We start from the raw sequence: 284,833 nt of genomic DNA, 5'->3' as shown, positions 1-284,833 counted from the left end.
CTTCCTCATCTGTAAAATGGGGATAATAATAGCATCCACCATGTATGGCTGTTGTGAGGATTCATTTAAGCTTAATACACGTAAAGTGCCTGGCATGTTTGATATATGTTAGCCGTTATTATTTGGGCTTAACATAGCACCTATACTCTATATTCTATTTACGGTTGGTGAGTATGTGCTCACAGCACCAGGTTCGTCAACCTCAGAAGATCACTGGAAGCTTGAAACAGTAGCTGTCACGTAAATGTTAGTGTTATTACAGGGTGGCTCCAGGAACCTGCAACCCCATGCCAGAATGCGTTGAGGAGAAAGATGAAAGCTGATGGTAGGATGTCAGGTGGTAGCTCAGCTCCCAGTTCAGTAAATGTGTACTAAACCCCTCGGTGCCGAGCACAACAGAGGATGTGGAAATCAGTCCCAATGCCCTATACTTTAAGGGCCCCAGAACTTAGTTTGCATATCACTGGCTTTGGAAATGATCTGACTTCTTTTTTTTTTTTTTTTAAAGATTTTATTTATTTGACAAAGAGAGCAAATGAGGGAACACAGCAGAGGGAGCGGGAGAGGGAAAGGGAGAAGCAAGCTTCCCGCTGAGCAGGGAGCCCGACCCTGGGATCATGATCTGAGCCAAAGGCAGACGCTTAAGGCATAGGGAACCACCCGGGCGCCCTATGATCTGGCTTCTTTAAATGAATTCCTATCTTGTGTTTACCGCTACTGCAGAGTAAAGCTGCTGGTCCACTTGTCTTCTTTTGTGTCTCTAGGCTTCTGTTGGGTGCCAGGGTCCCTGAGAAAGAACCTTCTCTTGCGCTGGTTGATAATACAATGCTCTCTGTATGGTGCTTACTGGTTTACAAAAGTGTTTAAGTGTGCCTTCACTCATTTGGTATTATTAGTAGCCCTACAAGGAAGGTAAGGTGAAGATGTAAGATCCTCATTTTGCACTCAAAGGACGTAAGATGAGAGAAACCATGCTGCTAGTAAGTGGCCTGTTTCACCTGGGAATTGGGTCTTCCAGCTCCAAGTTCAGTGCTCTTGCCCTATGCTGACTCAGTTTTACTCACGTCGCATTTGCTGAGCTCCTCATATGTGTCCGGCCCCTGTTGCAGCCTGGAGATATGATGGTTCAGAGGCAGATGAGGTCTTTGCTTCCATGCAGTTTACTGTGGTAGCGATGGAGAAATAAACCAATAAATGAACAAGGTAATTTGGGTAGAAATAAGGACTGTGAAAACACTAAAACAGTGATATCAGAAACAGTAGCTTCTTATGGGGATTGGGACGCTGCTACTTTATTTATTTTTAAAAGATTTTATTTATTTACTTGACAGAGACAGATAGCAAGAGAAGGAACACAAGCAGGGCGAGTGGGAGAGGGAGAAGCAGGCTTGTGGCTGACCAGGGAGCCCAATGCGGGGCTTGATCCCAGGACCCTGGGATCATGACCAGAGCTGAAGGCAGACGCTTAATGACTGAGCCACCCATGGGGCCCCTTGACACTGCTACTTTAATTAGATGGTCAGAGAAGGCCTCTTTGTACAGTAGTGACTTTTTTTTTAATCAATATTTTTAGTCCATTTATTTAATTTAGTAAGAGAGAGCGCACCTGCGTGGTCACGTATAGTGGGGAGTGGCAGAGGGAGAGAGAATTCCCAAGCCGATTCCCGCTGAGCAGGGAGCCTGATGTGAGGCTTGATCCCAGAATCCGAGATCATGACCTGAGCCCAAATCAAGAGTCCGATGCTTAAGTGACTGAACCACCCAGGTGCCCCTAAGGTGGTGACACTTTTGCTGAGATTTGCTGCCAGAAGGGGCCAGCCATTTGGAAATATGGTAGAAGGAACAGCTAGGGAAAAGGCTCTGAGAGAACAAGTTTGGTAAGTTCTGGGAACTGAAGAAAGGCTCAGAGCGGCTGCAGCAGGTGAGCTGGAGGTGACAGGAGGAAAGTGGAGAGTGGGCCGATGGAGAGGTCTCAGGTCTTACAGGGCTTATAGGCTAGAGTAAGTGATTGTGATTTGATTTTAAAAGCGTGGGAAGCCATTGAAGGCTTCAAGAAGGGGAGTGACAATAGTCTATTTTTTTTTAAGGTTTTTATTTATTTGAAAGAGAACACAAGCAGGAGGGGGGGCAAAGGGAGAAGCAGACTCCCTGTTAAGCAGGGAGCCCTACGTGACTCTATCCTAGGACCCTGGGATCATGACCTTAGCCTATGGCAGACACTTATTTGACTAGGCCACCCAGTTATCCCTGTTTTTTGTTTTTTTTTTTAAATCACTTTGGCCTCTTTGTGGCCAATGAATTTTAAGGGGGATAAGCGTGGCAGCCAGAAGGGTAGTTAGGAGGCCAGTAGAGAAGTGATGGTGGCCTGCTTCAGGAGTAGCACTGGAGATGGGTATAGGAGGGTGAATTGGGGAGGTGTTTTGGGGGCAGGAGCAGCAGGATGGTAGTTGGGAGAAGAGCCGAAGGAATCCAGGATGACTGCTGGGTTTTTGGCCTGAGCAGTTAGGTAGATGTTGGTGGTGCCATCTGCCTCTAAAATGATGAAAGAACTTTTGGTAAGGTGCCCTGTGAGGAAGAATGAGCGATGGCTTGCGCTGAACCTGCTGGAGGGGCAGAAGGCATAAACATCATACCTTATAGTCCTGGGGGAGGAGAGCCCAGCTCATGCTGCAGGAGGATGCGTCTCACAGAAGCCCCCACCTTGGACACCCCCAAGCCCTGCTCTTCTTGCACTCTGGCTCTCGGCCAGTTTGTGGAGTGGCAGGCGTGGGCTTTGCCAGGGCAGTGCCCATCTGTCTCATGCTGTTGCCATTGCTGTCCTGACTCAAGATCTTGGCTGATGAAGGCTGGAAGGAGGCCGGCCAGCTCGGGGAGAGAGAATGGAATCGCTGGAGAAGCTCACCGTCGGTGCCTCACATGGCCACAGTTTCCCTGCCAAAGTGGTTCTTTCCTTGGCCATCAAATGACATTTCTAAAGTTTCAGAGCTTTTGATTTGGGGATCCCTTGAAAAGCTGTTGTGTCCTGCCAGAATTCCTAGAGGATCCTTGAATGGAGGATCTCTTCTGAGCAAGAGAATTCAAGCCTTTTTTTCATACATGTTAATAATTGCTCTTACAAATTTAGGCTTTACAATGTTGTTAGTTCCACGCTGGGAATAGTAAAACTGATAATCCCACCACCTCCACTTGTAGAGCAGTTCAGAATGCTCTTTCCTGTGCATTCTTATTTACTAATGCCCGTCAGTGGAGATCATGTGGAATATGATCTACCCTCAGTTTACAGACGAGGCACTGAGATGCTAAAAGGTCATTTGTTTTTGTTAGTGTTAGGCATCTGTTAGGTGCTGGGTTAGGTAGATCCTTGCTTCTCAGAGTGTGTTTTGCATGACGGAAGTACCCATGGCCCCTGGAAGCTTGTTAGAAATCTGGACCTAGATAATTCACCAGCCTGTATTTTACCAACACCCTCAGTGTGTCCTGCATGAATTAAGAGTTTCAGGTGCACTCCTTTGGTAATAAGTGGCAAAACTAGGTCTTCCCCATGATAATGATAATAAAAGTAATAGGACTAGCCAACATTTATCCAGCCAAGCACTGTCATAAGTGCTTGACACAGGTTGTCTCATTTAGTCCTCAAGGCAGCCCCGAACATGGGTACTGATATGAATCACACTTTCCAGAAGAGGAAAGTAGAGGCATACAAAAGTGAAATAACTTCCCCAGATCTTCTGAGTCCAAGTCCGTTCCTCCTTCTATCACTGAGTTCATTCATCTTTCAGGGGGACAGTATATCCTTGCTGTCTTGTCTGGAGCCCTTCTCTTCTCTTCGTGGGTAACCAATGTCAAATGCTGATGAAAAAGTGACTTGAGGGGCGCCTGGGTGGCTCAGTTGTTAGGCGTCTTCCTTTGGCTCGGCTCATGATCCCAGGGCCCTGGGATTGAGCCCCGCATGGGGCTCCCTGCTCAGCGGGAAGCCTGCTTCTCCCTCTCCCTCTGCCCCTGCTTCTGTTCCCTCTTTCACTGTGTCTCTGTCAAACAAATAAATAAAATCTTTAAAAAACAAAAAACAAAAAACATACCCTATTCATTTAAAAAAAAAAAAGTGACTTCAAAGAGTGTTCGAGGAAATCAGGGGAAAAAACCTTGAGCTATATTAACTGAACCTGGATGTCAATCACTTGACCATAGTCAGTAAACAGATTTCCAATTTATAAGATAAGCCACCTCTGACACTTCTTAGCAGTCCAACACTCAAGGCCAAAACAGCTGACGCGGGTGGGAACTGAGCTTGTACTGTTTGTACTGAGTCATTTGGCCCTACACTGTTTCTTGATGGTGGTGATAACATCTGTATGGGTGAGAAGAGGGCAGCCCAAGTCCTGTACCACCCGCTGACTGACTGCGAAGACTTCAGTTTTGTGGAGCCTCGGTTTTCCCTCTCTGCCCCTTGGGCTCATTATTTTCCTTTCAATATCTCCTGATCTCCCCAGAGTCTTAGATTTCTTGGTCAAGGTATGCCATCATGGGAAATTCTGGTGTGAAAAGGAGGTAGGATCTGAGGAGTTGGGGCAAGAATTTTAGTAGCGATTCTGCCATTTGCTGTGTGACCTGGGGCAAGTAACTCAATCTCTCTGGCCTTCAGGTTCTATATACACAAAATAAGGGCCTGGGACAGCCTTCTTTTTTTTTTTTTTTTTTTTTTATTTTTATTTTTTTAAAGATTTTATTTTATTTATTTGACAGAGAGAGAAAGATCACAAGTAGGCAGAGAGGCCGGCAGAGAGAAAGGGGGAAGCAGGCTCCCTGCTGAGCAGAGAGCCCCATGTGGGGCTCGATCCCAGGACCCTGAGACCATGACCCGAGCCGAAGGCAGAGGATTAACCCACTGAGCCACCCAGGCGCCCCCTGGGACAGCCTTCTAAGGCTCTTCCAGCCCTGCCTGGAAGACTGAGCAAGGAGCTGAGTGGTATTTTCTTCTCCCTTGGTGACTTCATGCTGGGCTTTCACCCAGACCTTCCAGGGCGGGGCTTTTAGACCAGATTTCTTGGCAGCCAGAGATCATTGATTGCAATCAGCTCATCTTATTAGTGTCACACATCTGCATTGCAGCTCGGGATGCTCATGTTTAAGGCTCAGTTAGTCATGGTGACACATTGTGTCTCCACACTTTGTCACACTGCAGGCACTGAGCTCTTCACACACAGGCAGATCTATCTTTAGTATGCTGATTTATTTAAATCAGAGTTTGCATTAGAGAGCACCCAGTGATAATTGTGGTGGGTGTGGTTTTATTTTTAAAGTTTTTGGCAGGGTATTTGCAGCATTTGCATTTTGTCATCTCTGAACAGTGTATAAATGGAAGCCGGTCCAAGGGAACTAGAAACTGTAGTGATTATTGGGAGTAGAGACACGACCTGCTCTTACCTACTCTGGGGTCCTTCAGATCACCTTCAGCAGTGGTTCCAGGAACTGCTTTCTTTGGGGCTTCCGTGTGGGAATAAAGTAAATAGAAACTAAAAGCTTCTAGCACAGTCTCCAGCAGTAGAGTGGATTGCAGTAGTCATTACTTTGTAACACATTTCAATAACCTAAGCAAAAAAACCTAGCTAGTAAATCACAAAAGATTCCATTCAGGTGAGACGAAGTATCAGTTCGGGTTACTTATAATAACTGCAAGAAGATAGTGCTTAATTACTGGTTTTGCAAGATCTGCAGTAACGAATCAGATTCTAGCCTAAGAAATACATCATGTTTTTCCTTCCTTATTTCTTAGGTTGCCAGCATTTTAAATGATTTATTTATTTATTTATTTATTTTCCAGCATTTTTAAAATATAATTTTCCTTCCTCATTATAAAAATAGTGAATTTGTGCTGAGGAAAAATGAGGAAAGTCCTGAAAAGATTAAATAAGATTCACTTTGGGGGCTCCTGGCTGGCTCAGGCGGTGGAGCATGCGACTCTTAATCTCGGGGCTGTGAGTTTGAGCCCAATGTTGGGTATGGAGGTCATGTAAAAATAAAATCTTTAAAAAAAAAAAAGGCTTTCAAAGATTCACTTTAAATCCTACCACCCAGAACTAATCACTGTAACATCTTACTATCCAAAGGCAGATATATCCTAAATATATTTTTTTCTCTGGGATGTACAGTTGTTACTTGTTTCCCCTATTATTGTCTTTAGGCTAGTTTCAATATTGAATATTATAAATTATGCTACAGAGAACATCTTGATTATCTTGTGCATACACCTTTGTCTGCACTTCTGACAATTTCCTTAAACTAGATGATTTAATTGTTTAAAATTGTTAATTATAAAGGTAGCCTCCTTCAATAATGTTTTGAACAAGGCAGTGTCTAAATAAAGTTGCAAAAGCAGATATTATTACAATTTGGTGGGGAGGGATTACCAGTGAAAATGGTATCCTATGTCAATTTCAGCACACTTGTCTACTTACAAATACACTTTCAGATAAATGTACTCAGAGCGGACCTTTCATTTTCCACTTGGAAATGTTCATTTAACATTTCGTAACCACGTTTCCATGTTTATAGTAAACTCTCCCTAGCATTGGGCGTTTGTTTCCAACTTTTTATAATCACATATAGTGCTTTAATGGATATCTCTGCTTCTCTCTCAGCTGCATAAGAGAACAATTCTAAATAAATACTTTGGGGAAAGTTAGAACTTGAAAAAGTTCTAAAGGAGAAGTGTTCATTTTCCTTCTTAAAATTTTATTAGGCGCTTCTAAAATAAGTTTTAAAAACCCCAGCTTTATTGAAATATAATTCAATTATATTGAAATATAAAAGATCCCTAAGGATCTTTTAGTAATTTTTCTTAGCCTTCTTTGCTGTTTGTCCTTAATTACTTTTCTTTTTGATAAAAAATTTCCAGTGTGTAAGACCCAGCAGGTGGTCCTATTTCAACCCTCCATTCCCTGAACAGACAGTTGGTTGGTTGGTGGCATTAACCAGAAATGCTGTACATACATTGTCAGATGTGGGCACTGTGTGAGCTGGGAGAGCACACATATTGTTGTGGACGTGGGCAGTGAGCCATGACAGTACTGGTGGACTTTTGGAGAGGGTTTTTAAAAAAAGTATTTCCATCGTCACATTACTGAAACAAATCCTGTAATTTATAGGATATTCTGCTTCATGAACTTTGGGAACTGTTTACTCTAGAGGTAGCACATGTAGGCAGAGTTTCTCCAACATTAGTGTACACACAGATCACCAGAAATTTTGATAAAATGGGATTCTGATTTTGGGAATCTAGAGGGGGTTAGATTCTGTAGAGTTAAACCAGAGTGGGACAAGAGAAGATTTTTGGTGGCACTCAAATACAACATCCTAAATTACCTTGAATGGCATGATGAGTATTATTCCCTTTTTTTTTTTTTTAAAGATTTATTTATTTGAGGGATGCCTGGGTGGCTCAGTTGGTTAAGTGTCTGCCTTCAGTTGGGTCATGGTCCCGGGGTCCTGGGATTGAGTCCCACATTGGGCTTTCTGCTCAGGGGGGAGCCTGCTTCTCCCTCTCCCTATGTGCCTCCTCCAGCTTGTACTCTCTTTCTGTCACTCACTTTCTGTCTCTCAAATAAATAAATAACGTCTTTTAAAAAAGAGAGATTTGGGACGCCTGTGTGGCTCAGTGGGTTAAAGCCTCTGCCTTCGACTCAGGTCATGATCCCAGGGTCTTGGGATCGAGCCCTGCATCAGGCTCTCTGCTCAGCAGGGAGCCTGCTTCCTCCTCTCTCTCTTGGCTGCCTCTCTGCCTACTTATGATCTCTGTCAAATAAATAAATAAAAATCTTTAAAAAAAAATTTTAAAAAGAGAGAGATTTATTTATTTGAGGAGAGGGAGGGCCAGAGGAAGAGAGAGAGAGACTCTAAGCAGACTCCACACTCAGCATAAAGCATGGAGCCCAAGCAGGGTGCAGTGTCAGGACCCTGAGATCATGACCTGAGGCAGAACCAAGAGTCGGAGCCTAACCAGTGGCACCCACCCAGGTGTACCGAGCATTATTCCATTTTAAGCTCATTAGATTATTCTGCTGTCTAGAAGAGTATTTGTTTGGTTCCTGTCTGTTTCTTAACACTTGCTAAGCTGGCTTTCCAACCGGGAGAGATCAGACCTCAGTCCTTAGGGAAGCTGCCCTGCTGGCTAGAACTGAGTAACATTGTTATGTGTCCTTGTATTTATTTTCATAGTTACCTTCTACTTACAGCATGTGATACTGATTTTCTAGCATGTTAGTGATATAAAGTTTCTTTTAAGAATAAATTTGGGTTAAAAGAAAGTAGATTAAAAAAAAAGAAAGTAGATTTAAAGAAAAACCTTAAGTAAATAATAATACAGGTGGAGCCTGGAAATGGTAAAAAAAAAAAAAAATGTGAAGAGAAAACCTGATGACTGATATCTCGGGCTGGTGTGGAAAAAAGGCCATGAACTTTGGAGCCAGGTAGACCTGGTTTCTGGGTATTTTGCCACTTATTAACTTGGTGTGCCAGGTTACTTCCCACTCCCCATCTCAGGACTTTTCTCCTCTAAATTGGTTCGGGGCGGAAGCCCCTCCTGCAGGTCAGGCCCTGTAATGCTTGTCTCCTCGGATCCTCACACAGCCCCCGTGGCAGCAGGCCTGGTGTTGGTGGTCTTCCCATTTTACAGGCAGCAGATAGGCTGGGAGGGCTGAGGGAACTCATGCAGAGCCCCAGAGCTGGGACAGTGGGCCTGGGTTTCAATCTCTGATGTGCCGGGATCTCTCCCTCCGTATTCCGGGCCACTTCCCTCTTCTAAATGTAGATTTTGCTGTGGCTCTCTGCCCAGCTGGAAGGCAGTCTGATTAAAATGAGACGTCATTGGGGCGCCTGGGTGGCTCAGTGATTTAAAGCCTCTGCCTTCAGCTCTGGTCATGATCCCAGGGTCCTGGGATCGGGCCCCGGCGTCAGGCTCTCTGCAGGGAGCCTGCTTCTCCCTCTCTCTCTGCCTGCCTCTCTGCCTACTCGTGATCTCTGTCTGTGAAATGAATAAATAAAATCTTAAAAAAAAAATGAGATGTCATTGAGGGGCTTCTGGGTGGTTCCATCAGTTAAGCATCCGACTCTTGATTTCAGCTCAGGTCATGATCTCAGGGTCCTGGTCTGCTTGAGATTTGCTCTCTCCCTCTCCTTCCACCCCTCCCCTTGCTTGTGCACTGCACTCTCTCTCTCTCTCTCAAATAAAAACTTTCTTTTTTTCAAATAAAAACATTTTTTAAAAAATGAAAAGTCATTGAGCACAGCCATGTTCACTATAGCATTATTCAGAATACCCAGGAGGTGGAACTAGTCCAAATGTCCATGGACAGATTAGTGGATTAAAAAAATGTGGCATATATGTACAATAGGGTATCATTTAGCCTTCCAAAAACAAGGCGATCTTGTCACATGATACAACATGGAGGTGCAGTGGTGGTTTCCAGGGGCTGGGGAGAGGGGAAAACGGGGAGTTTTTGTTTAATAGGTATAGAGTTTCAGTTTGGCAAGATGAAAAAGTTCTAGAGATCTGTTACAAAACAATGTAGATGTAATTGACACCTACTGAACTGTACACTTAAAAATGGTTAAGAGGGTACATTTTATGTAAGTGTGGGTTTTTTTTTACTATAATTAAAAATTTCTTTTTTTTTAAGATTTTATTTATTTATTTATAAAGATTTTATTTATTTGACACAGATCACAAGTAGGCAGAGAGGCAGGCAGAGGGAGAGAGGAAAGCAGGCTCCCCGCTGAGCAGAGAGCCCCATGTAGGGCTCATTCCCAGGACCCTGAGACTATGACCTGAGCCAAGGGCAGAGGCTTAACCCACTGAGCCACACAGGCTCCCCTAAAGATTTTATTTGTTTATTTGACAGAGAGCACACAAGCAGGAGGAGCAGCAGGTAGAGGGAGAGGAAGAAGCAGGCCTCCCACTGAGTGGGGACTCTGATCCAGGGTCCATCCCAGGACCCTGGGATCATGACCTGACCTGAAGGTAGATGCTTAACTGACTGAGCCAGGCAGGTACCCCCACAATTATAAATTTCTTAAAAGTAGAAAAAAGAAAAAAAAGAAAAGAAAAGCATTGGTCAGAAGGCTTTTTTTTTTTTCATTTTGGAAAATTCCAAGCATACATAAAAATAAAATAGTATAATGAGGCATGAACCCGTTACCCACCTCCAGCAGTTATCAACACATGGCATTTCTGTTCTACCCATAACCTCCCATCCACCCCGCCCTACCCTGGTTTATTGTGATCCCAGACAACACATAACTTTATCTGAAAACACTTTTGTGTGTATGCCTAAAAGGAAGAAATTTCTTTAAAGAACACATTTTCACACCTAAAAAAAGGTAATAATTTTTTTAAAGATTTTATTTATTTGAGAGATGGAGATCACAAGTAGGCAGAGAAGCAGGCAGAGAGAGAGGAGGAAGCAGGCTCCCCACTGAGCAGAGAGCCTGACGTGGGGCTCAATCCCAGGACCCTGGGATCATGACCTGAGCTGAAGGTAGAGGCTTTAACCCACTGAGCCACCCAGGTGCCCCATAATAATTCTTTAACATCATCTAATATCCAGTTCAGATGTCCCTGATTGTCTCATACATTTTGTAACAGTTGACTTGTATGAATCAAGATCCAAAAAGGGCCCCAGTCAAGAGCCAGATGTTATATTTGGTTGATTTAAGTGTCTTACATCAACAGAGTGTACATTTTTAGTAGGGAAACAACTTTATTTCTTTCCTGGATTAGTACATCCAATAAGAAGTTCCTGGCAGAAAGGCTTGTCTGGCTTTATAGTCTCGTGGTGGTTGAGAGTGTAAGTTCTGTATGTTGGGCTGGTGTGGGCAACAGGGTGCACTGGTGGTGGGGGAATTAGTGAGACAGCAGGGGGACTGTTACTGGGGTAAGATGGCACCCTCTGACAAGAGAGGAATGTGTGTAGCTTTTCCACCTCTGGGAAAGGATCCTGCTCCTTACTCCTACCTGTAGTTAAAGGTGTATGCTCAGGATATTCCCACAGCATTGTGTGCGGTAGCAAAAGACCGGAAACCATGAGAAGATCCCTCAGGAGTTGAATAATCAAATATATTATAAATTTATTTTATTTTATTTTTTGGAGTAAACTACACCCACTGTGGGGCTGGAACTCATGACCCTGAGATCAAGAGTTGCTCTACTGGCTCAGCCAGTCAGGTGCCCCATCAAAAACGTTATAAAGCAACCACACTATGACATCTGGGCAGCTGTTTAAAGGGGGAGGTGGTGCAGAAATTACCTCATTGATCTGTAAAGTAAAATGGAGAATATTCATAGTATACGTATGATTGAGTTAAAAAGAAAGAAAGAAAGAAAGGTGGGAGAGCAATATAGATATATTAATATTAATGCTTTGCAAATGCATTGAGTATCTCTCCAAGGGGTAGGGGGAAGATTACTTGTTTACTGTATACTTACCTATATGACTTGAATTATTGTAATCTATGCATATATTGATACACACATGTACATATATATATGTGTTTGTGTTCAGAGTAAGTTCATATGTAGGTCTTTAATAAGATAAGCCTAGTTTTGAATTTTGACTGTTCCACTTAATTGCCTTGAGCAGATTAATTTCTCTGAATCTCCCATCCTTTTTTTAAAATAAGGCTAATACCTCTATGCCTCCTAGGGTGATTTTGAGGATTAGAAGAGGAATATACATTAAACTATTTTTTAAATTTTTTTTTTAAGATTTTATTTATTTATTTGTCAAAGAGAGAGAGCACTCAAGAAGGGGGAGCAGCAGATAGAGGGAGAAGCACTCCCTTCTGAGCAAGGAGCCAGATGCGGGACTTGATCCCAGGACCCTAGGATCATGACCTGAGCCGAAGGTAAATGTTTAACCAACTGAACCACCCAAGTGTCCCTACATTAAACTCTTGACAAACTATGAGTTGTGACTATTGAATATAACAAAACCCCAGACCCGCACTGATTCTAATGAGGAGTATCCTCTAGATTTGAATATATTTTTAATGTATTTTGTGAATGTTTCACAACTGGATTAAAAAAAGGGGGGGGGATTTCTTTCCCTCTTTTTCCCCCTAGATAAATGCTTTCTTTGTTTGCCTGTTTGGGTTATCAAATGATAGGGCATGCCTGGCGCCAATTTGAATTTAGGACAAGAATTTATTTGTTCATGTTTCTTTTATGTGGCCTTTGTAGGTTTTTTTTTTTTCAGATAAGTAGCCTGTCTTCCCAAGACACTTAACCAGAAATCAAGGTGCTAAACTTTTTTCCCCCAAAGAAAAAATAGCTTTATTGCAGTCCTCCCACTTGATTATAAGAAACAAAATGTATGTACCTATCAAAAAGGCCAAAGAAAGCAAAAAAAAAAAAAAAAAAATCGCTTGCAAGCTCACCCCTGAGATCAGTGTTGCTTGCATTCCCTGAGCGTTCATTACACATCTTGCACTAGGCTAAGCATTGAGCATTTATTAGTTTATGTAATCCATAGAACATTTCTTTAAGGTAGGTGTTATTAACTGCATTTTATGTAAGAAGCTATGACTTCTGTAACTCTCAAGATTTTGTAGCTATGTGGCAGTGCAGAAATTCAAACTCTGTCTTGTTGAACACTAAAGCTCATGCTTTTAACCATGACTTTATACCATTTCCCTGAGATCTTTCTCTGAACATGTGCATGTACACATGTAAACATAAATCACATCATAATACCTCTTCTGTTTGGTAGCCTTTATCAGCAAAATGTCATGAACATCTTCCTATAACTAAATACTTAGAGGTGTATTGCCAATTTGATGACTGCGTAACTTCCCATTGTAGAGGTGTGTCATAACCAGTCCTTTACTAATGAATATTTAGGTGGTCAGAGAGGGTACTGTAATAATTATAAACATGTATATACATCTTGCACATATATTCCACTACTAATGTCCTTAAAATACTTCCAAGAAATGGAGTTGCTGTTTCAAGGGATTATAACATTCTGAGTATTACGTTTCAATCGATTGATCGATTGAATTGACTGATCGATTGACTGAAGGTATTGATTACTCCAACTCTTCTCAAATAGTCTTTGCCAGTTTGAGAAGCTGTGGCTCTCATATGTACTATAAGGGACAGTTTAAAAAGTTTTTAGACAGTTTGCACAACTATCTGGCTATAAACATTGCCTGTAATAACAACAGACTATATTTTATTAGTCTGGTATTTTGCCATCTTTGCTCTAAATGCCTTTAGGACTGAGGCTACATGACAGACTGTAATGACATTAGAATATCAAAGTTGCCATTGCCGTAGACCCCATGGAAGGGCTTTATGACCCTTCTCCAGAAAGTTGAGATAAGTACTTTTACTCCTAGGGCCCTTTGTTCATCAACTGAAACTTAAAAAAATATATATATATTTATTTATTTTTATTATTTTTTTAAAAAATATTTATTTATTTTTATAAGAAATCTCTACACCCAGCATGGGACTCAGACTCATGACTCAGATGAAGAGTCGCACGCTCCACCAACTGAGCCAGCCAGGCATCCCAAAACATTTTATTACCTTATGTCCATGGTGGCCAGTGAAAAGAAGAAAAGAAAGAAAAGAAGAAAAGACATGGATATTAGTTTACTAATTAACTTCCCCAACTTTATCCATCTTCTTTTTCCCGTAATTTTACTTTTCTGACCACACAGTATACTCCTACGATTTAAAACTCAAGAGATCGGGGGCACCTGGGTGGCTCAGTGGGTTAAGCCTCTGCCTTCGGCTCAGGTCATGATCTCAGGGTCTTGGATTCAAGGCCTGCATCAGGCTCTCTGTTCAGCGGGGAGCCTGTTTCCTCCTCTCTCTCTGCCTGCCTCTCTGCCTACTTGTGATCTCTCTCTGTCAAATAAATAAATAAAATCTTAAAAAAGAAACCAAACTCAAGAGATGGAAAGGGTAGACATACGAAGTTTCTCTCCTACACTTGGCCCTCACAATACAGCTTTTTCCCTACGGGCAACCAGTGTTGTTTTCTGGCTCATGAATATCCCTTCAAATGTATTTTATGCATATGTAAGCAGATATAGAAGTGTTCCCTCAACACAAATCCAGTGTGCTTGTAAAAGTTCTGCAGGGCAGTGAAGTTCTTTTTAAACAGGTGCTGAATAATCCTGCTTTGAAAATTGCGTAACTCCTGTAGTGATCACTGGCCATTATGGGAGCCAGGGGCCCAGAATTGGACTTGCCCTCTTGGGGTGGTTCAGGGATTGCAAACAAGGAGCCCTGGTACTTCAAAACACTTAGCAGAGGCTGTGAGAGAATGGTGTTGATGGTGATGAGGTGGATACAGAGTAGAAGCAGCCACTTCCCCTGGGAGAAACTTGCACAGGGAGTTGTTTTGGGCTGCTTAATAGGGAGTTGCTTTATTTTCTTGCTTGAGAGTTGCAGTGGTTTTTTGGATGGCCCACATGACTTCAGCTGCCTCCCAGACACTCTGAGTCCTTGAACTCCTGGCCAGGCAGTTCGCAGGTGGTTGCCTGGTCTGTTCTTAAAGGACACTGTGTTGGAGTGCATTGATTAAAGATGCATTAGTGTGCACTTGCAGGCCTGTTTCCGGTAAATTGCTGGGCCTTTTTTTTCCCATTTGAAGATACCGCGTACTCATTAAAGAACATTTGGAAAACACAGGAATGTTGAAGAAGCAGGGAAAATCACCTCTAGTCCCATCACCTAAAGTGGACCACTGTTGATGTTGTGATGTGTCTTATTTTTATAGAATTGTGATTGCATGCATTCAGTTTTGTAAACTGCTTTTTCATTTATGATAAACATTTTCCATGTCATTACAGGACCTTGGTAAGTGTCATTTAAAAAGATGGGCTAGGGGTGCCTGGGTGGCTCAGAGGGTTGGGCCTCTGCCTTCAGCTCGGGTTGTGGTCTCCGGGTCCCGGGGTCGAGCCCCACATGGGGCTCTCTGCTCAGCAGGAGGCCTGCTTTCCCCTTTCTCTCTGCCTGCCTCTCTGCCTGCTTGTGATCTCTCTCTCTCTCTGTCAAATAAATAAATAAAATCTTTTAAAATAATTTAAAAATAAAAAAATAAAAAATAAAAAGATGGGCTAGCATGGCAGGCCTTTCTAGTCAGATCATGTGAACATGAATTTGGTTATAGACAGAGATGCCTATAGGAGCCAGGCAGGAAGTACAAATGAGCAAAGCATGCTGGGAATGAGACATAGGGAACAGGATTGGGGAGGATTGGAGAGGTCAGGTCCTCCAAAGAGGCAGCTGTTTCTCAGCTCCCATTGCTGCAGTTAGTGCATGGGCCAGGGGCTGTCAGATATTCCCATTCTTCAAGAGAAGCAGAAGACCTGTTTTTTTTTCTCTCTTTTTTTTTTTTTTAAGAAAGAGGAAGCATTTTTTTTTAAGATTTTATTTATTTATTTGACAGATAGATCATAAGTAGGCAAAGAGAGAGAGAGAGAGGAGGAAGCAGGCTCCCCGCCAAGCAAAGAGCCCGATGCGGGGCTCGATCCCAGGACCCTGAGATCATGACCTGAGCTGAAGGCAGATGCCTTAACCCACTGAGCCACCCAGGTGCCCCAGACCTGTTTTTTTTTTTTTAAATGTGAAATTGGTAGGGTTTGGAGGGGTTTGTTTTTGTTTTTGTTTTTGTTTTTTTGAGAAAACATTTTTGAGAAAATTTTAAACATTCAGAGAATAATATGAGAAATAATCAGGATTTACAGCTGTTAACATTTTCTCTTATTTTCTTCAAGCCTCATTTCCCATTTGTTTTGTTTTAAGTATACTTAACTTCCAACACAGGGCTTTAATTCATAACCCCTGAGATCAAGAGTCACTCACTCCACCAACTGAGCCAGTCCAGGGCCCCTCCCTGTATTTTTTTTTTTTTTAAGAGAAATGATAAACTATTATAGATAAAATTGAAATATCCTTCCCATTTTTTTTTTTTATCCTTCCCATTTTTAATCCCATTCTCCACTTCTCACCCTGCCCAATTTGGGCAGCTGCTATCATAAATTATTGTATATCTTTTTTTTTTAACTAACATATAATGTATTATTTGCTTCAGGGGTACAACATTTTTTTACTACTTACATATACATAAATGCAATTCCATGAACACCATATTGTTCTGTAAATTTTTAATCATAATTATCGCTCTGCACTTGTTTTTTCACTCAGCCTGTTTATTTTTCCATGTAAATTTATATAAGTCTAATTTGGGGTTGGCAGACTTTTTCTGGAAAAGATCAGGCAGTAAATATTTTAGGTTTTGTGAGCCAGCCTGTCTCTGTTACAGCTACTCAGCCCTGCCATTTTATAGCTAATGCAACCATAGATAATATGTAAACAAAGGGTTATGGCATGTTCCAATAAAATTTTATTTACAAAAAACAGGTTGTTGGCTTGGTTTGGCCCATGGGCTATAGTTTGCTGACCCCTGCTCTAATGCATTCCTTTTACCTACTGAATAGTATAGTGTCTATGATATGATTACACCATATGTTATTTTTCACTTCCCCTGAAAATAGATATCGAGGTTGTTTCCCATTTTTCTATTTTAACATGCTGCAGGAAGCATTCTTGTCCATGTTTCCTTGTGTACATGTGCAAAAGGTTTTTCACTAGGATATACACATACATAGTAATGGAATTGCTGAGGCTTTTTTTTTCTTTTTTAACAAATAAAATGGTCCGAGTGAAATGCTTCAGGTAGAATGTGACCAGTTTGTGACCTCTGTCCTAGAATCTCTGTAGGAAGCCAATAGTGCGATTCTAACCCACACCTAGTTCTAGAATTTGAGGTAAGACTCTGTGACAACTAGCAAAGGTGAGGGTGCATTAATCCAACTGTAAGGGCTGGAGAGCCATCTGGAAGAGGTCACTGCCATGAGCAATGTGAAACTGACTTCCTCAGTGGACAAAAGGGGTGAAGTTGGGGAGAGATGCGGTTTTTCATGGGTTTTGTTCAGACTGTGGTTGTTCATGTTGGAATAACAAGTTCTAACAGAAAATGTCTTCAGGATGAAGGTGACAAGCTGCTGACCTATGGTTGCTTCTTTCCTGGCAATGCCGTGAGTTCCTTTAAAGATTTATCACTGTAATTAGACCGGCTAGAAGGAGAATAAGGAAGGTAATAAAGTAAAGAAAGAGTGTCAGGGCATCCTTCCAAGAAAACCCTCTTCTTTGAGGAGGACCCACAGCAAGTTTTTAAGCCCTGGTGGCAGGAAATTAAATTAGCCCATCTTCCCAAAGTTCTACGTCAATAATACATGACTAGTTCAGTCGAGCTCAGTGGGTTCTGAAAAGAAATGGTGTTCTGTGTTCTGAGTTGAGATTTAATTAAGGGGATGCAGGCTTTGGGAATTCTTCTTTTTAAAACATTTTAAACATGATTGTAGGTCATTATCATACCTTTGTTTTTATCATTTCGGAGAGCTCAAAAAATAGACCGTGCTCTAACACAAGCAGCTGAACATCAAGGTCACCCTGCTGCAGGCTTTTTTTTTTTTTTTTTTTTTTAAACAGACTTGGGGCCACATTGTTCTGGTAGGTAAGAACTGGGCAGTTCTGCCTCTTTAGGAGTATGCAAGGCAGAAAAATTAATCTCTCCACTGATGCATTTGCCACTTACCAACCCCCCCAACCTTTTTTTTTTTAAGTTTTATTTATTTAAGTAATCACCCAATGTGGGGCTCGAACTCACAACCCAGAGATCAAGAGAATTGCAGGCTCCACCAACTGAGCCAGCCCGTCACCTCCTTACCCCCACCCCTACCATTTCTTACTCTGAGTCTAGGACCTTGTGTAAACCATCCTATGCGCTGCAGCAGAGGCCTCCCCAGAGAAGGCTCAGGGGGCTGGGGTTTGAACTTGGCACCTGGACAGCTTTTGCAGGTCTCTGCTGACATGGAGGTAGAGACAGGCTCGGGTCACAGCTGCAGTGGTAGCTTGGGGGCCATTGCCCTGGAAGAGAAAGGGAGATGTAGTAAGCAGACTGGCCATTCTAACATCCATTTCTTTCTTCTCAAAATGGTAATAGCACATAACAGGTGAGGAATGAGGGACTTTTACATGGCTTTCCTTAAATGGCTTGAGCTTCACTTTTTTTTTTTTTTTTTTAAGATTTTATTTATGTATTTGAGAGAGAGCAAGAATGAGCAAGCACAAGTAGGGGGAGCAGTAGAGGCAGAAGCAGGCTGAGCAGGGAGCCTGATGTGAGGCTCCATCCCAGGACACTGGGATCATGACCTGAGTCGAAGGTGGATGCTTCACTGACTAAGCCACCCAGTTACCCCATGAGCTTCACTACTAATGGAACATTGATTAGGTATTTGGATCTCAGTTTAATCTGATTTTTTTTTTTTTTTAGGGTAATGACTACAAACTGAACAAGAGAATAAAAGTTAGGGCTCACCAGTAATCTCTGGAATGACCCTTTGATGAGGGTTTTGGATGAATCTGTATTGGTTTATTTTAATCCAGCTTTATGTTAGTTCATAAAGTACTTCCACCTTTGTAAGTACCCCTTAGCCTTAAAATCATCCATAAAGAAGGAGAATTATCCCTGTCTTACCAATTTTATAGAAAATGGGTTCCAAGAAGATTAGAGGTCTTCTAGCTCTTAGTCTAGACATCTAGACATTCTAGACATTATTTGATTACATGTAATGACTAGAAAGTACAAAAAATAACTTTCCATGTTTCCATGTGCTTAGCAGCAGCCGAATTTTTGATAAAAGCTTAATGGGAGAACATATTGACTCAATATTTATTAACATACAGCACATAAGCCACAGACTGGCCCATCACTGCCTCACATTCTCACACTCCTTTGTTGGCAGGGAATAGGTCACCCTCACAACTAAAAAAATTGTTCGCGCTGTCCTAAGTGTCTGTTGAAATCACAAATGCATGTATCCTGTGAGCCAGCAGTTACGCTGTTAGAAATTTATCTTACAGATACACTTTCCCACATGTGAAAGGATGTGGGCCTAGTTTTTTTCACAGTAAAATATCAGAAACAGCTTAAGTGCTAGGATTGTGGTTAAGTAAATTGATGCTTCCAGGCAGTGGGATATTTTGCTGCTGTTATAAAGAATAAGTTAGCTGTATATTTTTTGAGGGAACATTGTTTAGTGAGGAAAAGCAAGGTGCAGGACACTGTTAATACTGTGTATAACATTCTACACTTGTGTTAAGAAGGAGGGGGTAAGTATGTACTAATATGTATTTGCTTGCTATGCATAGACTAGCTCAGGAAGATTAAAAATCTAATAATACTTGCCTTGTGGGCAGGGACCTGGGCGGGTAGAGAACATGTAAGGGAAAAGGACCTGTCGTTAAAGAGGTCACTGAATCAAGAAGCAGGAGAATCACCTACTTAAAACAAAAACCAAAAAACACCCCACACTGAGGTTTTTAGGAATTTGGGATCCTCGTATGTATCTCTTCACTCTGATCTGCTTGCTTGCTACCCCTTCCCAAAGGACCCATTTAGTCATCCTTCCTTCCGTTCCCTGAGTTTTCCGGCACTAAATGAAGTTCTCTTTTTTGGTTTTACTTAAAAATTTTTTATTTAAAGATTTTATTTATTTATGTGACACAGAGCGCGCGCACAAGTGGGGGAGTAGCAGAGGGAGAGGGAGAAGCTGGTTCCCCACTGAGCAAGGAGCCCGATGTGGGACTTGATTCCAGGACCCTGAGATCATGACCTGAGCCGAAAGCAGAGGCTTAACCATCTGAGCCACCCAGGCGCACCTACTTAAAATTTTTTTTAAAGATTTATTTGTTGGGGCGCCTGGGTGGCTCAGTGGATTAAAGCCTCTGTCTTTGGCTCTGGTCATGATCCCAGGGTCCTGGGATCAAGTCCCGCATCGGGCTCTCTGCTCAGCAGGGAGCCTGCTTCCTCCTCTCTCTCTCTCTGCCTGCCTCTCTGCCTGCTTGTGATCTCTGTCAAATAAATAAAAAAACTTAAAAAAAAAAAAAAGAATTATTTGTTTATTTTAGAGGCAGGGAGGGGCAGAGGGAGAAGAGAGTCTCAAGCAGACTCTGTGCTGAGCACAGAGCCCCACATGAGGCTTGATCTTATGACCCTGAGGTCACAACCTGAGCAGAAACCAAGAGTCGGGTGCTTAACGTACCCGCCACTCAGGCACTCCTACTTAAAAAAAAAAAAAAAAAAAAAAAGATTTAACACCTATTTTTTAATTTGCATTCAATTTGTCTTCAATTTTTTGGTTGAATACATGCTTTCTATATAATGTATTACACCACATTCTCATTTATTTGCATACATTTTGCATAAGCCATTGTTTATGATTTTAGAATGGAAGAGTATTATTGGCACAAGGTAGGAAATTCAAACAGTACAAATAGAGCATAAAGTGAAGTTTTTTCTCTCTCTCTTGACCTGAGAGTCCTCTAGGCCCACAGTTCCCCTGCTGAGGCTGCTGCTGTTCCCACTTTGATATGCATGCTTCTAAGAATATTGTTTTGCATATCACACATAAACGTGCATGCATGTATCCGCCTGCTTACACCCCGTGTTAATTGTACTATGCACACGGCTCCTCATCTACTTTTTCCACTTAGCAGTGCGTCTTGGTATAGGGTTACATTTAGATTAGCACATTCTTTTCAGTTACTGCACAAGATTCCACTGTATATATGTTACTATGTATATATATTTTCAGGCAGCCCCCTCTTGATGGGAGCTGGGGTGGCCCACAGTCTGTTGCTACCACAACGAATATCCTTGTATCTGTGGGATAAATTCTTAGAAATACAACTGCTACATCAAAAGGTATCGATAGATAGTTCCAAATTGCTCTCCGCAGAGGTTTTAGTAGTTCAACGGGACAGAAGATTATCCAGGCTTTTAAAAGGTTTCTAGCTGCTGCAACCTGGAGTATAAGATAAAGTATCAGTCAAGGGGAAGACGGGCCCATTCACACAGCTGGTGGACTAAAGTGTGTACTTTTCCTACTGAAGCTCATTAAGATCCCATGAGGAAATGCAGCGTGCATTGTAGTCCTTTCCGTAGCTAGAGGAAGGGTAGCCAGAGGAAGGTGACGTGGGTGGGCTGGGTGCTGTTGACCAGCCCTCAGTGACGACTGTACTGTCCTCACTTACTTCTGCTTTTTTTCTAGGACCTTAGCATCCTGAGACGTTTTGGATTCATAGCCCTCAAGGTTGACCCGGTCAGAGTCCATCATGTCCAAGTTAAAAAGCTCGGAGTCCGTCAGGGTGGTGGTTCGCTGTCGGCCCATGAACGGCAAGGAAAAGGCTGCCTCATATGATAAGGTGGTGGACGTGGACGTGAAGCTGGGGCAGGTGTCAGTGAAAAACCCCAAAGGTGTGGCCCATGAAATGCCCAAGACCTTCACCTTTGATGCAGTCTATGACTGGAATGCCAAGCAGTTTGAACTCTACGATGAGACATTCCGACCGCTCGTGGACTCCGTCTTGCAGGGTTTCAACGGGACGATTTTTGCCTATGGACAAACTGGGACTGGGAAAACCTACACGATGGAAGGAGTCCGTGGTGACCCTGAGAAAAGAGGAGTCATCCCTAACTCATTTGACCACATCTTCACCCATATCTCTCGATCCCAGAATCAACAGTACCTGGTCAGGGCTTCTTACTTGGAGATCTATCAGGAGGAGATCCGAGATCTGCTCTCAAAGGATCAGACCAAAAGGCTCGAGCTCAAAGAGAGGCCTGACACTGGCGTGTACGTGAAAGACCTGTCTTCCTTTGTCACCAAGAGTGTGAAGGAAATCGAACACGTGATGAATGTGGGGAACCAGAACCGCTCGGTCGGCGCTACCAACATGAACGAACACAGCTCACGCTCTCATGCAATTTTTGTAATCACCATTGAGTGCAGTGAGGTGGGCCTTGATGGAGAAAACCATATCCGCGTAGGAAAACTGAACCTTGTGGATCTTGCTGGCAGCGAACGGCAAGCCAAGACCGGCGCACAAGGAGAAAGACTGAAGGAGGCCACAAAGATCAACCTGTCCCTTTCAGCCTTAGGTAACGTCATCTCTGCCCTAGTGGATGGCAAAAGCACTCACATTCCATATCGGGACTCAAAGCTGACCAGGCTCCTCCAAGATTCTCTCGGTGGCAATGCTAAAACTGTGATGGTAGCCAACGTGGGACCTGCCTCGTACAATGTAGAAGAGACTCTGACCACTCTCAGATACGCCAACCGTGCCAAAAACATTAAGAACAAGCCAAGGGTCAACGAGGACCCCAAAGATGCCCTCCTTCGAGAATTTCAGGAAGAAATTGCTCGGCTCAAGGCCCAGCTGGAAAAACGGTCCATTGGCAGGAGGAAGAGGCGGGAGAAGCGGAGGGAAGGTGGTGGCAGTGGCGGGGGCGGGGAGGAGGAGGAGGAGGAGGGAGAAGAGGGTGAGGAGGAAGGGGATGATAAGGATGATTACTGGCGGGAACAGCAAGAAAAACTGGAGATTGAGAAGCGGGCCATTGTAGAGGACCACAGCTTGGTTGCAGAGGAGAAGATGAGGTTGCTGAAGGAGAAGGAGAAGAAGATGGAGGACCTACGGCGGGAGAAGGATGCGGCCGAGATGCTGGGCGCCAAGATCAAGGTACCACAGCCTTCCTCGGCCCCTCTGTTCTCTCAGGGCTTTCCGTTTTAATCCAAAAAATGGTATGACAGATGACGTCCCTTTCAGTTTTACATTCCCAACAGCTCGGTGGGATCCAGTGTCCAGTAAACATTTGTTGAAGTGAAGTAAAAACCATTTCTTCAAGTTTATGTCGAACTCATAGGAGGAATAATTATTACATATGTGCAGGGTGTAAAAAGCAGCAATAAAATTGACACCCAGGAGCCCCACAGCCTGTGTGACAGATAAAACAGAATCCCTATCTTCACAAGCTTTGTGTCCCCCTCCCCCAGAGCTAGCCCTTGTTTCGAATTTGGTGTTTCCTAACTTTTCTTTATGGTTTTCTCATATAGGTATATGTCTCTAAAAAAAAAGAAAGTTCCACATAATTTTGTACCTTTATATAAATGAAATCCCACTCCTGCAGTTTGCTTTTACTTGCCCAACCTTACGTAATGAGATTTGTCCAGATTGACACTTGTAGCTCTGATTCATTCATTATTACTGCTCTGAGAAGCGTGTGGTATTCCATTCTCCTGATAGTGGGTTGTTTCCATTTTTTGCTATGAATGTTTTTGTACTTGGCTCCAGGAGAACACGTATGAGCAAGAATTTCTTACCTGGCGCCATTAGGTCCTCGGGTTTGTACAGCTGTAATTTTGCTAGATAATCACAAGTTGTCTCAGCGGTGGCCACGTGAAGCGAAGCTTCTACCAACACAGTATGAACTCTGGTTGCTCCTCGTCCTTACCAGTGTTTATAACTATCTGCTTTTTTTTCTTATTGACATATAATGTATTATTTGCCCCGGGGTACAGGTCTGTGAATCGTCAGGCTTACACACTTCACAGCACTCACTGTAGCACATACCCTCCCTAGTGTCCATCACCCAACCACCCTGTCCCTCCTCTCCCACCCCCCAGCAACCCTCAGTTTGTTTCGTCAGATTAAGAGTCTCTTATGGTTTGTCTCTCTCCTGATCCCATCTTGTTCCATTTTTTCCCTCCCTACCCCACACCCGCCCTGCTCTGCCTCTCAAATTCCTCATATCAGAGAGATCGTATGATAATTGTCTTTCTCTCTCTGACTGATTTATTTTGCTTAGCATAATACCCTCTAGTTCCATCCATGTATGACTATCTGCTTTAATTCTCTATAAAATGGTATCTCATTGTGGGGTTTTTTGTTTGTTGGTTTAGCCCAACTTGGGGCTTGAACTCACAGTCCTGAGATCAAGACCTGAGCTGAGATCAAGACCTTAGCTTACCTGACTGCGCCACCTGGGTGCCCCTCTTTGTGGTTTTAATATGCAGTGCCCCCAACCATAGAAGATACAGAACAGTTCCCTCGCCCCCAAATTCTCCCTTGTAGTCAGCCCCCTCCCTCAACTGACTCCAAGCCCTGTGAGTCAGTGGCTGACTAGCATTCTAGAGCATGGAGACTCCTGTGTCTTTTCTTTCTGGTGTCAGTGTACCATTCCATCAGGCGCCCAGACTCTGGGCTCCCACTGGCCTTTACTGGCAGAGGAGAGGACAGAGCCAGCCCTGGAAATCTGAGGATGACCGCTGCCTGCCCATAAGCCAGAACGGCTCTGAGGTGTCAGGTTCTTTCTTAATGAATTTATGAAAACTCTGACTTCGCATCTCAGATGTATCCTTGTTTATTAATTTAAAAATGACCAGTGATCTCTTTTTTCTCACCTCCCCTGCCCCCACTGTATGAAGCTGTGGCTTTATCTGTGGCTTCATCTGTGGCCCTTTCACAGAGCTGCGTTCTCTTTTACTTCAGAGGCAGGGGTCCTTTCCAGAGCTTCCAAGACTCGATGTGAAAATGAAGTCCAATACAACACAGCTAGGGGGTCACTTTGTTCCAGGGAGGTGCTTAGTCTGGGATTCAACGTCAGATGCCACTTCATCCCTCCTCATTCCTGCACTTGACATGTAACAGGGAGTGTCCATGTTTGATGTGCATGCTGGTTTTTAGGATCACATCTGTTATTCAAGCCCAGGAACACCTAGACTCTCTAAACAACCTGGGTTATTTGGGCAACTCTCAGAGGCCAGGTGTGGCAAGACTCAATATTACCTCAAGGTCACTGAATCTCTTAGACTTTTTTTTTATTGGAGAATGATATTACTTCTGTCTCTCAAAATCTCTGGGTGCTATAAAATCATAGGACAAAAGTATTGTAGAGCTAGAAGGAATGTGTGTGTGTTGGGGGGGGTGGATTAGTAATCCAGCGCAACCACTTCATTTTGAGAGAAGAGGAAATGGGCCTAGGGGTTCTGAAAGATGTCCGTAAGTTTCTTAAAAGCAAGGTCATCGGGGCGCCTGGGTGGCTCAGTGGGTTAAGACCTCTGCCTTGGGCTCAGGTCATGATCCCAGGGTCCTGGGATTGAGTCCCGCATCCGGCTCTCTGTTCAGCAGGGAACCTGCTTCCTCCTCTCTCTCTCTGCCTGCCTCTCTGCCTACTTGTGATCTCCATCTGTCAAATAAATGAATGAATGAATGAATAAATAAATAAATAAATAAATAAGCAAGAAAGGTCATGGAGGTTTTGGATTCTCTGCTTTTTGGGTACAAACTGTTCCCATGGCTTTACCCACCATCTAAATATTTGCTCAAGGTGCCCCATCTATATAGCAAGCCCAGAGCTGTCTCCTAACATTCGAGCCTGATAGTCTCTCCTACTGGACATTTCCAGAGATGGCCATGGCCACCCAGAACCTGTTTCTGCCTGCCTTTCCTCAGTCAAGCCAGACCCTAGGAGTTATCCCTGCGAGCTATCCTTCCCTCTCCCTTATGGCCCAGTCAGTCCCCAGGCCTCTGAATCCTGCATCATCGGATTGACTCTCTTGGACCCATCCACTTTGCTCTCTCCCGCCCTTACTGCCCTAGCCCAGGCCTGGATCCTCAAAACAGCCTCCTGACTGGTCTCCCTCCACCCAGCCTGTCCTTTCCCAGTCATCCTTCCTGTGGTGGGGGAAGAATGTTTCTAAAAACCAAAACTGACTGTGTAAAACAGAAATCTGTGTACCCTTATGCTCAAAGAACAGTCAGTGTGATTCCTGTGGGTCTCAAATCCACTTTAGTTTCCCTTAACAGGGCTTTGATGTTGTTGAACTGAGCCCTGATTGCTTTGCCAACTTTGTGTATCACCACTTCCTACCCTACCCTCTCACACGCCATGCTTTGTTTTTCTTTCCTGAAGATCTTATTTATTTATTTATTTATTTATGGGGAGGGGGCTTGTGTGAGCAGAAGGAGGAGCAGAGGGGAAGGAGAGAGAGAATCTCAAGGAGATTCCACGCTCAGCACTGAGCCTGATGTGGGGCTCAGTCTCACGACCCTGAGATCGTGACCTGAGCCGACATCATGAGTTGAATGCTTAACCGATTGAGCCAGCCAAGCACCGCTACATCAATTTTTTTTTCCTTAGCTAATTCCTATTTTTACTTCAGCACTCTCGAGACAGGAAGCTTTCTTTGATTCCCTCCAAAAGCCTGAGTTCTCTCCCTCCTGTATGCCTCTCCTATTATTACTCTGTCTTTTCTTTGCTTTTTTGAAGATTTTACTTATTTATTTGACAGAGAGAGACGCAGCGAGAGGGAACACAAGCAGGGAGAGTGAGAGAGGGAGAAGCAGACTCCCCACTGAGCAGGGAGCCCAACGTGAGGCTCGATCCCAGGACCCTGGGGTCATGACCTGAGCTGAAGGCAGATGCTTAACGACTGAGCCACCCAGGGGCCCCTGCTCTGTCTTTTCCTCATGCTCGTGTCTGCCTGCAGAGCACGAGAGCCTGCTTGCTTATCCGTGGCCCTCAGTGGAGTCTTCAGCCTTGTGATTCATATTCTGTTGCCTTCCTAGTACCTAGCACATAGGAGGGTCTCAATATGTTTTAAGTAGGGTCAACACTTTGTACATACAAACCTCCCCAAATTTTCTTTAAGAAAGCTGAAATTCCTATAGTCCTGGGGGAGTTGTATCTTTAGTGTTTCTGAGATAAAGCCCCAGTGGAGCCACCTCAGCCCCACCTCGGTGATGGTAAGGACACTGCTGTGCACAGTCTGTCTTCCCCCAGAGTTCACCCCTTTGGCTCAGTCCTGAGCACATGATGTTTTACAGGCTTCCCTCTGAGGAGATATGTTCTGAGAGAGATCATTCACGAGATGGATTCTACTCTTTTCTCACTCAGGCCATGGAGAGTAAGCTGCTTGTTGGAGGAAAAAATATAGTAGATCATACAAATGAACAACAGAAAATCCTGGAGCAGAAACGGCAGGAAATTGCAGAGCAGGTAACTTTTCATTCCCTTTTGAGGAGAAGGGCGCGGGACAAGGCGCACCAATGCCACAGAGCAAATATCTCTTTTATTAGATGCTTCAGAGGGAATGAAAACAGGGTGTTCAGCCCCTTCCCAGTGGGAGACTCCGATCTGGAGCACCCAGCCCTGTATTCTTGTTTAGACAGTCTGTAGGCAAGCTGATGAATTTTGTGATGTTGCCCAGAAACGTCGAGAAAGAGAAATCCAGCAACAGATGGAAAGCAGAGATGAGGAGACCTTGGAACTGAAAGAGACGTACAGCTCATTGCAACAAGAGGTGGACATCAAGACCAAAAAACTCAAGAAGGTATAAAGGAACGAGGCCTGGCAGAGGTGTCTTGAGACTTGGAGGAAGGGAAGAGCTCTGTTGTCTGGAGGGCTCCCCTCCTCACCTGCCTTTCCCCTCGGTTCCAGCTCTTCTCCAAGCTTCAGGCGGTGAAGGCAGAGATCCATGACCTCCAAGAAGAGCACATCAAGGAGCGTCAGGAGCTGGAACAGACTCAGAACGAGCTCACAAGGGAGCTGAAACTCAAGTAAGTTCTGGACCTTACATGGCACACTCAGCCACTTGCCAGGTAGTTTGTTTGCTGAGTAAGAAACGTGAATCTAAAGACAGGGCCCCTGCCTACTTCTCCCCACTTTGTCTGTTTTTTGTTTATTCTGAGAAAGTCACGTTCTCTCTCTGGGTCCCATCTGTTAGGCGAATGACTTCACCAGATCTCTGAATTTCCTTCCACCCTACCTGCTGGATGTTTTTAAAGGCTCCAGCCTCTATTGATCAGAGGGAATCTTTCTTAACTAGAATTTTCTGACTGGTATAATGAATATCCAAATGCCCCCCACCCAGATTCATTGTAAACTACCTTTTGTCATTTATCTTTCATAGAAATATTCTAAAATCTTTTTTTAAGATTTTTTATTTATTTATTTGATAGACAGAGATCACAAGTAGGCAGAGGCAGACAGAGAGAGAAGAGGGGGAAGCAGGCTCCCTGCTGAGCAGAGAGCCCTATGTGGGGCTCGATCCCAGGACCCTGAGATCATGACCTGAGCTGAAGGCAGAGGCTTAACCCTCTGAGCCACCCAGGTGCCCCGAAATATTCTAAAATCTCATGTAATGTTAACCTCGTGTTATCTTATTCCTGCAGACTTACATACAGGATTATACTATTTTAAAAAATGCTTTACTGGGGCACCTGGGTGGCTCAGTCGTTAAGCATCTTCAGTTCAGATCATGATCCCAGGGACTTGGGATCAAGCCCCGAATCGGGCTCCCTGCTCTGTGGGAAGCCTGCTTTTCCCTTTCCCACTCCCCCTGCTTGTGTTCCCTTTCTCGCACGCTTTCTTTCTCTCTCTGTCAAATAAATAAACAAAAAATCTTTAAGAAAAAGTAAATAAAAAATGCTTTACTGAGATATAATTTACAAACCATATAATTCACCTGTTTAAATTAGTATACAAGTCAGTGGGCACCTGGGTGGCTCAGTTGGTTAAGCATCCAGCTCTTGCTTTCAGCTCAGGTCATGATCTTAGGGTTGTGAACTTGTGTCCCATGTCAGGCTCCCCACTGGGCACAGAGCCTGCTTAAGATTCTTTCTTCCTCTACCCTCCCCACCCCATAAATTAAATAAATAAGTAAACAAATAAATATACAAGTCAGTTTTAAAAACATATTTAGGGGCGTGCCTGAGTGGCTCAGTGGGTTAAAGCCTCTGCCTTCGGCTCAGGTCATGATCCCAGGGTCCTGGGATCGAGCCCCACATCGGGCTCTCTGCTCAGCAGGGAGCCTGCTTCCTCCTCTCTCTTTGCCTGCTTCTCTGCCTATTTGTGATCTCTGTCTGTCAAATAAATAAATAAAATCTTTTAAAAAAATAAAAATAAAAAAAAAATATTTAGGGGCACCTGGGTGGCTCAGTGGGTTAAGCCTCTGCCTTCAGCTCAGGTCATAATCTCAGGGTCCTGGGATCAAGCCCCGCACCCGGCTCTCTGCTCAGCGGAGAGCCTGCTTCCCCCTCTCTCTGCCTGCCTCTCTGCCTACTTGTGATCTCTCTCTCTCTCAAATAAATAAATGAAAATCTTTAAAAGACAAACAAACAAAGAAAACATATTTATAAGGTTGTAAAACCATCACCACGATCTGGCTTTTTTTTTTTTAAAGATTTTATTTATTTATTTGACAGAGAGAGAACACAAGAGCACAAGTGTGGGGGGAGTGGCAGGCAGAGGGAGGAAGAAGCAGGCTCCCTTCTTAACAAGGAGCTCAATGTAGGACTTGATCTCAGGACCCTGGAATCATGACCTGAGCTGAAGGTAGACACTTAACCAACAAGCCACCCAGGCACCACTACCACAATCTGATTTTAAACATTTTTGTGTTTCCCCGCCCCCCTCAAAGAAACCCTGTACCAGTTAGCAGTCATTCCATATTACCCCCCCCCCTTCAGCCCTAAGTACCTGCTAGTCTTACTTTCTGTCTTTACAAATTTGTCTATTCTGGACATTTCATATAAATGGAATCATATAACATGTGGCCTTCTGTGACTGGTTTCTTTCACTTAACATGATGCTTCCAAGGATCCTCCATGTTGTAACATGTAAGGACTTCATTCTTTTTTATGGCTGAATGATACTGGATTTTATGGATAAACCACATATTTAATTCATTTATCATTTGATGGACATTTAGGTTGTTTCCAGTCTTTGGCTATTATCAATAATGTCGCTGTGAACCTTCATGTACAGGTTTTTAAATGGATGTGTTTTCATTTCTCTGGGATAAATACCTAGGAGTGGAATTGCTTAGGTCATATGGTAACTCGGTGTTTAAGTTTTGGAGGAATTGCCAAAATGTTTTCCAGAATGGCTGGATCATTTTACATTTCCACCACCAATTTTTCCACATCCTGTTGACACTTGTAACTGTCTGTCCTTTTTATTATAACCTTCCTAAATACCCATTAGGTGAAGTAGTATCTCATTGTGGTTTTGCTTTGCATTTCTCTAATGACTAATGATGGAATGTCTTTTCATGTGCTCTTTGACCATTTGTATATCTCCTTTGGAGAAATGTCTGTTCAAATCCTCTGCCCATTTAAAAATTGGGTAATTTATTGGGTCTTTTTATTATTGAGTTGTAGTCGTTCTTTGTATGTTCTGGAGACAAGTCTTTTATCAGATACATGATTTGCAGATATTTTCTCAAATTCTGTGGGTTGTCTTTTCACCTTCTTCATGATATTTTGTTTGCAGCACAAAAGCTTTTAATTCTGAAATAGTCCAATTTATCTATATTTTCTTTTGTTGCTTAAACTTTTGGTATTGTATCTAAATTTTCCTGTTCCGGATATTACCTATCAATTTATGATGGAATAATGTGGCCATTGGTGGCTGGCTTTTTTCACTTAGTGTAATATAGTGTTTTCAAGGGTCATACTTGTTATAGCACATATCAATATTTCATTCTTTTTTTTTTTTTTACAGATTTTTTTAAATTTATTTGACAGAGAGAGATAGATCACAAGTAGGCAGGTGGGGGCTGGGGAGCAGGCTCCCTGCTGAGCAGAGAGCCAGATGCAGGGCCTGATCCCAGGACCCTGGGATCATGACCTGAGCTGAAGGCAGAGGCTTAACCCACTGAGCCACCCAGGTGCCTCAATATTTCATTCTTTTTTTGTGGTTGAATAATATTGTATTATATGAATATACCACATATTATGTATCCATTCATCAGTTGATGGACCTTTGGGTTATTTCTGTTAGCTATTATGAATAATACTGCTATGAACATTTGTGTACAAGTTTTATTTTATTTTATTTTTTAAGATTTTATTTGTTTGTTTGACAGAGAGACACGGCGAGAGAGGAAACATAAGCAAGGAGAGTGGGAAAGGGAGAAGTAGGCTTCCTGCTGAGTAGGTAGCCCAATGCAGGGCTTGATTCCAGGACCCTGGGATCATGACCTGAGCTGAAGGGAGATGCTTAACAACTGAGCCACTCAGGCACCCCCGTGTACAAGTTTTATTGTGGACTTCCGTTTTCAGTTCTCTTAGGTTATCTTAGAGTCTTAAACTTTGAGGTCTTACATTTAGGTCTGTGATCCATTTTGAGTTAACTTTTGTATATAGTTTGAAGTACAGTTCCAAGTGCATTCTTTTGCATGTGGATATCCAGTTGTCCCAGCACCATTTGTTGAAAGGGACTTCTCTCATTGTCTGTGCACCCTTGTTGATTATAAATGGAAGGGTTTATTTCTGAACTCTCAATATTGTTCCATTGATCTGTTTGTTGTTATGCCAATACCACACTGTCTTGACTACTCTAGCTGTGTAATAAGTTTTGAAATGAGGAAGTATGAGTGCTCCAATTTTGTTGTTCCTTTTCAAGATTGTTTTTGGCTATTTGGGGTTTCTTACATTTCCATATACATTTTAAGGTCAGCTTGTCAATCTCTGTGAAAAAGCCAGCTGGGATTTTGATAGGGACTGTGTTGCATCTATAGATCCAATTGGAGAGTACTGTCATCTCAACAGTTAAGTGTTTTTTTTTTTTTTTTTAAGATTTTATTTATTTATTTGACAGACAGATCACAAGTAGGCAGAGAGGCAGGCAGAGAGAGAAGGGAGGAAGCAGGCTCCCTGCTGAGCAGAGAGCCCGATGTGGGGCTCGATCCCAGGACGCTGGGATCATGACCTGAGCCGAAGGCAGCGGCTTTAACCCACTGAGCCACCCAGGCGCCCCCAGTTAAGTGTTTTGATCCATGAGCATGGGATGGGATGTCTCTTTATTTTTTTAGATCTTCTCTAATTTCTGTCAAGAATGTTTTGTAGTTTTCAATAGACAAGTCTTTGCACTTCTTTTGTTAAATATATACCTAAGTGTTTCTTTGCAATTGTATATGGGATTGTTTTTCTTAGTTTTATTTTCAGAATATTTATTGCTAGTGTATAGAATCGCAATTGATTTTTGTATACACAATGATATGTTTCCACCTAACAAAATTAGTGTTGTTTCTTACTATTATCTCATACCTTGCCCATATTCGGATTTTATGGGTTTGTTCATATTAATATCTATATGAAGACCACATAATTGCATTTAGTTATTATTTCTCTTCAGCTTATTTTAATCTGGAGCAGTCCCTTTTCCTTTTAAAAACTTCTTTTGCAGTTGACTTATTGAAAAGCGAGGTCAGCCTCTTGAAGTGTCTCACAGTGTGGATTTAACTGAAAGGTTTAATTGAAAGCTAGTTCCAAAGCACTGGTTCTCAACCTTGGCTGCACACTGAAATCATAGGAGGAGTTTTAAAAAGGCCCCACCCCAAAGATTTTGACTTAATTAGTCCTCCAACTTTAGCAGGCACCAGATCATCTGAAGGGTTTGTTAAGTGCAGATTACTGGGTCCCAAACCCAGAGAGTCTGATTCAGTTCATCGGGCATGGAGCCTGAGAATTTGCCTTTCTAGAAGATTCCAGTTGTTGCTCCTGTTGGTTCTGTGAACACACTTTGAGAACCATTGGTCTCTCATGAGGTCTGGGCAAGATATTTTTCAGAACTCTGTAAGTGGTATTAACGTGCAGCCTGGCTTAAGAACCACTGAGTTAACAGTTTCAACCAACAATAATTTGTCTGAAATTATTATTTCATTAGGGGTTACATAATACTGTTTTTCTCTATCAGTCCTTCCACAATATTTGCTGAAATTTTGCTTTTTTTTTTTTTTTTTTTAAGATTTTATTTATTTGACAGAGACAGACACAGTGAGAGAAGAAACGCAAGCAGGGGGAGTAGGAGAGGGAGAAGCAAGCTTCCTGCTGAGCAGGGAGCCCAATGCTTGCTCGATCCCAGGACCCTGGATTCATGACCTGAGCCGAAGGCAGATGTTTTAACAACTGAGCCACCTAGGCGCCCCTTCTTTTCTTTTTTTTAAAGTAATTTCTATACCCAGTGTGAGGTTTGAACTCACAAACCTGAGATCAAGAGTCACATGCTCTGCAGACTGAGCCAGCCAGGTACCTCTAGCTAGAATTTTTCTTCAAAGAACTCTTCAGAGGGATTCTTTTAATGATCAAGTTTTAAATTTGGAAGGAGCCTTTATAATTAAATGTATCCTCTTTCTAGGTATGTACACCTAGGAAAAAAACCAGAACAAAATATGCCAAAATATTAATAATAGCTATCTCTGGATAGTGAAACTGTATGTAGTTGTATTTTTCACATTTCTTGCTGTATAAATAGGACTTTTAAAATCAGAAAAAAGCAAATATATGTCATAAAAATAATTTCTTAAATGTTTCAAATAAAATAAGTAGAAAATTTCATCTCTCTGAAATATTTTTCCCCTAGGGAAACCATTTTCATGGCTTTAGGTCTTATTTATATTTTTTGAATAAACAGTGAGTCAGCCTCTTTCTCATAGTCAGTACCCTACACGTCACTGGTGTTTGTTGTGTGTCTTTCCCACTTTAACACCCCTTTGGCATTGTTCTGTCCTGAGGTTTTGAAAGCGTGAATGCAGAGATGTGGGACAGCTGTCACCATGGAGAGACACAACCCAGTGGGTTCCAGTTTCATTGTTCGCTGTGTTCCCCAGCACTTCTCAGGCTGAGACTCTTCTCGGGAATGGTCCTTTATTCTCAGTGGTCTAAGGGGACTGAAATCCACTCAGTCTTGTCTTTTGTCCTGGCGACTAGCGTAGGAAGTTTTCTAGCTTGGCCAACAATCCATGGGAATGGAAGAAGACCGTTTCACTTCTAATCTCTTTTCAGCATTTTGGAAGTTAACGCACTGGGTTGGGGGGTACCAGTGGCCCCCTAAGAGACACTTCAGTTAGTGCATGTGCACTCTGGTATACGCCAGGCATGGCCACTTTTCTTCAGTTCATTCTCCTCCTCAAGCTGCTCCTCCTTGGGCAGAAGTGACCTCCCTAGAGTCTTGGGGCAGCCCACTGTCAGCACCTGTCATATCCAAGAGGGCCACACCATTACCTCTCTGTCTCAGGCAGGGACTAAGCATCATTCCTGTCCGTACCCCAGCTCTCTGCCCAATGGCCGGCCTGCAGGGCCTGCCCAGGAAGTATTTGTGGAGTGGCTTGACTCTTATCTAATGACTCCCACATGTGGGATAGCCAGTACTCCTGCTGTCTTCTTTGTCCACCTGTGTTCATTCATGATTGTGTGCTCTTACAGGCATCTTATTATAGAAAACTTCATCCCTCTGGAAGAAAAAAGTAAAATTATGAATAGATCCTTCTTCGACGAAGAGGAAGATCATTGGAAATTACATCCTATAACCAGACTGGAGTAAGTCACTATTCATTTTAAGGTGGGGAAGAGGGAGAAAATATGGATAAGCTGGACTTGGCCCAAGGGGTATGGTAGGATGGTGCTGTTAGGAATTGGGGGACTATCACAGTGAATTCATGTCCTTTCCCAAGTTCCTGCATTTGGGCTTCCTCAGCTGTCATGGGAAGCATGGTAGGCCAAAGGGGGCAGTACCTGGGTAGGCGTCATATTGTATGGCTGTCTGATGCAGTGTTGATTTCCAGTCTACGTCTGGTTCTTGCCAGAATAGTGGAAAACGGTCTGCCAAGGATGTGGGGGTGGGGAACACTGACAGCTATGTCTTGTGCCTGCCATCTAAGAACTGGGTGATTACAGCAATCCCTTCCAGCTTAAGAGATGCATGATGTCCATATTTGAATCAGAACGTGACTCAAAATATAAGCAGTTCCTGGCCCATTCACATGGTAGCCCTTAGTCCCGGGAGTTACTAGGTTCAGGTCTATTTAGATAGGCTCAGTGTCTTCTGAGAGCTGGTTCCACAGGACTGTCCTGGGACTGTGGAACACACTCCAGCCAGGGCTTTAACCACTGCAGTCCATTTCCAGGAATCAGCAGATGATGAAGCGGCCAGTCTCAGCTGTGGGATATAAGAGACCGTTGAGCCAACACGCAAGAATGTCCATGATGATTCGTCCAGAGGCCCGATATCGGGTGAGAAGATTGTCCTTGTGTTTCTCTCCTATCTCTTTTCAAGGAGTTTAGGTATATGTAAAGCCTCAGGCACTATTCTGCAAAGTCAGAGTGTGTGTCCTGATTCTTTCCAGAGGTTCCTGAGGACATTTATATTAACATAATAATTATAATTGATAATAAACATACTAAGTAAAAAACAAATAAAAAGAACAAATAATTATGAATAAGAAGGCAAAGTAGAATGAAATTTAGAAAATTAGCCTACAGAAGGAGGAGAGTACAAACATACTGTCAGTAATGGCCAAGAAACATCATCACCGCAAAGCCTGAAAATGGCTCCGTGCAAAGGCTGGAGGGAATGCAGATGTGCAATGATGGGAGATGGAGATGAGTTATAGAACCTTCAGTACTTCCGTTTAACGGGATATGGGTCAGTCAGGTAGTTATTTCAAGTGACATAATTGAGGACTGTTTAAATGACCCAAACATATTTTGCAATAATCCCACTGTATGAACTGCTATGCATAAGCACTCGCTGTATGCCGGGCATGTACTCAGCGCTTGATGGCTTTCTCTAATTGAACGCTCCCACCTCCTCTCTGCCGCAGGTCCCATGGCTTAGTAGGTAGCTGGTAAGTGGATGGACCAGGAGACACAACGTATTGTTAAGTTATAAAACAACTGGTACTGAAAGTTTACGTATGAATTAAATACATGAACTGGTTATCTCTGGTTCATGGAAGTGCACTCAATTTAATATGCCTTCTTTTTGCTTATCTGTATTTTATATCAGCAGGGAGCCTGTATCATTGATATCAAGATACAAGCCTGTATCTTGAAAATTTCAAATTGTTTTTGAGTCTCCCTGGGCCGCCAGAGCAAAACAGATTGGGATTAATTAGTTGCTCAGGTGCTGTTCTTCCTGTTGCTGAGTTATTTAAAATAAAGGAAACAAAAGCAAAAAAGCTACATTAGGTGGGGTTTTCTGTAGTGGAAGGTGAATAATGTATCTGTGTCCTCAGAAGCATTTTCCTAGCAGTTTCAGAGGGTGCATCTCTTGCCCATTATTTCAGGTCTCAAAACTAGAACATGATTTCAAAGCCTTCAAATCAGAACGTGTGGGTTTCCAGGGGGCTAACCTGATACAAAGGTAGAATTTAAAGCAGCGGCTTTCAGATGTTTTTAGCAACGGACACATTTCATTAAAAGAAAATTTAAGCAATGTCTCGGTATATAAAATTGATTGATGGAGCCACTCCATCTCCCCACCTTCTCCCCGCAGTGGCCCTCCTGCCCCCTCTGGAGTTCTGGGGCTTGAACTCTACTGTGTAGGAGGAGCTGAAGGACGAGATGTGTACCGTGGGTGTTCTTCCCTCTACACACTCATTTCAGCATGTAGGACCCAGGGAAAGGCCCGCTACAGGCTATCAGGTGAAGGAATCCAGCCACAAGGCCAGTTATGAGGCAGGGCAGGGTATGATAAAAGATAAAATGTGGTTACAAGACACACACTGCCACACACCTTCCACATATGTACTCCCTGCCTGCCTCCTTCCCTCAGCAACCAAAAGGTTCATCAGAGCCGCTGTGGGTGGTGAGGTTATCAGTGATTACCTTCTTCTTCTTTATACCTTTTTGTATTTTCACATTGTCTGCAGCAAATGGGTCCTACTTATTGTTTTTCCCTGCTTATTCCCCTTAGGGTATAATATATGTTCATTGTTTAAAAAAACATTTTTTTTAAGGAAATAGAGGAAAGCCCAGAGAAGAAGATAAAAATATCTGTGTCCTCACCAGGAAAAAAGTTATAAATCTGTGTCATTACAGGCTCTTGGTAGGCTCCCAGTAGCAAGACATGTGCAGTTCTGTCTTTCGGAGGGGGGCAAGATTGCTTGTAGGCTCTGTGTCTGATTGGAGGCTGGCCTCACTGGTTATGGCTGTGCTTCTGCAGGCAGAGAACATCGTGCTGTTAGAGCTGGACATGCCCAGCCGAACCACCAGAGACTACGAGGGCCCCGCCATCGCTCCCAAAGTCCAGGCTGCACTGGATGCAGCCCTGCAGGACGAAGATGAGATACAGGTGGATGCATCGTCCTTTGAAAGCACGACAAATAAGAAGTCCAAGGCCAGGTGAGTGGCTTTTGATGACCTGTGGTTAAACAGAACATGCTCGAACAAGGACAAACAAAGGTAGAGGTTTATCATGGAATGCTTTACAGAACACACCAGAAAATGCTGCCATATTACTCCTGGGTTTGTTCATTTATTCCACAAATATTTATGGCCCAGTCAAGTGTTGTGAACACCATAATGGCTAAGGAACTTGTGTTCCCATGAACTAGGGGACAGTTCTTTGGTCCCTGCCAGGTACTAGGCAGTTGTCAGTCCTTTGACAGAATGACCTTACTGTTTTCTGCAAAAACTTACAAGATAAATGTTATCATTAATTCCACTTATAAAATCTATAAAATAAGAAGACTGAGTCTTAGAGAATTTGAGAAAGTAGCCAAGTTCAAGGAAGTAAGTACAGAGCCAGGGTTCAAACCTAGGTGTGTCTGAATCCACAGCCCAGGCTCTGAGCCTCACTGCTGAATTTACCTCATTTAAACGACCCGTGAAATAACCAAGTACTTAATTTGGTGCTCAATTAGAAGTTCTGTCTTATTAAATTTTGGATTAGAGGCTTAAGGACAACAAATGGGTGAAAACCAAAAATGGAAGAAATTCTGCCTGCAAACTGTATTTTTTACCGGAAAAGACAATCAAGATCTGGTGTAAATGGAAAAACAGTTGCCAAGAAGCAGGTCCCTTCCCTGAGGTGTCACACCTCGGTTGGCCGGTCACATTGGCCATGCACAGAGGGTCAGGCTGTGCCAGTCTGGTGGTTTTACGGTGGAAAGTGTACTGGCGTTCAGGCCATTGAGGAAAGGCTAAGGCTACTTGGTGAGAAAGGAGTCTGATCTGTGTCAGGGACAGAGACGGGACGTGACATGTAAACATGTGCTTGACTTTTGCAGGCCTAAAAGCGGAAGGAAGTCGGGATCCTCCTCCTCTTCCTCAGGAACCCCTGCATCTCAGCTTTATCCACAGTCTCGAGGACTGGTTCCCAAGTAAAGCCAGTTCCTCCTCTCCCAGGGTGTAAATAGCATTTGCCTTCTGAGAGAAGAGACGAGCAAAAACCTGCAGAGAGGACTTCAAGCCCAAACTCAGAACTGTGCCCCTGGGGAGAAGCGATGGCCTCTTTGCAGATTAACCATCGTAATCTGGTTGAAACGTGCCGGCACTCACCTGGCACGCAGCGACTCTGGGAAATGTCCTTTAATTAGCATCTCAGAAATGCATGGGTAAGGTAAAGTGTGATAGTCGAAGTGGAAAGCAAGGGAATGACCACTGACCTTGCTTCCCTTCTCCCTTGCCTTCTCCTCTCCCTTCCCCCGTCCTCCCCCCCCACTCCCCTCTCCTTTTCTAGCCTGTTCTTTGTGCTGGGCTCCTTTCTTGTTGAACAACAGGGCTGAATCAGGAGTCACCTGAGCAGGACCAAGTCTTTGGAGCCTCAGGATAAAATGACAGTGAGGTTGAAAAGTAAAAGCCCTAGAACTTGAATAGGTGCTTGTTCCTGTAGGTAGAATGAGAATTCTCATTTGGATCCAAGCCCCCGATAGGCTTGATGGGCCTTTGGGATCTGCTGAATAAGGAAATGTTTCCCAAGCATGTTGGAAGCAATAGAAACAACATTCCCTTTGCCTCCTTGGAGAGTTTTAGGGAAACAGCTTCTTTAAAACCTTAAAACCATGACCATCCTTGTCTAAGACGTAAATCTGTAAGCTGATGCCATGTCCATACACTGTGTCACTTTACTCTTCATTTGTCACCATCTTTCCCCTTGCACACATCCTCTGAGCATCCCTGCCTCAGCCCATCCTCTGCCCGCACAGCTGCTCAGCCATGGGCCTGTTTTATGGGAAGAGGAAGGTTGGGAGAATGAGACATACAGTGGCACTTTTGAATTCCCCATTTTGTTCCCTGTCTGCAAAAGGGTGACGAGGCAGCGCAGACACAGAGATGTGGGACTCGGGGCCGTGGGAGAGGACGATAGAATGGATGGGAATGAAGGCGTCCTGCCTGCCTTCCGCAGGACCCTCACCTGAGGCCAGAACTGCGGCTTGCTGCCGGCAGAGGCGAAGGTGGTGGCCCGGAGTGGCCGTGCAACTGAGTAGGCTCAGAGGAGAGAGTTAGAAATTCCCGTTGACATAGACTAGTTTTGTTTGTAAGTTTTAGTTCTTCGTATTATTGAAATTCAAAGCTTCATTTTATGTTGGTCCTTAGGTGAATGTTACTCATTTTCCCCCCAAGAGAAGCTCAGAAGTATGCGTGCGTGTGCAAGCACAGTGGTGCCTGTGTTCTTCGAGTGTGTCCATGTGTGTCTGTAAGAGAGAGACCAAGGACTTGCCCAGTTTTAGAAATACACTAATGTGCAGTTATTGCCTTTGTCTATATTGAAGGCCCACTGAATGACTAATCCAGGCGGGAAGTGTTCCTATGTGAGTGTCTGAGTCCACGAGCCAAGCCTGAGGGGACAATAGGAGTCCCCAGGTCTGCCACCCTGGTGCACCTTGCTGGCACGGTGCCCCAGGAAGATGGCGACTCAGGTGGGCCTTGAGTTATATTTTAACTCAGCTGCTGAGTTCCCAAAGCACATTTCTGGATCGGAACCCGTGGGAAAGAGGAGGTACCAAGTGCAATGTCTTAGCATTCTACAAATGGAGATCTGGCATCTGGCCCCTTATCTCCTTTTTAGTTACTGTTCTTTCTGAAACCTGGGGCCCTTTGCAGCAATTCCCAGAGCATAATGGAGCCTTTCCTCATCTTCCTTGGGATCAGACCCTGCTTCTTATTTATTAAGAATTTACCTGTTTGAGTGGGAACCAAATGATGAGGTGAGTAGTCTGAGATGCTTATCTGCCAGCTACACCTGTTTCTTGCACCACATTCCCTCAAAGCTAGTCCAAATCCCATAGGCTGGAAATATTCACCTAGCACATCTGAGAACTGAACACTGTAGATAACGCTGTACCTTAATACCAATGTCTCGAGGTGGCTGTTCTGAGCAAGGGTGGTTGAGTGACCGTGGAACTTTTCTAAGAGGGCGAAAGAAGAAAGCCAAGTGGGCAGGCAGGATTATTAAAACAAACTTGCCTTACGCACAGCTGTGTTCGTCTGGCAGTCTGTGAGCCCAGGTAGAACAGCTGTGAGGAGGTGGAGCTGTCCCTCCCCCAAGCAGTCTCTGGTGCTTTTCTTCTCTCAAAATGGATCCGATAAATATTTGAGTAGAGCAGACAGGAGCATGTCTCACTGCTACCAGAAAGCTACTGCTTTGGGCTCTGAATTGAGCCAAACACATAGAGGACCGACCTGGTTTTCATGTCTATAGTCATGCTAGAATGTTCCAAGCCGTCTGAGGGTCTTCATGCAGGAGCAGCTAGTGAAGTCTGGAAGCCAGTCTGAACAGGATCTAAGAAGATCATCTGGGAGAAGGAGTTTGAGACTGTGTGCGACCCTCATCAAGCCCCTTTTCGCTCTGATCAGTAAGAATGTATCTGGCTTCCTGTTTGAAAGTCACATGTCTCCCAGATCCCTGGATTCAGAACCCAAGGACACAAATCATAGGCATGAAGCACTTTCTTAAGACTCTGACCTAACATTGGATTGTTCCCCGTCGAATGCCTGCATGCTGCTTGAATTGTACCACCCGCACCTCCATGACCAAGGGCGTCAGAGTTCTGCAGTTCAGGCCCGGGCCACTCTCTGCTTTTCCTGTCTGACTCTTGTAAGTCCTCCCTCACTGAATGTAGAATTGTTGCCAAGTTCTTGAGAAGCGTCGACTCCCCGCTAACATGGGATATCAGTTCTGCCTCACATTTCTGTATAGTCCAGGCTCATCGCGAACAACACCTTGGGCCATCTCAGCACCATCAGTGGATGAAAATGGGGCTATTAATAAGCCCTGAAAGCCATAATCAAAATGCTCAGAGGGAACTGGATAAGGACAGTGGGCCTGGCTGTTGTCTACTGAACATGGTTTTGTCCAGTACTATTTGGCAATCTGCCCCCTCTCTCCCCGCCCTTGTTTTCTTGAATGAAATGCTTTTGAGGTTGTTTATGAAGGGAGTGATCCTGGGGCAGGCAAGGGGCAGCGGGCTTTATGGCTCTTTGGAGTTACTGTTGATCTTGACCTTCTCTTTGGCTACCTTTAGACAAAGAATATGCCAATACTTGGGGCTCTAAGTTTTACAGTTGATATTTATTTGTATCATCTCTTTGTCTAGGAATGTAAAAGTGATTCTAAACTAAGATGTGTAATAAAAATCAATCAGATTTATTGTACCTACAAAAAGGTGTCCTCATAAATGACTAATGCTTTTGAAAATGACATGCTCATGGCCGACACACTGCCACTCTCTTTAAACATTTAAACTTCCAGGGAAAGGAGGGGGGGAATAGAAAATGAAGACTGAGTTGGAAGGCTGGCATTAAAAAAGAAAAAAAAAAAAAAGATAGCAACAAGGTAAAGGGACATAAAATGAAGAAAAAGTGACAAATAAGTGCTTCTCATGTTTTTCCACAGAGGTTTTCCACAGATAGGCCTGGGCATCAGGCATGACATTTCTTTGAACTTCTGTTGTTTTGGGCTCGAAATTTCTTTTAAGTTCATTTCATATTATACTTTAAAATGTGTCCTTTTTTTAACACAAAAATATATGATATTACTTACCATCAGGTGAAAAAGGAAATAACCAGAAATGGGCCGCATGCTGCTCTCATGGTCTCCCATACGCCCAGGGCTTTTGGACTGTCCCTTCGGGGGCTTGAGAAGAAGGGGCACAGACCCTGGACTCTGAGCTGGGTTTGAGTTCTGATTCTGTTTGCTTTCTTTTTTTTTTTTTTTTTTAATTTATTTATTTGTTAGAGAGAGAGAGCGAGCAAGCACAGGCAGACAGAGTGGTAGGCAGAGGCAGAAGGAGAAGCAGGCTCCCTGCCCAGCAAGGAGCCCGATGTGGGACTCGATCCCAGGACGCCGGGATCATGACCTGAGCCGAAGGCAGCTGCCCAACCAACTGAGCCACCCAGGCGCCCCTCTGTTTGCTTTCTATTATGTGACTGTGAGGAATTCAGTTTACCTCTCTGAACCTTGGTGTCCTTGTCTATAAAATGGGACAGTAATCCCCACCTCACAGTGCCATTGTGAAGATTAATAATGTAGTTAAATCAACAGCACACACGTGTGTGGACCATAGCAGCCATTTAAAAATGTGGTTATTGCTGTGACCTGGCTCTGTGTTCAGAAGACACCAGGAATAGTTTGTATCCCAAGAAACTAGAAGCTATGACTGGTCACACCATGTTTAGAAAATTCTAGGCCTTTCCAGAAAAGCTGCTAACCGCTTAACAAGTGTATGTGAGGTACCTACTATGTGCCACATTGTTCCAGGCACAGGGTATACAGATGTGAGCCACTCTGTCTTGGTCTCTGCCCACACAGCTTGTCCTTAAATGAGGAAGGAGGCAGGATAAATGTTAACAGAGTGCACACAAGTGTATGATTACAAATTATGACAGATCCCATGAAATGTTATTACAGCATATTATAGGAGACTAAGGGGATCCTAATTGGGATTGGGCGGGTAAGTAAAGGAAGGGCTTTCTGAAGAAATGGCATTTACAGTGAGACCTAAAGAATGAGAGATTTGGGGGCGCTGGCTGTCTCAGTCGGTAGAGCGTGTGACTCTTGATCTCAGGGTTGTGAGTTCAAGCAGCATTCTGGATGTAGAGCACACTTAAAAAAGACAAAAAACAAGAAAAAGGGGGGGCACCTGGGTGGTTTGTTGGTTAAGCGTCTGCCTTTGGCTCAGATTGTGATCCTGGGGTCCTGAGATGGCTCCCTGCTCAGTGGGGGTCTGCTTCTCCCTCTGCCCCTCTCCTTGCTCAGACTCTCCCTCTCTCTTGCAAATAAAATATATTTTTTAAAGATTTTATTCATTTATTTATTTAACACAAAGAGACAGGGAGATCCTGTCCCAGTTGAGCCCCCTATTGGGCTCCCTGCTCGGTGGGGAGTCTGCACCTCCCCCTGCCCCTCCCCCCGCTCTTGTGCTTGCACTCTCTCTCAAATAAATAAGTAAAATCTTAAAAAAATAAATAAATAAACAAGTATGAGAGGTTAGCTGGGTAGAGAAGGGGAGGGAGTCTGTGAAGATCTTGAAGCAGAATTTCATAGGAAGGCTTCTCCAGTCCTTTTTACCCTCATTACAGGGAGGCATGGGGAAATATTAGGGAAAAAATTACTGCATAGGACTTAAAACAAACCAAAACAACAAATTTAAAGAGCATAGAAAGGATAGCATCCTATGTGACTTCGGCAAAGGAGTTTTAATTGTGTTTCTTCCTAGGATGCCCTCAAACTATGTGTAATATTCCCATAACCCCCTTTCCTTCCAAAAAAAAGTTAAAAAGCATAGCTTGGCTTAGCCTAAGTAATTATTAATTTAGGATAATTCAAAATCCATTAGCCAGAAAGCAAGAGTTCAAAATGTGATTTGAAGAATTATGAGTGTGTTCTTGAAAGTGACAGAATTCTGGATGGGACAGGGGCTAATTCATAAGGGAGGTATAGGACAGAGCAGCTGGGCAACTTGGAAATTCCTGTGACTCACCAAGTTGTCTTCTCATCTGCTGGGTTGTTCTTCTAAAAAATAAATAAATAAATAAAAATTTAAAAATCACACAAGCCTTGTGTGATTCAGTAAGAAATATATATTTGGTCTTTGTCCCTGAAGAGCTTCTACAGCCCTTGGAATTTCTTGAGTGACAGAGGAGATAGGAGGATGTTTTGGTATTCCTAACAAACCCTTTTCAACCCTGCCTGAATCTATGATAATAAAGTGACTCTAGGTGGGTCCCTAGATAGCTTCCGAGTAGGAGCTGGTTGCTGGAGGAACCAGTCTTGTGACTAGAGGGTTGAAACTTTCAGTCCCACCTGCTGACATCCTGGGAGCGGGGAGGAGCTGGATTGGGCTAATCACCAATAGGCAATAATTTAATCCATTGTGCCTGGGTAGCAAAGCCTCCATAAAAGCCCCTAAATGACGGGGTTCCAAGAGCTTCCAGGTTAGTGAACACAGCGAGATGCTGGGGGGGGGGTGTCACATAGGAAGGCAGCATGGAGCTCCACACCCCTCCCCCCATCCTTGCACTGTGCATCTCTTCCATTTGACTGTTCCTGAGTTGCATCCTTTATAATAAATTCGTAATAGTAACTAACACTCTCCTGAGTTCTGTGAGCTGTTCTAGCAATGATCAAACTTGGCGCATGGGTCATAGGAACCCCTGAGGTACAGCTAGTTTATAGTTGGCTGGAAATACAAGTGTCAGCCTTGAACTTTGAGCTGGCATCGGAAGTGGGGAGATCTTGTGGGGCTGAGCCCTTAACTTGTGGAATCTGTGCTGACTCCAGGTAGGGTCAGAATTTTTGGTGTCTGGAGAATCAAAGATTTGGTTGCATGGAAGGAAAAAAAATATTTGGTTGTCAGCGTGTTGTGAATAACAACAGTTGACCTTGGAAACTGTGTTTTGAACTTCACGCTAATGGCTTAAGTCTTGGGGCATGTGATTTTGGCAAGCCCTATTGCACTAGACTTGCCGTCTGATTGAAGTTTACCCTGAGAATCTGGTCTCCAAGGATCATGTGGTAGTTACATCTGTCACCTGGGTCATCAGTAGCATTCGTCAAGGACGTAACTGTAGCTCTTGCAGCTGCTCCTCTTTTGACCTCTGTTTCCATCACCAGAATTGTGGTTAACCATCGCCGGGTGCTTCAATTGGGTGAGCCAACTGGGGACTTGCTTTTTTGGAGTGGGGGAATGGGCAAAGAGAGAGGCATCTCTGAGGGCAATATAGCCCTCAGGAACTTGTTGAATCCTATTTTGCACCAGGTGTCTTGCTCTGCAGTGGAGATGGGGAGGAGTAGAATGTTCTCGGGCCCTTCGAGGACACAGTCCAGAGTGATTAGGACCTGCGAGAATGCCTGCATCCTCCCCTCATATGCTCTCCCAGCCCTTCGAGGCTGGAGCCACACAGCTCTCCTTTTGGTTCCTTCGTTGTGCCAACTGCTTTCATGCCTTGGCATCTTCACATGTCCTGTGTCCTCTTTCTGGAAACTTCTCCACACTCTTGGGTGGGCTACCTCCTACTCATCCATCAGGTACCAGTTTAATGTCACCTCTTCAAAGAAGCCTTCCCCAAGCATCCATCCTGGTTTCTCCCCATCTCCACCTGACTGTATGGTACCTACCTCTCATCTTGTTTCCCTCTTAGCCCCTTTCCCAACTTATGATGATGGGTTATGTTTTTTTGTTTTTGTTTGTTTTTTGTTAATTTGTTTTTTGCTTTCCTCTCCCCTACCAGACAGTAAATTCCCTGAGGGCATGTCCTATAGTTTTCTCCAAGTTTGACACTTATATGAGTTGGATGCGTGCAGACATCTACAGCTGAGAACAGTGTTTTCTGGCAGAGGAAGGGAAGATGTGCCACTCCAGGAAGGAGAGGTGAAGCAAGGCTCTGCCAAGAAGACAGCATTTGAGCTGTGCTCTGTGAAAATGGGTAGGGTTTTACCCACCTGGGAAGGAGGGAGGAGCGTGCCGGACAAAGGGCAACATGAAGGAGCTCCTGGGGGGTTCTGGTGGTTGGGGAACTGGAGAGTGATGGGAGTGAGAATGACTGGGCTTGGGAAGGGTCTTGACTTTGTGGCACAGCCTGAAGATAGAGAGTCCTTGAAGGCGTGTGTGTGTGTGTGTGTGTGTGTGTGTGTGTGTGTGTGTAAAACATGGCCCTATTTACACTTGAGCATTTTCTCCTTAAGCCAGCCTCATATGCTATTATTTCCTCTGAGATAACAGAAAGCAATTTCACTAAGTGCTGCTTTAAGTTTGCCTGCTGTTTCATGCAGGTTTTTCTGGGCTCGGCTGGCAAATTCCATTCTGCAGGGAGCTTTCCCCGGCACTGCTCGCTACCCAAGGAATTCCAAGAAGCACTTGAACTTGACTTCAAGGTCTTAGTTTCCTGAGAATGGGGCTGAGGCATTTTTCAGTGCAGTGGTCTGGAAGGTGGTCCCTTTGCTGCCTTTGGGAAGAGAAAAATTAAATTGCTGCTGGTTTTGAAATTTCCCTTCTTTATCCAGCCAACAGAGGATTTAAGTATGCTGTTCAAGTCTGCACTAGGTGTCATGGGCTACAGCTTGGGAACTTGCCCTTCCAGAACTCCCAGTCTGGTAGGGAATGACTTGGCCATTCACAAATAAGTCCAAGTCCAGGCTGTCTGCGGTACCTCTGATGGGATGCAGAGGGGGTCACAGATTTGCGTAAGGAGCATGTTAACCGCAGCGATCAGTCTCTTTGCTGGATTATCTGAGGGGCAGCGAGAGAAGCCAGAGCTTTGGGATTCGATTAATGTATTCATTTTTTTATTATCTGCTATGTTCTACCCATTGTTCTAGTCCTAGGGTTCCAGGATGAACTCCTGTGCCCAGGAATGTCACATTCTAGGGGTGGGGACAGATGGTTAATGAAGTGTGTGTTGGGGCACCTGGCTGGCTTAGTCAGTAGAGGATGTCTTCGTCTCAGGATGGTGAGTTTGAGCCCCATATTGGGGGTAGAGTTTACTTCAAACAAACAAAAAAGAAGTATGTGTTATGTTGTGTGGTCAGGAATGCTCTAAAAGAAAACAAGGCAGGTCTAACAAGACTGCCAGGCTGGGGGAGGTGGGAGCTGGGTTAGATCAGGAAGTTAGGGAAGGCTTTGATATGCGGCATTTGAGCAGAGCCCTGAGTGATATTAGGGAGCAAGCATGTGGGGATCTGGTACCCAGAAGAAAAGTATTCCAGGGAAAAGACCACGGTGCAGAGGCCCAGAGGTGGGAGTGTGTTTGGGGAAAGCAAGGAGGCTCGAGTGACTGGTGGGCAGTGAGTTTGGAAAGGTGGCCCGGGGCCAGCTCTGAATTGTAAGTCAATTTTATCTTTAGACCATTGGAGGCTTTTAAGCAAAAGAGGGAAATCTGACAGGAATGCTTTAAGCAGATCTCTCTGGCAGCTTTGTGGAGAAGAGAGGTAGCGAGCAAGGGGACAGGATGAGGGGTGCTTGAAGGGGTGTAATAGTTGGGGTGAGGGGCCATGACCTGCCCCAGGCGCTGGGAGAGGAGAGGAGAAGTAGGCACCTCTGGGTGTGTGTTGATTTCTGGTAAGTGGATGCACGAAGCGAGAGACGTAGGAAAGGCCGCGGTGGTACCAGTGGTTCCCGGGTGTTTGATCTGAAGCCAGTGGAAATTCCACCACTGCTACTTCCTCCTCTGTGTCCTCCCCACTTTCAAAATAAAAGGCTTGATTAAGATATAACTCACTTCCCACACCGTTCACCCACTGAAAGTGTATCACTCATGGGTCTGGAGTGTATTCACAGGGAGCTGTACAACCATCACCACCATTAATTTTGAAAACATCTCTATCCCCCTGGTGTACCAAATGCAGTCACAGCACCTTTGCTCCCAACTGCAGAGGGTAAGGCTGCCACTGATCGATTCTCTGTCCAGGTCTGGCTTTTGTTGGGTCTCAGAAGCCCGGTTTGCTCATTTACAGCTTCACAGGGCAACGGCGAGGTTTAAAAGAGAAGATGAAGAGATATACATGAGGGCATGCCTGATAGGCCAAGCAGCCCAGCCTTGACCTTGGTGAGTGCTTTGGGGATGCCGGCTCTCCCCGCTGCTGGCTCTTGGTCCATCACCTTACTGAGGCAGCACGGGCAGTGGAGAACAGCATAAGAACTGGACCCACACTGCTGAATCGTGAATTCAGAACTGACCATTTACTAGCTTTGTGATTATGGCGATGTTTTTTAACCTCCCTAAGGGCCTCAGATTCCTCCACTGTCACAAAGGGGTCAGAGCAACTAGTTTCCAAATGCAGAGAGAGGCCGCGGATCTATTTTTAGTGTAGGCCTGTTGTTGGATCTGTACCTTTGCAAAAGTCCCTTGTTGCATCTAAGTCTCATGTTGCTCATCTGTAAAGTGAAGGTAAAAGGCATTTTTTAAAAGATTTATTTATTTGAAAGAGAGAGAGAACACACATGCGCACAAGCAGGGAGAGGGGCAGAGGGAGAAGGAGAAGCAGACTTCCTGCCGCGCATGGGCTCAATCCCATGACCCTGAGATTGTGACCTGAGCCGAACACCAAGAAACCAAGAGTCGGGCCGCCCAGCCGACCGAGCCACCCAGGCTCCTTACTTCACAGGGCTCTGGGGAGGACTCCGTGACCTCCTGGGCCACCAATATGCCAGGCACTGTTGTGAACACAACAGAGAGAAAACCTTGCCCTCCTAGAGCTTTATGGAACTAGTTGGAGAGAGACCGAAGGCAAAGAATAATCCTAAGGATAATAATCATCAAAATAAATGAAATCTACACAGAGAAGTTAGAGTCTCTGTAAACTACCTGGCGCCTGGACCCTGGCAAGCACTCCGTAAATGGTGGCTATGACAGTCATGATGTGACAGCACTTCGTAAAGCCAGGCAGCGCAGCACAGAGGTATGTATGGGTCCAGGTGGCAGACTGTGAACATGTTGCCTTCACTGAAGCTTTACTTCCTCTCTGCTCAGTCACATTTCATTCAGTCCCCAAGGCCCCCCTCCAACTGCCTGCTTGAAATCCGTGTCTCTTACAGTGTGGAGCTTTCTCCTTTCTTCTTTTCAGCCAGCATTTAGTGACCGCCACTTTGGGCTGTCAGGTAGTCGGGGAGTGGTCAGGAGGGCAGATGGAGGGAGCCCAGAGGCCAAGCAGAGGAGAGCCAGACTGGGGAGGAGCATGGCAGCCTTGGTTTTACTTGACCAGTGGAAACGTCACAGCATTCTTGCTTGCATACTACGCGGTAAAAGTAAACATTTGCATTATGGTCAAAGGAGTAATAATCTGTATTTAAGGACAATCAAATCGAAGAGCTACAAGATGGAGAGGGAAAGACATTCAGAGGAGCAGAGACCTCAGTGCAAATAATGTCTCAAGGTGAAAACTGTATGCACTCCATCAGTGAGAAATGTGGCAAAACGGAGCAGGGAGGTTTTGGAGCTGGATAACCCTGGGTTCGCGCTTACTACCTGCGGCAAGCAACTGCGCCTTGGTGAGAACGTTAACTACCAGGGCTGTTGCTTTGGGAGTCCATCGAAATAATAAGAGGCCCATATTATTTAACAGCAATGAGTTGTCAGTAACCGGGCAGGCGTTCCTGAGAGAGCTCTGTCTGTCAACCAGAACTGAATTCACATCCTGATAATGTCCGGCACAGTTTGCTTAACCTTTCTGAGCCCTGAGTTGTCTTCTTTCCTGTAAAATTATTGAATAATACCTTCCTTGTCGGGTTGAGGTAAGGAATAAATGTGTCAATGAAATGTTTCTAGGCTCTATGCTCGTTGTTCACTTAAGTGCTATTTTTAAATCAAAATGCAGTGAGCTTTATTGAATAGTCTGATTATAAGAATCACATATTCTTTTTTTAAAAAAAGATTTTATTTATTTGACAGGCAGAGATCACGAGTAGGCAGAGAGTCAAAGGGGTGGGGGGAAGCAGGCTTCCTACTGAGCAGAGAGTCTGACGCAGGGCTCGATCCCAGGACCCTGAGATCGTGACCCGAGCCAAAGACAGAGGCTTAATCCACTGAGCCACCCAGGCACTGCAAGAATCATATATGCTGACGACAAAAAATTTAAATAATACAGAAAAATTTTTAAAAATATTTTATTTATTTATTTGGCAGAGAGGCAGGCAGAGAGAGAGGGGGAAGCAGGTTCCCCGCTGAGCAGAGAGCCCGATGCGGGGCTCGATTCCAGGACCCTGAGATCATGACCTGAGCCAAATGCAGAAGCCCAACCCACTGAGCCACCCAGGCGCCCCGATACAGAAACATTTAAAGGAGTAATGACACATCACTGGAAATTCCATTAACTGTAGCTAGCTAATGGCTAATCTTTTAGATAACTCCTTAAACAAACTTCTAGTTTGATTTTCATAATATACATGGGTTCATAGTTCACACCTCTCCGGTTTTTACTCTGTAACATGTTCTGGATGTATGTCCAGTTCATAAATATAGACATATCATTTTTAATGGCTGCCTGATAATCTATTTTATGGAATACCAGAATTTATTTAACGTTATTGATAGTCACTGAAGGCACTTCCAGATTTTTACTATTTTATGCAATGCTGTATTAAGCAAACTTGTATGCAGATCATTGTGCTTGCGGATAGATTCACTTGTTGAATTTCCTCTCTAGGATAAATCTCCGTAAGTGAGATTACTAGATCAAAGGCTTTTCCCATTATAATCTGTTCACACACTGCTAAACTGCCTTACAAAATGTGTGAATTTGCACTCCCACCAACAGTGCAGAAATCGTTCTTGTCTTCCCATACCCTTCCTTGCTGACACTAGATTCTGCCAGGCTTTTTAACCTTTGTCATTCTGGTCTATTGAAAAATGGTATCCAGGGGCCCCTGGGTGGCTCAGTCAGTTGAGCATCTGACTCTTGGTTTCCGCTCGGGTCATGACCTCAGGGTCATGGGATTGAGCCCTGAGGCAGGCTCCACGCTCAGTGGGGTGTCTGCTTGAGATTCTCTCTCTCCCTTGCCCTCTGCCCCTACCCCTACTCTCTTTCTCTCTCTTAAGGTAAATAAATATATCTTTAAAAAAAAGAAAAGAAAAATGGTATCACAGTCCTGTAGTTCCAAGATTACTAATGAGATTGACAATCTTTTCAAGTATTTACTTCATTTGTCTTTCTTCTTTTGTTAATTGCCTGGTTAGGCCATTGTTATTTGACTATTTTCCTATTGAGGTGCTTCTATTGACTTTTAAGAATTCTGCTTATTAGGAATCTTAACTCTTTGCTGTATATGTGAAAAATATTTCCCCTGCTTCATTGTTTCCCTTTAACCTTTAACCTTTTGTGTTTGCCTTTATCCTTGCTACGGATGCACTTTTAATTGTATGTAGTCAAAGCTATCGATTTCACTTGATGGATTTTTTTTTTTTAAAGATTTTATTTATTTATTTGTCAGAGAGAGAGGAGTGAGAGTGAGCACAAGCAGACAGAGTGGCAGGCAGAGGCAGAGGGAGAAGCAGGCTCCCTGCCAAGCAAGGAGCCGGATGTGGGACTCGATCCCAGGACGCTGGGATCATGACCTGAGCTGAAGGCAGCCGCTTAACCAACTGAGCCACCCAGGCATCCCTTGATGGATCTTCTTTTAATTTGTATAGCATGTTTAGAAATACCTCCAGTTCCCGGATTATAAAAATATTCACTTTTTTTTTCCTTCCAACGCTTTGTTTCTTTCACGACATATAAATCTTTGATTGAGGTGGATTTTTTTCTCCAAATGGCTACCCAGTGGTCCTATGCTGCTTATTGCCATCCAGCTTCTTTCCACCAATTTGAAATGTTACCTTTATCATACACTACAGTTCCTTATACACTCGATTCTATTTCCGTACCCTGTTTCGTTTACTTGGTCTGCCTTTTTTCTTTTGTCAAAATTGCACTGTTTCAGTTGGCATAGCTACCTAATACATTTTAATATCTGGTAGAACAAGTCCCAACTCACTAATCTTCAAACTTTTGGGGGGCAGTAGGGTGGAGTGGTTAAATTCACGGAACTTGGGTTCATTCAGTCAGTCCTGAGCTTTAATTCCAGGTCAGCCGCTCACTAGCTGTATGATCTTGGGCAAGTTATTTCCTTCCCTCTGAACCTCTTCTTCCTCATCTGTATAATATTGATAGTAATGGTACCTACCTTATGGTATTTTTGTGAAGATGAGCTGAAATGAGGCATAGCAAGTCCATGGGATAGGGTCTGGGACGTGATAAATGGTCAGTAAATGTTAGGTCCTTTTGTTATGAAAATAATGCATCTGTCTTTCCCGTTGAATTTTAGGACCACTAGGATCTTGACTGGGGTGACATTTACTTGATAGGCTAATTTGGGGATAATTGATATCCACATGTTACAGGGTTTTTCAGTCCAAGGCCAGCTGTGATCTTTCCAAGTTCAGACTTCATGCTCCTTTGTAAAGTTTGTAGCTTTCTCCATATGAGATGTGCACAATTTCTGTTAACTTTATTTCCAAATGGTTGAAGTATTTTTGTTATTGTTACTGTTCTTGTGAATGGGATCTTTTATCCACCATTCTGTTCAAATGGAATTATTATTGGTCCATAAGAAAGTTATTCGTTTTTCAAAATTGAGATAGAATTGACACATAACATTGTATTAGTTTCAGGAATGCAACACAATGACTTGGTATTTGTACACATTGAGAGACAATAGTCGGCTTCCATTACCACACAGGTACAGATCTTTTTTGTTCTTGGGATGAGAATTTTTAAACTTTCTAACTTAGCAACTTTCAAATATACAGCAGAGTATTGTTAACTGTAGTCGCCGTGCTGTACACTGCGTCCCCATGTCTCTATAACCGGAAGTTTGTCACCTTTACCCATTAGGTCTACCTCTCAACCCCCGCCTCTGGCAGCCACCAATTGTTCTCGGTATCTAGTTATTCATTTCTCAATGTTTATTTTGCACCCAAAGTAACTGTAAATGTTGAGTTAGGAAACAGTTTCTCCCCTACACAGTGTCGGCTTTGGGGGCATCCTCTTCCTTCAGCTCCAAGAGGCCCCCCATCCCGCCCCACCCCGGCTCCTATCGCCAGGGCCCCTACTGCATTGTTTTGCCATCGCTTGTAATCCAAGCTATGTAATGCAGAACGGTGCCCGACTGGACTGTTAGTCCCCAGGGCTCAGCACAGAGTTTACATCCCTGTAGAAGCTTATCAGCGCCAATGAAAGAAGGTGCTCCATGCCGTATTTACTGTTTTCTGGGTTAGAGGAGCCTCTCTTCTGGGACACAGCACAGGGCAATAAACAGGCCTATGGTACCTAACCTCATCTGGCTGGCAGTCTAATTCAGAAGCAGACACTGAAGACGTCATCATCAACGTTAAGAGTGAATTCTCTTTTCCCTCATGATAGTTTGAAGGCAGCATTGGGTACTGTGGGAGCATGAAAAGACTCAAGGAGTATAGGGCAGCATGGAAAGTCTTGCTGAAGAAGTAGTCAGGGAGGCATCCAGGATGACTCTGCACCGCTCTCTTGCTCCTCTTCCACTGTGGACCGGCCTTAGCACCCAGTCCCGCTTGACTAAATTCATTCGGCGATCTAAGAGCCCCCTACTCTGTGTCAGGCCCTGTGTTGTTGGGTCTGGGTAAAATTTATCTGGAAAGGGGGTCCTATGCTTTTTAGTAGATTTCACAAAATGTAAGAGCCGCTCAGAAGGAAGGTACTATGTCTGTGGTGGTTACCTACTGCTGTGTAACAGATTACCTCAAAATGTCATGCCTCGGGGCACCTGGGTGGCTCAGTGGGTTAAAGCCTCTGCCTTCGGCTCAGGTCAGGTCAGGATCCCGGGGTCCTGGGATCGAGCCCCGTGTCGGGCTCTCTGCTCGGCGGGGAGCCTGCTCCCTCCTCTCTCTGCCTGCCTCTCTGCCTACTTGTGATCTCTGTCTGTCAAATAAATAAATAAAATCTTAAAAAAAAAAAGTTGTGCCTTAAGATAGTAAATATTTATTACTTCATATAGTTTCTGTGGGTCAGGAATCCAGAAGTACTGTATTTGGGTGATTTGGGCTCTGGATCTCTCATGAGATTGCTGTAAGGATGTTGGCTAGGGCTGAAGTCATTTGAAAGCTTGTCTGGGGCTACTGCCTTATCCCTGGGGCTGCTTACGTGTCCTCATGACACGGTGGCTGGCTTCCTCCAGAGAACAAAGCCGAAGCTGCCATGTCTTTTATGACCTAGCACCAGAAGCCCCCCACAGTTATTTCCAAAATATTCTTTTGGGTCCACAGTTCAGCCCTCTTCCAAGGGGAACTAAAAATAGTGTGAATAATCTGGATTGGGAATCACCGGGGGCCATTTTGGAGACTGGCTACGTTGCCTTAGGAGGTTGGAATGAGGAATTTGAGTCTAAGTCTTGACGGCAGCACAACTAACTTTGGGATCTTGGGAAAGCTCCTTTTTTTCTACTGGCCCTGCCATGTTACTTACTCTTCCTCACATGGCAGTTGTGATACTGCTAAGTCTGTGAAAGCCATTTATCTGAGCCTTTAACTTCACACACAGACACTGGTGATGCTTAAAGAAGGGGAGAAAGAAAAGCCAATTGGTGGCAGGGTATAAGCTGTTTTCATTATAAAACACTGAAAAGGAAGAAATAATATCAATCTATCAGTCATCACATTAGCACTACCACTTTTAGAATTTTGATGTTAAAATGCCCTTTAAGGTTTCTTTTCCTTCTTTGCAGAGCAAGGTGAAATGACTTAAATTGAGACCAGAAAGATTTATAGTAGGAAGGAGTACATCTCTCTGGCATTAAGAGAGATTAAAAATGGGGATGGGCTCCTCAGTGAGGTCTTGAAATCTCCATCTGCAGGGGGATGATATTTTCCACAATTTTGGTAAAAACTAGGTCAGGTCATCCTTTGAGGCCATTTTTAGGGGGTTCCACAAATCTTCTTAAGTAAAATGAAAGGAAGAATTATTATTAAAGATGGTCTCACACTATTGAGTATTAAAATTTTAATTTTTCAGCATACTCATGAATAGCACATACTCATTCTAGAAGATCTCTGGAAAATACAGACAGGTATGAAGAAGTGAAAAACATTACATCTGCCACCATAATCTAAATGCTCTGTTTTGTGGTTAAATGAAAAATATTTTTTTTCAATTAAAAAAATGTAATACTTTGTAGGAAAAATAGAAAAAACAAAAACAAAAACTGACCTCAGTCTTACAACCCAGACGCAATCATTATTAACATTTTGGTGGGGTAAATGAAATTTAAACACCTTTTTTAGTCTCATGGGAGACTGAAAAAAAAGGAGTGGACTTAAGTGATGGTGAATGGCAGGTAAACTGAGTTAGGGCTCCCCACCATGTGGGCCAGTTCTGTGCCCAAAGACAACAGGGAGGTCAGGAAGTCTTTATTCCTGAGCATCTTTACAATTTGCATAGATACGTTTGGGTGAAATCTTGCCTCAGTCTTTCCCAATTCTGCTTGGGCATGTTCCAAATAACTATTTCAGGCTCTTCAGTGGGAAATAAATCCTCAGGGATTTTGTCCAATAAAGTAATTATTGAGTAAGTTCATTCATTCAACAGTGAGTGCCTGCCTTGTGCCAAGACTGTGCCAGATGTTGGGAGTGTGTGTGATGATGAACCCAAGATGCTAACATGAGCACAGACATTACACCAAAAATCATACAAAGAAATGAAATGTGGGAGGGACAGAAGAGATACACATCTTTCGATCATCTGCTGTTCTGGAAGTTTAGTAAATGTGATCTCATGTAATCATCTGGAACCTGGAGGAGGAAATTTGCCTCTGAACCTCAACTTCACTTGAAAATGGAGACAGAATTATTGGAAGAGAACCTTCATTAGAGTGGCAAACTCTATTCCGGAGCTTAGTTCACTGAAGTATAAAAATGGGGCATTTTTTCTGCTTCAGACTGAACCTTCTCGGAGGCAAAGAGAGCTGGCATTTAGTGAGTCTACTGTGTGCTAGGCACTTTACAAAGATCCTACTTAATCCCAGTTCTACACTTTGAGTTTATGTATCATGTTGTCCAAATGATGGCATTGAGTGAGAGAGGTTTCAGAACTTGACCAAGGCCAGTTAGCCGGAGAATGAACAGCAAGAAGATTCAGACCCAGGACTGCTGAGATCAAAAGCCCCTGGCAATCCATTAGCTCACAGTGAGGTTCAAGAGGTGTTTTTGCCCTTTTGGGAATTCCTGGGTCGGCTAGCGGTGTGTTATTCAAATTCCTAAATGTGTGCGCTGCTCATAACTGTTCAGTTTGAAAACAGTGACTCATCCCCAAACAGAGCAGGGTTGAATACAGACCTGTTTATCTTAGACTGTCCTGTGGCACCTGTGTTGATTTCAAAGATAATTTGTAATCAAAGCACTGTGATTAAAAACAACACACACCAAAAAAAAAAAAAAAAAAAAAAAAGTATAGGTTTATGTTTTGGTGTTTCTGACAACAGAATAAACTTGAGTCTCATTCACTTAAAAAAAAAAATCACGCAATGAAAATAGTTCATTTTGGGGCTTCCGGTGATCTTTGTTCTCTCAGGAACATTCCTATGTAATAAAATGTTATTTGTATAAAAAAATAAAATAAAATCACAGCTCTTTAAGGTTTAATGACTAAAATCAATTTTTCAACGTATTTTGTACGGTCCTCCGAACATACTCTTTTCACGCTTTACCTATGATGTCAGTAGTTTCTGTTTGATTCTATAAGGGCAGGGACGTTGAAATAGTCACATCTGGATTCCCCCACGGTTTGACCCAACTGTGAGACAGCCAGTCACTATTGTCTGAAAGAATTAAAGACATTTCCAGTGTATTAGCTTTTTTAAATTTTATTTTATCTTTTTTGCCACTGTAAGAAGTTACCACAGATTTAGTGGCTTAAAACAAAATCCATTTATATCTTACACTTTCTGTGGGCCAGAAGTCCATATATAGTATGGTTCAGTTGGTTTTCTGATAAGACTAAAATCAAGGTGTTGGCAGGATTGCATTCTTCTGCAGACTTGGCAGGAGTCGGGGGGACTATTCTGCTTGCAAGCTCATTCAGGTTGAGAGAGTCCTGTTTCATGAAGTTCTGGAACTGAGGTCATGTTACTGGCTGGCAGGGCTTTTGAGTTACGGGCTTCAAGAGGCTGCCTACATTCCCTGGCTACTGGCCCCCTGCAGAGCCAGCAACACTGGGTTGAGGTCCTCTCAAGCTTCAAATCCGATTCTTCTGCATCTGTCCAAAGCATCTAGTCTGTGTTCTTCTTCTGCTTTTAAGGGCCCAGGTGATTATACAGGACTCACCTACATCATCCAGGATAATCATGCTGTTTTATAGCCTTTGATTCTAGCTTCAAAGTCAATTTCCCAATGGAATATAATATAGTCACAGGTTTCAGGGACCAGGGCATAGATGGTTTGGGTGGTGTGTGTTGGAGAGGACATTATTCTGCCCTCAGGGTCTGTACTAAACATGTAAATTAAACAAAATATTTTATTTATTTGACAGAGATCACAAGTAGACAGAGAGAGGCAGGAAGAGAGAGGGGGGAAGCAGGCTCCCCACCAAGCAGAGAGCCCGATGCGGGGCTCGATCACAGGACCCTGAGATCGTGACCTGAGCCAAAAGCAGAGGCTCAACCCACTGAGCCACCCATGTTTAGCCACTCTAAACATGTAAGTTTTAGAGTGAATCTTTTCTAGTTACTCCTTGGAGGTCAGAGAAGGGTGAAACTACTCAAGAAGAAAACAGTTGAAACAAGTCAAATGACTTGTCAAAGGTAACTGTGTCAGCTGTAGATTAAAAAAACAACTTTTGCAAAACAAAAAAAGTCAGGTGAAACAATTTTGTGGTGGTGGTGGTAGGGAGTTATTATTCCTTTCCTCCTTCTTGGGGTGAAGAAAGGGAGAAAGATTTTATTTTTTTTAACTTTCTACAGTCTATTCACTTTGCAATATTTTATTTACTGGGTGTGGACATCCGTGTGATGAGTATCAAAGCAGGAGCACTGGCTTCCATGGTGTTAGGACTAGGCAGCACAGTAGGGGTCTTCTCTAACCCTGGCTCTTCCACGTGCTAACATCAGGGAGAAGGTTCTTTCCTCACCCAGGGAAACCTTTCAAACGTGGCCTTTGATTCTGTCTTCCTAATTTGGAAGAGCTGCTTATTAATCCAGCTTAAAACTGATTTTAAGAATGTTTCTGGACAAATAAGTACAGAAAACCTATGTGTTCAGTACTCTGAACCTTATTTCATTTCATACTCTGCAACCAAGACTCAGAGAGGCTCAAGGTTTCATACTCTGCAACCATTGTCTCTCAGCTTATACTAATTATTAAACACTTGTTCTATACCAGGAGCCACATTATATGGACCTAATGTCAAGGTCCCGCTTCACACCCTCTTCCAATCTGCCAAGTGTTTTATGTGAATTTTAATCCTTATAGTGCTGTGAAGTATTAGACTAATGTAGATTTAAAAAATTGAGGCTTGGGGGCACCTGGGTGGCTCAGTGGGTTAACGCCTCTGCCTTCAGCTCGGGTCATGATCCCAGGGTCCTGGGATCCAGCCCTGCATGGGGATCTCTGCTCAGCAGGGACCCTGCTTCCCTTCCTCTCTCTCTGCCTATTTGTGATCTCTGTCAAATAAATAAAAATCTTATTAAAAAAAATGGAGGCTCAGAGAAGTTGAGCCCCTAGTTTTAGGTACCCAGGGGGTGACTTAGCCAGGATTCCAGCATAGGTCTACTTGACTCCAGGGCCTGTGTTTTCTTCAGGGTACCACCTCTAAAAAGGCCTCAATTGCATTCTGGTCAGTATGGTCCGAAAGTCCAAGTTCTTTACGCCTCATTATCACGAAGTTTGCCAAATGGTTAAGAATGCTCTAGGCTGCGGGAGCAACTTCAGCAAACATATAGTGGTATTAACAGCATGAAAGCACAGGAGGAAATGGGGAACTGTTTAGGTCCATCAAACGTGGAATAACCGTTTTACTGGTATGAGTGTCTCATTGTCTCATTATTATTCGGCAGTGAGTCATTTAGGGTAGGACCAAAAGGGAAAGTCCTCTCCCTTGTCATCTCTATGAAGTGTCGGTGAGAACCGTTTAGGCGGGGAAAGGCACAAAGTGAGCACTGGGAGTCGAACTACCACCAGTTCTCTTATCTCCACCCTTAACCGCCCAGCTGCCGGGATGCGAGAAGCTCCGAAAGGGTTAAGCATGGCTGGGGAGCCCAGCCACCGCCCCTTCCCAGCATCGCCTCCCAGAATGCCTCAGGCTCCCAGCCAGTTCCCGCACATCGCGAGACTCCGCCCAGTCTCTTCCCCGAACGACTGCCCGTCCCCCTTCTTTACCGAGCTCTGTGTGAGGGGGAGGAAGGTAGGGGAGGACGGAAAAGAGTCGCGAGGTACGCCGGGAAGTGTGGTCCAAGCGTTTCATGCAGCCATATTCTTCCGGAGCGGGGGAGGCCAGAGAAGCAGCCGGGACTACGATTCCCAGCCGCCCTTTCGGTTTGTTTTTGTTCAAAAAAAAAAAAAAAACCCACACTCCCCCTCCTCACTCTTCACACACACACACACACACACACACCCACGGCGGACACGCACACACCCGGGCGCCGAAGGGAAAGCCGCGTCTCGCTTTCCTGCCCCACCGCCAGTCCTGTCTCGGCCCCTCAGCAGAGCGGGAAAGCGGAGGCTGGAGCCGTGACCTCTGACCCCGTGGTTATGCGGAGCCGCCGCATTCCTTAGCGATCGCGGGGCTGCCGCCGCTGCCGCTGCCGCCGCCGCCACCGCCGCCGCCGCCGCCGTGGGCGACTGACGCAGCGCGGGCGCGTGGAGCCGCCGCCACCCCTCCCCCACCGCCGCCCTCGCGCCGGGTCTCGCGCCAGCCGGTCCCCGGGCGCCCGCCCCCTCTCCGCGGCCGCACCCGAGTCCTCGCGCGTCGCCGCTGCCGCCGCCACGCGCCCCCCGCCGCCGCCGCCGCCACCGCTGCCCCAGCCCCAGCCCCGCGCCGCCGCCACCCGCCCCGCCCGGAGGTCCCGCGTGGAGCCGCCGCCGCCGCCGGGGAGGAGGAGGATGAAGGACAAACAGAAGAGGAAGAAGGAGCGCACGTGGGCCGAGGCCGCGCGCCTGGTGAGGCGGGCCGCCGAGGGGGCTCAGTGGGGGACGCGGGGGGTGAGCTAGCAGAGCCCCCTCCGCGGGTAGGGGGAGGGGCGAGGCCCTGCCCACTGCAGGAGGGGGCGGGGCCACCATTTCTCTAGGAACGGGGCAGCTTCCCCCACCCCCCAGGCGTTGGGTGGGGGAGAGATCCCCCGCGGGTCGGATGTGGCGCCTTTTTCTGCAGCTCCCCCACCCCCTAAATTCCTGCGGAGGGGCGAGCTGGCAGGCCGGCTCCTCCCCCTCTGGGCGGCTGGGCCCCAGCCTCCCCTCCCCCACTATTTGGCAGCGTCTGGGGGTCTGGGGAAGCTTCGTTTATGCACTCGGGGGAGTTAGGTTTCCGGGAAGGGTCGGAAGCCCCTCCCTCGCTTCCTGGTGGGCCGTGGGGTGTGTGTTTGATTCCAGGGGTCGGAAAACACCCCAGATTTTAAGGACGCGAGTGACATTTTGAGCTTTGCCAATCTAAACCAGGTGTGTGAAGGGAAGCAAGTGCTTACTCCCAGGTGGAACCCTGAGCAGTGGTTCTCAAACTTTAGTGTATTGTTGGGGACACCTGGGAGGTTCTTAAGACTGCTAGTCCTAAAGCCCTAGTTAAGATCTTCTGAGTCTGAAATTCAGACTTGAGTAGGGAGCCTCAGTGTCTTCATTTTAACCAGCTTGCCATGTTCACTGTAATGCAGGTGGCCCGGGACCACACTTTGAGAAACGCTGACTAGAGCGTTTTACTTCATAAGCTATACTGGAGATAGGCACTCTGCAGAGAGCTGACTCTACTTTGCAAAGGACGTATGTGTGTCCCCTCCTCTCCTTAGTGACCTGGTGCGTGTTATACATGAAGTGTTGGACAAAGATCAAGTATCTGTGAAGATTCTGCTCACTGAGGACTTAGCAAAGGAGGGAGTAATTTGAGTGTTGAAGCTGCCGTATGAGGAGGGTTGTGTGTTTTGCTTTCATAGCGTCAGAGGACTTGTAAGCGAAATACCTTCCTTTTGGATTTGCACCCACAAAGCTAAGACACTGGGAGACATGTTCTTATAAAATCTTGGCAGATGACAATAGTAACTTCTCCCAGAGATGTCACTTTCTCAAGAGCTATCTACAGAGTAGGGTTATAGTGCGGATAGCGTACTTGTCTCTTGACACCTTGTACTTTATTTTATGTAATTGCTGTAATTCACTTTTAATGATGAATGAAGCTTTACTTTCTGATCTTTTACTTTATTGGGAAGTGAGGTTCCTTCCTCATAAGTGTTGCACAAAGAGATGACTGTTGCGTTGGGGGTCGTTACAGCTCCATGGTACACCTTTTCTTTCTTGGAGCATGTAGAATTCAGTTATTGACTTACAAGAACTGTTTGGTTTACAAGAGTGTTCACTGGTGTTCCTGATTGTCTTCCCCAGGCACTTGTTGCCCAATGAACAGAAATATCAAGTGTTTGTGTGCTCAAGTTTCATGCTTCAGTTCACTTGTTTTAGTTTGGCATATGAAATTTGGAGATTTTGAAGTTCTAAATATTTTTTGACTCAATCAAAATTGGAAGCTTTGGCTAACTTTGAGATCTCTTGGAAATTTTAGGATTTCTCCAGTGTTACCACACCTGGAAACAAATTTAGGCCTGAAGGAGAGGAGGGGAGAGCCAAAGAATGTGCTTGCTTTCCTTCTCCTCAAGCTGAGTCTTGGGTGTTCATTGAAATTCTCTAAACTCCTGGTATGCAGGTGTTTATGACTTAGGGCACCAAAAGGAAATTTGCCTGCTAGAGTTTTGCTTGTTAGAGGTAGGTGAAAGTGCCTTTAAATCCCGTGTTATTTATGTTCTAACAGAATTCTAAAGTTTATTTATCTCAAAGCTCTGTTGGCTCTTACAAGTTGAAAGACTTTAGGAATTCAGTGCCCACTGTTCTGTTCAGCCTCTCTAGGTTCTTGAACTAACTGTGATCTGAACTCCAGTATCCAGGTTGTTAGTTTTGTTTTGTCACTGGCTGAACTTCATGCCAGATTATCTGAGTAAGTTATTTCTCTCTTTGTTTTGTGGCTCTTCATTAAAAAATAATAGGAACAGGAATGACTTTGTAGTCCCCTTAAACATGCGAAATACAACTTGTGGAAACGTGGTGTGTAATTGTGCATATCTTTTATTGTTTTTTATTAGAATGTTCTGTCCCTTTGAACAAGACCATTTGGTGGGTGAGAGGCAACTTTTAGAGTCCTCTCCCCGTTTAAAGAAAACTGCTGCAACACCCCAGTGCTGGGGAGTTTGAGAGAGCTTATGCTGGACAGAGCAGCTTGACTAGAGAAAGCCGTAAGGGGAGGGCTGGCAATTAAACTACTCTTCAGACAGGTGAATTTGGAGTGCTTGCCCTGGCAATCAGATGCACTTGCTTTGGGGTGGTTTCATATTGCTCCTGACCTTGCTTAGATTGGTGGCTAGAGTGATACTGGACTGGGAATTCTAAAAAACTATTTTGGTAGGAAAGAAGAGACTTCTGGAGAATTTCAGTCATGTAGTATATCCCAGGAGATTGGCTTTTGCAGATGTTAATTATGTTGTGGAGAAGTAGATACTCTTCTTTCAAACATTTTGTAGTATTGTCTTTCCTAGATACAAGAGGTAGACTTTAGAGGGTTGGATGGTATAAATCCTACTCCTTGTTAGGAACGATTTGTTTGGAAGAAATAGCCAAGGGGATTTCCCTTTAAATTGAATGTCCTTAAATGGATTCTCCCTGGTTTTGAGAAATTCTTCATTGTCCGCTTTATCTTTCGCTTTGATTGAGGACTGACCATTCTTACATCAAACATTTTTTTTCCTCTTTGAAGTAGGGGAAGAGATACTTTTTTTTTTTTTTTTAAGTGTGCTAGAAAGACAAGGACTAGAAATAGAACACTGCTGAATTGTTCTTATACTAAAAGCTGGAGGCATATACAATTATAATAAAAGTGAGTACTTTGTATCTTTTGATGTAACTTCCTTTTAGAGAAGTTAGATTCTCAGGCTGTAGATTTTCTTAGATTCTCAGGCTCTTCCCGACTGCTGTTTAAATAATTGGTAACTAATTTTTCAGAGTCATGCTGCTGCTTAAAAAAACTTACCGTACAAAAATTCGCTAGCTCAGCTCTCATTTAGAGAGAAGTGCTGTCTGTGGCAGTGAATATTAGTAGCTTCTAACAGTTTGTTGTGGGTTTGTTCAAGTCAACACTGTTTAACTTGGCACTCAGGTTCTTAGAATACAAAGATGGATAAGGTTTGCTCTTGAGGAACTTATGGTCTTCTGGGAATGGAAGGTCTAGACCCATGAATAGAATTTTACTACATTCATGATAAGTGCCATCATAGATGTATGTATGATAAACAGACATCCTGGTTCAGGCTTATTGTCCAGGCATCATTATGACTGGTTGATTCCTCCTTGCACTCACAAGTGTCCTACTTCAGATGGTAAATTGCATGTGTTGTGGACTACAAGGACACTGAAAAGAGACATGTAACTCTGCCTGGCAGAGGACAGAGAAGACTTCCTGGAGGAAGGTGCTTTTCAGACTGAATCTTGAAGGGTGAGTAGAAGTTAGGCCCTTCACGGAGGATGTTAGGAGCTGGCGAGAAGGAGCTGGTGGTGTCTGTGTGTTTGTGTGTGCATGCTGTGCACAGGCAGGGTGGAGAGTGTGGAAATTGGGTAGAACTACCCATAGTTATTGGAATGTGAAGTTGTGGAGTATCAGTTTGGCATTCAGGTAGAGAGACAGGCAGAGACCAGATTCCAAAGGCCTTGTGTGCCAGCCCCGTGAGCACATATTTATGCTGGGCACCAGAGGCACGCAGTTTATGGTTGGTAATTCGTAAAACATCTCTTACGGGAAGACAGCGATATCTTTCCATCATAAGTCAGGCTCAGGTTGGGTAGATAACTCGGCCAAGTTCAGAGGGCTAGCATTTAGATCCAGGTCCGTCTGCTTCTAAAGCCTGTGCTTTTCCTGTGAGCTGGTGAGTTCTTCTTAGGAAGCTTTGGCCTTTGCTGTATGTGATTAGATTGCTGTTGAAGAATTTTAAAACGGGGAAAGTGACAAGGGCGGATTTATTTTGTTGGGTTGACCTTAGGCTATAGCAGGTAAGTTCTGCAAGAGCAGGGATTTGGTCTTGTTTACCGTTGAATTCTAGAATTGTTCCTGGCACGGGGGAGTATTTCATGTATTTGTGGAGTGAAGGATGGTGGTGGAGAAAGGATTGATTTGAAAAAAGCAGATCTGGTTGCAGGGATATTAGCTAAGGGGCTGTGTGTTGGGTGAGGGAAGGAACTGGGGGACAGGTGAGAGAGTGAGGGGTGCTGCCTAGGTTTCTGCATTAGGTGCTGGAGGAAGAGGGGCAAAGAATTGGAGTTGCCGGTTAGATGAATTACAACAGATGATGGGAGGGGATGTAGGTCCAGAAGTGAATATTTGAGTCAGAAGCTGGGGAGGCCAGAGGTGGATATTTGGGAGTTAGCAGACTATAGGTAGTAGTTGAAGCTGTAGTTGAAGTTGAGAGGTGATAATGCTACTTGAAGAGAATGTAGAATTGAGAGAGACTAACAATGGGACCATGGTAAATAGGGGCTTGATTTCAGCACCTGCTTCTCCAAAGCTTGACTTCCTTTAGTGCTGAGGGCTCGTGTTCTTCCGCCAGAAGACCCTTTGGCAGCAGTCCTTGTCAGACTTGCTTCACATTTTCTTTGTGACAAAGCAGCGCTTCACTTAGTTGTTACAGTTGTTAAGGGACTGCAAGATGTTGCGTGGAGTAGCCTCAGCAGCTGATGGTAGAGAAGGTGCAGAGATACTGACAGCTTTCCTCCTCCCTGAGAAGGATAGCATTTCTAAAACATCTCCACTCCGTCCTGTGAGAGAGCTGCAGTTGCTCGCTGGGAAACTGCTGCCATGACTTTGTAAGAGACGATGCTAACACAAATGGGACGTTCTGTTTCTCGTTGCTTTGCCTGCACCAGTCATACAGAATCAGAGTCTCATGTTGCCAAATGGAAAAATGTACTGTGGCAGTTAACACCAAAATTTCACAACACAGTGACAAAACCATCACTTAAAAATATGGGTACTAACCAGACTTCCTCCGGGGAAAAAAGTCTGAGTGCATTTCTGTCTTGTCATTATTTTGTAGCTCTGTGTATTCTGTGCTTTAGTCATGTGAACAATATGAAGTTAAGCAGTAACCAGTGTTGCTAAGGCCCAACCCCCATATCATAGCACGTGTGCTAAGAGGATGGGTGATTTTAGAATTAAGAGAATATTTATGCTAATTTCAGTCACTTTTAGCAGCATCTTAGATAGATACGTAATTTGGTTCTGAAGCAATGTTAACTCTGGAAAAACTAAATTGACAGCCGTGGTGCCTCACAGCAGAAGTGTAGCTCAGGATATGGACTGATGGATGTAAATGGAAATTGTGCACTAAAATTGGAACATTTATATTTCTTCAGGTACTAGAAAACTACTCGGATGCTCCAATGACACCAAAACAGATTCTGCAGGTCATAGAGGCAGAAGGACTAAAGGAAATGAGGTTTGTATTGTTCTCATTGTTCAAAAGGGTTTCATAGGGCATAGGCCTTTCTGTAGATACTTAGTGACGTGATTAAGTGTGTAATATGCCTTCTCTCTCTACGTGTCTGTCTGTCTGTCTCTCCCCCGTCCCCCCCCTCCCCCGTCCCCGGTTTGATGTGGTGTAGAACTCTTCTCCCAGGTTGCGTGTCCTCTGAGTGGCAGGTGGGAGTGGGTGAACATCCATTTTTTTTCATTAGAGATACAGCGGCTTTCCCTATTCTTGCTCTCCCTTAAATCTTGACATGGAGTATGTTCTTTGTGTACAGAATCCACGCGTTTTCTTTTGTACTCTCTTGCACATTTTAGTAGAGAAGGGGCAGACTCTGATAGACTCTGTCTTGTTTAAAACTTCCCTTCTTTCTATATCCCTGAAGTTCTTTGTTTTACGATCAAGAGAAGGGTGGTTTCATCACCATACCACCACTGGCTTTTTTTCCTCCCTACTGATACTAAAGTTTAGTGTGACCTTGATTTTATTCTCCTATGATGTAGTTTTCCTGGAGAAGCAACAAGTTAGAGACAAAAGGAATTGCAGGCATGAAAATCAGTGGTTGTGTTTGATTATTCTCTCTTCACTCTCACCCCAGCTTCCCTCTTTAATGTAAATGAAAGAGGAGAGCACAACGCACTTCTTCACTCTCACCCCAGCTTCCCTCTTTAATGTAAATGAAAGAGGAGAGCACAACGCAGTCTCCTTTCTTGGGACTCAGAACAAATAGCATATGTTTTTGCTGGTTAAGCTTTAGCTGCTTGAAATTGACCTTTTAGGGTCAAAAGATCCTCACTTTCCAGTTATCAGTTCAAACAGTCTTAAGCTGATGGTTCGTGGGGAGGGAAGATCAGGATTGTGTAGATCACATTCATTTAAATAGTACCTATGCACTGTGTAGTGTTATAATTGTGCTTTATTTTTGTTTTTATGGGCTATTTCCCATCATGCTGCTGTCTGCACTGCTGTTGGACCACTATACCTATAGAAGGTAAATTAGTCCCTTTGGGACAGATGAAATTGAGAACTTTAACTTGTTTCTGCTTCTTGCTCTTATAGGAATTAATGAAGCAGTCATGATGGCTCATGATGAGTGAGCGAGCAGTTCTGTAATTTGTAGACAGAGGTATAGTGTGTAGGAGTCACACTGTTCTGCTGAAGGACTCTGCCAGCATGCTGTCCCCCCTTGTAGCAGAGATGTTAGCACACCCACTTGATACTCCAGATTCTGCACAAAGATTCTTGTAGAGATTGGTTCTTGGTGAAAATTTTTTTTAGTATCCAGTGTGTTCCAAAGCAGAATAAGTAATAGGGTTGTTTTTTTTTTTTAATGGCTTTTTTAGACTCAGAATTTATTTTTAACACTGCATAAATTAAGGCTTCTGGTTCTGAAAGATCTTAAGAGGCTTTACTTAAGATATTTATATATTTTTAACATACTGGGGAGAGGGACGAGAAGGTGCACAGGTGAATCCTAGCACTAACATGCTAGTGCCAAACTCAGTTAATATTAATGATGGATGTTTCTGTGTTTTTGACAGCTGTTCTATTTTAAGTTTTAGTAGATGGCCTTTAATTCACTGAGGTACTGTTTTGCAACCAACTGCTGCAGCAGGGAGTGTGAACTATCTTAATGAGCCATCTTTTTTTCATTATTGGGTACCAGATCCATTTGACAGAATTTTTTTTTTTTTAAGTTGAAATTTAAGTGATTGCTCCTGGCTAGATGTAGAATAAAACCCATTCTCTTCCTTTCCCAACAGAAAAAAAGCAAATGAAATATTCTTTTTTGTGTGCTTATTAGCAAATATTTAACTGGGGATGAAAAGGTGTGCTTATTTTCTTGGGACGGCACCATTGATTCTGTGGTCTTTGTGTTGATAATGTTTTGTGGCAGTTTCTGAGCATTATATATCTAGGTCAAAATACAGAGGCTAGGAAACACAGTTTTGTTTTTAATTAATATTAAAATTTAATTTTTAAAATTTAATAAAAATGTTGCATAATAAGTATTTTTAAAACTCCCTGAATTTGAACATTGTGTACTTTTTCTAAATCTCTTTGAGAACTTGTTTGATATTGTCACAAGGCACTAAGGAAGTGCCAGGTGTGGAACAAGGGAATCACATACCATGTCCTACCTGGGTGTGATTGATGGGGATTTCGTTCATTGCCCTGTATTACTTTCAAAGTGGACTTGTCAGTATGGGCTCTTTTCTGCTGTATTTCTTGCTCTGCTGCTTCTTGATTTAAGAATGAGTTGGAGGGTATTGGATCTTTGAGTAAGCAGGCATATAGATTTCTGTAACACTCATCTATCCTTGTATGTTTTTACAGCGGGACATCCCCTCTTGCGTGTCTCAATGCCATGCTACATTCCAATTCAAGAGGAGGAGAGGGGCTGTTTTATAAACTGCCTGGCCGAATCAGCCTGTTCACACTCAAGGTAAGTAATATCAGCTCTGTTCTTAAACTTTTAGTGTAAGAGTTACCTGGTATAGGTCTGGGATGAGACCCCTGAATTTGCATTTCTAATAAGCAGGCCGGTGATGATGATGTTGTTGGTCCTAAACAGTACTTTGAGATATTCTAGGGTGAACAGGGTATTAGGAGTTCTTTAGTCATATCAGCTATTTTGTGTTTTCAGAAAGTCATATAAGCTATTCATCTTTTCTTTGTTTATATCTTTGCAGATTGTAGGCAGTAGTGGGATAAGGATGTGCGGGGGTAACTGCAAATGTGCTTTAATTAGGATTTTGTTTGTAATAGTACCGTGAAAGATAAATTACTGGGCAGCTAAAATAAGACCTACTCTATGGAATATAACTGACATGTGAATGTCCTTGTGGAAATTCAAAAACTCATTAGTTTTTTCTAAGTGGCACTAATTACAAAGGAAAAGAACTTAAATCAGAGGTCACAGTAAAGCTTAAATAGAGCTGAAATGAATAGACTAATTATTTTTTTACTATTTGTGATATAAATGGTTATCATTTAAACCAAGGGTTGGCAAACTTCTGTAAAGGGCCAGTAATAAATATTTTAGGTTTTGTGGACCCTGCTGTTTCTATTATAATTATTTATCTCTGCCATTGTAGCAGGAAGGTAGGCAAAGACAAATCATAAATGAGTGGGCAAGGTTGTGTTCCAATAAAACTTTATTTCCAAAGACAGTGAGAGGGCCAGATTTGGTTTGAGACTGTGGTTTGCTGACCTGATTTAGACATAAGATGACCTGTTGATGAGGAAACTGAGTATTTGATGCTGACCCTTCTACTCATCCATAATGTGGTTATAAATTTCAGTAGTCTGTACATAACTTTTCCCTTTTATTTTCTTGATAGACTTATTTTCTTTAATTCAAAATTACGCACTTGAGCAAATACCACAATGTCCATAACCTACAGTCATAAAACTTAATATTATGTATACTTCAAATGTGTCTTATATTCAGATGTCTTTGCTATTTTCTATATTGTATCTATTTCTAGTATTTTGGACTTCTTTTGTTAAGAGGCTGCATAATGTAATGTCAGGAACCAAACCTTGGAGAGAAATAGAGCCCTGAGTTCCAAACCTACCTTTATAACGTGGGACAGGTTTAAGATTTCTTTGTGGTGGTATATGCATCTCTAACACAGAGTCAGTACTTAATAAATGGTAGCCTGTTTGGTATTCCTTTAGGTTCTTTATTGTTAATTGCTTGCTAATGACATTTTCCCATTGCATTTACACATTGTTGTATGTAACATAATGGTACATAGTTACATGTGATTATAATTGTTTGTATTATGTATATTACAAATACGCATGTTGACGACCTATTTCTATTTTAAGGGGGAGGAGAAATACCTTTTTCTGTGAACACATTAAGAGTAGGAACTGAGTTTCATTTGTCTTTATGACTTTGCCGCAATTTGCTTTATACCTTTCTCCATACTTTAGAATGAATGTTTTAAGAACAAGTACATTATTCTCCATAACCATTATCTTATTTTCATATTCAAGAAAATTAACATTGATACAGTAGTATATAATATATAGTCCACAGTCAAATTGTCTCTGGTTCCACAAATACTCTTTCTAGCTTATTTTTTCAGTCCAGCATCCAGTCAAGAATCATGTATTTCAAAAATAAAATAAGATAAAAACAGAGAAGGGGGCAAAACCAAAGAGAGTCTCAACGCTAGGAAACAAACGGAGGGTTCCTGGAGGGGAGGTGGTTTGGGGAATGGAGTAACTGGGTGATGGATAATAAGGAGGGCACTTGATGTAATGAGCACTGGGTGTTATATGCAACTGATGAATCACTAAACCCTACCTCTGAAACTAATACACTATATGTTAATTAATTGAATTTAAATAAAAAATAAAAAGAAAGAATGCTGCATTTCATTTGGTTGTCATGTCTCTTTAATCTTTGTTAATGTACAATAGTTCCCATGCCTTGTTTTGTCTTTTATGGCATTGATATTTTTGAATAGTTCAGGGCAGTTGTTTTATGGGATTAAATACATTTTTAAAGGACTAATAAAAGTGTAGAAATCTTGGTTATTTCCAGACTTCTTTCTATTTGCACTGCTAGATCATGTCCACTCCTCCAGGTTGTAGCACAGAGCCACTCAGCAATGAAGGATGGAAGTGATGCGATGTATGGTATAGTGGTAGTTTGGTCTGGGTCTTGCCTGTAATAAGGGCCAGGAAGGCACAAGTTATTTAATTAATTTCTCTGGAAAATGCACCTCTGAAATCCTGTGGCATTTTCTTCGCCTACCTTATCTCTCATGTGTTAAGAAAAAGCATGTGCAGAATGCCTTGTAGTTTTTCTGCCCCCTGCTTGGAAATCTCTTCTAGTGGACCTTCAAGGTCAGAATTCTGTTTATCCATGTGATTTTGCTACTTAGTTGACAACAGGATTTTTTTTTTTCAGTTCTGGATACATTTGTGTGGCTTTATCTATGATTACTAAAGGTTTACAGATAAGCTGGCATCTTTTGGGGCATGCCACAGGGTTCCTTCTCTGATAAAAAGTTGTTTTGGGGAATGCGACGGTACATTTGACACTTTATATATAGATGCTTGCATCAGTCCCCAGAGCTAGTTCGGGATGGACGGGATAGATTAAATCTAACCATGCTTTGAATTCTTGATTTGAATTGCTTTCCTTAAGCCTTTCTTGAAGTCATCTGTCAGTGTCCATCATTGTCTGGTTAGAGGTAGGATTCATATCGTTTTTTGCACTTGGGATTTCCCATTCTTATAAAGCCACTGAGTTTCTTTGTAGTGTTCTACATTTTTAGGACTTTGATGCTGAACTACTATGCTTTTTCGACTTAGTGGTTGTGTCACTGGTGAGTTTAGCCTGTATTGGTCTTTGCAGCGCTCACTGTCAGGCATAACTGCAGTCATGTGAATGTTGTTCATTTTTATTGTGGAATGATTCTCACATGGATATGTCACTTAGGTTACTTATGGCTCTTTCCACTTTATTGTATCTCATGTATGATACAGGGCTCAGCCTTCAAGGTCTTTTAACCCAATTTAACAAGCCACATTGGATTTTTTTTTAATATATAGAATATTTTTATAAAAGTGTGAAAAACCTCTTTTTGATAAAAGAAATAGACGACTGTGCTTGAAGTATCCGTACATTAAAATCCAGTCGGCAGATAAAAGAAAGGAAAAAGCAAATGGAGGAAGAGAGGGAGGTAATTATTGCAGTCCCACAATGTTATTTTTATAACTATAATTAAAATATTCACGTACAACTCCACACTTACAGTAATTTCAAAGCTATTTATGTTACTGTTAAATACTGAGAAGAACAAAGGAAATAAGCCTAGACTTAGATACAGTAAAATCATGGAGTCTATCATTTGAAAGGCAGTATCAGAGAAGATATATGATTTTTTTGGAAAGACTTTATTTATTTATTTGAGAGAGAGCACACAGGGAGAGGGGGAAGCCAACTCCCCCCTGAGCAGGAAGCCTGATGTGGGGCTAGATCCTAGGACCCCAGGATCACGACCTGAGCTGAAGGCAGGTGCTTTACTGACTGAGCCACCTTGGTGCCCCAACATTTTGACTTTTGATATGTGCACAGCAAGTAGGGTGGTCTTTTTTTTTTTTTTTTTTTTAAGATTTTATTTATTTGTCAGAGCAAGTGCACACAGGCCTGGGGAGCAGCAGGCAGAGGGAAAAGCAAGCTCCCTAATGAGCAAGGAGCCCAACATGGTACTCGATCCCAGGATCCTGGCATCATGACCTGAGCTGAAGGCAGATGCTCAACCGACAGCCACCTAGGCGTCCCAGGGTGGTCTTTAATTTATTTATCTATTTTTAAAAAGATTTTATTTATTTATTTGAGAGAGAGAGAGATCACAGGTAGGCAGAGGCACGCAGAGAGAGAGGGAGAAACAGGCTTCCTGCTGAGCAGAGAGCCAGATGCGGGGCTCGATCCCGGGACCCTGAGATCATGACCTGAGCCGAAGGCAGAGGCTTTAACCCACTAAGCTACCCAGACGCCCCTAGGGTGGTATTTAAAAAATGCAAATCACATCATGTCACTACCATGTGTGGCCCTTGCCTACTTCTGTAATCTGTTCTAGCACTTTCCCCTTGGTCATTCTACTAAAGCCACATTCTACTAAAGCCACCCTGGTCTTCACTTTGTTTCTCAGACACCTCCGCTTTGTGCCCACCACAGGGCCCTTGCACTTGCTAGTCCCTCTGCCTAGAAAGCTCTGTGGTCACTTCTTGTCATTTGGTTCTTAATCCAAAGGTATCTTTTCAGTGAACATTATCTCTACCCATCTAATTCTACAAAATTAGGAGGGTTTTTGTTTGTTTCATGGCCCTATCCGTATCAGAAATTACTTTGTAGTTGTTAGCCTCTTTGCACTAGTGTAGGAGTGCAGGGACTTTGTTTTAACTGTATCCCCTGTGTCTGGCACACAGTAGGTACTTGGAAGTGTTGGCTGGATGAGAAGTAGTTGATTAGGTTTCATCAAAATCTTAGCTAGTCGGTTCTCCTTGTAATTCACCTTTCTTTTATATCAGTTTTATTATAGAATATGCATATTTTGGGTTATTTTTTTCTTCTGCTCAGCAAGTCGACTTCTAAGAATCTTTTTTTTTTTTCCCTTGCCCTCTTTAGAGCAGTTCTACATAAATCTGTGCAAGAATCTGCTGACACTAGAAGTAAATCTGTCTGTGACTGTGGCCATAATCTGGTTCCTCTTAATTGCTACAGGCAGAAACTGAGCCATTAGATACAGTTTAAACATTTTAGGTATGTTTTAGATAAAATGTTATTATTCCTTTTAGAGTTTTGAACTTTGATCATCTTGTTAGAAAATAGAATCTGTACTTTAAACGGTAGTGACATTTTAAGACACTGTCTTTGATAGTCTGTTAGCCTTAAATATATGATCTTTTAAAATGCTTAGAATTTTAGAATTTTAGTGTGGGAGGGGCTCTCAACTCATCCAGTTCATTTTCCTTTTGCAGTTAGATAACTGAGCTTCTAACAGATTAAATGATGTATCTGCGATTATACATCTGTGTGACAGATGCATATAGCCAAGTTGGGACTAGAATTAGAATCCAGGGACCCCACCTTTGGAGTTTAATTTCTTCTCATTATGCTAATTTTGAATAAAGAGTTTTCCTATAGGTTTTATGACCTTTGGTCATTTCATCTTTTTGAAGCATCTTGTGAGTTTTTTGATAAAGTCTTGAAATGTCAGTTTTACTCTCTTTAGTGAAAAATCCTTATGATTGTTAAGCCAAGTAGTTTTTCGTGTCCTTAGGTGTGACTCTTTAGTTATGACTGGTTAAATTTCTGCATTCTGCATTAATTATGTTGGCATTTCGGGTCGTAGGTGTTCTTTTCTGTGTTAGAATAAGTGGTGTGTTGTGGTAGTAAGAGCATTGGACTAGGTAGGAGTCAAGGTCTGGGTTCCAGTATAGCACCTCATGTCTTACTGAATATCTCCATTTATACTTCTTTGTCTCTAACTCTCAGAAGTTGAAATAGATTGGTCATTTAAATACTTGAAGTGAAAATCCTTTTATGTCATGAAATGGAGCTCCAAAATACGAATGGAGGCTGTGAAACTGCTTTGCTTGAAGCAAGCATGAGGGACCACCTGCTCCATCTCTTGTGAAATTTTGCTGTCCCCACCCCTGCCTCAAGCAGTCGAGGATCTTTCCCAGACCCTGGAACTCTGTTGAAAACCGTCTAGAGTAAAAATGCAGTAAAAATCCTTCCTGTGCTCCCATTCTAGCATCTAGACTATGTTGTATGAAAAGTCAGCACGGGATATTTTTCTTTTTTGTTCTTTTGTGATGCATTTGGTATTTCCTGGAAGCAGACATTTTTATTGTGAGCCCTGTTCCACTCTGAACTGTAGGAGGTCTGCACAGAAGGGCCAGTTAGTAGAGCAGTACCATTTGCTCTGGTTAATAGTAGCAGCAGTTTGGTTTTGATGGAGGCTTTGACCTCTCTGTTGGTAAAAGCTTCCTTATTTGTTTGAATAATTCTCAAGGGATGTCTGGATCCGCCTGTGGAAAAGGGGGGTATTCTGTTGTTTGACAGGATTTCCAGCCAGCTCAGGGAGAAGAGAGAACTTGATTGTTCTTAGAGCCCTAGTCAGACTCTGGTTTCATGTCTAAGAGATGAGCTGCCTTTTGTCCTCTTCTACTTCCTGAAGTTCAAAGCCCTGTAATAATGAAGTGTGGTAAAGGTCAGGTACCAGAGGTTTCGAAAGCACTGCCACTGGAATGGTTTTGTGGTTGTTCAGGGAGGTGGGCAGGATGGTAAGGGGTGCTAAAGTGATGTATGTTTTTAAAACAAAAAGGTTATACTTTTAGAGTGTGATTTTAAGGCACCAGGGTTCTAGGAAAATGAGATTGTTCCAGGCTTCCTTGGGACTGTGTTTGAAAAAACACTTTTCTTTGGATCACCCAGTATGAAAACAGTACGATCTCTTCTCAGTCCTTCAGATCAGACTTTTTGGGGGAGTTATTTGAGGAGCTTGTTTAGTCTAAGAAGGTTTGCTTCTTCTAGCTTAGCTAAATCTGGAAGGAAAGCTGGAAACTGATGTTTGAGTGCTAACTGTATCCAAGACAGTCATCATACTTGTCACATTGGTCTTTCTGAAACATAAATATGTCTTCTACTCCTGTAATAATGGGGATGCAACCCAAGAGAGTTTAAGTAAATGGGAACAAGTCATATTTTTTTGGTTGTTCGAGAGATTTGTATTCAACACACGGAAGACAGGCTTAGGAAATTTGAAGTTTTGACTATATGAGTTGGTTCTCAAATGTTTGGGAGGCATTTTTAAATTCTGTGTGCATCACAAGGTAGGAAAGGGATGGGGAGCAAAAAAGATGTCTGTCTTCTGTTCTGGGAAATGTTTTTGATTCACATGTACTAGATGGGCTTTTACATGTGTGCCTTTATGTGTCAGCTAATCCTTTCTGTTTTAGTCTCTTTGACTCTGTGTGCCAGTTTTTCTTGGGTCAGTTAACTCTGGACAATACTCCTTTGACTTCTGACTTCTTGTACTTTTTTTGGTCCCCATTCCCATTGCAACCACCTTACTCTTAAGTTACGCTCATAGGCTGGATACCAAAACAACTCTTGCCTGGGCCCCTTGCTTTCACGTTTGCCCCCTCAGCATCACGTTTGCCCACTTTGCTCCTTGGTAATTCACACAGTAGCCAGCGGGATTTTTTTTTTTTTTAAACATGATTTGACCATGATACATTTCTGTTTAGTGTCTCTTAATGGCTTCCTATGGCATTTACCAAAAAAAATTCAAACCTTGCCCAGCCACACTGCCCATCTTTCTGTTCTTGGAATTCCTTAAGCTCTTTCGAGTTTTAGTGTCTCCCATTTGAAACTGTCTTCTCCTTTTTGCTGGTTACAGGTCTCAAGTTAAATGTCAGTACCTCAGAAACTTTATCTCTAAATTGGATTTTCGTGTTGTGTCCCTAACTTTACTTCTGGTCACTTATGAGTTAATGATTACCTAATTATTTAGGTAATTGTTTGATAGTTCTCTTCCGACTAGACCTTGGGGTAGAGAATCAGTATTTTGTTTTTGGCTGTGTCCTCAGTGTCTTTTGTAAGAGGTGCGCAGTAACTGTTGGACAAATGCAGTGGAGGGGCGTCTGGGTGGCTCAGTGGGTTAAAGCCTCTGCCTTCGGCTCGGATCATGATCCCAGGATCCTGAGATCAAGCCCTGAATAGGGCATCAGGCTCTCTGCTCAGTGGGGAGCCTGCTTCCTCCTCTCGTTCTCTGCCTCTCTGCCTACTTGTGATCTCTGTCTGTCAAATAAATAAAATCTTAAAACAAAACAAAACAACAAATGCAGTAAAAACCCGTCAAAGGAGAACGTTACTCCTTGACTGGTAGCAGTTCTCTTTGACAAACAGTTGAATTGGTTTAGGACAGTAATTTTTAGTATCAACGTTGAAATATATAGTAGTATGGAATGTTGACCAGCATCTCTTTTCTGTAAAATTAAGTGTTTGAAAATCTTCAAAATATAAGCTTTATTTTCTCAAAAGAAAAAAAAAGTAAGGTCCAGTGTTGTTTTTGAAATTCATTGCCAATTTGATTAGTGCCCTCCCTGCCCTTGCCCCTTTCCCTATTTTCTACTGCCTGTCTCTGAGAGCTTTCAGATTCTTTTCCGTGAGTATATCCTTTAGTGTAGGTCATTTTTCACCCTGTGGGCCTTACTCAAATGTCTGATGATCTTGGCTGAGGGACTGTTCTTTACTTAAGAGTTGGGCTCTTAAACACCAGTGGGAAATTCCGCACATCGTGGTTTTTGTGGCTTCACTTGTCTCCTGCAGCAGTGAGAGTGGCTGTTGCTTAAATGCGTTGTGCTGGAGTAAGTAAGGATGTCTGTGTCCTCCTGATGTAGACTTTTAATAGTCACCATATTCTCAATCCCATACCTCATCTTTGCCATGTTTAAATTCTGAGCCTTTCTGGAATTTAGGGGATAAATCCACTTGGTTCTTTTCAGTACCTCTCTCTGTAACACTTAGATTTCATCTTCCTTTGTTTTGGTAACTTGTTTCCTTTGCCTCTCTGTTTCTTTGTGGCTGACAACTTCCAAAGTATATCTCCACCCTGGATTTTTTCCCTGGACATCAAACTTGTATCTGTCCAGGTTGTCTGTTCAGTATCTCTGTTTGGATACTGATGGCATCTTAGAACTAACATATACAAAACCGATTTTGATTTTCCTACCCCAAACCTTTCACCCTTGTCTTGCCTATATCAGTTAGGGGGAATTCCATGTTCTGAGTTGCTTAGATTAGAAACCTTTGAGTTGTCTTCGACTTCTTTCTTTTGTTCTCATGGCACATGTAATCATCAGTAAAGCCTGTTTGCTTAACTTTCAGAATATGTCCATTTTACCTGCTACCCCGGGCCACTTTCCTGGTTTAAACTACCAGTCGTCTTTCTCCTTTCTCCTAGATTTTTATAGTAACTTCTAAACTGGTCTCCTTGCTTTCCGCTCTTGTCACTCTCCTCAGCCTTGGAGCCAGGAAGATTTTTTTTTCCCCCTCACTAGGAGTGGAGCCCATAATGGGCTCGAACTCACAGCCTTGATTGAGATCAAGATCTGGGCCAAGATCAAGATTTGGACGCTTAACCAACTGAGCCACTCAAGTTCCCCAGGAAGATTTTTTTTTTTTAATGTCAGGTCATGTCATTCCTCTGCTCAAAACCATCTAGTGTTTACCCCGTACCCCCTTAGGTGGGCTAAAATCCTTAGAGTTGCTTACAGGACCCTGATGAGATTTGCCCCCACCCTCTTTCTCCTCCTCCTATCTTCCCCTGGTTCCCTCTGCTGGATAAACACAGTGGCCTCCTTGGTGGTCCTTGAACACGCTGCCAGCTGCCACTGTACTCTCTCAGGGCTTATGTCCTTGCTGTTTCAGCTGTCTGCCATGCTTTCCCCCCCACAACATGCCTTGCTCCCCCACCACCTTCAGGTCTTGCTCAGATCGCACCCTAACCCCTCTGTACCCCTCAGCACTCCCCTCTTCCCTGCCCTATCTTTTTCTTCTTGGTATTTATAACTCTCTGATAATCTGTGTATTATTTGCTATATACTTATTGCTATTATCTGTCTCCTTTGACTAGTACATAAACTCCCTGGGTGGGGGGTTAATTTTAGTTACTTTTGTCTCTCAAATAATTTGTGTGAGCAAAGGTATCATAGTTTATTTCTTTTGATTTGGTAATATAGTGAATTATATTAATAGATTTTTTTCCAGTGCTCAAATATCCTTGTATTCCTAGGATAAATGTCACTTCGACATGGTTTTCTTTTTAAACATGCATTGAATTTAGTATGAATCATTTATTTAAGATTTTTACATCTGTATTCATAAGTGATCTGTGATATTTGGATTTCAAACCTTACTCCATTTTGGTATCAAAACAAGCTGTGCTGGTTTCCTGCTCTTAATACGCTGTATTAGTCTAAGACAGAGATTTGTTCTGTTAGAACACACATACAAGACCTACTGGGCATGTTGAGAATATATTGCTTTTACGTTTTTTTTTTGTATTGTTAAGTATATAATTGACCCAAAAGAAAGTATGTAGCTTGTGGTAAAGAATAGCTGAAAAATAAACTGCACACTCCCATACTCACCAGCCAGCTCAGGAACAGAACCTTTTACATTCTTTGAAGCCTCTGAGCATATCCTTTACTGTCTCTGCTGAAGATAACCAGTATTCTGATTTCAATGGTAATCATTCCCTTCCATTTGTTTCTGAGTTTGCCCATAGGTCTGTATCGCTGTACTTGCCTTTTAAAAATAATCTTTTTGTGAATGGAGTCATGTATTTTTCCCTGAGTTGCTGCTTTTGCTTGTCATTTCTGAGCTTAAAATGTGCTGGTGCATTTAATTGACATACATCATGTTTTCTGGTATGTGCTGTCCTATGGTGTGAATATGCCATGATTTATTTGTCCATTTTCCTCTTGGTGCGTATTTGGTTGTTTCTAGTTATCTCTGTAACAAATAGTGCTGCAGGAGACATTCTCTACATGTCTCCTGGTGCGTTTGTGGAGTAGCTTTTCTACGGTGTGTATGTTGCTGGGAATGGGACCGACTGTGGTAGGTTTTGCACCTGATCATCATTACTAGGAGGTACAGCTGTTTTTTAAAGTGATCATATGAATGTGTACTCCTTCTATAGTGTAAGAGAATTTCTGTTGCTTCACAGCCCAAGTATTGTGAATGTAAAATAGTATTTTGTGCTTTTTCCCCCTATTTTTAAATTGTGGTGTAATTTACATACAGTAGAATTTACCTGTTTTGATGTTCTAATGTATAGTTCTGTGAGGTTTTTTAAAATTTCATTTGATTTTTTTTTAAAGATTTTATTTATTTATTTATCAGAGAGAGAGTGAGTGTGCACAGGCAGACAGAGGGGCAGAGGGAGAAGCAGGCTCCCCGCTGAGCAAGGAGCCCGATGTGGGACTCGATCCCAGGACGCTGGGATCATGACCTGAGCTGAAGGCAGCCGCTTAACCAACTGAGCCACCCAGGCGTCCCTCATTTGATGTTTTTAAAAAAAAATTTTTTTTAAAGATTTTATTTATCTATTTGACAGAGATCACAAGTAGGCAGAGAGGCAGGCAGAGAGACAGAGGGAAGCAGGCTCCCCACCGAGCAGGGAACCCGATGCAGGGCTCAATCCCAGGACCCTGGGATCATGACCCAAGCTGAAAGCAGAGGCTTTAACCCACTGAGCTGCCCAGGCGCCCCTCATTTGATTTTTTTTTAGTTCACATTTGTTTTGAGATTTTATTGGGTTATTTAAAGGTATGCTGTAGTGGCTTGAATGCAGTTGCTCCAGGAAATGTTGGGTGTTAACACGCTTCTCCCTCCCCTAAAAATTCATCTTCACATTCACATACAGAAAAATTCACCCTTTTTAGGTTATAGTCCTTTGAGTTTTGACAAAGTTGTCATCATAATTGGCATTTAGAACAGTACCACCCCCCGCCCAAGAAACTGCCCCCCTGCCCCGTCTTTTTTTTTTTTTTCCCTGTCCTTTTATAGCCAGTTCCTCTCCACCCCAGCTCTTGGCAGCCATTGATTTGTTTTCTATCCTTGCAGTTTTGCCTTTTCCAGAATGTCATATAAATGGAAGCATACATTATGTAGCCTTTTGAGTCTGGCTTCCTTTACTTTGTATGAGGTATTTGAGATTTAGCCATTTTGTAAGATGTATCAACAGGTGGTTCCTTTTTTATTGCTGCATGAAGTCCCACTGTGTGGATCTACCACATTTTGCTTATCCATTTCTCAGTTGATGGATATTTGGATTGTTTCCTCCTTGTGGTTATTAAGAGTAATGCTGGGGCGCCTGGGTGGCTCAGTTGGTTAGGCGACTGCCTTCGGCTCGGGTCAAGATCCTGGAGGCCCCAGATCGAGTCCCACATGGGGCTCCCTGCTTGGTGGGGGGGGGGGTCTGCTTCTCCCTCTGACCCCTCCCCTCTCGTGCTTACTCTCTCTTATAAAATCTTTGAAAAGAAAAAAAAGTAATGCTATGAACATTTGCGTACAAGTCTTTCTGTGGACATTTTCATTTTTCTTTGGTAGATACCTTGGAGTAGAATTGCTAGGTTGCATTGTAATTTTTTTTTTTTTAAAGATTTTATTTATTCATTTGACAGAGCTGACACAAGCAGAGGGGGAGCGGCAGAGGGAGAGGGAGAAGCAGGCTCCCTACTGAGCAGAGAGCACAATGTAGGGACTCAATCCCAGGGCGCTAGGATCATGACCTGAGCTGAAGGCAGATGTTAACTGACTGAGGCACCCAGGCGCTCCTCTAATTTCTGCTCATTTAAGTTTTTTTTTTTTTTTTTTAAATTCTTTAGTAAAGTTTCTTCTTTTTTCCTTTAGCAGTTCTTTTTTTCTTTCTTTCTGAAATTGATTTTGCTATTGACAAAGGTGATCCAACTATTTCAAAATTAGTTTCTAGGTGTTAAATTTTTTCCCATCCCTTTGCAGTTAACCTGTGTCTTTGTGTTTAAGGTTTCTTTATATTTCTAGTTGGGTCTTGGTTATTTTTTTTTTCCAGAATAATAATTTCTGCCATTTATTTATTTATTTATCAATCAATCAATCAGTCATTTGACAGACATAGCGAAGGAGGGAACACAAGCCAAGGGTAGTGGGAGAGGGAGAAGCAGGCTTCCTGCTAAGCAGGGAGCCTGATTCGGGGCTTGATCCCAGGACTCTGGGATCATGACGTGAGCCAAAGGCAGACGCCTAACAAGCCACCCAGGTGCCCCAATTTTTGCCCTTTTTTTTTTTTTTTAAAGATTTTATTTATTTATTTATTTGACAGAGATCACAACTAGGCAGAGGCAGACAGAGAGAGAGGAAGGGAAGTAGGCTCCCCACTGAGCAGAGAGCCCAATGCGGGGCTTGATCCCAGGACCCTGGGATCATGACCTGAGCCGAAGGCAGAGGCTTTAACCCACTGAGCCACCCAGGTGCCCCAATTTCTGCCTTGTAATTGGGATGTTTGGACTATGTATGTTTAATGTAATGACTGATATGGTTAGATTAAGCCTCCTGTCTAGCTAGCTGTTTGTTTCCTTTTTGTCCTGTGTGTTCTTTTCTTTTTCCTTCTTTTCCTATCTTCTTTTGGTTTATTTTTTAATATTCCCTTTTATTACCACTGTTAGCTTATTAGATACATTTCTTTAATTGTTTTCAGAGGTTGCTTTATCTTTTACAAAATGCATCTTTAACTCAAATAGGATTAAATAGAAGTACAGCCCCTGAAACAAGTAATACGTTATATGTTAATAAAAAAAATAGGATTACAGCATTTCACATGGGATACAAGATTCTTAGGATGCTGTTCTTCTGCTTGCCCCCTTCTTGCCTTTGTGCTATGCTTTTCATACATTTTACTTTCTACATTTTGCAAAACATTATTAATACCTTTATTTTAAGCTGTTCTCTTAAATTTTTAAATGAGAGGAAAACCTTATTTTTACCCATGTTTACCATTTCTGGAGTTCTTTATTCCTTTGTCTTCCAGGTTTCCATATGTTACCATTTTCCTTCCTCTGGAAGAACCTTCTTTAACACTTGAACACTTGTGCAGATCTGCTGTGATGAGTTCTCTTAGTTTTGCTTCATTTGACAGTCTTTATTTTGCCTTGAAGGCTATTTTAGCTAAACACCCGATTTCTAGGTGTAAAAAGCACCCCCCCCCAAAGATATCTATCCTTTGTCTTCTGGTTTGCATAGTCCTGACAAGTTTGTGGCAATTCTTACGTTTTTTCCTGTCGTTTCTGTTGAAGTCTTTAAGATTCTTCTCTGTATCCTAGGTTTTGACAATTTGATGCTTTTCATGTACCATGGTGAACTCAGATTTGAGTTAAATCTGAAAATTTGAAAAAATTTTTAAAAGATTTTATTTATTTGAGAGAGAGAGAGAGCTCAAGCAGGGAGAGAGGCAGTAGGAGAGGGAAAAGCAGACTTACCACCAAGCCAGGAGCCTGACAGGGGGCTTGATCTCAGGACCTGGAGATCATAACCTGAGCCAAAGGCAGAGGCTTAACCATCTGAGCCAGCAGGTGCCTCAAATCTGAAAAAATTTTAACCATTATTTCTTCATTTTTTTTCTTGTTGTCCTGTTTCTTCTGGGATATATGTATGTTTGACCGTTTTTTATTGTCCCACAGATCTCTGAAGCTCTTTTAATTTTTCCAGCCTAATTTTTCTCTGTGCTTCATTTTGGATATTTTCTGTTGCTACTGGCCTTTTCTTCTGCAGTATCTAACTTGCTGTTCATCTCAGCTAGTGAAATTTTCATTAGATACCATATTTTTTATCTTTAGAAATTCAATTTGTTTCTTTTTCTGTATCTTCATTTTCTCATGTTGTCTCCTTTAGTCCTTGATCATACTGCATGCGTTGTAGTAGCTGTTTTAAATCTTTGTCTCTTAATTCCATTTCCTGTTATTTCTCGGTTTGTTGGTGTTGACTGACTGTTCTCCTGCTTATTAGTCACATTTTCCTGCTTCCTGGCATATCTAAGTAGTTTTGTTTGGGTGTGAACAATGTGAAATTTACATTTTGGGGGCTATATTGTATCTTCCTTTTAAGAGTGTTGGGTTTTATTTTGGGGGGTGGTTACATTACAGTCTCAGAAGCTTGTTTTTAAGCTTAGTCTGTGCAGGTTTAGCCTTTAAGGATAGTTTAACTCTACTACTAAGGGATTTCCCTTCTGGGGTCTCTCCTATAAATGCCTCAGATGTTTAACAATGGCTCTCCCCTCTGGCTGGTTTTTACTTTGTCCCTGGGCTTTCTGCTCTGAGAATTTATTCATTGGACTGCCTGTTTCAACCTATACGTATGTAGATTTCTGGAGGTCTTTTCCTGCTTCGCTTCCTGCCGTCTGTAATTCTGCTGTGCAACGTTCAGCCGCCTCAGCCTTACCGAACTCTGGTCCCTATCTCAGCTCCGGAAAACTGTTCTGCTTTGTGTGGAATCCGGATTCTCTCTGTTGTCTGCGTTGTACCTGCAGGCAGAAAGTCAGAGCAATTGTAGGACTCAGTTTGTTTTTCTTCTCTTAAGAGTCGGTCTTCAGTGCCTGTTTTCCTAATGTTGAAAACGGTTATTTGATGTGCTCTGTCCACTTTTTTAGTTGTTTATGGCGAGAGTGTAAGTTTGGCAACTCTTAGTCTAGTGTGGCCCAGAGCAAACATTTGCTTGCTTACTTACACATGTACAAATGTCTGTATGTGTGTGTATATGTATATATATATTTTTTAATGCAAAATATTTAAGGAGTTCTTACTGATAGTCCCGATTGAAATTCAAGACTGTAGGTTTTTGTTTGAACTTTTTCAGTCTCATATACGTACCTCCTTTCTCCCATGTGGAAGTTCTGATTCGTGGTGAAACCACATACTCCCTCATTTGCTTCTTCCAGCAGTTTCAGAACAACAATACCAGCAGCACTGACATCAGCAATATGATTCTCTAAAGTGGTTTTGTTGTTGTTGTTGGCCCTAGGGTGTATCTCATGAGACTACAGTTTAAAATTGAAATAATTCATTTGTGGTTATGCCATCAACTTGATACTCAGTTTGCTATATTATTTTTTTAAAAAGATTTTTATTTATTTATTTATTTGAGAGAGTGAGAGAGAGAGCATGAGAGGGAAGAGGGTCAGAGGGAGAAGCAGACTCCCTGCTGAGCAGGGAGCCTGATGCAAACTCCATCCCGGGACTCCAGGATCATGACCTGAGCCGAAGGCAGTTGCTTAACCAACTGAGCCACCCAGGCACCCTGGTATATTATTTCTATCTGCTTTTTGTTTGTTTTGTAGGGTGGGAGGGATTGCTTTTATAAATTTTAATTTTGGGGCACCTGCGTGGCTCAGTTGGTTAAGCACCTGACTCTTGATTTTGGCTCAGATCATGATCTCAGGGACGTGGCATTGAGCCCAGCATCATCAGGCTCTGCACTCAGCAAGGAGTCTGCTTGAGAGCCTCTCTGTATACCCCACCCCCTTTTGTGTGTGTGCACTTTCTTCCTCTAAAATAAATAAATCTTTAAAAACATTTTAATTTTGCTTTATTATGATGTAAAATACTTATGTGCGGTTAGATACACTCCACAGTCTTTATCCAGTGAAGTCTAGCTCCTATCCTATCCCTTACACATGTTCCTTCTTTTCTTCTATGATTAAGCATTTTATTATTTTATTGGCTTTTTTTTTTAAGTTTCTTTCCTTTTTAGAAATCTAAACAAATAACACATTGTATTTGTATCTTTTTCTTTTCTTGGAATGGTACTGTGGAAGAAAAAATAAATTTCCCTCTCTCCTTCTACATTCTTAGCTGAGACACTCTCTGTAATAAAAGAGAGATTAATAGGAGGAAAGCTAATTTAATTTCATATGTACGAGGGTACCCAAAGATATGAGACCCCAAAAAGTGACCAAAGGATGGCAGCTTTTGATACTTTTTAGACAAAGAAGCAATGTATTTGTGAAGAATTGACAACACAAAGAAATGTGGACCTAGGGTAGCAAATTAATGAAGAAGTAACACAGTTTGTTTATACAGCCTCTGGGTCCTGAATTTCCTATCTCTGGTGATAAGGATGCCTTCTACCCTACAGATGCCAGAAGGGTAACCTTCACTTGGGAAATTTATTTCCTGCTTTCAGGGGTACAGAGGTGGATGGTGGATTAGTGTGTCCTTTTTGCACCAGCCATTTCTCAAGTAACTTTAGTCAGAGTGGTCCACATGCCAGGCACATCCTGGTCACCTGCCCGTTGGCAACAACACATTTTTCCCCACTTTACTTTTTTCACTTAGTGGTATGTCCAGATTACCACATGGTGGTATAGAGTCTTCATTCCTCGGTGCAGTGGTAGTGTACTATATTTTGTGGATTTACCATTGTCAGTGCTAATCAAAGTGTGATCCATAGACCAGTGTCAGGTTGTAAACTTTCATTCCTGTCTGTGTTAAGTACAGAAATTGGGAGTATTTAGAAACTTTTATTACAGTTTGACATTGCTACAACATATGAGCATGATTGGTGGACTTACCACTCCTCTAGAACAGGGTGTAGATCAGCTTGGGGAATTTTCAGGCTTGCACAGTGAGTCACGTGTACTGGTCAAGTGCCAGTACGACCACATGCTGATCTTTGATGGGTTAGGAGAAACCCCAGACTGATGCTTTAACCCGGAGAGACTGAGGAGGAGTATATTTACTCTGTGTACCCTGTTGGTGGACATGACCCCACCAGTTTTGACATGTATGCTTTTATATTTTTCCAGTTCTAAGTATTTTGGGATTTCTATTATGAAATCTCATTTAATTCCTGAATTGAAGTTTTTTTTTTTTTTTTTAATTTTTATAGGTATATTGTGTCACTCTCCCATTTTACCCATTTTATGAAATCATTGTCAAAGAAATGGTGTGTGTGTGTGTGTTTTGGATTCTGTTGAAACTTCTTTCCTGGCTTAATACATGGTTGGGTTTTGGGGCGCCTGGGTGACTCAGTGGGTTAAAGCCTCTGCCTTCAGCTCAGGTCATGATCTCAGGGTCCTGGGATGGAGCCATGCATCTGGGCTCTCTGCTCAGCAGGGAGCCTGCTTATACCCCTCCCCCTGCCTGCCTCTGCCTACTTGTGAGCTCTGTCAAATAAATAAATAAAATCTCAAAAAAAAAAAAGTATATATATATGGTTGGGTTTTTAAGTATTTAAGATATGCTTTAATGGTATTTGTATTTTGCACTTCTTTCTGTATCACAGTATTTTATATATGTATTATCAGTTAGTTTTTAAATTTGTCTTTAATTTTTAATCAGCTTTATGTATCAATTTGAGAGATAGCACCCTTTAATTATGGATTTGCCAATTTCTCCTTGAGATCAGATAGTTCTTCCTTTATGTATTTTGAGACCATGTGATTTGTTTTGGTTATGTATTATGGTATAGTAAACCATACCAAAGCTCAGTGTCTTAAAACAATAACCATTTTGATCATGTCTCATGAATCTGTGGATTGACTGGTCTCAGTAGAGTGGTTCTTTGGCTCTGTGTGATGTCAGGCTGGTGTTGCAGACATGTGGGACTTGTATTAGGCTGAAATGTCCAAAACAGCTATCATGTTTGGCAGCTTGGCGGTGTTTGATGGAAGGCAGGGCTTAGCTTGGATGGCTGAAGTTTCTTTCCATGTGGGTTAGGGCTTTTCCCTTTTCCCCAGTCCTTCCTATGCTGTTTCCCCAGCTGGGCTAGCCAACTTTTTTCCATGGTAGCTCAGGGCTCTCAAAAGTACAAAAGTAGGAGTTGCTAGGCATTTGTAAGACTCAGGCCAGGACTGGCATAGGGTCACTTCCACCACCACATTCTGTTGTGCAAAGCATATCAAGGGATCAGACTCAGATTCAACAGGAGGGGACTGTCCAAGGACAGAAATACCAGGTGACTTCATTCATTGGGGCCATTTTTGGAGACCAGCTACCAGAGTGCGCATTCCGATGATTGTTACAGCTTTTGGATTGCTTTGTGTGTTGCTAAAAAATTCACCTCTTTATCCACAATAATTTTTTTTTTAAAGATTTTTTTTATTTGACAGAGAGATCACAAGTAGGCAGAGAGGCAGGCAGAGGGAGAGGAAGCAGGCTCCCCACTGAGCAGAGAGCCCGATGCAGGGCTTCATCCCAGGACCCTGAGACCATGTATGACCTGAGCCAAAGGCGGAGGCTTAACCCACTGAGCCTCCCAGGCGCCCCCACAATAATGTTTTTTGCTTTAAATTCTTTTGTCTTTTGAGTGGGATATGTTTGCCATATCCTCTTCTTTTACTTTGGACTTTTTTGTTACTGTTTTACTGTTCCTTTTTTAAAAAAATTTATTGGGAGAGTGAGTGAAAACATGAGAGGGGGAGGGGAGGAGGGAGAAGCAGACTCCCTGCTGAGCAGAGCCCAATGTGGGGCTCAATCCCAGGACCCTGGCATCGTGACCTCAGCCGAAGGTAGATGCTTAACTGACTGAGCCACTCAGATGCCCCTTCTGTTCCTTTTAAAAAGCTTATAGCTGAGGGGTGCCTGGGTGGCCCAGTGGGTTAAGTGTCTGACTCTTGCTTTCTGTTTGTGAGATCGAGCCCCCACATTGGGTTCTGTGCTGAGCGTGGTATCTGCTTAAGGCTCTTTTCCTCTCCTTCTGTGCCCCGCCTCCCCAGGACGTGCGCATGCATGCCCTCTCTCAGAGCCTTAAAAAACTTATTGTGGAATTACAATATTTAGTTTGGAATTTACGTATTTTAATAAGTGAGTTATTGTGAGTGCTAATATATTTTTATTTTCTGTCTTTTAAAAGCTACTTAACCATGCTTTTTCTTACATTGTTGCTCTTTTTTACTTAAAAATAAGTTATTGTTGGGGTGCCTGGGTGGCTCAGTAGCTGAAGCATCTGCCTTTGTCTCAGGTCATGGTCCCAGGGTCCTGGGATTGAGCCTTCCATTGGGCTCCCTGCTCAGCGGGGAGTCTGCTTCTTCCTCTATCTCTTCCCCCAGCTTGTGCTCATTCAGTCTTTTTCTCTCAAATAAATAAATAAAATCTTTTTAAAAAAGTTATTTCTCTTTCATACATAACACAAAATTTACAATTTTAACCTTTTTTGGGTGGGGGTTACTTTTTTTTTTTTTTTTTTTTAAGAAGTGTACTCTCTGGGAGTCTGGCTAGCTCATTTGGAAGAGCGTGTGTCTTGATTTCAGGGTCATGAGTTCAAGCCCCACATTGAGTGTAAGAGATTACTTAAATAAATAAAAACTTAAAAGATAAGGTATTCTTTTTTTTTTTTTTTTAAGATTTTGTTTATTTGAGAGAGAGCAAGTGAGCACGGGTGGGATGATGAGCAGAGGGAGGGGGGATGGGAGAGAATCTCAAGCAGACTCCACACTGAGCTTGATAATGGGGCTGGATCCAACCCTGAGATCATGACCTGAGCCGAAACCAAGAGTTGGATGCTTAACCGACTGAGCCACCCAGACACCCCGATAAGTGTAGTCTTAATCCCCTTTATATATTTCACCAGTCCTCCCACCCACCTCTCTTCTGGAAACCATCAGTTTGTTCTCTATAGTTAAGAATCTTTCTTTTGGTTTGTCTCTTTTTTTCCCCCTTTGTTTTGTGCCTTAGATTCCACATATGAGTAAAATCATATATTTGTCTTTCTTTTTCACTTAGCAGTATACTCTTTAGTTCTCTTCATGTTGTAGCAAATGGCACGATTTCATTCTTTTTAATGACCGAATAATAATATTCCTGTGTGTGTGTGTGTGTCCATTCATAAATCAGACATTTGGGCTGCCTCCATAATTTGGCTAGTACAAATAATGCTGCAGTGAACGTAACTGTGCATATATCCTTTCAAATTAGTGTTTTTGTATTCTTTGGATAAATAGTAGTGTGAGTGTAATTTTTTGAGGAACCTCCATACTGTTTTCCAGTGTGGCAGTACCAGCTTACATTCCCACCAACAGTGTGTGAGGGTTCCTTTTTCTCCACATCCTTGCCAACATTAGTTTCTTGGTGATTTTGATTTTAGCCAATCTCACAGGTGTGGGGTGATAATCTCATTGTGGTTTTGATTTGCATTTCCCTGATGAGTGAATTGAGCATCATTTAATCGGATTATTTGGGTTTTGGTGTTGACTTGTATAAGTTCTTTATATATTTTGAAATACTCATTCTTTATCATATATGTCATTTGCAGGTATCTTGTCCCATTCAGTAGCTTGTCCTTTAGTTTTGTTGATAGTTTCCTATGCTGTGCAGAAGCATTTTATTTTGATGTAGTTCCAGTAGTTTTTATTTTGTTTCTTGTGCCTCAGGAGACATATCTAGAGAAGTGTTGGTATAGCTGATGTTAGAGAAATTACTGCCTCTGCTCTTTCTAGGATTTTTATGGTTTTAGGCCTCACATTTATGTCCTTAATCCATTTTGAGTTTATTTTTGTATGGTGTAAGAAAGTGGTCCAGTTTCATTCTTTTGTATGTAGCTGTCCAGTTTTCCCACCACCATTCCCCCCCTGTGTATTCTTGCCTCCTTTGTCAAAGATAAATGGACTGTATAGTTGTGGGTCTATTTCTGGGCTTTTCTGTTCTATTCCATTGATCTGTGTGTCTGTTTTTGTGCCAGTACCATACTGTTTTGATTATTGCAGCTTTGTAATATAACTTGAAGTCTGGAAATGTGATACCTCCAGCTTTGTTTTTTTCTTTTTCAAGATTGCTTTGGCTCTTCAGGGTCTTTGGTTGCACACAAATTTTAGGATTGTTTATTCTAGTTCTATGAAAAATGCTCTTGGTATTTTGCTAGGGATTGCATTAAATCTGTAGATTGCTTTAGGTAGTAGGACCATTTTAACAATATTTGTTTTTTCAATCATGAGTATGGGATATCTTTCCCTTTTTCTTTTTTTTTTTTTTTTAAAGTAGGCTTCATGCCCAGGTTGGAGCCCAGTGCAGGGCTTGAATTCACGACTGTGAGATTGAGACCTGACCTGAGATCCAGAGTTGGTCACTTAACCAGCTGAGCCACCCAGGCACCCCGTTATATCTTTCTTATTGTGTTGTGTCCAGGTTCTTTCCTCAGTGTTTTATAGTTTTCAGAATGCAGGTCTTCACCCCCTTGGTTAAGTTTATTCCTAAATATCTTATTGTTTGTTTTCTTAATTTCTCTTTCTCCTGCTTAGTATATAGAAATGAAACAGATTTCTGTACATTGATTTTGTATCTTGCGACCTTACTGAATTCATTTATCAGTTCTAACAGTTTTTTGGTGGAGTGTTTAGGGCTTTTTAAAAATTAATCTTCTAGAATGTTTTTTGAGTTTATTTTTTTAGTAATCTCTACACCCAGTGTGGGGCTCAAACCTGCAACCCCGAGGATCAAATTGCGTGCTTCTCTGACTGAGCCAGCCAAGCTCTGTTAGGGCTTTCGGTATGTAGTGTCATGTCATCTGCAAATAGTGAAAGTTCTACTTCCTCCTTAGCAACTTGGATCCTTTCATTCCTCTTCCTTGTCTGATTGCTGTGGCCAGGACTTCCAGTACCATGTTGAATACAAGTGTTAAGAATAGACATCCCTGTCTTGTTTTAGTGGGAAACCTCAGGTTTTTTTTTTTTTTTTTTTTAAACCAGTGAGTATGGTGTTAGCTGTGGGCTTTTCACATATGGTCTTTATTATGATGAGGATTGTTCCCCCTAAACCTGCTTTGTTGTGGGTTTTAATCATGAATGGATGTTATACTTTATCGAATGCTTTTACTGCATTTATTGAAATGGTTGTATGGTTTTTCTCCTTTCTCTTATTGATATGATATGCCATATTGACTGGTGAATATTGAAACCATGCTTGCATCTCGGGAATAAATCCCACTTGATTGAAGCGAATGGTTTTTCTAGTGGGTGGATTCAGTTTACTGATATTTTGTTGAGGATTTTTGTATCTGTGTTCATTGGAGATATTGGGCTGGAGTTCTCTTTTCTTTGTAGTATTTTTAACTCATTTTTATATCAGGGTCCATTCTAACCATTTTTAATTATCCATTTTTGTGGCATCAGTAAGTACACTCACATTGATGTGCCACAATCACCACTGTCTATCTCCAGAACTGTTCCCAAATGAAACTCTACCCATTAAACACTAACTCCTCATTCCCTCCTCCCCCAAGTCCCAGGCAACCACCATTTTACTTTGTGTTCACAAATTTGACCACTCTAGGTACTTCATGTAAGTGGAATCATACAGTATTTATTCTTTGTGACAGGCTTATTTCACTACCGCAATGCCATTAAGGTTCATCCATGTTGTAGCATGGAGTAATTTTATAAATTTCCCTTTTTTTTTTTAAGATTTTATTTATTCATTTGACAGAAAGAGATCACAAGTAGGCAGAGAGGCAGGCAGAGAGAGAGGAGGAAGCAGGCTCCCCGCTGAGCAGAGAGCCGGACATGGGGCTCGATTCCAGGATCCTGGGACCATGACCTGAGTCGAAGGCAGAGGCTTTAACCCACTGAGCCATCCAGGCGCCCCTAAATTTCCCTTTCTTAATAAAGACTCTGATGGCTTGGAAGTTATTTATTGTATTTCTGTCACACTGGTTACCTTTACATTTTTCAGTTGAATAATTAGAATCTAAAATGAATGTCTGTCTCTCCTCATGAACAATAATTGCATTTTTAAAGTGCTTTAAAAATTTTTTTAAAGATTTTATTTATTTATTTGACAGAGATCACAAGTAGGCAGGGAGGCAGGCAGAGAGAGAGGGGGAAGCAGGCTCCCCGCCAAGCAGGGAGCCTGATGCAGGGGTTGATCCCAGGACCCTGAGATCATGACCTGAGCTGAAGGCAGAGGGTTAATCCACTGAGCCACCCAGGTGTCCCATTTAAAGTGTTTTAATTCTGAATATTTCACATCTTCCATACCCTTCTCTAGTTTTGAAGTTCTGCCTTTTAAATCTGTCAAAGTTGGGCATTAATAAAAGTGTTTAAAAGTTAATATTTATGATGATAGCCTGATGTGGGGCTCGATCCCAGGACCCCAGGATCATGACGTTAGCCAAAGGCAGAGGCTTTAACCCCCCGAGCCACCTAGGCGCCCCTGAGATTGAGCCCCGCATCGGGCTCTCGGCCTGGCAGGGAGCCTGCTTCCCTTCCTCTCTCTCTGCCTGCCTCTTTGCCTACTTGTGATCTCTGTCAAATAAATAAATAAAATCTTTAAAAATACATATATATTTATGTTGATAAATTTCTTGGTTTACCATTCTTGCATCCCACTCCTTCATTCTGTTTTCTTTTGTACTAATATACATCATTTATCAAAATCTTTCTGTATGGATCTGTAAATTACAAACTACCTCTGTATGTGTATCTTCAGGCCTCTGTGTTACCCTTCCTCTTAAGTTGCATTTTAGCTTTGTAATGATGTGTAGTTGACTGTTCTTTTCCCTCCTAGAAAGATGTTGCTCCCTTGTTTCCTGGCATCTGTTGTTCCATTTGACAAGTCTGAGGTCTAATTATTCGTACTTGGTAATCATTCTTTCTCTTTTTGGTTGCTCTTACTATTTTGTATGTCTCTATTCTGCAGTTTTACTCTGGCAGTTTGAAGACTGATGTCTTCAATTTTGGCTAATATGTCTTTTTAAAATTATTTGATTATTATTTTTTAAAAAATTTGAGAGAGAGCACAGGGAGGTGGGGAGGGAGGGGCAGAGAGAGAATCTTAGCAGGGTGCATGCTCAGTGCAGAGCCTGACATGGGGCTCAGTCTCATAACCCTGAGATCATGACCTGAACCAAAATCGAGAGTCAGGTACTTAACTGCCTGAGCCACCCAAGCGGCCTCTGCCAGTATGTCTTTGAATGTTACTTTTCCTGCTTCCTCTTCTTTTTTTTATTTTTTTTATTATTTTTTTTAAAGATTTTATTTATTTATTTGTCAGAGAGAGTGAGCACAAGCAGACAGAGAGGCAGGCAGAGGCAGAGGGAGAAGCAGACTCCCCGCTGAGCAAGGAGCCCGATGTGGGACTCGATCCCAGGACCCTGGGATCGTGACCTGAGCCGAAGGTAGCCGCTTAACCAACTGAGCCACCCAGGCGTCCCTCCTGCTTCCTCTTCTGATACTGGTATTTCACTGTGTTAAAAGCTTCTCCTGGTGTGTTCCATACTTCTCTTTCATATTTTCCAGCTGTTTATCTTTTTGTGCTAAATTCTGTGAGATTATTTCAGAACAAGAATATAATTCACTAATAATCTAGCTTTGACTAAATGCTCTGCTTTTTAAAAAATTTTTTTAAAAGGTTTTATTTATTTGAGGCAGAGTGAGTGAGAGAGAGAGCCTGTGTACACATATGTGAGTGGGGGCGGGGGAGAGGGAGAAACCGACTCCCTGCTGAGCATGGAGCCTGACTCGGGACTCCACCTCAGGACTGAGGGACCTGAGCCAAAGGCAGACACTTAACTGACTGAGCCACCCAGGCACCCCAATGTTCTGCTCTTTAATCACATATTTTTAATTCTAGATTTTCTACTTGATTGTTTTTAAAGTTTGTCTATTCTTTTCTCTTTCTCTTTTCTTGCCTTTTCTTGTGCTGTGGGCTTTTTTTTTTTAAAGTTTTATTTATTTATTATATATTATTTGTATCTTTTATTTATTTTATTGAAGTAAACTCTATTCCCTATGTGGGGGCTTGAACCCACAACCCTGAGATCAAGAGTCGCACACTGTTTGGACTGAGCCAGCCTATCTTGTGTTGCCTTTTTTTTTCCTTCCAAGTTTTTATTTAAATTCAAGTAAACATATAGTGTAGTATTGGTTTCAGGAGTAGAATTTAGTGATTCATCACTTATATATTAACATTCACTACTTATCACAGGTGCCTTCCTTAATACCCATCACCCAGTTAGCCCATCCATTAACCCTCAGTTTGTTCTTCATAGTAAGAGTCTCTTATGGTTTGCATCCCTGTTTTTATCTTGTTTTATTTTTCCTTCTCCTCCCCTGTGTTCATCTGGTTAGTTTCTTAAATTCCACATTTGTGTAAAATCATATGGTATTTGCCTTTCTCTGGCTTATTTTGCTTAGCATGATACATTCTAATTCCATCCATGTTGTTGCAAATGGCATGATTTCATTGTTTTTGTTGGCTGAGTAATATTCCATTGTGTGTGTCACATCTTCATCCATTCTTCAGTTGATGGACATTTTGGCTCTTCATAATATGGCTGTTGTTGATTGTGCTCCTGAAAATATGGGGCACATGGGCCCCTTTGAATCTGTGTTTTTTATCCTTTGGATAAATGCAATTGCAATTGCTAGGTTGTAGGGTGGTTCTATTTTTAACTTTTTGAGGAACTTCCGTAATGTTTTTCAGAGTAACTATACCAGTTTGTATTCCCGCCAGCATCCTCGCCAACATCTGTAGTTTCCCAAGTTAATTTTAGCCATTCTGACAAGTGTGAGGTGGTGTCTCATTGTGGTTTTGATTTTTATTTCCCTGATGATGAGTGATGTTGAGCATCTCTTCATGTGTCTGTTGACCATTTGTATGTATTTTTTGGAGAAATGTCTGTTCGTGTCTTCTGCCCATGTTTTGGGTCTTGAGTTTGGTAAGTTTTTTTTTAAGATTTTGGATATTAGCCCGTTATCCTGTATGTCATTTTCAGATGTCTTCTCCCATTCCACAGGTTGCCTTTTAGTTTTGTTGATTGTTTCCTTTGCTGTGCAGAAGCTCCTTTTTTTTTTTTTTTAAAGATTTATTTATTTTAGAGAGAGAGAGAGAGAGAACATGGGAGGGAGGGGCAGAGGGAGAGGGAGAGAGGGAGAGCAGATTCCACATGGAGTGTGGAGCCTGATGTGGGGCTTGATCCCACAACCCCCAAGATTAGGACCTGAGCCGAAACCAAGAGTTGGACGCTCAACCGGCTGTGCCACTCCGGTGCCCCCAGAAGTTATGTTTTTGATGGAGTCGCAATACTTCATTTTTGCTTGTGGTTTTTATTGCTAACTTCATTTCTGCATTAAAAACGTTTGTTTATTTTTTTTAAAGTCCAACTTGGGGATCAGATTCACAGCCCTGACTGAGGTCCATGCTGTACGGACTGAACGAGCCCTGACTGAACTGAAGAGTTCCATGCCGTACATTTTAAACATGATTATTGCAAAGCCTCTTTATTATTCTGCTGTATCTGTGTTTTGAGGTCTGAGTTTGCCTAGTTGTTGTATCTGTTAAAACCCCCCTCCTCTTTCAATAGTTCCATTCTTCATATACTTTTATTAACATATAATGTATTATTTGTCCCAGGGGTACAGGTCTGTGAATCATTCACAGCACTCTTCACACTTCACAGCACTCTTCACACTTCACAGCACTCACCATAGCACATACCCTCCCCAATGTCCATAACCCAACCACCCTTTCCATACCCCCCAGACCCCCAGCAACCCTCAGTTTGTTTCCTGAGATTACGAGTCTCTTAAGGCTTATCTCCCTCCCCGGTACCATCTAGTTTCCTTTTTTCCTTCCCTACTCCCCCCACCCAGACTCCCCTCCCCACCTCTCAAAATTTCTCATATCAGAGAGATCATATGATAATCGTCTGTCTCTGATTGACTTATTTTGCTCAGCATAATACCCTCTAGTTCCATGCACATTGCTGCAAATGGCAGGATTTCATTTTTTTGATGGCTGCTTAATATTCCATTGTATACATGTATATATCACATCTTCTTTATCCATTCATCTGTTGTTGGACATCTAGGTTCTTTCCATAGTTTGGTTATTGTGGACATTGCTTCTGTAAACATTCGGGTGCATGTGCCCCTTTGGATCCCTACATTTCTATCTTTAGGGTAAATACCTGGTAGTGCGATTGCTGAGTTGTAGGGTAGCTCTATTTTCAACTTTTTGAGGAACCTCCGTACTGTTTTCCAGAGTGGCTGCACCAGGTTGCATTACCACCAACGGTGTAGGACAGTTCCCCTTTCTCTGTGTCCTCGCCAACATCTGTCGTTTCTTTACTTATTCGTTTTAGCCGTTCTGACTGGTTTGAGGTGGTATCTCACTGTGGTTTTGATTTGGATTTCCCTGATGCCAAGTGATGTGGAGCACTTTTTCATGTGTCTGTTGGCCATCTGGATGTCTTCTTTGTAGAAATGTCTGTTCATGTCCTCTGCCCATTTCTTGATTGGATTATTTGTTCTTTGGGTGTTGAGTTTGCTAAGCTCTTTATAGATTTTGGATACTAGCCCTTTATCTGATAATGTCTTTTGCAAATGTCTTCTCCCATTATGTCAGTTGTCTTTTGGTTTTGTTGACTGTTTCCTTTGCTCTGCAAAAGCTTTTTATCTTGATGAAGTCCCAGTAGTTCATTTTTGTCCTTGCTTCCCTTGCCTTTGGCAATGTTTCTAGGAAGAAGTTGCTGCAGCTGAGGTAGAAGAGGTTGCTGCCTGTGTTCTCAAGGATTTTGAGTTTATTTTTGTGTGTGATGTAAGGAAACTGTCCAGTTTCATTCTTCTGCATGTGGCTGTCCAGTTTTCCCAACACCATTTGTTGAAGAGACTGTCTTTTTTCCATTGGACATTCTTTCCTGCTTTGTTGAAGATTATTTGATCATAGAGTTGAGGGTCCGTTTCTGGGCTCTCTGTTCTGTTCCATTGATCTATGTGTCTGTTTCTGTGCCAGTACCGTACTGTCTTGATGGTTACAGCTTTGTAATAGAGCCTGAAGTCTGGAATTGTGATGCTGCCACCTTTGGTTTTCTTTTTCAACATTCCTCTGGCTATCTGGGGCCTTTTCTGGTTCCATATAAAATTTTAGGATTATTTGTTCCATTTCTTTGAAGAAAATTGATGGTATTTTAATAAGGATCACATTAAATGTGTGGATTGCTTTAGGTAGCAGAGACATTTTCACAATATTTGTTCTTCCAATCCATGAGCATGGAACATTTTCCCATTTCTTTGTGTCTTCCTCAATTTCTTTCATAAGTACTTTATAGTTTTCTGAGTACAGATTCTTTGCCTCTTTGGTTAGGTTTATTCCTAGGTATCTTACGGTTTTGGGTGCAGTTATAAATGGGATCAATTCCTTAATTTCTCTTTTTTCTGCCTTGCTGTTGGTATATAGAAATACAACTGATTTCTTTGCATTGATTTTATATCCTGATACTTTATCATAGCAGTAAGAGGCTCCATTTTTTATTGCACCTCATTAATAGCTTTTTTTAAAATTTCAAGTTCTTTCATTGCTCCAGAGAGGGATTTTCTAGTATCTTCCTTGCTTTTTTTGAGCCCAGCTAGCACCTTGATAATCGTCATTCTGAACTCTAGTTCTGACATCTTACTAAAGTCCGTATTCATTAGTTCCCACGCACTTGATTTTGGGTGTATTTTGGTTAGAAGAAACTACCTCCCAAAATTTAAAGAAGAAAAACATATGTATACAAAAATGAGGGTAAACATGATGAAGGGATGGAATATGGCTGTAAAGATGAAAATTAAAAAAGATTCTAGGAAAGGAATTGGTAAGATAAGGAGTTTGTTGAAACAAGAGAAAAAAAAGAGGAAAGAATGTGATCAGCCTGGAGACTAGAACAAAGCCATGCGCTAGATTTAGGGTATATTTTGATCTATTAGAAGAAACAGTATCCCAAAATTTTAAAGAAAGAAAAACTTATATTTATAGAAAAAATAAGGTTAAATACAATGAAGGGATAGAATATGACTTTAACAATGAAAATTTAAAAAGATATTTAAAAAGGTATTGATAAGATAAAATAGTTAAGAAATGTTAAAATAAGAAAGAGGAAAAATTTATTAAAAAAATAGAATAAGAAAAAATAAAATTTTAAAAATTTAACTTTGAAAGACTAAAGAATCAAGGGGGGAAAGCCATGAATTCTGTGTGTCACTTTCCCCTAGCTCTGGAGTTCCGCAGTTCTCATTGATTGGTGAACTTGGTGTTGGCTGGATGTTCTTGCTCATCTTCTGGGGGTGGGGCCTGTTGCTGTGATTCTCAAAAGTCTTTGCCCGAGGCGGAATTGCACCGCCCTTGCCAGGGGCCAGGCTAAATAATCTGCTCGGGTTTGCTCTTGGTAGTTTTTGTTACCTGAACGTTTTCTGTACAGCTTTTGAGAACAGGAGTGAAGATGATGGCCTCCCAATCTCCGGCCCCATAGGAGCCAAGAGCTCAGGGCCCCACTCTTCAGTGCACCCTCAGAGAAAAGCAATCACTCCTGTCTCCCTGCTCTCCAGCTGCACTCGGAGCTTACCCGGCTTGTGACTGAGTGTTTCTGTTTCTGGTGCATGGCCCGGTTTGGAGTCTCCAAACCCAGCAGATTCCTGCAGCACGCTCCCACGCCACTCCTTGTGGAGGAGGCAGGAGGGAGGGGTCTTCCCAGATCTGCCACTTGTGGGGTCCCTGTGTGACGGGCAGTGGCCCGACTGTGCCTCAGATCACAGTTTAAGGTAACCCCTAGCTGAGAGCCCCTTCTCGGCTCCGTCTCTGCAGCCAACTTCCCTGCTTCATACCTGGGAGCTCTGCGACACTCAGACACCCCTGGTCTTTCTGTGTCTGTGTGGGTCCTGAGACTACACTGTCCCCGGGAGGACTCCACCCCCTGCCTAGCCTCTGGAATGATGTCCCTCAGTGGTGCAGACTTCTAAAAGTCCCAATTTTGTGCTCTGCTGCTTGCCGGGAGCCGGCCCCTGCTCCCGCAGTCTATCTTCCCATATATCACATTGGATTCACTTCTCCACACATCCTCCCTTCCAGAAAGTGGTCGCTTTTCTGTTCCTAGAATTGCTGCTCTTCTTCAATCTCCTGTTGAGTTTGTAGGTCTTCAGAATGGTTTGATAACTATCTAGCTGATCTCCTGGGACCTGATGTCATTTCGGTCTCCTACTCCTCCGTCTTGCTCGTCTCCTTTGTATACTTGTAAATTTAGGCTTACATTAAGCTTATCATCTGTAGGATTTATTTTTTATGTGAGTCAGGTTGTGGAGGTATCCCTCTAGGTAGGTTTTAAAGTTTGTGCTGAACCTGAGAGGTTTCCTTAGTGACATACCTACCTGTTCTTAGGCTAATTTCTTGGCTTGGGGTTTATGAACCACTTGGGTACAGTGATTTGGGAAGCCATATCTGTGATAATGGAGTTTCAGTTTTTCAGAGGTAAAACTTTTTTTGTGGGCTGGAAATTGGAGTTCATGTTATTCCTGTGTAGTTCTTTATGGCTTTTTGATATTTTAATGCATCTAAGTCATTTTCAATTTTTGGTCTCGTAGTTTCTTGCAGGCATTAAAAAAAAACAAAAAAAAAAAACACCTGTCTCAAACTCTAAGACCTGCATCTGGTTTAGGTAACCCTGAGAGTTACCTGGACTTGAGTAGCTTAAGTGTTTCTAGCATCAGGAAATTTCCCTTCTTGCTTTTGGGCTTGCCTGTTTGCGTGGGTTATATTTGCCTACCTTTTCTATGCATTTGTACTGGGAGTTGAATGCTTCTGTGTCTAACCTGTCTGCCATATTCCCTGTGAGATCTATGGTACATTTGCTTACTTGTAGGTACATCCTGTAAAACAGGTGTAACTCCCTAGAACCTAAAAGTGTGTGAGTTTTGGGGCACCTGGTTGTCTCAGTTGGTTAAGCATCTGCCTTCAGCTCAGGTTCTGATCCTGGAGTCCTGGGATTGAGCTCTGCATCCGGTTCCCTGCTCAGTGGAGATCCTGCTTCTCCAACTCTGCCTCTTACCCTGCTTATGCTCTCTCTGTCTCTTTCTTTGTCTCTCTCAAATAAATAAAATCTTAAAAAAAAAAAGTGAGTTTTGTCATAACTCATGTGCTGCTGGTGGTGTAGCTGTGATGTCCCTAAGATTGTTTCCCCTTGCCCATAAAGTATTGTGTGAGGCTGCAAGGATTTATCAGGTGACATCACAAATGGGTCCTTTGCAGCTTGATAGATCATAGTGCCTAAGGCACAACTCTTTCTCATCAGCAGTTCTTATGGGAAAGAGTTGCTGCAGTAGCCATCTTGTTTTCTTTTCTTTTCTTTTTTTTTTTTTAAGATTTTATTTATTTATTTGACAGAGAGAGATTACAAGTAGGCAGAGAAGCAGGCAGAGAGGGGGAAGTAGGCTCCCTACCAAGGAGAGAGCCCGATGTGGGGCTTGATCCCAGGACTCAGATCATGACCTGAGCTGAAGGCAGAGGCTTAACCCATTGAGCCACCCAGGCGCCCCACCATCTTGCTTTCTGAGGAGTTTAGGTATAGCTGGGGATAGAGAAAAGATTCCTCATGTTTTCCTGTAATGTTCTAATCTTTAGCTATCCTTCCTGAGTAGGCAGATGCCTAAATCTTTGTCTCTAATTCCAGTACTCCAGATCTGCATATCCAGTAGGACATTTCCACTCAAAGATTCCACTGGTATCAAAAATTCACCTCTTCCTTCATTTATTGTCTTCTTCTTCTTTTTTTAAAAGATTTTATTTATTTGAGAGAGCAAGTACTGCACCAGCAGTGGGGAGGGACGGAGCTCGGAGAGGGAGAAGCAGATTCCCTGCCAAACCGGGAGCCTGATGTGGGGCTCAATCCCAGGACCCTGAGATCACCACCCAAGGTGAAGGGAGATGCTTAACCACTGAGCCACCCAGGTGTCCCCATCTGCTGTCTTTTCTTATTGATATCACAAGTCAGCCTTCCTCTTAGATTTCATGTTTCTGTCTGTTTTGTCCCTGTCTCCTCAGTAACTCAGATGCAAAACCTGACTTACTCCAGACTGCTTTTTTCCCCTTCTGTGTGCAGTCAGCTGCTGAATCATATTAATACTTTACATAGAAGTCCTAGCTTTTCTCTTTCCATGACAGCATCAGGGTGACATATTCCAGATTAAAATCTCATTCTCTCTCCTAATGTCCCTCTCCGATCAGTCTGTCTGGCTACCATATATCTGCTTAGCTCAGACCGAGATCCTGCCTTCTTATCCTCCTTTCTCATCCTAAACTTTTGGTGAAATTCCACAAAATGTCTTATTTGTGGCTGTTTGTGTGGTGGGGATATTTTTTCTTTTTCTTTTTCTTTTTTTTTTTTTTTTAAAGAATTTATTTGTTTATTTGACAGACAGAGATCACAGGTAGGCAGAGAGGCAAGCAGAGAGAGAGGAGGGAGCAGGCTCCCTGCTGAGCAGAGAGCCCGATGTGGGGCTCGATCCCAGGACCCCGGCATCATGACCTGAGCTGAAGGCAGAGGCTTAACCCACTGAGCCACTCAGGCGCCCCGGGGATATTTTTTCTTTAGGAATATTAGGACATAGCTAGAAAAAGAACCAGAAATTTATTACCTGTTTTTGTCCTGTTTTAAACAAGTTAGTGAGCTGTTATGAAGTTGTGCGTGTGGTGGTTGGGGTGGGGGAAAGGCAGATCCTAGAGACTTGAGTTTTAGTCATTAACTAACAGAATAACTTGGGTAAATTAATGATATTCTCTGAGCCTCAGTTTCATCATCTATAATACGAGGGGTTGAATTAAGTGATTATTATAGTTAGCATTTATTGAGCTTTTAATTTGTTCCAGGAACTGGGCTAATAGCTTTTCATGTATTGTCAGTTTTTTAAAACTCTTTATTTGGAAATAATTCTCAATTCACAGAAAAGTTGCAAGGATAAAACAAAGTAGTATAAAACACTCTTACTCCATTTACCCAGATTCAGAAATTGTTAACACTTAACATTGGTTATCAGTGATGTTGTTTTTTTTGAAATGCATTCTCTGTATCTACTGAGGTGAATATATATTTTTTCACTTTTAGTCTGAATGTTAAACTCTGGGATAAAACTCATTTGATTATGATACATTGTCCTTTTTATAAAATATTACTGGATTTGTTTTGTTAAACTTATTAACAATTTTTACATCTATACTCATGACGGGTATTACAGTATAGTTCTCTTGTAATATATTCGTCTGATTTTCATGAACGTAAAAGTAATGCTGTCCTTGTTGAATGAATTGGTGTCTTAGTCTGTTTGGGTTGCTATAACAAAATACCACAATCTGGATAGCTTATAGCAATAGAAATTTTTTCCTCAATCTGGAAGCTGGAATTCCAGGGTTAAGGTGCAGCATGGTCAGTAGTAGACTTCTTTTGTTAACTCACCTTAGTTGTAAACTCTGTCGGATTTTTTTTGTAAGAGCACTAATCCACCCTCATGATCTAATCACCCCCAAAGGCCCCACCTTCTAACACCATTGCATCAAGCCTAAGGACCTGTGAATTTGGGGGGGAAACGTTCAGACCATAGCAATTGGGAAATATTTCTTCCTTTTAGATTTTCTGAAAGAGTCTTTATTAAATTTAATTACTTCTTCCTTTAATGCTTAATTAAATTCACCAGTGAAGCCATCTGAGCCTGGAAATTTTTAATTTCAGGTTCAGTTTATTCTACAGATATAGAGGTGTTTAGGTTATCTATTTATTTTGGGGTGAGTTTCTGTTTCTGTCCACTTCATCTAAATTGTCACAACCATAAGGATATTCATAGAGTCTGTAATAATGTCTGTGCTCTCTTCCTTTTATCAGTGATTTGTGCCTTCTGTCTTTACCTGATTACTCTGGCTAGTGGTCCATACATTTTAGTGATCATCTCAAAAATCAGCTGTGGATTTCATTGATATCTCTTGTCTATTTTACTGATCTCTGTTTTTGTTTTTATTATTTTCTCTATTTATGCTTGAATTGGGTTTAATTTGCTCCTTTCTCTCTTCTAGTTTCTCATGATAGAAGCCTTTCCATTTTTCCAAGATAAGCATTTAACACTTACAACAAAATTTGATATGTTGTGTTTTTATTTTCATTTGATTCAAAATACCTTTCTAATTTTTCTTTTGATTTTTTTTTTAAAGATTTTATTTGAGCGGGAGAGAGAGAGAAAGTGTGCGCACACATGCACATGAGTTGGAGGAAGGTAAAAGGGAGGGGGACAAGCAGACTCTCCGCTGAGTGTGGAGCCTGACATGGGGCTCCATCCCAGGACCCCAGGATCATGACCTGAGCTGAAGTCAGGTGCTTAACTGACTGAGCCACCTAGGTGCCCCTGATTTCTTCTTTATTGGCTATTTAAAAGTATGACGTTAGTTTCCCTGTATTTGGGAAAGAGAAATTTTCTGCTGTTGATTTCTTTTCTTTTCTTCTCTTTTCTTTTTTTTTTTTTTTTTAAAGATTTTATTTATTTATTTGACAGAGATCACAAATAGGCAGAGAGGCAAGCAGAGAGGGCGAGAGAGGAGGAAGCAGGCTCCCTGCTGAGCAGAGAGCCCGACACGGGGCTCGATCCCAGGACCCTGGGATCATGACCTGAGCTGAAGGCAGAGGCTTTAACCCACTGAGCCACCCACGCGCCCCTCTGCTGTTGATTTCTAATGTAAATCCATTGTGGTGAAATAATATACCTTGTATGATTTGAATCCTTTAGAATTTTCTGAAGCTTGTTTTATGGCTCAGAATAAGGTCTGTCTTGAAAAATTTTCCATGTGTACTTGAAAAGAATTTGTATTCTGTTGTCACATGGTGTTGATTAGTTGTTGGTTGATAGCATTGTTCCAATCTTATGTATTTTTTTTTTAAATATTTTATTTAATTATTTCACAGAGAGATAGTACAAGTAGGCAGAGTGGCAGGCAGAGGGAGAGGGAGAAGCAGGCTCTCTGCTGAGCAGGGAGCCTGATATGGGACTTGATCCCAGCACCCTGGGATCATGACCTGAACCAAAGGCAGCTGCTTAACCAACTGAGCCACCCAGGTGCCCCCAATCTTCTGTATTTTTATTGATTTTTTAATCTACTTTATCAGTTATAGAAAGAATTGACTAATTGTGGATTTAATTCTTATTTTAGTTTTACCCGATTTTACTTCATGTATTTATCTTGCAGTTAACTTAAAAGGTACATAAACATTTAAGATTGTCTTCCTCCTCATAAACTGACTCCTTTGGCATTTTGAAATGACTTTCTTTAACCCTGGTAATATTCTTTGATCTGAAATCTACTTTCTCTTATAATAACACAACCCCTCCTGCTTTCATTCAGTTCATATTTGCGTGATATATAGTTCCATCCTTTTATATTTCGAGTGGACTTTGTTTGCAGGCATCATATAGTTGGATCTTGCTTTTACCCAATTTGATAATCTGTCTTTTTGTTGGGGTATATAGACCATTTACATTTAAAGTGATTACCATGGACACTGGGGATGGTATGTGTCGTGGTAAGTGCTGTGTGTTGTATAAGACTGATGAATCACAGACCTGTACCCTGAAACAAATAATATATGTTAATAATAATAAAAATTTTTCAAGTGATTACTGATGTTGTGGAGTTTAAATCTACCATCATGTTACTTGTTTTCTTTTTGTCCCATCTGTTTTTTTGTTTTTTGTCTTATTTTTCCGCCTTCTTTTGGATTAAGGATTTTTAAAAAATATTTTCAGTTCCCTTTTTGTCTCTTGTTGTTTTAGTGCTTGCTTTTAGTATTTACTAAAGCAGGATATTTAATTTATCACAATCTGCTTTCAGATAATATCCTGTCACTTTACCTGTAATAAGAACCTTACCAGTAGTACACTTCTACATTCCATCCTTAGTCTTTGTGCTTTTGTCATACACCTCACTTCCACATGTTTTAAACCCCGCAATACATTATTATTTTTCATTTAAACAGTCCATTGTCTTCTCAAGATATTTAAGAAATAAGAAAAAAGTTTTATTTGTACCTGTATATTTTCCATTTTTGGTGCTCTTCATTGCCTGTGGGTTATATCCCGATTCCCATATGGCATCATTTTCATTCTGGTAGAAGGACTTTTCTCTAATATTTCTTGTCATGCTGTCTACTGCTGATAGTATTTGATTGATTGATTAGAGAACACATGAGCAGGAGGGGCAGAGGGAGAGAGTCTCAAGCAGACTCTGCACTGAGCTCAGAGCCCGACTTGGGATCTTAGAACCCTGAAATCACAACCTGAACTGAAACCAAGAGTTGGTCACCTGACTGTGCCACCCAGGTGCCCCCTACTGGTGATAGTATTTTAAAGTGTTTGTATATCTGAAAAATTATTTTCTCTTTTTAAAATTATTTTCTCTTTTTAAATTTTCTCTTTTTATATTCCCTTCTTTTAATAATTTTTAAAATTATTTTTCTTTTTAAAAATTATTTTCTCTTTTTAACACTTTTTAAAGTGTTTGTATATCTGAAAAATTTTCTCTTTTTCCTCTCTTTAAAAAGATATTTTCTTGATACAGAAATCTGGGTTGACTCTTCTTTCTTCCTGTACTTAAGGAGTTGCTCCACTGAGTCTAGCTTGCATTATTTCTGATGAGATATCTGCTGTTATTTTATGTTCCTCAGTGAGTAATGGGTTTTTTTCTCCTCCTTTCCGGCAACTTTTAAGATTTTCTTTTTGTCATTGTGTTTCAGCAGTTTGATTATAATGTACTTTGGTGTAGCTTGCTTTCATGCTGCTCGTGCCTGGGTTTTGTTCAGCTTCTTGGATCAAATTTGGTAAATATTTAGCCATTACTTTTTCAAATATTTTTCTCCTACACCTTCCCTCTCCCTTTGGGACTGTAATTACATGTATGTTTGGCCACTTGAAGTTGTAGCTTACTGATGTACTGTTCATACTTTTTCAGTCTTTATACTCTGTTTTGGGGGGTGTCTACTGGTATATCTTCACGCTCACTCATCTTTTCTTCTGCAAGGTTCAGTTTGTTGTTAATCGAGACATTGTATTTTTTTTTTTTTTTCATCTCTAGAAGTTCTGTTTGGGTATTTTTTTAATATTTTACATGTCTGTGCTTAATGTGTTCAGTGTTCAGCACATGAAATACAAATACTTTTTTTTTTGGACTTTTTTTTTTGGAAGACTTTATTTTTATTTATTTGACACAGAGAGAGCGATCACAATCAGGCAGAGAGGCAGGCAGAGAGAGAAGGGGAAGGGAAGCAGGCTCCCCGCTGTGCAGAGAGCCCTATGTGGGGGTTGATCCCAGGACCCTGGGATCATGACCTTAACTGAAGACAGAGGCTTAACCCACTGAGCCACCCAGGTACCCCCAGATACAAGAACTTTTTAAACCCTCTTCTAGTTCTGTAATCTGTGTCAGTTTTGGATCTGTTTCTATTTATTTTTCTTGTCAATATGGGTCAAATTTTTTGGTTCTTTGCATTCCTAATTTTTGATTGAATGAGAGACATTTGTATTTTACTTTGGATTCTATATATTTTTGTACTTACATCACTATTTTTGATCTTTGTTCTGGAATGCAGATAAAATTACTTGGAACTATATCCTTTTGAGTCTTACGTTTTAAGACTGTTAGATGGTGTTTATCCTTCCTGTGTCTATAAAGCTATACAGATATATATGTTTTTTTATTTCCTTTTCTTTCTTTCACAAAAATAGCTTTTATGTGTTCTTTTCATTCATTCTTTCTTAAATGCTCATCACAGTCTTTTTCCTTACAGTTCTGACATTCTTACTCAGGCAGTAATTGTGGCCTGACTACAGCATTAATCTCTTAATGTTTGTCTGGTTTTCACATTCTCTGCATCTCTGATGCAGTGTTCAGACTGCTGTCAGAATGATGCTAAAGCACAACTCTGATAATGTCACTGCAGTGCTTTTCAATGCCAGTGGCAGTGGGATTCACATTTTATGAATTATTCCCCTGGGGCATCTGGGTATCTCGGTTGGGCATCTGACTCTTGGTTTTGGCTCTGGTGGTGATCTTAGGGTCGTGGGATTGAGCCCCATGCTTGGCTCTGCACTCAGTGCAGAATATGCTTGAGATTTTCTTCTCTTCTCTCTCTCTCTCTTCACTTGTGCATGTGCACATGCACTCTTCTCTCAAATAAATAAATAAGTATAATCTTTAAAAAAAGTTATCCCCCTAATGGTAATAAAAATATTTTGAGTTTTACACTTGTTTATACATTATAACTGGATATAAGTCAGCATATAGTTTTCTATAATATGTTCACTGAGACATATACTCTAAAACAGAAATTTAAAAATATTTAAAAATTATAGTATATTTTTAAAAAATTTGTTAACAAAAGTATATTAATGATAGAGGATATATTATGTTTCAATTAGTCTTACCTACTTTTTTTTTTTTTTAAGATTTAGCATTCTTTTTTTTTTTTTTTAAGATTTTATTTATTTGACAGAGATCACAAGTAGGCAGAGAGGCAGGCAGAGAGAGAGAGGAAGGGAAGCAGGCTCCCAGCTGAGCAGAGAGCCTGATGCGGGGCTTGATCCCAGGACCCTGAGATCATGACCTGAGCCGAAGGCAGAGGCTTTAACCCACTGAGCCACCCAGGTGGCCCTAGTCTTACCTACTTTTGAATAGTTTGGTCTAATTTTTTTTCAGGTCTTATATACTCATTGATTTTACCTTGTAACATACCTGATGAAGAGTTTATATATTCGGTGTAAAAATGGCAGCCCTGCTGTTTTCTTGGTGTCCTTTGTATTCGTATCATCATCATCACTCACATTTTTCGTGTTATCTCAGATCTGCCATTTCTTTATGGTAATGTTTTTAAGCCTGATTAAAATTAGATAAGAAAGTGTTTATCTGGGGCGCCTGGGTGGCTCAGTGGGTTAAAGCCTCTGCCTTCGGCTCAGGTAGTGATCCCAGGGTCCTGGGATTGAGCCCCGCATCAGGCTCTCTGCTCAGCGGGGAGCCTGCTTCCCTTCCTCTCTCTCTGGCTGCCTCTCTGCCTACCTGTGATCTCTGTCAAATAAATAAATAAAATCTTTAAAAAAAAAAAAAAAAAAAGAAAGTGTTTATCTAACAAGGCATATGAAACATGTTGAGAACAAATAAGTAAATTTCAGAATATTGAATGTGAAGTAGGACTGACCTACGAATTGAGAAAGGGCAGCACTGTCAATCCATATACCAAATAGGTGAAGCTTAATTTAGTTTTAGATTAAAAGTACGTATGTGGGGGGCATGTGGGTGGCTCAGATGGTCGGGCCTCTGCCTTTGGCTCGGGCCATGGTCTCGGGGTCCTGGGCTCAAGCCCCGTGTTTGGCTCCCAGCTCAGCGGGGAGTTTGCTTCTCCCTCTGCTTGGTACTCACCCCGCTTGTGCTCTCTCTTTCTCCCTCTCAAGTGAATAAAATCTTTAAAAATAAAAAACAAAAAAAAATTTAAAATGCGTGTGTGTGTGTGTACACATTTCTTTGTGGCATTACTGGCCCCATCAGTAGATTCATTCCTGCCTGAATAATCCCTCCTGATTATTCCGTATGGCTAAATATTTCATCCGTGTTGTATCCGTTAGCTTTTACTGTGTAACAGATCATCCCAGAACTTTGTGCCTTAAAACAATTGTATACTTAATACACAGTTCCTTGTGAGAACTGGTTGGATGGGCTGTTTTTTTGGTCTGGCCTGGGTCAGATTATCTAAGGTGATCTAGGCTGGGCTCTCCTGTATCTGGTCAGCTGGAGGGATGGCTGGAGGCTAGATACGTTAAGCAGAATTCTAAGATGATCCCTGGTAACCTGTGTCTTTTATCTCTTTATCTGTCATGGGGGTGAGAACTTCCATTTGCTTCTCACAATAGAATATGGCAAAGGTAAAGAGATTTTACAGGTGTAATTAAAGTCCCTGGTCAGATGACTTTAAGTTAACTCAGAGAAAGATTATCTTGAGTTGGCCTGACCCAGTCAGGCAAGCCCTTTAAAAGAGGACCTGGAGGTCTGAGATGGAATAATTGAGCAATTCTAGCTTACTCTGAAGAAGCAAGCTGCCCTATTGTGAGAGGGCCATATCACAAGAACTATGGGGATCCTTAGGAGGTGACTTCAGGCCCCAGCTGACAGCCAGTAAGAAATTGACCTTAGTCCTACAACCATAAGAGATTATTTCCTGCCAATAGGTCGGTGATCTTGGAAAAGAACCCTGAGCTGTAGAAAAGAAAAGCAGCTTGGTTAACACTTTGATTTGAAACTTAATGAGCCCCTGAGCAGATGACCCAGCTAAACCATGCTCAGATCCCTCACCTCTGGAAACTTGAGATAGTAATAAATGTGTGTTGTTTTAAACCACTAACTTTGTGGTAATTTGTTACATGACAATATAAAATTAATCTGCTGGATAGTTTAGGATAGCCTTATATTACAATTTTATACTTTTCAGAATGCAATAGAATCATAAATGTGTTCCCTTTTGAGACTGGTGTTTTTCACTCATCATAGTACTTGGGATCCATCCAAGTTGTTGTGTTTATCAGTACCATTTCTTTTATTGTTGAACTGGTATTCCATTTTACGAGTATACCACAGGTTGTATATCCATTCTTCCATTGAGGAACATTTGAGTTGTTATTAGTTTGGGGCTATTAAATATAAAGACACTGAAAATTCATATACAGGTTTCAGTGTGAAAATGTTTTTGTTTCTAGGATAAATACCTATGAGTGGAATTGCTGGGTGATATCCATGTTTAGCTCTGTGAGAAACTGCCAGACTTTTTTTCCCAAAGTGGGGAAAGGTTTCATCTGCTAGGCTTAATCACCATGAAACTCTCTTCCCATGGGGAACTCTTACGTCCCATTCTTCTTCCAAATTTCAGTTTATTTAGATCTATATAAAATCATGGCTTTTTATTTTATTCAGTGTGTTATAATCTATTGTTTATTTAGCTGTTCAAATTGTTCCTAATTTGGCTGCTAGGGATTTTGTCAATCTGGCTTCTATGTCCCTTTGACATATTCCCATCATTCTTGGAGTGCTATTGCTAGAAAGGTGATGTAGGTTCACTGTATACTTTCCTTGTCCCAGCCCTTAGTATTAGTCATTCCTTCATGGAGCCCTGGTTCTTTGAGTATATAATAGTATTCAGAAGCCATGATTTGGGTGCTAGATGTGCTTGCTGCTCTTGGGATGTTCTGACACCAGTTCTTCCCAGTGACAAGAGTCTAAGGAAAATTTGGGTGTATTTACATACATATATGTATATGCACTTACATCTATGTTTATGTTTAGCTTTATCTGAGCGTGTTAAAAGCCGTGAATTTACACCAATACCGCAAATTCTAATGCAAGCCCAGCGGGTTGTTTTCTAAAGTTTTCTCCTTTTCCATATTTATAGCTACCTTCTCCAACAGTAAGAGATCTAGCTCCTGTTTTTCCTATTATTTAATATATTTACTTGTTTAATCCTCCCATCCTCTTATACAATTAATTTTCTCCCCCATCACTACTGCTGCCTTTCCCTGACGAAGATGTCCTCTTTATCCCTCTTGGACTCCCAACACCCTGTATTGGACTGGTTCCCCAGGGTTGCTTGCCTCACCTGCTTCAGGCTCTGATTGCCTACACCAGTGCCCTCATATAAATGCCCTCCTCACCCAGCATGGCTTTGATACCCTGCCCCTTGTCATTCCTTGTTGGGGCATTTTACCCTTGAGCTCCAACTCAACACCAGGCCACCCTTGTGCATGCAGACCTTTTGTGCTCCACTCAGGGTCTGATACCCTACTGTCAGTCACCAGGGCTCCTCTTCTTCCTCTGGTGTAAGGAAAGATTAGTTTGGGGAAGAATATGGCAGCTTCTCCCTTTTAAAAAAGAATAGTTTGCCCTAGGCATCTGGGTGGCTCAGTCTGTAAGGTGTTTAGCTCTTGGTTTCAGCTCAGATCTTGATCTCGCAGTCATGGAATGGAGCCCAGCATCTGGTTCTGAGCTCAGTTCAGAGTCTGCTTCAGATTCTCTCTCCCTCTCTCTCCCACTCACTCTTTCTCTTTCTCAAATAAATAAATAAAATCTTTTTAAAAGTTAGTCTGTTTGTTATTTATAGAATTTTTTTAAAAAAATAAACTTTTGATGCAAGTCCTTTGTCAGATATGTGTATTGCAAATATTTTTTTCCAGTTTGTTGGCTGCCTTTTCATTTTATTTATTTATTTATTTTTAAAAGATTTTATTTATTTATTTGACAGAGATCACAGGTAGGCAGGGGGGTGGGGAGCAGGCTCCCTGTTGAGCAGAGAGCCCGATGTGGGGCTCGATCCCAGAACCCTGAGACCATGACCTGATCTGAAGGCAGAGGCTTAAACCACTGAGCCACCCAGGTGCCCTTGCCTTTTTATTTTTATTAAGGTGTCTGCGATTAGAAGTTTTCTTTTTCTTTTTTTTTTTTTTTTTTAAAGATTTCATTTATTTATTCAACAGACAGAGATCACATGCAGGCAGAGAGGCAGGCAGAGAGCCGGGGGTAGTGGGAAGCAGGCTCCCCGCCGAGCAGAGAGCCCAACATGGGGCTCGATTACGACCCCAGGATTAGGATTAGGACCCCAGGATTACGATCTGAGCCAAAGGCAGAGGCCTCAACTCACTGAGCCACCCAGGCAACCTTAGAAGTTTTCAATTTTGAAAAATTTTATCACATTAAGAAATACATAGTTAATGTTTTTAGAAAACTGTCCAGTAACACTGATTAATTAATTAGTTAAAATAGGCTTCATGCTCATCATGTAGCCCAGTGCAGGAACCCTGAGATCAAGACCTGAGCTGAGATCAAGAGTTAGACACTTAACCAACTGAGCCACTCTGGTGCCCCAACAGAGAAATACTGTATTATTATATTTCCTTCTAGAAATTTTATATTTTTGGCTCTTACATTGAGGTTTGTGATCCAAATTAATTGTTTGGTATAATTTGAGATAGTGGTTCAAGTTTGTGTTTCTGTTTATCTAGTTGTTTCAGCTTCATTTAATGACTTGCCTTCCCCATTGAATAGTGTTGGTGCCTTTGTCCAAAATTGACTGTGTATATGTAGATATATTTTTGTACTCTGTTCTACTGGTCTGTTTATCTATTTTTTTTTTAATTTATTTATTTGACGGACAGAGATCACAAGTAGGCAGAGAGGCAGACAGAGAGAGAGGGGGAAGCAGGCTCCCCGCCGAGCAGAGAGCCCGATGTGGGGCTCGATCCCAGGACCCTAGGATCATGACCCGAGCAGAAGGCAGAGGCCTTAACCCACTGAGCCACCCAGGTGCCCCTGGTCTGTTTATCTTTATACCAATATCATACCCTCTTGATTTTAATAAGTCGCAAAATCGTGGTGGTGTTAGTAGCATGAGTCTGGCTAACTTTTTCAAGATTAATTTGACTGTTCCTGGTCCTTAAAGTTTTCATATAAACTTTAAAGTCATCTTGTCAGTTTTTACCAAAACAATGCCTCTTGGGGTTGCATTGACTCTTTGGATCAGTTTGCAGAAAATTAACATTTTAACATTGATTTTTTTTTCCAATCCATGAATATGGTATGTCTTTCCATTGATTTAGGTCTTCTTTGATTTTTTTTTTCTTTTTAGCAGTGTTTTATAGTGTCCATTCATGTCTTGCCTGTCTTCTGAAATTTTTTAAGTTTCTTTAAATTTTGATGCTATTGCAAGTGGAAATGATTTTCAAATATTTTGTTTTTTTCTTTAATCTATTCATTTTATCCTTTAAAAAAACTGCATAAGTTCTCACATTATCATATTTGCTTTGTCATTCTTTGCATATTATTTTTGTTCTGTACCAGAGTAAGCTGCAGACAAAATGTCCCTTTATCTCTAAATACCTACTAAAAACAAGGAAATTCTCTTTATAACCCCATTGCAGTTATCAGAATCAATTAACACTGATAAAGTACTGCTTGTTGGTTAATCTGCATACTTAATTCAAATTTTGCCTATTGTTTTACTAATGCTAATTATAAAATTCTGTTTGAGGGCACATCTAGTCCTGGATCACATGGTGCAATTTTTTGGTCAAGTCTCTTTCATTTCCTTTAATCTGGAAAAGTTCCCACAAATTTTGTCTTTGGTGACCTTTGTATTTTTTTAGTACAGACTACTTACTTTCTTTTTTTTTTTTTTTTTCTTAAACAGGAAGTTTATTTAAACAACAAAATGCTTGACTTGAAGGGAAAATGATCTAGGATTCATTTCTTTTAGAGTAATTTATCCCTGCTTAAAGACAGATTGCTGTATGTAACAGCTATGTACAGAAATGTTATAAAATTGTCCTTGCTTTTACAATGATAAGTGAAAAACATTAAAATTCCACAATTGAACAAGGAGTGCAAGGATTTTTATGTTCTTTTTTGTTGTTTTAACAGAGCAAAATAACTTACTGGAATATAAAGATAAGAGCTGAATGAGCATGCTACTAATGGAGAAGGGGGTATTCTCACAGAAGCAGTATTTTCCTCTACCCCATCTGTACTTTATGTTGATTAAAATAAACTGTTAGCTATTTAGTTAAAAGCAACAACAACAATAATGTGCTTGTGCACATACATGGTTACTGTATGTAGAATAAGGAATGGGGAAGGGGACAATGAAAAAATCGAGAAAACTATAGTAGTCAGGATATGGGGGACCCAAATTGCGGCTTTCTCATTGAGAATGTCTTCTTGGTCTGTAGGAAGAGTTTTTTGTTGTTGTTTTTTGAAGATTTTACATATTCATTTGAGAGGGAGAGAGACAGCACAAACAGACAAGAGGGAGAGGGAGAAGCAGGCTCCTTGCTAAGCCTGGAGCCCCATGTGGGGCTCAATCCCAGAACCTGGAGATCATGACCCAAGTTGAAGGCACATGCCCAACCATCTGAGCCATCCAGGTGCCCAGGAACAGAGTTTTAGAGTAAAGTAGCACATTCCCTTCTTAGTAGACACCTGTCTGCTGCTGGAATATATCAGTTGTATCTTCATCCTCCATTTCCAACTGTGCAGGTGTGTCTGTCTCATTTATTGGCTGCCCATCAAATCGGAACCTGATCTGCTGCATAGACAAACCCTGTCGTTGCCAATGGGCTTTCATGAGTTTACTGAGTGGTGGTGTGTGCCTTTTAAACTGCGCTATGGAACTATCCTGCCTTGTCACCTTGAAGTTAATAGGATTGTTGTTCTCAGTCTTGACTCCATTCCTTGGGCTTTTCAATGGTCCTGGTGAGTGCTGGAGTCTCAGGTGTCACTTGACCAAAGAGGTGTCCCAGGTCCTCTCTGAGCGAGCACCCAGGCAGCACCAGGAGCGGCAGAAGAAGGGCCATTTACTTTCTAGAAAGCTCCCCAGTCTGGGTTTGTCTGATGTTTTTTCATTATTAGATTCAAGTAATAAGTTTTTGACAGGAATATTTCAGAAGTGATGTCCTTCTGAGTGCATTAGAAGACAAATGACTTCTTTTTGTCTGATTTCTCATAATTCAGTCACTTGATTGAGGTGGTGTCTGCCATTTTGTACACCATAAATAAGTATCTTGTGAAGAGGTACATTGAGTTTATATAATTAGTCTCATCAAACTTTCATCCACTAGTTTCAGCATTCCCTGATGAGTGTGAGTCCTGCCTGAAACAGTCTCTATTCTTAGGGTTGTCAAGTGGTGATTTTTAAAATTCATTTAACATTGGGGCACCTGGGTAGCTTAGTGAGTTAAGCCTCTGCCTTCAGCTCAGGTCATGATCTCAGGGTCCTGAGATCGAGCCCTGCATTGGGCGCTCTGCTCAACAGGGAGCCTGCCTCCCCGCCCCCACCTCTCTGCCAAGTTGTGATCTCTCTGTCAAATAAATACATAAAATATTAAAATACATATATAAAAATTCATTTGATATTTATTAATTGGCATTCTGCAATAAGGAAAAGCCTTCTTTTCTCTGTCATTTGTTTATTCATTATGGATTTGTGTATTCTTACTTTACTCTTGAGTTGTTACTGTTATTAGCTTTAATGCATCAATTGTGCAAAGGTGGCCAGTGGGACTCCCTTCACCATGGCTTTTGTGTCCTGACAGGTCCCCCTCATTCCACATATTTTTTTACTTTTTTGCTTTCTGGCCCAGCAAGATGTCTGGGCTTATTAGCTTACATTTTCCAGTCCCAACTTTGGAATCAACCATATTGCCAGGGAACTCAGGATCCTCTTAGTTCAAAATAGTGTACATGTATACATCTATGTCTGTTTCTGTAGTTGTCTGTCTTTTCATATTGGTTCAGAGTTCCAGTCTCTTAACTGCAGGGTTCATCCGAGCTTTACCCCTTTCCGTATTTATGACTTGCTGCTCCAACTGGTGAAAATCCTGGCTCTCATTGTCTACTTTATATCTTATCATTTGCTCAGTTCAGAATAAACATTTAATGGTTTCATAATTGCAGGCCCATTCCACTGTGAAAAATCTATTAAAAGGAAGGCTCACTGTTTATGGTTTATTTAGTTCTTGAGCCCAGTGTACGTAGTTAAAATAGTGTGTTCACAAGTTACTTTGGGCTGGATCCACCCCTTCCCTCCTTCAGTGTGCTTATGTTAGTCATTTGAAATACTTTAAAGTTTTCCGCTAGTGTCACAGTACTTTCTCTTCTCAAGGGTCTGGGAAAACAGGTACTGCTCATATATTGCTGTTAGGAATATAAATCCATGCAGCATTTTTTTGAGGGGGATTTGGCATTGTTAACAAAATTAACGTTTGCATTTCACCTTTTGACGCCTTTCACCTTTCTACTGCAGGAACTTACCCTGAAGATGGACCTTTAACAATACAAAAGGACAGATTCATGAGGTTATTCAAGACAGTATTTCTGGGGCACCTGGGTGGCTCAGTCATCAAGCATCTGCCTTCTGCTCAGGTCATCAGGGAGAGGGAGAAGCAGGCTTCCCGCAGAGCAGGGAGCCTGACGCGGGGCTCCATCCCAGGACCCTGGCATCAGGACCTGAGCCGAAGGCAGAAGCTTCAGGACTGAGCAACCCAGACGCCCCAATAAATAAAATCCTTAAAAAAAAGAAAAGGCAGTATTTTTACTTGTGAAATGTTAAAAGCCACTTAAATGCCAGTCCATGGGTGAATGGGTGTGTAAATAAACTTTGGTATCTGCATCATGGAATTTTATGCAGCTGAGAATGAGTGAAGACTGTCTATGAAATGATTGAGTGATTTGAAGGATATATGGTTACATGAAAAAAGGAAGTGCAAAATAGTGTGTATGGCATTCAGTTTGTAAAAGGAGAAATAAAATAGATGTGTATATAATCATCTGTGCAAAAAGAACCCCAAAAAGAAACCAGAAACTAATGAAACTGGTTACCCAACAGGGGGTGGGTAAGAATGGAGTGCACAGTTGGGGGTAAGGTGGGAAGAGAAGGGATGAGGGCAGTGTCAGTTCTCTGAACATAACCTTCTGTGTAGTTTGGGTTTTTATAACCATGCTGTGTTTCACACTTAAAAATTAAGTAAAACAAAAAAGATGAGTAAAAACCAAAATGGTCTACAAACAGAAAAGATGAAGCTAATGCTGTTAACGGTGATAAAATGCTTGATATGATCAGACACGTCAGTTTCAGTCTTCCTTCTGAAGGTTGGTGTGGGAGCCATCCTTTCTTCTGTTCTTTCTCCTGGTCTGTTTGTGGGGGGGACCAACGGTCCTGAGAAATTTCCTGGGGCACAGAACTTTTAGTGCTAAAACTGGCAAAGTCCCAGACAAATTGGGGTGAGTTGGTTACCCTGTTTGACATACATCTGTCAGTTTTCATGGGCTTTCCCTTCATCACCACCTTGGGAGTTCTTTTCACCTATCTTCTGTGATGAGGTTTCTCTCCTAGATCTTGTGTTGATTTCATTTTTGTTTTAGTTTAGTTTGGTTTGTTGTTTATTGTTGTTACTATTTGTGGAACAGATTCTCTAGTTACTTCTAGGAGGTAAATTATTTGAAATGTTACATGTCTTTATCCTGTGTTCTGGATTATTGGTTTGACTTAAGAATTTTAGAAGAAGGGTGCCTGGCTGGTCCAGTCAGAAGAGTGTGTGACTCCGTCTTGGGGGCATGGGCTTGAGCATCATGTTGGGTGTAGAGATTACTTAAATAAACCTTAAAGAAAAAAGAATTTTAGAAATTAATACATTTTGGGGTGCCAGGGTAGTACAGTCAGTTAAACGTCTGACTCTTGCTTTTGGCTCAGGTCGTGATCTCAGGGTCATGAGATCGAGCCCCATGTTGGACTCTGTGCCCATTGAGGAGTCTGCTTGAAACTCTCTCTCCCTCCTTCTGCCCCTCCCGACCCCCACTGGCACATACTCTCTCTCTAAAATAAATAAATTAAAAAAAAAAATACTACATTCTCCAAAACTGCTCTTGAGAAGCGTGATGCCATTCTGATTCCTTTGTGAAATGTTTTCTCTGAATGGAAGATTTTAGGATCTCTTTTTCAGTTCTCTTTCTGAAATTTCATGGTGCAGTGCTGTGGAATGGGTCTTTTTTCATTCATTGTGAGGGCATTTTGCCTTATTGAATTTGGAAACTCAGGTCTTTTCATTTTGGGAAAACATCTTGTATTTTGGCCTTTTCTGTTTTCTTAGAACTTCTGTTTGTTGTGGGACTTTCTTTCTTTTTTTAAAGATTTTATGTATTTGTCAGAGAGGGAGAGCACAAACGCAGGCAGAGTGGCAGGCAGAGGCAGAGAGAGAAGCAGGCTCCCCGATGAGCAAGGAGCCAGATGTGGGACTTGATCCCAGGACTCTGGGATCATGACCTGAGCCGAAGGCAGCAGCTTAACCGACTGAGCCATCCAGGCGTCTCATGTTGTGGGACTTTCTTAATGCAACCTATTTTCTTTTTCTTCTGAGTCAGTTCTTTGGAATATAACCTATTTGTTGTTGTTTCTGGGAGTTCTGTTTTGTATCATTTTGTGTTTCTAGCGGATTGCTCACATTCACTGATGTTCCTTTATTTATTATTTTTTAAAATAATCTTCTGTACTTTTTGTTTTGGGGCTGTCTCTTTGAGAACATTTACTGTGAAATCTTCATTATCTCTGTTTCCTTTCACGTCTTTTGGTTTTGGTTGCTGTTTCATCTGACAGTTGTGCTATCTGGTGGCCCTTGATAGGTCGTTCAGGGTGAGAGAACTGGCAGATTCTGTGCTTGCAGGCACTATTGTTGGATGTGATGGAGAAGGGAGACCCAGATCCCTTTTTTTTGTTTTGTTTTGTTTTGTTTTTGAATCCCCAGTTCTCTGCCAGAAGGTGTTTCCTCTGAGGCTGGTCACTTTTTCTGGGAAGAGAAATCCTTTCCTCTCTTGCTAGCAAGCTGAGAGCAGGCTACGGATGAGGTTGCAGGGCTGCCACCATGCAGAGAGCTTTGGGAGCCAGATTGGAAAAGGGAGGTGATGGTGTCACTCTTTTTTATGTCATCTTTGACTTACTGGTCCTTTTTAGAGCAAGGCATCTCACGTCCTCCCTCGTTCCTTGAGCTGGTATCTTCTTTTCTGGACCCTCTCTGGTTCAGTCCAACCGGAATTAAATCTCCTATTTTTTTCTGAGGCTAGAGGTGGATATTGCCTGATTGTTTGGGGACAGAGAGGAGACCTGAGGGGTCTAACTTCTGGCTCCCACTTCCAACAAGTTCTCCTGTTTTCATTCCCGTGCCTTGCCTCTGTGTGCAGTGATTCCTGGACCTTTAATCACTGTCCTCTTGAGCGTTTTGCAGTACTCACTGGTCAGATCATGGTTTTTTCCCTCTGTAGCCTCGGACTTCAGCTTTTCCCTGCTGAGTCAGTTAGTACCTGTCTTCCTGCTATCCGTCTTCCAAAATTCTGTTGACATATCTCACCTGCCTTTTCCTCCCTCTTTCCCTTTGTCCATCTATACCTTTATTATTCCCTTAGAATCATTCTAAAGAGGCTTCAGCAGGGTGCAAAGAATTGTGTCCATTTCACCAATGTTTAAATGGAAGTTCAGGTCTTTGTCCAAAGAAAACGAGTAATGACTTCGACTTCCATACCTCCATACCAGAACCTACCCTACCCTTATCCCTTCACCTGCCACCCAGGCCTATGGCCCTTGTTCTTTCCCAGTAGCAACCACTGTCATTAATGTGTATCCTCCTTATTCATGTATATCCATTAAAAATGTGTAGTCTGTTTAAGATTTTATTTATTTGAGAGAGAGAGAGTGTGAGAGAGAGAATGAGCATGAGAAGTGGGAGGGTCAGAGGGAGAAGCAGACTTCCTGCTGAGCAGGGAGCCCGATATGGGACTTGATCCTGGGACTCCAGGATCATGACCTGAGCTGAAGGCAGTCACTTAACCAACTGAGCCACCCAGGTCTCCCAAAATGTGTAGTCTGTTTATTAGGTATATTTTTATTTCTTTCAACTACTGTTTTCAGTAGTGTGTCAGTACCAATATACCTGATGTTATTTATCCAGTCCCCTATTATGGATGTTTAGGGTGTGTTTTTTTTTTTTTTTTTTTCTACTACAATAATCTCTGTTTATTTTTGTAGTCACCATTTGCAGATGAGTAAGAGTTTTTCCAGAGAACTGTTTCCTTAACGTGTTTTAATGGGTAAAATGGAGGTGATTTGGAGGCTTTCTTTGAGGCTTGATGAAAACATTTCATTGATTTAAAAAAAAAGGGGGGATTTATTTATTTATGTATTTGAGAGAAAGCACACATAAGCAGGAGTAGGGGGAGGAAAAGAAGAGGAAGAGGGTGGGGAAAGGAATCTCAAGCAGACAAAGTGCTGAGCTTGGAGCCCAGTGAGAGTCTCCATCCCACAAGCCTGAGATCATGACCGGAGCTGAAACCAAGAGTCGGATGCTTAACTGCCTGAGTCACCCAGGTGCCCCTACAACCGTCATTTTTTACCACAATTTGATTTTATCCTATAAAGTTGAAGATGTGCCTCCCCTCACATTCAGTAATTCTACTCTTAAGTATATAACCTAAAGAAATTCTTACATATACAAGGAAGTTCATAATCCCATTGTTTGTAATAGCAAAACATAATAAACAATATAATGTAAGCAACTAATACCATCGGGCAAAAGAATGGTAAATAAATTGTGGTGTATCTATAGAATGAATAACAGAAATGGAAAGAACTGCACTTGTGTGTATCAATATGTAGGGAGGCCAGGAACATAGAATTGGATAAACAGCAAGTCTCAGAAGAGTACGTACAGTATGCTGTTGATACAAAGCTAATTCAAAAGCATGTAAAATTTAAAAATATATTATCTAAGGATCTATACATATCTAGTTGAACCATTATGAAAAATAAAAGTCAAACCCAAAATTCAGAAAACTCATTACCTGGGGAGAAAAGAGGACAGAATCAAAAGTGGCAACTAGGAGGATTGATGGGATTGGTAATGTTGTACTTATTAAGGTGGGTTTTATTGTTCTTTATCTTTTGGGTTTTATTTTAATTTAAATTTAAGTAATTAACATACAATGTATTATTAGCTTCAGAGGTAGAGTTCATTGATTCATCAGTCTTATAGAATACCAGTGCTCATTACATTATGTGCCCTCCTTAATGTCCATCACCCAGTTACCCTGTCACACCCTCTCCCCTCCAGCAACCCTCAGTTTGTTTCCTAGGTCATTAATATTTTTTTACATTTTATTTTGTACCTGTGATGAGAAAAGTAGAATTATAAAACTTCCAGATCTTTTCAAAAATTTTACTGAGAGACATGTTTTCTCTGTAGTCCATAATCTCTTAACAATTCTGAAATCTAAAATATATTTTTTAAGGATTTATTTCTTTGAGAGAGAGAAAGAGAGAGCACTCATACGCACTGGGAGAGGAGCTGGAGAGGGAGAGAGAAAGAAGCAGACTCCCTGCTGAGCACACAGCCCGACTCGGGGCTCCATCCCATGATCCTGAGATCACAGCCTGAGCTGAAACCAAGAGTCAGAGGCCCAACCAACTGAGCTACCCAGGCACCCCTAAAATCTAAAATATTTTGAGAACTGAAAAAATTTTTTCCTAATTCATTTGGCAGTAAAACCTGTCTTGTCTAAACTCATTTGGTGGCAAAACTCTGATCCAGACTGACAAGGCTATTTATTTTAGTTGATATGTGCATACATGTTATTTCAAAAAATGTTGAAGTGTGTTTAATATATGATATATTGAAACTATATGCACTGTATTCACCCCCCAAATTCAAGAAATCCTGAATTCTAAAGCACATCTAGATCCAAGAGTTTCAGGGGGGGCTCTTAGACCTGTGGTTACATCACCATTGACTGGAAACTTTGCCGTGATGGGTGACAAATCATAGATGAGAATTTGTTTTATTTCTGGTTGATGGAAGCTTCTTTTTTTGTCTTTAAGAAGACAAAAAACTCAGTTTTTTTTCTCTTCAAACTGTATTCCAAGAGTGTGTTCATTTTTAAAATAACAGCTCTTTTCTTTCTTTGACAGCTATAATATTGAAACTGCTTGTGATAATGCAGGTGAAGTTCAAATTCAGTAGAACTTTTTCTAACATTAAGTATTTTTAAAAATGAAGTCTTTTCTAAACTATACACAGAGGTTGTTTTGCTAGTTTTAATTCCTCTTCAGGATTCATACAACAAAATTAAAGCATCACTAATGGACCCTTTTCTTCCATTGTCTAAAGCTGAAGTTTACCCTTGGATCTGTAAACTTTTTGTACACATTAATAAGTTTTTTTTTTAAGATTTTATTTATTTATTTGACAGACAGAGATCACAAGTAGGCAGAGACAGGTGTTGGGGGGGAGCAGGCTCCCTGCTGAGCAGAGAGCCTGATGTGGGGCTCGATCCCAGGACCCTGAGATCATGACCAGAGCCAAAGGCAGAGGCTTAACCCACTGAACCACCCAGGCGCCCCACATTAATAGTTTTTATGTGGTTTTTACAAATTCTGATTAAATTCTTTCATGTTTTCAGAATTGTCAAATTCGGTAAGACATTTTTAACCCAGCTTTATTAGGATGGAACTTACAGAAAGTGTACAGTTCAGTGGGTATTAGTGTATTCAAAAGTCATGCAGCCATCACTATAATCTGATCCTGGAACATTTTCATCACTCCCAAAAGAAACCCCATATCCTTTAGTGGTTACTTTCTTTTCCTCTTTTATCCTGTTCTCTTATTGCTCAATTACTAGAGCTTTCTAAAAAGCGGGTCCTCGGGGCACCTGGGTGGCTCAGTGGGTTAAGCCTCTGCCTTTGGCTCAGGTCATGATCTCAGAGTCCTGGGGTCAAGCCCCGCATCAGGCTCTCTGCTCAGAGGGGAGCCTGCTTCCTCCTCTTTGCCAGCCTGCCTCTCCGCCTACTTGTGATCTCTGTCTGTCAAATAAATTAAAAAAACAAAAACAAAAACAAAACGGGTCCTCCCTTTTTCTTTTTTTTCAAGAGTGTCTTGGTTCTTGTGGCCCTTTGCAGAGTCAGGTTGTATTAAAAAAAAAAATACGTTTCATTGAGATTTTACTGAATTTACAAATCATTTTGGGGAGAATTGACATCTTTACAATGTTGAGTTTTTGTAATATAGAAGATGGTGTGGCTCTCTTTAAATTTTAAACCTTTCTTTATATATAAAGTTTTATTTTCTTCGTAAGATGATTGTATTTCTTTTGCGAAATTTGTCCTTGAGTGTCTCATATTCTTCTTATATATTACATTTTCTAATTGGTGATGTTACTGCTGAGTTTTTAATGTGCTCTTGAATCTCACAACCTTGCTGAATTTCTTACTAGGTCTGAATCTCTTGGCTCTTCAGTGTAGATAATTATACTGCTTGGAAAGGAGAACACTGTCTCTTTTAATCTCTTTTTTAAAATAAGTATTGTTAGGAATTCTGGTATACTGTTGAGTGGTCGGCATGCTCTTAGTTTTTAATAATTTATACTCAACAGCTCTCACATCAGCCTTCCCTAAGAAGCCATATTCATTTCTTGCTCTGAATGTGTTTTATCAGCTCGACAAAGAAAAGGCATAGCTGAGATTTATTTATCTGTTTTTCCAGTTCAGAACCTAATCTTGGGCAATTGAAATTTCATCCATTGAAATTTTAGTGTTCTATTTATTCATGTTTGGGGCTTGTTATGTTCACAATGCCTTTTATTATTGTTTTTAAAAAATATCTGACTTGGGGGGCGCCTGGGTGGCTCAGTGGGTTAAAGCCTCTGCCTTTGGCTCAGGTCATGATCCCATGGTCTTGGGATCGAGCCCCGCATCGGGCTCTCTGCTCAGCGGGGAGCCTGCTTCCTCCTCTCTCTGCCTGCTTCTCTGCCTACTTGTGATCTCTCTCTCTCTCTGTCAAATAAATAAATAAAATCTTAAAAAAAAAATATCTGACTTGGGGGGCCACCACGTGGGTGGCTCAGTTAAGCATCTGCATTCTGCCTTAGGCTCAGGTCATGATCCTGGGGTCCTGGTATCTAGCCCTGTGTTGGGCTCCCTGCTCATGTTTTCCCCTCTCCCTGCTGCTCCCCCGTTTGTGCTGTCTCTCTCTGTCAAATAAAATCTTTCAAAAAACGATCTTTTAAAAAAATCTAAAAATCTGACTGGGGATGCCTGGCTGGCTCAGTTGGTAGAGCATGCGACTCTTGATCTTGGGATTGTAAGTTTGAGCCTTATGGTGGGTGTAAAGATTACTTAAAAATAAAATCTTGAAAAAAATATGACTTAGGGGAAAATATTCAGGTTTATTTATTTAGTAGTAGTAGTATTTTCATCAGTAGCTTCTTTTCCAGTTGCCTTGGCAAACTAATATACTTTGTATATTTTAAGAACACTTAACTTGTGTTAGGAGGTGAATATGGGTAAAAAGTATAGGCAAGTATTCTTTGTGCTGCTTTTACTCTTCCAGCTTTTCTGTAAATACGAAATTCTTTCCAAAGAAAGTGTTTAAAATGTATTTGTTTGTAAAAGTAACACATGCCCATGATCGATATTTAAAAGGATCCAGAACAAAGAACTGCAACTAGGGGTGCTGGGGTGGCTCAGTGGGTTAAGCCTTTGCCTTTGGCTCAGGCCATGATCTCAGGGTCCTGGGATTGAGTCCCACATCGGGTTCTCTTCCCCCCTCTCTCTCTGCCTGCCTCTTTACCTACTTGTGATCTCTGTCTGTCAAATAAATAAAATCTTAAAAAAAAAAAAAAAAAAGACAGGTGACTCAATTTAAAGATGTGCAAAAGACTTGAACAGATACTTCAAAAAGGAAGATAAGACAATGGCCTGTAAGCATATGAAAAAGTGCTCGGTATCTTTAGTTATCAGAAAAATGAAAAATAAAACCCCCGTGAGGTACCAGTGGATCTCCTGGCATGGCTACATATGATGGGGATTTGGAGCATCTGGAACTCCATAGTGTCCTGCTGGGAGTGGAAATCTTTGGAAACGTCTGGACATTTTTTTCTTGTTTATTTTATTAAGATTTGTTGAATGTTGAATGTCATCAACATTAGACTGACACAAAAGAATATACCGTATGATTCCATAAAGGTCATTAATAAGCAAAATGAATTTTTTTGTGATAGAAATAAGAACAGTTGTCTCAGTGGGGTGGTAGGGCAGTGTAAAGTTGGGGTTGACTAGAAAGGGGCACAGCGGAACTTTTAGGGATGTTGGACATGTTCTATATCTTGATAAGCACTTATCAAACTCATCAGATAGTGTATTTAAGATCTGTGCATTTTACTTTATATAAGTTATACCTTATTTTAAAAAGTAAGAAAAAGGACACAAGAAAAAGGACACATTGATCCAAGAGCATTCCCCTATATAAGTGCAATATAATTATCACACACAGGAAATTTAGCATTAATTGCAACCCTTCTATATCTACTATGCAGTTATATTTAAATTCCCCAGTATTGTCTTTCATAACATTTTAAATCAGGTTTCAACAAAGGATCACTCATTACCTATTAACTTTAATTTTTTAAAAAAAAGTTTCTTGATAGAAAATATCCTTGCAAAAAAATCGACATCTTGAGTTTGAGAGCATATTACGTGATTCCTGCAATTCTCAGTAGCCCATTTCATTTGTTTCAGATGTCTACAGTTAATGTTTGGAAATTTATGGTATCAGATGTCTGAAGTTTATATGGAAAGATTAAGGATCTTTAAAAAGGCAGAATTAGAATTGCAGATCTTGCTTTCATTTTCTTAAATGTTTTGTTCTGTTTGCTTTTTACTGAAAATACATGGCTTTGGAAATTTGGGGTAGCTTTAATTGCAAACAAGTGGGCAGTATTTCTGTTTAATAATGAGATTTGTAATCAACACTAGGTTCCTCTAGACTCTCTGGGATCTAAAGAAAGGAAATTTGCTTTTGCTTTTAGTGACTTAGCTGTCAAAGAAGCAGTTAGTATTATAATTGTTTAAATGTTATTTTTTGATCACAAAAGAATATACATTAATTGTACAAAATACCCCAAACAAAAAGAAAGTCCTCACAACTCTGCCACCTAGAGGTGCAGTGGCTAACACACGTGAGGAGTATCCCTCTTGTCTTTTGTCTGCACACATGCTCACACAATTTTGTTTTTTAAATAGATGATGTAATCATAATGTATGAATTTAACTGCTTAATTCACTTGGTGCATCATCAGCATATTTCATTAAATAGTCTACAGTTTTACTTTAAGTGACTGTCCACAGTAGTGTTAAAAACTCTGGAGTTATTTTTTGTCTTAAAATTTTTTTATTGTAAAAAAAAACAAAACAAAAAAAAACTTTTTTATTGTAAAAACGTAAGAGTAAAATACATGCAGCATAAATGTTCAGCTTAATGAATGTCATAAAGTAAAACACCCTCATACCTGCCACTCAGCCACCCACTACTTGGTATTGTTAAACTTTAATTTTAGCCGTTCTTATGGATGTGGTCATATTTCCTTGTGGCTTCATTTGCCTTAGTGTGTTCTTCTTATTGTTCATGACGTTAAATAGATTTATGTGTGAATGCCAGCCATTTGGATATCTGTTTGGCGTGGTACTTAATTCATGGGCTTTTGCCTCTTCTTTTCCTGGGTTTCCTTTTTCCTATTGATTTATGTAGTTTAGATACATGTTCTTTATCAGTTACATGAGTTGCAGATACCTTCTCCAACATTGTGGGTAGCTTGCCCTTTTTACTCCATTAATGGTGTCTTGTATAGAGCAGAGGATCTTAATTTTAATGTAGTTCCATTGATTGACTTTCTCTGTTTAGGGATTAATGCTTTCCATGTCCTGTGTGAGTCTTAGAAATGGAAGTGTTGGCTTAAGAGGTTTTTAGATTTTCACTTACAATGTAGTGTACTCTGCCACTGGCAGTGCGTGAACCTTTTGATACCGTTTTCACTCTCCCTGACAGTGTGGGTGTGACTCCCCCACCTTCTCCCCAGAACTGGAGTGCTTTGTCTGTTCATTAATGAGTATTGTATCTTAGTTTGCTACTGAGGCTCAAAGAACGAGTTTGTTGCATCATTCTGTGCACATGGCAGCCACTAGGCCTAATTTCAAGGTTAATACTAAAAACATTCTTTAACTTTTGATTCTGAGGAATATTTACAGCTGGTAGGAAAAGAGATAAAGATCTAAAAAGCTGTTTTCTTTTTCTTAATTTAAGTCAGCATGATTTGGGCTTAAACTAATGACAGTAAATTAATGAAGACTTAATATAGTGGGTCATGGGACCCATGAAGTTGATGAGTTAGAATTTTGTAGATTTCCTTTATAAATTCCTGGTGTGTTTGTAAGAGGTAGAATCATGACTTTATCTACTCTTCTTCACACCCTTTATTAAAGAAGACATTCTTACCCTGAGTTATCTCTGCTTCTCCTCTCCCCACCGCTTAATATTCAGAGTCCTTTCTAATTGCAAGGTGGGAGGTGGCCCCTTGGTTTTCCCTGGGAATGGGTAGAGTTGAACTCAGACTGCCACAGAGCCCATTGGAAGGAGTCTCTTTTTAGGAGATGAAATCTGGAGTGGTGCTTTCCTGCACCCTCACCTGCTTTCTTCTGTCTTCCAGTTTAGGTTGCTGGCACTTTCCCGGGCCTCACAGATATTCAGAATCTTAGGCCTCCAGCACAGTGTCTCACCATCAACCCCGGCTGTTCGCTCTTGACCCTCACACGCCTAGTGTTCCTGATGAAATCTGCCATTTCCTTGCATTTGGAATGTTCTTCCACATTTGCTCATCCCTTTATCTAGAACTCCCTCCTGTCTGCTCCTGCCAAGCTCTCCACCTGCTAGCTAACTTCTTTTAAAACTCTGTTTAAGCAGAGCACATCTCTCTGCAGGCCTTAGCTCCATGTCCTCTTTCCTCTAGCTCACTGAGTTAGCTGTTCCCCTTCCGGACTGCTGCAGCTCTCTCTGTAACTCTGTTGCTGTGCTTTGTATTGTCAGAGATTTGGTTTTCTTTCTTACTCAGTTGAACTCCTTGAGGGCAGGGCCCCGATTTCCACCTTCTGTCTCCCAGCCAGGAACTAGCATGGTGTAGCTTATAGGAGGCACTCCATAAACATTAACTGAGTGGACTGAATGGGAAATTATGTCTAACTTTTGTGATGTACATGTGAAAAGATTTTGCAGAGAAAGAGGTCAGTTAGAAGAGGGATAGGAACTGACCAGTATTCCAAACCTCTTCTAAAGCAGCGTGCATTTAGTAGTGACTGCTGTGCCTGTAGGATCTGTCAGGTTTTACTCACCTGAGTTGTGCTTTGCTGTCACAGAAGGATGCCCTGCAGTGGTCTCGCAGTCCGGCTGCAGTGGAAGGAGAGGAGCCAGAGGACACAGCCGACGTGGAGAGCTGTGGGTCTAATGAAGCCAGCACTGTGAGCGGTGAAAACGATGGTAAGTACCTCTCACAGGATGGGCTGAGAACTACAGGCGGCTGCTGGAGACTAACCTTTATTTCTCTCTCTGCCAGTTTCTCTTGACGAAACGTCTTCGAATGCATCTTGTTCTGCAGAATCTCAGAGTCGGCCTCTTTCCAGTCCCAGGGACAGCCACAGGGCTTCTTCACAGGTAGGGAGGAGAGTTGGTGGCTAGGCTGGGGTAGGGAAGGCCAGGTATGAGACAGGACTCTGCCTGTGCAGCTGACTGTGAGCATGTTGTGGGGGGTGTGTGGAGCAAATCAGTGTGGTCTCCACCTGTTAGTACGGTTAAAGTGGGCAGTGGATCTGAGAGCAGAGTGACTGGTTTTTCCTCATTACCATAGATGGATAGTTTTGCTCCTATTTCCGACAAACACGGAACGTGGATAGCACAGTGCAGAGTGGGGGGCACGCAAGCTTGGGAGTTAGCACTTGGAATGATGGCCCTGGTGCTCGCTAGCTTTGGGATCTTGGGCAAATTCCTTATCTGTAAAACAGGGTGATGGTATGTTCCATTCTGCTTGCGGTGATGTTCGGCACAGGGGCCAGCGCCTAGCTCAGTGACATGAGTCCGTGCTGCTCTTGGCAGTACCCTCCTGAGCGGGCTGAGTATGAACTCTGTTGTAGCAAACAGTGGCTGGGGACATGGTGGAGAGGGACTGCTCGTGCAGCCCTGCAGGGGATTCAGGCTCCTTTTGTAATTCCTCGGGCATCTAGGCAAACAAGCAAAAGAAAAAGACTGGGGTGATGCTGCCACGAGTTGTCCTGACTCCTCTGAAGGTAAACGGGGCCCACGTGGAATCGGCGTCAGGTACGTGCAAACTTGTGATGTGAGGCTCCTTCCTCAGGTCTTGGGGCCTGCCCCCCTCTGGCAGCAGCGTGTGACCTAGGTGGTGCAGTGCCCGTCAAGCCAGGAGGCCCTCCTGGTGGGCAGCACGCTGTGGTGGTGAGGCCTGAGCTAGGTTCCAGTGCCGGGCTCTGCCGTGCACATTGCCCTTGGCCTCGCAGGGCGGCGTGAGGGTCCGATGGAGGAGTGTGCAGGAGCTTGGTAAAGGTGCAGTGCTGTGCAAACGAAGATGGCGGTTTGGCGTTCTCACGGGATAATGTAAAGCCAGACCGTGAGGTGGCAGTCTCTGACAGCCCAAGCTTGGGCCACGGAAGCACCGGCTATTGCTGGCAGTGTCTCAGGGAGAGCTGGGAGAAGTAAGCTTGTCTGAGAGCCCTGGGCGCGGCGGGTGATGCTTTTGACCAGTGGAATGCTGTGCCTTCAGGGTTCTCGGGCCGCCACGCCGATGGCGAGAGCGGCAGCCCGTCCAGCAGCAGCAGCGGCTCTCTGGCCCTGGGCAGCGCTGCTACTCGTGGCCAGGCCGAGGTCGCCCGGGACCCTGCCCCGCTCCTGAGAGGCTTCCGGAAGCCGGCCACAGGTGAGTGGCTTGGCACTCATTTCTCTGCCTGTAAGGGGGGCCCCTGCAGGCTTAGTGAGAAGAAGACAATCTTCTGTTCCACTTCCTTTACCAGTTTATTTTGACTTCTTGGGTGGCCCTCTATTTTATTTTTTGTTTGTTTCTTACCTTGTGTTTTGGTTATTTCACATGTTAGATTTTCTCTGCTAGACTGTGAGGGAACTTGTGGGCAGAGATGGTGCCACATTGTTCCTTGTATGTCCCTGCAAAGCGTGGCCTGTGCCTGCCTTGGTACTGCTTAGTAAGTGTTTGGGGTGAGTGAAAATTGCTTTTGAGCTTCTCAGTGAAGAATTCCAACATCCATTTTCTTTCTTTGGTAGCATCCTGTCACATTTGTTCTTAACATCCAAAGTTTTGGTCAGGCACCCTTTTTTCTAGCCTTGTCATAACGTTGAGTGGAAGGAAGCCTTTGTTGAATTTGAGGTTGCAAGCAAATTCAGTGGCATGCTCCTCCCCGTTCTCAGTAGGGTTATTTGCAAGGCCAGAATGCTGCCTGCTAGTTCAAAATTTATTTCTCAAAACCCACATGCTGGTTATTTGTGGATGGGCCACATGAAACCATTAAGACTGGCCTTGGCTTCTGAAAATTAGAATTAACCATTACCCGAGTGGGAACAGGGTTTTCCGTCTTACTGCTTTTCCAACTCATCAGCAGCGCTTAACCTTAAGGTCTCATAGTTCTCTGTTCTTAGTGATTTTTTTCAAATAAAAGTAACATCTACTGAGGTTTCTGTGAGAGAGTTATATTGACATCTCAGTGGCTTTAAACAGCCTCGTACTTTTCTGTGTGGAGATCATAGCTCTCCATCCCGGTCAGGGAAGGCTTCTGCAGAGTGTTCTGTAGTATACTAACTAGATTCGCTTTTAGACAACTTCCATTGTTTCTACAGTTGGCTTTGTGGAGCCTGTTCTCCTGCTTTGGAGGGACACTCACAGCCTGCCCCCCCCCCCACCGCCTGCTTTTCTTTGGGAAGAGTGTCCTCTTCAGCCTGTGTCACAGCTTGGTACAGTCTTCTCTGAGAGGATGCAGGCCCAAGTTTTCTCTTGGGTTGGATGGAAACAGCAGTAACCTGGACAGAATAATTGTGACATGTAGGTTAGGGTGGACTGGATGTGTGTGCAGATAAGTTCTGGGTAGTTTGGGTGCTGCCACTAAAATTTTTCCCTCAGTTGGCATTTGCTCTTTTGCTTTGAAAACTGAAAATCTATACCTTGCTTCTTGCTGCTTCAAAATCACAGGTCAGATGAAGCGCAACAGAGGGGAAGAGATAGATTTTGAGACGCCTGGGTCCATTCTTGTCAACACCAACCTCCGGGCCCTGATAAACTCTCGGACCTTCCATGCCCTGCCAGCCCACTTCCAGCAGCAGCTCCTCTTCCTCCTGCCTGAAGTGGACAGACAGGTGCAGATGGGTAGCCACCTCTTTGCCTCTCTCTGGGTGGGCTTCTGTTCTCTTTCTGAGTTTCTTTATTGTGCTTTTCGCCTTGATCCTTCTAGGTGGGGACAGATGGCCTCTTGCGTCTCAGCAGCAGCGCACTGAATAACGAGTTTTTCACTCACGCAGCTCAGAGCTGGCGGGAGCGCCTGGCTGATGGTGAGTGGATGTTCTCAGACAGCTTGAGAGGCACCTGCCATGTGTGGCGTCACTTGTCCTGGGTATTTAGAACCCACACATTCATTTTGCACCAATCTCTCCCCCCACCCCCAGGGTTATTTAGTATAAGGCAGGCTTTCCTCACTATACCGATGAACGTGGTGAGTGAGTGTCTGTAGCTTTAAAGAAGGTACAGAGTGTTTGGGCTTTTGCTGTTTTGAGTTTATGTATCCACCTGCATCACCTCATCACCATTAGAGCTCCAGACTCTCGGTCTTCCCAGTAATGCTGGTGCCATCTAGATGGGTGGAGGAGAGGGCGCCGAGGCATGGACTTGCACGTTGAGTTCTACCAGGTGCTCTGTCTTTTTAGACACTGCCACTTGGAATGGAGTGATAGTCAGCTGCTCTTAATTTAATTTTATGGGAAAGCTATGTGGGGAGTGTGCTGGGAGGTCCCTAAGAAGACTTCTAGGTTTGGTGATTCACTGGGAGGCCTCACAGGACTGCTCTTGAAGTTGTACTCATGGCTATGACTTATCACAGTGAAGGAATACAGAGCAAAATCAGCAAAGGGAAAAGATGTTTGGGCTGAGGTCCAGAGAAACCAGGTGCAAGCTTCCAATGTTCTCTCTTAGAGGAGTCACACAGGATGTGCCCAGTTCTCCTAGCAGTGAGTTGTGACAGCACATGTGAAATGTAATCTGTAGGGGAAGCTCATTAGAGACTTGGTACCCAGGTTTCTGTTTTTTGTTGTTTTTTTTTTTTTTTTAACTCAGAGGTGATTGTGCAGGAAGCCTCTGCCTGGCATATAACCAGATTCCAGATTCCCCGAAGGAAAGCAGGTGCTCACTGTAAACCATCTTGTTTGCATAAACAGTTTAGGCACAGTGAGCCATTCGTGTCAGTTGAGGGTCTGGGAACCCTCCTGAAATCCAAGCTCCCAGATGTCAGCCAAGGGCCAACCTTGTAAGCAGGCCTTTCCAAGAATAGGCCATCAGGCCTGCTCAGTGAACCTGGTTCTGCACAGGGAGTAAGAATGGTTCTCTTCTTCATTTGTTTCTGTTTTGCTTTTCTGATTGATCAATGTGTTACTTGTTGAAGACTGATTATCCAAGGGAAAAGTCAATTTCCCTCATCATGGAAGTGTTCTCTCATGACTGTGAACATGATGTGGCTCTGGAGAAGACAGGAATAAATGTGAAGAAGACAGCGTTAAAAGGAAAAAGAGCTCCACACCCACCAAAGTCCTGTGTATTTTGAAAAGTCCTGATGTGGTGGAATTGTAAGCTTTGGCTTTCTGTAAGACAGACCTTAGCACTCTGACTGCACACACTCCAGAAACTTTATTTCTCTTTAGGCGAATTCACTCATGAGATGCAAGTCAGGATCCGACAGGAAATGGAAAAGGAAAAGAAGGTGGAACAGTGGAAGGAAAAGTTCTTTGAAGACTACTATGGACAGAAGTAAGGCCCTGGGTACTGCGAGTCCTGGTCTGGGCTTTGGGGGGCAGAGAGGCAGATGCTGAGTTGCACATGCCAGCATGTGGGGCGAGAACAGGTTGGCCACCGTGGTTTACCCGGCTTGTTAAGCTTAACGCCATTCGTAGGAAAGCTAACATACATTTTTCTGTGGTTAGTGCTTGTGTAGCACGCAGATTTATTTTGTTCTGATATATCTAACAGCTACACTAAAATAGGCATGCTCTCTGCCCTGTAACTGATGGTGTGAGTTTGGTTTGCAGATTGGGTTTGACCAAAGAAGAGTCATTGCTTCAGAACGTGGGCCATGAGGAGGCTGACATCAAGAGTGACTTGCATGTCCCAGGAGAATCAGCACGGCCACAACGTGGTCCAGCCACCCGGCAGCGAGATGGGCATTTCAAGAAACGCTCTCGTCCAGATCTCCGAACCAGAGCCAGAAGGAATCTGTACAAAAAGCAGGAGCCAGAACAAGCAGGGGTCGCTAAAGACACACAGTCTGTGGCACCAGATGTTCCTGTCTATAAGGATGGGGAGGCTGAGAGCGACTCAGCAGAGGCGGGCAGCCCTCATCTGCCTGGCACGGCCTCTGTAGCACCTGACTCAGAGAGTCCCGAATTCCTGACCCAACCGGTGGCTTCCCGGACGCAGACCGATCCAGGCGACCTGGCACACGCCTCTGTGTCTCCAGACAGGATTCCCAGCTTGCCTCAGGAGACTGTGGATCAGGAACCCAAGGATCAGAAGAGGAAGTCCTTTGAGCAGACGGCCTCCGCATCCTTTCCCGAAAAGAAGCCGCGGCTTGAAGATCGTCAGTCCTTTCGTAACACAATTGAAAGTGTTCACGCCGAAAAGCCACAGCCCACCAAAGAGGAGCCCAAAGTCCCGCCCATCCGGGTAGGCAGCTGTTTGATTCCTGGCTGTCCTGGGGCCAGGTTCCCTTCAAGGGTCAGGATATGTGCAGAGCCCCTTTGCAGAGACAGAAGTCTCCAGGCGCTTGTGTTAATTACGTGAGAGTGTAGAGCCCTGTACAAGAGAGCCATTCATGAGCCTGACTTGATGGCCAGGGGGATAAGGTTCTTTTCTTCCTCACTGCTTTGTTCACTCTGTTGAAGTTCTCTCTGGAGGTCAGAATCCTTTGGGGTTTTTAAATCTTTTATTAGGTGGTGTTAGATTCTTTGTGCAGTGACTCACATAGTCCCACCAGAAATTAAATTTAGATAGAAGCCCTTCATATGACGGCCCTTGAGTGGAGTGGTCTCAGAATGGTGTAGTGTCACGGACAGCCATTTTACTGCCAGTATTTCATTTTTGAAGGAAATTATTTGATTCTTAAGGCCATGCCCCCTAAGCTACTAGAATCTTGGTTTAGTTCTACAGTTCCTAAGTCAGATCACCCAGTCAACTAAAACTGTTTTCCAATTCCTCTCTTGCAGATTCAACTTTCACGTATCAAACCACCCTGGGTGGTTAAAGGTCAGCCCACTTACCAGATATGTCCCCGCATCATCCCCATCACGGAGTCCTCCTGCCGGGGCTGGACTGGTGCCAGGACCCTCGCAGACATTAAAGCCCGTGCTCTGCAAGTCCGAGGGGCGAGAGGCCACCACTGTCATCGAGAGGCGGCCACCACTGCCATCGGAGGGGGGGGTGGCCCGGGTGGAGGTGGCGGCGGGGCCACCGATGAGGGAGGTGGCAGAGGCGGCGGCAGTAGTGATGGTGGTGAGGCCTGTGCCCACCCTGAGCCCAGTGGAGCCCCGGGCACCCCTGGAGAGTGTGCGTCAGATCTACAGCGAACACAACTACTGCCGCCTTGTCCTCTGAATGGGGAGCATATCCAGGCTGGGACTGCCGTGTCCAGAGCCAGGAGAGAGGACCTGATTGCTCTTAGAAAGGAGGAGAGCTGCCCACGGCAGAGGGTTCCAGATGTCCTCACAAGTGGGCTAGAAGATGCTTCCCAACTCCCCATTGCTCCCACTGGGGACCAGCCCTGCCAGGCTTTGCCCCCACTGTCCTCCCAAACCCCAGCCCCAGAGAGATTAGTTGAGCAGCCTGCTTTGCATCTAGATGTTAGAACTGAACATGAGCCTGGTACCACTTCCTGGGAAAGTGATGATGAGGATCGTGGACCCTCTCTTCCCCCAGACAGTGGTCCTGTGCAGTCTCTAATGGGGGATGTTGTATTGGAAGGAGGACTTGGCCAGGCTCTAGACCGAGATGATCACCCCACCATGAAGGATCCTGTGAATGTGACTCCTAGTTCCACCACTGTATTGCCATTGGCTGGTTGCCCACAGAATAGACGGTGTGATGAGGAATTGGGACTTGGTGATTCATGCCCACCCACGAGGGAAAGTGCTACTAGACAAGAAGACTTGACAACTGAGGCCCTCGTCTCTGATGGTGCTGCTCCTTGGGTGCTCGGCCTGTCAAAGGATGAGGCAGTGGGACAGCCTGGACCAGACTCAAGGGAACGTGTCCCATCTGTTGAGCCCCAGGCTGTAGAAGAGTGGGAGAAAGCTGCGCCCTTCATTCCTGCGTTACCTGGGGAGTTGACAGCTGCGGAGGGGCTAGACCCCCCTAACCACTTTCCTTTGCTCTGGACAGTGCCGTCTCAGGGGTGTGCTGATGACGGCGCTGGTAGCGACCGCAGACCAGTGGAAGGTGAAAAGTTGAGAATCAATGGAGACTCTGAGGCACTGAGTCCTCATGGCGAGTCCACAGATACAGCTTCTGACTTTGAAGGCGACCTGTCTGAGGACAGCAGTGAGGCTGACTCCAGCGAGGCCACCATCGTGAAGAGAGCCTTGGCAGTGGACACGGATGAGAAACACTCTTGGAACCACTCTGCCTCACTCTCCAAAGTGAATGGTAACCGGAGTCTGGTTACAAGGACAGATAGCATGGCTACTCCTCAGAGCTGGGTGTCTCGTGTATGTGCAGCCCCCCAAAAAATTCCAGATTCCCTGCTGCTGGCTAGCACCGAGTACCAGCCGAGGCTCATGTCTCTGGGCAGACCTGGGTCTTCAGTGGAGGCCACTAACCCACTCGTGATGCAGTTGCTGCAGGGTAACTTGCCCCTAGAAAAGGTTCTTCCTCCAGCCCAAGGCACCGGCAGACCAGAATCCCCACGACTCCCGCTTATGAAAGAGCAGAGCCTTGGCAGCTCCCTGGGAGTGCGATCTTTGCAGGATTCGGCAGAAAACAGTTGTGTGGTTGGCAAGAGCAGTTCCCGTTCTGTAAGAGTGTCAAAGGAGCCTCTTCTGCCTGAGAGCCGTGAAACAAGCCCTGGTCTTGCCAGGCTGGAGCCCAGCCAGGCTCCTGGAGCACCCCAGAAGATTTCCAAGACAGTCCCAGGTCTGGACTCCCTCTATGCAGGGACAGAGCTGACGGCTGCCTCTGGGAAAGCAGAAGTGGATTCCAAAGAGCAGTTTTCTCCTGCTAGTTTGGAAGATAAGGAAGCCAGTGACGTGTCCCAGTGCAGTAATTTGCATGCTGCCCCAGCCAAAAGCCCCGGAAATCTCACTACCTCGAGAGCCCCTTGTTTCTCATCTCCAAATGCAGTCTCCCTGGATCCCGATCAGACAGGTCGGGCCCTGGGTAGTCAGAACAGTGCTGGAGGCCAAGGGAAGAAGCTCTTTGGCCCCAGGAATGAGGCTGCAGCCCTTCAGCGCCCCAGACCTGTGGAGCCTATGCGACTGCCCGCTGATGCCCCTCCTGGTTTTCCCAGTCGGAAGTTGGGGCCAAGCAAAAACTCTATGTCTGGTGGGGTACAGACCGCCAGAGAAGACTGGGCTCCAAAGCCACCATCTGTCTCTGTTGGTGGCATCAAGAGCGAGAAGACTTTTGGGGGGAATCCTCTCAAGGCAAATGCCGAGAACAGAAATGCCACTGGGCCTGGTCCTCGGGAGCTAGTGGATCAGTTGCAGGGGATGCCCTTTGTCCTTGACCTGCCCTTCTGGAAATTACCCCGAGAGCCTGGGAAAGGGCCTGGGCAGCCTCTGGAGCCTTCCTCCATCCCCTCCCAACTCAATATCAAACAGGCATTTTATGGGAAGCTTTCCAAACTCCAGCTAAGTTCCACCAGCTTTAATTACTCCTCCAGCTCCCCCACCTTTCCCAAAGGCCTAGCTGGAAGTGTGGTGCAGCTGAGCCACAAAGCAAACTTCAGTGCGAGCCACAGCGCATCCCTTTCCTTGCAGATGTTCGCCGACAGCAGCACGGTGGAAAGCATCTCGCTCCAGTGTGCGTGCAGCCTGAAAGCCATGATCATGTGTCAGGGCTGTGGTGCGTTCTGTCACGACGACTGTATTGGACCCTCAAAACTCTGTGTATTGTGCCTTGTGGTGAGATAATAAATTATGGCCATGGGAAAAGTTGTATATTTAGTGTGCGTATTTTGATAATGATTGATCTTACATCTGTATACAGGATATCATTGATATAATAGACTCTGTTTCTCCAGGCAAGAACACTCTTGCCCCTCCCTAAAATTTGTAGTGCTAAAGCCTCTCTGTCACTTACCAACTCTTCTGGGTCTGCTGGAAGGGTTTCCTGTGGGGCAAGGCATTGGGCTGCCCAAGGCCGGCTGGCCAGCTTGAGCTCTTGTGCAGACAGAGCCTGGTGTGGTGTGGGGAGCCAGCCTTGACACCCAGAGGGACTGGAAACTGAAGAAAGAAGGTTGTGTTCTCCATCAAGGGAACTAACCTGCCCGAACTGAGTAGGCATGTCAGTCTTCCACTGCCCCCTCCCTGCCATCTTCCCTTCTGCTGCTCCCTCTGGTGGAGCCAATGGCTGGGGAAGCCAACACAGGGTTAAAGTAACTCCCAGCAGTGCCCACTAGGGGGCCCAGGCACCTGCTGACCTCAGGGTCACAGTTCAGTTATTTGCCAGTTGACAGGAGCCAGTTTGACCTTTGGTTCTGTTGCCGAAGCAAATTTGAGACCTTCCTGTCTCAGTACAATTCACTGGCCTGCAGGAGCTTTTGGAACCTTGAATAGACTTGCTCGGACAATGGGGTTGGGCATAGGGTTGTCTTTCCTCTTAAAATGCCACCTGTAGACCTTGTGAGGCAGATGTCCAGATGTTTGGCAGGTGAATTCCTCTGCTTAACATCCTCCCTGTCACTTTGGACTCAGTGGGAGTGGGCATCTCCACGCACCTGTGTATGTGAAAGTCATTTTACATTTCAAAGCAGTGTGTGTTTCTTATTTTTATATTTTTAACTCTTTATCCTTGGATGTATAAAGTGAACTTTTTGGCTTCTGTAAGTATGCTCTATGCACCTCTAATGTTTTATCATGTATTTATATGTTGTACACAGTACTGGCCAATTCTGTAAATGGATGTATTGTACAGAGAACACAAGTGTCTCTCCCTTATTAACCGTCTCCGGCGTCATCGCATTAAAGTGGCGCGTTTCTTTCCGCCGGTGTCAGAGCCGCCGCGTGCTGTGCTGCCCGACGGGAGGGCAGAGCAACTGACGTATGATCTGCCAGCGTAGCCCCGTGCCCTGTCCTGGTCGCCCAGTGGACCCGCCATGGCCTGCAGAGCTGCGGCCAGCCCTCCCACACTCTGCCGAGCAGACGTGTCTCGCCCCTCACGTCTCTTCTCTTCTGACCTTCCACTGGCTGCTCGCTGCCATACGTGACAAATCACCGCCACCAGTGTTAAGTGCTCTGGAGTCAAGGGTGAGTGCCATGGGTGGCCCCAGGCAGGGCTGTCCAGATCTGGCTCCGGGGTTCCCGTCTTCAGCAATATCTGGGACCATCTCGTGCACTTCTGACAGCAGGTTGGGGAAGCAACAGTCACACCTGTTGCCTTCCTCTCTTTCCACACACCTCCAGCACATAGACATCTCCGTAGTTGTCTGCCCTGGCCTTGCTTCCTGCCTGATTTCTTACACCTTGACTCGTTTCAGAGTTGAGAGCTCTCCTTTTTGACTTTGGTTTCCCTGTGTGAGTGCTTCAGTGTGAAGTAGAAAATCGGTGTGACCTCAGCAAGTCTCGTTTCACCTGAAAGACCTCCCCCACCCCCATTTCATCCGCTGTGGCATTTTTGTCATCAGAAGCATGGGTGAGAAGGTTGGCAGTCACGTGGTGGTGTCAATGCAGTATTGGCCCCATCCGAGTTGTCAGCTTTCAGAGTCTGTTTACCAAAGACAGGGAGCCGAGGCTCAGGTATGTTCGATCCTCCTCTTCTGCTGGGACCTTTGGTGGCCTCTAGGCTACAGGTGGAAACAGTTCTGGTCCGTCGGGCTGCTCAGGGAAAGCACTGTTCTTGTATGTCTCTTGTGGTTTTGGAAAAATAAACCCGTACAGCCCGCGCTTGTGGTCTCCGTCGTCTTGCGTGGCCGCCTTGCTGGGCTGGGAAGGAAGGCCAGGAGCACAGAAGCCAGCTTGCTTCACCTTGCTTCCAGAGCCCGTGTTCTCGGCCTGGAAGCTCTACTGTGAGATTAGTGCTGAAGGCCCAACTTGCCACTTTCTGTGGTCTTTAGATGCTGGGTGTGGTGGCGTGGACTGGGAGCAGAAATCTCACGAGAGTGGTGAGGGCCCTCATCCCAGCTGCCCCATGGAGACATAGTCCCCAAGAGATTCCTGATGGCTGGTGATTGCTGGGGGTGGTGACCTGTTCCAACTTTGAAAAACCTGTCAGTATAAGTGCCTCGTCTCCCTGCACAGCAGGCAGCTGGGAGGGGGGTGCTGGCATCAGAGGATACCCGTGGAGGGGGCCTGAGGGTGACAGGCTGCAGTCCCCAGACTTAGTGGAGTACTTATGTGCACGATTCTGGGCTTAGCAGAAACTACCTTAGCATAGAAATAATGCATTGCAAAAACACGCTGGAAGTACTGGTGAATGAAAATATGTTCCCGTTAGCTCGTGGCCTGCGAACTGGTGAAAAGCAGGCTCTCTCTGGTGCCTGAGCTTCTGGGGAGCTGTTTGCTGCTGGTGGCGATGCTGCGTGTACTGTTGCCATTGTGGCGTGGCACGGCCCGTTTGCTGGTTCTCGGGAGCTTTGATCCGGGGCTGGTTCCTCGTCAAGAAGGCAGCAGAATACGGGGTGGTTGGATGCAGGCCTTGCTTCCCAACAGCTCTGTGGCCCCTGGCGGGGCAGCCTCTCTGAATGGGGACAGTAATTCCTGCTTCGTCGTTAGCACCTTGCACATAGAAAGTACCCCAGACTGTTCGGTTGTACCTGGTGAGTAGCTGCCCGAACTTGGAGTAGAAGTCTGCATGGCTCCTGCCACCTGCCTTCCCCTTGGCCCAGAGGACGGCTGTGGGGAGGTGGGGCTCGTGCACTGAGGGTTGGTGCAGCCTCTCAATGGACATCTGGCTTTTGACCTTACTCTTTGGTTGTTGAGTACACGGTCCTAAGTTTAGAGAATGAGTTCCTTGCAGGGGAGACCGTTTTAACTCATGATCTGAAGGATGAGGAAACCCTAAAAATGTTTTAGAATATGGAAAGGATATTATTCTTCTGGCCTGGTGAGCATCGTGACTGTTATGTCCATCCTGCTCTTAAGTCAGATCCTGCTTGAGAGGGATGTGTGGGTTGGGTGTGTGTGAGCTTAATAGAGTAGCCGCTGATGATCGGGGCCTGGGGGGACCAGAGCCTTTGCCTGCTTGCCTCTCAAGAGGAGGTGGCACAGGCTGTGTTGTGCTTCTGTGTGGGCACCGACTAAACTGATGGGGAAAGTGAGTTTGTGACCTTGGAGACGAGGACTTGAAACCAAATGTCGACAGTGCCCCACGCTTCCTCTTGTCTCCGTGCATGAATTTGAAAGCCTGTACTAACTACCAAAAGATGTAGATGAAAGCCCTACAAAGAAAGTAAGAGTGAAAAAGAGACAGCTGTCTGTGCAGTGGCCCTTAACCTTTCTGGGAACACAGACTCCTTGGAGAGCCCCATGGGTACTCCAGACCTTCTCCCCCAGGAAGGCACATGCATGTGAAGTTGGGCAAACTATTTCAGAAGGCTCATTGGCTCCTTAGGCAGCTGGGACCCCGCATTTAAGAGCCCCCTGACCGGTAATAAACCTCATAAAATCTGGGTTTATACAAGAGATCAAGGAGGGGAGTGAGGACTTTGCAAAGGATTCTTAGGTTTCTGGTAAACTGGGCTTCCCTAGTGCATGATCATTTTATTTATTTTTTAATTTAAGTTCAGTTAATATATATTTGTTTCAGAGGTAAATTTCAGTGATTCATCAGTCGCACATAACACTAGTGCTCATTCCATCATGTGCCGTCCTTAATGCCCATCGCCCAATTACCCCATCCCCCCACCCCTTCCCCTCCAGCAGCCCTGTTTGTTGAGTTCAGTGTCTCTTAAGCTTTGTCTGATTTCATCTAATTTTATTTTTCCCTCTCTTTCCCTATGCTCCTCTGTTTTGTTTCTTAAATTCCACATGAGTGGGATAATTGTCTTTCTCAGATTTATTTTGCTTAGCATAATAATACCCTTTTCATCATTACTTTAAAATTGCACTTATGTGCATGTTCTCTCCTTCCCCTCCCTGAGTAAAGGGAGGTTTGCCTGTTTTGTCACCGAGTAAATTTTAGTTCACCGTTCCCGTGGGGGCATTCCTGTTTGATGATGTCCTGTCCACTGCTGACAGCAGTGGTCCTGGGGCCCCATGTAAAGAAGCCAGGGATCAAAGAACGCTTCTCCATCCTTGAGTGATGTCTCCTCCTCGTCTTCGATCCTGGAGCTTCTGTCCCATCCCGTCCTGTCCTGTCCGGTTCTTCATCTGGAGGTAAGTGCTTTCCTGCTGCCGGTGAGTCTGCGGGCAGTGGATCTGGGCTTCCGATGCGTTGGCCCAGGTCCTGGGGCTTTCATGGTCCCTTGGTGATTCTCAGCGGGGGTAGTTTGGGTTAGGACAGTCGTTTCATGGTATCACTGAGGCATTGCTGCCCTTGGTCCCTATGTTGCGTGAAGAGAGGCACATAGCTACTATCTTCAGCTTTATGGTCCCTGCTAATCTTAAGAACCTTGGCCCTACACTGTGTTCCCTGGCTGTGGTGGCTTCAAGCCACCGCCCCTCTCTTTTTATCTATTTCCTATATTAGGGTATTGTACAGAGTTTCAGTTTTAAAGATACTGCCACTACAAAAAACAAACATAAAAACTGCAATGTAATGTGTGTCTGTGTATCTGAACACACAATTTTAAAACTAACCTTTATGCTTGTAACTTGCAGAATTGTTTTTTCAAACTCATGACAGGTTTGCCCCCAGCCATATTCCTGGAAGTTCTCCTCAAGGTGTAGCCTAAATGATATATGCAGGATGAAAAAAGGTCTGTGTACAAGTAAACAGCCCTTTTCCCTTAAGGTGGGCTCAGGAGTTTTGGGTCAAACGGAACATCAAGTGTTGCAGGTTAACGGCCCTCAGTCTTCCGAGCCGGCACTGAGGGGCCGGTGCATGCAAGCCTGGTTTCAGTGGGGCTGGAGGAGCAGGGGTGGGGGTGGGGGGCCGGGAATGGGCCACCTGCGCATGCCACCCGACGAGTATTAGTAAAGTTTCTTTTCCTTCTCTTTCCAATGGGCTAGGTGTCAAAAGAAATGACAGGCTTACTCGTTTGAGGAAAGTTTACCAAGGGCCTTCAATGGTGGGCTAGCACTCCAGCCGGGAAAGGTGGTCTACTTACTAGCAGAAGGGCGGGTCGGTGCCGCCCTTCACAGGTGTGCAAGGAAGAGAGCTGGCTGGCGGGGCTGTTGAGAGGACACGGTGGGAATGAAGCATCCGGTTTGTTATTCAGTGTTTATTAAGTAGATTCAGTCTTATATATGATATACAGATTCAAAAGAAAAAGGATTCCACATACTTATGAAATCAGTGCATTTAGCAAGTAATACCATGGAGATAACAGCTCGATTAACAGCTCATTGGTCTTTTGTTAAGTGAGGGAGAGGGACTTGGCCTGTGCTAGTCATTCCACAAACAAACAGAATTTAGTTGCATCACATAGAGAAGACACATTCTAAGAATTAAAATATTAAGCCACATTTACTGGAAAAAACTCACTATATAGAACACAATTTTTATAGAGCATCGAGGAGGAAGTCATCACCTGCTTAGAAGAGCCACGTTAAGTTGCATAGGTGCATATCTGTAAAAATATAATTTAGAGGTGTAGCCATTGATTAAGTAATAAAGAGTCACCTTTAAAAGTTGGTGCCATCTGCGGTTTGTCTTAAGTGCCATATGCTTACCGTCTGGAGCCCCCTGCCCCTCCTCAGAGGTCATGCCTCCAGAGCGAGCTGCCTCCAGGGGGGTACCCTGAAGGAATGCTTGTACCATCTGCACTGGGAAGTCCTAAAACCTCATCTCCAATAAGAAATTCACGCTCTCCCAAAACATGTCTAATTTATACTGGAGGACTGACAGCCTCTTGGGTTGTCCCTAAATCCTAGGTGGCTTGACCCTGAAGGTCCCATGAGTCACCTTGAACCACCCACCTACCCCCACCCCCCCCACCCCCGCCAAACTGCTGGGAGACTTCCACTGCCCCACAGCTCTGCCTCGAAGTCCTGCTCACATGCTCCTGGAGTCCACGCAGGTCCCCCCCGCCCCCCGCAGCTGCTGGGACATCTCGGCGCTGCCCCCTGCTCCTAACCGACCACACCACAGAGGCATATGGGCCATCTGCCGCACAGAGATTTTTCTGAGCTTAGAAAAAGTATTTTTCAGCAAATCTTGAGTTCTATGTGGTGTAGGGTTTTCGTTTTTGTTTTTAGGTGGAAACACAGGTAAAAAGAGAGGTTTTTGTTTTGTGGCTTTGCTAAGCAGATGAGCTTAGTGAGGTGCACCTTCCTCCTCAAGAGCGAGTCTTGCAGAACACACAGGGACTGGGGCGTCTGTACATGTAAACAGTACACTTTCACTGAGTCCAAAATTAGGAGCAAAAATACAAAGGTTCACATTGGTCTTAGGTAGATACAGGCGAAAAAGGATTGAGCTGTTTAGCTCAGAAACAACAAAAACAAAGTTTCTAAAGCACCACTAAATTATATAAAAATCAGACCATGGACGGATTGAAACTGGTATTCTGGTGAAATACTTTACTATCTTGTAAAAAGTTTTACAAAAAATTACAAATTAAAAGTATCAACCCTCTGAGTTCAAAGCAGCATTTTGAAAATGAACTGGTAGTTAATCCTGTAACCACCCCTGGAGTCGTAAGTGGCCCTTAGGAATAGGGATGGCCGGGTTCCACCTGTTTGAAATCCTTGAAAACCCTGCTAGCCCCCTCCTGTCCCCCTCCCCCCCCAACACGGTCCTGGGGTACAGACTGTACTGGAGGTGACGGTAAAATGAATTTCAGATGGGTCACACCATTACTGGTCTGTAGATGTCTACCATGAAGACCAAATTCCCATTTCTCCTGATTCTACCCTTCTGCTGGATTTAGCCCCCTGCAAAGACTCTGAATTGGTGAATTGGTGTCTTCTACTCTTGAGTTACCTTTTAGCTTAGGATCCCCAATGGAGAATTTGTGCCCTGAGGCCCTCTGTGAGACTTTTAAATGGCTGTGGGGCAGGGCGTTGGAAGCTCCCTTTGGGAGAAGGCAGTCCCTGGGGTGAGGGTGAGGACAGGGGTGGGGGTGGGACAGCAGTGACCTAGGTCTTGCAGACCCAGCTCTTCCGTGCTCTCCAAGTCAGGAGCAGGGGGGAGGGGTTGAAGCTGCATCTTTGAAAACTAGAGCAAAACAGAACAAGTTCCCTGACTGAAAGAGCTAACGGAGTGCTGTTTTCACACAGTGACTTGCTCCTGATTCTGCCATCACAGGGAAGGAGCCCACAGAGGTGGCGGGGGCACTGTGGCAGAATCCACTGTCCCAGAGGGGCCGTGGGGAGCCCCGGCCTGCAAGGCCTTCCTCTCACACCAGTGCACCTGCGCAGGCTGAGGTGGCCTGCTCAGGAAAGCGGGACTCTCACACCGACATTTAGGATGATCTTCAGATCTAATCCCTTCTGTGGGGTGGTGACACAGCCCCTCCCAGCCCTTCTCGCTCCAGTCTGTGAGGAAAGCACTGCATCCTTGCCTGGCTAGGGAACCTGTCTCCGGGAGGGGGAATGACAAGTTAAGCAGTTGGTATCAAGAATTATAAGGTGGCGATTGTCTCTGCCAGTTTTTAACATTAAGATTCTCACAAATTGCCTGGGGTAACATTTTGCAAAAGACCTACTGATTACTTTGTAGTATTGTTCACACACATAAATATTTACACAAATTGAAACGTCTGGGAGTAGCACTGAGCAGGTGGGGCTGGATGTGTGGATGGCTGGGGTGGGGGACAGGCCTTGGGCACTGGAGCTTGTGCTGTGCTAAGGGGAGAGACTCGGGTGTCCTGGTCCTGACCAGAGAGGCCTGGAGATTGGTCAGATGGAAGGCAGAGGTGGTGTGGCTGGGTGGGGCGTTGGAGGCCACTTGAGAAAGACCGCCCCCAACTACTGGGGGCTGGAAGCAAGCACGGGGAGGGGCACCCTACCTTTCAGTGGCTCCAAGGCCCACAGCTCGGGCATGGGTCTGAGGCGGGGTGGGGCATCCATGCAGGAGCCCCTCCCTGGCCCTCCTGAGGGTGGTCTACCATAGTGCTGGGGAGCAGGTAGCTGCAGGAAGCTGGTTTGGGAAGGGGTACCTGCTCTGGGGTCTAGTGGCTGTGGCCGTCCTAGGGTCCACGCAGCCCTGGCTCCCCTGGGGCCTCTTTGCTCTGAGGGAGGAAAGGCAACAGAGGGCTTCTGCCGGCTCTGGGCAGGGGCGGGCAGCAGAGAGCTGCTGTCATGGCTACGGAGTGTTGCATGGAGAGGCCCCGGGGGCCTTCTGAGGTCCGGGTGAGTCCCTGGTTTTAGCAGCACTGGTAGGTATTGCACTGAGCAAGAGGAAGTGCCTACTGGGGAGGAAGGAAACCAGGCCAGCCTTTTCTTTCTGCCCTTTTTCACACTCCAGGGATTGTGGGTTTCTTCCAGGACTGGCCCCTGCAGAAGGGCAGGTCCTCGGAGAACCCAAGTGGCTTCTCTACTTCTATCGATGGTCCCTTTACTCCAGCCCCGGGGGCAGAGGACAGAAGCTGCAGTCCACCCAGGAGCTTGTAGCTGCTTTTCCTATTCGGTGGCTGCATGACAGCTGGAGGCCCACCCTGAAGAAACAGGCCCTTTCTGGCAGGTGTCTGAGGGCCCTGGGCCTGTGCGGAGAAGTGTTCAGACCTGGCTCCCTGGGGGCAGGTGAGAGCAAGGGCCCTGCAGAGCAGCTGCTCTCCCCCAGCACTCTGTCCTGCTGAACAGCCAGGAGGGTTGGGGCCAAGGGGCTGCAAGCTGCTGCTTGTGAGGGTCGCAGCCCTCTCTGGGCTCCAGGTCCTGGCCACCCCTCTGGACTTACCTCCCAGGCAGACACCTTGTGTGGGGGAGTCGGGAGATAGATAGCCATTCAGAACGGGCTCAGGGCACATCCTGGAAAAAGCCCACGCTGGAGTGTGAGGTAGAATACAGGAGACCATGTGACTGGGGCATCTGTGGAATGGGGGTAGGGGAGCCATTTTTGTCTTTGCTTCGCATTGGGTGTGGGTGAGGTCCTCCGGCTTGGCGGTGCTGGGTGCTCGGGAGGACAGCCAGCCCGGCGCCCACCTCCCCGAACCCCGCCCTGCCGGCCCCCAGCCCACGCCAGTGTAGTGATACGGAATGTTAGGGCACAGGGATACATCCTTCTGATCAGACAGACATAGACTGGTAATCTGTACAAACACAAAAGAATCCATTTTCAGAAAAATAAATTACTAAGGGGAGAGGAAGAAAGGGTCCACTTTGTTTTTCTCAATAAATATGCAATTCTGCTCACCTAAGACTTGAAAGGTAATTATCTGGGGGTGGGATTCTAACATCAGGGTCCACGAAGATGATTCTAAATAGAGCTGCGTCCCCAACGCCTTGTCAGGGGAGCCCCAGCCCTTCCAAAGCTGCCCCATTGGCCTCTTCCAAGCAGGTCAGAGCACCCGTGTGGTGAGATTCCAAAAAAAGTGTCCTTGTGCCCAAAGTCGCAGGTGCTTGGTGTGTGGCTAGAAACAGCTCTTTTGGATCCCACCTCTTTCAAAAAAACAAAATGTACCAAGTTGTGAGGCAAGAAGCCGGGCCGGGACAGCCTCCTTCCCCAGGGTAGTGCACTCCGGGTGCCGTGGGGTCAGTTCTGCTGTAAAATGAGGTTTTCCAGTTCATCCGCGGAGCGCAGCAGGAAGGCGGCAGACTCTCGGTAGCCGGCGATGAGCTGCCGCACCGCGCTGATCTCTGTGGGGCTGAGCTGGGCGGTGGGCATGGTCCTGCTGGTGCTGTTGCTGGAGGGCGTGGGCGTGGGTGTGCTGGAGGCCGTGGTGGCCCCGCCTTTCATGCTGAGGTCGGTGGGCCCTGTGGAGGGGAGAGCGCAGGTGAGGAGGGGAGCTGACCCCTCACATGGCATCCGGGAGGGGCCGTCCCTCTGTGTGTCGTCTTGGGGGCCTGCTGTGGCTCAGGCGCTCCGGCCTCAACAGCTGAACCCTAGTGCCTAGAATGGGGCCTGGTACCAGCAGATGAGATGTGGGGTTCTCTGTGAACCCTCAGGGCAGTCCGGCGGGAAAGGGGACCTTATGGTCGATAGGTGGAAGTTGGGGAGGCCTGATGGTGGGAGGTTTGCCCTGGGTCACGTGAGCAGGGTGGCCCGTGGCCAGGGGCTCTGACCCTAGCTCCTTGGCCCCGCTCACACCTCTGCTCACAACTGTGGAGCTTTCTGAGGACCGTAGGTGGACAGTGCTCCCCGGACTCCCCTCCCTGGGGTAAAGCAGAGCTTCCCCTGGGAGCTGGCGGCAGCTGAGGGAAAGTGTGGGCCCGACCCCGTGAGAAAGTCCCTTGGTGGTGGCCTGTGCCGTGCAGACGGCCGCGTGCTGTTTGTCCCCTGATGGGGTGGCTCTCCAGGGAGAGGGTATTCAGGACACCTGCAGGTAAGCCTGCAGGTGTGTGGAAAGCCCTAGAGGCCAGAGTGGAACCACAGAAGACTGGGAAAAGAAATAAAAGTGTGTGTGCTCAGAAAAGGGAGGGGAGAAGAAATGCCAGGTGCCCTGCTTGGCTGGGGAGATGTTGGGGCTAGGCCAGCCGGAGAGTGACCACATTCTGCAGGGGAGTGGCTGGGAGTGCCAAGTTGGAGGAAGGGGCCGTGGGTGCTAAGCCTGTTTCTGATGAACTGTGGCACACTGAAATCTCCCCCACCCTCCTCTGAGGGGGTCTTCTGTGGCTGAGTGAGGGGAAGGCTGATGCGGTAGGGCAGGTGTGTGAGGGCGGGGGTGGTCAGAACAGGACCCTGTGGCACTATCTGGAGAAGTCCCTTCTGGCCTCTGAACGATGGCAGCAGCAAAGGAGCCTGAAGTCTTCTGAAACATCCTAGGGGTGTGTGTGGCAGGGGACCACCACCAGGTGGTCTCCCCTTTGCCCCAGGCTGCTCCACAGGTGCATGGCTTCGGAATCGGGCGCCTGAACTCAAGGCCTGCTCTGGCACGCTGCAGGCACCTGTTCGACATCCCCGAGTCTCGGAACTCGAGGAGGCTGCTGGGGGCTGAGCCAGGCCCGTGAAACTCAGCATGGCTGGGAGCTGCCAGGCCCACAGGGAACGGGCTTCCAGACAGGTTTTGGGGCTTTCTGATTGGGCACCCAGGAGTCACGGAGGCTCCTGGAATTTGAAATACATTCTTTTGAGGTGTTGAGCTAGGACACAGCCAGAGAAGAGCATGTCTTGGGGGGTGTGGGAGCTGGAGCATCCTCCGGGAGACCATCTGCCCACGCCTGCCCCTGCTCCCTAGCCTTCTCCCCACGACCCCTTGGGTTTGGGCAGCCAGTGCCACTCACTCTTGCATCTACAGGGGCACTACGGGGGCCCTCTACGCCGCTACAGAGAGAGAGAGATGGATGAGCTCTGGTCACTGGAGGCCGCTAGGCTGGAAACCTCACGCTGGGAGAGACCGTGGAAAAAACTGCCGCTGAAAAGAGCTGGTGCAGCCCCTCGTGGGGAAGGAGGCTGGAGTCTGCGGCGGGCCCATCCGTCACCGCAGCTGTTTCCTCTCTGGACAGAGCACATGGACATCAAGGAGGAAGCCTTGGAAACGGCTTGCTAAGTAAGGGATGTCCTTGGAATTGAGAGTCAAGGGAGCAGCTAAATCTATTAAAATGAAACCCAAGTGGAAGGAGCAGGGCTGTGACTTAGCTGGAAACAGCAGCCAAGCAGGCGGTAAGTTCTTCTTTGGGTGGCCAAAGGGCCACAGGGTTAGGCTGGGAGCAGGGGTGCCTCTGCCGATTCTTGGATGCTGCAGGGCTGGCCCCGGGGTGGCTCCTCCAGACAGCAGAGGAGAGCTGAAGCCACCTGCCACAGGTGGTGTGACCCGATACTGGGGTTCCTCTCTCCCTGATCCCCAAGCCTTGTCCTCTTCCGCCCTGTGCTCAGAGCTGTCCTTCTGTCTCTCTTGGACGGTAGCTAGGGCCTGGGCAGGAGACTGCCCTATCTCCCGCAGCCCATCTGCTCTGGAGCCGTCCTCCTGCAGGCTCTGGTGCTGACATTCAGGGGTGGTTGCTGGAGGAGCGGGAGGGGGCGCAAGTCGCCCAGCACCCCCAGGAAAGGCAGGCCAAACGGATTCCGTGGAAGCTCAGCTGCATCTCCAAGTGACCCCCGCCGATGAGCACAGTGAGGTGCTCTGGGCCACTAGCAGGGCGGCCCTGCCAAGGAGCCAGAGTGACTGAAGGATGGCTGATGGGGCCGATGGCCGCTGGGGAGGGCAGCAGGACTGGGACAGCCACCGGCGGTCTTCCTCCAGCTGCTCGGCTCTGAGCCAGTGTACCCAGGACAGGGGCTGCCCCAGGTGAATGTGCAGATCCCTGCCTCAGTGACCTCCCCGCCCACCTCTAAGGAAGCAGGGTGCTTACAGAAGGGAGCAGAGGCCCTGGGAAGCACAGGGCAGAGCCAGCTGCCTCCCTAAAAAGGGAGAGCTTGGTGCTGCTGGAGCCTGTCTGGCAGGTGTGAATAGGGCCCAGAGGGCAGCAGGCCCACTACCTTCCCCGGTGGCTGCAGCCCTGAGACAGGCCGTGCTGTGGGGCACCGGGTGGGGCAGGGGGCGGTGGTCCCCATCGCTTATGGTCTGGGAAGTGTGGAGCCTCAGGCTCGCCATGTCTGTCTAGGGGTCCTATCCTCCCTGCTCTGGGACCTGTCTTCGGATGCTCGTAACAGGGTCCCGTTTCGGCAGGGCTGTCAGATGGCTCTTCTTCCTGGAAGAAAAGCAGCCCTTCTGGGACAGCCGTTCCCCCTCTTGCTGCGGCCGGCCGCTCTGGCTTCAGCTTCGGGGATTAAGGCCAGGCGGCCTCTTATTTTAGGTTAAGAGGCATTAGGAAGGGATGAGAAGTTAAGCCCAGGCAGGAGTCTTCCGGGGACCTGCATGCACTTCCTGGTGGTAGGGGGCAAGGTGAGCAGAGGGGGCTTTGGGCTTTCTGCCATGGGTAGGGGGCCAGCCCCTCCCTTGATGCCCAGGAATAGTGAGGCATCTCCTGCAGCCAACGACAAGGGCTTAAGAGGAACTCTCAGGCACGTTCAGCTAAGACCTCAAACCAATGTTTCCTGGCCTATGGGCGGCACCTTCTTCCAACCTACTCAGACAACTTGGGGTCACCCTCAGCTCTCCTCCTCACCCCGCTTCGTCTTTGAATGACCCTCCGTGCACATAACTTCTGCCTCCTGTCCTTCCAATTCCAATCTCATCACGGGGGCAGGCAGAGTGCAGTTCACAGCTCTCCTTTGCTTAAAACCTATCAGTGGCTCCTATCACACACAGAACAGAATCCAAGTGTTCAGCCCAAGAGGCTCTGAGTTCATCCCCACTCACCCCAAACTCACGAGGGGCCCACTCTAGTTCCCACTCAGGGCAGCACCTGACACCACAGGGAGGTCTGCATCCCATCTGCATCAGTGGCACCTGGGAAGTACCATGGGGAGCACCCAGGGTATCACACCAGCTTCAGGGGGTGGAGTAGGGAGAATGGATGGTTCACTGAGGCCCCAGGGGACCTAGCGGGGGGCTCCATAGTGCAGGGGCATGAGCTGAGGCCTGTAGAAGGCAGTGACCTGCCCAGAGCCACTTGGTGCGCCGCACCACCCCCCACCCGCCGCCAGGCCACAGCAGAACTGGGCTGCACCTGGGCTAAATGCTGGCTCTGCCACCAATTCCCAGTGACCACCTCACTAAGCCTTGGTCATCGTGGGTAAAGCAGGGGTGTGGAGAGGATGCAGCTGAGGTGGAGCAGGGCTTTGGCTGCAACTTGGGGCTCATGGTGGCCCTCACGGAGCTGAGGCAGGGAGAGGCCCGGCAGGGCATCCACTCCAGCACTGGAGCTAGCTGCCTTGGAGACGAGAAAGGATGGGCAGGCTTTGTGTTTTAACCGCTTGAAGTTTTCCTCACCTTCCCATCTGGCCTCTGCTTCCCTGCCTGCCCGGCCCCCTTCCCTGAGGCTGCGCTGCGTACCCAGACAGCCTGGGTCCCCGGCACTCACCGTTACTGTGATTTCCTGTTTGGAGGGAGGCAGGGGGCTGCAGGTTGCTGCCCAAGGCCCCGTACCCGCGGTAACTGTAGTTGAGGCCGCCGTTGACGTACACGGGGTCCTGGGAGTAGGAGGAGGCTGGCAGTGAGTAGGTGGAGTGGGTGATGGCTGCGGAGTCCCGGGAGTGCTGCTTGTCCAGAGCGATGGGCTCGTCCTGCAGAGGGGGCAGAAAGCATGAACGCATGAACGAATCAGAGGGGTGGCAGGTCCTGACCCTTGTCGCTGGGACCCTGCACCATGCCCTGTGGAACTCTGCTCATATGTCTGGGGGCCAGAGTTGATCTGTTCCCGCCCAGCCAAAAACACCTGGAGGCCACACTTCCGAGGAATGCAGGGCCTGTGTGCCGGGCACATTCACCCCACCATAGTTCTGTCTGTCCATCTGGCTCTGAGGATCACCCGCCGTCCCCCCCACTCCCCTGCACCCGGCTGGCCTGGCTGGGGGTCTGCTGCATGACTGCTGGCCGTGCTCTCACCCTGCTGGAGAGCAGGTACCTGGGAGGACTGGTAGATCTCCAGGCGCATCCTTTTGGCTGCTTTTCTCGTCTCGCTCTCACAGGCAGCGGCCAGGATGTTTTCTGCCATGGCCGAGGTCAGGTGGGGAGGCGTGGGTCTAGTCTGCAGGCAGAACAGGGACAGAGCCTGCGTCAGGGCTGACCCAGACCCCTGCCCTAACGGGTGCTGACACAGGGCTGGGCTGTGGGCTCTGGATCTCTGCAGCGGAGTAGCTGTTCTGGGCCTCAGCTACCTCTGTGTGTCTGGGATCGCTGGATGGAGGGCAGGTGTCTGGCCCAGGGGCCGCCCAAGGGCACTGGGGCTTGGCTGGAGGCCCGTGGGAAGGGAGGAGGGGCTCACCATCTCCATGCCGTTCTTCTTCATGCGCCGGCAGGACTTGAGGTACGTGCGGATGCGCTTGCGGGCCCGCTCCTGGAACTCAGGAAACTGCCGGCTGCAGGACTCAATGATGGCCTGGATCTTCTCCTTGGGCTGCTTGGAGATGGGCACCATGCGGTCTAAGTTCTCGTCCACAAAGAGCCGCACGAACATCTGTGGGAGACATGGGCTGTGGGAAGGGCTGGCCGTGGCTATGGCCCCCACCCTGCCCATCCCTCGCCGGAGCTCACATTGAAGGCCTTGAGGCGCTCGGGGTCCATGCCCTCGGAGTCGTTCATCTTGTCATTGTCCTCGTGGTCATCGTGGTCGTCATCGTCGTCATCTGCTGTGGGGGCCCGGCCCACTGTCAGGTCCTCAGGGCAGCCACTGACCTCAGTCTTGATGGAATCATAGCTCCCGGAGCTGTAAGGGGGCGACTGAGAGAGACAAGGGCCAGTGGGTCAGACTGGGCCTGCTTTCGGTCTGACAGCCAAGGTGAGCTAAGGGACCGGGATGGTGAGCACACCTGGCTGCCGCACAAGCCACAGTTTCGAGGGCCTGTGTTGCCTCCCCTCCCTGGTAGCCAGAGACAGGACTGCCTGACCATAGCAGTGCCAGCAGAGGCCCGGGGCCCCGGAGGCACCGAGCAGGGGTGTCAGCGCCATACTGGGCAGCCATGCCCACAACAGGACCCGCCACATTGTGCAGGGAACAGGCAGACGCAGGAAGGGGTCCCACCACCAGCCAGCCTCTTCTGGTTCTGCCAAGACTGGTTCTGGCTTTAGGGTTTTCCTCCCTGATCCCAAGGGGCAGCAACCCTGAGCTGGCAACCGAGCTGTCACGCAGGCGGCAAGCATGCTGTCAGGGAGGAGGAGCAGATGGGCTGGGAGGAGGAACCAGCCAAGGCGACAGGTCCATTAGGCAGAGTACATTCCCGAAGCTCCCGGGCTGGGATTCTCCTGTCTGTTGCCGCCCCCCAGGGAGCCCTGTGAGCCCCCACACAGAGTGTGTGTGTAGGAAGCGGGAGTGGGAACCAGGCCCGGCCCACCAGCAAAGGAACCCCTCTGTCTTTTCCCACCGGGGGAACTCCTCCCAGAAAAAGCCTCTTCCGGGGAACATGGCTTTTGCTGTAGAGGAAACAGATGAAGATGGACACGGACAGGCGCCCAGTCCCACAGTAGCTGCCACCATCAGGCTTCCTGTGACCGTCCACAAGGGGTCAGCCCTCCCAGGGCCCCAGGCCTGGTGCTCGGCTCTTGATCCATACACAGAACTTTACAAAGGGCAGAGACACCCAGGTCCTCCAGCCTCCTGCTGGGTCATGCCAGACTTGCCGCGGAGAGTCAGAAGACCTCCCGGGCCTTGGGCGAATCACATTCCCAAGCCATTCCCTAGCCAAGGCCTCTGCTGGGGCCAGAGGAGACAGAACCACAAGACACAAGCTGCGGGTGGCACTGATGCCCCATCTCACTTCCGTGACCCACACGTGGCCTGAGGTCATGGCAGCAGACTCCCCCTCTGCGGCCCTCTGCTCGGTGCAGGGAGCGGCTAGGTCTGCCCCTGCTCCGCGGCCTGAGTTCGGACACACAGTGACAACTGAGCACGCACTCATCTGTAAAGAATTCTCCCGTGAGACAGGCTATCAGAGGAAAGGCCTGGCCCCCACCTCATGCTCTCTGCAGCAGCAGGTGGCCCAGGGAAGGGGAAGAAACTGTGTAGGGGTACACGGCTGGTGCCCAGGGGTGCAGGGCTCCCAAAGTCACCTCTGGCCCTGCGGCCCCGGCAGGAGAAAACTCTGCTAAGAGAGTTCCCGTGCCCAGTGCTTCAGCGCACCACTGCAGGAAACCTCAGCGGCCCAGAGGCAGCTTGCAGAAGTCAGGGGGGAGCACTCCAAAGGCAGGGGGGAGTGCTTGGTGGAGGGAGCACCGGCATTGGCCACCCTTCGCCCACGTGCACCCATCAGCCTGATCTACCTAGTTTCAAACAGCCACATCCCTGGGGCTTCAGAAGCCTTGTTCTTTCTCTGCATCATCTGCAAAACGGGGACAAACATGCAAAGTAGCCACGAAAGGCAGGGCCTCCGTGCTCAGTGCGGCCCCATGCTGCTGGAATTTGCAGCCGGCTCTGTTCTGGGGTAGAGGGGACAGGCCACACATCACCCACCACCTCCACTAAGGCTTCTTCACAGCTGGTGACACAGGCTCAAAGAAGGTCACACCCCATGTGATCTCATTCCAGAGCCTCCACAGAACGCAGGGCGTAGCAGCCTCAGCGTCACAGCTCTGGACACAGATGATTTCATGTCAGCCTCCACCACTCTGCCCCGCACAGGAAGGAGGAGGCTCATGGTTCCGGGGGGGCCCACAGCCCCACACACCTCAGGGGTGGTCTTCACCCCATACTTGACACGGCTCCGCAGTCCATCAGTGCCGCAGCCGTCGGAGGGGTAGGAGGGCGTGCCGAGCGCCGTGCCCGGTGGGAGCTTGTCACACAGGTTGATGGGCTGATCTTCGGAGGTGGCGGTGAAGTCCATGGGGGCCACAGCGCCGTTGCCATTCATCTCTGGGAAGGCGGGGTCGCCCTGCGTGCTGCTCGAGGTGGATGGGTTCAGGGTGGAGGAGCCATTGCCACTGCCACTCTCAGAGGAGGAGTCATCTGGAATGAGAGGCCTGGGTGTAAGGCTCCAGCACAGCACCTACTGTCCCCTAAAGCCCCCGGGGGTGTCATGGCCACGGCAGCCACAGGGAATACTGGCCCCATCTTGTCCTCGCCAGCATCTCTGGGTAGGAAGTGAGCACAGCGGTCCCCTTTAGGGGCTCCGACAAGCTAGCTCTGCCCCCGCCTGATGCAGGGTCCCCCTGCCCAGGCCGTCAGGGCAGGAGCAGCTGTGGGGGGTGCAGGCCATGCTGGTCTCCCACACTCCACCCCCACGCCACTCCACCCAGGCTCCAGGGAGGCCCAGCTTCCAGGGCCTGGCCATGAGTGGCTGCAGCCTCAAGTCCGATAAGCCTGCTGCTTGCCAGAGGTCCTTGGACACCTCAGAGGTCGCTTGGGGCCGGACCAGTACCACCGCTTCCCTTAACTCACCGCTGCCTTGCCCCTTCACACCCTCTCCCCCAAGCAGGTTTGCTAAGGAGAAAGGGTTAATGCCCCACTGTGCCCCCCACCCCTCAGTTACCCACTCCATGCTGCAAGCAGGCCCGGTAGTCCTGCCAGCCTACCCACACACAGCGTGTCCCCCACAGCCACCTCTGGTGCCAGGCCATGTGGCCTTGGACAGCCCTAGCCAGGGCTGCAGTGTCTGGGGTCTGCATTCCCTGCATCTCAATGGGCCACCACTGCCTTCCAGAGGTGACAGCCCAACAAAGCTCTGCTGCGGGCGCCCCCTGCTGCGGAGAGCACAGCACTGCCTGGGGAATCCGGGGAGACAAACTTGAACGAAGGGGCTAGACATTTTCCGATAAAATTCCAGGCCCCTCTCCCGAGTCCAGGCCCAGCCTCCTGCTTGATCAGCTGAGACGGCAGAGGCAGAGGCCAAAGCTCCTCGAGCTCCCGGGGTCACTGTCAGGTGAGTACCGTGTGGTTCCCAGGGGCGCCCAGGTGCCCGGCTACTCGGCACCAGCACCCAGAGCGGCTGGGGGAGGGGCTGCCACGGCGAGACCTGACCGCCTCCCAGGCCGCCCCTTCCCCCAGGCCAGGGTCGCTCAGGACCCCACCCCCACTCTCCCAGGCAGCAGATTATGAAGATTTAGTCCCCGGGGTTGGGCATTGGGCACGCGCACCGCCAGAGTGTCCCCATGGCGACCGAGCGGCTCTAGCGCCCCAACCAATTGCTGAGCTCCCGGCCGCCCAGGGGCGGGGCCGAGCTGCCCATCAAGCCGCCGAGCCCCGGGCAGAGGGGGATGGGAAAGGCCGCGGTGAAGTGGCACCCCTCCCCCTCAGCTGCCGCAGGTCCCCAGGGCCAGGCTGCCCCTCCTCCTCCTCCTCCTCCTCCTCCTCCTCCTCCTCCTCCTCCTCTTCCTCTGGGCAGCCACTGCTCCCCGCATCCTCCTGCAGGTCAGCTCCAGGCTGGCCGCCCCACAGCTTCCCTGCTGGCCCCGCTTCACCCCAGAGTCCATCCCCATCCTACCCCCGCTCTGCAACCTCTGGGCCCTCCTCACCCATCCGCCTCCCCCTTCTCCTCCATCACAGACATGCCAGGTTCTCCTCCCGCAGTATCTCCAGCGACCGAGCTAGATGGCTGTGGAATGAACAAATTACCCAGCAGCATTTACTGAGCACCTACTGCAGGCTGGCCCAGTCCCAGTCCCGGGCTGGGAAACAGAGTCATGATGACAACCCAGGTGTCAGCCCTCCTGGAGGCACCAACGGAGTCAGTGGCTGCCCTCCCTCCCCTCAGCCCCACCCCGGTCTCCACCCCAACTTTTTCATTACCCCATAATCTTCCTGTTCTCCACAGCCCGCTGAGTAATACACAACAACATAGGCCAGACTCCTGGCCCGCTGCGTTCTTAGTCCCAGGACTAAGTTCTGTAGCCCTGTCCCCCTCCACTGGTCACCGCAGGGCCTCACGTCTCCAGGCCTCTGCTTGGGCTCTGCTGTCTGCCTGCCATGTTGCTTCCAGCTCAGAACATTTGAGTCTGCCTTCAAGGCCTGGCTCAATGCTGCTCCTCAGGGCAGGCTTCCTCCACTGTCCCCAGGAAGGAAGCAGTCACAGCCCTGAGGAAGCTGGTGTCCCTCCCTCCTGGGGATACTTCAGGCCTCCTTAGCCTGGCCTGGGCTGAGTCCTGACAGCTGCCCACCTCCCACCAGGGCAGGACCTGGGGCTGGAGAAGCCTTCTGGAGCTGAGGAGCTGGAAGGCCAGGACGGACACCCAGGCGGGCTGATCATGTGAGCTCCTGTTTGCTCTAGCAGGAGCCCATTCTTAGCCCACCTTGGAGCTGAGACTTCACGCCCGGCACCATCTCCAGTAGGCCGGCTGTTTGACCTTGGAGGCCTTTGTCCTCCTCCAAGAGGAGGGGTTACTAGGAGGGCACCAGGCCTGGCACACAGTGAGCCAACGTCCCAGCGCTCAGCACGGGCATCGGGCCCATAGCCTCCCATAGTGCCCCACCCCTGTACAGGCTCAGACGTGGCCTCCCAACCACTGGCCTCCCTGACCAGCTTACCTCCTGGGAGGAGGGAACTCCCTTGCCCTAAACCTCTCGGGGGAAGGGGGCAGGACAGAGGAGGGAGGCCTACTCCCCAGCCCCTTGCGGCTCAGGAGCCCAGGGTGGTCGGCAATCTTGGAGCTGCTGACCCCCTCGCCCTAGGACTGTGCACCTGTGCTGCTCAGCCGGGCAGCCTCAGGCATGAGCTCTGCTCGGAGCACCCTGCTTCTCTCTGCTCAGATGCCGCCCTTGGCTAGCCAGGGAAGTGGCCGGGCAGGTGGGACCATGAGCTACCAGGAATCCAGATCGTGCATTCCCAATGTTTAGAAGAAACCGGAAATCTGCACCATTCTGTAAATATCCAGATTGTAAACGATTAATGACTGACTTACATTGTTTACATTCTGAAAAACCTCACCAAATAAATGGATAAAACAAAATGGGGTCTTATCCGTGCACTGGAATGTCACTCAGCCATAAAAAGGAATGAAGTGCTGACACCTGCTACACTGTGGAGAAACTTGGAAAACATCACGCCGAGTGAAAGAGGCACAACAGGACGGACACAGACGGTCTGCTTCCACGCGGTGTCTAGAATAGGCATTTTCCCAGAGACAGGAAACATCTGAGGACTCCCCGGGGCAGGGATGAGCGGGGACGGGAAGCTGCTGCCTCGTGGATGTCGAGTTTGGGGTGATGAAAACCGCATTTTGGAAATAATGGGGCTGCTCGCACAACACCGTCAAGGTACTTAATGCTGCTGAATTGTATACGGAAAAAAAATTGGCAATTTTAACGTTATACTTATTTACCACAAAAATCCCCCCAAACAAAAAAAACCACCCAAGACCTTGAGCAGGCCACGGCTCTCCTGCCTCCACACCACAGCCGGGCTGGGGAAAGCCAGCCACATGCAGCGCTCACCAGAGGGACAGTAGAGTCACAGCACATGTGCCCCCAGTCACTCCACTCAGGCCACCTCAGCCCAGCACGCCCACCACGTGTCTACACCGCCTGCCCAGGTGCCGGCTGCTCATGGCGCTGCCAACAACTTGGGTCCACTTTCTGCCAACCAGAGAGGCCGCGGGTTTTAGGCAGAATGCAGAGGGGATGGGGAGTGGGACGGACAGGGGCTGTGTGAACTTGCAGATGCCACTTTACATCCCTGAGCCTCAGTTTCCTTTCCAAAGGGGTGTCATGTCAGTAAAATAAGATTTATAAGGTATAAATACCTGGTGTAGAGAGTAGGTGCTAGGAAAAAAAATAAAAGCTAGTTCTCTACATCCCACACTCTCTCACTTCATCACGCATCTACACACACACACACACACACACGCGCACGCACGCACACACGCACGCACGCACGCCTCCCTGGGCCCCCCAGAGCCCCTCAGAGCCCAGCCCTACGGGAAGGCCTGAGATCTGGGGTGGGCACAGTGAGGGGGAGGAGGGAGCGGGCAGCGCCTGGAAGATGCCCAGCCTCCCGGCCCATGCAGGACGTGGGGACACAACAGTGAAGAAAGGGGTGGTCACTGTCCTGGGGGCTCATACTCCAGCAAGTAAAAAACCAAACATAAGGGTTCTAGAAGAGATGGCTCCAAAAGGAGAGTCGTGAGCTTTCTGGCCTTTGATCCCTGCTCCTTAGCCCCCAGCCCCGCCAGCAGGGCCCCATCTCCAGACTCACCCTGAGGAGGGCGGGACACCGTGAGGGAAGAAGGGAGGAAAGGAGGGAAGGCTTTGGCAATAGCCCGAGGAGGAAGCCTCACAGGAGGAAGCTGAGAAGACCCTGTGGGGGCAAAGGTGCTGTTGGGGGGGGCGGGGTGGGGGGAGTGGATCTGTCCTTCAGCCCCCAAGGCAGTGGCAGCTGCAGGGACTGAGTTCAAACCCTAAGCGGGCACCAGACTCCCTCCAGAGGCAGCCCCCTTGCTGTCACTCCACTCTAGCTGTACATCTTTCCACCTGCTCTTCCCTCCGAGGACACTGCCCACCCCCCCACCCCGCGCTCTTTCTGGTGCATCCCCTCCCCTCCAGGGATTTGCTTCAAGGTCACCTTCTCAGTTAGACCTCCCTGCCCCCACTCTGACATGCTGACCCCTTTACCTACTTTTTCCAGAGCCATTTTAATCACCTTCTCACATGTGTCTATGGCCTGTGCCCCGCCCCCGCCCCCATGCTGTAAGCTGCCCCCTCTCCCCCTGCAGACCCAGACGGAGCAGGGCTGTATTGGGGGTGGGCGGTGCAGCAGGTCATTCCTGCCTCTCCAGAAACCATACCCCTCCCTCCGGTGAGGGCACTCTGCATATTCCAGAGTGAGCACATGCCCCACACCTGGCCAGTCAGCCCAGCTCATCCCAGTGATCAGCAGGCATCTGACCAAGTGGGACACACGGAAGTCAGTTCTGGGCTCTGGCTGAAATGTCTAGAGAGAAGTGCTTCTCCACACCCCCCAGGGCCGTCCAGTCTGCGGGGCAGAGCTGATAGCTCGCTCGTACAAATCCCACCAGCCCCACCCCCACGTCCATCTGTGCCCGAAGCCAAGGGAGACCTAGACTTTCTGGTCATGGGAGCCAACAGTTTCCTTAGTGGAAGCAGGTTTGCATCACCTGTGTCTGGTTTGGTCTCTGAGTGATCCATAACCTTCCCTCTGGGAGGAGTGGAGGGACGGGTGCCCAAGCCAGAAGCCAGGCCCACCACAGGCCCCGGGTTTGCTCCCCTGGCTCTGTCCTGAGGTGACTGACACCCCCAGGAAGGGCTGGTGGCAGCACGTGGCACCGTTCGGGCAAAGGAGGAACAGCGAGCAGGGTCAGCACCCGAGGCTGAGGCTCTGGTCCACACTGAATCCTTCCCTCCTCCCCACTCCTTCCAAAAAAGTGTGACTTAAAGGAGCTATAGACGGTACTCGAACCCCAATGAGAGCAGCAGGGGGGTGGGGGGAGCAGGTGCGGGGCCTTACTGTCTCCCGACCTTGGGCACAGCCCGTCTCCTTGGCTCCTCTTATCTGCAGTCCAGGGAGTTGCCGCTGACGCCCTCTTGGGCTCTGACACTTTATGACCCTGTGAAAGCACCCAGCTGGCCCCACGGGCAGCGGGGCCTGACCAGCACGGTGCAGGAGTTGGGCCTTCCCAGGGCACAGGCCTCCGGCCATGCGACTCTCTGGGCAGGGCCGTGTGCCGGTTGAACCCACCCCACACCCAGCTGGAAGGGACCCTCTCATCTCTGCCCTGGCCTCACTGGGGCTGGGGCCCCTTGGGGACGGGCAACCCGCCCAAGGCCAGGCTGTTGGAGCCTAGAACAATGCCGGCGGGGAGAAGACTGCCCCCGACCTGGGACTGTATGAGCGACGGAGAAAAGGGTACGCTGGGCGGCCACGGGGAAGCAGCTGGGGAACGCACCCCTTCTGAACACTTCCCCCCAGCCAAGCCTCCCCAGCTCTGGCGGAGGGCAACGCCCCGATCTGGGCAGGACACAGAGCCCACCACCTGTGCCCAGAGTGCCCAGGGCAGGGAAGGACTGCGGTGCCCGTCTATTTACCGTGGGGCAATGTGCTGCTATTCAAATGGGGGAATTAGTGATGAATGGGGGAAATTGTTCCTCCCTCTGTCCCGTCTCCAGAAGGAGACAAAAACCCCTTTTACCTCAGCAAACAATGCCCTTATGTGGGCGCCAGCGCCCCGCAGCCCGCACAAGCCCGGCTCTGTGCGAGCCGCCAATCGCCACACCGGGCTCTGGGGCCCCCCGGCCAGCGGTGCCCTCTCCCTGTGGGTGACCCACACCAGCTCCCACCGCGGCCTGGGCCAAGGTGGGAAGACACGCCGTGCCGTGCCGGGGGCCTGCAGGCCGGGCACACGGCCCAGGGCAGGCTGCCTCCTGGGGTCAGAGGTGCCGCATCCTCTGCTCTGGGGGCTGCCCTCAGCGCAGCGGCCCTGCCTGGCCGGGGAGGGGGCATCAGTAATTCACACATGACAGCCTGACAGGCCGGACTTGGGGGCGGAGGAGGGAGGGCGGAGTGCTGGAGCTGGTGGCCCTAGGGCCCCTGCCGTGGGCCAGGAAGTGGAGACACCAGGCCCAGGAGACAAGCGTCTGAAGAGCAGCCCTTCCTGCTTCTGGGCTGCGGGCGGCTCCGGGCTGCAGTCAGGGGGGCGCACTGCACCACACTGCACCACACTGCACTGTACTGCACCGGGGCCGGGGCTCGCCTGCTCTGACAAAGGCCAGCGGCTCGGGCCCTGTTTACATGATGCATAGTTCCCAGGAGCACCAGGCTCCTGGCAGGCTACCCTGCTCTTCCTCCCGGAAGGAAGGGGGAGGGCCTCGGGGTCAAACGGGGGACACAGAGGAGCTGGAGGCGGCAGTACCCCTGGGATCCCACCGTCCCTGCACGATGGGGCCACCCTGGGTGCCCGGCCCACCGTCTGGTGTTCAGTCCCTGGCTGCCCACCCTGCGGGCCCTCCTAGGCGTTGCCCTCCACCCTCGTGCTTCCCGTGGCAGGCGGACCCCTGCTCCCCACCAGGCTCCTGGGGCCACCAGCCCAGGGACGCCAGCACCTCTATGCCACAAGCCCCCACCTTCCTGCCCTACCAAAGGCTGGTGGCCCCCTGAGCAGCACGGACACCCAGACCCCCGGGCGCTCAGAGCCGTGAGCAGCAGACCGCGAGTCATGCATGGATCTCCTACTTCCTAGTGGCCACAGTTAAAAAGTGAAAAGAAACAGGAAGAATTTTAATAATCTATTTTATTTAACTCAATATATTCAAAATCTTGTTTCAACAAGTGATCGATACTGTGCTCAAACGGAGCTATTTGACCTCCTTCTTCCTAGGAAGTCTCTGACACCCAGCGCACACCCGACACGCAGCACATCCCCATCCCAGACCCTCCGCACCGGCTGTCCGCGGCCACAGCACCACAGTGCAGACCTAGGCTTTCCGGATTCTCCCCTAAAACTGAAACCATTTCTCTCAGAGCAGGAACCCTGGGGTCCAACCCAAAGATGAGTCTGGGTGTCGGGAGCCGGTGGCCAGCACCCCTGGCAGCAGGATGGATACTGAGTGAGTGTCAGAGGCTGGGCACACTCTTTGTCCCTGACTTTGGGGGAACCAGAGGTTCCCTGAGGGAAGTCACTGCTGTCACACACAGTGAGTGGCAGAGCCTGGATGGGCCCCTCATTCCCCAAAGCATCCACCTTCTTTCTTCTCTCGGCCTCCATTTGCCCATCTATGCTATGGGCTGGCCCCACCTCTGCTACTGCCCTTTCCGATTGCTTCTCCCCCAACACACACTGGTCCAACACCGCCCCCGCCCCCGCCCCTGGGAAGAAATGCTCCCACTCTGGACAGGCTGGGTCTGTGTCTTCCCAGGCCCGACATCTCCCTGGCCCCACCCTCTAAGTCAAGCTCAGGCAGCTAGAAATCAATGTTAATTCAATGTACAAAGCTCTAGCCAAGATGCTCCCTACACCCTCCCCTCCCCTCCCCTCCCCCCCAAAACAAATCATGTGTTCTGAGAGCAAACAGAGCCACTCCAGGCGACCGTGTGTGAATGATTCACGGGGCAGGGCCTGGGCCCCAGAGCCCATGTGTGCCCGTGTGCGTCTGTGGGCCCCGGCAGGTCCTACTCCAGCCCTCCCGGAAACCGGCCCCAGGGCTGGTGCATCCCAGTCCTTAGGTCAGACTGATGACGCCAGCGTGGCTCCGGTCACTTCCTGGTTCCTGGGAAGGTTGTCCTTGGACAGGCCAGGGGTGGCAGTGTCTCTCCTGCATGTCCCCCCTGCCAATAGCCCTAGGCCTTCTCTCCAGCACAGTGGGGGTTGTGTCCGCAGAGGGTCAACAGGAAGCTGGGGTCTAATGCCTCCTAGACTGAGGGGCGGGAGCAGCGGGAGGGCGCCCACTTCCTCGCCCAGCAGACCCAGGCACATCTTCCGGGTGGATGTGGAGGGGGAGGGGGTCTCACTCTTCCCTTCTTAGCAGGTGAGCCTCACCTCAGGCTCTGGAGCCTGTCTTACTCTAATGTCCTCCCCTGGCATCTGGGGGCCTAAGACCCTAGCAGCCTGCACAAGGCCCGGCCTGAGCCGGGATAAAGGGATCTCTCGGTGCTGTCTCCCAGCCTCTCTTACCCCTCAGTGGCTGGAGGCCAGGACAGCCGAGCATTGTCTGTGCAGCCTGCAGCCCAGCTGATGATGGACACTTTCCTGTGACCCGGGACTGCCAGAGTGGCCCATGGCCAATAACCGGAAGGACTTGGGGCCCAGTTCTGTGTCTTGGGGGAGGGCAGGGCACAGGGAGCATTCGGTGAAGATGTCTGGAGCCTTGAATAGGAACAAATAGCTCTTGCTCTGGAGGGAGGGGGTATGACCTGTAGCCAGAGACCGAGGCCCAGACCCGCCTTCCAGCCTCACCTTAGACGTAGGGTCGGGGGCAGGGGGAGGGGCAGGGCCAAGATCAACAGTGTGGAAGAGAAAAAGCTCAGTATAAAAGCTCACTGCTGGGAAGGTCCCTTAGAAGCCATCCCTGGGAGGCCATGGTTAAGGGGCCATAATCCTCCCCCTGGACAGGACGGTGAGCAGGGTGGGTACCCGACCTTGAACGTGGGGTCCACGGTGAGTCAGCTGCTGGCCCTGGAGCTCTAACCCCAGCCATGGGCCTGTGGGAGGGCGGGCGCCATCTACAGAGAACACTAAGGATCCAGGGCTCAGGGGTAGTGCCGGTGACTGAGCCCGCGTGGCCTGGTCCCGGCTCCTCCGCACCCCCAGCCCCCCTCACATGAGCAGCATCCCCCCCTGCCCGCCAAGAACATGCCTGTGGCTGCCCAGAAGCCTTTTCCCTGGACAGCAGAACGAACTCACAGTGGCCTGCCCGTGCGGAGGCCTGGGCCGGGCGCAGGCGGCCGGATCCAGAAGCGGGGTCCTGGCGCACGTGGGTGGGGTGTGGGACAGGAACTCACAAAAGGCCAGGACCCGTCGTGAGTACCTGCCCTTCCGTTCCAGCCCTCACCCAAGAAGCAAGACTAGGGCCGGGCCAGGGGCAGGGGGAGAACAGGAGCTGTTCTTCTGTTCTCTGGGGATACTGGTGTGATGTAAGGACCAGCCAGGGGTCCCAGGGCAGAGGGGACCTAGAGGGACCTGAACAGAGAAAGACACAGGACTGGACTGAGTGCGGCTCAGGAAGGGTCTGGGGAACTGGGAGCAGCGAGGAGGAGAGCCCCCCAGCCTGCACATGCCAGCTGAGAGCAGAGAGCGGGCCCCGGTCGCCCAACACCACTCCCGGCACCAGGCTGGCCACTGACAAGGCAACGGCCCCACGACCACTCATCGCACCTCCCGGTCACAGGTGTGTGCTGAACTCTGTCACTGCCTTGTCCGGCCGTGTGGCAGGGGGAGCAGTCCGCCCTGGGCCCCACAGCAAGGAGTAAGGAGCAAGTTGAGGCGGGACAGAGCCTGGGGCCAGGGCAGCGTGACCATGCCGGCCCACTTCCCCGGCACACAGCCCTGCAGGGACAGGGGGAGGTGCCTGGGGAGAGGCCCAGGCCGGTGAGGAAAAGAGGGACAGCCCCTGCCGCCCAGGCTGCCTTTCTGGCCAGCGGAGGGCCCTACCCAAGGCCACAAGAGCCAGCCGGCAGGAAGCCTTGGGCTTCTCACAAAGAACCCCCAAGGACCCCAGGCTCGATGATCACAGTCTCCGGGCTACAGTCAGCAGAGCCGGGAATCGGAGCGAACAGCTCGCTGAAGACCACCTCACAGGGCCAGGGCAGGCCAGAACCAGCTCGCATGCCCTGGGCCTGCCTGCAGGGAGCTGTGTCCAGCCGAGACCCGGCCCACAGAGGTGACCCCACCTCGCTCCATCCTCCTGGCTGCGGCCCTCTCTGCCCCAGCTCTCCTGTTTGGAGCTGGGAGTCAAAGGGAACTTCTGGAGATGCGGGACGCAGGCAATCCCCAGCCCGGACATTCAGCATCTTCTTCCCTGCCCAGCCCACGCTGGACCCGCTCCCTGAGCCTCCCGGGCACGCCCCGGGCCCACTCTGCCTGCCTTCAACATCGCAGCAAACACAGCCTGCCCAGGGGGCTCCGCTGGCCCCCCAGCTCTGCCCCTGGCCACTCAAAGACCGTCTGTGGAGCACCTACTCCGCGGTCGGGACTGGGGAGAGAGCCCAGGAGAGGACACTCGGGCCGGTGCAGGGCCTCGGCCCCACGGAGGCTCCCTGTGGCTCCGTTTGTGGTAACGAAAAAGAGGGACTCACACGTCCTTCCCACGAATGACCCTAACGCCAGCTGCAGGGTCAGAGAGACCCTTGCGGTCGCTTGCAGTCTGGGCGAGTCACTTCCCCTTAGGAGAGGACATGTCCTTCCCCGTAGGAAAGGCTCGGTCAGAGCTCCAAGCACTCGGCTGGCTTGGGGATGGGGATTCCAGTCACTGGGATGACTGGGCATCTTTAAAAAGCGCCACATCACCGACAGGAGAGGCAAATGACATTAGGAGGAAAAAAGGGGTTGCAACACGACACGATCTCCTGGCCTTTTTTTGTCTTTTTAAGAAAACAAGACTTTTATTATGTCCACAGAAAAGACTGAGAAAAAGATGCCCCAGATATTGGTCATTTTGATTTTTTTTTTGCTCCATTTTTTCTAAATTTTCTACACTAAATCTAATACTTGTGAAACCAGGGGAAACAGAAAATACATTTCTCCAGAGGCACGCCTGCCCTCAGGCAGCTTCAAGCCCACAGGGATCCTGGGTCCTTGCCTCTGTCCCTCTCTGTCCCAAAGGCAGAAGACGGCTTATCAGCCTTCACATGACAAAACCGATTAAGAGCCCCAAGAGAACCAAAGGCCCCTCATCGCCTGGTAATGGGCACAGGAGGGGAGGCGGGAAGGGCTGGCACGAGGCACTAGAGGGAGGGAAGGGGGAAAGGGGGGGTGGTCCCAAAGGCTTGGAGGAGTGGTCTCATCTCAGAGGCACAAACCAGAGGCTCTAAAAGGAAGGCCCCAGGACAGCCCAGGGATCCTGCCCAGCCAACCCCACCCCCACGGCCCTGCAGGAAGAGGACAGTGCAGGAAGAGGGAAGTGGGACCCTCTGCTCTCCCCTGGAGCTGGCTTCCTGTCTGCCGGGGAGGTGAGTAATGTCCGCTCCCCACCCCCTCGCATCCCTTCTGGAGGCCAGGCCTCACATTTTCCGTTCAGGAAGGGGCAGAACAAGAGGCCAGTGGAGCACATCAAGGGGAAATCAAGGAGTGGGCCCTCGGCTGGTTCTGCCAGCTGCAGCCCCAGACCCGGGCCTAGCCCCGCAGGTGAAGGTCAGGATGCCTGCAGGCTCACCTGGCCTGTGTGCACGCACAGGCGCTTTTCTATTCACTCATTCATTTAACAGACACTTCCCCCCACCTGCTCTGTGCCAGGCTCTGTGCTGGGCGCTGGGGTCCTAGCTTCCAGGGAGCTGTGCTCTCGGGGAGAGAGGCGGACATCACACAGATAATCCCAACGACCGGGTATAATCACAGACAGACCTACCATCTGGTCCCAAGTCAATGCTAGACTACAATGTCTCTGGACAAAGTCCCAACAGTTGGCTTCTCCCAGGCATCCTCTCTCTGCCCCCAGAAGGCAGCCCCGGGGCCAAGTGTTTTTCTAGGCACTGAGGATGTGCACAGAGTTCCGCTTGGACTCAAAGCCCAAAGCCTCAGATAGGTAGGGCTGAGCAGCAGGTCTGGAAAATGCCTGGCCACACATGGGCAAGAGGCAGCAAGAAAAGCCTGGATCACTCTGGCCCCAAGAAACCAGTGCATGAGGGAGACCCCTCGGGCTCCCGGGGTCCCTTGCCCGTCTTCTGGGGAACCTACCAAGGCGGAAAGAGGAAGGTCGCTCCGGTGCCACCTCCTGAGTTTGGTCTGATCACCCACATTCGCTTCATCTCCCACGTCTTGTGAGGTGAGGACAAGAGTGATGTGCACCCCCCGCGGCAGCTACAGCCCCCAGGGAGGAAGCCCCGTGCGCATGGTTCCCCCCAGCCCCAGGCCTGCTATGATTCTGGGGGGCCGCGAATGGCCCCCCATGAGAAACCCGTGGCGTACAGGCTTGCCGGCCATGGGGGAGGAGGCACAGCTGTGTGGGGCTCAGGGCAGGACACTCCCACTCCAGGGGAGCCAGAGACAAGCCCCGGGGTGGGGGGCGGCGGGGAGGAGTGGAGGCACCAATTCATTTCTGGTCTCAGTCTTGGGACCTGCCCTGCCTGCCAGTCTTCATCTGCATTGTTACAATTTGAAAAGTGGGGGGTGGGGGGGTGCCGGGGAGGAGGAAGAGGAGGAGAGTGAGAAGGATGGAGAAAGAGGAGGGCTCCAACACATCTGCCAACAGGTGTGAATCATGTACAAACCACCTGCCTTCCTGAGATGCTTCTGGGCCGGGGAGGGGGGGGTACTTCCTGGCACAGCCTTGGGGGCCCCCACACTTTCTGGCTAAGGGAAAAGAGACCCAGGTACTCAGACTGGGGATGTCCTCAGGAACAAAGAGCCCAACTTGTCTCCAACAAAGGGTGGACCTATGTCCCCTCCAGATAGTGCACTGGGGGACAGGTCTGGATAAATGTTTCTTTCTCCATTCAGGCAACAACGGTCAGCGGGCCCCTGTAGCGTGCCAAGCATGCAGCTGAAGTCACTGGGGACAGAGCGGAGAACAGGACTGACATGGGCTGTGCCTTGCAGAACTCACAATGCGGGCTTCAGACCTCATCTTTCCAATTTGCCAGTTCTGCGGAGGACTAATGGCCAGAGACCACACAGCAAGCCGCCCCGGAGCGCTGCTGGTTGGGTTCGGAGTACACGGTCAACCTGAGCCCCTGCCTGGCCTGCCCCCACCCCAGCCTGTCGTTAACAACAGGGGGACATGAGAACACTCTACAGTCTGGCGGTCTCCCGTCGACTCACTGATGGGAGCCGGATCTTGGCCTGTGTCCACACTGTGAGCACCTTCAGACCAGGGAGCTGATTACATGCCACTGTGGGGCCTGGAGGGCGGGATGAAGACTCTGGGCCAGCTCTGGACCCAGCCAAAACCCTCCAGGAACCCACTGCTCTGGAGAAACACCACAGTCACCTACAGCTCTAGAACCAGAAGGGGCAGCAGAGACCGGGCTGGACAGCTGGGCCTTCTCAAGCCCTGTGACCCCCTGCGCCGGGTTTAGGTCCACCTCCGGCCTGCCCATCAGTCCACAGCCTCCAGACACAGCCTCTGATTAAATAATTAAATTGATGGTATCATAGTCAACACCAACCTCCCTGATGCAGCTCTGGCTGCCTGCCCCGATAAACACCCTGGTCCTGTCTGCAGGCCAGCCTGCCTCAGCCCTGGGACCAGGAGGGGGCCACGCAGGACGACGCCCAGGCGGGCCCCCGTCTGAAGCTCCCGTGGAACTGGCCACAGGACGCGCTGCCCCACCCCCCCGCCACCCCGCAGTCTCACTGCTTCTCTCCATTTCATCTTCCTGATCAACCAAGCCCCAGGCAGCTGGGAAACTGATGCTGAGGAAGCCATGACCCCCAAAGAAACACTCCCTTCTGCTACCTGATCCTGGTAGACCAGGAGACCACCCCCCACCACCACCCAAACCGCTGAATCTCCCTGGGAAGTGTCTCCAACAGAGATCAGACTCCCAAAAGGTGGTTTTGAGCAACAGTAACATAAGAATTTTTTAAAAGAATGAGTTGAAGAAATATGGCCCCCATTCAGTCCTACTACTCGGGTTTTTAAAAAAAATGTTCTGGATCCTTCTTGGGAAGGTATAACCCTACACCCTTGCTGAGTTCTGCAGGCTTGGCTCTTGGTGTGGCCTTCGCTCAGCTCAGATGAGGAGGGAGGTCAGCTGCCGGGCACTTCCCAGCCCTGAGCCCCCAGCAGCATGTGGCTGCCTCCACCCGTGGGAATACTGGGAGGTGGTATTGGTCTGGGAGGCGCTGGTGGGGAGGCTCACAGCACGAGGGGGTTGTGCTGACCTCACGAGGTGTCAGGGCACAAAAGTCTTTTCTTTCCCAGCAGCCTTGTACCCCAGTCCTGGCAAAACCAACCTCTGGGCTCCCCAGCCCCTGGCCCAGCTTCCCCAGCTGCCTCCAGGCTCGGTCTCCTCCCAGACAAAGCCGGATTCAGGCCTGCGAGGGCAGGAGGGAGGCAGGCGCAGGTTCTGCCATGGAGACGAACTTTGACCCAAACTGCAAGGCTCCTACCCCTTATTTACTCTTTAAGGCTAACCCATTTCCCAGAGTTAACATTACACCCCTTTTTAACACTGCACTTCCCTCCGGCATTCCAGGCCCCAACCTTTGACCCCTCCTAATTGCAGGCTCTACACCCCACATCTCTGAGGCTCAGCCCTGGGCTCATCCCCCACCCCCATCACCTCCCCGGAAACCAGACGGAGCCCCACCAGAGACGCTGACCACGGGTGCCACCCCACACCTGCAACTGCCTATAGCTGACAGAGGCGCTGGTCCCCCCAGAGCCCCGGCCCCCTGGGGGCTCTGCAGAGGCCCTCCAGAGTGGACCCCTGGGATCTGAGTTCTGAGCCCAACTCTCCCATCCCAAGGAGAAAGCGTCTGTTCTGAGGGAGGCCAGAGGAGTTTGCCTGGCCGGTTCTGGAGGGCAGCGGGGGCCAGAGCTTGCGGAAGCTCCTCAGCAGGCTGCTTCCCATCCTAAGAGGCTGAGGACACACAGTGGACAAGTGCACTGCCTGCTGGCTTACAGGTGACAGGCAGGGACCCTGTCCTACAGCCTCACGTCAAGCTACAGATGTCCAACTCTTGCTTTCACTGCTGGGTGGCTGGACTCTTCCGGGTCCCTTCCCAGACCTGAACTGGGGTAACTTCCACATCCGACGTCCGTATTCCGCCAGCCTGCGAGCATCAGGGTACACGGACAGGACACCGGCCGGGCTGCCGGCCCCCAAGAGCTCTATCCTATTCCCTTCAGGAGGACTTGCTCCCCCGGCACCAGGGGCTGGGGCACTGGCGGAGATACCCAGGACACCAGGGGCGGCTGGAAGCCACCCCTAGAGACCCCAGCCCAGATTCCACTACCCCAGATTTCTAGGCCTCTGGGTCCCGGGTGCGGCCCCTTCCCCGCTGGCCACCAAGGGACACTCACCATCTTCTTGGCTGTGGAGGTTCTGAGGGCTCCGCATCCTCTCGTCCTGGCTGGGACTCAGGCTGGAGGCCAGGTGTGGGTCAGCTGACATCCATGTGGAGTCGTTCATATCAAAATCTTCACTGCTCACAGAAGTTTCATCCTGATCGGGGACAAAGAAGGCGGATGTTCAACAGGCCCGGGCCTGATGCAGCCCCAGAGCAGCAGTCTGGCTAAGCCCCATGGGCTGTGGGCTTTGGAAGTGCCCAAAGGCCACAGGGAGCCCCCAAACCTTGCAGGAGGGGCTGGGTGGCTCCCCTTGCGCCCCATGGAAGTGGTTCAGGCGCTGGTTCCTGTTGGGAGCCAGGGCTGAGGGCCGGTGCTGTCTGTAATTGAAGACAATTATGAGGTCCTGCATCCTGTGAGGGCGGATAGCAGGGCCTGGCTCTTACCCTTGTGAGCCAAGGTTGAGACAAGCGCTGTAAACAAGGGCCACCGCTCCCCGCTGGCGGCCCACAGCCCGGAGAAGAGAGCTCACTGTGCGCAGGGCCCAGCGGCCAGAAGGGGAGGCAGGACTGCCGAGGCCAGGCCAATCGCCCCCACTACGACTCTGGTTCCTGGGGAGCGTGCATGGAATTCCTTCCTCCCACTCCCCCAACCCAGAGGACATTTCTGTCTTCCTCCTTCCTAACCTTTGCTGTGCTTCAAAGATATGCTCTTGGGCAGCTTCCAGGGCTGAAAAGGCCAGGCCCAGAAGTGCAGAGAAGGAAGGGGGTGGGGCAGGCGAGGAGGGTTCGAATCAGACCGCAAAGGGGGTTTGGCTCAAGGACCTGGGGGGCCGCCAGGGCCTTCCAAACAGCCGGAGGGCCTGCTGAAGAGGACCACGCCTGCCTCCTCTCCCCTGGCTGGCTTCAGTGAGACCCTGGCCAGTCATCTGGGAACCCCCAGGGCGGGGCCCCTGCAATCCAGCAATCCAGCCCTCCAGCGGGAAGGGACCCCACCTCCTACTTGGCCCAGCCTCTTTCAGGAGCTGCGAGCAACTGTGTTTAGGAGTTGGCTGTAAATCGCAAGAAAGATGACCCAGCAGCTCCCACACCCCAAGCTAGCTTCGCCCCCTCCCCTCTCCCCTCTAGTAAGATACAATGGCATCTGTGGGCCCCCAGCAAGGACCTCTGGCAGAGCCCCCCTAGTTCTTCCTCCAAAAAAAGCCTCCCCTCCAGGGCCCCCTCACAGACAACTCTTTTATAACGAGCAAACACACTTTGGTTGGAACTTTTCTTCAGAGGCTGTCCCCAAGGCAGACACATCTGTTCTCCAAGTGCGAGGGAACCAGCGTGGATTAGCCTCCGCCCCTCCCCCGCCATGCTGGGCTGGCAGGGAGTTTCCTGGAATTTACAGCTTCTGTGCAGCAGCCAGTGTGCCCTCCTCGGCTGGACCTGGTCCTCGCAACTGGACCTGGAGCACGTGAGCCTGGCCACCACGCTGGCTCTGCCCAGCTCGGGGGGTCCCCACGAGGCCTCCCTGGAGCCTCAGGGGACAGAGGCCATGTGTCCTCTTGTGCCCTCTCCCCCTCCTGCCCACCCCCACACTTACACTCGGCCTGCCTCCCCCAGGCTGCCCTGCTCCCTACACATAAGCACAACTGCCCAGTCTTCCTGGGGTGAAAACATGCTCACTCGTGTTCACTCAGACCCTGTTCTACACTCGGAGGGACACATGTGTTCTGCACAAAGGGACAACAAAACTCTCCCCTGTACTCCCAGGATGGACCCTAAGAGTGAGGGGGAGGCTGGTAGGAGAGAGCACCCTGGGAGGTACAGAGGCCACCCAGGCTCCAGGAGCCAGAAACAGGGCATCCTTGCTTGGGCACCTTGCTCCTTCCTGGCTGCCCAGGGCGCACCACGCTCAGGGTCAGCCCTGACGGAGGGAGGCCCTCTCCTGGCTCTGGGGTGTTGCTGAAGCACTCAGTATCTAAAAGACTGAATCCATTAGCACCGGAAGCCCCACCGAGTCAAGGCGCTTCCTGCCTTCAGTCCACAGGTATTTACTGAGCACCTACTATAAGCGCAGCACTTGCTAGGTGCTGGGGACTCGTGTGCTGGGTAGGACAGAGTCCTGGCCCTCATTGCCCAGAAGGGGAGGGGATGACAATCAGCAGAAAAACACATCAGCCCGGTGGGGAGGAGGGACCAGAGCAGGACAAAGCAGAGGCACCAGGAGAGGGGCCCGTGGCTGGGGAGGGCCTCGCTGCTTAGGAAACACCTGAGCTGAAGCCCACGGGAAGTGAGGAAGGTTGCCCTGGCAGGGGAGGGGTCTATACAGGGAGCCTTCTGGGCACCAGCATGTGCCGGTGGGGGAGTGGGGGGTCTGAGGAGCAGCTTGGAGGCCACTGTGGCCAGGGGCTAGGCTGGGGGCAGTGGAGCCTCATGGGAGGGTCCCAGGCCCATCATCCTGGGCAGGGCTGTCTGCAGCCCAGAGAAAGGCTTGCAGACCGTTCCGCCAAACACCGTGTCCTCACGGAGGAGCAGGGAAGAGGCAGAACCGCTGGGTGCAGCGCTCCGGGTGCCCGCGCTCTGCCTGCACTCTGCCAAGTTGAAAACATTCACAGATGCCAAGTTCATCAGATGCCAAGTGCTCCCCTTGGCCCTCTCATTTCATCCTCCCTGCAGGCCCACCAAGTAGGTATACTTATTAGCCCCATCGTACAGATCAGAAACTGAGGCTCCGAGGGGTTAAGGCGCTTGCCCAAGGTCACAAGCTTACAAACTGCGGAGCCAGAGGTGTTCAATCCTGAAGGCCCAGACACCTTCCTTCCTGCCGCCCAGTCTCTGCCCTCCAGTCCCCCTCAGCTGGAGTACCCGCCCTCCTGTGGCTCTCCACAACCCAAGTTCTGAACACACACCTGTCTCACCCACCAGCTCCGGCTGGGGCCTCAGCCTTCGTTCTCACAGCATCCGTCCGCCAGCACAGGCAGCCCCTGCATGGAGGCACCTGAACCCCTCCCCACAGCTGCGCCGTGTCAAACCATGGTGGGGCTCTGCCCTGTCTGTCCCTGGACGATCTCAAGTCCTTCCAGGGGTGGGGATGAGGCTGGAGGTTTCCCAGACCGCCCACCCGCCCCATGCAGCCTGTGAGACTCGGTAAAGTGGCAGCGAAACCTGGCATGGTGCTGGCGTGGAAGGAGGATGTGGCCCGAGTTTGACAAGTGGGGACCCAGTCCCATGGCACACAGCTCCTGAGCAGAGACCAGATGAGCCCTGCGTCCTGGCAGGCAGATGGGCCTCAGCCAGGCAGGGTCTCCCTGCTGTGCCTGTCCCCACCCCCGCAGAGCCTGGGGTTTCTCTTCCTGTGACCAGCCACCAAGAGGACCCCCTCCACCCTTCCCTGCCCGGACAAGTCTAATTGGGAAGAGGTGAGCTGCATTTCCCATTGATTCCCAATCACCCGACAATGAAGAACACCAGGGCCTACACACAAGGGCCTTTAGGACAAGGGTTTTAGGAGATTTCCTCACAACTGCTCCGTAACAAACAAACAAACAAACCAAAAACTAAATTAAACAAAACAAAACAGAACCAAATGGCAGGCACCCACGTCAGGCCTGCCCCTTGGAGACCTGCCCCGGCAGCCCAAGGGCCCCACAGCGAGCGGAAGAGCAGGGCTCCGGAGGCAGGCGGTCTGCGCCCAGAGCCCACCTCACAGTGCTGCCGCACCTCCGCCCTCCGACCCAGAGAGTCAGGCTCCTGAGCGACACAGTGTCTCAGGGAGAGACCCAAAGCACACTCAAGGGAGATGAAGCTGGATTTACACACACTCCCTCAATGAGGCCGCACACATTTAGTCAGCATCTACTATGTGCTTGTGTTGTGCTGGGGACACAGATGACAGAGGTTCCTTCCCTCTGGGACCTTGCTACCTAGAGAGAGACACCAGCGAAAACCTGTGACCCCCTGGTAAGGGCTGAGAGACGGGGCTGTGCACGCCCTCCCCAGTTACCCACGGACTCTCAAGCAGGCTCCAGAGAGTGCTCCCCCACCCGGGATTCTGCTCCATGAACCCTGGCTTGGAAGGCGGAGGTTCTCGTCCACATTTTGACACTACTGCTATGGCCATTTTTTCCAAGAAATCAAGTATGGTCAACCCGACTTACAAGCAGAAGAGTTAAGTCCTGGTCGAACTTACACAGCAGCCACAACTGGACTTTCGGGGCAGTCTTGGAAGAGAAGCATGCCCAGACCCCTCTGCCACCGGCCTGCAACAGCACAGCCCACAGCTGCGGAGGGCAGACTGAAACCTCACCCACTCCCACGGAGCCAGGGCTTGGGGAACGGACTAATTACACAGGCAATTACCAGCACACACAGCGGCGAGCCCATCAGCGGCTGCGCAGCATGGGTGGGGGAAGACGCTGGGGGGGGGGGGCGCTGGCGTGGAGGGGTGCTGCAGGAGGCAGCCAGCACAGGCTCGGGAGTGGTGGGGTCTTGGGCCCTGACCTAGGGTGCTCTCCTTGCTCAGCCAGAGGTCACAAGTCAGGCACCTCTTGCTTTGGCCTCCTGGACACTCAAGGGGGGAGCTTGGTCTACTCATTTCTGCCTTTCCATACTCAAACTTCAGTGACATTTTCGTTAGAAAATAAAAGTATATCTGATCCCATACTTCTGGGCCCTCTCTCCCCAGTGGCCAGGCAATCGCTCCTCTTACCTCTGCCCTCAGACACCTTGAAGCCTACAGCCTTGCCACCTGTTGATAAAAGTCCCTCATTCGGCCCCCAAAGGGCCTGAGCCATTGCGGGTCTCAAGGTGACAGCAACAACTGGCTTCCTGAAAAGGGAACTCCGGAATGTGTGGGGAGCAGGCGGGCAGCACCCAGCCAGCTGCTGGGACACACCCCAGTCTGGGAGCCCTGACTCTGGGCAGAAGGAGAGGAACAGACCGAACCCTCCCTGCTCTTATCTGCGGTCCAAAATTCATGGGCAGGTTCAGTTTCTCTCCACCCAGGTTCTGCAGCCCTTCCTTCTCTGCAGGCAAACCAGCACCAACCACTGCCCAGCCTAGGAGGAGGAGAAAATGGGAGAGCAGAGGGGAAATGGTGGAAACGCGCCTGTATCCATGGCAGGTAACTAGGAGCAGGTGCTATCAGTAACCTGATTATTTTACAACTGGGGTCAATTTCTTGGGAACTAGGTTCCTGGTGCCTCTGAAGCTGAGCCATTTGCATCCTCCAGGACAGGGATCCTGGGGTGTGCCTCACACAACATTTTCCAGGCCTTTCCTCTGAGCTGTAACTCTATCTCTACCACTTGCTTTGGGGCGGGGGGGGGGGGGGGGGGAGGAGGAGGATTTGCTGAGAATTTAGTGCAATTGTAAGCCCTAAGCCCTGACCAGGAGCCCTGGGTGTGTGTTTCAGGGAAGGGGTGGGAGGGAGGGCAGGGATGTGCCGGAGGTGTTTCTGGGCCAGGCAGGAGACAGACCCCTCCGTCTCACCCCTGCAGTCTGTTTGATGAGACGCTGAAGCTCTTGCCAAAAAGATCACCAGGCTGGGACAGTTGCCCCGGCACTAGCTCTACCCCAAGGAGGCGGGCACCAAGATGTAGAAAGTGAGCACCTCCTTCTGGAACACCTGCAGGCTCCTTCCAGGCCCTGGAAATTCTTCAGTACGAGGCAATTCCTCCCCCTGTCTCCATGTCAGCAAGCATTACACACACAGCCTTCTGAGCGTGCCAAGAAGGTACTGAACCGCATTTGACCCCAACTTAACCACTTCGGTTCGTCAGATGGCTTATTAATGTAAGACGAAAAACCCCTCGGATTGAAAGCAACAAGGGTTCAAATCCCTGTAGTGAAGGGATTGCACAATGAAATCTTAGGGTGGTCTGAGCCGTAGCTCCCGGGAGCTGTGGGGTCGTCCCGAGGCAGCAGCTTCTTGCTACACTCCAAGCCCACCTGGCCACCAGAGGAGGCGTTCAGCCTTCCAGGGACGCTCCCTGCACAATTCCACTCCTTCCTGCTAACAGACCTCCTCTGCTCACCAGTCCTAAGTCATACAGGCCCTTCTGGGAAATGCGGAGAGGGGAGGGCTGAGACAGCCAATCACCTACCACCTTCTAGGTGTTCTCAATCACACACATAGGGTCTGTCAGAAACACACGTATCTGTGGGGATGCTCTGTTGTCCTTGCTGTCAGGAACGCCTGAATGCTGGGAGTGAGCATTTTCAACACCTTCCTACTGGTGTATCGAGTGTAAAATGGGCTTTTGTTTCCTAGGCAAAGGCAACTGGCTGTTTTCCCAGCACTCCGCACCACGAGGGCCTCACTGACACCCCAGGCCCTGGCATTAACAGGGGTCTCTTTAAGAGGGTGGCTGGAGAGATGAGGTACAGCAGACGGGGTTCTCCCAACCAAAAGGACGGGGTTCTCCCAGCCAAAAGGACGGCTGGAGAGGAACCACTCTGAGCTAATCCCCTGCAGGAGTTTCCTTCCAAGAAAAGGACCCAGACAAGACAAAAAAGTTCTTGAGCAACTTGGGGTGGCCAGGCTCCACAGGGACCAAGGGTGGCTGAGGCCACAGAAGTTCCCCCAGATCCACCTCCCTAGCTGGGAGGAAAGCTCCCGGGGTGCTCTACTCCTGCTGTTCTACAGGAAAGTGCTGATCGGGGTCGTGTCACCCAGCCAGGGTCCAGTGGGTGTGGGAGGAGGTGCTATCTTAAAACCTACTCTATAAAACAAGGCCAGCTTGAGCTGGGATTAGACAAGAGCTTGATATTATTTAAAGACACATTTAGGCCCTAATGGTTTTCCAATGAAGGGGTAATTTACTATGTAAGGACTAAACTGCCACTGGGGCCTGGGCCATCCATGGGTTTTTCCCGCAGACCAACCTACAGCCCAGAAGCAGGGGGCAAGATGGCATCCCAGTCCCATCACATGCAACCCATCACATGGTCGCTTCTCCCCAGAGGAGCTGTGAGAGCCCCACACACCTCTCCCCACAACCCCTACCTGGTAGGCTGGGGGCCCCAGGCTGGGGTTTCCAGCTGATTCTGGGATAAGTAGGGCTTTATCTCAAGGGAGAATCTATTTCAAGCCACAATCCTTCTCAGAAAGAGGAGGAAATCACAGAGTCCAAACACCATTTCAGGTGAAATCAGGAGGTTATTAATCTCCCCTCAGAGCAGACAGAAAGAAAAATCAATGTTTTAGAGGGGGGAAAAAAGGTTCCATTTGAATTAATGGGTTTGTGGCTTCTCCATTGATCTGCGCCTCTTCACACTTTCTTTTTGTGCTTTTGTGCTCTTGGGGAGGGGGAAGGGAGAAGGGAATAGGGAGGAGGGGGGTGGGCCTCCTGGTAAGGAAAAGGACGGTCTAACCTTAACCTTTCTCCAGGAATAATGCTAATTAGCCAGGCTTAATGAGAACTTCCCCCAGGAAGCGCGGCCCAGTAGGGGCGACCGGACTCTGGCAAACGGCGCTCCAGGTGGGGGGGGGGGTCACTTCTGAACTGTAGCAGCTGGAATAAAAAATGTGGACTGCACACCCCCACCCTGCCCCACGAGAAAGTGTCCGGCCCGGGAGGGCTAGGTGGAGAGCGGAGAGCGGCCGGCGGAGGTGTAAATCCAACTTAACCCGGACGCGCGCCCTCACTCCGGACAGCTGCCCCCGCCCCACGAGTCCCCTTCATTAAGGAATGCCCCCTCGCCAGGGGCCGCCGCCGCCCTCGGCTTCTGCTCCGTTGATACACCTGAGAAGGGCGACCGGTCCCCTCCGGGGAGGGACAGGGGCCTGCCGAAGTGGGCTCAACTCTGCAAACCCCGTCTCAACTCTCCGCGCCGAGGCAGGGAGCCCCTCCCAGCCACTCAACGCTTCCCGTCCTCAGATCCCCAAACACAGTCCACTTCCCTTCTCGAGGCGGCCGCGGTGGCGGCAACCCGAGCCCGGCCCCCACCCCGCCGCGGGCGAACGCCTTCCTTCCCGGGACGCGGTGCCGAGCCCGCTGCAAACGGTGTGGCCGCCGCACAATACCGCGGCGCGGCGCACACAATCACCGCCCCCCAGGACCGGCGGCGCGCACCGCCGGGGAGTGGGGTGCGCCCAGCGGCCCCCCGGCACTCGCGGCCAGGCACACCTCTCGGGCACCCCACGGCCCCCAGAGTGCACCTCCTCTGCCGGTCCCCCCCCCACGCAGCCGCCGCCGCCGCCGCTCGGTCACACTCACCCGCCCCCCGCCCCAGCCCACTCCGCCCAGGGCGCAGCCGCTTCCCTGCGCCCCCCTCCTCAGCCCCAGCGCAGGAAGCTTCCCCCCCGGTCCCCCTCCCCAGAACCCCCCAGCACCCCCACCCCCTAACCGCAGCTTAACGGCCGGCGGCAGGAGGGGGGCGGCGGCCGGGGGCCCGGAAACGGCCCGATCGCGGGGATCCGGGCCGGACTCCGTACCTGGGCGGGAGGCGAGGCGGAGACGGGCGGTCGGGCTCGGCGAGTGAGCGGGGCGGGCGGCAGTGACAGCCCCACAGCTCCAGCTGCTGCTGCTGCTGCTGCTGCCGCCGCGGCCGCCCGGGGAGAGGGGCTGGCACCGCCGCGGCGCGTCACTGCCCGGCCCGGGGGCGGGGGTGGCCAGGGGGAGGGCCCAGGCGAGCGGCGGCGGCAGCGGCGGCGGCGCCGCGGCCGGGAGGGAGGAAGGGGGAGGGGGGGCACCGGGCACGGGGAGGCGGGGGAGGGGGGGCGGGACCGGGCACGGGGCGGGGGCCGGGGGGAGGGGAGCGCAGGGAGGGCGCACGCTGGGGGAGTAGGAGGAGCAGCAGGAGGAGGAGGTGGAGGGGCTGACGAGAGGGAGGAGTGGGCACAGGGGGGAGGGGGAGAGAGAGGAAAAGGAGGCACCCTGAGAGAGGAGAAAGGAGGGAGAGGCCGGGAGGCGGGGAGAGGGGAGAGGAGGTGGAAGGAGGGGGTGCTGGGCCAGGTAGTGGGGGAGGGATGAGGGCGCACTGGACGCGCTGCAGGGCGCTCCGGGGGGAGAGCGCTCTTAAGGGGGAAGCGCTTCGAGGAAGCTTCTTGCCCGGGGCTGAGCCCTGGAAAGAAGGCGGTGGGGTCTGTGCCCGCCCCGCGCTCCAGGGAGGCCACAGTCTACGGGTCGGAGGGTGGGGGTTGGGGGGGCACCCGGCCCGCCAGCTCTCCGCGTTCAGGCCAGGAGAGGAGAGACTTGGCCCAAAGAAAGTGACTCAGGCACCATTAGGAACTCTCTGCGCCCTGGGGCGTTCGGCCAGCCCTGGACCCCCTCGCGTCTCCTGGTTCCCCGGGGACGCGGGTCCTCGCTGGGCGGGGCTGCTGGGTCCCCGGGCGGTCTCCGCGAGACCCTAGTCTGGAAAAGCCAGGCACGTGGCCGGCTCTCTGCCGGCCCCCCACCCCCATCTCAGGGCCCCCCTTTTCTTGATCAAGTTCAAGCTCGGTCCCCTCGGCGCGCTGCCCACCCTCTGCCCCCTCCTCTCCCCTCCCCCTCCCTATATACCGTACCATCTCGCCTCTTCACTCTTCCTTTGTCTCTTTCCCACCACTTAGTTTACACCCTCCCAAGCTCCCCTTCTTCCTCCCCAGCGGGCGCCTGAGTCTCCGGGATGCGTTCACCTGTCCGACCCAAACATTTCAGCGATCTCGAGCGTTCGCCGCGGACTCTCTCTGCTCCCTCCGCACCACCGCCCCCCACTCCTCCTGCCCGTCATTGTGCTCCTCCAGACCACCAGGTACCGGCTCCCTACGGCGCGCTAGCTCCAGTTGTAAAGTAATAGGATAACATCAAGAATGCTGCTCCATCCCAGACCTGGGCGCTTACTGTCCGCGGAGACACCGCATCGCAGGAGAGGGAAAACCCATGCGGATCCGAATCGCCCTTCTCCTGCACGCAGACAGACCTCGTCCGCCTGGGGTGCAGGGGAAGACCGCGTGGGGCGCCGCGGGGTGGGGGTGGGGGGTGGGGGACCCTGAACCTGCAAGCAACCTCAGACTCAGCCTACAACATAACTCGCTCGTCCCCAAACAGCACAATTAGACCCCAGCATGGAAGATGGATCAAGGGCAGATGTCCCCCACCTCAGATTCACAACCTCTGTTACAAGTAACAGATCAGCCTTCCGAAAAAGCCTGTGCTTTAACAGGGATGAGGAGCTGCCCTCGTGGAATTCTGTGAGGAAATGGTCAAAAACCAAAACAAAACAAAAACACCAACAACGATCCCACCTCCTGGTACCTCTAGTCGCACCAGAAAAAGAAGGGCAATTTCTCCTGACTTTACGCTACAACTCATCCACAGTGGAACCAGCAAAGAAGAAAAAACAAGAGAGCCATCGCGATTGTTTGCAATTTTGAAACAGACTGCCTTTAACCCTCCAACTTTTTTTCTCTAAAAGCCTTTTTCTTTCTTTCACTGAAAGCTTTGCATTGTGAACAATCCGAGGTAAACAAGGCTCCCTCTACAGGTGGTAGTTGGAAATACACCCCCACAGGTTCAGAGCTCAGTGTTCGCCCATTAGAAAAATAAAAAGATGGCAACACATCAAATTAAAGGCACGCAGAACAGACTTCCTTCCACACATGCTAAAGGTTTTTCTGTCAATATAGAACTTACACTTCCTTTTTAGAAGGGGGTCTAAGCAGGTTATTCATTAGCACCTTTTATCTATGAAATTGAATGTGTTTTCAAACCAAGGCACCCTTCCCAGTTTTCTCTAAAAGATCTTTGCTTCTCATCCTCTGTGGTGGGGGACGGTTTGGAGGCTTTGCACATGTCTATATCCATACATATTGGTGCCCAATAATTTTTAGGATTTTAATTAGTGGCCATGACTCTTCAGTTCATCCAGGGAGAGGTGGGCGTTTCCAACATGGGAAATGCCCTTCCTCACTCTGAAATGAAATCATTCAGGCCCCCCGGATTTCCCATCTCTTCCCACCACATTTCTCAAGACCTTTGACTTCTCCTGGCCCAAGTCACTATCGCACAGCCGTGGTGGACATCTGGGTTTGAAATATAAAGCCAAATCCAACTAAGTTCAAAGGTGGGATTGAACCCAGATAACCCACCTCTTCTCTGACTAATAAGAGAAAGCCAGTACCGCCCGGGAGAGCCGAGCAGTGATTTTCTCTAGGCATGAAATGTGAACTCATTTACCATCCCTGAGATAAAACAGCCTCAGCCCCACTCAGCCCACAGAAAGCAGTTGGGAGCCCTAGAGAAACTTGGCTGTTTAGCAGCACTGAAAATTAGGTGAGTTTTCCTGCGTGCTGAAGCCTGCAGAAAGCTCCAGGCCCCTCAGTCCTGCAGGAGCTGCCACTCCTCGAGTAACCTTGTGCCCGTTGCTTTCAGTGTCCTTGTGCCTTTGGACAACTCCCTCGATCCTTAAAGTGGCCACAGCACGGGTCCCAACAAGGAAAAGCATGACCTAGTTTCTTGGCCACTAATTCTCCCAATGATGGGTCCCTTCTTTCAGCCCCAGTCTGGTGGGAGACTAGGGCAGAGAAGGCTGCTCCCAGCTGCTTAAGAGGGCAGTACTGTCCTCGTGTCCCCTTCATGTCAGGCTCTGCAAACAGTGGGTGTTTTTGTAAATGAACAATTGGCAGGGTATTTGCTCTATAGAGCTCTGTAGGCAGCAAAGCTCTCCAAGCAGACTCCTATGTGAAATATAGGAGTCTCCACGAGCGGAGATCTGGCCGAGGGAACCAGGGGCTTGTTGTTATTAGGAATAGCAGGATCTTAGTCTGATCAGAGGATACTGTTCAAGCACCTCAAAGTATTTAAAAACCCATTGCCGAGGGCGCCTGGGTGGCTCAGTGGGTTAAAGCCGCTGCTTTCGGCTCAGGTCATGATCCCAGCGTCCTGGTCCTGGGATCGAGCCCCTCATCGGGCTCTCTGCTCAGCAGGGAGCCTGCTTCCTCCCTTCTCTCTCTGCCTGCCTCTATGCCTACTTGTGATCTGTCTGTCAAATAAATAAATAAAATCTTGAAAAAAAAAAAAAGATTCCTTTAAAAAAAAAAACAACCCATTGCCGGGGCACCTGGGTGACTCAGTGGGTTAAAGCCTTTGCCTTTGGCTCAGGTCATGATCCCAGGGTCCTGGGATCGAGCCCCGCATCGGGCTCTCTGCTCAGCGGGGAGCCTGCTTCCCTTTCTCTCTCTCTGTCTGCCTCTCTGCCTACTTGTGATCTCTCTCTCTGTCAAATAAATAAATAAAATCTTAAAAAAAAGAAGAAACCCATTGACCCCTAAAATTAATTACTAATGACAGAAAGGAACATGTACCTGCACAATGGGGAGACCGGCAGACACCCTCCAACCATGTGATCAAATTCAGTTGCCCCCAAAGTAGGGTCACCTGATGTAATGCGCTCACCTCCCAATGAGATGCAGTCACCTCCCACATTGTGTTCTCCCCCCAAATGCTCAACCTGAATCTGATCATGAAGAGACAACCAGACAAGAAATCCAGAAAAAGAGACTCTCCACAACACAACAGTCCTGACTTCAAAAGATTCACTGTTAATAACTCAGCCGTTCTAAATCATGAGACTAAAGAGAAATACCAACTAGATGCAAAGTTCGAATCTTGGTTGGATCCTGGAAACAAGGGGTACGGTGGGGATGGGGTGGAGAGGCCCAGGAAGAGGGGGGTGGAGTGGAGACAGGGGTTGAGGGTGGAGACAAGGGTGGACTCTGGGCTGAGTGGTCAGGGAAGGTCCCTCTCAAGAGTAAGCACGAGTCTGTGGCTGAAGTTGACAACTGCATGAAGACCTGGGGGAGGTGCAGGCTTCCAGGCAGAGGGAAGAGCTGGTGCCAAGGCCCTGAGGTGGGAAGGGACTTGGCATGTCTGAGGAACAGAAAGGTGACCAGTGTGGCCAAGGTGAGATGGGCCGGGATTGGGGCAGGGGGTGAGAGGGTATTTGGGCGTGGGAGGTGAGAGGCTATTCAGTGGGGGGAGGGGGAGGTGTGAGACGGTATTCACGACTAAGCACGCAGGGCCCTGTACATGACTGTAAGGTGTGTGGATTTTATTCTAACGGTGAGGAAACGATGCAATCCGAATTGTGTTTTTAGACCAGGGGAGATGAGATTACAAGGAAGTGAGAGTGGCAGCAGGGACGGCAGTGAGGAGGCCGGATAGGTTCCAGCCACATGGGACCGGTTCAAATTCTGACTCTGAGACTAGACAAATGACTACCCTTAGATCTCTCGGAGCCTCCGTTTCCTGATCTGTAAAGTGGAGAATAAGAGAGTGCGCTTAATGTAGTATTTGACACTAAAAGTTCCCCTTTGAGGGGAACCTGGGTGGCTCAGTGGATTAAGCATCCAACCCTTGATTCCAGTTCAGGTCATGATCTTGGGGTGTGAGATCAAGCCCCAAGTCGGGCTCTGTGCTGAGCAGGGAGTTGGCTTGAAATTCTCTCTCTCCCTCTGCCCCTGCACCCCCCACCCCTTTGCTTGCATGCATGGGAGCTCTCTCTCTCTCTCTTTCAATCTCAAAAACATTAAAAGGTTCCCCCCTTTGAAGCTAGACACTGCGATGGCCAGCCTCTAAGGTAGCTCCCTGTGATCCCCACCTCCCAGCATCACAGCCCCGTCCCCTGTCACAATGAATAGGGCTGTGGAAAGCCATGAGGTACTGTGGAAATGAGAGTATATGACTTCTGAGGTCAGGTCATAAAATGCAGCTTGATCTCCTCCCCAGGGGGAGTACCTGGTAAATGGCAGCTTTTATCGTCATTATCAGGATTCTGGATTTTTCACAGCGGTGGACGACCCCCTCCACAAATCCTGCCCCAGTTCTCTCAGCCTCCAGCAATGTGCGGCAGTTCCCATTTCAGGACAGGCTTGTCAGTGCTTAGTATTAGCAAGCTCTTTTGTCTTTGCCAATCTAAGCGGTGAAAAATGGTATCTCTTATTTTCCTTTGCCTCTCTTCATATGGGAGTGTGAGCATTAAAATTACACGTACCATGTGGATATCGGTCACTTGTATTTGTTCGAACAACCTGTTCATATTCTTTGCCCATTTCTCTATTTAAGTTGAGGAACTTTTTTTTATGAAGGAAATTTAATCTTTTGTCATATATTTTGCAAGTATGTTATCCTTTTGTTGCCTTTTTATTTTATTTATGATGGGATTTTTTTTTTTTTTTTTTTTGCCATATGGAAGTTTTACATTTTTAGACCCTCAATTTTTTTTCTGTTAGGGCTTAAGTATTTCAGGTCAAAACAAAGATTTTATTCCACTCATAGATTATAAAAGTATTTCATCCATATTTTCTTGTAGAGCATTTATAGCTTCATTATACTTAAATCTTTTTTTTTAAAGTAAGCTCTCTGCCCATTTATTTCCATATAGGTGGTGAGGTAAAGACCGAATTTGTATTTATTTTATTTTATTTTTAAGATTTTATTTATTTACTTGAGAAAGAGAGAGTGATTGAGAGAATGAGTGGGAGGAGGGGCAGAGGGAGAAGCAGAATCCCTGCCAAGCAAGAAGCCTGACATGGGACTCGACCCCAGGACCCTGGGATCATGACCTGACCCAACAGCAGATGCTTAACTGACTGAGCCACCCAGGTGCCCTAGCTTGTATTTTTTTTTTAATAGTTATCCGAATTGTCCTAGAACCATCTTCTCTTTTCTTTTTCTTTTTAATAATTTATTTATTTAATGTTTTAAAAAGATTTTATTTATTTATTTGACAGGGAGAGAGAGTGAGCACAAGTAATGGGAGCTGCAGAGACAGAGGGAGAAGACGGCTCCCCGATGAGCAGGAAGTCCAATGTGGAGCTCGATCTCAGGACCCTGAGATCCCGACCTGGGCCGAAGACAGAGGCTTAACCAACTGAGCCACCCAGGCGCCCCTTATCTGTTTATTAGAGAGAGAGCACAAGTGAGTGGGGGCAGGGGCAGAGGGAGACACTCTTTCAAGCAGACTCCCCACTAGGTGTGGAGTCCCGCAAGGCCTCAATCCCACAACCCCAAGATCACAACCTGAGGGGAAACCAAGAGTCCAACACTCGACTGACTGAGCCACCTAAGTGACCCCTCCATACCATCTTTTAAATAATTCATCTTTATCCACAGATTAGAAATGTCAAATTATGCTGATTGCCCATTATTTTTGGAATCGTCTATTCTATTTTATTGATCTATTCCCATCCTAATATTATAGCTCTGGAATATATTTTAATACTTGGTAGAGCTAGCACTCACCTCTACCTTCCATGAACTGTCCAATTAAAGCCAGGCCATAGCAGAGAGGTGCTCTAGGTGCAGACAATTGTGGAGAAAGGACTTAGTGTAGGGGGTTCCTGGAAGAGGTGACATCTACTCTGAACCAATGAAGGCAGGAGAAATGTGACAGGTGGCAAGTAGGGAAGGCCTCTCAGCAGGAAAGAGGAGCATGATGGAAGCATCAAGGGCTTCACACATGCCTGAATTCAAAATACTTAATCTGTGGGTCAGGTAGTACCTGCCTTAACCATTTATTCCTCATGTTTGCTGATTTTTACACAGCTGGTGGCAATCTCATTGTCAGTGTGACACCTTTGCTGAGATCTAGGAGAAACTGTCCGAGACTGCCTCCTCATTTCTTCTCTATTTAGATAAATTTCCCATTACATATATGACTAAAAGAGCCTGACTTGTTGAAATGCCCTTTCCTAACAACCACAATAGGTAAAAATTACAATTTCATCAATCTCCTTTTCAGTGATGTGTTGCTTCAAAGTGTCATCAGTTTGTCTCTGTTCATTTCACTCTCCTACTCCAAAGCCTTCAGTGGCTCCCAGCTGCTGGCAGAATGGAGTTGCAGCTCTTTGGCCTGGTGTTCGAGGCCTTTCACAGCCCTGCTGGCCTGATATCCTTCCATTCCAAACCATGACCTCTGCTTGAGACAGACTCACTCTTTGGTGCCCCAATCACCCATGTGCAACCCCCTCCATTCCTTTGACCATGCATGCTTTTGGGCACATGTTCTTTCCACAAATATGTCTAGATCCTTTACCCCATGCCAGATGCCATGGTAAACATGAGTGACCCAGCAATGAACAATACAGATACAGGTCTGCCCACTCGGAGCCTGCATGCCAGCAGGAGAGAGAGAGAGAGAGAGAGAGAAATTAACAGAGAAATTAAATAAATAATCACATGGTTTCTGGTCACAGGATGTATGTTCAGTTTGTACTTGACAGTTGTGGGACCTGCTGGGAAGAAAGGGCCTAGCACCTGAGAGGGACATGGCGGATCCCGGAGAACTGCATGGAAGAGGTGACATTCAAGGTGGGCATTGCAGAAGGCGTGGGTGTTTGCTCAGTAGAAAGATGCTTTCAGCCATCAACAAAGGCGCCCTCCACCCCTGCCGAATCTGGACCCCTTTGAACCCAGAGCGCCAATCTCTCAGACCTCCTGGCTGGCTCCTGTGGCAGGTCGCAGCTACTCTGTTCCTTCCTTGGCTTGTGTGCTTCCCGTTTCCTGCATTCTAGCTCATTTCCCTGGTGTGAGTATGGACTCTCGGGGCTGGGACAGGCTCTGCGACGGCAGAGTCTCCAGCAGCGTTGCGCATAAACTCATCACTGCGTCACTTGGGACCCCATCCTGCCCTTCGCCCAGCACAGCGCTGAGTTCTGCAACAGAGCTCTGGATTAAGCACACAGTGGGTGACACAGGCCACACTTTGCCATTCCCACAGAGCATGCACCTCACCTCTTCTCTTTTCCTTTCTTTCTAGTGCCTTTGGAGAGGCTCAGTCAAAAAAGCCAAGGCCAGTCCACAACCTCACACTTGCACTCCCAGGTATGCACATCACCAAACAAGTATAGGGGAGTCCTAAAGCACACGTACTAGCACTATTCACGGTAGCCCCCACCCGGAAACCAGCCCAGCGTCCACCAGCAGAGGATGGCTTGCAGTGGCACACCTGCACACCCGGGCTGCGGAATACCACTCAGCAACAGAAAAGAAAAAACCAGGGAAGGCTCAGTGGGTTAAGCCTCTGCCTTCGGCTCGGGTCGTGATCTCAGAGTCCTGGGATCGAGCCCCGCATTGGGCTCTCTGCTCGGCGGAGAGCCTGCTTCTACCCACTGCCCCACCTGCCTCTCTGCCTACTTGTGATCTCTCTCTCTGTCAAATAAATAAATGAAATCTTTAAAAAAAGAAAGAAGGAAAGAAGAAAGAAAGGAAGGAGCCAGAGGTGTGTGCCATGATACACATGACGCTCACAAACTTAGGCTTGTGAGCAAAAAAGCACATGCCGTAAGATTCTATTTACAGAAAGTTCTAGAACAGGCAAAACCAATCAATGCTATTAGAGGGCAGGACAGGGGTCACCCTGGCTGGGGAGAGTAACTGGGAGGGGGCACAGCAGGTCTTTAGGGTGCTGACAATGTTCTGTTTCTTGACCTGAGAATTGGTGGATTCAGTTTGGAAAAATTTACTGAGCTGTCCACTTAATGATATGTACTCTTTTCTGTTTGTGTGTTATACTTCAATAAAAGTGTGAAAAAGGAAGAAAAAGCCGAAGCCAGTTACCGTGGCCGAACAGCCTGGAGCCCGGTGCAGTCAATCACTGCAACCCGCACAGGGCCAGCCACCCGGCGGGGTGGTAGTGTATGTCCCCTTATTGGATCAGCCAAATAATGAGGTTGATATTAATTGCTGTTTTGCACAGGAAGAGGAGGGGCTCTGAGAGGAAGATTAAATGACTCATCCAGTCACCCAAGAGTGAGGAGACTGGCATTCAGAGACCAGGGGACATGCCCACAGTCATAGAGTTAGAAGCTACGGGCAGTGCTGGGCTTTGAACCAGGGTGTGTTGGTCCCCAGAGTGTGTGGTGGGCCCTGCTAAGGGGGGACACCTAAGCCAGACCATGTGCTGTCATGCTTCCCCGATCTCCGGCAGAGCAGTCACAAACCCACCAGAGCAGGGATGGGCCCTCTGTGCAGCCAGAGGTTTCCCTCAGGCTGGGAACTGGCAACGGGCTGGGACTGCTCTGAGCCAGCCAGCCTCTGACGGGACCCCAAGTCTAGCCCCCAAGAAAGGCTAGACAAGGCTTCTCCATGCAACCCCTAAGGGGAGTTGGGCTTGGGGAGTCTTCAGGGATGGAAGTCTTGCTGGCTCTTCAGCGGGAGCCTGGAGGAGGGCTGAGGACCCCCTTGCAATCCGTAAGACACTGCAGCCACATGGTGCTGCTCCACGGAAGACATGCTGGATGTAGGGACAGGCTGTCAAGAGAAGGGGGTGGGCAGCACTTCCGGATTTCACCCTAAACCCCTTCATGACGGAGCCCGCAGTTGGGGATGTTTGTGGGTAACAGCCAAGTGTGCAGGGGGCAGAGTGAGTGCAAAGAGGCCTTTCTGATGGCTGGAGTCTTGGGCCTGGTGGGCAGCTCCAGGGCGGGAGAGCACGTGACTGGGCTGTGTTCTGTTTGCATTCAGACCTTTCCTCAATGTGACCTCAGGCACTCTCTGGGCCTTGGTTTTCTTATTTCTAAGTTGGGGAACAACAGGGACTCTCTCTGAACGCGTCTGTGAGGCTTAAATACAGAGCCGCCTACAGGGGGCGTCGCTGGCGCTCAATTCAGAACACTTGCCCGAGCCGCCTGCAGGGGGCGTGGCTAGCGCCTAGTGCAGAACACTCGCACGAACCTGAGTATGCCGATGGCAGTGTGAAAGTAGTTGTAACAATGACATCAGGCAACAAACCTCTACTGAGCGCCTACTGTGTGCTGGGTCCCGCCCCTAGCGCCAGGACTGTGGTGCTGAGCTAAGCGGTCCCGGGCCTGCCCCCATGAAGCCGATGGTACTGGGGCCGCTGGGGACCTGGGCCTGTCCCTACCCTCACTATCACCTTCTTTTTCCTTTCTCTCCTCCGTCGCCTTCCCTTGGGAAATAACAGTATTCATGTGACAGGAATGGAGCTCTCTCACACTAGTTCTATGACTTTGGACGAGTTGCCTAAGCTCTCTGAGACCGAGCCTCAGTTTCCCTAGACATGTGGGGCACCTGGCACACAGAAGGCCTTCAACAACCGTTCCTTCTCTCTTCCTTCTTCCCTGCTTCTCCTCTGCTTCTTTCCCTATTACTCTTCTCCTACCCAGTCCTTTGGCATCTTAATACCCGAAGGCAAGCTCAGTTGATGGCACCCAGGCCATGGGAGATACTTTGGACTAATTTACCTGCTACCCAAACTCAACATTTCTTCCTTCCCTTTCTCAACTAGAGAGTGGGGGGAAATTCTTTCTTTCTTAGCTTCCCTTACAGCTGGGGGTGGCCATGTGACACTGGCCAGTGCTATGTCAACAAAAATCTACTGGCAATTTTCTGGGAAAGCTTTTACTTTTCTGGACTGAGCTTGTACCACTTATACCCCTTCCCATCTTCCTCTCACTTTGAATGTGGACAAGATGGTTGGAGCAACAGCAGCCAACTTGCAAACATGAGGAAAAGATCAGCAACATCACAGAGGCATCAACAACATTAACACCAACAACAGCTCCTCTACCCCTCTTGTTTCAGGAGTAATAAAACTTCATGTTTGGCTATACAGTCAGCTGAGTTTTTGTTCTTGTACGAAAAAGCATCCCTGACAGACTCAGGGGATTCCTGAGTGAGGATGCGGATGGGTTGGACAGCAAGGACCTCACTCCTACATGGCCTTTTCTCTAGAATGTCAACTCCTTAAAAAGACTAAGGAAGGGGGCTACATCCACGCATGGTGCCTGGGAGAAGACAAGCACTTATGTCCCTTCCCTACAAACTCCGCAGGAGGGAAAGATGCCAAGGCTTTGCACAGTTGTGCCTGGACACTTCCTGAGCCACAGCAGTGCACCAGTTAAAAAGTATCTTCTGCTTCTATGCTATTTTTCTCTTGAGGCACTTAGAGCCATTCCAAAAATCCACGCCTTAAAACAACCATAGGGATAGCAAGGCATGGGTTCTGTTACTCATTTCTACTGAGGAGGAAACTACAGGAAAGAGAGAAGGGCTGGCCTGAGGCTAGGCTGCTTGTGGTCATGCTGGGCTGAGCCCTTCTGACTGTCTTTAGCACCCCAGCCCAAAGCTCAGGGCTACCCAGGCCCTGTTATTGGGGTCCTATGGAAGGGTGTAGGGGGTGCTGTCTGGGCATAGGAGGGGAAGGTGGGCAGAGCTCTGTCCCTTTGCCAGCTTTGCCAGCTACATGCCTGCCTACTGCTGACCTCTGAGATGCTGGGCTTCCCCCTCGGAAGAATTTCCTTGAAAAAAGGGGTTCCTCCTTCAAAGAGCAAACTTTGGAAACCACTGAAGTCTGGCCAAAACCTGCTGTTTCAGTAACAGGGAAGCTACAGCACGGAGAAGTGAAAGTTAGATAGCTGTTCAGCAGCAGGGCCACACCTAGAACCAGAGTCCCTGGACTCTCCCTTGGGTGCTTGTCTCTGTTCACTGTCACCCCAGTTAAGCCCCTGCTCTCCTCTGGTGGAGGAAAATGCAGCATGAGGTTTCACACTGCACAAAACAGACTTTGAATCCAGCTGGCAGGCCCCGAGAGAGCTGTCTTCTACAGACTGCTCAAGCTTATCATAAGCATGTCTCTGCCTTACTCCCTCTGTCCTGGCCCCCTTGCTGTGCCTCCCCAGGGCCTTTGCACTTGCTGTTTCCTCCACCTGCAAGGCCTTTTCTCCTTCACTGTCCCAGGTCTGGCTCCTTATCATTCAGGTCTGGGCTTGGATTGCCACCTCTGCAGAGAGGCCTCCTCACCCAGAGGTGCAGTCTATCAACTGCCCCTATTTTAATTCTCTGTCCCAAACTTCTCACTTCCACATATTTTTTCTTATTGTCTTGTTTATCGTTGCTACAGCCTGTGAGTTCCCTGAGAGTAGGCTCCTTGTCTCTTTCACTGTTGTATCTTCCGTGCTCAGAACAGGGTCCAGAACATAGTAGGAACTTCAATGATTTTTTTTAGTGAAGAAGGAAGAAAAAGTTTTAAAACTATACAAACATGGGGTCACAGGGAGAGCAAGGATCTGGTGGGGCAAGGGTCTGGTGGACTGTGTGCAGAAGCCATGGGCCTCCGTCCCCTCCATCCGAGTGGAGCTGGGGGAAGCTACTGGCTGCGTGGGGTCCACTCCTGGTCACCAGCAGCGAGACAAAGCAGCCAGCACAAATTCACAGTGCAACACTGTGCCATCCCACCCTCAAAAAGAAAAAAGAAAAAAAAAAAAGGCTGCTAATGAGGTAAACACGATCATAACCAGGAAAATCTTGGCCATGCTTCTCTGCGTCCACCCAAAGCCATTATCTCTAATTGATCTCCAGACATCAGCTGCTGAAACGTCTGAAGCCCTCCCGCACCCCCAGGTCTGGTGACAGAGGCCCGGCTCCCCCACCCGCCGCCTGGGGTCAGATCTCCTCCAGCAGCTCTTGGCTGGGGTGCTGGGAGCCAGCTGCACCCCATGTGAGAAGGAGCCAGAGGGGTGGCAAGAGTTGGGGTGGGTCAAGAATCCATGGCCACGGCCACAGATGCTCAGCCTCGGGGGGCCCAGAGCCCTGTACTTCAGGGCCTTTGGTGGAAGGCTCGGCAGAGCCACCGAGGGTCATGGCCTCCAAAAAATGTGGCAAAAGACAGGGAGGGCTGGAGAAAGTACCCTGCCCCATACACCCCACTTGCTCTAGATGAAAGAGATACTCTGAGAACTGGTGTTAGGAGGTTAGGTGTTAAAAACAGCAACGACAACAATCCAACAGCACTGAGTCACAAGGCAGGGCCCCGTGGGTCTCAGTGGGGCTGGGGCGGGGCGGGGGGGAGGGTCACAAGGTCAGCTGTCGGTTCAGGGACCATCTGGATGTTTTGAGTTGCTCCTTCCTGGCCCGGCCCAGGAGAGACACCTCCTTTCCTGCTGGATCTCTCTAGTCCTTAAAAGACAGCTGCCGCCTCCCGTTTACGGAAGCACAGGTAAGCGGCTCCTGACCTTGGCCCCCGCGTTTCCCCTGACACAGATAAAGCATCCACGGGGCTCCCGTTGCACGCAGGAATCTGCTCGTGGTGCCAGGCGGCTCTCCTGCCTGCACCAGTAAATTATGGGCACTGTGTGCATTTCTTTCCTGGATAATGAGGTTGAAAGGCCAGGTCGGCCTCCTTGTGTGTATGGGGGGTGATGTCAGCAGCCTGGAAGGGGACTGAACCTTTCAGCACTGATGGGGACGATGAGCTGTTCAAGTTCGGAGTAGCTACTGGCTCCATCAGGCAACTGGCTTTTGAGACAGGATCCTGGTTGTTTTCTGCCGTTTTCCCCCATGCAGCTTTGGGGAAGCAGGAAGAAAGCAGAGACGCAGAGCTCTCTGAATCCAGGCTGTCCTAGCAAAACAGCCATCATGCTCATTTTCTTTGAGTATCTGGAAACTGCAGCAAAGTTTCCAGAAAGTACCTGTGTATTCTCAATAATGTGTATTGGTCCCTAAAATAATGCCCTGTAACAGCGATACTTAGGGGTGCCTGGCTGGCTCGGCCAGTACAGCATGCAACTCATAATCTTGGGGCTGTGAGTTTGAGTCCCACATTGGGTGTAGAGCTTACTTAAAACAAAACAAAACAAAATAAAATTTAAGAAGATGCTTGACCATGGTTTTTTCACTCCCTACTTTGTCCTCTCAAAGAGAGGTTTCCAAGAAAACTGTCCCTCTAAAATGTAGAAATGCCTTAATTTGCTTAATACCATCCCTAGGAGACTGGGAACCCTGTTCATTATTTAGCGCCCCCAGATTCTACCCCTGGGATCGTGATGCTCCTGGCTCACAGCCCACCCTTGTTTTTTGGTGAACAGAAAGGCCTGCAGTAAAAGCATCTTGACTTCATATTTGCATGGTCAGATCAACAGTACCTCTGTGTTATCTTTACCCCACCAACAAGGAGAGGCCAAAATTTTTAGGCATTAAACAATTTTTTTCAAATAACTTTCTTTACAAGCTCAGATAACTCCAAAAAGGACAAGGAAAGGAACCATTCTTACTAGATACCAAGACACATTAGTCTTCACACTTTAAACAGTTTAGGGCTGGTACATGAATAGACAAAGAGGCCAATGGACTGAAGTAGATTCTGTTTCAGACGGAAATTTAGTGGATTATAAAGGTGGCATCTAAAATCAATGGGGGAGAAGACAGATTCTTTAATAAATGATGCTGACACAGAGGGTAAAGCAGGATCCACGTCTCACAGTACATCAGGATAAGCTCCAAATGGATCAGAGATTAATTGAAAAATAAAAATGTGCTTATTTTTGGCTTTTTTAGCCCAAAGGGTCTAAAAGGAAGGACACCCCAGTTGCAATAAGCACGCCTGCCACCCACATCGTGGTTTTTAATATGATTCTTCAGTAAAAGGAATCAGAGCTCCTTTGAGATGTGGTTGATTCTAGCATTAGGGCAGGAACTATCCAAGATAAGCCCAGAGCATCTTACAGTGCCAGGAAGTAAAGAAACACTAAAACAAAACATACAAAATGAAATACTACAAAAACAGACCCCAAAACCCCCCAACCGGGGCATGTCAAAAGACCACAGGAGCCAACTGAAAGAGCTCCCAGTGGCCCGAGCTGGGATAGTTTCAGCATCAAAAAAAATAAAGTAGTATTTGGTGGGGTGGGGCACCTGGGTGGCTCAGTGGTTTGGCCTCTGCCTTCGACTCAGGTCGTGATCTCGGAGTCCTGGGATTGAGCCCTGCATTGGGCTCTCTGCTCAGTGCAGAGACTACTCCCCACAACCCCCCCCCACCTGCCTCTCTGCCTATTTGTGATCTCTCTCTATCTCTGTCAAATAAATCAATCAAATAACAATAAAATGTTTATTTGATTTATTTGATTTGTTATTATTTATTTATTATTTACTGTCAAATAAAAATAAAATCTTTTTTAAAATGTGCTAAAAATAAAGCAGTATTGGATTATAACCCAAAGTATAAAATAAATAGCCATATAAATAAGTTATTGAATGATTAAATAAATTTATAGATGAGGAGAGAGGCAAATGCAAAAGAATTCCAAATAATATATATAGAAACCTTGTCCTCAAGTAGGGAAATTATAACCCCCACTCCTTAAGAGTGGGCTGCACAGAGCAACTTCCTGCCAAAGTGTACAGTATGGAGAGCGGGGGAAAGAGTAGCTTTACAGTTCTGAAACCTGACAAACGTGGTATCAGCCAGGTGTGACCCAGGCCAACGCCAGTGGTCGTGAATTGTACTGATAGTACGTACCCTTGATTCGATGTATCAAGTGGGGGTGGCAAGAGCAGGGATGGCACTCTGTGTCTGGGGTCTTCCTCTGAATAACCCCTAACTCCAGTTTTATAAGAGAAAAATATCAGACAAGGGGCCCCTGGGTGGCGCAGTGGGTTAAGTGCTAATTCTTGGTTTGGGCTCAGGTAGTAAGATCACACCTCTCCTCGGGCTCCGAGCTCAGTGCAGAGTCTGCTGAGGATTCTCTCTCCCTCTGCCCCTCCCCACACCACTCTCTCTCTCTCTCTCTCAAATAAAATTAAATAGGATGCTTGGGTGGCTCAGCCGGTTAAGCATCTGCCTTTGGCTCAGGTCATGATCCAGGGTCCTGGGATCGAGCCCCGCATCAGGCCTCTTGCTCAGTGGGGAGCCTGCTTCTTCTCTGCCTCTGCTGCCTGTTCTGCCTGCAGCTCTCTGTGCTTCTGTTCTCTCTGACAAATAAATAAAATCTCTAAAAACAAAACAAAAAAACAAACAAAAATAAAATAAAACAAAAATAAATAAATCTTGAAAAGGAAAAGAAAGATGAGTGAAATTCAAATCAATTATTGAAAAAAAGAAAGAAAGAAAGGAAGGAAGGAAGGAAGGAAGGAAGAAAAGGGGCGCCAGGGTGGTTCAGTCAGTTAAGTGTCTGCCTTCTGCTCAGGTCATGATCCGAGGGTCCTGGGATCAAGCCCTGCATCCCTGTCATCAGGCTCCCTGCTCAGCGGGCAGTCTGCTTCTCTCTCTCTCTGCCCCTCCCCCCACTTGTGCTCTTTCTCATAAAAAATAAATAAAATCTTTTAAAAAAATAAAATAAGAATGGGAGAAGGTATTTGCAAACGACATTATCAGATAAAGGGCTAGTATCCAAAATCTATAAAGAACTTATCAAACTCAACACCTAAAGAACAAATGATCCAATCAAGAAATGGGCAGAAGACATGAACAGACATTTCTGCAGAGAAGACATCCAAATGGCCAACAGACACATGAAAAAATGCTCCACATCACTTGGCATCAGGGAAGTTCAAATCAAAATCACAGCGAGATACCACCTCACACCAGTCAGAATGGCTAAAATGAACAAGTCAGGAAATGACAGGTGTTGGCAAGGATGTGGAGAAAGGGGAACCCTCCTACACTGTTGGTGGGAATGCAAGCTGGTGCAGCCACTCTGGAAAACAGCATGGAGGTTCCTCAAAAAGTTGAAAATAGAGCTACCCTATGACCCAGCAATTTCACTACCGGGTATTTACCCTAAAGATACAAATGTAGGGATCCAAAGGGGCACGTGCACCTGAATGTTTACAGGAGCAATGTCCACAATAGCCAAACTATGGAAAGAGCCCAGATGTCCATCAACAGATGAATGGATAAAGAAGATGTGGTATATACACGTATACAATGGAATATTAAGCAGCCATCAAAAAAATGAAATCTTGCCATTTGCAGCAATGTGCATGGAACTAGAGGGTATTATGCTGAGCGAAATAAGTCAATCAGAGAAAGATAATTATTATATGGTCTCAATCATATGAGGAATTTGAGAAACAACACAGAGGATCATAGGGGAAGGGAGGGAAAAATGAAACAAGATGAAACCAGAGAGGGAGACAAACTGTAAGAGACTCTTAATCTCAGGAAACAAACTGAGGGTTACTGCAGGGTTGGCGGTGAGGGATGGGTGGTTGGGTGATGGACATTGGGGAGGGCATGTGCTATGGTGAGTGCTGTGAATTGTGTAAGTCTGATGAATCACAGACCTGTACCCCTGAAGCAAATAATACATTATATGTTAATTAAATGAATAAAATAAAATAAAAAAGAAAAATACCAGACAAATTCCAGATTTCTACAAAATACCCGACCAGTATGTTTCAAAACTGTCAAGGTCATCAAAAACAAGTAAAAGCCGAGGAACTGTCACAGACGAGAGGAGCCTGAGGAAACATAACAACTAATATGTAGTGTTGTATTCCCAATAGGATTGTGAAACAGAAAAGAGGAAATTAGGTAAAAGCTAAGGAAGTCTAAATAAAACTATGGACTTTAGTTAACAATAATGTGTCAATATTAGTTCATTAATTATAACAGATGTATCACAACCACATAAGATGTTAATAATATGGGAAACTGTGTGTGTGGGCGGGTGGGTCATGTGGGAATTCTGGGAAATCTTCTTGATTTTTCTATAAATCAAAACTTTTCTAAAAAGTCATCTATTAAAAAATGAAAACATTGGGGTGCCTGGGTGTCTCAGCTGGTTAAGCATTTGATGCTTGATTTCAGCTGAGGTCATGATCTTAGGGTCATGAGATCAAGGCCTGCGTCAGGCTCCGTGCTCAGTGGGGAGCCTGCTTAAGATTCTCTTTCTCCCTCTCCCTCTTCCCCTTCCCCCCGACTCACTCTCACATGTGCACTCTCTCTCAAACAAATATATCTCTTTTTTTAAGATTTTATTTATTTATTTGATAGAGATCACAAATAGGCAGAGAGGCAGGCAGAGAGAGAGAGAGGAGGAAGCAGGCTCCCCAAGGAGCAGAAAGCCCAATCGATGCAGGGCTTGATCCCAGGACTCTGGGATCATGACCTGAGCCGAAGGCAGAGGCCTTAACCCACTGAGCCACCCAGGCGCCCCTATATATATATGTTTTTAAATGAAAGTACTAAGAGAGAACACGGGAGGTAGAGTGGAATCATTTAGTTTTTTAAGGACTCAAGCACAGAAGCCATTAAAGAAAAAAAAGAAATCCACACCCATAAAAATAAATATCACAAAACACACATCATAAGCAAGACCAAAAGATAAAGGGCTAAGTTTGGGGGAAAAAGAGGCAATGGCTAACTCTGGAGAATCAAAAGAAAGGAAATGTAATCACAGTATGCTAATTGGCTCAGCTATGAATAATACATGCACAGTCATAATAATAAAGATATTGAAGTAATTTATCCAAATAGAGAGGTATGGATAATATTGAGGGATGGAGAAAGAGGAAATAATACATGCACTTATTTAAGGGTGTAAGAGTATAAATACTTATCTCCTACAGCAAGAAATTAAACAACATCAACAAAACAGCCCAAATTAAAAATTAAGAACTAACAGCATAAGCATATGTTATTTAGAAATAAAAGGGAAAACCAGAAGGAAAGAGCTAAAACATAAGAAAAGAGGCTGTCTCTGGAAAAAAGAAATTAAAGTGGGGAGGCCAGGGCAGGGTCTGTTGTTTTTCTATATGATTTAAAAATATATATATTCTATTAATAAAATAAAAATGCATACAAATCAACAACAACAACAACAACAACAAAAAGCAAAAAAGATAAAGGGCCATTTGAGAATTTGAGATGCTGTCTCTGAGTGTGAATCACCCTGGAGTTACGGGGGAGGGTCTGAGGGTCACAGGGCAGAGAAGCTGAGAGCAACTGCTCCACCTGCACACCATCTCACAGCAGAAACGCTCCAAGGATCATTCTTTGCCTGGAAAAATCCAAACAGCAGCCTTGGTCAAGGTCAGTATTTTAGTTGCTTTTTGTTTTCCTCGCCGCAGCGCAAACCTTCCACAGTGCCAGGGATTTACTGAGACATAAAAAGGTTTGGGCTATAGCTTCTCAGTCTTGAAAATGGAATCAAGGCCATTTCAGGTCCTTTTGGGGCTCCCATGGAGGCAAGCTGTGCCCCCTCGATTCAACAACATTAGCAAGTAACAGTGGGCTGACCCTAGAGGCCTGTTGAGGGTGTCTGAGAAGCAGGAGGCAAGAGATGGAACAAGAGAAGGAAACCAGGAAGGCCAGGAGTTGGGAGAAAAGAAGGAAGCTGGGAACTGGGAAAGTGGTCCCAGCATGCGTTGGTGGATGAACCCAGTGGGGAGAGTAGAAGGACTAAACTCCAGGTAAACAAGGCAGCAGACCCACATTCTCACAATTTCCACAGGGTCCACTCCATATACGACTCTGTGCTCATGGCCGAGAGCAAAAACAGAGATGCTCAAAGTTTGAAGATACTGGTCCAGAGAAGTGGCTGTAGTAACACAAATTAAAAAGGTGAAGAGACTGATGATGGGGCATTGGAAGAAGGGTGCTGCCTCTCATGGCGAAGCCTAAAGGTGCTACTTATGTTCCACAGCACCAACCACCTCATCAACCTCCCCCAAGGGCAGACCTCCAAGGTCAGGTCTGAAATCTTACTGGGAAACTGCCTGTGAGCAACATAAAATATCTCACTTTGCCCTATTTAGTGCATTTTTGCCTTGAACATTTCCTTGTTTGATAGTCGCAGAACTGCCTTCTCTTTCTCTTTTTGTCCTTGTTTTTGTGTCATTAAAAAAATGTGTTTTGTAAATACCAAATGGATTTTGCCATTAAAAGACCCTCATTGGAGGCTTTTTTACTCTTTGCAGCAGAATTTAACCCATTTACATTTACTGTGATTTACTGGTATTTGGTCTTGCTCATGTTAGTTTATTTATGTTTTCTATTTATTATACCTCTTTTTGGTTGCTTCTTCTTTTATTCCCTCATTTAATTACTCTTGCTACATTGATCGGGTTTTCTTTGTTTCTTTTATTTTTTTCCTAGGGGTTTAAAAGTTCTAAATTCTATTTCTATTCCATGGAGATTATGGTTTAATTTTGAAGAAATACATCAGAACCTCTGCTTCCTTAATGGGCTGTCAGAGATTATATACACTGAGCCACAAAAAGGAGCATGGAAACATCTCCTTTCCGCTATTTCTCCTTTGAGCTCACACTTTGCCTGGGCTGCCGTGTAGCCTGAGGAAGGGTAAGGAGGAGATTATTATTTTTTTGTTTTGTTTTAAAGATTTTTTTTTTTAAGTAATCTCTACACCCAACATGGGGCTCCAACTCACGATCCCAAAATCAAGAGTCACACGCTATTGGGACTGAGCTAGCCAGATGCATTGGGGTTCGTTACTGTTATCAAACTCTCAATCTGGGTACCAGAGTCAGTGCTCATGGGTTCTTCACAGGTAAGAGCCCTGGGAATCAGGCACTGTTTAGGTGAAGTGACAGACTCTCACTTCTTCTTTGGGTCTACCCATTTCTCGGGGTTCTTCTGGGGCTGAGAGTGCTCATGAGAAAAGAAAGCCACAAAGAGGGACAAGGACTTAGAGAGAGAAGGAACAGAGCCCTGCTTTAATCCTTCCCTGTTCCGCAACCTGGTCCAAAAGATTAAAAAGTGAAAGCAGTTAGCCAAAAAGTGGAAATGACCCAAATGTCCATCACTGGGTGAAGGGATAAATAAAATGTGGTTTAGCAAGGGATGGAATAGTACTGAGCCATAAGAAGGAATGGAGTTCTGGCACCTGCTACAATGTGAGTGGACCCTGGACACATCACACTAAGTCAGTGAGCCAGACGCAGAGGGACAGATATGTGATCCCACTTATTTGGTCCCTAGATAGTCCCATTTATAGAGACAGAGAGTAAAACAGTGGCCACCAGGGGCTGGAGAAGGAGAGAACAGGAGTTACCGCTTAATGGTTGCAGAGCTCCTGTTTGGGATGATGGAAAAGTTTGGGGGATAGTGGTGATGGTTGCTCAACATTGGGGGTGTACTTAATGCCACTGGATGGTCTACTTTAAGATGGTTAAAATAGGGGCACCTGAGTGGCTCAGTTGGTTAAGCGTCTGCCATCATGCTCAGGTCATGACTCCAGGGTCCTGGCATCGATCCCCATGTGGGGCACCCTGCTCAGCTAGGATCCTGCTTCTCACTCTCCCACTGCCCCTCCCCCCGCTCATGCTCTCCCTCTCAAATAAATAAATAAGACCTTTTTTTGTTTTTTAGATTTTATTCATTTATTTGAGAGAGAGAGAGAGAGAGAGAGAGGATGAGAGGGGAGAAGGTCAGAGGGAGAAGCAGACTCCCCACTGGAGCTGGGAGCCTGATGCGGGACTCGATCCCAGGACTCCGGGATCATGAACTGAGCCGAAGGCAGACACTTAACCAACTGAGCCATCCAGGTGCCTTAAATAAGATCTTTAAAAAAAAAACAAAAAACAAAAAGTTAAAATGGCAGAGCGCCTGGCTGGCTCAGTCTGAAGAGCATGCGACTCTTGATCTCAGGTTTGTGAGTTTGAGCCCCATGTTGGGTGCAGAGATTACTAAAAAATAGAAATAAACTTTAAAAAAATGTTTAAGTGGCAAATTTTATGTTGCAAATATTTTATTGCAATTAGGAAAAAAGTGAACGTGGAGAGTTTTTTTGGAGTGGATTAATTCCTCCTACACTTAGGGAGATTGGAACCTGTAAAAGCCCCACACTTGGCTTGTGTTCATTTCCTGCCCAAATCCTTGCCCAGCTCTCCAGCACCGGCCGAGGACAGGGCTCTCATGGAGCCTCACTGCAAGAAAGGCCCATGGCTCTGCACCTCCTCCTTGTCATCTTTCTTCTTCCTCCTCCTTTCCCCAAACTGGCTCCGGCCTTCATCAGCTCAGGTCCTCCTGGAGCTGTCATCTCTCAACTTCCCTCATTACACTAAGCGCCCAGATCTCATTTTAAGATAAGCAAACGTCCCCTGAACCACTGGGAGGTTTCTGGCCCCTTCTTGCCTCTGTCTGTCTGGGTCACAGTTCCATGGCTGCTGTCCCACCTACCAAGAAAAGCTCCTTGAGAACAATTATATCTTATTCATCTTTGTGGCCCTGGTCTCTTGTACAAGGTCATTCACGGAGTCTATCAGACACCAGGTGCGTAGGGCAGTAGAGGTCCCTGAGACTCCCTCCCCCCCCATCCCCCTACCCCCTGTGCTTCCAACGTGCCAGGCACGGCACTAAGTCCTGAGCTTCGCTTTGCATCATTTAACTCTTGGAATAACGTTATGAGTTAGGGGTATTTTTATCAATCCCAAGTAGGAAAGCACAGAGAGTGAAGTCATTTCCCCCAAGTCACACAGCTGGTAGGCAGTGGAATTGGTACTGCCTGCGGCCTCTAGGGTCTGGGCTTAGCAGGGTGGGCTGGCATCCCGGCTAGGAGGGTGCTGCTCCCGGCTGGCTGCAAGGAGCATGGGGGCCTGAGCTCTGGAGACCCCAGGGGCCCGGGGGCAGGGGTGATGGAGCTTGCAGGCCCCAGGCTGGGGAGAGGAGAAGGGGAATTCTCCCGGCTCTCCTACCCTGCAGGACCCAGGGAAAACTCCAGGCCAGGAGAGAGGCAGTGGAGAGGGAGGTAGAGGTTAATGGAGACAAGTAAAAGTGTCCATCACTGGGGCTTAAACAATGGAGCAGCCCCACTTCACACGCTGCTGGGAGGACCATTAAAACCATTAGCGGGACATTAGCGCTGCTTCAGGAACTAGAGAAAGGGGAGGCTGCAGAAGGTGCTGACAGCCTTCCCGCTCTGGACAGAGCAAAGGAATCGACGAAGAGGTGATGGGGGAACGAAAAAAGAGCAGATCTCGGGGTCTCAGCCTCCGTATCTATAAAATGGAAGCACCTGCCAGGGGAAGGAGTACAGACGATTTGTCTCTCTCCTTCCGGATCTGGATATGATTTCTATGTTAGGGTCTTGGTTCAAACATGCGGATCTCAGCAAAGATCAGGATAACATCACCCATAATATGCATATCAAATTATATGTGTACCCCTGCAGACCACTGAACATTCTCGCAAGGTAGGGGGTGACCCCCCCCCCAACCCCAGCACCCCCCCCCCGCCCCCGCCAAATTCCTCTTGCGGTATTTCCTTAAGCATCATATATTCACGGCAGGTCCCAGTTCCCAGGCCAAACAAAACCCTTGATGTGCTCTGTCAGCATCTCGGCCAAGGACATTTTCCCTCCACCAACCTCACGGGTGGCCTGTCTGCTCCAGAGTCTCATCAGCACACCCTCGTTCGGGGAGTGTGGAGAGAAGCAGGGCTTGGGGTCCTGCGGGTGCACAGGTTCAGGGATGGGAGGGATCTGAGTTTCATTCATGCCAGTGGTTGACCTTGAGCAAGTGCTGAACCTTTCTGAGCCTTGGCTTTGGGATCCGCCAAATGAGGACAACAGGACCTTGCAGAGCTGCGAGGGGAAGGGGGAAAGGGTGTGACATGCTCCACCTGGAACGGGGGCCAAATTTTATTTACTTATTTATTTTAGAGACGGAAAGGGTGGGGGGAGAGCAGAGGGAGAGTGAGAGAGAGAATCTTAAGTGGGCTTGAAAGTTGGACGTGTAACAGACTGAGTCACCCAGGTGCCCCAGAACAGGTGCTTAATTAATAATAACCCAGTGCCTACAACAGCACCCACCCAGCTGACCTCCTTCCTCTGTTCTTCCTCTAAGACCCCGGAGTGTTGATTTTGGTTTTCCTTGTCTCTGTCATTGAACTGTGAGGACAGGCAGGGCACAGACTCACTTCCGTTCATCCCTATCTCCTTAGCACCTGCAACCATGCCTGGCCATGGTGAGCAATGGGTAGAAGGATGGATGAGTGGGTGGGTGGGTGGATGGGTGGGTGGATATGGGTGCAGGAGCAAGTGAATGATAGGAACATTATATAACCAGCTTATTTGCTAGGTAGAAACATCTAGGCCCAGAGGGTAAAGAGGCTCTGATAATATAGAAAATCAGCACTGGAAAAGCAAAGCAGGTTGTTTGTAGAGGATAATCCCCTATCTATTCAATAGTCTGGAAGGCTGGACCCCAAAATATTCACAGTGACCTGAGTGGTCAGATGATGGCGATTTTTATCACCATGATTTTGCTTTTGGCTACTGAGACCAGGTGTTACCTATGTAATTCAAAGAAATAAGAAAAGAAAACCAAGTTACGCAGAAACAAACAAAACAAAACAAAACAAAAACCCAGTGGCCACGTAGAGAAGAGACCCTCGCCCTCCTCTTTGGTGCACCTTGCCCACAGCCCTATAGGGGGATTGGGCAGCTCAGCTGCCGCAGAGGACCCTGACAGCTGCCTCTGGCCCTGTGAGAGTGGCACCCCTCCCTGGGACATCATGTTATCAGGGAACTCTACAGAGCATTCTCCAAGGCAGTCCACGTCTCATCAAGTCTTCCTACCCTGCCCCCAGGAAAATGTATTCCTCATATGTTCCTTGGTACAACTAAATGTGATTTCCATTTTATGTCTTCGTAAGAATTTTCCCAAGAAAGGGGGAAGAAAGAGTTTATCGGACTACACTCCCCTATGTTCAGCTCAGGGTGGCCAAGATGATGATAGCTCCTGGCCTCTGTGTCTTGGGAGGAGGTGCTGGGAGGCTGGATTCTGACCCCCCCACCCATGTCTTGCATATTGAGGACACCATAAATATTTGCTCCATTGAATCAGCCCCCCAAAAGAATCTTTTTTCTTTGTGTGAATATTATTAGATTTTCATAATACCTAATATCATCTGTGGAGAAGGGCCCGTTTCCCCACATATTCATTTGACACAACTGGACAAGTAACATGGTTCTGTCCGGTTCACCTGTCAACTCTCCCCCCACCCCTGTCCCGTTCTGTTTGCCTTACTATTTGTCCCCAGGCTATCTCGTCCTGGAAAAAATGAATTCTGGGGATTTTTCTCACCCAGAGTTTTTAGATGTAGAGCTTTGTCTGGCATTAATAAAATATCACTTATCCCAGCTTCTGTTCCTTTAGAATTGGGTTTATTTTCCATACGGTCTGCACGAGTGGTTTGCAAACACGACAGGTGTCCTCTGTCAGCATTTCGGGGTCAGAGGGATGCTTCAGGAAACGAAGCCACTTTCAGAGCCTCGTCAGCACACGGGGTTTGACAGTGGCAGAGCCGGGCCCCTGGCTGCATCTGTACAGCGGGGCCATTCCAGATCCCAAGGGGAGCCCAACTCTGACTTCTCTGCAGGGGAGAAACTACCACTTCAGATACATATTTTTTTCATTCCAACTCAAGCTGAAGAATCAGAGACCTCTGGGTCCTTGGCCCCTCCCTGCTCCTGCAGAGAAATAATCGGATGAGCACTGGGATCGCTTGCTTCGCCACATGCCCAGCTATAGAACAGGGACTGCCTGAGGGACCGAGGCCTGGACAGCTCAGGGCCGTGTGGCAAGTGCCAGAGACTGGCAGATGAAAGGCCACACGTACAAGGTGCGATGCTGGTTCTCCTGCCCGGTGTGCGCAAGGCAGGTCTGCAGGGAAACTACGAATGAAGGTGAGGAGGACACAGTTGACTCTGAGACACCCGCTCTCACCTCCAGCACTGGCTGGACTCTCAGAGCCCCCTGGGGAAAAGCACCTTCCCACAATCTGCCTTTCCTCTGTGAGTAGCCCAAACTTCAGCAGGGTAATTCATCCATTTTGATTCATGAACTTCGGTTCATTCACAGATACTCATCGAGTGCTACTTTGCCCAGCACGTGTTTCTTCTCCCCTTTTCTTCAACAACAGAATACCTCACACTCTCTGCACCAGCCATATCAGCCTGTCTGATTCTCAGGGGTACTATCCTTCCTTGAGCCACAGGGCCTTTGCACAAGCTGTTTCCTTAGCCTGGAGCTCTTCCCTTCAGACCTCCATTTTAGCTCATGTGTCTCTTTCTGAGGCAAAGCCCTGCTTTGACTCATCCCTCATGCCCATCTAAGAGTACTTACAGCACCATGTGTCCTAATGCACGGCCCTCATCACAGCTGCACTGCGATGACAGACTCATCTTTCCCCCACCTGTTCGTTATTACTTGCTCTGAGCTGGGCATTGGTGTGTGGTATTTTTTTTTCATTAGTGTCTGTTTCCCCCAAATCATAAGAAGAACCAGTAATAGTAGTTCCTACGACTTGTTCATCCCTCGAGCCTGGCTCATGGAGTAGGGCTCCATAAATACTTGCCGAATGACTGAATCCTTGCCAATGTACCTAACCCATAGTTTTAATTCCCCACAGACAGTAAGAATTTGTACAACAAGACAAACTACAACAGGATCCAGTAATGAGGGATCACAACATGGGCTACACGGACCACTACCACTACCACTAGATCACCGGGGGTGATCTGGATCTAGCGCCATTTTGTAGGAAAGAAAGAGCCGTGAGGCTGTACGACCAGCTGTTTGAGCAGCTCCACACTTCCCCATGACAGATGAGAACGGTGATAAGAATGTGCGAGAAGCCAGGTGTTCACGACCGTGTGGACAGTTATAAGAAAAGAAATTACTCTGGAACGGGAGTCAGACATCTCAGGCTGAACGTGCACAGTGGTGTTCAGAGTTTATAACTAGTAGCAAAAGCACCCTTATTACCGACGTTCCTGCACAGAAACAATCTTCCCACCGTGAGTTAGAGACCCCCATGCCATCTTCCCCACTCACATTATGTTTGATCACGTGACGACTCTTAGAGGTGTAACCATCATAGAATAGACCGCCTCAGGTGAGAAGGCATAGGAGACACAGAGACACAAACGACTCTACCACCCAGAACAAAAGCTTACTTCCTTCAACCCTTAGTGGCTGAGGCGAGGGGATGGGAGGACACACCTTCCCTCCTCGCTTAGTGGAGGGCGGAACAGGGCATGTTCAAGCTGGCCAGCTCCAGTCCTCCAAATGGGAGCCACAGCCCCAGATGCTACCTGGACTCGTCCCGTTACTTCACCTCGAGCTGGCTGTGGTGTCCACACCCACCGTGTGCACATGCTCGGGTTGTCAAGGAGACCGGCAGTATGTGGGACAGCATGCACCCAGGGCTGGGAGTCAGACTGTCAGTTGGGGGAGGGGGACGGAAGACCCATTCCCCTAGGTAGGCCTCCAAGATATGGAGGATTCATATGTCACAACAGATGAGAAAATCTGAAGCGGGAGATAAGAAATTCTGACCCTGGTTTTAGGCGGTGGTGGAGGGAGGGGGTGGCATTCACCTAGTCCTTCCTTAAAGGACAGTCATGCTACTTGCTCTGCAAAGAGCTAGAAGGTAGACTGTGTGGGGAGGCAGGCAAGAGTGGCTTTCTTTTCATAGCCTGTTTCCATGGTGCCTGACAGCACTTGGCAAACTATAGCTGGGAGTCTTGTACAGCCAGGGGGCCCCAGGGCCTTATCTCATGCAGGCCACCCTCCAAAGCCCATCCTTCTGGCCTGCCTGGGCCCCCAGAGGCCACAGGCAAGCAGCCAGGGCCCCTCTCTCACCTCCCTGGGGGAAAGAGGTGAGCGACATTGCAGACAAATGGCAAAGCAGAGAGAGAACAACCGAAGAGCCAAGGTCTACAGCTCAGGCACAGCCCCTCCCTCCATGCCCTTGGGGAGAGTTCAGAGAAGCATGAGCTTCCTGGGTTTCACTGAAGACCTCATAGTACGGTCGGCCCAGCCGACCCCCTAACCAGGAACACATTCTTTCTCTCCCCTCAGCCTGGACAGCAAGGCCTGGATCACCAGATAAGGGCCTCTTTGATTCCCAGAGTGTTTACACACGCTGTGGCCCCACACCTTGGAAAGAACCAACCACATCCAGGTGGGTTAGCATGCTTCCAGGCTGGGTGAGGGGACACGGCGCCTTACCTGTTCCTGGGAGTTCATCACTCGCAACTTCATCTGCTTCAGGTACGTGGAGGTAAGGGGCATGTTGTAATCAATGATCCCGGAGACCAGGGGAGAGGGAGGCTCGTTTTCTGGCAGAAAGAACAAAAGGAAGCCACTTTGAGTCCATGCCCAGGGCCCCCTGGCAGGTACCACACCCTGTCACCCACACAGAGAACACAGAGCCTGAGGAAGAGGAAGGAACAGGCCTGAGCTCACAAGCCAGCGGCTCAGCTCCCACATCTGGCCTGGGGATGGGGACCAAAGGCACTGAGGAGAGGTTGCAGTGGGGTGCTGGTGTTTAGGAAGAGTGCACAGGTTAAAAATCCGGAATATTTGACTGCTTTGAGAAATGGAAGTTCTGGTCACCCAGGGCCCATGTGGCCATGTGGCCACCCACCAGTGGGGCTCTGCCACAGCTCCTTCTTGCAGACGGGGCAGGAGCTCTCATTTCCTATGCCCATTTTCACATGAGTACTATACTTTTGCCAGGCCCTCGAAGGCATCTATGCTTCCAACCCCAGTCTGAGCCAGCTTCCTGCGGCACACGTGCCACCACCACCTGACCCCATCTCCCACCCCCACTGAGTCCTCCCAAAAGCACGGGCAGGTACCATATGGCTCATGGGTCTGGCCCAGGCCTCCAGCGCCCATCTCCCAAATTCTGGTCCCTCCTTAATCACATGGAGAGGAGGCCTGGTCCTCCCATTTATTGTTTTCTTGTCCTGAAGATCAAAGTAAGCCATGTTCCTTTTGTAGAGCATGTGCAAAGTGTGGAAAAATGTAAAGAAAAAACAAAACAAAACAAACAAACAAAAAACCCCAATCACAGCACCAAGCAGCTTGGCATATGCTTCTGTTTGTTTTTTCTTTCCTTTGATTTCTCTTCCTTATGTACTTGATATTAAAATGCATACAGAAAATTATGTAGTCCGCTTAAAAATTTTTTTTTCTTAACATCATCATAGTCATTTTACCCACCATCAAAAATCTTGTTTTTCTTTGCAGATAGCATTTTCATAGCTGTGTACTATTTTATCATAATTTATTTGAGTCATTCACTTGTAACTGGCTGCTTAGGTTGTTTCCTGTTGGGGGCTATTGTAAACAATACTAAAGGGAACATCTTCATCTATGAATATTGGTGTGTATTTCTGACTGTGTCCTTTGTAAAGATTTTATTTATTTATAGCACGGGCATGCATGCAAGAGGCAGGAGGGGCAGAGGGAGAGGGAGACAGAATCTCAAGCAGATTCTGCACTGAGTGTAGAGCCTGATGTGGGGCTTGATCTCATGACCCCAAGATTATGATCTGAGCCGAAACCAAGAGTCAGACACTTGACTGACTGAGCCACCCACATACCCTGATTGTGTCCTTTTTAGACAATCCCCAAAATGGAATTCATGGGTCAACGAGTAGGGCTGTTCCATGACTTAAAACCTCCGGCTAAGCTGCCTTCTGCAGAGGCTGCTGCAGTGGACACTACCCAGCCATCGTGTTCTGCACCTGAGCTGCCCCTGCAGGTGCCCCCAGGGACAGACTAAAATGGCACAGGAATAAGTCAAGGAGGATGGGGAGCATGATTAAAAGGGAGCCTGTCACACCCCATCCCACCCCGCCCCGTCCAGCTTCCTCTTCAGATGCCTTCAGATGACCAATCTCAAAACGCTGGAGTCCCCTGCTGGGGTCTGTCACCCTGAGCGGGGCCCCATTTGGTCCATTAGTCACTTGACCCTGCTTCACCCTCTGCCTGGGGAAGAGTCTTGGTTACCTGTTCTCTGGCCTCCTCTTTCTGCCTCCAAGACTCCAGGCTTTTCGCCCAAAGCCCCCCCTGGTGCCTAGTTCTGTTCAAGGGCGGGGATTTGAGCAGTCCGAGAAGGAGAAGCAGGAGCGACTTCTGGACTGGCCAGTGCCTGCCCTCCCCCATCACTGCCGGGCTGGAGAGATGGGCTGAAGGGCAACAGGGTGCCGGGGCCCCGGTGGAGGAGCCAGAGGCCAGGCCAGGAAGGTCCCTGTGACCTTGAAAACACTATGCTGTGTGAAAGAAGCCAGACGCAAAAGGGCAAGTACCGTAGGCTTGCACTTGGATGGAATTACCTAGACTAGGCAGACTCACTGAGACAGAAAGTGGGACAGAGGTTATTAGGGACTGGGGCTTGGGAATGGGAAGTTATTGCCTCATGGGTACATGGTTTCTATTTGGGGTGGTGAAAATGTTTTGGAAACACACAGTGGGAATGGTTGCCCAACGGTGTGAATATAAATAATGTCACCGATTGTATACTTAAAAACTGTTAAAATGACAAGTTCTGTGTTATAAATGTTTAACAATAAAGGAAAAAAAAAGCCCCTTCAAACAAGGGGGTGAAGCTACACAAAAGGGACAAGGGAGTCCCCTGCTTGATATGGATAAAACGGCCCGGAAAAATAGAGTCCGTGTAGACCGCATCTGGGGGACTAAGGGGTGTCCTTTTGAGGTGCTATACTTCTGGGAACCATCCAGCTTGAATAACATTTCTTACCAAGTTGTATGAAAATGCAGAACTAAGGGCGCCTGGGTGGCTCAGTGGGTTAAAGCCTCTGCCTTTGGCTCAGGTCATGATCCCAGGGTCCTGGGATTGAGCCCTGCATTGGGCTCTCTGCTCGGCGGGGAGCCTGCTTCCCCCTCTCTCTCTGCCCGCCTCTCTGCCTACTTGTGATCTCTGTCAAATGAATAAATAAAGTCTTAAAAAAAAAAAAGAAAATGCAGAACTATGTTTTGCTTTTTAAATCTGTGTTGTCAGGGACGCCTGGGTGGCTCAGTTGGTTGAGCGGCTGCCTTCGGCTCAGGTCATGATCCCAGCGTCCTGGGATCGAGTCCCGCATCGGGCTCCTTGCTCGGCGGGGAGCCTGCTTCTCCTTCTGCCTCTGCCTGCCACTCTGTCTGCCCGTGCTCGATCGCTCTCTCTCTCTAACAAATAAATAAATTTAAAAAAAAATTTTAAATCTGTGTTGTCACGCTCAGAGTTTTTGTGTTCTTGAAGGAAGATTTTTATTCTTCGAGGAAGAACTAAAGGTCACTAATATCTCAGAAACTGGCTTAAAATGGGCTGAACTTTTTTTTTTTTTTTTTTTAATAGAGATTTCCTCTTGGTTCTATGGTGGAGGGATCTGGCCCGGCTGCCCACTGGCACCTTTGCCCAGACGCCTGCCGTGGAGGGAACTAAAATCAGTTTCCGTGGCCTTGGATCCTCTTCTTGCTGCCCTGCCCTCAGCCCAGACTTGACCTCCTGGAACCCAGGGGCATGCTGGGACCTGCCTCCTGCCCCAGAGCGACAGGGCTGGAAGCATGTGTGAGGCAGACACTTGAGCAACCACACAGAGATGGTGTCACTCAACAGGGCCCTGGTTCCTGTTTTCAGATGCTGGGTCTTCAGATGGAGAATTCGGCCATTTCCGTTTCATTTCCTCAGAGACATGGCTGTCTGGTGAAAAGCTGAGGGCAGGGCCACCCTCGCCCTAAGGATGGCTGGTCAGAGTCGCAAAGGAAGGCCTCATCAAGTGTCATGGTGACTCTCCGTGTCTGGTCATCCACGGAGGCCGGCCACCCCAGGCCTGCCTAAATGCCACGACTGCTTATGAGCATGTATCTTTAATAAAGCCAGGTACAGGGGCGCCTGGGTGGCTCAGTGGGTTAAGCCTCTGCCTTCAGCTCAGGTCATGATCTTGGGGTCCTGGGATCGAGCCCTGCATGAGGCTCTCTGCTCAGCAGGGAGCCTGCTTCCCCCCTCTCCCCCCCCCACCTCTCTGACTGCTTGTGCTCTTTCTCTCTCTGTGTCAAATAAATAAATAAAATCTTAAAAAAAAAAAAAAAAGCCAGGTACAGCTTGGTTTAGGGGAGAAAAAAGCAACGGCTAGGATGGCCCTCTCAGGACAGAAAAGGGATCTTCCTCGGCCTGTTCCCACCCCAGCATGTCCGCAGCTCTGAAACCACCTCTGGCGCACAGAGGCAAGCTGGGAGGGCTCGAGACCAGGAGCCAGGCTCCCCTGAGCGCGTGCACACACACACAGACACACAGACACACACACACACACACACTGAGACCCAGGTGCGGTGAAATGCTCCCGCCTGCGCCTCCAGAAGTGAGAGTTCCGGCGGGCAGGGGGCATTCCAGGTGAGGGAAGGTGCTGGGTGCTTGTGGTGGGACCGCAGTGAGAACCCCAAGTTTTGGGGCCACGGGGAGCCCCGGGGTTCTGGAGGTGGTGATTGGCTCCCATGAAGAAGATCTGCTTGGTAGAAAGAAGGCGAGTAGCAGGGGCCAGCGGGAGCCCTGCGGGGTCCTGCACTCACAGGACAGACGCATGCCAGGCTGGGCAGAAGCTAAGGTGGACGTGTGAAGGGGTTAGCAGCGGCTTCCCCGGGCTCTGTGAAGACAGGCCGGCCACCGCTATGGTCAACACACAGAGCGGCCATGCCTGAGCTGCGCTGGGGTGGTGGGCGTTCGCAGGGGTCACAGGGCCGCCATCATCCAGCAAGTGGCTGGGGAGAGAGGCAGAGGAACCTCTCAAAGAGATGTCTCAACACTCTTTGCCAAGGACAACCGAAACCAGCCCAAGAGCTAGCCCTGGGTTTACGGGCCTTGGAAATAATCAGTGATGGGGCGTCTGGAGCCAGGCCAAGCCAAGTGCTGACCTCCACCGCTGGGCTCCAGTGGCATGCACCCATCAAGGCAAGCTTCAGGGGAGGCAGCGGGCCTCGCCCCTCCAAGTGGAGCACATGGGGGCAGTTCTCTGGAGCTTTTACCTACAGAATGGAAGAACTCAGTCCAGGGACTCCCGTGGCTCCCAGGGCCAGTGGCCAGTCTCCCAGGCGGGGCTGGGTGTTCAATTGTGTGGGCATCAGGAGGGCCCAGAGGAGCCATGAGAGCCACCAGCCTATGGGGGTGTTCAGATCTGGAAACAGATGCGGGGCCTGGGGCTGGCTCAGGGGGTGCTAGAAAGCCTCTGTCCTAGGGATGTGAGTCAGCAGACCAGCAAGTATTGAAGGAGCACTGCTGTGTGTGCATTCGGGGTGGGGCAGGTGGCGGGACCCTGTAGGCACAAGCCATGCTCTCAGCAGAGGGGACCTGATGGCCAGTCTATTAGAGCTCAGGGGAGGAAGAACTGAGAGGGCTCTGGAATAGCTCAAGACGGCTTTGCAGAGAGAGGATCCGAACAGTGTTCAGTCACCCAGCCAGCAGCTACTCAGCACTCCTCAGGAGTTCCACGCAGACCCTCCTGCTCCAGGAGGCGGGTACTAGTATTAGTGCCCCCATCTTACAGATGCGGCACCCTCCCCGTGTCGTACAGCAAGGGAGTGCGAAAACTGGGCCAGGCCAGGCCAGCAACCTGGCTGGCATGGGAAAGACGGCAGGGGCAAAGGAAACAACTGGAATGGGGTCATCTGGGGGGAGGACAGGATCTGGAGGGCTAGGCACAAAGGGGGTTGCAAGCAGACAGAGGAGTCTGGGCCTGGTGCGAAGGAACCACCACCAGAGTGGATGATTCTGTCTCCGTGGGAGGGTCCCTGCCGTAGATAACTGGGTGGCCCATTGCTTATCCTGGTTTGCTGCCACACAATTAATATTTTGTCACCTCAGAGGAACCGGAGTGTGTCTGCAGAGGCCCCCTTCCCCAGGAGCTAGGGCTGGTCTGAGGGCACACCCGGTTCTCACCCTCTGTGCCCTCTGTGCCTGGACTCACTCAGGGCTGTGGAAAAGGAGCGTGGGGCCGGGAGGCCCTGGAATTTCCCATCCTGGGACTTCCTGATCCTCAGCAGCCTCCTTTGTTTCTGCTCCTGGCGCTGGGGGAGGGCACGGGACTGTCCAGGCCCCCACGCTCCACCGGGGACAAACTGCTGAGCAGGGGAGGCTGCTTTGCTTCCTCTCTTTCTTTTTAACACGAGGCCAGGAAGCCAGGCATTTTCCCAACAGCCCCTCGAGAAGTCTCCATCCTGTTCCCTGTCCCCCTCCTGCCCCCCACCTTCCTGGGACAGGAACACGGGCCGGGGTCTGGGGCCTGGGGCAGAAGAAGGAGGGGGGTGGCTGGCATGGCAGGGGTGCCTAGGAAAGAGCAAGCAGTATGGCCGCACCCTGAGAGGCCAGTATGGCGGGAGGAGATCAGATCTGCAAGCTCTCAGCTCGAGTAGGGGAAGGGACACCCTGCCAGCTGGCGAGGGTAGCCCAGGCAGCTAATGCCTCTGGCCATTAAGCAAACAGGGGAGCCTTTTAGACTCTGAGGCTCTCCACTAGCACCTTCCAGAAAGCAAGCCCTTCCCTTTTGCCCAGCATCCAGGTTGTGTACCCAGGGTGTTCACCTAGGTGGGGTGGTTGATCAGCTGTCTCCCTGTGGAGCCCCCTGAACACTGGCATTCTTATGTCTGGACACCGGGCACAGAGGGCAGGGGGAAACAGGCTGGTGTTCCCCATGTGCCTGCTGCACCAGGCGCCCTCCAGAATGGGCTCCTTTAATTCAACTCCGAGAGGCAGGCATTCCTCCCATTTTGCTGATGATAAAATAAGTTCTCCTGCCTTCTGGAGGAGCTCGGACAACTGATTTCACCATGACACTCATCTGTGCCTCATTTCCTCAGCTACAAGCTGGGACAGATCCCTCATAGGATCGTGGAAGCTATTATGAAGAGAGGTCCCCAGCCTGCCGTGGGCCACTCAGCAGCAACCAGGCACCACAGCCAGTCCCGCTGGATGCCCCCCACCATACTTTGTCATGGGCCACACTGTCTCCAACTCCCTCAGTGTCTCCTCCTCCCCTTGTGTGGGAAGCTGTGCACCTGGGGCCCGAGAAGCAGCATTCTGTCTGCTTCCAGCAAGGACGGTCCTGCAAGCTTTGCACTGCCTGCTCTCTGGCCCTAACCGGCCTGGAGCAAAACCCTGGAAAGAGGTTCCTGTGCAGAACCCCCAGAGCTGGTTGAAATTCCAGAAGGCTCCCTCCTGGCCGGAGTGCTCACATTCTCTCTCTCTCTCTCTCTCTCTCTCTCTGTCCTAGCCGCCCCCCCAAATCCCTCCCATCCTCCTCCTCCTCCTTCTCCTTGGGGGGTGGGGTGGGGAACGGAGAAGAGACAAGCTGCCTCCCGGCCAGGCCAGAGCCCATGGATGAGGAGGAGTGGAGCTGCCGCCCCGGCGACCTGGCCACCATCACAGAGGAGTGGGGGAGGTGACCGTCGTCCTCTACCCCGGCAGCAGCAAGCACTGGAGCACAACAGCCGGAGCCTGCGGACACCCCAGAGCAGCCCACAAAGCCGGCCCCTCGTGGCCTCGCCTCCGTTCCTCTAGGCTAGCGCTTTAGTGTCTGACTCCGCCAGTTGCTATGGAAACGGTTAGGCCAGAACAGGAAGGGACAGGCAGCCACCAGCAGGGCACGCGCCTGGGGACCCAGACCCTGACAGGGTGGGGGTGCAGCAGGGAAAGCCCTCCTGGCCTATTTGCAAGCACCAAATACCAAATACCCTCTTGGCTCAGGGCTGGGGGGCGGGGGGTGGAGGGGCTCCAAGGCACTGGCGGCCTCGCAACAGCCCCAGCTCCCTCCTCGTGAGCCCTGTGCCAGGTATGGGGATGAACCCTCAAACCCCAGGGGTCCCCTGAGGTAGGCACCACGATTAACTCTACCCATGGATGAGGGAACTGAGACTCAGAGAGTGGAAATCGCTTGTTCGGGACACACCGCTGCTGAGAGGCAGAGCTGGGATTCAAACCCACTGAGTGTGGCCTGGGGGGCTCTGCTCTTAAACCAGGAACCTGGCATTTATGAGGTATGAGCCACACTTTTTCCCATCCCACAGGCTTTAGAAGCCACCCATGTACCCAGTGAAGCAGCCCGTGGCCTGATGACTGGATGATTGGAAGGCTCCTGATGATTGGAAGGCTTCCGGATTTGGTCTGTCAGCTGGTGTCAGTCACTCATGGGCATTGGAGACCACCAAAAAAACCCACAACAAAACAAAACAAAACAGAACAACACCCCACCTGACACCTACCCTATGATGTCTTTGTCATCATCTACTTGAGCTTTGTTGATTTTTACTTCCTCAGAAGCGGTGGACACCACTGGTAGACCACCCGAGCGCACGGCTGGCCCTTCATTCTGAGTCTGTTCCCATCCTCAGGCAAGAAGCACCCACTGACTTCGGCCACCTTTACAGCCTGAGGTCCAGGAGCAGCCTGGAAGCCCTGACAAACTGCCCACCTGGCCACCACCTCTCGGGGCCGAGCTATGATCGTACCGGCTGGATGCTCTAGTCCACCTTGCTGTGCCAAAGATGCCCGTGGAGCGATGGACCCCACACTCACTGGGGGCCCCCGGGGATACTCAGGTTGAGGTAGTGAGGGGACTGAAGTGGGGGTCCGCACTGCATCTCATCGGGGAGGACAGGGTTGGAGGGCATGGACATCTGTCCAAGGGACCCACTTCGGCTGGTCACAAGTGCTCCGGGCATTTAAATTCTAAGTAATCCCCACAGATTCCCTGGCTGTTTGCAGGGAGGGAAGGAACACTCAGGGAGGACCTCCTACTGGTAGGTGTGGGGCTCGAGGGTAAAAAGGCACAGGTGGCGAGAGGCGTGCTCCTGTCTCCTGAGAGCTCACAGACAGGTCAGTGCGACCAGACCCATGAGGACACCACTTAGGGCGAGGTCTGGGTGACGAGAATGAAGGAGCTTAGGGAAGAGGGCGAGATGATCTGTTCCCATCAGGAACAGTGGGAGAAGAGGGTCTTGATGGGCAGTAGGAACGTACCATTGGCTTTTCAAGGAAACTTGACACTTTTCTTACAGTTAAGAAACAACAACAAAAAAAATGAGGCTCTTTGGGCAGGGACCCACACTGGCCTCTGGGAATTGTGACAACCGCTGGCCATGCACTTTTCTGTCTGTGCCAGCAAGGGGCGGGCCCTGCTGGTGGGAGGGCCTCTCCCTGCACAGTGTCCCGGAGCCACCAGCACACCCGCCTCCTCCCCTACCTTTGGGCTCCAGGCCGTTGGAGTTAAAGTGCATCCTCTTCTGACACTCAGTGCAGCTCATCAGGAACCGGGTCACGGCCTCTCGCGGGAGGAAGGCATAGGTCTCCGCAATCTGGGGACACAAAAGATTTGCTCATTATATGGGACCGGGGGAGGCCGCCTGGTCACCAGGTCACCAAGGTCTGTGTGCTGGTGGCAGGTGCTTGGCCCTTAAAGAAAGGGAAGGGATTCGAGGAGCAAGGAGCAGGTGTCCTCAATTCTTAGCCATGGAAATGAGTTAGTACTCTTATGGAAAACCACTTTTTAAAAAATTTTGAATAAAAGAGTAAGAAATTGAGAAAGCACAAACAACGAAACATTATCTAACCAATGTTTTAATAAGTAATACTCCGCTCAGAGCATTTAATTGTTGCTTCTGAAAAATAAGTATATAAACATTGCTCTAGGGGAGGTTGAAACAATTTCCATTCTTAGGGATGGATAAACTGAGACCCATGAATCTACCAGCTCTGGGCCTATGGACGGAGCCCAAGGTTCTAAAAGGTCTTCCTGCAATCACTCACAGATCAAGAACATTTTAGGGAGCGCTGTGAGAGTCTGATGACAAATTTTCAAACTGGACACGCTATTAAGGACCCCCACGTTCCAGGTGAGGTCACAAGGCTCAGAGAGGTAGACCTACTTGCCTAAGGCCACACAGCTTGTTAGAGGCAGTGGCAGACCAAAGCCAATGCTCCAGGTCACACAGAGCCAGGACTGCCTCCAGGGGGCCTCACCTAGCCAGGGAGGCGGGAAGGGAGGGGAAGTAGGTGGGAGGGAATACAAGAAACAGGATGGGAATGGAGGAGAGGGTGTGGGCCCAGAAGCCCAGACGTACCCTCTTGCTCTGGGTTTCGGGAAACGTATTCGCCCTGGTTTGGCGGCCTCTTAGGCCCAGGTTTGCTGACTGAGACTGGTATAGCTGCCCAGTTGCTGGTTTTCGCCCATTTCCCAGAGCCCAGGCCGTCCCGCTCCTCTCCACTAAGGGGCAGCATCACCCCAGCATTCCACCATCCTCCCTGCAGCCCAGCCGGGAAAGTTGGCCAAGGGCTCTGGTCAGCCCACGGAGGGAGGGGACTGCTCTCCAGGACAGCACAAGGTCTGCTCCTTTGGGATGCATGAGGGCCCTGTGCCATCTCTGTGGTGGTCGGTAGGTGGAGTAGGGTAGGGCAGAGTGGATGGGGGGATGGGGCGGGGGGGGGCGGGGGGGCAGGGTCCCAGGGCTATGGCCAGGCCCTCAGAGAACCAGCTCAGGCTGTGCCCTCAGCTCAGCTGGTCTGTGGAGCTTGGGGGCCACTCCTGCTTGGTGGCCGGCTGCAAAGGCAGAGTTAATTTTGGTGACACAATTGTTATTTCTCAGCTGATTTGATGCTCTGCGGAGCAGGCAGGCTCCTTGATGAGTTATCTCCCTTCCAAATTCCCTGTCTGATTGCCTTCCTCTGGAGGTCAGGGACAAGGGCAAAGCCCTGCGCTCTGATTGGAGCTGGTGGATGGAAGGGCAGGCGGCCCGTCCTCCTCAGGTCTAAGGGCTCCGGGATGGGGGCTTTCCTGCCACACACAGAGACATCTTCATTCCCAGCCCAACCTGCCTGGAAGTCTCAGGGGTGGCATGTCCCTCTCAGGCCTTGGGGGCTGAAGGGCTGATGGCGGCAGGAGTAAAGGGGCAAGGGTGCAGGGTGTCCACCAGGCAAAGAGTGGGACCTTGGCTGAGCTGGGCAAACAGGTGAGCTCCGCCGAGGCGCTGCAAGGTGTGGCATCCCAGGTCAGACCTCCAAGAGATGAGCTGAGGACCTGGGGGAGGAGCATCACAGTCTGCTGGGAAAGGAGGGAAGTTGCTGCCATAGGAACAGCCAGACTTCGCTCTGCGGAGCTCACCGGCAGCTGGGCAGAGAAATCATTTCTCCAGTGCTCAAGGAGGGCCTTCCTGGCCTGGCTGTTCTGGAAAGGGCGGCCTGCAGCACGGGCAGAGGCCCCACTCGCCACCTGACCCGCCGAGGAGGGTCCAGGTGCAGTTCCCAGAGAGGGCCTGGCCCAGGGGCCAGAGTGACAGCCCTGGCTCTCCTGGCCTCGGCAGGGATCCCAGCAGTGTGCCAAGCTGGCTGGCGGGCCACGGGGCAGGGTGCGCTGGGCATGTGGTTTCCGGCCCTGGGTGCCGCACAGGAGCACGTGGGGTGGACTGGAGAAGGCTGGGGGAGAAGCCCTTGGAAATCCTGCCCTGGGGGGCTGGAAAGTCTGCAGCCTCATGAACAGCTGCGGCGGGGGGGGGGGGTGAGTGGGGGGAGTCAGTGGGGGGCAGAGGCCGGCCCAGCCCCATGCTGCTGTAGAGGCCAGCACGGAGGAGGGGACCCCGCGGGGCCTTCAGCCTTCACTCTCCTGGCTTGTCCACATAAGAAATGGGACCTCCATTCCTGTCCCACCACACAGAGGTCCAAGGCCACAGGCCCCCAGGACCAGCTGAAAGGAGGAGGACAATCCTCGATTATGCCCTCCCTAGTCAATAGGAGGGTGGTTTTCGGATAGTTTCGGAGCTCCAGACACAGTTCTGGAAATAGTCTCTTGTGTGAAGCCAAAATGTGAAACAGGTAAAGACAGAGCTGCTGTGTTCAAGGAAGGGAAGCCCCAGGACCCCTGCCCCCACCCCGCTTCCCCCAGCAGCCTGCCGCCTTGCACTTGGGGCCTCCTGCCTGGACACTGAGACCTTTCGAGTTCTTCCCGGTGGTAAAAGGAAGGGAGATTTCACGGGCAGGGAGAGCAGAAGCTATTTGCAGAGTCGTTGACTTGTAAGGCCCCATTTTCGCTCCCTAGCTCCGGGGCCGACAAGGACAGATGAGGCCAATTGGGGGGATTTGCACCACTTTACAAGATCCTCCTGCTGCCCTGCAGTGGATTAGCACGTGGTGGGCCTGGAGCAGCTGCTGACCACATCTGGCCCCAACTCCAATGTGGTCTGGGCAGCCAGATCCAGACTCTGCCGCTCGGCCTAGCCTACCGGCACCCCGGGAGAGAGGAAGGAAGCAAAGAGCTTGCTCCAACCCAGATGGGTACAGACTCTAAAAAAAGCCCCTTGAAAAAGGACCTGTCCTCTGTGTAGGATCAGGGAATTTGTAGAACCACTTGGAACCCTCCCCAGACCCCGGGGGCAGGGGCAAGTCCCCCTGGGAATCCTCTGGATCGCCTGGTCACACTGCATCAGAGGCAAAGGACGGCAGGGACTTCCTGCCCCAAATGGGAATCCCCTGCATTACCCACTGTAAATGGCCATCTATCCCTGGCTCATACCCTCAGTTTCAGAAAGCTCATTACCTGCTCTCTCTGATCTATTGCTGGATAGTGGTGGGTGCCAGAAGCTTCCTTTTCCCACAGAAGAATGTGCCTCCTTTAATGCCCTTGAACAAGTCTGCCCATTTCCCTTCCAGCCCCCTGCTTCCTGCAGGCACCTCAGGCCTGTAAGAATCTGGAAGGCCCCCAGTGGCCTAGAGATGGCAAGGCAGTCCCAGGTTCAGGTCTGGCAAAACACACAGAGAAAGGTCCAAAAACCCTCAGCCAGGGGCCCGATGCAAACCCCACGGTGCCAGGCTGAGCCTCTCTGCAGCCGTCGGCACAGAGTTTCCTTGGGGGCTCTTTCCCAGGCGGGCACGGATGGGACTGAAGAGCTAGGCCTGGGTTGAGGAAAATGGGATCAGATGAAAAGAAGGGGGACAAAAGCATCCAGGCACCACCCCCACCCCCAAAAAAGGAAAAGGGTGGCAAGAGAAGGGTGACAGATGGGGAAGAGGAGGGGGAAGGGCGAGGAGGCACACCGGCGAGGAGGGAGGTGCAGCGGCCCCCTTGGCCTTCACACCCACGGCAGGAGGGCCCTGGCCTGCTCCACTCAGCCTTGGCCCTGCTGCTGAAATTCCAGCTCTGTGCGCAGCCCAGCTGGCCCGCTGCCAGTCATGTGCCAGCTCCAGGCTGGGCAGCGGGAAGTGGGGCACGCGGCGGGCATATGGACGAGAAGCCAGGAAGTGCAGAGCAAAGGGCTGGACGTCCGCTTGGCCCAGGGACACAGAAGCTGGTGGGACCAGTCCAGCCCTGCCTTCTCTACAGCACCGAGGCTGCAGACCCTGCCTTCCTAAATACCCAGGGAGGGGGGCCTCGGTGGCCCAGTGTGTTAGGCCTTTGACTCTGGGCTCAGGTCATGATCTGAGGGTTGTGAGATGGAGCCCGGCATCAGGGCTCAGGCTCAGGGCTCCTTGCTTACCAGGGAGTCGTTTGAGATCCTCTCCCTCTGTCCCTCCCCTCCCCCACTCATTCTCTCTTTCTCTCTCCAATGAATAAATCTTAAAATAAATAAATAAATAAATACCCTGGGAGTGCCTGTGGCACGAGGCTGGGTGCTGGTCATCAAGGAGACCAGGGAAATCACGTGGTCTGGCTGGCCCAAGCCCATTTACCTTGACAACAGCAAGTCATCGGGCTGACTAGCTGACCACAGGGGGCTTTATAGAGAGGCAGGAGTGGGAGGTGGCCAGGGCATGGGCTCTGGGGCCAGCAGTCTGGCTCTGAACACTAGTAGGGTGACCTCAAGGCAGATTATGTGTCCCTCTGAGCCTCAATTTCCTCATCTGTAAAATGGAGAACACAGGAGCCCCGGCTTCATATATGCACCCTTGGTCCACGTCAAGGCTCAGAGGGCTGTGGCCGGGAGGTGCTGGGCTGCCCAGCACTGCCAGACTGAACACTGAGAAGATGTGCTAGGTCTCATGAATACCAAGGGGTCACAAAAGCTCTGGCTCAGGCGTCTCTCCCTTCATCTATGATCCTCTGGGGGGAAGACCTTCTGGATTCCCTGTCCCATCACACATGCACTGAGAAGCAGGAGGGGGAGGGCAGGTGGTAGAATCATCTCTGGCCTCCCTCAGCCCAGCCCCTCATCTTCTGAGGTTCTTGGGCACATGGGTCCATCCATAAGACTCATTTAGGGCAAAGGCCACCTTCTGGGGACAAGGACAAACCAGATGGCTGGAATTTTAAAAAAACAAGGCCATATGGGAAAATATACAGGCCACCTCCACAGCAGTCCAAGGCTATTTATAGGAAGACCTTGTGGGTTGGGGTGGGGGTGGGGTTGGAGTTCACAGCTGCATTGGGTGGGGAAGCCCGGTGAGAGGGGCAGTTCTCTGTGAAGCCAGAGAGAGAGCGTCAACACAGAGGGGACACGAGGACACCAGCTGACGGCCACTGAAGTGCTATGTGACCTTAGACAGGTAGATCAACTTTCAGGCCTTGGTTTCCTTAACTGCAAAATGGGACCATAGTGCCTCCATCCCAAGAGATGTTTGGCTTTACTGGTTTAGTGGTCAGAGTGCTTGGCTTTACTGACTTAGTGGTGGGTCCCGGGGTCAGAGCTATGCCTGGGCCGTGGCAATGGCCGGGAACAGGGGGATGGGAACGGAACCCAGGTAGGCCCCTCCTGCTCTGGCCCCCGTCTCCTCTACCTCCCCATGTGTGACGTTTCCCACCGTCTCTGCTCCCTTCTGCCTACCCAAGCTTGGAATGCCAGCTTATATGCCATTTTCTCCATGAAGCGCCCCCTGGTTTAGCACTGAACGTCAGTGTCTAGAGACGCCTTTGTGGAATGCCCTGGGGGTTCTTGTTCCCTTAAAGCTAATCTTGGAGACATTTCTGGTTCTCATGTCTTGGTTTTGCTCTCAGCCTCCCCACCCCACGTCGAATTGTGATCTCCCTGGAGGTAGGGCCCATGTCCCCAGACTTCCCCTGGGGAACTTCCAGTCCGCACTTCACGCGGGGGTAGGGAATCGAATGAACTCACACACAGAGGAAGCGTTTAGGGCAGGCCTGGCACACTGTAAATGCCGTGGAAGCATTCGCTCTTTCGAGCCTTATTATCTGGCCACCCCTACCCCCACAGTCCCAGAGCAGGCTGCAGGGGGCTGGGGGAGGGAACAAGTGAAGCAGAAACTGGGAAGAGGAGGGCTTTGCTCCTGCCCTCATCCCTCGCCTTCCCTCCCTCACCCCCTTCAACCTGCTTCTCCTTTGTGCTCAGACCACAGAACCCGCCCCCTCGCCCCCCTTGAGCCATCTCTGGCTGCCGTGCCCTTGCCCTGTGCCCCCCTGGGTCCCCAAAGGCCGTTTCATCACGCCTCAGCTCCCTGCCCTGCCCCCGCCCAACATGTGCGGAGCCCGTGGCCTCCTGCCAAGGCCCGGGGCTGCCCACAGAGGCCCAGAGACAGACATCTCACCGCTCGGTAGGTTTTCTTCTGCCCAGCGTGCTTGGGGGCTTTGCCTGGCTCCGCCGAGCTCTCCACGTGCATCGAGTAGATGATGTCAAAGAAATCTTCCACCACAGCGACCCGCTTCAGAGAGATGCCCTCCGGCTCCGACAGGCCATCTGCCCCCTGCGACAGGGCGGACAAGCTGTGTCAGTGGCAGGGATGACGGCGGGGTGAGAGCTGGGCCCTGAGGCCTGGCAAAGGGTCGGGGTGGGGGGTGGGGGCAGGGACGGCGCTGCTCCCTGACCCTCAAGGCCTCCAGTGGTAGGTCTGGAGGGCTGGGGGCGTGGAAGGAGCCTGCTGAGAGGGCCCCAGGGCTGGGGGCACCAGAGTCAGGGTAGCCACCGATACCAATCTCCCAGAAACAATGGGCAGAGAACGACAGCAACAAAACTACAAATTAAAAAACCAAGAGGCTCCATGTTCACAATTTCAGACAGATTGTGCCAGACTCGGGCGGGGAGCTCTCGCATCACATGCTGTGCCAAGACCATCCTGGAAGTCTCTGGGGAGGGGGGTGCTAAGTAGATGTAGCCCATCAGGGGCTCGCCAATTAGCAGCAACCTTTCACTGTGGTCCTGGGCTGGGGTCCCCGGGGAACGGCTTGGATCACCTGGATGACTCCTGCCTCTACCCTGGCCTTTCTGAAAAGCTCGTCACCCCTGCCCGCCCTCCCCACTCTGGCAGCTGAGCGCCCGCAACAGACCCAGGCCCTTTGTGTCTGGAGATACAGAGAATAACAGACACAAGGCCACGTGGAGGTGGCAGGGCCTCATGAGCAAGGGGGCCCCCGAGCCTCTTATCAGGCTGGCCTGAGTGCTGTCTGCTGGCCCTGAGAAGGTGCGCCGGGGCTGAGATGGGGTCCTGCTGCTGGGCAGACACCTGCCATGCTCCTACCAGCGGCGCTGGATGGGAGCAGGGAAACTGCAGGGTGTGAGGCTGCGGGGTGCTGTTGGGGTCCCTCAGGGAGTGGACTGCTTGGTGAGGTCTTTATTCATAGGGCGTCGGAGACACACAGACTCGGGGACACCCGGCTCTCAGCCATCACCTCCCTCATCTCCCTCATCGGAGAACTCTGGGGGGCTTCAACAATGAAGAGCAGGCAGGTGTGTGTGTGTGTGTGTGTGTGTGTGTGTGTGTGTGTGTGTGTGTCGGGGGAGGACTGGGGGGAAAGGAGGCGGGCTTCTCTCTAAAAGTGTCCAAAAACACAAACCTCCCAGAGAATTCTTTCCTAAAGGATCTTGCTCATGGCTCAAGAACGTCAGCTCTGGGAGGGTGTGGGCTTCGTATGTGGGCTCAGGCAGCCTCCCTAACACCTAGAGCAATGCCTGATACTTAACAGGCTCAAAAAATAGCTACCAAATGACTGACTGCTTGTAAGCGGCAGGCAGGCAGGGTCGCTTAGACATAAACTCTCCCTTGGTCGGCATGGGGCCCATCACTGATGTGGCTGTGTGGTCCTGAGCAGTAACTTTGCTTCTCTACTCCTCAAGTCCTTTACCTGGAAAATGGGGCTAACAAAAGCACCTTTCCCATATGAGCTGTGGAGAGGAATAAAGGAGATACCTCTGCAGCATTTAGCCGCCTGCCTGGCCCACAGAGTGCCTTGTCGTTTGCAAAATTTCCCCCAGCTCTGATAGGGCCAAACATTGCAACAAGCCTGGGAGGTTGTCAGGGTCAGGACCCGCCTGTGGCATAGGGGCTGGTAAGTGGCAGAGCGGGTTTGGGACCTCCGTCTTTGTAGTCCAAGGAAAAGAGAGGTGGTGCTAAATGGGACACCTGCTCACAGAACATTCTGGCCATAGACAGGGTTTGGTTTCATCCAGCAACTTTCCCAACATGCCATGATGGGTGAACAGGGCTGTCTTTTTGCCAGTGGCTCCCTTGAGAGCAGACGGGCATCTGGAGTGGAGGGAGCCAAGTCCTAGAGCTAGTGGGCAGCCTCCGCGGGGGTGACCTCACTGGCCCCGTACAGACCCTCCTGCCAATGGCTTCCTTCCTAGTCAGGATCCATTTCAATGGGGACTTCTCAGATAGCATGCATGGGGGGGGGGTGCATGTGTGTGCATGTGTGTGTGCACAATGTGTAGGAATCGCTGCCTGTTGGTCCTGCTTCCTTGATGTGAGATTGTGGGCAAATTCTTCAGCCTCCCTGAGTTTCACTTATGAGATGAGCTGTAAAATTCCATGACTCTTCTGTTCTTAAATTCTCTCAGGAGTTACCGTTACCTCGTTCCTGGGGGGTGTCTGAAGTCCCCTTTGAAGTCCTGGGCCATCTATAAAGAGGACTCACTAGTGACAAACAAACTCATTAGCTGACTTGTAACTACCCAGCATTTTAGGGGATCTTCCAATACTGCCATGACGGAGTTGTGGGGGACAAATATTATGACAGGCCAGTTAGAATATATGTCTAGCCAGAGGTTCCCGTTGGCAAAAACTAACAAAATGATCGGAAGCATGAAAATGTAACTGGGTTTTTATTTCTTAATCTGGGTGGTGGTTTTACCGGTGGGTTCATTTTATAAAAAGCCATTAATCTGAACACTTTACAATCTGTGTACTTCTCTGTAGGTCTGTTAAGCTTTAATTTAAAAAGTATATTAGGGGCGCCTGGCAGACTCAGGCAGTTGAGCATCTGACTCTGGATTTAGGCTCAGGTCGTGGTCTCTGGGTGGTGGTGTTGAGCCCCGCGTTGGGCTCTGTGTTTTGTGCGGAGTCCGCTTGTCCCTCTCTCTCCCCCCTCCCACCTCCAGCTTGCATGCACACTCCCTCTCCCAAATAAGTGAGTGAGTAAATAAACAAATAATATCTTTTTAAAAAATATATTTTAGAAAAGTATAACGGGGTAGATCGTTCCACAACATCTTGATAATCCTAATCTAGAGGCATAATCATGGGTCTAACTGCTTAAAAGCAAATAGATCTCTCTGCTCATAAAACTGTTTCAAGCCAGAACACAGATACTTCTGGAAAAGGGAGATAAAATTTGGTGGGAGGGAATAGAGAAAGAAAATAATCTGATGAAAGACAGTATTTTAGGTAGGTGAGATGGGAAGTGTGCCCTAACCAGCTTGGTAACCTTGGGCAGGTCACTTCTTGACCTCTTTTTTTTTTTTTTTTTTAATAATCTCTACATCTAATGTGGGGCTCAAACTCACAACCCTGATATCAAGAGTCACAGGCCCCACCAAATGAGCCAACCAGATGCCCTACTTCTTGACCTCTCGAATCTCAAGTTTCCTCACCTGGGAAGTGGGCCTAAAACATCCTAGTTGGCTGTTTCAAGGATTATGTTAAGAGCGTATGTCAGGCATCTGGCTTATCAGTGTTCATCTCTTCCCTTTGGACTCACTGAATTTGGACATTCTGGGTTTAGGAATCTGCTCTTAGCTCCTGTCCTTCCGATCCATTCAGGTTACAGCACGGGTCCCCCAAGCTAATACCCACTATCAGAGAAGATGCTTAATTCCTAAGTAACACACGAAGGCTGTCACACAAACTTGACATAAATTTTCCTAGAGCCAACGTGTAACTAACTAACCCAGATTAAACAGCAAAATATATGGCCCAGGGCCGGGCCTCTGTCCCAGCCTCCCATCTCCATTTGAAGGCAGACACGGGTACCCACCAGCTTTGCACCTGGTCCAATGTGACCACAAAATTATCCCAGAGAAACTCTCCGGGGGTCATTTTTAGTAACTCCCTCTTTGAAAATCTATTGTGATCTCCCCTGATGTTCAAACCTGGGTCCTCGAATTGGTCTGTCTCAGCTGCAGGGATGTACACAGGAAAGGAGCGGGCTTGTAGCAACCCTAGTGCAAACCACACAAGGTCTGCAGAGCCACACCTTGAACTGTCCTCTGGTGAGCTGTGGCCACCTGGATGCCATGTGTGCCACACCCTAAGGGAAGAACACCAGGATATCTGCCCGTCCTTCAAGGAGAACCCTGGGCAGAGAACAAAGGGATCCCACGGCAGTCACGTGCGACACACATCTCTGCCCTGCCTGGCATCCTTGGAGGTACTAACCTTCATGCTAAGTGCTGCAGGAGAGGCATGCCTTCCTTAGCTGAGAATCCACACACAGTGTTACAAGGCAAGAGCTGCTAATTAAAGGAGCAGAAATCACCTTCCCCATGGCCTTGGGATGCCCCTGCCAACCACTTCTGCTTTGTACCCAAATTAGCTTAATCTGATCCATGGCCCTAAGCAAGCTGGGCCTTGGTTTGACAAAGAAAGCTCACTTCATCTATAGGCTGAGTGAAGAGGGGGCCTAGAGCCTCCTGAGTCTCCCCAGGTTCCCGGGAACGCCAACCAGGAGTGACGGATCAGAACCCCGAAGCTCCCCAAGGGAAAAGCCACGAGAAATACACGGTTAGTTGTGCAGGACCAACCTTGGGGGCCTTCCTGCTTGGGGAAGAATATTGTCATGGCAACACACTACATCCTTTTGAACCAGCCAACTCCAAAACAGCCAGCCAGACCCAGGCCAACAAAACCAGACGTGACAAGAGCTGTAAAAATTTCATGGAGTTTTAAAAATTTCATACTACCTTTCCTGGACATCACCATCTTCCTTGAAACCAGCCCATCTGGATTCCAAACTAAAGGCCAGGTTGCAAGTTATTGAGGAAATCACCAAATGTCTGTTTACATACTGCTCATGTTTCACAGTATTTAGAAGGGCGGTCCCAGAGTGTGGCGCTTAGACCATCAGAGTCGGTATCACCTGGGAACTGGATGGAAATGCCGATTCTCAGGCCCCTGCCTCAGACCCACCTCTCATTCTCTGGGGGTTTTACTAGGGTTCCCCCAGATGATTCAGACGCACCGGATTTTGAGAACTGCTGATTAGAGTGTCTCCATAGATAGAGAGGTAACTAGTTGGCTCATTAAATAGATGCTTGCTCTATGCTTCTAGGCCTAATATATTAATATTAATACTAATATTTTTCTTCTCCTTAGCTGAAGGCCAGTTTTTCTAATGGTGGGAACAAAAGAACCTTACTGGGCAACATTACTATAAATTCAAAACACCTGCCCAGTGACTTAATGCAGATTATGGAAAGAAATGGCAGGAGTGTTCAGCAATCTGACATCAGATTTTTAGGTTCTCCCTGGCAAAGTTAATTAATACTTAAGCAAGTCATCTCTTGACCGGTCTTTTCTGGCTTCCTCAGTTTCCTCAAATGATCTGAGCGCTCAGCACAAGCAGGATTGTGACCCCCAGGGCTGCAGGCCTAGACGAAGGAGATGAGCAGACCTGGCCAGGTCGTGAGACAGGTCCCTGCCAGGGTGGCCTCCCTGGCAGTAGGTGAACTACTTTGCCTGTCTTCCCCCTAAGCCAATTAAACAGACCCCTGTCCAACGGCTAATGGATTTCAGTTCTGTCATTTCCTTTGGAACTTTAAAGCCACTTGCTGGTAGGTAGTAAGTTACATACTTATCAAGGTGGGCTCACCGGTTCAGGCCACCAGGGGGCCCGTTAAGGAGGCCACCCCCCACCCCCCTCCCACCACCACAGTATTAGTAGCATATGCCTTCCAGCAACGACGAAGCCATGATTGAGAGGATGTGGCTAAATAGCAGGGACATTTCTCAACTGGGTTCCTACGGCAGAGGAAGAAACCACACAGAAAGTCCTCAGGATGTGCCCTTTTGGTGCATTTCAGATCCAGCTCTTGATAAGGCATAAAAATCAACAAGATTGCCATCAGTGGAGGACATACCTTTGGCTACCACTTATGTGGGAGCCCGGGACTTCAGGGGGCTGATTGCCCAGGCAAATGTGAGGATGTCTCTCCATCCTATTGGGGCCAGCCGGCTAAGTGGCTGCCATCACAGGCCAAAGTTACTGCAAATATCAGCTGCACGCAACTTCCAGTTTCTGGAACTGTGGCTGTTCCTCCTGCCTCTCAAGCCACACTGTAATGGATGCAGGCAGGGCTGAGGTTTTGCAGGTGCAGGTACCAGTTTTGGGGGGTTCTTACAAAGTCTCCTTCCAGCTCCTGGCAGGGTTGGAAGAAGACCCAAGGAGAGGAGTCAGCCTCACGCAAATGGTTCTCAGAGAGAAAGGAGAGAGGCGGAGAGGAAATTTATAAGCTACAATGAGCTGAGGGACCAAAAAGAAGAAAACCAGAAGGAAGACCCACACCCAAATATCCAGAAATTTCCTTCTTAGAATCTCCAAGAAAAGCTGGTCATCATTTGTAAAGCCGGGGAGTCGGGTGACTGAGGGGAGGGCATTGCCTAAATAGAACAAGGACGACATTTGAATATCTCTCAGTTATAAATACTACCTACTGTGCACTGGAAACCAAAACTAAAACCAGGCAAATTAAAAAAAAAAAACAAAAACCCTCCAAAACAGAGATCTGCACCAGAATGTTGGGACCCATAGCTGCCATGAGCTCTGGAGGCTGGGATGGGCGAGAGAGGAGACCACACCCCCAATAAATAAATAAATACATAAAGGAGGCGCTGAGGACTCAGTGTAGCACCTGCCTCTTCTCCACCCCTGTGCACAATCTCCAACTGCTAGTGCCGAGCCGCCACCGCGGCGCACCTGCCATCTGGAACAGGCCTCACATATTCCAAGACCTCCTTTCTGCTTCGCTGAACCTCCATCTTCTTTCAAATCACGCTGGGGACCGAAATGCACACCCTGGGCCTCAGGAAGGTGCCTGGGATCAGCCCCCAATGACAGCACTACCTTTGAGGGATGCCATATCCTTCCAACAGCTCTGAATATTTCTTTTTCTTTTTCCTTCCCCCCCCCTTTTTTTTGTTAGCTCTGGAATATCTGGAAAGGATGGGGGGAGGGTGGGAAGAGAAAGGGGTGCAGCAGCCCCAAGTGTCCCCCTTTTGGCAAGAGGGGGAGCAATGACCCCAGTTTAAGGGAGGGAGGGAGCAGCCAAGGGCACTGTCAGGCAGGACAGGGTAGGGGCCCTGGCTGGGGTTGTGGCCTGGGGGTGTCCACGAGGCACAAGTGCCCTAGGGGTGAAGTCATAGGCCTGAAGACAATCCAGCCCTGACCCTGGCCAAACGGCTGGCCTGAGCCTCAGTCTCCTCCTGTGTTGCGGTGACACAAGGTGACAGGATGGCTGCAGGAACCCAAATGGGGGACACATAGCGCCCACCCTGGGCGAGACACCCATAAATGACCTCTGTCGCTACTACTCTGAAGGGGCGCGCTCCAGGACTCTGGGGACCGGCCTCCCTCGGGAGCCTTGGCCAAGGACAGGGAATCGGGTCGCTGAGGGGTGGCTTCTAGGTGGAAGAGGGAGGTCCTGAGCCAAGCAGGCCCTGCGGGCGGGTCCCTCCGGGGCCCCGGCGGGCGGCGGGGCGCGCTAACGAGCGGAGGCCCCAGGTGCGGGCCCCACCCAGCGCTAGGGTGGGGGTCAGGGGGAGTTGGAGGGGGAGGGGAGGGCCCGCGCGCTAATGACTGTTGACAGCGCGCGCAGGGGCTGGCCGGGCCGCGCGCGCCGCTGACAGCTGCTCGGGCGGGGGGCGGGGCGCGGGGCGCAGGGCGGGGGGTGAGGCTGCTCCCGCTCCCCCCAGGGCGCACGCGCGTGCGCCTCGGCGGGGAGGGGCGGGGAGAAGCGGGGAGGTGCGCGCGCGCCGGGCCCGGGTTCGGAGGGCCTGCTGGAGCGGCTCGCGCGGGCTCCTCGCGGGCAGGCAGGTAATGAGAGTAACCATGGCAACCCACCAGAGGAAGTGTATTCTGCAGGAGACGTTAATCCCCTCTCCCCGGAGCTGGGACAGCCTGACTTTCCATTCTCACACAGTAATTAGATACCAGCTGTCAGTGCAGGGGGGACGGCTCCACGGCTGCAGCCCTGCTTTGGGGGGGGCGCACAAAGGGGGCGGGGGGGGACGCGGGGAGGAGGGCGTTAAAGACACAGGGACGCTTTCCGGCGGTGGGCCAGGGCGGCGCGCCTCCCCCAGTCACCAGCCTCCAGGCGCGCGTCCGCTCACCTGGAGACCCCGCCCGCGCGGGGCCCCGCCCACTCCACACGCACCTGCTGCGCGCCCGCGCGCCCGCCCTCGCGTTCCCCCTCTCCCAGCCCCGCCTCCCCACTCCCCGCGCACCTGCCCTGCGCCTGCCCCGTCCCCCGCCCTCCTTCCCCTCTCCCCACCCCCCCCCCCCCCGGGGACGCTGCCCACCTGTCCTTTGTGCGGGCCGGTACCATTCGATCTGGCCAGCTCCCCTTCAGGGAGCGCCCGCTATGTGCCAGGCGCTGTGCCAAGACCGATCTGTGTAATCCTCACAGACCCTGTGTGGTAGGAGCCTCTGCTGTTCCCCGCCCAAGGCGCAGTGGGGTGTGGCCATTTGCCCAGGGTCACGTAGAATTGAACCCCATCCCGATGCCCATTTCACCATCAAGCTACAGCGCCTCCCCATCGCATCCACATCCGTTATAGCTGGGGGGTGGGGGATGGCGCGGGCCTCCCGAACGCTCAGGGAGACAAAACAGTCACACTGGTAGCTGGCATCGTGGTGCACTTCATGTGTGCCAAACATTCACTGCCTCATTTCACTTTCCCAGCAGCTCTGGGAGGTTTATTACCCCCATCTCAGAGGTGAGGAAACTGAGGCACAGAAAGCTGAGGCAACTTGCCCAGTCATGAGTGGTAGAGCTGGGATTCAAACCCAGGCAGTCAGACCTCAGGATCCATGCTCCCAGCTACTGGGCATTATTAACTCCACCCCCAGGTTCCTGGTGGCTGGAATCCAGCCCAGGTCTTTCATTGTTCAGCCCACCCACATCCCACATCAGTGAGGAGCCCTACCTGAAAAATCTAAGAAGCTCCTAGGCCTAAAGCCACTGCCACATGCCTAATTTCTATCAGGCCTCCCAGAACCCCTCGCTCTCGGCATGGGTAGCCACTTGGAAATCATCCTAGGCCAGCCTCTCCATTTCGCAGGTAGGAAAACCAAGACCACCAAGGTTAAAGTCTAGCCCAAGGAGGAAGCAGACTGGTGGAGCCTTTGGGGGGACTTCAGTCCCCAAAGGCCCAGCTGTACCTCCTGCCCCCCACCCCAGAATCAGATCTGGGGTGGGCACATGAAGGAGGGGCAGGAAGTGCTGAGAAGCAGAACAGGCTCCTGTCCCCAGTGGCAGCCGGTGTCTGGGGCTGGAGGAGGCTATCTGATCCTTTCCCCACTGCCCTGGCCATGACCTCCTCCCTCCCTCCATCTCTCCCTCCTCCCTCATGGCCAGAGTAGCCAGCACCCTGGGCTGCAGCTGAGAACCCTGCGTTCCCCAACCTGGCCTGCATTCCTGTGGGAGGAGGGACAGGGGGAGGCTGGGCCAAGGGCTTTAGGGACAGGGGTACCCCTGGGGCCACCCCACCCTGTGCAGGCCAAGGCAGGGCTGCCTCCAACCTCACCGTTTCCTGCCTCTGCTCTCCCCATCTCTCAGTAGCAGAGCTGCCTAAATTTGGCTCCAGGAGGGAATGGGGGAGGCGGCAGCAGGCGGGTGCTGTCAGAGGCCAGGGCGCAGCTCCCTGTCTAGCCGGCTGGCATTTTTGCTGTCTGGAGGAGGGCAGGGGGGCCCAGCAGCTCTCTCTGGGAAAAGGAGATGTTCGTACCTTCTGACATGCACTGAGTAATGTGCAAACGACACACAAACTGAGCTTCAAATCAGCATCCTAGCCAGGGAACAGCTTGGGTGCTGCTTTTGGGATGAGAACAGAAGGACCAGTGGCCCACTCCCTAGGGGCTCCAGTGGGGGCTGAGTGGAGGGGCACGAGAGTGTCCAGGGCCGGGATTGGGAGATTCGGTTTCTCTCCAGGTATAGCTCTGGGGCTTCAGATTGGCAACTGGACCTTCTGGGTCCCAGCCTGAGGGCAGAACCCTGGCTTTCTCTGCCTGCTCTGGCATAGTGCTCAGCACACCCCGTCACATGGTTAAGCACGTGGATTCTGCAGCCACTTTGCGCAGGTTTGAACCCTGACTCTCTGTGGGCCAACTCAGTGAATTCCACAACAGGATACCCAGGAAAACAGATTGGGCACCCCTTTTAGTACAGTTGCCTCCCTTCCCTGGAAGTTGAGCACAGGGGCATGGGCTAAAGGAACATGGGCTTTGGAATTAGACCTAGATTCCAGGTATGGCTAAGCTGACAAGGCTCTGGGGGTCTCACTGCCCTTATCTTGGAAATGGGTTCAGGATCAGGATCCGAAGGTCAGCTGTGATGTTCCTGGGAGGGCCTGGCACACAGTGGGCACCCCAGAAATCTTCCCACTGGCCTAGTCTCATTATTCTCTGCATTCCTTCAACTACTTGCCCTGTCCTGTTCCCATCTCCCCTCTCCTCTCTGCTCTCTGTCCTGGTTTTTCTCTTGTCTCTAGGTAGTTACACGTTTCTTGCAGTCTCCCTCCTCCCCTTCTCCCCACTTGTCTTGGTGACCTCAGGCCAGCCACTGCCTCTCGGAGTCTCAGTCTGCACATCTGCTAAATGGGGGTCACGGGAGGTGGAGGAGGAGCTCCGTCTGGGATCCGGGGCCTAGTAGCACGTGAGAGGCAGCAGGTCTTCTTTTCAAGGCCTCCCCCTCCCCACCCATCATCCCAAATGACCAGGAGGGGTGGGCTGTGCCCTCTGCTCTATCGGGTACAGGGCGTTGGGGCCCCGCTTCTCGGTGACTCTGTTTAACCCCAGATAACTGCTCTCCTGCCCCTCGGCCGGGGCTGATATGAGCTGAATCCAGCTTCCTGCCACCCAAAAGCCACTTCCTGCCAAACTTGAGCTGATACCAGAAGAACTTGTTTTCCGTGCACAGAGCAGTCCTTGGTGGGGCAGCCACCCGCCCGCCTGCCCCGGGTGTGAACGTTTTTTCCATCTGCCTGTCTGCCTGGCAGGGCTGGGTGGGGGAGGATGGGGCTCTGCCCTCTTCACCTCTGAACCTGCCTGTCCTGCCCTGCCCCACAGTTGCCTCCAGGCCTGCCGGTCCACGCGTCCCTGAAAGGGTGCCAAGTGTCCCTGAGGGCCCAGACAAACATATGTAGGCAGTGACATACAGTCTGACACAGTCACACACACAGTCATTCTGACAGAGTCCCCACAGCCACCGGACATTTGGGCAAGGACTCCGGGAGACCAGTGTGTGACACTGTCAGACATAGTCCCTCGCGCTCAGTCATCAGAGAGAGTCGATGGAGTCACATTCGGAATCCCACCATCACACGCAGTCGTGGAGACACTCACACACATGCACACAGATAGGAAGCTCCCCCGGAGCTCCCTCTCTTGCCCAGCAACCCCCTTCCAGATGTGTTCATGGATTCAACAAACACTCCATGAGGATCTGCTCTGTGCCAGGCCTTGGGTAACCCATAGTAGGAATAAGGGAAATAGTAACAAATAATTAGCTGACCAGTAGCGCTGCCTCAGTTTCCTTATCTGTGAAAGCCCCACCTTACAGGGCTGTTGGGAGCTAATGCATGCAAAGCCCCTGAGCCGTCACCCCAAGGGACCAGGAGGAGTGGGCTGTGCCCTCAGACTTAGGGAGCGCCATCCAAGTCAGGCTATCTCAGTTAGCCAGGGGCATCCTGTGCCCAGCGCCAGGCTAAGAGCCCATATACATAATCTTCTGCGTCCTAGCCCGAGCCCTGGCGGGCTCTGGCAGCTAAGGTCATTGTTCCTGTTTTTGCAGATGAGGAAACGGAGGCTCAGGGGAGCACCCCCAGAGTCCTCAGGGTGCCCCCATTGACCTTGTCTCCTGCCACACTCTCCCTTCACTGCTCCAGCCTGCCCCACGACCCGCCCACGCCCCTACCCACATATACTGTTGCGTCTGCCTGGAGTGCCCTTGCCATGTGTCTTGGCAGGACCAGCTCCTTCTGAACAGCCTACGTACACAGCAAGTCCCCAAATCCCATGTCAGGCCCTGTTCGCGCCCCTCAGAACACTTATCATTTGGGAAACACTTATCATTTGCTGGACATTAAGGGCACGACCACAGACCATGTTATCCCATCCTCTGGCACATAGTGGGTGCCCCATAACTTCAGAACTCAAGGAGTCATCGAAGTAGCCTTCTCCCCACAGCTACTGAGGGCAGAGCCTGGAATCAAACCCAGAATACTCCGAAGCCGGTGCTCGTTTCTACGCTACTGTGCGGCTCACACCATCAGCAGGCTCTTAATAACTTGTGAATGAATGAAAGAATGAATGAATCTGAGCTCTTGGGATCCCGGTCCAGTGCTCCCCAGGTGAAGCCTTCTTCATTTCACGGCCGTGTGGACAGGAGCCAAGCTCCAGTCACCCTGGATGGTGGCAGGGCTGACGGGCCGCCCCAAGCCGGCTGTCAGGAGCTCGTCTGGCCACAGCCGCCAGCAGGGGAGACCAGCTGGCGGGGCAGGGTCCATCGGCCCAGGCCTGGAATCCGAGCCGCCCTGAGAGGCCCAGCTTCTCTCCAGGCCCCCACAAACTGGCCTTTGTTCCCCAGGCCGGCCGAGCCCCGGCAGCTTGGACTCTCTCTCTGCCTGCGGCACCCGCGCTGAGCCGGCGGGGTAAATGGGCCAGCCTCCCCTCTGTCCATGCCCAGGACGTCGCTTCAGGACTAAATGGAGATGTAATTTTCTATACAAATCCATGACAATTTAGATGGAGTGATTGTAATTGGCTTTTCAATGGGGGTTTTGTCCAGCGCTGGTGGCTAGAACTGGGTGGCCTGTTTAAGGCAGGCTCCATTTAAATGACAATAAGGCAATAATATTGAGGACTTGTACAGTGCCCAGAGCCCCTCCTGTGCCCAAGTGGAGCCTCATGTTTATGGATCTGGTCCTTCCCCAGGGCTGTCTGGACAACTGGGTGGGGGGAGCTCAGAGCCTGGGAGAGGGGCTGCCGCATCTTTGAACTTCCAGACACAGCTTTGGGATGGCTGGGGCAGGGTCCCGTGTCCACCACTTACCTACTTCCTCCTTCGTTACGCACTCACTAACTGGTGGCGCCTGGGGGCTGCCTGCTGTTCCAGATGTCCGGGGTGCCAAGATACAGAGAAGCCTCCAGGCAGGTCAGAGGGAGGAGGGTCTGATGGCAAGTGCAGCATGAGATCTGCGACCACAACCCGGTGCCAGACAGCACGGGTTCAAGCCCTGCTCTGGAGCTTCACGGAGTTACTTACACTCCCCGTGCTTCTGTTCCCCCAGCCACACAGTGGAGTCGGGAGCAAAGACACTGTGAGGTGGAAACACCTGGGGGGGCCTCAGTACAGTACTGACCTTGCTCCTTAAAGGCTCCAGCTTGGTGTCAGACTTGTGGGGTGACGGTGGGCACGTGACTTAACCCCCTTCCAAGCTCCACTGGCTTCTCTACAAGGTGGGGCTTTCAGGGGCTCTGACCCCACAGGGTCATGAGGATTCAAGCAGAAAATGCTGGAGAGTGCTGAGCACAGGGCCCGCGCTGGTTCGATAACCATGAGGCTCCTGGGCCTTGAGGAGCTCGCCATCCAGTGATAATTATAATGTTGGGTGTGGGAGACAGAAAGAGAGAAAAGAAAGCTCACAGGAAGCCAGGATGGAGCCGTCTCCGCCGCCAGCCGGGGATGCCGGGAGGGAATGATCCAGAACAGGCTGGGGCATGGGGCTGTGTTAAAGAAGGAAGGCTTCACCCTGGAGGATGACAGCGGGCTGGGCCTTGAAAGGTGAGTGGCGTTTCTGCCAACAGAAAGGGCGGGTAACAGTGCCAGGCCCTGCCTCCTGAACAGGTGATTCGCACCTGAGGGGGGCGCTGAGGTGCATGAGATGTGGGCCTGGGGGGGGGGGTTGGTGGCAGGGAGGCCCTCCTGAAGGAGCCGCGTGGAAAGCCTCTAGGAAGGGGAGCAGCATGTGCAAAGGCCCATAGTGGGCGCCTGAGGCCATGGGGAGCAGACAGAGGGGAAACCATACAGCGTGGCTGGAGAGATGGGCCAGGTCTCCCGGCTTCCCTCACAGAGAAACAGGCAGCCACGGGGGGAGGGGTCTTAAGCAGGCAGGTGACACCATCCAAATTGCATTTTTCTCAGGATCCCTCTGGCTGCTTGTGGAAAATGGGCTGCAGAGAGGAAAGGGTAAGAGGGAATGTGGGGAGACCGTGGAGAAGCCATCGGTCACTGCGGGAGGCAAGTGGCTGGATCCAGGAAGGGGCAGCGCTCAGGAACTGGTGGGTGGATCGTGGGCGGGCAGAGCTGGGTGAGGGGCTGTGTGCCCCTGGTACGGAAGCAGGGTTGGTGGATGGAGATAAGAGAGGTGAGGGTGGTCGCCCACCTCCTCATGCCGGGCTAAGGTTCTTAGGCTTTTTCCTAAAGGCAGCAGGGAGCCAACATGGTTTTTCTCCAGGCAGGGAAAGACCATGCTGAGATTTGTGCTTTTGAAAGACCATTCTGGCTGCAGGGTGGAGGGGTGGGAGGTGGTGGGTGGGTGAGGCTGGAGGGAAGAAGACAGGGAGCGAGAGTGGTGGGTGAGGACTCAGAGGCCTCAACAGGCCTGCTGGCCATTGCCCAACTCCAGAAACAACGCACTTCGTCCTCAGAGAGGTCTAAAACCTGGTGCTAGGTCACAGAGCTTGTCACGAGAGAGGCGGGATACCACCCCAGAGCCCAGTGCTCTTTTTCAGCGTCGTCTGCCTCACTCGCCAATAAAATCCATCACAAATAGCGCTTCATCCTCGCTGTCAGCTAGAAAGCCCTTACTATGAGCCCAGGCGGTGAGTACAATTATTGTTCCCATTTTACAGTTGAGAAAGCCAAGGCTCTGAGAAGCTAAGTCACTTGCCCAAGGGCACCCAAGCTGGGAACGGAGAGCCAGACTCAGACCCTGGCACTTGGAGTCCAGACCCACAGACCAGATGTCCTAACCAGGCCATAGGCCAAATGGGGCCTATGGACATATTTGGGGGGGGGTGTATGGGGAGATTTATTACAATTTCAAATTTATCGCGATACTTAAAAATTGGGACATTTCATGGAAGGAGAAACCCTGAACTTTGGATGGAACCTCCTGATGTTGGCGGCCTCAGGACCCGATCCTAGCGCCTAGTCCATTGTAGCCTCCAGCGGGGAGGTCACACTTCCAGCCTGGGGCTCTCCTCTGCCTCCATTTGGCTAGAGGGACAAACCTGAAAGCGAGTGAGAAGGGCCCCTCTGGAGGGCCGGGGAAAAGCGTCTGTCTGTCCATCCATCCATCCATCCATCCAACCACCCACCCAACAAGTGTTTGGACCACCCCCACCCCCTCCATTGCCCAGCCAGCCCCCAGCTCTCCCGCAGCAGAAACCACTTCTATCCCCACTTGCTCAGGCCAAACCCTAGAGTCCTCCTGGATTCCTGCTTTCTCTCATGTGCCCCCCACGCCCTTCCCACGCACCAGCAAATCCTGTTCACTCTACCTTTAAGCTATAGCCAGAATCCAGCTGCTTTCTACCAGCTCCCCTGCTCCTGACCTCCTGTCCCAGTGCCTGCAGGGCACTGGGGAGAGGCCCACACCGGCACTCAGGGGCCCGCAGCCTGGCTCCTGCTTCCCTATTCTGGGTCTCAGTTGCTTCATCTGTAGGAAGGGTGAGGTAAAGCGGGTCATTTTGACTCCTGTTATCCTTTTGTCCAGGTTTTGGACACTTCATATTAAAATCCTGAATCCTTTCTGGCCTCGAAATGGCACCCTGTGGGCAGGTCAGAAGTTCTCTGGGGTGGAGGCTATCTTGTTTACCACCGCCTGGATCCCTAGTATCTCTCAGAGCATGGCACAAAGTAGGTGTTCAGGAAACATTTACTGAACGAATAAAAGAATGAATGAATCCCTGAGTCACTCCAAAGTGACCCTGGGCATTCATACTTGCAGAGGGCCTTAATTTTTCCCATCTGAGAAACAGAGTAATCTAATGCCTTGCTTTCCTCCTTGTAAAAATTAACATTCATTGAGGACTTACTGTGTGCCATCACTGGTCTGAGTGCTTTACATATAATAACTCATTTACTTTTTTTTAAAGATATTTTAATATTTTTGAAGTAATCTCCATACCCAGTGTGGGGCTCGAACTGACAACCCCCAGATCAGGAGTCGCATGCTCTACAGACTGAGCCTTCCAGGCGCCCACCCATTTACTCCCTACTGTAATCCTAGGAAATATGAACAACTCCTTTCCATGGTTGCAGAAACTAAAGCCCAGAGAGGTTAAGTGGCATGACCAAGGTCATACTGCTCATCAGTGGCTGGACCAACCCTGGCAGCCCAGCCCCAGAACTCTCATTCTTAAACACTGTTCCAGGCTGCTTTCAAGAAGAAATGAGATTTGGGGAGTCCTGCTCCAAGGAGGTAGCCTGGACACCCATGGTTTCCTCTGCCTGAAATGCCATCACCTGGCTCCTGAGCCATCCCTCCTCCGAGTTTCATTCCAATGCCCTTCTACCCACTTCCCCATGAAGACTTCCCTGATCCTTCGCCACATTTCTTGCCTCTGATTTCCTACAGCACTTTGCCAACCAGGACAATAGAGTCAGTGGGGTCTGACGCCAGGAGGTACTACCCACAATGCCATTTTACAGATGATGAAACGGAGGCACTGAGAAGGGCCATAACTTGCCCAAAGCTACAAGGGGAGGAATCAGGACTGAACCCACATTTGCCTGACCCACAGCTACACCCCTGAGCCCCCGAGTCAGACCACATCTCCTGAAGTCTGTCTTTGAGACTTGGCTGCCTTGCTTACGCGGAGGGACGCAGCCAGAGAGCAAAGGCCACTTCTCACCTCTGGGGACTGTGCCAAGCATACCTTAGTTGCTCCTTCAAGACTCCCTAGTGACCGGCCAGTCTCTGCCTTCTGCACAAGTGAGCATGGTCTTAGAAAGAGATGTGCCAGGCCCCACATGCAGAGTCTGCATTCCTCCAGGAGTCCCTCTGGGATGGGTGTGAGGCACTCCGAAGGCACAGGGAGGATTGGATGGTGGGAAGTCAGAGGCACAGGAGGTGGACAGACCATAGGACCTTAGGTCACCGAAAAGGGGGGATTCAAATCTGACCATGAGGGTCACTGTGAGGGGATGCCAGTGTCCGTATATAGTGAGCACTCAAGATACAGTAACCATCGTTATTCATTAATGGTTCCTATTCTAGACATTGCTGCCAGGAGTGGAGGGCACTCCTGAAGACCAAAAAACATATCGTCCTCGGACCTGCAATTCTATTCCTTGATATAAACCCACATGTGTGAGGAATGGCCATCCATAGTCAAGGCTGTTCCCTGATGTATTTTCGTGAGAGCAAAATATTGGAAACAACCTAAGTGTCCATTAGCAGAGGGCCAGGTAAATAAACTAGGGTCCACCCATGAAAGCGAATACTATGCAGCTGTAAAAAAGAAAATGGAAGTTCTTTATGTTGTGACCTACTTACGCACTGATACAACATACAGAGATTTTCTGTTTAATGGGAAAACCACTTGAAGAACGTAAGCGCTAAAACTATGAAACTCCAAGAAGAAACCATAGGGCTAAATCTTCATGTCCTTGGGTTAAACAATGGTTTCTTAAGCATGACACCAAAAGTGCAAGCTACAAAAAAAAAGTAGGCAAGCTGGATTTCATGAAAATTAAAAAGTTTTGCACTCCCAAGGACACCATGAAGAAAATGAAAAGAGGGACACCTGGCTGGGTCAGTCCGAGGAGCACATGACTCTTGATCTGGGGGGTTGTGAGTTCAAGCCCCACGTTGTGCATAAGGCTCACTCCAAAAAAAAAAAAAAAAAAAAAACCGAAAATAAAAAGAGAATCACAAACTGGAAGAAAATACTTGAAAATCATATATCTGATGAGGGACTTTTATCTACAGTATATAAAGAAGACTTACAAGTCAATAACAAAACAACAACAATAATATGATTAAAAATGGTCAATGGATTTAAATAGATATTCCTCCGAAGAAGATATACAAATGGCCAACGAACACATAAAAGAAGCGCAACATCATTAATCATCAGGGACATGCAAATCCAAACCGCAATGAGATACTACTTCACACATGCCGAGGATGACCTTCATCAGAAAGATAGTCCATGTTGGCGAGGATGTGGGAAAATCAGAAGCCTCATCCCCTACGGGTAGGACTGTAAAATGGTGTGAGCACTCTGGGAAACAGTCTGGCACCTCCTCAAAACTTTAAACATAGAATTACCATATGACCCAGCTGTTCCACGCCTAGGCGGTAGAGAATTGAAAGCATATCCCCGAGAACTTGAGTACTTGGAACAGCATTGCTCATAACAGCCCAAATGTGGAAACAACCTGAAAGTCGATCAACTGTTGAATGGATAAATAAAATGTGGTATGCGGGCGCCTAGGTGGCTCAGTGGGTTAAGCCGCTGCCTTCGGCTCGGGTCATGATCTCAGGATCCTGGGATCGAGTCCCGCGTCGGGCTCTCTGCTCAGCAGGGAGCCTGCTTCCTCCTCTCTCTCTGCCTGCCTCTCTATCTACTTGTAATCTCTGTCTGTCCAATAAATAAGTAAAATCTTTAAAATAAAATAAAATAAAATGTGGTATGTCCAATACATGGAATATTATTTGGTAACATAATGAACGAGATACACGCTATAACGTGGACAAATCTTGAAAAAATCATACTAAGAGCAGTCAGACACGAAAGGCCCCATATTGTATGACTCCATGTTCAGGAAATGTCCAGAGAAGGCAAATCTATGGAGAAAGAAGCAGATTAGTGGTTGCCCAGGCCCTGGGGTGGGGGTGGGGGTGGTGGGGAGAGGTGACTGCTAATGAATATGGAGTTTCTTTCTGGGGTGATGAAAATATTCTAAAATTTATTGTGGTGATGATGGTTACACAAGCCTGAATATACCAAAATCCACTGAATTGTATTTTTTTTAAAGATTTAATTTATTTATTTGACAGAGGGAGAGACAGCAAGCAGGTGGTGTGGCAGGCAGAGGGAGAGGCAGGCTCCCCACTGAGCAAGGAGTCTGATGGGGGGGGCTCAATCCCAGGACCCTGGGATCAGGACCTGAGCTGAAGGCAGAGGCTTAACCCACTGAGCCACCCAGGTGCCCCTGAATTGTATTTTAAGTGGGTGAGTTGTGTGGTATGTGAATCATATCTCAATAAAGCCATTATAAGAAAAAAGCAACCTACATATTTGCACAACATATTTTGTGTAAAAATAGAAAGAAAATCCACAAATATATGTGCATATGTTTTTGTATATATGTATAAAATGTCTCTGGAAGGACACCCAAGAAATAATAATGGTTGCCCCTGGGGAGGGGAGCTAGGAAGGAGACAGAGCTAGGAAGGAGACTGTTTTTCACTATACATTCGTACCTGATGAATTTTTTTTTCTTTTTTAAGGAATGAGATTCTACTACTTTTGCAAAATGTTATATTTTAAAACAACAAACAAACAAACACCCAGCGGTTTATTCCTGGCCCTCAGCCAGAGGATGGGCTGGGCCAGACATCTCTGAACACGGGAGATGGAGAGGGAAACCCAACTTGACAGTTTTCCAAGCCTTGCTAACATCACCCTCTCTTATTCCTCATACAAGCCCTGCCAGAAGGTTTCAGCAACAGCCCTGTTTCCATCAGCAAATCCTGTGGCTCCTCCTTCAACCAAGCCTAGAATCTGCCCACTTATCACCCTCCATGGGCACCATTCAGGCCCAGGCTGCCATCGCCTCTCTCCTGGCTCACTTGGATCATGGCAAGAGCCTACTCCCAGCTTCCACTCTTCCACCTCCACACAGATCTGTCCTTGCCACTCGCCTCCACACCCTGGGCACCAGCCCACTGACCTCCTCACTGTTGTTCACACTCCTCAGACACTATCTGCCTCAGGGCCTTTGCACTTGCTCCACTCTCTGTGTAGATACTCTGCCACCAGATACCCATGTGGAGGCTCCCTCACCTCCAACATGTCTCTGCACTAATGTCTCCTCATAAGAAGGCCTTCCCAGACCTCGCCATCTCGAACAGCAGCTCCTAGCCAATCCCTTTTCCCTATTTTTCTCTATAGTACCTGACATATTTAATATTTACATTTGCTTGTTTGTGACCTGTCTCCCAACCCCCAAACGTAGGCTCCATGGAAGGAAGAATTCTTTCTTTCCCCAGCACCAAGAACAATGCACATTGTAGGTGCTCAAAAATATTTGTCGAAATAAAACTGGGTCCTAAGAAACTGTCATAGATCAGTGGTTAAGGACACGTGCAGACTGAATGTAATGTGGTATCTTGGTTGGGATCCTGGAACAGAAAATAGACATTAAGGAAAGACTACTGAAATCTGAAAAAAGGATGAGTTTGGTTCCTGGTGATGTACCTGGATCGGTTCCTCAGCTGTGACAAATGTCAGCATAATGTCAAATGCGAACAAGATGGGAAACTGGGTGAGGGCTTTACTAACAGAAACCCTCTGGACTATCTTTGCATCTTTTCCATAAATCTAAAATTGTTCGAAAATAAACGGTTTACATAAAATTTTTCAAATATGTCAAATGAAAGCACAAATGTACACACTGAGGCTCAAACGGGCAGGCACAGCCTTGCCACAACCACCCAGCCAATGAAAACCAATGACCTGTGGGCAGAGAGACCCAGCAAACAGGCCCCAAGAGAAGAAGGCTCCTAGTACTGGAGATCCATTTATTTTGTAACAAAGAGCAACGTTATATTGAGGGAGGGTGTTTTTTCTCTCCAAATCTCACAGGAGGCTCAGACATTTTATGGAGAATCCATGCCTGGCCCTACAGAGCTCAGAAGTCAGACACACTCAAACAGCCATCTCCCCAGAAAATTGTCCTTTTCTCCTGGGTTCCCAGGAGGCCCAGACAGCTTTTCTGAATCATGATAATGTTTGCTAAGGCCTTTCTTGGGTCTGTAGATCAAGATCTCAAGCTGGGTCATATAAATCAGGGTAGGGGACAAGGAGGAGACTAAGACCAAGAGTGGTCTAGGCAGGGAAGAGAAAAGGGGTGACTCATCTTGAGTGCCTACTAGGAGCTGCCATGGGACAAGACATTTTAAGCCTATGTGACCTCACTCCAGACTCCCGGCCCTGCAAGGCTGATTTGGTTACTCCTGTTTCATCAGGGAGGAAACCAATGACTAGAAAAGGATGCAGTCAGTGCGCCATGGAGTGGCTGCATGGGGACTCCATCTCCTGGGCTTCATCCTGAACCTCTCTCCACCCCGTCCCTGCACTCTCCCCAGGCCCACCAAATGCTCCCTCCTGCCACCCGGCCTTGGCCCACGTTGTACCCTCTACCTGAAACACTCTTTCCCCTCCTATTACCAAGCTAAATTCTACTGGACTTTGAGGCTTCGGCTCAAGTGTGTACTGCCTGTTATGGGCTGAGCTGTGTCCCCCCACCCCCACTCCTCCCCACTTCGAATTCCTATGTCGAAGTCCTACCCCATACCTCAGAGTGTGACTATAGGAAACAAGGTTTTTAGAGAAGGAATTAAGTTAAATGAGGTTATTAGGGTGGGGGCTCATCCAATCTGGCTCGTGTCCTTTTAAGAAGAGGAGATTAGGACACAGAGACAGCAGGAGGAAGGCCCAGGTGAAGACACAGGAAAGACAGACACCTGTAAGCCAAGGAGGGAAGCATTGCAAGAAACCAACCTCCAACAACTTGGCCTTGGATTTACAGCCTCCAGAACTGGGAGCCCCCAGGCTGCGGTACTTTCGGATGGGAGCCGTAGCAAATGAATCCAGACTGCCTCAGAGAAGGCCTCCCGGACTTCCCCCCCCCCGCCCCCGCCGCCACGCCAAGGCTCAGCTTGGGCCCTTGTGAGCACTGTCCCCTTCATGGCACCCCTCATGGTAGCAACACTGTTGATGTGTGTGACAGTACAGTCAATGACCCTCTCTCCTGGTAGATGGTGACCATCGTGAGGGCACAGACAGGGCCAGCCATAGTCTCCACCAGAGCCTAGCAAGTCCCACGGTAGGTGCTCCAGAAGCAGGTGCTGAGGGAGTAAAGAACAAGCAAAGCTCTGTAGTCCTGGGGAGTTTTCTTGCCTCTCTTTGTGCCTATTTCCCTGGTCATGAAACAACAAGTCCAAAGCTTCTGGAACTTTCTGAAGCAAATATTAATTTATGGAGCCAGGGGGCCTTCCCTGGGCCCCTCTGCTCTGCCGGGCTTGGTTTTGCCCACAGCTTTAAATCAAATCCTTGCTGAAAAATGTAAAATTAATTTCCAGAGTCAGCAAAAGGTGCCTCACCCTTGGCCACCTGTCCCTTCGTCTCCTTGAATCCTGTTCTTCCTGCTCCCCAGTTCCGGTTCGTGCCTAAATCCCTCCTGTTCCCTTGGGTACACCCAAAAACTTCTCTTCCCAAAAAGCTCACCCTCGGAGAACCTGGAGACATGAACTGGAGATTCAGAAAGGGAAAGACAGTGGCCTGAAGTCACACAGCCAGGCAGGGACTGGTACCTCTGTGAACCTCGGCTCAGGGCCCAGTTCCATCTCATGGGACAGGAGTGCCCTCAGCCCTGGGGAAATTCCCCTACCCCCTCCATTTGCCCCACCCAGCAAGTCTGCCTGGACTGAGAAGGGACTGGCCAGAGCCAACCTCAGGCACAGCAGATGTCCTGGGGCACGGAGAGAACGTGGCCTGCCCAAGGCCACACGGTCAGGAAAGAGTAGGGCCAGAGCTGGGAGTCCCAGAGCCCAGGCTGCGGACCCCACGGCCATCCTGCCCTGACGTGCGGACTGCACGAGCTGGAGTATGGAATGCTGATCCAGCTCCTCCAGCAGGCCAGAGTGGGGCATCTTAGGACTCGGGCAGCCCCGAGTTCAAATCTAGCCATGTGATCTTGGGCAAGGGACTCCTTGGCTCCCAGATGTTCCCCTCAATGGTAACATAGGGTTAATGGCATCTACTTGGGGGTGGGGGGATGTGACGAAGGTTAAGTGAACCCACGTTAAGGTTAATATTCATTCGTGCATGCCGTTAGGGTGAAGCCGTTAGCACAGAGCCTACTACTGCTTAAGGTGGGGTCCACCCACTCAGCCCAGGCCATAAAGCGAAGTCCACCCTCACCCCCCACATCCCGCCCCTGCTGGCTAAGCTGCCCTGTGGCCCCATCTGCTGAGTCACAGCACTAACACCCTCTGTCACTCGGCTTGTGGATGGTGCAAAAGGGAGTCGACATAGCCAATTAGAACATTCTCAACCTCTCCTTGGTGTCTACTTACGACTTCTACAGAGACCGACTTCGAAAGCAGGATCCTTGGCCTCCTCTGCAGGAAATTCGGGAGCAACCCAGCCAGCTTCCCAAATCTTTCCACTTGGGCAGGCCCAGTGCTCGGACTAGTGGGAGGGACGGTGGGAGGCTCTTACCCCCTCCCCCGGCGACCAGGAAGCACTGGGACCTCTGGCAAGGCCTGAATGATGGACAGAGGTCATTCTTGACATGGACCAGTTCTCTGTAGCTCTAGAAACAGGTTCTGTACATCTGATGCCTTTGTGTGCATCAGAGACTGCTGGAAAGACAGACAAGCTGGTTGCAGCAGTGACTTTGAAGAAGGGAAAGAAAAGGGGCCAGCAGGGAATTGTTACCGTATCTTTTGAAACTGTCAAACTTCTCATCATGTGAATGCACTGTGTATTTAGACAAAATTACAAATACAACAGAACCTAGGGTTCTGGGTGGAAGGATTAAAACCCCCAGCATCCCAAGTTGATATGACCCTTCTGTCTTCCCTGGGGATAACTGACAACGGGGCCAGAGAGCTGTCATTTCACCTTATGGGTCTCAGTGTCTCCTCGGGACCAAGATAGCTGTTGAAACCCATGTCATCATCTAACCCCCATTTGCTAGTCTCTTGGGATCAGCTCTGGGAGGGGGCACGAAACAGTCTATCACGGGAGCCACAGGCTGAGGGGTTGAGCTCCTAAAAGCCCAATGGTCCAGTGCTATGAATGAGACTCTCAAGAACATCACCCAGACAGCCCCCTAACTTTACAGATGGGGAAACTGAGGCACAGAGCTGGCAAGGCATGGTGCCTAGATGATACCACCAAATGCATGTCACCTGCCCATAGCCCAGCACCACTCGTCTCTGGACAGAGGCATCTGGGGGGGTTTCATCTGTACTAAATTTGCCCCTGTACCCTCAAGAGGTTGTGTGGGCAAGTGGAGGGTCTGGCCTGGACACGGCCCTTTCCGCAGCCCAGGGAAGCTAGGGGGCCGGCTGCACCAGGCCTGGTCAGGCCTTGCAGGCTGCGGTAGAGTCTGGTCTTTGTCCTAAGAGCCCCTGGGGAGCCACTGAAAGGTTTTAGGCTAGGAACTGATGTTGTCTGATTTATGTTTCAGAAGATTGTTCTGGCTGCTGGGTAGAGAATGCACTGGAGGGGCGAGGAAGGGAGCAGGAGACTAATGCAGAAGCCAATGCAGCCTGGACCAGATGCGGAGAAGTGGGAGAGCCGTGAACGGGTCCAAGGAAGGTGAGCTGATTGCAGATGGCAAAAGTATATTCCTCCTGGGGGAGTAAGTCCCCTATCCCTGGACATGTTTATACTGAGCCCAGGCCACACCATGACAGAGCTATTACAGCAGGGACTTGATAAATTGGACCACAATGCCAAGATTCCAGGTCAACTCCTCCAGGAAGCCTTCCCTGACTTCCAAGGCTCAGTCAGCAGCTCCAGAGCTTCCCATGTCACAGCACTAATTATCCTGGGTTATAATCACTGGTTTCCAGATTTCTATGTCCTTCTAAAACCAAGAGAGCAGGGGCTACTTTGCTCAGTCCTCAGCAAAGAGCCTGGCACACAACAGGACCTCATATATCACTTCCCCTCCCTTTCTTTTCCTTCTCTCCCCTACACCTCCTCTCCCAGGTCTTTCATCTGGGTACCCCCAATGCCCAGCCCAGATGCCGGCATACTGTGGGTGCTCAGTACACAGTTTTCTTTTTAAAAATAATTTTTTTTTAAAGATTTTGAGTCACCTCCACACCCAAGGCAAGGCTTGAACCTACAACCCTGAGATCAAGAGTCAGACACTCCACCAACTGAGCCAGCCGGGCACCCCTCAGTAAATGATTCTTGCAAAGGATCGTCTCTCCAGCAGGTGTAGCACACAGTAGGAGTTCAGTAAAGGTCTAGCCCCTTCCTCTCAAGGGCAGAGTCGACAACACCAGCAGTAACGCTTCCTGAGTGCATTCTCTGTCCACGACTGCCCTAAGCACTCAGGCTAGGACAGTGATGTTTATTTTGTGGACTGGCTAATGGAGGCCCAGAAGGGTGTGGGCATTTACTTGGGCTGCACAGGCTGTCAGACAGCAGAGCAGGGATTTGAACCTGGGCTGTCAGGCTCCAGGACCAAACTGTGTGGTCTCGTTCTGAAGGCCAAGTACTACACTGTCCCTGGCACGTGGCGGGTGCTGACACACGTCTGCAGCAGGCCTCAGAAGGCCACAGTCGTACCCAGACCCGCTGCTACTGAGCGCTGCAGCATGATCCAGCTCTCCGCCCAGGCCTGGGTCTCCCTCCCACCCAAGTGGGCCAGGCCATCTCTGGGGGCTGCTGCCAGCCCGGGCCTGTCCAGGCCCCGCCGCCCACGCGGCCTTCCCTGAGCCGCCAGCAGGCCGGCAACGTGGCCTGCCCCGGGGGACTGAGCCTCGGCCGCCGGGCAGCCCAGACAAAGGCCGGCAGCGTGCCCGATCCCCTGGCACTCAGTCTGCTGCCGCCGCCTCCTCCTCCTCTCTCCAGGGCCCGGGCTGGGGGCACTGGCAGAGGTTGTTTTCAAAAAGGAGGTGGAAGGAAGGATGAGGGACAGGACTGGGCAGCCCTGAGGGCAGAGGCTGGAACAGTTAGAACAACGGGCAAAGAACAGGGCAGGCCCGCAGGCCTGAGCGGCCCAGAAATCAGGTGGCTGGGGGGCTGGCACCCCCCCACGGGCACCCAGCAGGTGCCAACCACGGTTTGCTAAATAATGACCTCTCTGGGTACTGGGGACCGTCGGAGGAGGGCATCATCGATCCTTCCAGCCAGAGACGGGGCTTCAGACTTCCGCCACAGAGAGCAGGTATCAAACTATGACTTCTCGCCCCGATTTAGCTCAGGGGAAACAGGGTGGGAGAGACAAAGCCACTTGCCTAAGGTCATAGAGTTGCAGGTGGGGCAAACATGAACCCCACCCCAGTAAATGCAATTGCAACAGACCACACGCTTCCCACTGCCCCTATGTTCTCTTGGCAAACAACTGATAACAAAAATAGAAACAACAGTGAACACTCATTGAGCATCTAATAGGGACCAGGCACTGTGGCTACAATATTACCTACATTAAGTCATTTCATCCTCAGAACAACTCTAGGAGGTAAGAGCTATTGTTATGCCCATTTTAAAGATGAAGAAAATGAGGCCCAGCAGGTAGAGTAACGTGACCAAGGTCAAGCAGCAAATGTGTGGTAGAGTAGGGTTTCAGTCTTGCCATCCAGAGCCCACACACTAAACCACCGTTCCATCCTGAATGGATGGACAGACAGATGGACGGACAGAGTGGCTCATGGAGGTGAGCTCTGCTCTGTGTGCACCAGGCCCGCAGCTGGGCACCTAGTAGGCGCTTGGCTTGCAGTCGCCATGACAACCTCGGCCTTTCTCCTGCAGCCCCTGTGGAAGGGGCCTCGTGTCCCCAGCAGGGCTGAGCTCAGGGCCGCGGGCCCTGTGCCCGGGCTGCTGGGGCGGCCGAGCTCCCTCGCCGAGCCGAGCTGCTGCATGACGGATGTGCCCGCCGCCGCGGGGAGCCCAGGGTAGAGCAGTTGCCTGGAAACAGGCTGCTCTGGCGGCCCACACTCAGACCTTTGTCACCATCTCAAGGACCTTTTATTCCTCCTCCTTTCTCGCTGGAGCCAGACCGGGCACACAGGTGAGAAGCTGCAGCCAACACCACCCGCAGCCCCAGGCACAGGGGACCCGTGTGGGGGGTGGTGGGGGCGGCCGTGGCCTCAGGTGGGGGAGAGGGAGGCAGATGCGGGAGAGACGGGAGGGGAGCCGGTGGCAGGGGAGATGGCGCTCCGCGGGCGGCCCAGCCGGGGCTTGGAACAATCCTGACGCCAGGATGTTTCTCTCACCGGCTTTATTTCTCCCAGCTTCTCTGACAAAAAATGAGCCTTCGTCCTTTTCTTATGGCGCAGTACTGGAAACCTCAGCTTCTGGAGCTGAGGGAGGGGCCCAAAGAGACCTGGGCAGAGCCGGGCCTCGGGGGTGGGGGTGGCCCAGGGCAGGGGAACAGGTGTAGTGCCCCCCAAAGAGCACGTGCTAATTGGCTCTTATGCTGGTGGGCCCTGAGAGGGGATTAACGGGGCCCCAGGGAACTGCCTGGGGACCGAGCCACACCCAGCCAAGGCCCCGCTTGGGAACGGGGTGTGGAGGGGCTAAAAGCAAGTCCTGTGGGGCCAGGCCAGGCAGGGCTCAAGTCCCAGCCCTGTCCCTTTGGCGGGTCATTTCTCTGTGCTTCGGTTTCCTCCTCCATGGGGTAGGGGGGGCTGCCTACTAGGGCGGCCATGAGAATAAGATGTATAAAGCATGTGTACCAAACACCAGCATTGAGTGAGTGCCCGAAGAAAGATCCCGTGCGCCTTCTGCTGAGTCGCCTTGGGGTGCCCAGCCCCAGGTGTGTCACAGGGACGATCTCGGTGTCCCTCAAGTGCTCCAGGAGGCAGGTGGTCTACGGCCTTCTCACTGGACACACACAGGTGCTGAGGCTCCAAGAGGGGATGGGGTTTGCCCAGGGGGGACCCCCAGGAGGGTCAGACGCCAAGCTGACACCTTCAGGTTTCCAGATGGCAGAACCTCTGTCTCAACCACCCCAGGCCTCAGCTAATGGGGCTGCAGCCAGACTTTGGGAAAATCAGATCTCCAGTGGCTGCCCCAAAACTTCCTTGGCTTTCCAGTGCCCAGATAGAATCCAGGCTTCTCTGCCGGGCCTTAGAGGCCTCAGCAGTGCAGGCCTGCTCGCCCCAGCGCTGAGCAGTGCTTTGTGCCTTTGCCAGCCCGACCCCTCTGCCCAGGATGCCCACCCTCTGCTTAGCTCCAAGATGAGCCGAGCCTTGGCTCCAAGACTGACTCTTCCAGAAAGCCGTACCAGCCCGGCATTTCCCACACCAAGCCAGGGGCACCTTCTCCCGTGCTCTGAGACACTGTTCACCAACAACCCCGCCCCCCTACCCCATAGTCGCAGATCTCCTCTCTGGAGTCCCAGGCCTGGGGGGGAAGGTTTGGGGGGCTCTACCTGGCCTGGCATCCGAGGCCCTATAGGCAGGTGCCATCTCCCAAGCCCTGCCCCACCTCAACCTGCCACAGCTCCCTCGTCACTGCCTTTGTCCTGGGCCGCACACCTCATGGTCTTGCCCCTGAGCAGAGGACTCCTTGGTGCTCTGCTCCCACGCTCACTCCCACCCCACCACACCGCCTTTCCCTGTCCCATGGAGTCCAGTTCAGACCAGCCCCCTCAGGAGCCTTTTCCTGACTCCCCCAAACCGCAGGCAGCCCTTCTTCGGCTTTTCTTGCCTCCCTTCTGTGTGTTCCTGAGGTGGGAGGGAGGGAGGGAGGGAGAGAGGGAAAGGAGGCAGGGGGAGGAAGGAAGAATAGGAGGAAGCAGAGAGAGGGGAAGGAGCTCTACCTTTAGTAACAGGCCTACAGGCCCGAGACTGGGCACAGGACCACGCAGTATCTCGATTATTTCATTCCTTCACTTCTCGAGCAAAAGGAAGCTCGGGGCTCAGGGAGATTAAGCCTCTTGATAGCCTAAGGGCCCGACGCCTAGCTGGGCTTCTCCTGCTGCCCAGGACACTAAGGTGGCACTACAAGGTCCCCAGGGGTCGCCACCGGGCTGACATTCCTTGCATTCTCCCACTGAAGCCAGCACGAACCCCAGGCAATGGCAGTGGTGACAAGAGCAGCGGTAACACTACCTGCTGATAATAGACACCGCTCCAAACCCACACAGTCCTTCAGTTAAAGACAAGGAGCCTGTGGCACAGAGAAGCAGAGCAACTTACCCAAGGTCACACAGCTAAAAACGCTCTGAACCTCGTGACTGAAAGGCCCATGATGTCCCAGAGCCCAGGACATGGCGGGGTCTGCCAGCTGAGCCGGCACCAGCGGCAGGCAGCTGCAGCCCCAATTCTGGCCACCAGGCCCCAAGCCCGTCCCCAGTGGCCACCCGCTAATTAGCCAGGCGGCTTCTGCTTGCTCAGTGGCTGCTGTGCATAATTCTCCTAGGAAAGGCCGAGCTTGCAGGAGCAGGAAAGGTAATTGCTAATTTGCACGAGAGGAGACAAAGGGGACAAAGGCACCGTGGCTGCCCCGCACAGCCTGAGCTGGTCTCACATTCATGACCCGGGGCTACCCACCGACCACCACTCACCACCCACCATGACAGGCTCCCTGGATGTGTCTGTCCACAGAACACATCCAGACAGTCCCGGGCCCAGAAGTCTGGGTCACAGGGCCAAGCCCCGGGAAGAGCAGAAGAGCACATGTACGTGCCTTTCCCCCCCCCCACCCCCGGCCTCTTTTCGAGCTCAGTGATTTCAGAATGAGTGACCCTGTCGGGGTTCTGTCACTCTCTGGGCACCCTGTCCTACTGCCCACCAAGCCTTCCAGCAGCTTGAGGGGGATACTGCGCTCAGCCCCATTTCCAGGCGAGAAAACCAATGCCCTGGGCGCAAAGGGGAATGCCTCCAGTCACCTAGCTGGGAGCCCGAGGCAGCCAGGACCCACACTGCTCTGCGCCCCAGGCTGAGACTTTCTGGTCCCCATCTCACATTTTGCCGAAGAACCTGAGGGCTAGAGGTTATGTTACATCAAGACTATGGACTTTGGAATCTCAGCTCTGCCCTCACGGCCTGTGAGCTTCAGGATATCACCTCAGGCCAGGCCTCAGTTTCTTGGTCTAGAAAATGGGCCTAGAAACCCCTGAGTTGTGTGGGCGCTAAGGAAGGGCACTGGGGCCTTAGAGGTGCTCACCATAGCTGGGATCCCTGACCACACCTTCCCAGAGTCATGCGGTATGCCAGGGGCGGGGGCAGGGTGGGGCTCGAAACCGGTCCTGGACCCCAGGTGACAAGGGAGGAGGCCACAGCAACTGAGGACCAGAGCCTGAGGGGTTGGGTCTGCTGTCAAGGGCTAGGCGAGGCGGCCAGCCTGCGGCCAGGAGGGTGGGCGGGGGAAAGAAGGGGCCCCCTGCACAGAGCCTGCCTGCTGGTGCCCTGCTGGGCTGTGACCCGTTCCCCAGGAGGACCGCTGGGGCTGGAGCTAGGTCAGGCAGACCCGGTCCCAACCCTGGCCCTCCCGTGCCAGCAGGGCATGCAATCTCCTCGGCTCAGCTTCCTCGTTCATGATGCTCCCCAACCCCAACCAGAGCTGTCCTGAGGCTCAGAGGCTGATCAGGACGGGTAAGGCGCCAGGCTGGGCTCCGGGGAGACCAGTCTGGGGACCCAGCCCTCCCTGCCCAGCAAGGCCAGACACCGGATGGACAAACAGGCCGGGTGGACAATCACATGAGCTCAGACCTCTTCCTCTTCTTGAGGACCCCAGACTCCGCCTGCCTGTGGCCTGAGCTTCCCCACGCTTTGGGCCTTTCAACATCCTTACAACAGACCTCCTGACCCACCAAGCCAGGACTTACAAAACCTGCTCCGGGACCACAAATCTCAAAGTTACTACTATTTCACGGTGTCAGTGATATGCATTCACGTGTCTGTGCACGCTCATGGAAGGCAGGGGCGGCAGGTTCTGGACAATCTCCACTCCCCCAGATCCCCAGGGTACCCCAAGCTAGGAGGCCCACATCTTAGTCTTCTAGTGGCCCCGCTGCATGGTGACCCTGGTCAAGTCACTCACTCTCTCCAGGCCTCAGTTTACCCCTTTGTAAATTGGGGCTATTATTTCTGTCCCCCTTCCTCATGGAGTTCTTAGAAGATTCAAGTGATGTGACGGATTCCAACAACTGTGAAAATAGTTCAAAGTCATATAAATGTTAAGTGCTGGTTTTAAACACTTACTGAGCTCCTCCTACAGGCAGGCACAGAGCTGGGCACTTAAACAATGCTTTCTGGCATGTTACCTGAATCCCACCCCATCACCCCTATCAGACAAGCATTACATCTCCATTCTGTAGATGAGGGCACTTGCCTAAGGTCCTGTAGCCAGAAAGTGCTGGGGCCAGGATTTGAACCCAGGACCGTCTGAGAGTCAGCCACATGGAGTGAGGAGTGAAGACAATGGTATACTCTGGTCCAAGCCCCCATGGGTCTTAAAATCCACCCTCCAGGTTGAACAAATAGGTATCAGGGCCCCTCCAGGCATCATTAACTCTCACTGGGATTGGCTATGAGGGCTCAGAGTAATTTTGTTCTGGGTCCTAAGGTCCCGAGGGATAAACTGTGGTCTTTTGGTTCCCAAATACAAGGTGTGGGGGAAGCCCGGGACACTGGTCTCCTTGCTGTTCCTTAAACCCACCGGACATACTCCTGCCTCAGGGCCTTTGCACTTAGTGTTCCCTCTACCTGGAATACTTTTCCCCCAGATACCTGCATAACTTGTTTCCATACCTCCTTCAAGGCTTTGCTTAAAATGTCACCTACTCAGTGAGGCCCTTTCTGACACTCTGATTAAAATTCCAATACCTCCCTCCCCAGCACCTCTGATTCCCCTAACTCTGCTTGATTTTTCTCTAGAGCACTTAGCAGCATCTGACAAGATGGGGCACACTCCTCGTTTATTATGTAGTGTCAGCCCCCACCCCAATGTAGAGCAGAGATTTCCAGCTGTGTCTCCAGAGCACAGCACAGCGCCTGGCAGAGCAGCCGCTCCAGAGATATTCGGACAACAGAGTAACACTAAGGCTCAGAGAGGGACAGCACTGGGCCCAGGCCACACAGGGAGCACAAAAGTGGTACTTGTGCCCAGGCCTTCCGCTCCCAGTGCTCACCTTCTGTCTCCTCACTTTTGACATGGGATTGGCTCAGATTTGCTCTGGAGTACAGAGGCATGGGAGTCAGCCCGGAGTGGCAGAAGAAAAGCCCCTCCCCTGGGCTTATGTAGCAGAAGCAGCAAGGGGGGTATGTACAGTGTGTCCATCGAGGAGCCCCAGGCTCCCTCCCTGCCCCCTCCCCATCTCAGGTCCCAGGTGCAGAACCCAGAATAGAACCTTCATTTCCTTCTCGTCTCCTGATTTGAGGAATGGAGTCTCCACCTGGAAACTTCAACTTCTACAGTGAAGGTCGGTTTCCTTGCCTCTCTGGTGGCCTCTCTGGCGGACAGTTCTCCCTTTTCCCAGATAAGGTGCTAGGGGCAGAGGAACGAGGGCACCGTTTGCTTAAACTTGCTGGAGCCAAGCCAGATCTTAAGCCCCACTCAGGAAAGTCAGGCTCGGGCACCTTCACCTGGACTGGGCCCGGTGCTGGGAGCTGGGTGCTGGGTGCTGGGTGCTGGGTCCAGGTCCAGGGAGCTGGCTGCGGCTAAGGGAGGGAGCTGCCTGCTGGAAGTGGCAGGTGGCCACAGCTGGGGGCACCTGCTGGTCAACCAGCCTGCCTGGCCTTGCATCTGGGTGCCACCCTTGGCTCTCAGTGGGCCCCAGGCGAGTTGCATAAGCCCTGTGCCTCACGGGGCTGTGTCAGGAGCCCAGCGTGCGAACACACGGGAAGCCCTGGGAGCAGGCCGGCGCCTGGGGACACTCAATACAGACGCGCCAACACACCCGCAAGCACACGGTCCCCTTCTCATCCTCATCACAATTCTCCCCACTGCCACCACAACCGCACCGTCCCCAGCATGACCAGTGCTGCCACCGTCCCTCGGTCCTACAGCATCCAGGCCCCAGGATGCAGCCAGAGCTCTGGCAGGACAGAAGCCAGGTCTGTGGGGGCTCACTGCTGTACCCCAGAAGGCTCTCCCCAGGCTGGTGAATGAGTACGTGAGCGAATGCGTGCGCGGACGGCGAACTGGCTTTTACAGAGAACGAAGCAGATGACGCAAGGAGGAGGAGACAGACCCAGTCCTTCAGCCCCTCTCCGGGGCCCCCGCCTTCTTTCTGTAGCTTCTGCTCCCATGTGGGCTACTGTCCACCCCTGGGCCTGAGCCCCCAGTCTCCACTCAGCACACGTCAGACCAGATTCGGCTCCCTAAACGCCTCCCTCCCCATGGTCCCCTGCTCTGCCATACTCAATAGCTCTCGCTGCCTGACATCTGGCCTTCCGGGGCCCCATTAAGGGACGGGCCACTGAGCTACATCTCCTAGCCCCAGACCTCCGTTCAGACCAGCATCTCTTCCCCTCTTCCCACAGCTATGTCTCTGCCTCACCTGGGCTTCTCAGCGTGGCCAGGAGCGAGCCCAAATGTCTCTGTGACCACCTGCCGACCCTGCCAGCCTCCTCCGGCTCCCTCGGCCCTGGGACTGGGCGGCGCCTCAGACAGTCCTGGATGGGACCCTGTCCATTGAGCCGGCCCTCAGGTCAGCCCCCCAACAGCTCTGTCCTTCCATTCTGCAGAGGAGGAAACGGAGGCAGGAGAATTAAAACATTTGAGACGCTTGTTTAAAGAACATTTACGGAGTGCTGATGGGGCACTAGGTGCTAAAAACACAGCAGTGAGCAAGACAGCCACCGTCCCTGTCCTCGTGGAGCCCAAGAGGAACATGCACACGGATACAGCACGGGTAGGACGGTAACAAAGGCTCTGGGTGGCTCAGTTGGTTAAGTGCTGACTCCTGATTTCAGCTCAGATCCTGATCTCAGGGTGGTGAGATTCATATGCACTGGGCTCCACGCTCAGCAGGGAGTCTGCTGGACTAGCTCCCCCGCTGCCCTTCCTCTCTCGTGTCCCCCCAACTCCTCCATGCTCGTGCTCTCTCTCTCTCTCTAATAAATAAATAAAAATCTTAAAAAAAAAAAAAAAACAGTCTCCAGGGGCAAACGGGTGGCTCAGTCCATTAAGCTCAGGTCCTTCGGCTCAGGTCATGATCCCAGGGTCCTGGGATGGAGTCCCGCATTGGGCTCCCTGCTCAGTGGGGTGTCTGCCTCTCCCTGCCACTCCCCCTGCTTGTGCTCTCTCCACCAAATAAATAAACAAAACCTTAAAAAAAACCAAATGAATGAATGAATAAATAAATAAATAAAAAGGCTCCAAAGTTAGAGGAAGGGGCTGAGAACATGGGGTCAAAAACCACTTTGAGGGGCACCTGAGTGGCTCAGTGGGTTAAAGCCTCTGCCTTCAGCTCAGGTCATGATCTCAGGGTTCTGGGATCGAGCCCCGCATCAGGCTCTCTGCTCGGCGGGGAGCCTGCTTCCCTCTCTCTCTCTCTGCCTGCCACTCTGCCTACTTGTGATCTCTGTCAAATAAATAAATAAATAATCTTAAAAAAAAAGAAAGAAAGAAAGAAAGAAAACCACTTTGAAAAGGCAGTCAAGGGGTACCTGGGTGGCTCAGTTGGTTAAGCATCTGCCTTCGGCTCAGGCCATGATCTTGGGGTCCTGGGATGGAGCCCTGCGTGGGACTCCCTGCTCAGCAGGGTATCTGCTTCTCTCTCTCCCTCTGCCCCTCCTCCCTGCTCGTTCTCTCTCTCTCTCTCTCAAACAAATAAATAAATAAAATCTTTTAAAAAAAAGAAAGAAAGAAAGAAAGGGGTGCCTTTGTGGCTCAGCTGGTTAAACAACTGCCTTCGGCTCGGGTCATGATCTTGGTGTCCTGGGATCGAGCCCCATTGGTCTTTCTGCTCAGCGGAGAGTCTGCTTCTCCCTGTTACTCTCCCTCTGTTGTCTCTCTCAAATAAATAAATAAAATCCTTAAAAAAGAAAAAGAGAAAGAAATGGCAGTCAGGAGGGGCCTCCCTGAGGAGGTGACATTGTAGCAAGGCCCAGTGAGGGCTGGGGGAGCAGCCTGGAGGACAGTGCGGCTGAAGGTAGTGAGCAGGAGTCCGGAAGGTGGAGACAGGGGCCAGAGCGGGGCCTTGTGGGCCTTGGTGCTTTTTGCTCCGAGGCTGATGGGGACCCACAATGAAGTTTAGGGCAGAGAGAGAACACGGTCAGGTTTGCCTTTTTAATACAGCAGTTTGGCAGCTGTGTGAAGAGGGAGGAAGTGGGAGGAAGGACAATGAGCTTTCGCTGGGGAGGAGGTGACGAAAACTGGGGTGGCGGGTAGAAAAGGTCCAGCACTCCCCACACCCCTTAGAGCTTACTTCCCCGGGAAAGGGGGACCCAGGGGAGTCAGACAGGGGGGTCCGCAGGGCCAGCTCGGGCACGCCAGGCAGAAGCAACCCTGTTAATTTCAGTAAGCCTGACACAACAGGGACAGGGGCCTGGCTGCCAGAGCCGACCAGCTGGATGGCACGTCGGGCCCCAGGCTGTCCCCAGCTCCCCTGGGCCATGTGGCTACCTGAGGCTCCCAGTTCTGGGAGGGCGAAGATCAAGTCCATCCTGTTCACTGCTCCCAGCATGTAGTAGGTGCTTAGTAAATCTCAGTGGCGTGCCTGCACAGGACCTGATACAAAGCAGGTGCCAATGTGTTGGCTGAATGAGTCCGTGAATGAATGGATGGCCCGCAGCCCTGCGTGGTTTGCCGGGCGTTCTTAGATTAGTCTGGGGGCCTTAAAATAATTGCAGCTGCTGCGGATCACAGCTTCACCCTGAGCCACGCCCCCGGCTCAGCCTCTTAAGCTGCATCCTACATGCCCCCATAGCAGGTTCTACTACTATGCCCATTTTACAGAGGAGGAAACTGAGGCCTAGGGAGGTTAATTAACTTCCCCCAAGGTCACTTAGCTACTAAGCAGCAGAGCTAGGATTTGAACCCAGGGCTGTGCACCTCCTAACCTGGAATCTTATAAATGGCAGCAACCTCTTAGCTGTAAGATCCCCTCAGGGCAGGGACCTGCACGTGGGGTCCCCCACAAACAACCCCAATGCTCTGTCACACCTGCAGTGTCTTCTTGGCCCCTCACCACCGCCTGGGCCACCATCCTGATAAGGAAACCAAGGCAAGGAGCCGGGAACTTTTTCAGTAATGGCAGGGCTGAGAAGGCTCAGAAGTGGCAGAGGAGGGCTTTGAGGCCCCACCTTCACAGCCTGGACAAGGTCTCTCTCCACAGTTCGCCTCACCCCTCCTGTCCCCGCAGCCACTTCACGTCCCCAGCACAGGATGTGGGATCGAGTCCCCACACCTCCAGCTCTGGACAAGTCAGTGGCTAATACTTGAGGGCCAGTTGACGTCAGAACACCCCCCTCCCACGTCCGGGGGCCTGGTCTGAAGATCCAGGGCCGCTGGGCTGACCTCTCACCTCTGCCTCTTGCCTCAACTGACAGAAGCCCAGAAAACCAAGCTTCAGGCCCCGCAAGGGAAGCTGGGTGTTTAAATCTCACGGACGGGGTGCGTGGGCACGCACGCGCAGCAGAGAGCCCAGCAAAGCGGCAGCCACGGCAGCGACCATCCCTGCCTGTGGAGCACTCGGCCCCGGGTTCACTTCTGCTGGGAGCGAGGCCACAGTCTAGAGAAACAGGCCCTAATACCACCCCCGGTTTAGATGTAGAAACTCAGACATGGAGACGTGGAGTAAGCTGTCCAAGTCTGCGAGTACACAGGGGATTCAGGATTCAAAACCAGGTAGGTAGCCCAGCTCAGAGCCAAGGGTATCAGGCCTGACACCTAAGGGACTGGACCTCCCCTAGGTGGAGGGAGACAGGGTGGGCTGGTCACTGTTCACCCCCTTGCTGGCTGTTTTGTTGCTGTTGCTTAAAGTCTTGTATGTGCATTACCTTGAAAAACAAACTTTTCTTGGGCTCCTTTGTCCACCCTTTCCCCCTTCTTGGGAGCTCCCAGCCCCTCATCTCCCACTTCTTGGCTCATTTCCTTATAAGAGCCCCCCTGTCAGGTCCTCCCCAGTCCCCATGGTACCCTCTCCTTGCCTTGACACCCCTCAGTGCCACCCGGATTAGGCACCGGCCACCTGCTTCCTCCTGGGGCTGCTGGCGGCCGGCAGCTGGCTGTGACCTTGGTGGTGAGCTCTGCCCTGCCTCGTGCCGGTGGGCGCGGGGCTCCCCCTGCCTCAGCTGGAGGGCAGTATGCTGGCTGTCCCCGCTGGCTGTGAGGCCCCACACCGCCACGTGGCCCTCCCTGAACCAAAGAATCCCTTGGTGACCCCGAGGGTCAACCAACCCTCCCCGTAGATCCTGTCTGCACCTTAGTAGTACGTCCCAGGGTCCGCACGCTCTGCGGGAGAGACTCATGCCCGCCTCTCTATGCCGGGAAGAAGAACGTATGGGCCAAGGGTGCGTGGTACCACAGGGGACCCCGGGATCTGACACCTGCTGTCGGGAGGATGGGGGCTAGAGGGAGCCAAGGACATGACACTTCCCACTGCGCAGGCCCAAGTCCCTGCTCTGCCTCTTATCAGCTGTGTGGCCTCGGGCATGTTAACCAACCTCTCCGAGCCTTGACATCCTTGTCAGCAAGACGAGGATTGCAAAGATAGCTGAGTTTGGACCATCGCACGAGTCACAGACATAAAGTGCTTGGCGGTGTCCAGGTTTTCATAAGTAACCCCCAAATACTGGCTGGGTCATGACTGTCACTGGTTTTGCTCAGTAGCAGGCAGTCGCTGCTTACTTTATGGACTTCAGATTATCCCACAACCCTAAAAGGGTGCGGAGAGGACTCTCCCCATTTTACAGATATGGAAGTGGAGGCTCAGAGAGGAGGCAGAGAGGTATCCGAGGTCCCACAGCTGGATGGTCAGGCAGGATTTAAATGCAGGGCTCTCTGGCCCAGGGAGCATGCCCACTCTTAGCCCCAAAATGGGCAGCCTGGCCCTGGGCAGCCCACTGCCCCCCTCCCTGAGTGCCAACTTCTGACTGGACCAGTGGGATTTCTATCCTCTACTTCCCACCAGCTTCAGCTCGCGGTGCCTTCCCTCTGCCCCGGCTTCTATCAGGGTCTTCTCTCATCCAGACCTGGGGCTGGGGGTCTGCCCATCCACGGGGGCAAGCCAGCTGACCACCCCTCCTGCCGGAAGTCTCCCCTTCCAGTTTCCCTGCACATGTTCCTGCTGCCCTCACTCCGTTCCAGCTCTGGCCACTGCCGCTTCTGCCCCTCTCCGCATCCCCCAGCCCCTTTCCAGGCCCCAGATTTGAGGTCTAACTGCCATTTGCCATGCTGGGGGCACAAGAGACAAAAGCTCCTGGTTCCTGGGCCAACCACCTGATGCGGAACCTCTCTTCACCTTCCCACAGCAGCCCTATGAGATGGGTGATACCGCTGGCCACATTTTACAGAGGAGGAAACTGAGGCTCCCAGAGGGGAAGCGACTTGTTTTAAGGTCATCGGGCTAGTGAGTCACAGCGCTCCGCTCGAACCTGGGGCTGATCTGTGCTCCGGAGCCCAGCTTGGTGGCACTGCTCCACACGGCCTCATCACAGACTCGAGGATTACTGGTTCAATCCCAACCAGAATCGTCATTATAGCCCCCTTTCGTGGAAGGCTTCGCAAAGCCCACACCCTGCTACGGCTGCCACCATACCATACCATGTAGTTTAGAAGTCAGATGTCCGTGAAGCCACAGCTGGCATTGCCCCCATTTTATGGATGAGACAACTGAGGCTCAGAGAGGGGAACTGACTTGCTCAAGACTGCACAGCAATAAATGGCAGAGCCTGGACTCAGCCTCTGCCTCCACATTCCCCATTCCTCCTCTGACATCCCCCACTCAACATAAACCCCTTTGTCCCCAGCCCGCTTCTGTCCCAGCTCCAGATCTCCCAGAAGCCCCATCCCCCATGGGGCTTCCCAGGAAGAACTCTCTGAACTGGACCCCCTTTCTTTCCCCCTCGGCCCAGGCTTTCCTGTCGCCCCACAAAGTGCTTCTTAGCCACCCTTGGGAGGGCAATGGCTATCTGGTTTGGGGATCTTTGCAGTGGAGAGAGGGGTCAGCAGCCTCTACTCTGAGGCCTGCCTGTCAGGCTTGATTTCAGGGCATCTTCCCAGCTACCCCACAGGACGTGGGTTATCACCACTGACACACAAGGGGTTCAGGGATCAGAGCAGGCAAGCCATTTGCCCAGAACCAGAAGCTGGTGGCAGAACTGGGGTCCAAATGCAGGCCTGTTGTTGGCCATGTTACTCTCCTGTCTTCCCTAGTTTTGCTCTACCAAAAGTGACAAGCCACTATTGAGGCATTTCACAGGATTCTCTCTCTTGGTTTTCCGATCAAACCTGCTGGGGAGGAATAATCAGCAGACCCATTTTTCAGATGAAGAAACTGTGCCACGAAGTGCTGACTTAGCTAGGCGCTTACGTAGGCTGTACCTTGGTTTGCTAACCTGTAGAATGGGGTCATAACAGCCTCCTCCCAGGGTGACTGAGGGCTGCACAGGATCGTGGAAGCCAGGGGCTCTTGGAGACACGCCCTCAGGACGCTTGGAGATCAGGCCTGAGTGCACTTTTCTCCACCCGCCGGCATCCAGTCAGGGCCTGGCCTGCCAAAGGAAGGGCCCCATGTCTCCTTGAACATTTCCTCAGCCCGGGGATGCCGGGATGCCGAGAAAACGATGAGTCATCCACCCAAGCATAGGCCTCCCAGGAGCCTGCAGTCGGGTCCCAGCCGGGGCGCGGAAGGTTCTAAGCTGGGGAGGGGGCCCCGTGGACACGATGACTCCCAAGCTGGCCCTACAGAGCCCAGAGTCACCACAGCCCCCTACTGCCACATGCTACCGGCCTTAAGGCCAGCTCTTAGACTCCGCCCATAGGCCCCTGCCCCTGTCCCCCAGATCTGTACATCTCTCCACGTTCCTGGTGTCCTAACCTCCCCTCCTTCCACCCAAGAAAACTGGGCCAACCCTGACCCTCGAACATCATTCTCCCCGCTCCTCCCGTCACCTACGCCCAGTCCCTTGTCCTATGAGGGAAGCAGCCAATCTTCTTCCTCCCAGGCTAGGCTTCTCTCTCCACACCTCGCAACTCCTTTACCTTCTGTCTCGCCTTTATGGAATACGTCTTTCTCTTGCCCAGTACTCTAGGGTTCATTCTAGAACCCAAATCTGACCTTGTCTCCCTCCACTAAAAATCCTCCTGTGGACTCCTTGCTTTCCCTTATGATGACACAAGGAGATAAGGACACATTAGTTCCTCTGCCTGGCTTTCCAGATCCTTCTCTTCCATCTGGCCCCAAGCGATTTCACTAGCTCATCCTCTCAGGACCGCACAGTGGTTTTCAAGCTGATTTACCCATCCCCACCCCATCTGAAATGTTTTGCAGAACATGCTTCCTCGGGAAAGTGGCCCCAATCACCATCACAGAGAGTCTGCACTAACCTGTGAAAACCTGTCCCACCTCCAAGCTCCTGCTCACATTCCCACCCCCTGGAATGAGCTTCCCCATGCTTTGCTCTTGCTGAAAAATTTGGCTGGGCCCTCAAGGTCCAGCTCAAATGTCGTCTTCCTGAGGACTCCCTGGACACAGCTGGGCAGAAGGAATGGTCCAGTCCCAGACCCTGGGACTCCCGAGGCCCTCCGAGTACAGAAGTGGATTGGCAGTTCTCACACTCTAGCTCTGAGGCATCTGCTGCCCCCCACAGTGGGGAGTCCCTTCGGGGCAGCAGCTAGTCTCTGTCCTGTGGACACAGCAGTGAACAAAACAGACTGCTTTGCCTTGGTAGAGCCCATCATCTTATGGGGAGACAGGTACCAAACTTATAAACTAAAAACCATCCATAATGTCAGGGGATAGTAAGAGCTAGAGAAAAAAATTAAATAGAAGGGGGATGGTGAGAAGAGTCCAAGGGACTTAAAATGGTCCTGACTGGGTGATCCAGGAGGACTTCTCTGAGATGGTGACATTTGAGCAGAGACCCAAAAGAGGAGAAGAACCAGCCACGTAGAGATCTAGGGAAACAGCCTGGGGAAATAGCCAGTGCAAGGGCCCTGGGGCAGAGTTGTGTTTGGTAGTTTTTAGAATAGCAAAGAGGTCAGTGTGGCTGAGACCAAGTGGGCAAGGGGAGAGTGGAGTGAGATGAAGGCAGCAGGCAGCTGGGGCAGATCGTGCCTGGCTGTGGAGGCTTCAAAAAAGACCAGCTCTTGCCTTGAGTGAGACAGGAGTCTTGGAGGGTTCTGAGCAGAGGCAGGGGAGAATCTAGTTTGTCTTCTGCAGTTTTCTCTGGAGTGTGGGTTGGAAGGGATTACAGGGGAGCCAGAGTGGGCACAGTGGGGTGGCTGGAGAGGGTGGAGGTGGTGAGAAGGAGAAATCTGAGATGTATTTTCAAGGTCAAAACAGTTGGTTGGGGACGAGGAGCTATAAGAGAACCATTAACATGACTCCCAGGTATGGCCGAACAGGGGCAGGATGGGGCTGCCAGGATGGGGATGGGGGAGAGCAAATGAGGGGCGAGTCACCTGCCTGTTCACACCCAGCTCTGGTGCTCTCTGGGACCTTGAGCGAGTCCCCGCCATTCTCAGCCTTAGTTTTCCCCCCCTTCCTGGCTGGCCTAGAGGACTGGATGCTAAGGGAGTGGATGACTTTGTGGGAGAGAACAGGCCCCACCTTCCAGCTGCTCTGTCTCCGCACCCCTGCAGACTGCCCAGGTTGGGCTGGGGTCTGGAGCTGCAGGTGAAGTGAGGGGGAAAGACGGTGGTGGGGGGGCATCTGTGTCCCACCAGGCTGGGTCTTAGGCAGGTAAAGGGCTGCCTTGAGCTCTGAGAAGCTTTAGTGGGGTGTCCCAGATGAGGGGACCCCATAGGCCTGGGGTGGGGAGGTACAGAGAGCTAAGGCACCCGTGAGCCCCACCTCCACACCCTGCGGCTGAGAGGGTCAGCCAGCCACGGAACCCAAGCCTGGCCACTTCCTCACTGTGGGACTCGGGCAGGTTCCCTGGCCTCCCTGATGCCAAGTCCCCTCTACCACACAGAATCCAGGGCGATTAAGTGAAATAAAGTCTGGTGCGTGGCAGGGGCTAGAAAACACAGGAGACGGGCTCAGGCCCCTGACCAGGGAAAGCTGTCATTACAGTGGCCTAACTGTATTCCAAGGTCCTGGAGCCCAGAACTCGAGTTCTTGGCCAGAGACCGGAGCAGGGGTGGGGATGGGGGGTTAGAAGGGAGAAGGCCTCCAGGATGCCCATCCTACTACCTTTCTACCTGCTGGACTCCTACCGGCCTTGGCAGAGTCCCTAGCTTCAACCCTCTAGCGCCCCTCCCGGACCTCCAGGACCTGGCACAGCACCAGAAAGGGATTCAGAGGCAGGAGGGACCCAAAGGGCATTCCTGTGTAATAAGGAGGGAAACGGAGGCTCAGAGCAGGGCAGAAGCCAAGCAGGGCAGAGAGACCCTGAGCTTCTAAGTCCCCAGCTCTGGAGGCTCGTGCCACACCCACACCCTCACTGAGCCCCTTCTGGTGTTCTGCGCAATTCAGTGCAACACCACCCAGCCCCTAATGGTACCGGGGACACACAAATGACTCCGACACAATCTCTAGGGAACCAGTAGTTCCTGCCCACTAGCTACGTGACAGGGACTTGGCTGCATGCTTTCTTTCCACGGGCCCATCTAATATCCACCATGGCTCTCATCACCATCCCCACTCTCTGGATCAGGAGACTGAGGCTCAGTGAGATCACAGAGCAGTTAACATTTCCTAGGACTTGCACGTTCTTCAGCCTCTACATTGCTTAACGCCTTAATCTTCACACCAATGCTATGAGGGAGACAAAATGATCAGCTACATTTTACAGATGAGCCAACTAAGGCCAAACTGGTGAAAGGGCAGAGGTGGTATTTGAGCCCAGGGCCCCGAAGCTAGAGACCCCAAGCCCTTCCCTTCCCCTGTGTGTCAGGGCGGGCCAGGGGCAGGGAGTGGACTCAGGAGTCCTCATTTTGACGAGCTGCCCACTGTGACAGGCCCTCACCCAGCTCTCTTCTGCTCCCTGTCCTGTTTAGGGGCCCGGGGTCCAGACCTGGCTTTGATACAAGTCAGGAGACAGAACCCCACTTCGTGGGGATAAGATCTTTTTACAGGCACAGGCACACGGTAGGTGACTCAGAAGCGGTCACTGTGGTGATACTTGGAGAAAAGCAGGAAACATTCAGGAAGTGACAGTGGAGCTCTTCCAGCTTGCCAGGCCTCCTGGTGATGGGGCTCCAAGCCCATTTTCCAGATGAGGAAAGTAAGACCCCGAAAGGTCAGGCAGGATACTTGCCCGAGGTCACATGGCAAGGAAGTGGTGGAGTTGGGCTCTGTTGGTCATGACCCCCTCACTTCAAGTTCAGAGCCCTCTCTTCCAGAAGGGCACGCCCCCTCCCCCGCCATGGTGCTTGGCTTCGGGGGCTCAGTAAGTGCCTCAGAGGGCAGGGAGTGGACGAGGAGGAAGTGGAGGAAGGCTGGAAACAAGGAGGTGCCTCGGACATTGTCATGGGGATGGGGACAGGGATAGACACGGCACCACTTCTCACACCCACTCCCTCCCTGGCACGTCCTTCCTGCAGCGGTGGAGGCTCCGGGGGGCAGCTCGGGCTGGGGTGGCAGCTTGGGCCGCCTCTGTGATGACGAAGGACACCCCTGCCAGCCCTGCACTGCCAGACTGCTGGGGTTTCTTCAAGAGGATCTGGAACATGTGTGCCTGCACATACTCACGCTCGTGGTCTTGCCAATGCCCACGCCCCAGGTGCTTGCACATCTGCCAGCGCAGACACCCGCAGTCACACACGTCCACCGGCCTGTAGTCTCCCTTTCACCTGTACACACGCGCGTGCACACATGCACCGCCCCAGGCGCACGAGCATTCCCAGCCCGCACATGGACAAGACATGCACACTCACACCCACACAGTCACACTGCTGCACGCACACACACACACACACAGCCTCCTCGTGCACATACATGCTCTAGCCCATGGGCACACGCGCTCATGCACGATACTCCATCAAACCCACAATCTCTAAGGTTGGAGAAGCCCAAGCTTGCCTGAGGCTGGGTCAGGCTCTAGACCTTTGTCCCTGGGCAGCCCCAGCCACAAACTGTCCACCACCCCCCTAAGTCTTCCCCACAGCATTTTTAGGGTCCTGGATGGGCCTCCTGTCTTTCAGACACCCCAGGACAAGAAGGCAGTCTTGGGGGCTGTGCCAGGTTTTACCCAAGGAAGAAGGTATGCTGTCCCCACGCCCAGCGGAGAGTGACCTAGGACCTGGAGGGGAGGCCCCGGGAAGGCAGAGCCTAATGCTCCAGCATCACCCAGGCTCTGAAACACAGCCCCTAGAGTGTCCAAGACCGCATTCACCCAAATCACTGAGGCTTAATTGACAAAACAGCCCACTTCTGCCACTCAGGAGAAATCCAAATGGGGACCCTGCCAGATGTCACTGTCAGGCTTCTCCTCAAAAGTCCCCCGGGGACAATGGAGGTCTTCTCCCTTCTTCTCACCCCTTACCCGTCCTCGAGAGCCCCAGTTAAGTCCCCAGATGCCTCATGCGGAGCCAGTCCTGCCTCCAGCACTGGCCTGTGATCCCAGACATCCTGAGCAGAGGGATTCTTGTAGACTAATTCAGACTAAGGTGTAATAGACTGAAAGCTTGTCGCAAAGGACCTACGCTTGCCAAGGGATCGGGCCACGAGACCCCTCAGACGGGGTCAGAACAGAGACGTGTACAAGCAGTAGCCAAGCTCACGGCCTGCCCCTGTCAGCAGTGAGGCCTAGTACCGCACCTTGCTAAGCCTCAGTTTACTCATCTGGAGGCAAGCGCAAATAGCAGCATTGACCTCTGGGGGATGGTGAGAATCTGACAGGTCGATGTGTGTCAGCCCCTCGGTACTGGGACAGGCACACGGTAGGTGACTCAGAAGCTGTCACTGTGGTGATAACTTGGGGAAAAGCAGGAAACATTGAGGAATTCAAGCGAAGGTCACAGCATACATTACACCGGGCTAAGTCAGAGGCCGTTTCCCGCCCAGACCAGTGGCCGCAGGTGCCAAAGGTTTTACACAAAAGCTCTGGGGAGAAAGAGCGAAGACTGAGAAAATGCTCTCCGCTAAATGAACGTTGTCTGCAAACTGGGAAAAGACCACCATTAGTCAATTTGGCCAGCGGAACACCTGGGGTCCGGCTCGCAAAAGCCTAATGTTGACAGTGGGGTTTGGCAAGCTGGCGTTTCCCCTCAGGGAATGGGGCTCTAATGGGGGGATTCACAGTCTGTGATGGGCCCACGACGCCCACAGTGGAGCACAGAAATCCGTATTCCAGTCCCGGCTCCCTGCCAACGGAAAGCACCTCTCTCGAGGCCTCGGTCTTCCCACCCGGAAGATGGTCGATTTGAGCCGAGAACATCTATCTCCAAGGAGGTCCTGGGGCTTGACAGATGGCCCGGGACCCTGCCCCAGCCATAACCTGTGGCCCTTGCAGGTCCTGGAGGGGACAGCCCCACTCGAAGAGACCAGAGGAAAAGGAAAGAGGTTGGTTCACTTTGTGGCCGACGCTGGAGCGGAATCCGAGGGTCTTGCCTCCAAGCCGTTTGCTTCCCCTGCGTGGCATCGCACGGAGGCCAGAGCAGGCCAAACACAAGAAATAATAAATCCTAACCAGGCTTTGCCCAGTCAGGAGGCCCCGGCTGGCTCTTGTCATAAAAAGATCTTATCCCCGTGAGCACCCCATGCCGCGGGTGGAGGACTCCGCCCTCCTCCCCTCAGCCCTCAGCCCTCAGCCCTCCGCCTCCACTTCTATTTCCTGTGACAACCTGCAGACTGGAGACCAAGTTGCCTCTCCCCCACGCCCAGGCTCGGCTCTGCTCGACCCCCGCCCCGCCCCCGCCCGGGCCCCAGCTGCAGGAGGCCCCGGCAGAGTGTAATTCCCCGCGCCCTCCTCTCCGCCCTGGGCCCGTCCGGACAGATTAAGCCTTTGTCACACACACCCAGAAAAGCACAGGGCCAGATGGGACGGGACAAGTGGTGTCAGATCATCGACCCGCGGCCGGCGGCCGGGACTAGGGAAGGGCCCAACCACAGCACCGCATATGGCTGTGGGAGGAGGCAAGGGGGCCCGGGGAGGGGGCAGCCAGAGAACAACATGGAAGAGAGATGACACACCATGGCCACCCATGGGACGGCACACCGAGCGGGGGACCCTGGTTCAGCCGCTGGATGACCCAACACCCACAGCCCCTCTTCCCTGAAATCTTTTTTTTTTCTTTTTTCTTTTTGCTGCTCGCCCTCCCTTGGGGGCTCCGAGGGCTTTATCACATCCTTAGCTAGGCACGCCTCCCCCACCAGCTGGGTGCCCGGAGCAGGCAGAGTCCCACCGGCCCCAATGCCCTACACCCAACACAAGGCCTATGGGGGCCGAGCAAGTGCCTGGGACAAAGATTTACAGCCCGATGACCTTCATGAAAACCCACCCAGGACAAAACTACAGGATGTCTCCCAACTGCCACCAGAGGCAATGGCAACTTTGTGTGTGTGTGTGTGTTTGTGTGCGTGCGCGCGTAGGCCCATGAAGGCAGGGGGATATCCTTTGCACCTTTCAAAGACGGTCCCATTCGGCCCCTCCCAGGAAAAGGCCATGGCTGGCCCAGAATTCCCAGCAGGATTTGTTCCTCTTAGATCAGTGGAAAGAAAAATGGAAATATAAAAATAATTACTGAGCCCCAGGAAGGTGCTCGGAGATGGGGGTGGCAGGACTGGGGCAGCTCCTGCAGCTGGCTCCAGTTGGCTGGGCGGGCGAGTGGCAGGTAACTAACGGGGTCTCTGGGGATCAGCAGGCCAGGCAGGAAGGCATGGGGAGCCAGAGGAGCAGGCTGTCGAAGGAGGGCACATCTGCTCTGTTGTGTTTGTCGTCCTCCTGGCAGCCTGGGCAGGGAGACCTGGGTCCCCTTTCTCTGCCTCCCAGGCAGGTGGTCCCTTGGGGAAGGCTTATTATTGGTCTGGGAGCCAGGGTGGAGGCTGGTGGGGGCCCTGATGCCAGGGACAGGTGAGGCAGGTCAGGAGGGGCCTCACGAAGGATCTGAAGGGACTGGCTGGACTGGGAGGGGCTGGAGCCCAGGCCTAGCACCCAATTTCTGCATGTGGCCTGGATGGGTGTGTGTGTGTGTGTGTGTGTGTGTGTGAGAATGCTCATGCTTGCTCTGCCTTGACAGCAGCGTTGCTAAGAGGGTAAAGGGACAGCCCATGATGCCTACTCCCTAGGGGACAGATGGACCCACACAGAACCGGTGAGCCAGCTGCCAAAACTGAGGGTCACCTGCCTCTCAACTTCAGTACAGGGTACAGTGAGGGATCCTGCTTCCTGCCATGGGGAAGGTGAACCAAGACTCTCAGCTCCCTGGGGAGGGATAACCAGGCTGGGGTAGGAGGTGCTAGGTGGCTTGGATGGCTGAGGGCACTGACCCAGGGGAGGGGGCACGGACCCAGTCAACCACCTGGTGGGTCACTGACCTCAAAAAAAAAAAAAAACACAAAACAAAAAAACCCACACTTAGACTGGGGACACTAGCCCAAGATGGGGGGGAACCCAAGGGGGTATGGAACTGGCAGGGTGGGGAAGACTGACCTAAGCTGGGAAGAGGCAATGGCCCTTACTCCCCGTATGGGCAAGCGGGCACTGATTTGGGCTGGGGGAGGGGTCCCTGACTCAATCAGGGGAGGGGACAATGACCCACACTCCCCGGGTTGGGGGAGAGTACTGATTGGGGCTGGGGAGGGGGGTCCCTGACTCGCTTGGGGTGGGCCACTGCTCCAGCCTCGCCCTCCGGGAATCCGGCCCCGGCGCACCCCTTGGCCCGGCCCCATGCTCCGGGTCCGGCCGGAGGCGGCAGCGGCGCAGATGGGCTGCTGGCGGCCGCAGCGGCCGCGGCGCGGTTATCAGCGCTCCTCGCAGATGGGCCGCCCGCCCTCCACGCTCACGGCTCCCCACTCCCCGCGGCCTGCAGCCCCGTCCCCTGGGCGCGGGGGGGAGGCGCCTCCGGATCCGCTCCCTGGCTCCCGCCTCCCTCCCTCGCGGCCCCCTCACCCCGCGGGCCCGGGCCCGGGCGGCCGCCGGAGGGGGAGGGGGAGGGGACAAGTGCACTTTTCGTAACGACCGAATCAATTGTGTGTGAAGAGCCCGCTCCGGCCGGGGACGGGGCTGAGCGCGGGGCGGGCGGGCCGGACGGGGGAGGAGCACGGAGGGGGGAGCGGGGGAGCGAGGGAGGGAGGGAGGCCGGCGCGGGGCGGCCCGGCTCGCTCGCTCGGGCCGGGCGAGGCCGGGGAGGGAGCGAGGGGGGCAGGGAGGGAGGCCGGCCGGGCCGGGCCGGGCCGGGGGCTGAACGCACTAATGGAGGGTCTCCGCGACGGAAAGTTCAAAGCTCAGCAGCGCCCCGGGAGCAGCCGCCCCCCCAGCCCCCACCCGCTGCAGAACAATGAGGTCCCGGCGGGGGAGCCGCGGGGCCCGCGCCGCACGCCCTCTCCAGGGCGCCCCGGGCCGGAGGGGACGCCCCCGCCCGGCCGCCCGCCTCCTCCCTCGCGGCGGCTGCGGTTCCCCGCCCCCTCCCCCACGCCACCCCGCCCGGACCGGGCCGGCCCCGGGGACGGGGGAGGGGAGGGGATGGATAGGTCAGGCCGCCCCCGTCCCGGGGAGGGGGGAGCTAGGGGCCCGGGGGGCGGAGGGGGCGCCCCACCCACCCGCGCGAGGCTGCTCCTGCGCCAGGCTGCGGCTCGGGCCGCCCCTCCCCGGGCCAGCCCCGGGTGGGGTCGGGGAGACAGTGCCGGGGCGGGCCCCCTCCCCTGGCGCTGGGGAGCCGAGTGGACTCCCCGTCCCGTAGCGGCCCCTGCCCCCCCTCCCGCGGCACCACCCTCCACACACACACACAGACACACACACAGACACACACACACACACGGACACACACATACACACACACACACACACACACCGCCCAGCCGGCCCGGGGGCGGGAGCGCGAGGCGCCCGGGACAGGCAGCCCCGGGGCGGGAGGGGGGGAGGCTCAGGCTTCGGAGCAGCCGCCTGCTGGCTGGGGGAGGGGACGGGAGGACGGAACATGCTGGGGTGAGCTACCCGGGACAGCCCGCCCGGCACGGCCACGGCCCGGGCAGCGGCGCAGAGGGGGGCAGGGACGCCCCGAACCCGGAGCGCTGCCTGGGCGGGCCGGGGCGGGCGGGTGAGCAGGGACGCGTGCGCCTCGGGCGGGCCAGACCCACGGACAACCTCAGGGACACACGTTCGGACATACATCCACACCCCCACACCCCGCCCCCGCCCGCCCCGAGCCCCGCGGCGGGACCGGCCCGCGGCCGCCGCGCGCGCACTCACCGAGCCCGTCTTGACCGGCACATACACCACTTGGCCCATCTTGGGTTCCCGGCCGCTGCCCAGGCGGAAGCCCTTGGAGCGCACCCAGAACTGGAACTTGCCTTTCTCGCCGGCCGCCGGGCCGCTGCCCGCGCCGGTCCCGCCGCCGCCCTGCAGGACCTCGGCGATCCGCTGGTATTTGCTGCGTGTCACCGTCTTGGTTTTGGCCGAGTCGCCGTAGGTGCGCAGGCACCAGTCCCGGAACTGGCGGCCCAGCTCCGAGTCCCCGGGGCTGCGCTCGCGCTCCCAGCCCCCGCGCAGCAGCAGCGTCGGCTTCGGCATCCTCCCGCCGCGCCCGGCGCCCTCGGGGGCGGGCCGGCCGCCGGGCCGCCCGGTGCCGGGACTAGGCTGGGCTGGGCCGGGCCGGGGCGCGCCGCGGCCCGAGCTGTCCCGCGGTGTGGCTCCGGCGCGGCTGCTTGATGGGCACGGGCGGCGGCCGGACGCGCGGGGCTGCGGCGCGCTCTGTCCTGCTCGGGCGGCGGCAGCGGCGGCGTTGGCGGCGGCGGCTCCGGCTCGCCTCCTGCTCCGCCTCCTCCTCCCCCCCGGCCGGGATGCGGGAGCGATGGAGGCAGCTCCGGGCCCGGAGGTGCAGAGGGGGCGGGCCGCCCCGCGGGCGGCCGGGGGAGGCGGGAGGCGGGGAGCGGCTCCGGGCGCGGGGAGCGAGACCGAGCCTGGGCGCGGGCGGCGGCGGCGGCGGCTGTCAGCTCGCGCGGCTCATCCTGCTCCTGCTCAGGCTCCCGCTGCCGCTGCTCTTCCTCCTCCTCCTCCTCCCGCGCCCGCCTCCACCACGCCGCGGGATCCCACCTGTTAGAGCGTCGCAGCCTTCGCCGCCGTCCCCCCCCCCCGCTCCCGCGCCCGCCCGCGGGACCCAGACCCCGCCCCGGGCCGGCCCCTGGGGGCGCGGGGGCCGCCGCGCCCGCAGCCGCGGAGAGGGCAGGAGCCGCAGGCGCGCAGTGCCCAGCCAAGGGACTGAGTTCCCTCTGGCCGGGCCTGGCCCCGAGCCTCGCAGGCCGCGCTGCGCCCGGACCCCGCGGTCTCGCAGGGAGTAAGGCGCAGACCCCGCCCGGCCACAGGCGTTCCGGCCTCCCCGGGCGGCCCCGCCCGATTTTAGCCCCGCGCGGGCGGTACAGGGCAGGCGCCCTTCCCTCCTTCCCGCAACTGGCCTCCTTTCTCCGGTGCGAGCCCAGAGCCAGAAGAGCAGTGTTCCCCTGGGAAACCCCAAACCGCCGCCCTTTGGGGGCCCAAACTTCCTTCCCTCTCCCCTCACCCCGAATTCCCCGAAGTTTGGCCGGCCTTACTTCTGCCAGCCCCACTGCTCTGGGACAGCCCCAGGCCCCAGGGAAGTTGTCAACATTGGCCGTTAGCCTCATTCAGGCCAACCCCACCAAGGCTTCAGGCCACACTCAACACACCCACAAGTTCATCCCAAGACACCCTGCCTCCATGGGTGCACCGAGACCCAGAATCTCTTGCTGAGTAAACTGAGGTGGCCCCCTACCCCCTTCCTCTCTGGGCAGGGCTGACCTTGGGTAGAGCTGGCCCCCTCCCCCTGAATGCAATCAGGAACATAAATAAAGGCACAGGCTGATTCCCTGGAATTTCTGCCCTCCTTTCCTAACTGGGCCTGAAGAATTACTTGGCTTCTCTCCTTAGTGTTCCCTGAGGCCCACCCCTATGTTCCCAGGCCACTCCTGCGGGCAAGTCCCCACTCAAAGCCCAGTCCCAGATTTTGACCAGGGCAGGGCCATTTCCTGTCTAGGAACCAGTGGCTACCCCGTCCCAAGGTCCCCCACTCCAAACCTACAGTATGCCATGTCCTGGCATCTCAGAGGCAGAGGGTATTGGCCCATTTTGCAGATGAAGGCCTAGGGCCTGAACAGGTAGCCTGACCTGCTCAAGGTCATGCAGGGAGGAGGGGAGGGTTTCAGCCCAGGGCTGTCTGTCTCCTGCTACCACATCACACAGGAAGTCTCTCCTTTGCCGTTGCCCTGGGAGGAATCCCGACACTGGATGTGCCTGCCTCACTTCTCCCAGTAGACAGACAATTCCAGATGCTCAGGGCCCATGTCTGACTCATCCCTACGTGCCCAGGCCCTAGCACAGCACCAAGCACATAGTAGGTGCCAATAAATGCTGAAAGAACCAAAGAGGTCTTTCAAGTCCCAACCTTGCTCTGCATTTCACATAGAAGATTTATTTTTAGATAATTTACATTTCCATGTTACTTTATATACACCAACAACTCCATAGTCGTTTTTCTTCTTCTTCTTCCCAAGAGCTCTTTTTGGTTCCAGGCTGGCATGCCCATTTTTTAGAGATGACCGCTGGGGCTCAGAGAAGGGAGGGCACTGCCTAAAGGTCACCCAGCCCCAGAGGTGCAGGGGCTCCTGCATGATTCAGAAGCCTGTGCCTTGACTTTTCCAATATATCCCTTCACACTTAAGCCCACTGACTTCCTTCCTGAGAGGAAGAGTGCCCTGGCCCAAGAACGCTAATGGTCATTCTCAGCAAAGGTACTGTGGTACGTACTTGAGCCTGGGTCTCTCTCTTCAGTTCTGAGACCCACTTCAGTAAACACTAAGCCAGGCCACCCATCTGGGTAATCTGGGTCTTTGCCTGCCTTTCAGAATCTAGAAACCTGGTTACCCGTCTTGGGCCGAGTTCTAGTGTGGCAGAAGGTGTTAGCACAATGAAAAGAACATAGGCTTCCAGTAGAGTCAAATAGATTTGGGCTGGAATCCTGACCGCTATTTGCAATGGGTATTCTTCACAACCACTGGTCCCAGTTGGCTGCTCCCCATCAGAATAAACCCATCAGGGGCGTCTGGGTGGCTCAGTTGTTAAGTGTCTGCCTTTGGCTCAGGTCATGATCCCAGCCTCCTGGGATCGAGCCCCTCATTGGGCTCCCTGCTCAGCGGGAATCCTGCTTCTCCCATTACCCCTGTTTCTGTTCCTTCTCTTTCTGTGTGTCTCTCTCTGTCAAATAAATAAATGAATAAAATCTTTAAATAAAATAAATTAAAAACTAGAAAATGAAATCATTAAAGAAATAATAATTACATCTTGGGGAAAGGGCCTTGTTGGAAATAGGGAGCTGCGAGAGCAAATGAACACAAGTGACTGCTTTTCTTAGGGGGCTTAGGGAAGACCCCTCTGAGGCGGCATATTTGAACATATTTGAGTTCAATGTCAAGGAGCCATCTATGCTACATTCTGAGGGAAGAGCATTCTGGCAAAGGGAACAGTACGTGCAAAGGCCCTGAGGTGGGAAAGAGATTGGCATTTTCCAGAAGCTGAAAGAAGGCCAGTGTGGCCAGAGTGAAGTGAGTGAGGAGGGGTTGGAATGCAGGAGACCATGGGAAAAACTTCAAATTGCATTCTAAGTGTGATGCGAAGCCACTGGTGAATCTTAAAGAGGGGAGAGATTGAGTAGTAGAGAAGAAGTGAGGTGTGGAGGGCCTGGGGTCTGTGGTCAAGGGCCCTGGAGGTCAGAGACCTTGCTTTCTCCTCTTGTATGTCAGCTTACTCTACACTAGGCACATCTCAGCCTCGTGCTCCGAAAAGTACCGGGAAAAAGTGGAGGTGGCCGAGCAGAATGAGAGAGGCCTACAGCAGCCCAGTCCCACTTCTGCCAAAACATCCCCAGACCTCTAGCCTATTCATTGTCAGTGGTCCTTTAGCAGGGGTCCTGCCCCAGAACATGCTGGGTGGGAGGTGAGTTTCTCACAATGTCCAGCTTGGGGAGGGGGGGCAGTCGTGGTCCTAGGGGGCAACTGATCCTCCTTTCTTCCCATTCCAGCCACCTGCTGAAAGGACAAAGTAGACTGTCCCATTAATCAAGGTCAGTAGATCCCTCGGATTTTTTCTTTGCCCTCAGTCCAGATGTCCAAGGGAGGCTGGGATTGAAGCACAGGGAACTCAGGCCCCCAGGGCTCGTGGCCACTTGGGATGCTGACAGGAATGTCCTGGGTCACAAGAGGTTACCCATGCGGGGTCTGCAGAGAGTATCCAACACAAATTCTGCCTTTTACAGATGGGTAAACTGAGTCCCGCGGCAGAGAAGAGACTGAGGGCCACAGGCAGAGCCTTTAGCTAATTTGGCACAGATCACCCATCTTTCACTGAGCCCTGACTCTGGGCCCAGGTGAGTGGGAATGCCTACAACTCAGAGGCAAGGTAACCCTACCCCAGCCTGGCCAAGCCACCAAAAGCTGGGGGGAGCAGGAAGGCCTCGGAGCCTCAGGGAGAGGTGGTTTCCATCACTGGGAGTTGTTGCTCCTTCTGCCAAGAGCTCGTGCAGCCATTGTCACCTTCCACTCCAAAGCACCTCCCCCTGCAGCCGGCCTGTGCATCCCCCTCCCAGCCCTGCTGCTCCAGGCCCCTCACCCAGAAAGCCTTCCTGATCCCTTGGTTTGGCTCAGGGGCTCCCATGGCTGCTCACAGACACCTGGGCTCTGAGAACCACTGAGAACCACTGCAATCTCACGTTTGCCTGGTTACCTGTACCTACCAGGGCCCAGCACACGATCTGAGGTCTAGCAATTATTGAATAAATGAATACATTTTTTAAAAGTGAGGGAATGAATGAAAGAATAAACGGGCTGGTTCTAAAAATGCGCAGCTCAGATGGAGGTCGACAGTGTTTTTCACCATCCATCCACCATCGCCGCACCCTTACCGACCAGTCTCAGCCCTCTGTCACATGGCCTGACACGGGTTGCCTGCTCCAAGCCTCGGTTTGCAACGCTGGTAAAGTGGGGGTAATAAGTAACCCTAACTCACAGGGCTATTGTGAGACTAAGCACCCAGCGAGCGGCAGCTCTTATGGTGACGATGTCTGTCTACCACGTATTTGGACGTTCCGTTGTGAGTGTCCCCCATGTGCCGGATGTCATGCCCAGTGTTGGGAATACAGCACTAAATGAGACGGACCTGGATCCAGCCTTCCTGAAGCTCAGGGAATAGCCAACTTTTCAAAGATGAGGACAGATGGGTTGAGAATTAGAAAACAAAATGGTGCCACGGGAACACAGGGCAGGGAGACTCAGATGAACATCTCTGCGAAGCCCTACCCAAGGGCTCCTAGGACAGAGGCACTCAGGACAAAGGGCAAAGGAAGGAGAATGATGTGTCTGCGCCTACAATGGCCTGGGCCATGGTGCCCGGGGAACCACAGTCCACCAGGAAGGCATTCTGCCCACCTCACAGAGTTTGCAAATCTTCTGAGTCCAGCATCTCCCTTCTCCGGAAATGAAAGCATAAAGAGACAAGAAATTTCATTCAAAAGTCACCTCCTCAGAGGAGCCCTCCTTGACTGCCCTTTTCAAAGTAGCCCCCCCAGTGATTCTGTCCCCTTGCCCTGTTTCGTTCATCTCCACAGACCCAGTAGCACCTTGCAATGTATGGATTTATTTGTTTCCTTGTTTCTACTCATCTCATGCAGTGGGATGCATGTTCCAAAAGGGTAGGGATTCTCTCTTGGCGGCAATAGCTCCGAATCCAGAATGGCCTGGCACATAGTAGGTGTTTCATACATTGCTGTTGAATAAATGAATGAAGAAACCCCAAGTGTGTATGTGTGTGTATTATAACTAGAATTGCAATGAGATCCAAGCACATTTATGTCGAATTAGAAAGGAAGGAGGCTTGTCTTTCTGTTATTAATTTTGTCTATTGCTACTCACTTCCCTTCATCAAGCCTCAGCTTCCCCACGTGTAAAATCACTGTAAGGCATCAGTCAAACGTGGTGCAAAGTGCCCAGAGGGGGCCTGGTCCATAATAGGTGCAATTCTATTATTCTGATGGTGCCCTTGGTGGGAGAGGCTCTGGGAGGGGAGCCCCTGGGCCTGAGCCTTCCTGCATGACACAGAGGAAGCTGACACTGGATCTGTCCCGTCACTTGAACTTGCCAGTAATTTATTGATGCTGGATGCTGGCACCTAGCAGCTCGCCGGGTCAGCCTCGGGGAGCAGGTGTGGGGCCAGTGGGGCCTACCCCCAGCCTCATACAGGCAGAGCGGAATGGGGACAATGGATCCACGTGGCCCAGGAAAACAGATAGGTCAGCCCTTACAAATCCCCTACTATGTTTCAGGCACTGAGGGACGACGAAAAAAATCCAGGTGTGGTCCCTACCTGGCCTGAGCTCATAGAGGGTGAGATGGACGTAATTCCTAATTTGAACAACCGCAAAAAGAGTGGCGAGAGCTGTGTGAGAGCCTGCATGCCGGGAACCTTTTCCATATAACCACACTGAAGCCTCCTATGAGGCCTTATTTGTATTTTCTGTTTGTCCTCAAGGAGAGGTCAAATGATGTGCTCAAGGTCACATGGATAGTGAGGGGCACAGGGAGATCTGAACCCAGATCTGACCAGCTCCAAGGCCCAGGCACATGGGAATTCCAGTGTGAGAAGTGAGTGGAGGCCCATTCCCCTGAAGGCCTCCTGGAGGCAGAGGCCTCTAGCTGGCTTACAGAGGATGGGTGGAAATAGCAAACAGGGAGTGTGATTCAGGGCAGAGAAACACCCCAAGCAAAGGCTTGAAGGTAGAAAGGGAAGGGTGTGTTTGCAGTGGGGTGGGCATGGCCCCCTGGGGAGCCTAGCCTCCCTGTAAGGCGTCAGTGGCCATGCTGGGGCCTTGAATGCCTGGCCAGGCTTTTGACCTCACGGGAGGGTCATAGGGAGCCATGGGAGGTTATCGAGCGATGAAGCCGCTGCTTCCCCCTGACCTGGGTGTTCGAAGAGGCTGGCCGGTTGGGCCAGAGGGCCTGGCATAGGAGCACCTCTGATGTCAGGCCCAGCCTCATCTTCCCCCCGGCCCCACCCCCTTTCATCAGCCCTCAGGGCTCCTTGGGTTCACTGGCTCCAGAACACCTCCTGCTCGCTCTCACCTCCGTGTCTTTGTTCTCACAGATCCTTCCTCCTGGAGAGCCCACTCGACCCACTGCAGTCCTACTCACTGTGCCAGTCTCCCTTCCTGGCTCCTTTCCTCCACGAAGCCCACCCTGACCGCCCCCGCCCCCCCGACTCTGGCCCTCAGGTGTCTGCCCCGGCCTCAAGGGCCAGGGCGAAGTCAGGGCCCGTCCTCCAGTGACACCACCCACCGTGGTCAGCTGTCGCTTTCCCCTGCCGAGCAACATCCTTCTCAGGGTCATCTGAAGTTCCTCTGAGAAAATACCCCTTCTCCATATTTGGAGCACATAGCTGGAGCATGACTGACCTGAATACTAGCCGTGGAAGACACAGCAACCCCTAAGCCGGTGTGACTGTGGCCAGATTTCCGACAGCACTACTGGAGCCCCTGGATTCAGTCATGCTTGAAGGCCCTTTTCATTTTCATCGAGGTCTCTTTGTGCTGGATTTCTTGCAAACCAAAAATCCTTGTCAGATGGACCATCTGTTCAGTGCAGTCTGGGCCTCCTCTGGTCTGGCCCAGACAGCAGTACCAGCCCCCTCAGTGGACTCCTGGCCTATAGATTTTCCTTTCCACCCCAACTCAAAGGGTCTCTTCTCTCAATTATGACCTCTAGTATGCCCCACAATACAGTCTGAACTCCTTGGCTTAGCATTCAAGACCTTTCACCATCCTGTTCCAGCCCTCCCCCACCCCATCCCCCACTCTGCCAATGTCCCTTGCAACAAAAAACCCTAAAAATGACTGACTCATATATGCTGTTCCCACCACTGGGGCTGCCCTTCCTCTCTAATTCTCTTCTGGAGAACTCCTACTCATCCTTTAAAACCCTATTTGACTGTTAACTTCTCTGCCATACTTCCCTGGGCCCTCAGGCAGGGTGAGGTGCCTCTTCCCCCGGCATCTCAAGATCCCGTGCTGGTCTCCTTCAGAGCAGTGACCATACGGGGTGGTCATTATCTTCCACTTGGCTACCTTCTCTCCAGAGAAGGCGCTCCTCAAAGACAGGATCATGTCTTGCCCATTGATCTCCCAAAGGGCCCGTTAACAACTGTCAACTTACTGACTTACTGATACGAGTTCAGCTCAAGGTTGTGAATCATTAGGTAACCCTTTCCACTGGTCAACGCTTCCAGTTAACCCCTCACTGGGTTTGCTTTACTTCAGGACTTCTCAGAACCTTTAATGTGCTCGTGGGCACCGTGAAACTCTGTCCCAGCTTCGAATCATCTCACCCAACTGCCCCATTTCAGGAATGACGAGGAACAAGAGAAGGGCAAGGACTCCTAAGCATTTGACAGCAGAACAGGGCCTGGGGTCCTGCCTCCAGCTGCCTCAACCAGAGCTCTCCCCTCCACACCTCTGTTCCTGGGCACCACGGGCCCCTGCTCGGGACCAGTCACCTCTGTAGCAAAATGTCAGTGTTAAGGGTCTCTGGAGCCAGACTGCTTGCACTTGAGTGTTCTATCCCCTCTCACTGACGGTATAACCTTGGCCAAGTGACTTAGCCTCTCTGAGTTTCGATTTCCTCATGGGTACAGCGTTGACCCTAGCAGCACCTACCTCGTGGGGTAGCTGGGAGGGGTCCAGCGACGTGGTCCATCTGGAAGCACTTAGAGCAGTGGCTGGCACACAGTAGGCCCTCAGGACATTGCCACCTTCTCTGCAACCTCAGCTCTCTCAGTACTGGGCACACCGAGCACTGACATCTTGGGGGAGCTGTGGGTCTCTCCGGAGAAAGAGGCCAACCAGATGCCAGGTCCAGCCCGGGCTGCCCTCCGCAGGGTTTGAATCTGGGTCTTAGCACCGGGCCTGCTCATCCAGATGTCCAACTCTTGGGCCTTCGTCCTTCTTGATTTGAAAAAAAACATTTTTTGTTTAGAAGCATTTTCCCCCACTTCATATTGGTTCCATAAATTGGATTTTGTTGAGTGGTTTCTGACAAGCAAGTCGAACCGGCATGTGTGTGGAGGAAACGCAAGGCCGCCTCTGGCCACGGGGGTGGATCCTAGGCCTTGGGTTCCGCCGCTTGCTGGCCGCGAGCTAGTCCCCTGGCAGCTACATCCTGGGGAGAGCCTGTGTCCTTGGGGTGATCCAGAAGGACTTCTTCCCCAGGGAATTCTTTCTAGAGGTTTCCCAGAACCTCCCCGTAGAGGGAAGGCCCTAATGGCAAATAGCCTGGCTACTTCCCCCACCCCACCAAACAAAGCTGCTTCATGGGCTCAGCCCTGGCGGGGTGAGGGGGGGGTGTGCGGGGGAGGGGGTGCCTCTGAGTCTCCTACCTCCAGCTCTGTGCCCTCCATGATAATAGTCAAGAACCGTGAGATGGATCATAGTGCTTCTCCACATCTTCAGGCATCCAAACAAGGGAAAGCTGACATAGTAAAGCAGGAGATATTTCAGTTAGACAATAGGAAGGACTTCCTCCTGCCAGATAGCTCAAACCTGAGCTGTGTATGACCTTGGAAAGAATACTTAAGTGGGAGTCAAGGCAGCTTTGGCTGATGATTACTGTGGGACTTGAGGTCAGTGTCTCACTTTCTCCTCTTGGTTTTCTCATCTATAAGATGGGGATTATAATGTCTACTCACTGCAGAGGATTTCAGATGAGACAGTAGGATGAAGCCTTGAGGCTAGTGGCAGCAGGCTGGATCAAATGACCTCCTAGGTTCCATTTCCTCCAAATCCTTTCTGTTTGGAAGGGATTCCTAGGGCTATGGCCCTGACTTACGGGCGAGAGCCCCAGGGTGAAGTGTGTGTGTGTGTCTGTGTGTGTGTCATAGTAGGAATTAACAATTTATTTTCTCCCCATTCTCTTGGGCCACTCACCAGATGCAGAAAGAGCCATGGGCAGATGTTAGAAAGTCTGGATTCTAACCCCGGGTCTAACCCCAACTTGTTTTGACCTTGGCCATGTCCCTTACCCAGCTTAATCTCTTTTCCCATCTATATCATGAGGACTTTGGATGATTTCCAAGATCACTTCTCTCCTGAAACTGGGAAACCCATGACTGACCCAGGAAGGTCTGACCCCTGCTCCCCCAGCTTCCCCACCAGCCATCACTGGAAGCTCCAGTTACACGGATCTTCCTTTGTCTTCTTGAATTTGCCAGGACCTTGGGAATGGGCTCAGGCCCCTCTCACAGGCCATGTGACCCTGGACGTGTCACTACTGGACGTGTCCTACTCCAGGGCTTTTGCCCAAACCCTTCCCCTCTTGCCACGAATTCACCTGATTGATTCCAACCCATCCTTAGAGCTGCTAGCCTGGGTGGAGCCCCAGAGGGAGGCCCCGGGCCCCGTGGGCTTCGCAGGCTAAAGAGAACGAACCTGGGCAGTGGGTGTCAGGGGAAGGTGCAGCTAGAGCCCCCATCTCCCCTGGGCCGGGATCCTGGGTGTACCCAACTTGGTAAACACACCATTTGCCTAGTGCCAGCTGGGCAAGCTCTGTGAGGGCCGGGCTGGCTCCCCTGTACGATGGTACTGTGCCAGGCACTCTGCTGTCACCGGACCTCTCAGCAATCAGGAGCATCACTCTGCTGGTGGGGCTCTGAGTGCAGAAGGTCTTACCCAAGCCACTCAGGTGTCTCTGAAAAGTTCCTCTCCTCCAGGACGGGATCCCAGGGACCATGTGTCCCTCCTCCAGCAGCCAGCACCGGCAACAGACCCTGGAAGGCAGGTGAGACAGAGGGGAGTGGGGAATATGAAGCATCTTGCCCAGGGTCTCACCAGGCAGAAACAGAGCAAAGAAGGGTAGCTTCTTGGTGGCACCCAAAGCTGAGAAGTGTAGAAACTTAAGGACCCTCATTAGGGTTCGAGGACTCCAAGCTTCCCCTTTTACAGATGGAGAAACTGAGGCCCAGAAAAAGGATAAGCCACATCCAGGGCTCCCAAGCAGGTAAGGCACAGACCAGAACCCAGCAGGGCAAGTACAAAGGCCCTGAGGCTGGCACAAAATATGAACTAAGGCCAACAGGCTGAAGGGATATGAAGCTAGAGAGGGGGGCTGGGGCCAGGCCAGGCAAGGAGTTTGGGCTGTAGGCCACAGCAATGGGAAATGATTAGACTGGAAAGGTCTATCCAGCACCGGGCCCTCAGGAGCGGGGGAGGGGCAGAGGGAGGCCAGGGAGGAGGCACGGACTCTGCTCCTGTCCCATGACCTCCAGACCTGCTTGCCCACCTGCGAACTCCACGTCACTACTCCAGGCCTGAGTTCCCTATTTCCACTCGCCAGTCGGTCCCTCCCACTGCCTCCCTCTCTCAGCAAGCCCCAACCCCATTCTTCCCATTGCTGTCTGTCCCATTCCCTCCTGTCTCTCGTCCTGCCACCTGATGAGTCAGCAAACCCCTTCGGCCCCACCTTCGAAATATAACCAGAATCTGACCCCTTCTCCCTTCCTTGCTGCCCACCCCCAGGATGGCGGCACCCACCTCTCCCTGCCCCCACCCTGGCACACAGCGTACCCTCTGTAAGACAGCTGGAGGGAGACTGTCCCTCACCCTGTTCCGAGGCCTCTTGCGGCTCCCTGCCTCTCTCCTAGTAAAGTCCTGACCTTGGCCCTCGAGGCCTTCGTGCCCCGGCCTCCCTGTGCCTGTCTGGCCCCATGGCCCCTAGGGCATCCCCCGCTCTCCTCTTGGCCGAGTCGGTGTTCTTGCCTCCCGACATGTGCACACGCTGCACCCTTCCCGGGGCTCTGCAGGGCTGGCCCCATCACCTCCTCCGGGTCATCCGATGTCACCTTCTCAGGCTCCTGTGACCACCACCCTAGTTAAAAATGACAACCCTTCCTCCCACCTTTCTCAGCTTCGTTTTCTCCGTACTTCACCTGGCTTTATAAGACACTATTTACTTGACTTATCCTATGGTGAAGGCTCAGTGTGGGTGAGGATCCCCCTGAGGTCACGGGGCCAAGACACTGTGGGGCTGGGTCCTGGACCCCGGCGGCTGGGGTTGGGAGCAGGCTGGGAGCAGAGGCTGCGGCAGGCGGCGGGGTGGGGAGCGGCTCCGGCCAGCCCCCTGTGGTCAGCCCTCCCCAAAGAGCCCCAGCGCCCAGCACGGAGAGGGCTCCAGGGCGGTGGTGTAAGAGGGGCATTGGGAAAGGCCCAGGGGCACCAGGTCCATTCTACGGTTGCCCAGTCCTCAGAGCCTGAACGGCCATGAGTGAGAAAGGAAGTCAGCAGGATCCAAAATAGGTCTGTGTTTTGGGAAGTGAAACTGGGTGCTGGGGACATGGCCAGGGGAAGACCTGGGCCTCCTGGGTTGAGGCTGTCGGGGTAGGGAGTCTTCCCCTGCCTCCTCAGTCCAGGAAGGGTGGTTCGTGGGGATGGGATCAGGCCCCTCTCATAAGCATGTGACCCTGGACCTGTCACGTCAGCTCTCTGGTCCTCACTCTTCTCATCTCTAAAATGGGACTAAGGTAATGGGGACCGGAAAGATACAGTAAGACTGTGTTCTGTAGCCCGAGGCTGTTGCTCAAAAGACGGTAATAGTTACCGTTGGTATTCCAGATCCATCTCAGTGCCTCCTCCTCCAGGAAGCCTCCCCAGATCCTTAGATCAGAATGAATCTCTCCTTCTCTTTAACTTCTGTATTTCTGTTCACATGTGTCTTTTCCACCAGAGGAGGCTAGGACCCAATCTTAGTCCTCTCCGTGTCCCCAGTGTGCAGTACAGGGCCTGACACATGGGAGATGCCACAGCCTGGGACTGAATGGACATACTAGGGCAGAGGCTGATGCAGGCCCTTGAGGGTCTGATATCTGCACGCTGAGAGCCAGCACCTCAGGGAGGCCTGGAGTTGCGGGAAGAGGAGGGCTCTGAGGGTAAGTGGGTTATGTTTCCTCTGAGGCTCAGTTTACTCACCATAAAATGGGGACACTTGGAAAATGGGCCCCACTCCTCTGTCCTGGATCAGTGAAACACAGGCCAACCAACATGCTTCCCTAGACACCTCAGAGTGTGCCTGGGGCGGGCTGCCCCAAAGTGGGATCCTTCAGACCCAGGTGGCCTTGCATTCTCCTGGTTCCAGCCCCTGTCCTGCTCTGATGAGAAGCAGGACTTCAAAGCTGAAAAACTCCCCAGGCATAGCTGGGGACGTGCCACCTAGTGAAATCAGGAAGCTCTAAAGAATGATGGAGTTGAAGAGTCCAGATGTCCATCGGCAGATGAATGGATAAAGAAGATGTGGTATAGGTGGCTCGGTGGGTTAAAGCCTCTGCCTTCAGCTCAGGTCATGATCCCAGAGTCCTGGGATCAAGCCCCACATCGGGCTCTCTGCTCATCAGGGAGCCTGCTTCCTCCTCTCTCTCTGCCTGCCTCTCTGCCTACTTGTGATCTCTGTCTGTCAAATAAATAACTAAAATCTTAAAAAAAAAAAAATGTGGTATATATGTACCTTGGAATATTATGCAGCCATCAAAAATGAAATCCTGCCATTTGCAACGACATGGATGGAACTAGAGGGTGTTATGCTAAGCAAAATAAGTCAATCAGAGAAAGACAATTTTCATATGATTTCACTGATCTGTGGAGTTTAAGAAACAAGGCAAAGGATCATAGGGGAAAAGAGGAAAAAATGAATCAAGATGAAACCATAGAAGGAGACAAACCATAAGAGACTGTTAATCTCAGGAAACAAACTGAGGGTTACTGGGTGGGGTGGGGGCGGGAAGGATAGGGTGTCTGGGGGATGGACATTGGGGAGGGTATGTGCTATGGTGAGTGCTGTGAATTGTGTAAGACTGACGAATCACAGACCTGTTCCCCTGAAGCAAATACTACATTATATGTTAATAAAAATAAATCCGTTAAAAACAAAGAAATGATGGAATCATCAGTCTGCAGGGACACGTGCACCATCCAGTCTTACAGATGAAGCCCAGAGAGGCTCGGCTACTTGTCCAAGATCACAGGAGTTTCGTCAGGTCCTAGGGCTCAGTGAGCACATCTTACAGTCACAGCATCTCCACAAAGTGAGAGTCAGGCCACTCACCCTATAGACAAAGACCTCAGGCTTCTAGAAGCAAAAGGTCTTTCTCAAGCGCTCTCTAGGTTCCCTGGAGGCTGGGCCTTCCAATGCAGGAAGCAGAGGCTTCTCCAGGAAGGAC

The 284,833-nt window shown here is 49.3% G+C and overlaps 3 protein-coding genes across 6 annotated transcripts in view; 2 read left to right on the top strand and 1 right to left on the bottom strand.

Moving 5' to 3' along the window:
* Nucleotides 1–41,361, top strand: part of KIF3B (kinesin family member 3B) — a 43,124-nt gene extending 1,763 nt beyond the window's left edge. For both annotated transcript variants that reach the window (XM_080812838.1, XM_080812839.1), the window contains exons 2-9: nt 21,187–22,654; nt 26,871–26,972; nt 27,184–27,306; nt 27,414–27,532; nt 34,184–34,297; nt 34,885–34,990; nt 36,924–37,102; nt 37,990–41,361. In XM_080812838.1, the coding sequence (XP_080668964.1) occupies nt 21,251–22,654; nt 26,871–26,972; nt 27,184–27,306; nt 27,414–27,532; nt 34,184–34,297; nt 34,885–34,990; nt 36,924–37,102; nt 37,990–38,086 (2,244 nt within the window). In that variant the 5' untranslated portion in view covers nt 21,187–21,250 and the 3' untranslated portion in view covers nt 38,087–41,361. The remainder of the gene's footprint in view (nt 1–21,186; nt 22,655–26,870; nt 26,973–27,183; nt 27,307–27,413; nt 27,533–34,183; nt 34,298–34,884; nt 34,991–36,923; nt 37,103–37,989) is intronic.
* An 18,120-nt stretch (nt 41,362–59,481) lies between these two features.
* ASXL1 (ASXL transcriptional regulator 1) lies at nt 59,482–138,091 on the top strand. 2 transcript variants are annotated; one of them, XM_080813380.1, is made up of 12 exons: nt 59,482–59,851; nt 65,339–65,421; nt 67,789–67,897; nt 127,091–127,211; nt 127,288–127,385; nt 127,952–128,045; nt 128,506–128,658; nt 129,937–130,100; nt 130,196–130,292; nt 131,652–131,757; nt 132,036–132,669; nt 133,209–138,091. In XM_080813380.1, the coding sequence occupies exons 1-12, from the start codon at nt 59,795–59,797 to the stop codon at nt 136,125–136,127; spliced, it is 4,635 nt and encodes a 1,544-aa protein (XP_080669506.1). In that variant the 5' UTR covers nt 59,482–59,794; the 3' UTR covers nt 136,128–138,091. The 2 variants fall into 2 exon arrangements, with proteins under 2 accessions (XP_080669506.1, XP_080669505.1); XM_080813379.1 differs by lacking the exon at nt 128,506–128,658 and having other exon boundaries at nt 59,685–59,851.
* Nucleotides 138,092–144,428: 6,337 nt separating this feature from the next.
* Nucleotides 144,429–271,096, bottom strand: NOL4L (nucleolar protein 4 like; the record flags this gene model as incomplete). Of its 2 annotated transcripts, none has more annotated exons than XM_080814665.1 (11): nt 144,429–146,168; nt 150,318–150,519; nt 150,861–150,983; nt 151,221–151,412; nt 151,490–151,675; nt 153,616–153,893; nt 169,512–169,653; nt 206,182–206,291; nt 215,193–215,304; nt 221,474–221,629; nt 270,776–271,096. In XM_080814665.1, 11 exons carry the CDS (start codon nt 271,094–271,096, stop codon nt 145,948–145,950), a joined length of 2,043 nt encoding a protein of 680 aa, XP_080670791.1. In that variant the 3' UTR covers nt 144,429–145,947. The 2 variants fall into 2 exon arrangements, with proteins under 2 accessions (XP_080670791.1, XP_080670792.1); XM_080814666.1 differs by having other exon boundaries at nt 153,634–153,893.
* Nucleotides 271,097–284,833: the final 13,737 nt, after the last annotated feature.

The sequence above is a fragment of the Martes martes genome (genome assembly GCF_963455335.1).
Source record: "Martes martes genome assembly, chromosome: 9".
Classification (NCBI taxonomy): domain Eukaryota; kingdom Metazoa; phylum Chordata; class Mammalia; order Carnivora; family Mustelidae; genus Martes; species Martes martes.
This window is presented reverse-complemented; position numbering and strand designations above follow the sequence as displayed.

What these genes read in the sequence shown, in the direction of transcription:
- ASXL1 (XM_080813380.1), top strand. Translation starts at nt 59,795, where the DNA reads ATGAAGGACAAACAGAAGAGGAAGAAGGAGCGCACGTGGGCCGAGGCC. An exon ending in TGTGAGCGGTGAAAACGATG is followed by an intron (nt 127,212 to 127,287) that starts GTAAGTACCTCT and finishes TCTCTCTGCCAG; the next exon opens with TTTCTCTTGACGAAACGTCT. An exon ending in CCAAAGTCCCGCCCATCCGG is followed by an intron (nt 132,670 to 133,208) that starts GTAGGCAGCTGT and finishes CCTCTCTTGCAG; the next exon opens with ATTCAACTTTCACGTATCAA.